Source organism: Seriola lalandi, unplaced genomic scaffold, assembly GCF_002814215.2.
Source record: "Seriola lalandi dorsalis isolate HSWRI2012SDOR001 ecotype SW California unplaced genomic scaffold, Sedor1 jcf7180002054385, whole genome shotgun sequence".
In the NCBI taxonomy this organism is placed as follows: Eukaryota; Metazoa; Chordata; class Actinopteri; order Carangiformes; family Carangidae; genus Seriola; species Seriola lalandi.
In genome coordinates this window covers 27327-266066 of record NW_019524938.1, presented here as the reverse complement: position 1 = coordinate 266066, position 238740 = coordinate 27327, and the positions used below count along the sequence as shown (strand labels likewise).

Sequence of the window (238740 nt, the reverse complement as noted above, 5' to 3'; positions counted from 1 at the left end):
CCCCTTGCATCTAAATTCCCAGTTACATGTAAAGCCATTTAGCTTTTACAGTCTAAATGAATTGATCTGAATCATCTATACTACACTATAACTGTAATGTGATTGTGATGTAACAGTCAAAGTCACACTGATCACTGCTCTCACATTAGATGACTTTCAGTCCACATAAGAGCTTCTATTACAGTCCTTATATGTCCTAATGTGCTATGAGAGCTCCTAATGTCTCTCTACGTCAATTTGAAAATGTATTGTAATTTTCAATCACAGTAATGCAGAAGAAAAACACGGCTAGCGTGTGTTGACTTAGGGACCCTTCAGTGAGGGAGGCACTCCAGTGTAAATAGTGTAATTACATGTCTTCCTTTTGGTTGGGTGGGAGGGTAAATTGGTATAATCAAGGCCGCCGCTCAGCCTCTGGCATTGATGTTGAAATGAATTAGGACAGGACCTTGCTGAGATTTTGCCCCCTGGGTATTTAATGAATACATACTTTTCCCTCAAATCACATCCTGCTGATATAGTGGCGAGCCAGTCCTGTGACTGTACCATACAAGTCTCACTGGGAAATGAGTGGTGCAGGAAATGTAGACGTAAAAGCGGGCTTTGGGTTCACTTTTAGACTTCAAGCTCAGACGTGTAACCCAGACAACTTACGCTGTGTGAACCAGGAGAACAATAACTCTGTGTGTTAAACAGCTTTTGTTAAGTATAGTTTTCATTCCTCACTGTCATACATTCTTATCAGAGCCTACTGTCTTTGTTCAATTTCTATCTTTAATGTCTTTCCATACTTAGTTTATGTACTTCTCTATGTGCTGCTACCACTCATATACAGTGGGCTACTACAATTTGAATACATCAAGGTCTCATATAGTATAAAGGCAGATGTCTATGTGTTGTTTGATTATAAAGCAGGTCTAGGTTCTATATTAATACTGTGAAAGTATCAAAGAGCTCAGTCCACAGAGAAATGCACACAGCCTGTATTCAGAAACTGAGCCTTAAAACCAGCCGTCAGGACTTCTGTAACTTTGTGATGTCACAACAAAACAGTCACTGCTCTCCAAAGCCCTGCCCCACCTCGACCCACCATCCAACCTTGCAGGATTTGGTTTATCTGATTGTTTACCTGCAATCTTCTATATTTTTATTAGATCACTCAGAAAACAGTCAGCCAATCAGAACAGAGGAGTCTCTGAGCCTCTCTTCTGATTGGCCCACTGACCTGTTGTTACTAGAGCTCCAGAGAGAAGCCTAAGAGAGGAGATGTACACTGAGATGGTTTTTGGTTCTTAAATCCACAAATATATCTTCTTATGGATCAATATTCACTATATTGATGTATGGCATTTAAGAGCATAAATGCAACAGGACAAGAGGAGTCTACAGTCATGCTGTGCTCTCTGTGGGGATGCACTTGAGGTAAATACTCATATCAGTATGTCAACAAACTGTCAATGACAATGATAGTATGTTGATGTTAAGCAGGTATAATGTTTACCATGTTCACTAACTTAGTGTAACATGTTAGCATGGTGGCTACTTAGCACTAAACACAAAGGGTGATGGGATGTCATTTCTGCAGATATTTGGTCACAAACAACAATTCATCCTTTGGTGAACAGGAATGTCTGTAGCTAATTTCATGGCAATCCATTCAATAGACAGATATAACAAATACTGTACTCAGTCAACCACAGACACTAAAGACTGACAAATTTACCACGTGCAATAATTAACATACACCAACTGTGCAGTATTCCTTATCTGCAGCTATTTTTTATATACCATATATATATATAAAATACAGTATATATATCCAAAGTCAGTAGGATTGATCGACTGAAACATCTGTACAAAATTTGACGATAATTTATAATTCTAATATCTATAGCTAATTTCAAGAACAGCTGATCCGAAGCTGTAAGGGTATTATACTTTATTTTATTTTACAAATGTCAGTCTCATGGTGGCGCTGGAGGAAAAGGTCAGGGGATCACAAAAGTCAGTAGTCCTCCTCCAGGGACCATGAATGTGTCTATAAATTTTTCATGGTAATATAATAGGTCTTGAGATATTTCAGTCTGGGCTAAAGTGGTGGATCAATCAACTGACAGACAAGCGTTGCCATCCAACCGCGATGATACTACGCTAATAATAATAATAATACAGTAACTGCAACCACTAATATCACAAGCTGCTTGTAAAGTGGTGGATGGTGAAAACAACAAACACCACACACCCCTGCAGTGCTTGTAACTGAAAGAGAAATGCTGAAAGAAAATGAACGTAAATGTCTAAATGAATCTGAATCCGTCTAAATCAGGCCAGTATTTGAGAGGTTTTTAATTGATCTGGTAAACACTGAAATATTATGCATCCCTCTCTGCTTCCGTTCCATAAATAGTCCTTGGTTGAGATATTTTTAGTAGAAAGCTATTTTGTATGCATCCTTGATGTTGCAAAGGTTCTAACTCACTGTAATGGCGTTACCATTCTGTCGCTCCTCCAGACTCTCATCTGATTCTGCAGAAAACAGTCAAGTTAAATCTTTGATGAGGAGCTATTTATTACAGATTAGGTTTTTAATTTTAGTTTTTGTTTATTCAGGGAGTGAGTCAGCTAAACACAGACGCTCTTTCTCAGCTCTACTCTGCTGAACATGTATTTAGACCTGAGTTTCATATGCTAGAGCAGACCATTACTAATACTGACACTTTTATCAGTAAAGGATTTGTTGTTCAGGTTGTCAAAGTCTTTAAAACTGTATTGTGACCATCACCCGACCAATAGCAAAATTATATATGATTAAAAAAAAACAAAAAAAACATTCACAGAATTATCATCCAACTCTACACAAGATTTGTTTTATCCTCTTTTAGCTCATTGTTTTGGTTTTACAACTCACAGATGAGTGGGCCAGTCTGAGCTAGTCACAGCTAAAGTGCAGCCATTAGCAGCCAACGAAGATCTTACAAACCCACTGTACACTCATCAGCAAACAGCAGATGGTAAGTTGGCAACTAGCTTGCGAATATAGTGAAGCATATAGCAGCTAAAGAGGCAGATATGTTGGTGGAAACCAAAACGGAGCTAAAAGAAAAGTGAGTATTGGATTTATGTTTATCATCCAGGACAACAGGACTCCAAACAAATATAAGACTTGTCTGTGTTTTCTGGTTGTGTAAATTAACAACTTTGTTTTGACATGTTAGCAATTACAATGTCAGGAATCCTGACATTAATTATGTCATATTTGAACTGTTATATTCTCTTTGTTTTACATGTGATTTTCCTACTGTGACGTGAAAATGTGAAAATGTCTTCTGTGAAAGGAGTCTGTCGACTGATACCGAGGTTTACCAGGAATAGCAGCAAACACAGCTGTTTACATCTGTTAGCATGTTTCATCTCCGCTGTTTGTTGGATGACTGTGACGGTGTTAACTGTTGCTACAGTAGGTGTAACCTGGCAAACCAATCAACACTCTCAGTAGTCGAATGAGACAGTATCACAACCCTAAATATGCCGTTTTAGTGTTTCATCACCTGCAACCATGCAACACAAAACGGTTACCAACTAATATATTATGATTATCAGCTGAATTCATAATTTTTGCTACTTGGAAGCAGAAAAACATCAAACCCAGATGACAGATGCAGCAAGTATCAACTAAAAAAACGCCAACAAATTACATATCAAGCAGACATAGTTAACTTTAAATTCAGGCAGAGTCATGTTTATTGTCCCAAGTTCAAAATCAGCTCTCCTTTAGCTCTGGTTTGGTCTCCACCAACATTTAAGAAAAATATCTGGGCGTTTATCTTGATATGCTATTTTTTTATTTTATTATATTAGTATAAGGACATATTTTTTGTATTTTATGTTTATATTTTATGTTTTCATCTTCATCTTTATAATCTACTTTCTATTCTTTGCAGAGGGACCAACTGTAACTTAATCTAATTTCCCACTGGGGATCGATAAAGTATTCTGATTGTGATTGATTTATTCATTAGCTAGTTGCTAATTTGTAGTAACACTGCACAGAAGCAATGTTTAATTTATTCATTTTTATTCAACTTGTGCACATGGTGTTGTCTGTGCTGTGTTTTAAATGTGTATGTGTAAGACTGATGACTCTTTTTACTGCAAACCAAATTTACCTTGCGGGTACAAATAAAGTAACATAACCTAGTTTTTTTCGAGTTTTTTTCTGTTGAAACAGCTGTTGAGAGGTTAAAAAGAGTGGATGAGAAAATATATATATATATATATATATATATATATATATACTGCACATTTGCATTCAAAGCAATGGGCTAACAGACGCTATAAAAATCTACATAAAATTGATTCTGTGTTAATTTCAAATATATTGATCACTGCAGGTTTTAAAGACTTCTTTACAATGGCTTCTGAAAGAGAACATTACTCACTCGTTACCCACATTTTCCTGACCAGTGCGGACACTCAGCCGATAGCCCTCCCTGTCAAAACCTTTCTTTAACCTTTAGGCTACCGCTGACCCCTTTTATGCGGCTGCACAATGCCCTCATCTAGTCTCCCAATCGAATGCATTAGATTGTCTGCTTCAATGCACCAAACATGAAATAGATGCAGCTGCAGACAATGGTTACCCCCTTGCCCTGAGCTACTGTACATCATCCACTCCTGTTTAAAGGCCTTCTATACATCGAGGTCAACTTACCCATGTTGCTACAATAATACTTTTCATATGTCTCCTCCCCCTCTTGAATCTGTCAATAGACGCCATAGTATCATGGCAGAGCCGAGGAGATGGCACAGGTCGCTCGGCAGCAACAGAGGCAAGACTATGAGAATTCACAAACCCCTTATTTTTTAAACTGGTTGTCATATCAGCGTGTGATAGGTCAGGGGCTGTGTGGTAATTATTTTTGCCATGAGGGACAGGGCCTAGTTGTTCACTTGTCTTTTTTCACGGTAATTCACAGCTGTCACTTTTGCTTCAGCACTCTACTTAGCCACATCTCCTGTTAACTCTCTGTTGAGCTAAGAAGCTACAGCACCATGAACGCTCTGATAACCAGTCTGGTGTGCACTGAAACACTGCTGTTCCTACAACTGGCATTAGCGCTACACCTACACAAACATACTGTAGCTAATAGTTTGTGGTACATGAGAGCAAGAGACACGTCTTGGTGATGCGGAGTTAAACCCTTTTTTTAAAAACTGTTACCTACAGATTATTCACTTTATGGTCCTTAGGTCAGTTTAGTAACATCAGAACATCACTTTAAGTGGAGCCATGTTTGCCATGAAGAAGGTCAATTTACACTCACCAAGCACTTTATTAGGTACCTGTGCATCTACTTATTCATGTGACAATCAGCCAATCATATGACTGCAGTGCAGTTCATAAAATCCTGCAGGTCAGGAGCTTCAGTTAACGCTCACATCAAACATCAGAAAGAGGAAAAAAGGTGACTCAGCGACTCTGACTGTGGCCTGATTGTTAGTGTCAGACGAGCTGGTTTGAGCTTTTCTGAAACTGTTGTGATCTGGATTTTCACACACATCAGTCTCTATAGTTTATTCAGAATGACGTGAAAAACAGAAACCATCCACAATGAGCAGCAGCTCTGTGCTCTGAGGTCAGAGGAGAATGGACAGACTGGTTGGAGCTGACAGAAAGGCTACAGTCACTCAGATAACCACTCTTTACAACTGTGGTGAGCAGAGAAGCTTCAGAGTGAACAACACGTCCAACCTTGAGGTGGACGGACTACATCAGGTAAGTCTTCCTGTCACCAAGACCAGAAACCTGACACTCACCAACACTGGACAAATGAAGACCTGGTCTGATGGATCTGGATCTGTGCTGAGTCAGCAGATGGGAGAGTCAGAGTCTGAATCTATGGAGACAACCTGCCTTGTGGAGGTGTGGTGGTGTGGGGAATGTTTTCTTCCTAACACCAATCAATCCTGGTCTGAATGTCTCAGTCTGTCTGAGTATTGTTGCTGACCATGTTCAACCTTCATGGCCCCAGTTCACCATCTTCTAATGGCTCCCTCCAGCAGGATCATGCTCCATGTCACACACTGGCTTCGTCATGAACGGGAGATTGGTGGCAGCATGAATGTGCAGCTGACCAATCTGCAGAAATGATGTGATGCAAAGGAGGAAAGTTTCCAACATGTTGTGGAATCTATGCCACAAAGGACAGAGAATGTTTGAGAGCAAAGGGAAGAACTACCCAGTGTTAGTGTGGTGTTCCTAATAAAAGTGCTCAGTGAGTGTGTACACACACAGCAGAAAATTCTGGCCCAGATTTGGGTCTGTGTTGCTGCCGGCATTTTGTAGGCTGCAATAAGACATTCAAATTTGTATCACTGGTGGTGCCACCATTAACATGATATGATGTTTTACATTAACATTTACTCATTTCACAGACACTTTTATACAAAGTGACTTACAAGTGCGGGACATTACTAAAGCTTCAGTGCAGTGGGAGACCTTGGTGTATGTACTGACCACTATTACATCTATTTTAGATCACAGTATGTCAGTATGCCGTTTCATCACATGTGACTTTTGAGTATCTATGGCGTGAAGGTGAATCAGTAAAATCTATGAAAAAGTTAAAGTTCGTAGGTCAGTTGAATAAACTGACTAAAAAGGACGAACTGAAGAAATCTTTAAAGCCTAGACGTGACACGGTTTAGGTCTCAAAATGATAAAACTGAAAGCTGACTCATCTGTGTATTTGTAAACCTATAAGCTGCCATCGCGCTTCATCGTGCTCCACACCTCTCCGACATCAGATTAAGGGGCTGTGTCTCTACCTGCCTGAAACAATCCACGAGTCACACTCACACCATGCTGTGATTGGCCGGCTGTGTGGAGGTGAGGAAGGAGCCAGGGTTTGAACTTCTGTCTCTAGCGCTCTTTCTTGACACAGCTAATTGATACAGCACTGATCATGTGAACAACCGACAACTCTCTGAATGTCTTTCAGAGGAGCTTTCTCCATGTTTAAACTATCCCCCCCCCCCCACCACCACCACCACCACCACTACCCCCCACGACAGTTGCCTTTTTAAATAATGCCGCTGGAATTAAAAAATCTCGAGCTACTGAATCAGCATCCAAAGGAAAACAAATGAATAGAATAATCACAAGTGAAAACACTGAAGTCAGCGCTCTACACTCGTCATCACACAACATGTGCGTTATTTTAACCTTTTTCTAACCTGTTGACCTCTGTCTGACCTCTGGTATAATAAGCATGTGATCTCTGGTGGTAGAGGACATGTTGATCTGTGATGTATCCTATCAACTTTTTAAGGGCACTGAGTGAAATCAGATTAAACTGAACTGAACAACACTGAGCTGACCTGAGCTGAACTGCACCGCACTGACCAGAGTGGAGGAGGAGCCGACTTGGTTGACTTTCATTTGGGATCCAGCCGAATAAAATTCATCCTTGTAAATAAGAAGGAACAAATAGTCGTGCCCCCCCCCCATGTCCATTGTTCCCTCCAAGCAGACAAAAGGCAAATGCTTTCAGAGACCAAAAGGACTTCAGTAAATTATTTATCCAGGTTTCTCTGCCTTTGCCATCTTAGCCCACTTTCTTTGGCACTTTGGGGGAGGCGCAGTTACTTGTTGCTCACCATGATATCTCCCAGGTCATACATTATACATGGAGATACTCTGCATTTTGCATGCATACAATATGGCATTCAGTCCAGCATCACAGTCTGAATGTGAAGCCTCTGAAAATAAAAGTCCAAATAATGTTTTTGTTTTTGTGTTCAAGAAGGAAAACACAAACTGGATCTTCATGGTTGTAGTGATTTGTAATGTATTCATACAACACACAGGCACACACACAGGCAACACACTCAAAATCCATCAGCTTGACATTTGAGCACGCAGGTCAGAGCGGTGCATCCTTACCCTGTCGGTTGCTGTGTGTATCCACGGAGACAGATGTCAGCAGAGGCAGCGGGCTGAGTGGTCTCTGCCGAGGTGTAGAGCATGTCTTGTCCGCATCACATTCACAGACCAACCAAGGAGCAGCCCGCAGCGAAGAGCCACGACTCCACAATCTGGGTCAGTGCCGCTGGAGCCATCCTTATGGGGAAGAAGAAGGTAGCCCACAGAGGGGAGCAGCGCAGACGTCACAGGCCCACATGGATCCTAGCATCCAGCCACAGTCGCATCCTCTGTCTGCAGCTGTTTTGGATCCAGATGCAATGAATTCCTCTGAGACTCAGATTGGAGCAAATCCATGAGGTTCTCACATCCACACACACACACACACACACACATACACACACACACGACGAGAGCTTTCTGCTACGAGAACACAACCCCGTCTGCACGAAGCATCGCCGCCTCACTGAAAGACCGTCTACTCCTCCTCCTCCTCTCCTCTCTGACTGCCTAATTCACTGCTTTATCGCTCTATTTCTGTCTTTCTCTGACGCTCACCCATATTTCCACTTCACTGCTCTCTCTCTCTCTCTCTCCCTCTCTAATTCTCAGCTGTGTCTCAGTGCTCCGCTCAGCCTGTGCCCAGAGGATGTTGAACATGTGTTCAGGGTGGGGGTTGGGGACTGCTGACTTCATAGGTGGCACGCTTACTTCCCACACTGATAGGTTAGGGAGGATGGCACTGCGCGGCGTCTAACTGGCAGTTGATTTAGATAAAATCAGCTTGGCCTCTTTTTTCTTGTAAATGTTCCTATTTTTGATTCAAAACATCGCGGAGGAGATTAATGGCTGTGATTAACTGTCACACTGCTCTCCATTGGTGGAAATCTGCAGAGTAGTAGAGTAAGGGAGGGACGGAGGAGGTGATTTCTATATGTGATGTGATAAAATCACTGTCATCTCACTAAACAGCCCCGCAGGACTGACAGCGGAGGGGAAAAACAAACCCTACAGGCTCAGAAATGAGAGTGTTGTTGTTCCCACTTACCACTACTGCCTCTTTCTAGACAGAAAAAGACACATTTCTCCACATTGTACGACAGGAGCAGAGGGAAAAAGGGAAAATGTGGGAGGCAGAGAGTGTGTAGGGGAGAATGGAGGGTGGGGGGGGAGAAAGGGAAAGGGAAAGGGAGGGGGGAGAACAGAAAGCAGCAAGAAAGACAGAAAGAAAGGAGTGGGAGAGGGAGAGAGAGAAAGAGACAGAGAGAACAGAGAGCTTTGGAATATTTATAGAAGGCTGGAGACTGATGTAAAGAAATAAGCTCCTCTATTTCTGTGCTGTGACACACGGTCGCATCGCGGATGATACGCTGTCAGGCTAAGTCATATCAAAGGGATCCTATGGTGCTGCTGCTGCAAGGATGCACATAAACTGCGGCAGCATGCAGGAAGATACGTCTTTATTTCAAGCAGATTACACACCAACACACACACATACACACACACACACACACAGAAAATAGATCTAGATTAGGCTTCAGTGGGGAAAGTGTCTTCTAAATGGATGTTGATTCAGAGATGCACCGCAGAAGGATCTCAGAGTGCACTTAATGAGGGAAATGATGGCCTTGTGACAATCATAAGAGCCATTAGACTGGAGTCACATAACCAATGAGTTTATTTGGGAGGGAGCGGAAGGAAATGAAAATGGGGAGGGGATTTTTGGGAAATATGAAATTCATTGGATTTATTTATAGTCTTCTTTTTGGTGGGATGAGAGGTGTGTGTGTCTGCCGTCACAACAAAAAAAAATCTTTTCACTGTTCGCTGAGGGAAAATTAGTTGAGTCAAAATGTATTTTATGAGCTAAGACATGCAATCTTTTTAAATTTAAAAAACGTGAGCGCATATGAGTGTGTGTGTGGGTTTCTGTGGAGACCGGGATACCTCTGGGCTTATGCTGTGACCTAGATTAGGCCTTGATGCTCCCAAGCCTGGCAGGCTGTGTGTGTGCGTGTGTGTGTGTGTGTGTGTGTGTGTGTGTGTGTGTGCACCATAAATAGCGTAAATGCATGTGTGCATGTGCACGTGTGGCTAGATGCAGAAGAGAGAGGAAGACAGGAGAGAGAAAGGATGTGTGTGTATGTATGTATGTAAGCATGCATGCGTGTGTGCGTGCGTGTGTGTGTGTGAGAGAGAAAGGGAGAGAGTCATATATGTACACATGGAATGAAGCTCCACTGGAGCTTGCTGTGTTGCTTGTAAGAGCCTCAGCTGGATGGCACACAAAGAGGTGAATGTTCATGCAGTAAGAGAGCTTATCTAAAGAAGTGTGCACACATTGATGAAAATTACACAGCTTCTGCCTCAAAGGGCAAAACTTACGTAACTTCAAACGCAGAGAAATGAAAAATTACACAACATAATGAAAGCGCAGTAAATTCAGACACCAATGCTAAAGCAAACCGATCTCACTGGAAGATTTTGTGATTCATATGACCACAGTTTATGTGTAAAATTGAACAGATTAGCGCTCACTCTGTATGCAGATTACTGGCATTGGAATTAGTAATTTCCTTTACATATGGAATGAAGTTAAACATAATCTTATGACGCATTTAATGGCTTTGATCCTACCTTTATGCTATAGTATAGTCCAAGTTATTATTATCTAATGACTCACATCCATACCTCCTCACTCCATGAATGTGCTGCTATTTAATACATTATACTGGCCTTATATAAGAAATGACTGGAATCATCTCGCCCCAGTTAATTCCTGACCTGTCCTCTGGCCAAATTTGCCTCCATGTTATTAAATGGTTAATCTTGTGCATCGTGTACGTACACTAAGTATAGAAGTTACAAGATAATATTAGTTTCATGTATGTTGATGGTAAACAGCCATAAAAATTATAAATTCCCAAACTGGGTTGTACAAGTTGGAAAGTTTCTCTGCGACATGTTCATCGAAACGCTGCCAAAGTGCTGGATGATTCTGTCCATGACTTGTGATAAAAATAGCTGTTTCACATGCACATATGGTTTCTCTCACACAGAGTCATGCGTGGTAAGGCTGATGGTGGAAAATGATGGGAAAACACTCATCAGCAGAGACTCATCAGTAAACACAAGTGTCCAATTTTCTCAAAACAGGAAATGACACACACATGAAAAGATTTTCTAAAGCCACTCTGGAGGAGGATATACTGTGATTCATGGTTGTGGTTTTAGGTTTGGTAGAAGGGAAATTCAAAAATAAAAACCCAAATCTTTTTTTATGTTAAGTTTCATATTAGGATGGTACTGAGCAGACAGGTGTGTTACGGGGGTTGTGGAAATATTTCCTTCAATTTAACTTGAAAATAATACCAGGAAAAGGATATTTAACGGATAAAGTTAAAATTTATTTACTGAAATATTTCTAGTAAAAAGGTTATCAAAGACAACTGCTCATCAGCTACTGTTACAACAGTATTAAGCTTTGAGTAAATAAAGTTTCATTTAAAACAATTAGTGCATTTACATTGCTGTAAACAATTAAATGAGCATTACACTCAGCGTAGTGAAAAATCCAAAGCGGTTGGCAAATGTTCAATTTAACTGTCTAAGTAGTGTACCTGTACCATGTACCTGTAGTAAAAGCAAGTTTGGTGTTTAGAGGTTGGTGAGACTTTTCATTTTCCTGTCCAAAACCAAAAAATACAAGAGCAAATTATTGATGGATTCAGCGGTGTGTTTATCTGCTTTAACATATGCTTCAAATATTAGCATGCTTGGTTAACTAGCTACGACACTACCCTAGCATGACTTCCAAAACCACAGAGCATAGTGTTAGCTAACTAGATTATTTTGTGGGATTAAACGTTAAATTAGGACTCAACAAAATCAAGGTTATGTTAAAATGAATGTGCTTTAATTACATTTTGTATCTATAATACTGTATTATACTTAGGTTAACTAGTGATACCCCATGTGAGCATGTCTGGGGCGTGCAGCTTGAGCCTTAATAGCATTTTATGAGCATGATATTACGTATGTAGCCATCATGTGCATATTTAAGACCCTTTTAATGGCTTCTTGTTTTACTACAAGTCAGCTGGAAACATTACCAAGTCAGCTATAATATTCAACCAAACTGGTCAGTCATGTTGTTAGTTAATTAGCTAACTCTAGATAACTACAGCTGATGAAATTAGCTAGCAACAGTTGAGAAACCTGGAAAAGCTTGACAGATGCGCCAACGGTAACAGAGGTGTTTAACAAATGATCCGTTGTCATGATAATTAAAGTGACATTGAACCAAGATTGTTTGAGGTTTTACTGGTTTAGGCAACGATTAGTTTTCACATACGGATCCTGCGCTGCTCTTTCCAGAACTCCGCAATCCCTTCAGACAGTGCTAACTCTGCTAAGCCCCTGCACTCACGGGGAGTGAACCCCACCAATGCCATGCCCTTCGTGCCCACCCCCTTCCTTCCTGCCAGCTCTGCAACCCTCGCTGTGATGAGGGAAGCTGGAGCGTGACAGTACAGCTGTCCGTCGATGCTGAAAGACGGCCAGGGTTCACCTGCAGTCAAGTGACTAGGCGTGCTCCCCTTCACACTCTCCACATTACAGGCAATTTCCACAGCACCCTCATGTGGCAAAGCCAGCACCTGCACTCCTGGTAGGCCCCCAGGGGTCGACTCTCTAATGGTTGTGGCGATGCTGTGTCCCATGGCGATGTCCTGGGTGTTGATAGTGACGTTGCAGTTCATGACGTATGGACTGGCCCCAACACCTGCAGGACATTAGGGAACACCAACAACCTGTTAGACATCCTCAGGCTTGTATTTCTTTAGTGAGAAAATTTAATTTCCATTCTTGTCGAACCCACTGTCCCTCATGCTCTCTCTTCTGCTTCTAGTTCAGTAAATGCTGTACTGCATTTCCGAGAATCAATTTCAATCAGCTCCATGAAATGAGCATTTACTTTGGGGCTTTCATGTATTGTTCAAGCACATCAGTGCAGAGAACAACAACACTGTAATTAGTGATTGTAAAAGGAAAACACAAAGACCCTCTCCAGTCAAGGATTTTCACCCTTTCTTTAAAATACAATGTGTGATAGCTGCATTGCATTATGGTTTATTAATCCTACAGTTGGTGGAGAGATTGAAATTTACATTTCTCCCTGTAAACATATCTTAAGAAGATACTGTCCATCAAACACCACTGAAGACCAGAAACACACTGGCAATGACACGACCAAACAGCAGTAATCCATAATAAATAACACCAGCAGCTTTTTTTGAAGAAGTCTTTGTTAACACAGTTCTTACACTACATGCCTCATGTGCGATAAAAGATGTTTGGTTGTTCTCCATAATAGCCGTGAAATGATCTCTCCTGAGCGTGCTAATGTGGCTACAATGTGAGAAATTGGAGAACAAAAGTTCAGCCAAAGCTAATTTTAGGCTTCAGCACTCTGAGTTAGCCAAAACAAGTGGTTATCTTTGTAACTGTACATATAACATGTGAGTATTGTATCGTAGGAATATATAATTAAAGGTGCAGCGCTTAAGTTGTTCAGATTTTGCCTTTAAAAGGGTGAAAATAAAGGAGAGAGACGGCCTCTGGTCAGGCTGTAACAATAACCGTGTAAATACAGAGATTTTCACCGTTGTTGTGTAATCCTGGCAAAGAGACAGTGTAACCTTCCTTTCAGGCTAAAACATTTACCTACATTAGCATGTCTGGGATAAAATTTCAGCGTTTCTCTCCCAGCTCTGGCTCACCTGTGAGGCCGAATCGTCTCTGCGGCTGTGGCCCCAGGTCGGGCCTGATCGCCTGCAAGTCTGGCGTCTTCTTGAACCAGCCCATCTCCTTCCTTCTCTGCGCCAGCCCCCGTTGAAGGGGGGAATCTGCCCAGCCAAACAGGAAGGCACTGGTGCCCTGGACCCTCTCTGTAAGTCCCTGAGCCACAGCTGGGCCGGGCAACAACACAGACATGTTAGTTAACCAGCAAATGGAGCGCATGTCATCACATGAGCGCGTGACAGACTAAACAGCTGAGGGGATACAATTCAGACAGAAGGGAGAAATATGCACACATGGACCATTTATTACATGCATGCACACATAAATACAGTGATTGTTAGTGAGTTTGCCAGTAGTTATTCTGCAACCCCACCCCACAGATTAGCAGTCTGAGTGCACACTTCAGGCATGCAGCTCACATGCTGAGTTCGTGGTCATTATCAGCTACACACATGGCTAATACGTCAGCTGGTAAACTGGTAACTCATCAACAGCACAGGAAGCAAAAGATGTCACATCATCAGCCACCAGCCCATTACAGTATATGTACATTTACAATATATCAGGGAGGTAGAAGGCAGTTTTTGGGAATGGAATGGAAACCATAAACATATACAGGGTGTACTGCAAAGGAAAAATGTATTTGCATCACTGAGTAGAGTCCAAACATCCCCCTCTCTGTCTTGAGCAGGTGCTGGACAGAATACAAAATAGACTCTAGTAATGACTGTGCCCTGAAAGCTAATGAACAGATACAACATAGGATCAACTCAACCGACAGGGACATATTTCTAAGTGCACACAAACACACACATGCATAAATGGCTTCTCACCCCGAGCCTCTTTAGCACAGTCCTCCACTCGCACTTCCTCCCCCAGGGGGTAGATGGGTATGAGATCGACGGCACCCATACATGGGTGGACCCCCGTGTGAGCACACATGTCAATCAGCCCACAGGCTTTCTCACAGGCCGACAGAACCGCCTCCCCTGGAACACATCAAATGTTACATCCATCAATACTGTGCATCAAACATCCTGTCAGAGTGAGGACCTGATGTGATGGGTGGGAGATAAAACTTTATATCTGAAGCAGTCATTTTTTTTTTAAAGTCACACCTTTGTGCATGAAATTGGGCTGATGTATTAGTCTTTAGGTGAGTGCAGGACATATGACTGTAAACCTTGACAGCTTTGTCTGCGTTGTCAGTTTGTTATGTTTCAGATAAGCATTCAATAAGATCGACTTTTTACTATGATCTTCGCCAGAAAAATGTTCATCCTGAATTTTTTTGTGTTTAAATCCCTGACAAAGCTTATTAAAGGATTTTTTCCCTCTCAGGGGATTGGAAAGCAGGGGACAGAGAGTGAATCCCTACTGTAGCAGCAGTTCTACAACAAGCAGCTGACAAGCAGTGTAGGAAGATGAATGTAGAAATTGTGTATCCCAACGAGGCTTCAGCAAAAAACATAAAGATTAAATACTTACTGATAGAGTCGATGCTGGCCACAATGGTTATCACAGAGCGGTTATAGTCATGATCGTTAAAGATGTTCAGCACTGTGGTCCCCTTTCGTCTAACACCTGATGTATAATAATTACAAAAAAATGTTAGTAGTATAGCCAGAGTTTACTGCTATAGAGGCACTGTGGTCCCTAATCTCCAGAATCCACATCTGGTTCCATCACGGAGGACATGTGGAGAACATGCTGAGGACGAATCAAGTATTGTATTGTAACTTCAGAATAATGAAAAAAAACAAAAAAGAAAACAAATGCTAGACATTTCATAACTTTACATAAAGGTCAAGTGTGAGCATATGTCATTACCCATAATTCTCTTGATACAGAATAACATTACACTTGCCTTCGGTGTTGTATAAAGCCGCTTTGGCCACAGTCTCCACCAGCTCTTTCCTGCGAGCCTCAGAAACATTGAGGAGACAAGCCACCAGTCGTCTGCCCAAGGAACTGGAGGCCATGTTACTGCAACCGCAACGACACTGAATGACTTAAAGCGCATTCTTAAATATGAAGTGCACAGACCAGCGTTAAGATGAATAAAATGTATAAAAATGAGCAGAGAGATACAATTCCCCACTCACAACTAAAATGTATCTGGACAGAAATGTAGCCAAGATAATGAATTTGTAAACTCAAGCGCATGAAGACAAATGTTAAAGTGAGACTATGTAATTTTTTTTTTTTTTTAAATGAAGAGATGAAATCATTAACACTAAAACACACTGTTGCTTTGTTGAATACACTAACAGGCCTTTCTTCTAATATGTAACGTGGTCTATTATGACCAGTAGCATATGGTGGCTACTGTTGGTTAAAAACTACAGACACATATTGCTGTGTAACTGTTGTTCAACAAAAGTTATGTTTTCTCACTTATAGTGTAGGTGAGTCTAAGTCAATAAAGGTAATTTCTTCTTCTTGTTTTAAATCCACACAAACCTTTAAGTTTGGCACTGTATGCATTTGTGTTAGCAATTTTATGAACTTGGCTATTTGGCAATATGCGTAGTAATTCTTTACTGAATGCATGGCTGCCATAAACTATGAACTGCTAAATATAAACAGCTCATTCAAAGTCAATGATTGCCTTTAATGAGGATGCCATCTACAGACGGTTTGTGGAGCTGCCCTTTAACACAGAATAAGTAACAAAATACGTGCCTTTAAATGCAAAACAAACAAGCAAGCAAGCAAACAAAGAAACAAAACATTCATAGCACCTTAACTGCAAGGTTTACAAAAAACTGGTATAGTGTCTGTGCTATACAGAACATGTTCAAAGTCCAACCTGGTGTAAACTCACTCACTACATTTATCTAAGCCATGCAAGTCAAAAACATGTAATAGAACCTGAGACATCAGTGCATAAAGTTTGACTTGCGTTATATTGACCTGACACGTGTGGAGCATTCTCTGGTAGTGATTTCTCTGACTCAACACCAACAGAGCACTAACATTAATGCAGCTGCTACAAACCCATTCACCTACCAGATCCGCGAAAATCAGCACAAGTAGTTTTTAGCATGTGTAGCTAAAGAGTAGAGAGTTCACCTAGATGGTTCACTCCTGTTTCCGACCTACCGGAAACGTCTGTCTTCTGTCTTCAGCCTGAAACATTTTTTGCACAATCGTGTAAGTTTTCTCTGATGTGTGTTTAGTTTTCTCTGTTTTTGTTTAATAAATGATTTACTTTTTTCATACATGTATGTCTGCAAGTTTGCGGGGGACGATGTTGATAATGTGCCTCATATTTATTTTTACATGTATGTTATTTATATAAAGCTTTTATTCATTAATGTAATACTTTCTGTATTTATCTATTCTATTATTATTGTTTGTTTGATTGTTTGTTTTACTTTTCCATATTTCTTTGTCCTTGGACGTGTACGCTCGAAAACGGAAGTAGATAGCAGGACATCATCTCTACGCTCAGTGTCTCTGTAGAAAACGGACATGCGTACAAGTGTTAACGGTTTGCTCCCTGGCACCTGTGTGTTTTGGATAAATAGCGCCGCTCCGTGGACGAAAAAAAAACAAAACTGTCAGAATTAAGTAATTGGTAGAAGCTTTTCGTTTACAACTGCTACAATGGGAGACAGTCAAAGGTTAGAAGACGGCGTGCAGTGCTAAGTAGTTCGGTTATAACAACTAAATAAGGATCCCGGGCCTTGTTTTGACGTTAGCTTCCGATAATGTGATGCTGTGTTGCTAGCAAACTCGACTATCGTTTGTTGACTAGCTAGCTCACAGCAGCAGCATGGAGTGACTGCGCTGGGAAAGAAAACGCCAAATCATTTTCTTATTTTAGAGTTAATGCTATCCGCCCGAGCAGTTGCGCTGAGTTTCACTCTAATAACGGTGGCCAAAACAATGAAGTCTGCAGCATCTACGACATCCTCTGAGTCTCGGGGGCAGCATGCAGCAGCCAGCCGGGATACGTTCACTGGTAGCCCACGGAAGAGGCTGCAGAAGCTCCCTGCTGTGCCCGGTTACGTCCCGAACCGAGTTAACGACCTGCTGCTGCTGCGGCCTGATACAAACAACCAGAGTGCTCCAGAGCCAAAGGAGAAGCGCAATAACAGGCATGTTGTGTTTTTCCACGGGGATATTCAGGTGAGTGGGATGAAGATGGAAACACAGTTGATTTGGGAGGGGTCTCACATTATAAAGACGATGACTGGCCTAACTGAACGATTTGAATCACTTACAGTAATTACAACAACAAATAGTATCTTTATTCAGGGATCTCCACACTAAAACCTGAGACACGCAAGATAACATATTGTCACAGGTCAAAACAGCATCAGGTTATTTCTGCACAGTTGTAGTGTTTTGAAAACAGTACAACCTGTGGGATAGAAGCAGAGAGCATTGGGTTCATGATGGTCCCTTCATTCCTTAACATTCTTTAGCCAGCCAGTTTTTTAATAGTTAGCATGTAGAAATGTTTAGGTAACGCCCATTAAACTTTATCATGAGCCTCAACCAAAAGTGCAAAGACTGAAGCTATAACAGCTGATTGATTTACAGAAAATGTGTAAAAATGTTGAAATTAAATGTATGTAAATGTATCAAAAATTTAAGATTTTCTGTCTTGTCTTGTTGGTGCTGGAGCTAGGGGCATTTAATGAGCTATACAAATGTGTCACTGTATATTTCTTTCCTGTGCAGCCACATGGCTCACTGATATGACCATTACATGCCATAAGACATTTACAGGGCAATTGTGACTTCATTTGCTGGTTTTTATAGCTTTTACACAACATGTGACATCTTATAGGTGTCACAAAAGGTAATCAGCAGAGTAAGTAACTTTTTTTGTTTTACTGCTTCATAAAAAACAACTCAGGGAACCATGACCTGTCATTGTATATGTTGGGAAGCACATTTGGGCTTGCTTGCATCATAATTATTGTTTCCTGCTTTAGGAGAGTATGATGTTCATTCTGCATGAATTACTGTTAACTGTCACTTTATAACACAAATCAGATATCACACAATAAATTGAAATGATTAAGTCTGAGAGAGGATTTGTACACATGAGTTTTGGTATTTGATCCTGTTACACTTGGCTGCTCTCTGCTACATTGATATCAAGTGAGGTTTATTTATATGGAACTTCATCAGTGAATGAGCCTGTCTAGAGCTCAGTAATATAGTCACAACATTCAACTAAAAGCAGCTCTTCTCATCACTTAGTGAAAGTGTATCAAGCAGAGTGCACTGCACACAATGACGCCTTGTCCACTTACTGAGCCTCGGAGCAGAGCACAGCTCTGCACTGAGTGTTGTGATAAAATTCAACATGTTTATCTGAGTTGGAGCTGACACTTGCTAGTGTAAGCAGATAATGCTGTTGCTGCTGGGTATTGCAGTCTGGCTAGACTGCAATACCCAGAATTCCACTGTGTAAAGATTTTATGGCTTGGAATTACAAAATAATTGACTAACACACACACACACACACACACACACACACAAACACACACACACACACACACACACACACACATATATATATACACTATAGTGACATTTTAAATTTTTGCATATTACTTTTATGAGCAAATTAAACAAAGGGAACTTCCAAAATATTATGTCAATAATTTAATAAAGACAATGTTTGGTGCTGGTATATGTAACGTATTCCACCATTGACACCAAGAGAACATTTAGTCATGTATAACTGTATCTGTTAACCTGTGGTTCCCATCCTTTTAAACTGTAGAGAGCACAGGGCCAGAATAAATTATATTCTGCCAGAAATACATAGAGTTTTCTGAAATGGGCACATGTGATCTTTTTATACATTTAAGTAGAGACATTTTTTTTTGTGCATTCCACAAATGGGGGATTTAGTCATCAAAATTTATGTTAACTATAAATTCAAAATGCTTGTTCTTTAAGATGACTAAATGTACTATACTGTATTATGGATTTGGAGCTCAGCCAGTCATGCAAGGACTTGCATAAATTTTGGATTGAGTCACAAGAATGAAACAGGTGGTCTGTTGTTTCTACATTTACATGGGTCTGCTGTGGTGAAATGGTGTGTTTCTTTAAATTTAGGCAAAACAACATATTGTTATCATATCCTTGTCTACATGATGAACATGCCTAATATTAATATTGCAAAAAAGGAAACAATATGGATGGTTAAACTGGATTGACCAAACACTTTGAAAACTTTGGTGGAGAAATATTAATCACCTTCTGTTATTCGGATATTATTAGTATTTTTTTATTTTAATGCAGCCTCAGACAGTGATAGGTCTTTTGTGATCAATAAATTAGTTTGCAAAGTTACTGCATTTTCTACGTCCGTTTGGTATTATGCTGTTTTTTGAAGAATGTTTCATTTTCACTGTTGCTACACTTAGAATTTCAAATAAGTGAGAACCCATAGTCAGATCAAATATTTGGCAAATATCGAGGTATGAAATTTTGTCCATAATTTGCTGCCCTATTTTAAATGTTACTGACGTAAGGAATTGTGGGACAACATTATATCATTTCCTTTAGTTAAGGACGGTCCAGTGTTTCCTATACTAAAGGAGATAAGGACATATTGAAGAAACCTCTCCTCAGAGAATTGGACCAGCTCTCATCATGGCTGCCACTGAGATACTTCAGAGATACTTTCCAACGGCATCCTTTGTTTTTATCCCAAGACATCATATAAAAAACAACAACAACAAAGCAAGCAAAGAAGAGAAATGTTTCTAAATGTGTGCAGTTCTGAGTAAACTGCTTTAAAGAATTGACATAGTAGTGTCTCTGTAGCGTGTGCCAAACCTGTAATTGCTGCAGCTGTCAGATTATGCAAAGATGTCTCACAGGCTTTTTGTTTCTTTTTATAGGACATTGAAGAGACACACTAATCAAGTGTCAAAATATAGAGGAGTTAAAGAAGATTAAATGTCACACGCTTGTTTTGCTTTCCTAATTGTTTTCAAGGATTCAAGACCTGCCCTCATTTATTACCAAGTGCCCAGTCCATCTGTTCACTGTCCTCATCTGCAATTCATTAGGCAACTTTCTTAGCAAGTGTTAATATTCCCACAGTGTGCTGGCATTTCCCAGGAGACGTTCGTATGCACGGGACGCTGTCACAGGGATGTGTTCATATAAATAACATGAATGAAGTCATTGTGTCCAGGACCACACACTGACAGTCTGACAGCAAAGTGAGAGGAAGCTGCTGATGGAACTAATTAAGTGGCCAAAGATACACTGAAGTGTGTGTGACGTCTTTAGTCAGACTCTCACCATGGCTGTCACCAGCAGTGTTTTGTTTTTGCTCAACGTTTGTCAGAGAAACACATGAAGATATTTTGACTTTTGGGGTGTTTTCATGGAGGAATTTGGGTTTTGGTTTGTTTGTTTGTTTGTTTGTTTGTTTGTTTGTTTGTATCCCTTCTTTAAAAGTCCCAGTAACACAGCCAAAGCAAACCCCTCTCCTGCTCAGCTACATGAGTTTATGCTACAACATGCACTTCATCTTGTTAAGATAGGCACTAAAAGCTAATTTTAAAACAAACTGGGGAATTAGGGTCACAAGTGACAGAGTGATAATGGGTATGTATCCCTTTTTCTATGTTATTCCAGTATGAGCAGGTAAAACATGTATTGCAGCTCTCGACCATCTCTGTCTGTGTACTGTTTGTGCAGAACTTCCAGGAGGAGATGGCTCTGCAGCCCGAGGGAGCCCAGTGGCTCTCCTGGAGTCTGGAGCAGGTGGCCTTCACCCTGGGCCGACGTTTCCCCGACCGATACGTTTGGGTGATCAGAGCCTCGCGCATGTATCTCCACAAGTTCAGCTGCTACCACAACTTTGTGGAGAGCAACATGTTCGGGGCGCCAGAGCACTCGCCGTACTTACCCGACACTGGAGCGTTCCGCCATCTCAGGTTTTTGGCTTCTTTGCATTTGCATTCGATGCCAGCTTTTGGTACTCTACAGTTTTTTTACACTGTTATGGACAGATGTCAGATACCCCTAACTACTGCATGAATTGCTTGTGCATGAGTTTTAAATGATTCAGTTTTGTGTTAAGTCTGTGCCAAGTTCTCAAAAATGTGAGCTTACACAGGAAAGCTGCACTGACAGAGAGAAAGTGAAAACAAATCAGTCAAAGGTGAGGCCTGAGAAATTTTGAAGGGTCCACTGGGGTTTGTGTGATGTAAATTCTGTCTACAGAGGCTGTATATGAAGCTCTGTGTGGACGTTTGTGTACCCCCCCAATTTGTTGGGTCTCCACATCTTCTACTACAGGGTGAATTTTACTGTGCATGCGCTCTTCTAAGCAGACTAGAAAGAAGTATAATAAGAGCAGCTACATGTCTGTGGTGACTGCAGCAGGGAGTAACTGTGACAGTGTCAACACATCCTCACCAGCTTTACAACGGAAGGATTTAGTGCAGGTTGTTTGTGTCGTAGCAGGTGTGTTGTGAGTCTGAACAGTATTTGTGTTTGTAGGTCCCTGCTGAGCCACGGCATGGAGCGAGCCAACCTACCAAACCCCCTCCAGCCACAAGGAGGCGCTGACAGCATCCCCTCAGGGTTTTCACTGGCACTGGTGGGCTTCAGCAAAGGCTGCGTGGTGCTGAACCAGATGGTGTACGAGCTGGGTGGCGCCCGCGCCGACCCGCAGATGTCTCCTTTCATTAAATGCATCTCGGCCATATACTGGCTGGACGGTGGACACCCGGGGGGCAGTGAGACCTGGGTGACAGACAAGCTGGTGCTGAAGGAGCTGGCTGCCAGTGGAGTGTCAGTTCACGCCCACGTGACCCCGTATGAGGTGTGTGACCCGATGCGGGCCTGGGTTGGCCGCGAGCACGGACACTTCATCAAAACCCTGGAGGAGTTTGGGGCCTGTCCCAGTAAGAAGCTGCATTTTGAGGATGAGCCCCCCTCCATTGAGAACCACTTCAGGGTCATCGAGGAGTTTTGAGTTTGCTGTGAGCATGTCTCACACACACACACACACACACACACACACACACACACACACACACACACACACACACACACACACAGCTGATTGGTTGAACATCACTGAGCGCTTTAGATGACCTATTAGAGAGCAGGTTGTGTCTTATTCGCTGGTCTTACCTCAATTTCTTGGTGATTTAAGGGCTCAGACTTTAGAGCATGTGACAGCCGCTGGTGTGTTGTATCTTTATTTCCTTTCTACAGCTAAATGCACTTAATCTGAGGTGGAATGTTCAAGGCGCCTTCCCCTTCTCCCCCATGGCCCTTAGTAGGAACATGCAGGTATGAAAAAAACGGATCTTGGATAATTTTGACACTGTGTCTTCCTGCTTTATTATGTTACTCTTCAGACTAAATGTAAGATTTTACATTTGATTATGGCTCAGACTTGAGACTTGGAAACATGAATGATTTATGTTGTTTCAGTTTGATTCTGCTTATAAGGGAATTTCTATAATTTAAGGTGTAAATGTTGGTGTAACATTGTGACTTATTTTTTGGCTAATTGTTTGGCTGAGGACGAGCAGCTTATTACATTCTCCTAATACCTGCACTTGTGTTGAGCTACTTTTAGACACGTGAATGTCTGAATGTCTGAACTCTCAGGTTCAGACTTCATCAGTCGGTCTCACAGTGGTGATTCTTGATTGTACCTTAACTGTGGCTGAATAATTAAGCCAAGTACTTGTTCAGAAAGTTAAAAACAGTTCTGTCATTCCCTCAGCGTGATCCTGATGGTGGATTTTCCACCAGTAATTTGTCAGAGCTTTTCTGTTTGTGTGTATGTCAGCTAGCTGCACTCTAAGAGAAAAATGAAAAACCAAAGCTTGCAAGCTTTATTTAGGAAGCATTCCTTTTCTTTTCCTTTCTTTTTTTTTATCTTTACCATAGCCAGCTTATTATGTGTACATATACATAACAAAATCTGCTTGTTATAACAGTGAATTAATACTAATAACAGCTGACATAGGCTACGTCCACACTAATGTTTTTGTGTTAAAACAGACACAATCCGTCCAGACTAACACACCTGAAAACACATATCACATGACCGTTCACGTACACTGGGTATGCATTAGCCGGTGTAAACAGGAAGCAGATTGTCTTCTCTGCGGTTGATTAGCTGCAGAAAATACCACGTCGGAGGGACAGCTGTAGAGTTAAAATACAGAATTTGCTGCCAGCAAAGACAACAGGGACAGAAACACTTGTAATTTGTTATCCGTGATGCATTCACTGCTGGTAGTCAAGGCTGATAAGAGCCAAGCAGGAGGCAAGTGTGGATGTCTCCATCTTGTCCAGACCAAAACACCACCCTGGCATTGGCAGACTAACATGCGGTCTGCAGTCTCTGTTTCGGAGCAGTGCGGACGGCAGGCGTGAACCTATCAAAAGTGATGCCATTTAAAACTAAGACGAGTTAGTGTGGATGTAGACACAATCTCCCCTCATGGTCCATTTAGTAGTGGCTCTCCTGGAGCTTTTGATCATATCAAATGATCTTCATCAGCTGATGGAGTTCAGTTGCTTTGAACGTCTGATGAAGATCATATGGACCTTGAGGTGAGATTTTTTTTTCAAATGTGTTTCAGGTTTTTTTAAGTTTAAGAATAAACTTTCAAACAATATATTATTTTAATAATAACATTCTTTGACACATCAGCTGATAACCAACCTCACTTATGTAATTTTTTCCAAATATTAACTGATATTAATTTGATTGGATTTTCTCCTCACAACATCTTATGCATTTTTATGTTGACACCATACCAAATTACCTTTATAAATAAAAAAGTAATAGACAAACTGTAATGATGTTTACAATGTTAACATTTTTGTTAAATGAATTAAGTTGGGAAGTTGCATTAACAAGATGATATATCTTAATTTTCTTTGTCTCATGGTTGTTATATATTTATATATGTTCTGTACTGTTTTAATCTGACTGCAGCAATGTGCACTGCAATATGTAAAAATACAAACACTTGCTAATTTTGTCTGAGCTGTCTGGTAAAATAATGTGGCTTGTTCAGGTTAGACTGCTGGTGACCTGTCAGTGTTGGCAGCATGCATATTCATCTGTGTATGATCTGTGTCAGCTTACATAGCATCTTTGCACTGTGCTGAGGCTGCAGCTCATTTTGCTGAATGTAACTTCAGACCATTCCATTCTGTTTACTACTTGCTGTTAAAAAACCCCAAAATACATAATTTAGCTAGTGCACAGGCAACATAACATACAGTGACTTAAATCATCTGCTCACTAATAAACACCATGCCACTTTGTCTTGTTAACGCTTAATGATGGAGAGTCTGCAGCACAGGTAGTGGAGTCTGAGGAGTCTGTCTCAGCTCTCTGGAATCAGCAGGTGGCAGCAGTGTGGAGGAAGCGGAAAGTAAACTCAACAAAAGACATTGAATGCACCATCAGATATTTTCTACAATGTTTTATGAGCTTTTTCAGTTTGCTTTGTGATGCCTACATATTAGCCTGCAGTTGATCAGAATACAATACGGATTATGTCTCTCTTTTTTTTTTTTAAAGTCATTTCAGATGCAATCAATCTCATACATTAAAAAAATATAAAATGCAAAATAAACAAACATTTCTTCAACATTTATTTGCTTGTGCTTGTGGCTGGTTTGACTTGAATCTACAGTGACATTCAGGCTCGCTGCAGTCAGAGAAAAGAAACAAGTGTTAGGTGACATCAGTGGCGCTTCACTTCTCCAGGAGGATGACCCAACCTCCTGCTCAGACAATGAGCACTCACACACACACACAGGCCACCGAGTGACAAGCTGCTGAAAATAACACAGTAGAATAGCTGTACAACATAACAGAACACCACAGCATAGGTCACGTTCAAGTGACAGATGAACAATGCCAGCAAACATGAGACACCTCGTCCAAAGCTTTTCGTCATCCTGCAAAGTGAGATCCCTGACATCACCGCAAAACAAGTCCATCTTCTTCGTGATTTGCTATGTGTCAAGTCTTAAATCTTGTTTTTACAGATTCTGCTGCAACAGGAAAGACAGCCTCACTTGTTTCTGTACAACTGAGCTTGAAAATGTAAGACTTCCTTTGTCAAGGCTCCTCATCTCAGCCTGAATCAAGATGACTTTCAGACAGTCGCCTGTTTGAAGAGGTATTAGAAACTAGACTCTGAGAAGTTTTAACTCTTGAGATGAAGTAAGCTTATTTCCTTTTCCAGTAGTAAAAGAGACATTAATCTATAATCTCCTGACGGTGTCACACTGACATACCTGTCATCTTAAATCCAATCTGCTAACTCAGTGAGATGAACATCTTTTACAGTGTGGTGTTCCAGTTTTTTAAAGGATGACAGCATACAGATGAGAGCACGGCCGTGGCTGAAGACGCCCATCTCCCACACAAAGGCCATTGTGGCGGCTGGTGACAACAACAAACAAACACAATGTGGTCTTATTCAGTTTGGCACCTCGCAACAAAAAGAGGAATGTTTCACTGGAGGTTAAGAGCTATCGGAGTTGCCAGCTTTAAGAGAGGTGAGGTTTTTTTTTCTTTTCTTTTTTTTCCCTCATACAAGTCTTACTTGAACAAAAGATGGTAAATCCTGTGAGTCAATAGCATTGCATTACATTACATGAACTCATTTGGCAATTACAAGCGAGCACCTCGGATTTCACATTGTACAGCGGTTCTGTCACGCTACATCTCTCTCTAAAACTTTACAGTGAAACCATCGCATCCACTTTATCATCACCCAGAATACCTTTCATGCCAACATATCTCAACAGCCAACATCAGAATGTAAACCAACAGGTCTACATTTTGGGAAATAACCGGCAAATAACCCCCCCCTACTTCGTTCAAGACCAACACATCAAAGTGTTTAATCATCTTCCTCCCAACTAAAACCATCTGACTCATCTAGACCATTTTCACATTCTTGCTTTACTTCCTGGTACCACCTTTTAAAAAAAACCCAACTAATCCTCACTTCCATCCTCCCATTTCACTGCAGTCAAACATTTATTATTCATCACACTGTAACCACAACAGCATCTTCTTGTTTTAAATAACACCATAATCATTCGGAATCACCTGCCTCCCCCCATAACCCTCCTCATACAAGACACGTGAGCACATTATTTGCATAAAAATATAAAGTATAAGTTCAGCACATAAATAATAATAGGCCAATAAGAATAACATTAAGAATACAAAACAAAGACAGAGAGAGAGAGAGAGAGAGAGAGAGAGAGAGAGAGAGAGAGAGCAGCTTGCCCTGAGATGAAAACAACAGGAACAGATTTACTTCAGGCACCCAGGAGGTCTGGAGTAGCTTTGACTGTGAAAGCAGAGTGAATGGCTTTGGTGAGGGACTGAAAGACACAATGAACCTCTCGAGGACACACAAACTTTCATAAATAGCTCCTGCTTATCAGCTCAAAACGTGTGCTTATGAAGTAAGTGCTGAAGTCGGCCAACAAAGAGGAACTGGGTGAGGAAATCATTTGAGTAAGTGCGGGTGTGGCGTATGAAGCACTGCATGACTCATTAGCTTTCTGAGCCGTTACAGTTATACGTTCCTATCTCACTATGGAAGGACGAACAAGAATTCCATGAGTACCATGAGTTGTTGCTCACTCTACACATTTTTTTTTCTTTTTAATAATAACCCAAATACAAGACTGACGTGGAGGCCTTTCAGCTCTGTGGACGGGGACTACACTGTGGTTCAAGTTATTAAAAGGAGCTGTATCTAAAACCCTGAGCTAAATTTAAACCCTCAATCTATAGCAGACATGGAGAAAATGAAAGTGTGACACTGTGGGACTCAAGGCAAACATATAAGGAATGTAATTGTGTGTAATCGTGTTCGTCTGCTGGTTGTGTTTCAAGTAGAAGTGCAGTTATGTTGCAGGTAGGAAGAGACGGAGCTCAGACATGTACAGCGGCAGGTTTTAGCAGCTGTCAATAAAACTATAGTGCTGATGAAACGTATCCAGACACAGAGCCAAATAAAACTCAACCTGGTTTCCCATGATGCCGCTGTTTGGCTGTACCCTGTTCTCTTCAACATGCAAATAAGGACATTATCACACTTCCTCACAGCAGAGGTGCTTATCTCGACATCATGTTTCTGCTGAAGCACAAGTGCAAGGCTGGTGACCAGAACACTTAACTTCCCACATTAAGGCAGAGTGCGATTAACTTCTTTAAGATTCCTCCAGAAAAAAGAATTCAAATATACAAGAGAAGTATTGCATAGATATCCCTAGAAATACTCCACTAACCTTCATCCGTACAGGGACACACACATACAGAGCAGATTTATGCAGCCCCTGAAAACACCAAGGATTTCAACAACAACAGAATTAAATACTTTAGGTTAAACACACTGCATTAATTGAGACATTTCACACGTTTTAACAGCAATGGATCAGTGACAGATCTCAAAACGTAGCTGGTTATCTTTGGTCTGAGTGGTCGATCTTACAGATTAGTGGAGTATAAACACAACCTAAGCGCTCTGAGTGGTGGGCAGCAAACAGCTGGTTTTGTGGAGGCTTAAAAAAGATTTTAAAAAGCTCAGAGGAAGAAGTGGGCACCGCTGCCTTCAGTTCCTCCCCTTTTTTACATTTTAATTTTTCAAAAGTCACCGTCTCCGGGGGCGGAGGTTTCCTCGTCGAAGCGAAACCTTTTTGCGTGAGAGTGCGGGGACTCCAGGAAGTTCTCCTTGTCTTCAGGGTCTTCGGATGGGGCCGCCCACTTGGTGCCACAGCTCCTTTCGCGCACGGTGCGGGTGGTGGCGGGGTCGGGGCTCAGGCACAGCTGCTGCTGCCATAGCCAAGGGTGACTCATGCACTCTGCAGCACTGGGCCGGTCCCTGTGGTCAGAGCACAACGGAAAACACTTAGAATCCAACACTGTCGCTCAGGACCTGCAGCTAATATGAATGGAAATATGAATTTCCCAGTTGTGGGATTAATAAAGTTAATCTAATCTAATCTAATCTAATAAACGTTTTCATTATTGATCAATATGTTGGTTATTTTCTGAATTGATTTGTTAATTAATAAGTAAATAGATTTTTTTTGGTTGTAGAATTTAGATTTATTGATTTGTCTGACCTGTGTGCAGTTTACTATAATGTGTGACACGGAAAAGCAGTAAATGGTAATATTTAAGAAGCTTGAACTCGGCTATATAATTATATAGCTGTAATAGACTGTATGTTCCAGGAATAAGCCAATAGCGCTGACACTAAACAGCAGTTCAAAGTTTTATTGTTTTATTGTATGAAAAAGTAAAAAAAAAAAACTATTCAAATATTCAATATTATTGAACATAGGCCCAAACCAAGCTGGAACCTTCACGTTTGGCATTTTGGCTTGAAAAATGACAAAATATTCTGTAGCTACTGCTTAATCTTCTATTGATTCATTGACAAATTATTTGAGCAGCAATTGAATCTAAATCCTATTAAAATGTCAAGTGAAACTCATTTTCATTGGTCAATGTACAACATTCAGAAAATCTTCACAATCCAAGTGATTGTTTTCCAGTTTATCAGGGACAATAGTTTTCAACCAGACTTCCTCCTACACACAGGGACAGGATTAAGGGAAGTCAACATGATGAACAGAGGTGACTTACTTGTTAATAACTACATTCTCAGCATATTCTTGTGGTTACACAGATTTTTATTGTGTAATTAAAAAAAAGCCTTATTTGCTCTGGAATGTGCACAGGCTCGTTGGCTGATGTGTGCGGGTCCTTCACACACCAGTGGAACGTCTCTAAAATAAAACATTACGTGTCGGTTGTTTCATCATGGAAAGACATTCCTCATCCTTCAGTTTATTCTGAATGGTAACACAGAGCTGTGTTACCATTCAGAATAAATCATTGCACTGTGTGTGTTTCGTTACTCACTCTGGAGCTTTGACCAGCAGCTTGCGGATGAAGTCCACAGACAGCTCAGACACCCTGGAGAAGGCGTCACTGCTGTAGTCCACGTTGACCTGGGACACGTTCAGATACGTCTCCTGCTTGTCGTCCCCGACAAACGGAGACTCGCCCGTCACCAGCATGTAGGCTATGACACCCACGCTCCTGAGGGATGGAAACATGCATGAAGGACACAGTCAAAACATGTCCTGGAGCGGCTGTGGGCTGAGTACCAGAGGGTGGTACTTTCAGAGGCTGGTTATGGAACTTATTTTATTTAAAAACAACCAAATACACAAAAGAAAAAAGTCTCTATTTTCATATTTCTACTTTGTGGTTTGTGGATTTACACTGCACCTTAAAATCAACCTGTCTGAGACTCTCACAGTTTGTGTTGCTGACCCTGCTGGACTCCAGGGGTCAAGAAATGAAACTACCCAGTTTCCTTCCAATCACCACAATGAATCACTGAGCAGCTGCTGAACACACACTCCTTACATTGTAAGAACTGACTCACCACAGGTCGGTCGCTGTTGTGATTGGTTCATAATTCAGGATCTCTGGAGCTGAATGAAAGAAAAAGTCATTTGTTATTAAAATTACAAGAAAGTCACGCATTTCAGTTGTGTCTTCACAAACGTGTTTCTGTTTCTCAGTTGTGATAAAAAACAAATGAAACTCATGAGGGTGCTGGCAGAGGAAGAGTTCCTTGAGGTCTGTGTGACTGGATTAAAGCCAGTTTTTCTTGCATGACAGGACCACAGGTCTGTATGTCAAGCCAGTCTGTGTGTACATGTAGTGCAATTAATGCTAACGACACTAACGATTTCTCAATAACTGTAAACAGCTTCAATTGTAAGCTTAATGTGTTGAGACTCTATTATCATACCGTAAGACAGGTTTTACTCTAGAGTTCTTTTCCCTGACACACTTGTTTTTGAGTGATCAAAGTGTGTTTTAGGAACATCACCTTACCCACATACTCAGGTGTGCCAAGAATCTCCCGCAGCTCTCCAACCGCACCCAGTCTACGTGCCAGGCCAAAGTCTACGATCTTTATGTCCCCTGGAGGAGTCAGGCTGGTCAGGAGGATGTTCTGTGGCTGAGAAGAAAAAAACACAAAGAGGAAACAGTCAACATCGTGTGAAAGCAGAAGTGGTGCTGAGATGATGAGGTACTTTTAACTTGGGAACAAAACTTATTACACAAATCAAGCAGTTTTTCTCAACATCTCTTTGAACATGACTCTGAGGGAGAGGTGTTTACCTTCCTGTCAGTGTTTCTAACAGGACTATTTGTTTAAGTACTGAAAATATATCGCCCATATGACGCTGTTTAAACACTAGTATTAAATGTTTGGAGGCAGAGGTTGAGAACATACAGTACAAAGGACATATTTGTTTCGTTTCTGACAATGATTTGCATCTACATGTCTATTTCTACGTCGCCCACACGACTACGCTTTCATTTTAAAATGAAAAGAAGCTTCGTCTAAGAAAACAGCTGTCTTAGCTCCTGTCAGAAACGATCTCTGTCCAGACTAACACGCCTGAAAACACATATTACCTGACTGTTCACGTACACTGGGCATGCGCGTGCTGGTGTAAACAGGAAGCCGATTGTTGGTTACTTGCAGAAAATACTACTATGAGGAACAGCAAAGACACTTGTGGTGTTAAAATACACAACTCAACTGCAAACCAGCAGCTCACGAAGACAACAAGGCCAGTAACACCTGTAATTCATTATCATGTTGTATTCACCACTGGTACTTGAGGCTGATGAGACCCGACCAGGGAGTGCACCTGGGTGTCTACATCAGGTGCTGTGTCTCAACTTGCTTACTTCAATACTCACACTTGCTATTTAGAATGCCCAAGTGTGTTCACATAGGCAAGTATGGCAACATGGACCTGGTGAGTGCACAACGGCCGTGTTTGATTTGGGACAACACCACCCTGTTGAAATTCACGCACTACACCATTGAGTGTACAAGTATCTGATTTGAAACACAGCAAAAGTTTCCAAGTCTCCATTTAAACGCACATAATCTCTGGAGTGGTGTGGACGCCAGGCGTACATGTGAAGAGATGCATTTTAAAACTAATATGTTAGTGTGATGTAGCTTATGTCTTTCGGTTGGTATCAGGCCCTTTATTTCACAGCCTGGTGTCAGTGATGCAGGAGTGGTGTTAAAGTCCCTTATTTTACACTATGCTATTGAGTTTCCTCACTTTGCCCTGGGCTAATGCTCTGTTCCCACCTATAATCCTGGTTCTGGTCTTAACTGTGTCATGGAAAAAGGAAATTGGGGTTTTCAGAGCAATTGCTCTAAAAAAAGGAATAAACACAGCTGAGCACTTAAATGTGTAAACATGTAAAAATAGATTCCTGTGGCTTCAGCTACAGCCATGCATGTATGTGTGTGTGTGTGTGTGTGTGTGTGTGTGTGTGTGCAAACCTTCAGGTCTAAGTGCACCAGGTTGCTCTGGTGGAGGTAGTGGACTCCCTCCAGCGTCTGCCTGATCAGACGGGTGATCTGTGCCTCTGGCAGCAGCTCGTCAGACACACAGTGGTCAAATATCTCTCCACCCGCCGCACTGGGTAAAGACAGAGAACACAAACACGCTGTAAATACACGCCCGCATGCACGCACGCACGCACAGGGTAGGTTCAGGAAACGGTCACTGAAACACCAGGCAATTTAGTGACATCTGATGCCGTTTGGATGTGAAGGGCGGCCTGGTGGTTTAAGCGGCCAAACCTATAGCCGAAGGGTCACCAGTTTGATCCTGCATGTTCTGGCAAAGTGCTGTTGAGCAACACTGTACGTGGGAGTGTCAGCCAAAGACACAGAGTGGGACAAGCCCTAAAACTGAGCTTGGATCTGATTTTATTATAGTTCAAGTTATTCAAGTTTCTAATTTTATATTTCTCAAGAGTCTCTTCCATTTGTCCAGGCTGTGTTCGATCGAGAGAGAGTGACTTCTTCACACTGTCTCTGCTCTCAGGATTAAAGTGTCTCCAACGACAAGTACTAAAGGTTAAAAAATTACAGCAATTCACTGCAGGACAAACACTCTGTTCCTTTACATCCAATCTACGTCTCACATCTAGTTTTCTGTTTTGCTGATACAAAGGAGTAAGAGGAATGATATGCCAGACGAGGAAGACATGATTTAACATGAATCCAAAGGTCAGGATATGACGTTGATGACGCCTCAGAGAGAATATGTTCAGTCAAGTCGTCGACATGCAGAGTTCAGCTCAGGCTGTTCAGTGCATTTAGAAGACACACTGGGCCTTTCAGTCTTTGAACAAATGTTGAGAAGAATGAGCTGCTTGGCTTCATATAAAAAGCAGATAAAGTGGCAACTCCTTAAAACTGGACCAACAGGACTTTGTCCTGAAAAAGGCATTTACAGGACTGTGCTGCTTGTTTGTGGTTTAGCCGGTGTTGGTGAAACGATAAATGAAATCGGATTTACTGCGTGTCAGATGAAAAAGGTAAAAGAATATATTAATGGTTGTCATCAACTCACTATTCCAGCACTAAGACGATGTCGTGATCCGTCTCGTAAGCAGCGTGCAGGTTGACCACCCGGGCGTTGTTACGGGCCATCTCCAGGACGGCCATCTCGTGAATGACCTCGGCCCGGCAGTCACGTCCTCTCCTTCTCTTCCGTAAGAACTTAGCAGCAAACACTTTCCCTGAGACCTTCTCCACACAGCGCTTCACCACCGCAAACTTCCCCCTGAGAGACAGAAAGCGGTGTCACAATATGTTAAAGCCTGAAATATCATAGCTCCTTGTCTGGTCTCTATTATTTTATAGTAGAGAAGAAGGTAAGGTTTAAGGCGGTCTGGTAGAAATTTGGTTAATAACTGCTAAATTTAATGGCTTCATATGGATAATTTAGACAAAATATAACAACATGATTCCACAACACTTTCACAAAATACTGACATTGATTAAAGCTCCATATTTTCTTCTTCTTCTGTGTTTTATTTGAAGGTTTTAAGAACCAAAAACCATCTCAATGTAGTTTGACGTCTCCTTGCTCAGGCTTCTCTCTGGAGCCCAGGTAACAACAGGTCGGTGAGCCAATCAGAAGAGAGGAGGCTCTGAGCCTCTCTTCTGATTGGCTGACTGTTTTCTGAGTGATCCAATAAAAATATAGCAGATTTCAGGTAAACACTCCAATCCAAAGGTTGGGTGGTGGGTCCAGGTGGGCAGGGTTTGGGGCATGGCTGAGAGCGGTGACTGCTTTGTTGTGACATCACAAAGTTACAGACGTCCTGCCAGCTGGTTTTAAGGCTCAGTTTGTAATACAGGCTGTGTGCACTTCTCTGTGGACTGAGCACTTTGATTCTTTCACAGTATTAATATAGAACCTAGACCTGCTTTATAATCAAACAACACACGGACATCTACCTTTATACTATATGGATCTTTAATATATTGCTTAAATGACATATCTTTAAGTAAATGATTGCAGCATTGGGACAACGGTGCTACACAAACACTGGCATTTGATAACAGGCATCTGCAGGTTATCTGATGCCAGTGAACTGGTGTTCACATTTCTAGGTCATAGGCGTAATTGTTCATGATAATCAAGACTGAGAAGAGATAAGTAAGCTACTTGATTTAAGTGTCATAAATCATCATGCTGATGAACCTGAAAAGTAACAACTCAACTACACAGAATGATAAACAGCATGCAGTGCTAATATAGTGTTCCTGACACATAACATACATTTGAGTCTGTGCTTCAAGCTCATCTTCTTTGGCTGGCAGGTTAGCAAAGAAAACATGTACCACACAGTGTTAAACTATTCTCCAGAGAACACCCCCCCACTACAAACCTTTGGCAATCAGCTGATATTTTATGTAATTTCTCCACAAAGCCTTGCAATGAAAGAAAAAAATCTAATCCAAAAATAGCAGCTTTACAATCACCAAGAGCAATGACTGAAGGTTACAGACCCAGAAGGACTTCTCTGAAAGAATAGAACAATGGTGCTGAATGATCTGACTCCTGTAGCACCACCTGCCAATGTTACAATCATACTTTCATCTAGTTTTAGTATTAGATACACAAAATGAGTCTGTGCACATTTTCAAAGCTTATAGCACAGCGTGATACTGAAGAATTCTGGGGAGACCTTTGTCATAATTCTTGACTTTTTATTTTACAGTTATTAAAGTAGTACTCCGGCAATCGAGTTATCTTCCAATAATTCTGGTAGACTTATAAGAGACGGAAAAAACAATCATGGTGAAAATCACAACAGCAGAGGCTGAAATATTCTGACCTTTAGTCCCTAATATGAGCCAAACTCTTATACTGCTGGATCGTATAATCACCATAATGCAACTCACAAGTCTTTTGTTAGACACCCCCTCTAACCAGCAAATGCCCCAATCTGTCAAACTCCACATCTCCTGTTGACAGCTATGCTTTCTATTAAAGATTTATCATCTCCAGGCACGGACACAGTCTCCAACACTGCAGCCAGACTCTTAACTAAAACAAAGAAAATACATTACATTACCCCTCTGCTGAAGGTTGCACTGGCTCCCTGTATCTTTTAAATTCTTTTACTTGTTTATAACGTTTTAAATGACCTCAATCCTCGCTATACCACACTGACTTTTATTATTGACTTTTATTCATCATTTTACCGTTTTATTGTCATAGATTTTAATCTGCATACTTTCTTTTTTGTGTGTCTTTGCACTTTGGGCTATGTGTTTGTATGAAAGGTGCTATTTAAATAAAGTCGAGATGAGATAACCCTGATGACATCAGGGTTATTTCCTCGGGACAAAACCTCTCCAGAGACTACAGTACAACTGTTTTTATAGGCTGACTAAGACTCCTACTGACATGTAAACACACCTTCATGTGTAAGACTGGTTTTCTGCCATTTTGATAAATCCACACGAATCAACTTCTGGCCAGAGAAACATAAAAAAAAAAAAAAGGTGACAACCCCTGTGTACCAGTCCACAGTTAAAGGTTATGATCGGTTTATTTAAGACTATGATGTACCATAGCTACAAATTCATTTAAAGGGAGGAAGTAGATATAGTAGATTTTTTAGCTTAACACTACTGCCCTTATCATGTTCTTCAAAATATTCCACCTCAGAACTTCCTGTTTTTAACACACACACACACACACATAGTGAACAGAAGTGGTCTGTACCATTTCTTCTTTCTAAAGCCTGGTTTGCACATGTGCTTGTTTCCTTCCTCAGGTTTTGAAAGCAGAATTGTATGGTCTATGACAAATTACTTCACACCTCACAGATCTCCGAATGTGATCATCAACCATCAGTAGTTGCCATGGGCCACGCACACAGTGCCAAACACATGACAAAGGTCTACTGTAACACGATGGAGTCAGGTCCCTGGCACTGCGAGCCTCACATGTTTACAGTGGTTAAAGCTTTACAGGTCAGAATCCAAATACTGTTTATGTTGCTGCAGTGATTAACATGAACTGTGCTAAACTTTAGAGAAAATACAAAAACTACAGGCAATATGGACTTGACTATATATTACTATACACTGATACATAAAGGATACAGTAGTCTTTGGCAAAAAAGGAAATTCTTCAGGCGTCCTGTAAATGTTTCTGTTGTCCATGTGTGAGATGTGAAAAATTCAGTTTTTCTCTCATGTCTCAGTCACCCAGTTTAGTCTCCATCTTTACTCTTTGTAAGTCGACAGAAACTGACCCTCATTTGTAAATATGTAACAATACAGTGCGAGCTACTGTTTTGTTCGACCCATGTCTCTCCAGTCAATATCTGCATGTTTCTACACATTTTCAGACAAATGCTACGATTGATAAGCAAAGATGTTTTTGTCACAGAATCTAGTTGCTTTTGTGATATCGTACACTGTGCACTGTATTGTTTGTTTGTTGTAAGCTGCTAAGAAAATACAAGGTGACGTCTTCAAAATACAACATTCCAAAAAAAATTTATTTATCATTCTCATATATTTTACATTATTTTTAAGAAAAAAAAGCAAATCCTCACATTTGTGAGGAACTACTAGGAAATGGCTGCTTCCATTGAATAACTCATACTTCATGATAGTATAATATACTTTGTACTCCCATAAAGTTGAATGTCATGACAAACTGAAAATGGAAACGAATGACACACTCTCACGCTTTCCTTGATGCACTGATCCACTGATGTTTCCCTAAGACCTGTCAGCTTGGATAGTGGTTGTGAACGTTCAGAACAGACATGCTTGTAATGCAATGCCTTCTATACTGCACTATTTACACTATTACGAATAGTATTTCCTATTAACAACCCAAATGAATAGAAAATACAAATTTTCCACTTGATATATCCCAGTCCTATTGAGTGAACAACTTTTAAACTTCCTGCAGACTTTTCTGCCCGGAGGACAGCCTCTGCGCCTCTCCCGTGAGCAGCAGTCATACATGTGTGCCTCACCTTCCCAGCTCTCCGGTGATTTCATACACACTCTCCATCGCCTCCGTGCTGATTGGGGTCTGAATTTCGCCGAGCAGCCCCGCGGAGAGTCCGCTGCGACTGTCCAGCCGCCTCCGAGACATCTTCCTCTCCCTTCGGTATCACTCCTGCTGCCAGCTACCAGACTGGATACCGCACTGAACGCCAAGTAAATGAAAGACGATAAAACTAACCTAAGTGGCTAGTTAACACTTTCCTGCTTCACATTAGTTACATGTTAATGTTAGCAAAGCCGGTAACCGTGCTATTTTTTGGGTTAGTTTTCCGACTCTGGTTAGCTCAACTGTCGCTAATTAAGTTAGCTCGACGGTCAATGTCGCGGATTCAAAAGTAGTTAGTCCGATTTTCCTCGGCTGACCTGAAGAGGAGCGGCTACTCTATCAAATCTAAACCTACGAGTGCCTCCTGTTAGTCAATGATCAAACTCCCGCTGTGTGCCACTGTTAAACAGCTTAGTATCTAAGTTTACCCACAGAGTTTCCGATCATTTTCACATCCTTCTGTTTGACACTTTGTCGACACGTCACTGCTTGGCGCATGCGCATTATAGTTAAGTTTGAAAAAAGCGTGGCCACGTTTATTTGAAATGAGAATATTATGGAGAGTAGTTGTTACAGGTGTTTAACCTATAATTATTTACTCTCTAACAATCATTCATCATCAATCACAATACATCTCTGAAGACAGCAGCGTATTTCGGCCAAGACAAAAAAAAATAGATGATATTTTCAGGAATATCATAATAAAAAGAAAAACATAAAGTAACGTTAACGAGATGTTTAATCATAAATCTGACTTTCAAGTGTCATAAATTTGACAAATTAAGTAAAAAATATAAGATTCCAATATAATTATGAGAAAATAATTGAAACCATTTACTTTCTAAATCATATGAGAAACAAAGTCAACATTTCTATTTATTAGGCCTATCTATTATTTTTAGTTTTAAAAATCAGACTTTTATCATAATTTATTATAGTTAATATTTTGACTTATATGTACGAATTAGGAGTTAATAAATCACATGTATGAGTGAATTATCATATATAGAAAAACTTCTGAGATATTGCATCATATTTGTGAGATACAAATTATGAATTATTTTACCAAAATGTTGATGCAGTATCCCATAATTCCTACACTTAATATGTCGTAGTATGTTATAATTAAAAATTACCATGAGCATTTATTGATTTATTTATTTCATTTTGTTATTTCATCTAGTTTTTTCTTTTCCTTGCAGAAGTGAACTTCCACATAATTCATGCTGCTGTGCACATGTAAGTTTATTAACATCTGGCGAAGCATCTGGAAGCAATGAAAGCTCCACACTGACCTCAGCATCCAAACCGTAAAGACTCAAACTTCTCATAGAAACATGCAATTACAAATGTATAAAGTATGTTTATAGTTTGATATTTAAAAAATATATATATTTCTACCCATTTTATCTTTAAGCTTTTTATTTAGTTAGTTTCACTTATCAGATTTATCTTTTCCTTTTTTCGACATATTTGGCTGGAACTGGTTAGAACTGGTGTTAGTTACTGATCATGAAATGTTTCATGTTTCAAACATTAGTTTTATAAAAGCAGAACATATAACTTTAGCATAAGTACAATGCAGATAATACATTTTGTTATTTGCACACTGAATTAGTACAAAATGATTGTAATGGAGAAATAAGGGTCACGTGTCATTAATCAAAATTTGCCATTTGTTCTCTTTTATTACAATCATTGGGGTGAAATGGAGACACACGTACAGGAGCTTTGCATAGAGTGGAAATCTGAAAAGTGGAGCCTGGTCCTGTCAGAAATGCACAAGGAAAGAAGAGAGGTGCAACTGTCTTCATTTGGATGTGAAGCAAGTAATCAGTCTTATCAGTGTTCTGCAGCAGAAAAGCCTCATTGTGGAAAATGTCAAACTGACCAAGTGATGTAAATCCTAATGTGAAGCGTTGTTGCCCATGCCAGAAATCTGCCCCTCAAGCAAACATGATGATGCTCTGTAAGGATTTGGCAGAAGCCAGAAGTGGGATGTGTTTGTTAGACAGAAACAGAGAGCAGGCCTAATAATGGTTGACTTTGCAAGCCCCAAACCTTTGGTACATTCGGTGCAAAATATATATTTATACACACAACAGGACAGACATACATATACAGTTATATACAAAGAGACGAACAGGACCGCACACATGGTACACGTACATGTGCTCTCACGTTTCCCAAAATCAAAACAGCCCTATTGATTCATCACCAACTCATGAGCAATGAAACATAACCATCGACCTATTACTAAGATAGGCAGACGCACACGTGTGAAAGTAACAACATTTTTGAAACATGCTGCCAAGATACTCGCCGTTACACTGTCATAGAGAAAACAAACTGTTGCATTCACACATCGCCCAATCCCAGTGCTAATACTAAGTGAATGAAGCACCTTTCCCCCCCCACACCTCGTTCCCATGAGCTTCGCGCTCACGGTATGACAGTGCCGGGTAAGCATAAGGCCGCATGCCTCAAGTGAGCGCCACAACCAAAGTGACACATCTTAACCAGCTCCCTTACCCCTTTTTCTGAATGGACAGCAATATCCTCATGCAAAAAAGCTAGTAAGGACAGTGTGTTTGCACTATTTCAGCATGCAATATCGAGCTATTACACAACGCCATCTAGGGGTTTCTGCCCTGGCACGGCTCACAGAGCTGACCGAGAAGATCCCGCATGCAGTATTGGGCTGGGAGAGGAGAGGACGGGGGGGGGGGGGCTGGGATACGAAAGTCTGCCTCCACATCTCGCATCACATGTGGGGCTCTTTACCACTATTCCAGTCCCTGTGGTCTAGCTTCAACAGGACTCTGTACAGTAGGTGTAATCTTGCATGCACCCCATAGAAAATGAATATGTGTGTCTTTGTGTGTGTGTGTGTGTGTATGTGTGTGTGTTTGTGTGTAGGAAAGTGTGTGAGAGACAAGAGTGAAAGGGTGCTTAGGGTGATGGTTGTGTACTTAAGAGATACAGAAATGTTTTATCACATGCCAAATGTTCTTAAGTACAATATCCATACAGCCCTAAAGCTCAGTGCTTCCTCCTGACATCATCATCATCATCATCAAACCTGGTCATGTCATTCAGTAAGGACAAATCACTGCTTTGCTTTGATAGTAATGATAGCACACCTTACTGCCCCCTCGTGTTGATATCTGTTAAAGGAATTTAAACTGCAAGCTCCCACAGTTGATTTGAGAGACACGTGGATCTGGTCAAATTTTCAAAAGGAAATAAAACAGCTTTCCTTATGAAATTTAACTTCATGGTCACAAAAACCCAAGAGGCACTAAAATAAAAAGTAAAAAAAAAAATCCTGCCACTGCACCCTGACCAGGAGCCTGGGTGACACCAGGTTTGTGTCCTTTAGCTAACAAAGGCCTAATCTGGTGCCAACATCGAGTGAAGCGCCTCCTCCTTCCTCAAGCAACCCCGCGTCACATTTCATTTCCTTTCCCTCCTTTCACTTCCAATTTTGTGTTTCTTCTTCAGCCCGTGTGTGTGTGTGTGTGTGTGTGTGTGTGTGTGTGAGGGGCCGAACAGAGTTGCTTGAGGTTCATACATTCAGTCACTGATTTGGTACATTCATCACTTTCATTGGGTGGGAGGCGATAACATCAGTGAGAGGGACCTTGTGTGTCATACTTACGAACAGGTGTCAGCTGTCTGTGTGAGAAAGTGCATCTATTGCTCATGATTAATGTGTGGAGAGTTTGAGAGACAGGAGCCCTGTGTTTCTATCTGACTGAAGTGTGTCAGTATCTGTGCACTGAGTGCATCTGTAAGAAAGTATACACCCGCAGGTGAGAGGCTAATGTTATAATACTGTATGCATGTGTTTGTGTGTGGTGTGTGATACTGGGTGTCCTAGTTGAGGGTATGCAGGCTGCATTTCTCTGATTAGTCCGAACCTTTCATGCTCATGTCAGAGCTCTGATGTCGCAGTCTTCAAGGTAACAGTCCTGACTAGAACCTGCTCTCATTATTACAATTGCTCCATAACTATGTTACTGATGATTTCTGACTCGCTGTCCCACTAATTCAAGAATCAAAAACCGCGGAAACAAGTGTATTATGAGTTTTAGAACAACTGCCTTGTGTTTGTTTGTTTGTTTGTTTATGTGTGTGTGTGTGTGTGTGTGTGTATATGTGTGCACACCAGTGTATCTCCTGTTCTCAGACAGGCAGGGAGGACCAGTCAGTATCCAGTTAAAAGTCTAAAATGTCATATATTTCCATGCTGATAAAAAAATCTTGGGGGAAACACTGGTTTGCACCATTAATAAAAACCAAAATGTCCCATGTTTGTGTGTGTTTTGTGCGACGGTGATTACTGTGTGTGTATGCGTGTGTTTGTGTCATAGTTAATAACGCTGCAGCCTCAGTGCAGGAAGGACACAGTTTAGAGGTCCAGGGAGGGAGAGGGGAGCTTTGTGGTGTTTGAGCAGCTGTGTCTGAGGTGCAGGTTGGAGGAGGAGGAGGAGGAGGAGGAGGAGGAGGAGGAGGAGAAGGTGAGATGCTAGAAATCCGGTAACCAAGGCCATTAACTGAAGAGATAAAGCACACATGTGGCTCGATGAACAAAGGTTACCATGAAAACAAGAAACTGTACTGTACAGCTTTTGAAGCTATTCTCCAATTCTCCGCCTTTCTTCCAGAAGGTGTTCACTTGATTGATCTCTGCCAGAAACGTGAGAGAAAAGCAGAGAACTGGAATGAATCCTGCGTGCTGAGTGTCAAAAAGCTAGTTGGAAAAAAACAGCAGAGTTCTCCACAGGTGGGTAGTTGCCATTTGAGGATATTAGTTTTATTTCCCATGTCCCTCCCAAAGCGAGAAAGGTGGATTTCCAGATGGTTCTCCCTTCTTGAGTTACACCTGGGTGTGAGCTGCTTTTGAGGTTATTCCAAACCGAACGTGCTCGTTTCCTCGACAGCAGTGACCAGCTTCTCATAGAGCATGGAGAAGGAGGGGTAAGGTGGGAGGTCCAGACGATTAAAGCAAGTGTGAGCCCTGTGGACACACATAAACAACAGAAAGATTATGAGATGGATGTCAAGATGATTCATCTGTGAGAGATCAGTCTTTAAACAAAAACCACACCCCTTCCTAGCATCTTTCAGGCATTATTAAAGCTCCATATTTTCTTTTTCTCCTTGTGTTTTATTTGAAGTGTTGATCAATAAGAAGATATATTTGTGGTTTTAAGAACCAAAAACCATCTCAGTGTAGTTGTACATCTCCTCTCTCACGCTTCTCTCTGGAGCTCTAGTAACAACAGGTCGGTGAGCCAATCAGAAGAGAGGAGGCTCTGAGCCTGGCTTTGATACTATCACAGTATTAATATAGAACCTAGACCTGCTTTATAATCAAACAACACATGGACATCTGCCTTTATACTATATTGGACCATTAATGTTTTATTTGAACCCTCCCCCTACAATGCCAGTTGAGCTGGCACAACTCATTTCACCATCACCATAACCTAAACCGAATTTTTCATTAATTCGGTTCTTTTAAGTCAAGATCAGCTCAAAAAAGGTAATTGCACCCACTGAATTAAGAAATCAAAGTAATGTGACAGCTCTGTGAGTTTTTGAGAATCATATTTCCACCCCACTCCTTGATTCTAAATAGCATAAAAATAATAGAAATTAGATCAGATGATGCTTCATTTGAAAGAGGTCAGATGTCTGATTATAAACCAACAGGCTTTATATGACCAGTTAGAGTTGGATAGTAGAGAAATGTTTAGTCACTTACATCCATGTAAAATAATTTTTTCCTGTGTTTTTTTAAAATATTTATCCCATTACTTGTGTGATCTATCCCATGAGACAGTGATCCTACCTGGGTAAGGAGGTGATTTTTCCCCACTTCTCCACACAGAACCTGCGGGGTCCATTACTGCCCCGCAGAGAGGCAAAGCCCTCATAGGGAATACTGGAGGTGCCTGTCACAAACTGGAGACAGGAAGACAAAAAAGTCACAAGAAGAATGGAAACAGCATCCTGAAACATTGTCATTATTCATCACTTAAAATAGATATAAAAATGCGTCTTCTTAGCTCCATATATTATTCTGAATTTTCCAAGAAAACATAAAGGAAAACAGACAATTGCCAACACTTAAATTTGATAACAGAAATCAAACTAACATCAAGTCTCAAGCCCATCACCAAGCTAAAAGCTAGCGCACTGTCATATGAAGGTTTCACAGTCTGTGATATGCAGCATGGCTCTGCAGCGCCTGCAGGACCCCCGTCCTCCACACGGGGGCAGCCTGTGTGCATGCGCTCACCCACGTGCCCTACCTGCAGCAGCCTCAGTCTCTGCTCATTGTTGAATCTCTCCACAGCCGCCCAGAACCAGCGAATCACTATGTGGTTGTCATGGTAACCTGAAGGAAAGAGGAAAGGGGGGGGGTTAGAGGTAGATGATGATGGTGCATGAGTCAGATGAATAACAAATAAGAAAATAAGATCTCTGTCCCCTGCTCATCTCCTCTCGCCAACCTCCGACCCCACTTTTCCTCCAGGGTGATGTTTGAATGGGCTCTGCTGTTTAATGTTTAATGGCCGGAGCCGTTTTGTCCGTCTCAGTCGATCCCTTTATTAAAAGAGCCTCACACTGAGTCGTGGCTGATTGTCAGTTTGAGTTCACTTGAGTCCCTGCTGCTGGCGGCTTTTCAACTGTATTGGCCAGACCCTTAAAAAGCCCTTTAATGTGATCTCTTATAAATGCTCTGGACACTGGCGCTTGCATCCGAGTACTGTACACAACATGTATTACAATAATTAAATAGCAGTAACTCCCCAAAGTTTCCAGTGCTCGTTATACAGTACATTACAGTGAAGCCTGATACACTGATTAAATAGGAAATGGAATTATTCACCTCCTGATTTTACTAGGGAAATTTCATATTCTGAAATCAAAATTTCAAATTGAAATTGAACGTTACTTTCAGTCTCTCAAATTTGTAACAAACAAGAAGTGCTTGTTGAAGTTTTATGTTGTTTTATTTATAAAAGTACCATAAAAAAATAACAATAATATGTGCCGCCTGTTGAGTAAGTGAAAAATAACACCAATAATACCAGGGATTCATACTTTTTTACACACCAGAACATACCTCACATACCTGCCAACATCTAGGCTTATAAATATGGGAGATTTTTTGGTAAATAAATAAATGACATACATAATATACAAAATATAATATAATATAATATAATAAATGCATAACAAGATTAATTTAAACCAATGAAAGTCTCATAAAAACAGATTCAGACAGCCAGGGTTTCATACGTCACAAACCTAAGGAACCAATCCTGTCAACTTGTGCGGACAGAGGGCGGGGCTAAATAAACCTGAAACCTTGTCAGTACAGAGAGAGAGAGTTAGCATTAGCACAACCACTAACACTGTGTGAACCACTGCCAGTTACAAGCCATGTATCATTAAATAAACATTTAATGAACATGAAAATAAAATTGTTAAACTTGCTGATTTCACAACAATTAATTAATTCACACTCAGCCTGCACAGAGAGCAGCTGCACACACCACTTGAATTGGGTTGTGGGTTGCCAGGTTGTGGTAACAGATGGGTTGAAATTGTAGGTATGTGTGTGGATTGTGTGTCTATCTTGTGTTTCAGAAACGTCAATGACAAACATAGAAAATGTATGGATCAGCGTATGATGATTATTTGTAATAAAGGTTGAGGGCTGTCTCATATTACGGGAGTCTCCTGAGTGAGATAACGAAACAGGAGGGTGCTAGGAGTCGGCAGGTGTGGCAGTCCAACAGCTGCATCCAGTGGACATTGGTGCTTAGACTCAGCATGAAACTGGTTATCTACAGTCGTCATTTATTTCATTTTTCCTTACATCTCGCTAGAGGTCAGGAAAACTGCTGAGTTGAATCCTCACAATGGTTGAGAAACAATGAAAGAGAAATACTTCAATACATCAGAGATTACTTATCACCAGTGTTCGCTAGAGCAACACGTCTGACCCCTCGCTGCTCAGAACAGAGGTTTAGTGGCTGCACACTTGCAGCTTCAAGGTGTGAATAAATATGTCAGCAAAAGACCCACTGTAAGCAACTGACTTTGCTAGCTTCCCCACATCGCTGTCAGCGTGCCACGAACACGTTCATCTCCATCTCTGCCTCCCTCCAGCTTTACATACCTCCTCTGTACTCTGTGTTGTTCCTCCAGTCTGCCAGGTCGATCTCTGCAGTGCCTGCAATCACCAGCTCCAGCTCCCTGGCATCGAACACAGACACCAGTCGCACATCCACCACCTAACCAACACACACACACACACACACACACACACACACACACACACACACACACACACACACACACACACGCGAGCGCGAACGGATGAACACATGGGTGAACATACGGTACATTTATCACAGTCCTCCCACATACGTCAGGATGTTTGAGGCACTTCAGAGCTTTGAGACAACACAGTTACAGAGAGACAGATGGCAGAGGGATAAACATTGTTGGGAAAAAAGTTTCCATCAGTTTGTTGACAGTAATTTGGGGATTTGATTTATTTAGCAAACCAGGGCCTATAAACTAACACAGGCACACATGTTACCCACATAGACCCAGTAATCTGTCATTCTGCCAGACTAGGGATTTCAGCAGGGGTGGGGTTTGTAGTAGTTATTTAAGAAACAAGAGGAAAAACACCAGTGCAGATTACAGTCCACTCTGGGCTTTCACAGCATGTCAGACTGTGGTCTGTGGACTGTGGCCTGTCAGATGTCAAAATCCATTTTCTTACACTTATAAATTGCAAATTGTGTTCTCTACACACACGTTTAGCTGGTGTTACTCAGAGTGTGAACAGACCGCTGCAGACACACATGTCGTGACATTCACATCCTAACTGAGCAGTGCACAAAATCTAAACACCCAGTCAGTTATGTAAATAACTATGTACTGTAAATTCACTGGGATCATAACAGGCATCAAACAGAAACTAGTAAGTAATCTATGCCATCTATTTGAATTCATCTGTTTCATTTCTACCCAACAAGAATAAAAACAGATATCATGTCACAGTGCAGTCCTCTGTACGGTGGCCCTGAGCGCTCAACACACTGCAGCTTGAGAAAACACATGCAGCTATTGCAGTTTGACAACACACGTGCTGCAAATACCAACAACATAACCAAATACAGAAACGTGCTGCAAATAGCACAGGAACACAAAGAAATGATGAACCAGGGTGTGACACACTTGTTGTTCAATGATTTGTGACTTGTGAACACATTGAACAGCAATTGCATCCCAGCCGGGTTCATCCCTTCTTTATGTCCCCTGTAAACACTCTTCTGTATTTGCTTGCGTTTGTGTGTATTTGTGGTGCATGTGTTGTCAAATTGATGAAGATGTTTTCTGAATGTCTTTGTGTTTTGTCTATTTGGGTGTTTTCTTAAGTTGCAGTGTGTTGAGCTCTCTGGGCCACCGTACCTCTGAGATACAATTCTGCTTTGTCATTTGCTCTTTTGGCTTGATCTCAAGTATTTTTATCCTTTCTAGTTGAAATGGATTGTGACACTGGTCACTCGCTCAGAGCCTCATCATCCACCACTGAAAATGCCAGATGTCAGGAGTCTGTGTGTGTATGTGTGTATGTGTGTGTGTGTGTGTGTGTGTGTGTGTGTGTGTGTGTGCAGATGGATGCTCCTGGGTTTGTACTGGTCAAAAAGCAGGAATTCTCAGCACCTGATGCAGTGATGTAACCACACTGCGTCACTGATATTGATCATCAGACCTGTCACACTATGAAGCCATAAAATCCCACTTGCTTCATATTTAAGAGCAGCTCATGACCTCAGTAATATCTCTGAACACAGATAAAACAGGCTGTACCTCATAAAAGCCCCGGACCAGGCTCTCTGTCTGCTGGGCCACTCCTCTCTCAATACGCCACTTGACCATTCGCTCAATGTACTCCTTCTTGTTCTTCTCTGACACAGGGATACCAGCCCCGCCCGGCTTCAGCTCTCTCTCTGTGATCTGCAGAGTCACACGCAGGCAGGGAAACTTGAGTTTCAACTAATTTCACAAATGCAAGATGAATTATTGTAGTTCAGTTTCTCATCTACCTGTCCAAACACCTCCTCATTGACAGTGAAGGTGAGGTCCAGCATGTCTTCGATATCATTGTCCTTCATCCACTGAAGGCTCTGGTGGAACTCCTCGTCCAGGAACTCCAGGTCACTCAGGTCGCACGGGCTGCATGAGCACAGGCGGAGGTCACACAGAGCCAACAGCGGGGTCAGCGAGGTATTGAAAGGTTGTCCTACTCGTAAACCATGGCTCATTGTAAGAAGGGAGGTTGGAGGTCAATTACTTCATATATAACAGCATAAGATAGCTTTCCTCAGATGTAGCTCAAGTAGAAGTAAATTATGACACACTGCTGATGCATGGCAAAAAAAGATGTTTGTTCAGATTTATTACTTCAAGTAAATGTTTTGAGATGCACCATGTTGGTTTTGAGGAGGTTTATATGTTTACAGAGACACACTGATAATAAATAAAAGTATAAAGCAAAGCACTTTCAGCATTATACTAAATTCAGGTTATATGATGGTAACAGCACAGCATTTGGAATATCAGTGTCTTTACTTTGACCTAGAATGTTCCCAACATATCCCCCATTAAATCTCTGAATGTTAGAAAGATTTTGTTTGGTTTTCACTCCTTTTACTTACAGGCTTATCTTATCTGAAATTGAAATTCTTTGCGATGGCTTCATTTTCACAGTGGTGCAGCAAGAAGGTTCTGGGTTCAAATCCACCGACTGACTGACTGGGGGGGGGGCCTTTCTGTGTGGAGTTTACATGTCGATTTTCTCTGAGGACTACGGCTTTCTCCCACAGTCCAAAGACATGCAGGGGAACATTCACTGGTGACTCTAAATAGCCTAGAGGTGTGAATGTGATGTGATGTAAACAGAAAGTATAGTGTTGCCATGGAGACAATGAGTTAGCTGTTTTATAAGCTTACATTTCTTCACATTTTGTTAAATCTACACCATAAAAAGTAAGTACTGTGTGTACAGACAACTATGACCTGGATTACTTTTATACTGAAAGAACTAAAAAAGCTGAAATTTTAGTCCAGATCTGAAGTTGCGAGAAGCGTTTTGCTCCATTAAAGTAAATCAAAAATTCAAGGTGTCTCATAGAATCATTGTCTTAACATTTCCCTGTAATTCAGCAGGAAATATTTGATGTATTCATAAACTATATTATTTATATTAGAATTTAAAATACATCTCTATTTGTTTGATAAATGCTTGTCTGCAGCAATAGTGGAGCTAAGGAAGGTTTGCTGATTAAGTGAGTTGGTTAAGTAAGTTTTTCTCTGCCGCTGAATGTGGTTTCTTGCCGGTAGCAGGTGGTGGTGATTGTCGCATCACAAGAGCTTCAGCCATTGTTGCATTTACAAGACAAGAGGTTATAATACGCCCTCTGAGCAGCGCTACATCTTCAGGGCACACTGCTAGCTGGTTAGCATGCTAACTTCAGTAAAAGAAACTAAGTGATAGAGACAGGAGTTAACATTGGCGTTGCTTTCCACAGCTGTCGGTGAGTAAAGAATGAAGTTTGATGAACTCACAACATTACTTTTAGGCTGGTAAGTAAACAGCTGTTAATGCTAACGTTAGCTACGTAGCAATAGCAAAACTTACAAATAGCTCCTTTTAGAACCCTTATTATTACATAAACATCTGTCGTCTAGCACCAACCCTTAATGCAGACATTTGGCAGGATTTGAAATGGTTTGGACAAAGCCATTAATAATGATGCTGCCCCTGCTGAGAGGAAACTGAGCCAGCTGCTGGCTGAGAGAACCTGATATTTTCAGGTCTTACATTTAGTGAGGGGGATCTAATTGGAAGTGCTGGGGCTATGCAAGTTATATGGAACTTCCTGGGAAGTCAAAGGGAAGCAGGCTGAGAGACTCACATGCGAAGAAGCCCCTTGTAGAAGGGTCTGGTAAAGAAGGCATCCAGCAGGTACTGATGGACCAGAGCCAGCCCAAGGATACGCCCACTGAAGCGAAACCTAGACACAGCAGAGGGAACACAGGTGATTACAGGCTCCAGCACCACAGCTAGATTAATTACTATCTTCAAATCATTTTTCTGATTAAGTGATCAAGCCTGCTGGTTTACTCTTTTTCAAATCTTAAACACTGTGGAAGTTAGCCGGCTTTTGTGCTCTTGTTTCTTCCTTGATGTGTTTCGTGTTGTATTTTGTTTAACAGCCGTTATCGTGCGGACGTGTTATCTTCTTCATCCAGCCTATGACATTATGATTTTCCGGTCATGTTGTCTGACCCTCCATTCATCAGTGTGATCATCTATCTATCCAATCATCCATCCATCCACCCGTCCATCCAATCACTGTCACTAAGACAGAATTGAGCCTCAGACAGCTGATCCAAATTTCCGCACAGCACCCCGCAAATTGCTTCTATTTTGGGACCAGCACACAACAGCAGCCCGAGCAGACAGACTGAACACGTTACAGTCAGCACAGCAGCAAGTGTAGCTTCAACAAACATAAGACTCCATAGATACAGTACACATAGGTAAACCTCACCACTCATGGTGGTTGTCTACGAAGGCAGACATGGGGCTGATCTGGACAGTGTACGTGTCGTTGGCTGAATATTCAAACAGGCCGTAGTACGGGTTGAACAGTTCTCTGGAAACCAGGAAGAAAAACTCTCTGGAGGGTCCGCTGTAGTCCAGTCTGCAAATACAAATATCACATATACAGTATATACATGTCAGTAGGAAGAATGAAGCAGTAAATGATCTTGAGCTTCCGTGCAGTCACACAAAGCATTTAAAAGAACAATGTATACTGTATACTCTATATTGGAGCAGTCTAAACACAGTCTGGAGAAATGGTGGTTATTTCAGCAGAGATACTGCCCCACAATAATCAGCTCTTGTGCATTTACAACAAGAAAAGGAAACAAGATTATACAATTAACTGATAACAAAGGGTTTATTATCAGTCATTCCATAAAAACACAACACAAAAACACAGCGTAGATGCTGTCAATCATCCTTGTAACGAGCTTATTGATATTAAAATGTTTTGTGTGTTTTTTCCCACCCCCTTCCTCCAGCTGCTTATTCATCAGAAGACTGCAGGTCTACTGGGATGTTATCAAACGTGTGTGTGTGTGTGTGTGACTATAAGCTGTGAATCTTAAGATAAGAATGAATGCTCAGTGAATCTCACCTGGATCGATTACACTCAGCAAATACACACATTTCACACTTGCACTGTCTACAGCAGGACAAGGAAATAAACAGGGGGAATGAAATGCGTCTCTCTCACCCGTCCTCGCCCACAAAGCTAACATAGAGTTTACTCCTCTGTAGGTCTTTACGAGAGTAACACATGATCTGGTTGAAGGCATCCTCCAGGAGGTGGTCCCTGCGTATGATCAGCCTGGGAGCACACACACACAGAAATACACACACAGTAGAGTTACACCTGGTGTGAACAATGGTGGAAATGTTGTCATTTGACTTTGTATAAACTCACACAATGTTAGTTGTTATTTTAATAGAGTATTCTTTTGAATTTTACAACTAGGCTGAAGAGAATACTTCAGTTATGGGTTTAAAGTTAAGGATATGTTGAACAGTCCTGCTAATGACAGGAAGTAGATGCAGAGTGTTAACACTGGGAGAGTTGATGCTATGTTATGTATGAATATTTAAACGCTGCTGACAAATGAAATGTAAACAAGAAGGCTTGCAGTATTCTACATTTTTCTTGTCAACAAATCCCATGAAAAAACAAATCAATACAACGTGGTCGGTTCCTAACAAGGTCGTAAATCTTTAAAAAACGTCACTTTTTTGTAGGATCAGTAATTTCCTAAAACAGATGGGAACTGCAGTTTTTTAGCAAGCTTTACTTAAATAGAAATAAACAGTGCATTTGTTGGGGACTATTTTTAGCTGCGGATTAATCCACATTTGGTGCTCTAGTGAGTAATTACAGCAGCAGGACAGTGTTTGTGGAACTGAATCAAAATAAACCACAGTGTGTGTGTTCATGGTGAAGTAGAAACACGTCACCCAGAACAACAGTGTCGTTCACTAATGTGTTTTTAATAGTTTCTGGAAACAATGGAGCTCTGTGGCACAGAGGACTAAGACATATCAGGCTTTGGAAACACACAAAATAATTGTCAGTCCGATGAATTTATTGTGATGAAACTTTTCATGGGATGTGTTGACAACAATACAAATATGAAATATTTACCAACACATCCTTTAATACTGGCAGGCCCAAATAAAGTCTTGCTATTAAAACAAGATATTCATACACTGGTTTAAGTGACTTTAAATTTTTTGCAGAAATACAGATTTTTATTCCCTTTAGAGATTTTAAACCAGTGACATGACTGTACAAGATGATGCTTAAGACGATTAGCACTGCTACTGCTTCCCAACCTACTACTGAAAAGACATCACTTCCTTCCTCGTCTTCCTATTTCCTTTTAGTTAAAACAGTAAATGAAGAAACTTTAATGAACCGGTCATAGGTATTATTGCTATTTTTATATTGTTCTATAAATCAGTGCTAAATAAGGAAACCCATGCGCAACTCTCTTTAAATTGCAATATTTAAACATACTTGACTTTCCCTGGTCCTTGGCCATAACCCTTGGTCTCCAGCTTTCGATAGAAGTTCCTCAGTTTTGCCTCAAAATCTCGCTTATAGGGAGCAGGAGCACGGGCATTGGCTCGCTGAGTGCCTGAAGTATAAGTGAGAGAGAGAGAGAAAAAAGAAAGACAGACAAAAGAGAAAGGAGGGAGAAAAAATCAGGCAGTAGGCACAACAGTAAATAAAACAAGGGCAGAGATAGGTAAAGACAAACACATACAGGTAGATTGAAATAAAATAAAATTTCAATGATCCCAGGCAGAAAATGGGTAAAGCCAGAATGTGCGAGGAGTCCTGTACTGTATGCAGGTTAATCCTGGATTGTTATTTTCTATCAGTGTTTTAGTGTTATTCATTCATTAATTTCAGAGAAAAATACAGAGACTGAGAATCTGCGTTTCTTGCTCAGAGCTTTATCTCCGCTGTCCTCTGTAAATGTCTGTAAATGTCTGTAATTTGGTTGAACAGTTTAAGGTTAGAGGAGGGCTCCGCATAAAGAGGTGCAGAGTGTAGACAGAAGGTCAGACAGAAGAAGATACGCAGTGACAGATGAGCTGAAGAAAAGAGGTCTGTATCAGTGAGTGTGTATTTGTATTTGAAATAGAGATGAGGAGACTAGATGAGGATAAGTCAACTAGAATTCACTTAATGAGTCATCTGAAGGGGCTGCATACTCCATCAGAGGTGCGTGTTGGATGGTCAAACAGCATTGGTAACACCCTTCCCCCACACATTTTCAAGCTCTGAAAATGACTGAGTTTAAAGGGGCTGTATGTAAGTTTTCTCTGCTGTTTTTTTTTGCTGGGAGAAGTTGGTGGTAATTGTCGCTAGACAAGGGCTTCGGCAAACATTTCATTTCCTAAGACATACATCCTAGCAGTACTATGTCTTCAGGAGCAATTGGAAGCTTCAGTGAGTTGCTATCAGAAAGTAGCTGGTTAGCATGCTATCTTCAGTCGAAGAAAAGACGTGATAGAGGCAAGAGATAACATTGGCGCTTCTTTGTGAGTACAGGAAGTTTAAAGTTTGATGCTGAATTCTAAGTAAGTAAATAACTGCTAATGCTAATGTTAGCTATGTAGCGACAGCAAAACCTACAAATAGCTTTAACTTTCTGAAACCAGCAATTCAACAAGCACACCTAGTGACTGGCCAGGTGACCAACAACATTTGAAGCAGGGTTTGAATTTCTCTCTCAAACTCTCTTTGCTCATTCTTCCCATTTTGTTGCACTTTTTAGGTGAACAACTGAATCCAACACTATGAACACCATCCATTAAAGACTGCCTGAAAATATCCACCATTATCCTTGTATTTAAACAATGTTGTGACTATCCCATCTCTATGACTGCTGGATTTTCACCCCATCTTGGGTTAGTGGCTCTTTTCTATTATAACCCGGCCCTAACCCTCAACAACTAACTGCTCCAGTAAAGCGAGTGAGGTTTTTTTATTCATTTGAGTGTGTACTGTGTTTTACTTTAGCCTCACATCACTCTAATTTAAGGTAGTATATATATATATATATATATATATATATATGAAGGTTCTATGAAATTGCTTTTTTTATTTAGTCAGACAATGTAAAGCAAATCTCATGGTGACAGGCATGGAATTTCATAACAGGTAAGAATTTAATAAAGGCCAGAAAAGGTGCTAATAAAGCTGCTGCAGTTGGGGTGATGCAGACACAGCGAGACAGAGACTTACCAGGGGAGCTCTGAGGGGAGGAGATGCAGTAACCTGGGTGGAGTAGTGGTGGCACATATGACATCACCTCCTCCTCAAATAAGCTGGAGACAACAGTACAGCATTAGCACAGGTGGATAAAATGGGAATTAAGACTTGTACTGGGAGTGGTGGGGCCCACTTTTTTTAATTTTCACAACTGACCAATAACCAGTCCCCTCACCCACCCACACACACACACACACACACAAACACAGGACTCACCTCAGCAGCATGACGAGGTCAGCGTCACTAGAGAGACGAGCCAGCCCAGTGACTCCCTCACTGCGAATAAACTGCACTTTCTCCCTGCGCGCGTGCACACACACACACACACACACACACACACACCCACACACACACACATACACACAAACGTCAGGGGGTAAACTGGCACAATCCATCAGGATTAAAGGTTAACTGTGTGTTGAGGTTGACTGATGATGATGATAATGGAGGTGCTGGAGGTGAGCATGGCTGGACAGGAAGGGGGGGGGGGGGAAAAAGGAAACAATGAAAGACAATAATAGGAAGGGAGAGAGAGACTTTAAGAGACGTACTTGAGGGAGTGGTTTCTGGCTAGCTCAGGTTGCCTTTCCTGCAGTATCTCTAAGATGTTGGGTTGCCGTAGAAACGCCACTATCTTGTCATTGTAGGCTGTAGGAATAAAGTGAGAGAATTTAGGAATGTGCGTCCTGTGTCTTGAGCATGTTCACACTTGTATCTATGCATGTATACATGCGACTCTGCCCGACTCACCCACAGGTACCACGTCATGGTACTGGCTCCGACTGGAGCCGCTGAAGGTGCTGGAGGGGCGGGGCATGACGGGCGGGTTGGTTTGGCGAGAGTCGTCCACTACCTGTGACAAAAAGAAGCACTACAGTTCAGGTTGCATCCTAGTTCTGAGACTGATCCACCTGCCAGTCATCACCAAAACCTGACCTCATCTCTACCACTTCAACATCTGCTGGATACCTGTTAGCTTTGCATGTTCTCGCCCATTACCAATAAATCTCTTTACAGCTCTGTTATCCATTTTCCAAAGCAAACCATGGGAGGTCATTCACACCCAACGCAAATTATCATGAGGGGGTGCAAAACGCTGCATCACCACAATCTTTCACTTCATTGGGGTATCACTAAGATGCAAACAAATAATTATGATGATGCTAACTACGACTTGATGTTGTACTGTTGCTGATTGTTGGAAGACACTTATCAAACATGTGTTCATCTTGTAAAAGGGAGGCTATGTAGGAATAAATATGAATTCAAAAACCTAATATAAAAAAAATTTTGGTGATGTTTTGTGAAACTTTTCAACTTTTATGACTAGATCAGGGCTGTAATATAACAATAACAGGTATTAGTATTTGTTTAGGGTAACAGAAAGGTAAAATTGTGAGAAAAATAACGGGCACTGCTGCTCTTTGGTACTGAGGTACTGTAACGCAGAGCTCATGTACTGTAAAATAGCTTTCTTAATTTGCTGTAGTATTTATTTTACTGCTGTCACTGATGTGTTTTCATTGTCTGATTATTTCTCTCTGTCTTTTTGTTTTCTTTCCTGTTTTCCGCAGATGTCAGAGACAGTTTCATCTGCCCGTTGTCAGTCAAAATGCCATTTTCTCCTCCCTTTAAAAATAATGAAAGTATGTTTGCTCACATATGTTTTGACATAGATGTACTGCTGTTCAGGCTGTTTCTGCTCAGGCCAGGATGACATTAAAGTCAACTCAACAAAATCAACATGGATTTGAAGTTGCTTGATATATCCATACCATTACAATGAACATTTAACCAGCTCAGCATTTAAGATTAAAGGCGGCTGTCAAATAGTCATAGACTATATATATCAGGAAAATTAAACCCAGGAGACAAATTACAGGTGAACTGGAAAATTGTGGAATTATTACGTAAATTTGGTCATTTTCTCAGGTCTCAGATTTTCCCACAAACACTAGAATGCTTCAGGGAGGAACATTTTAAAAACAGTCTCTGCTGCATTACTGTGCAATACACCAATGTTGTCCTGAAAGGACACCTATCCCGAGTCCACTACCTTAACCAGATACTTGAACCTAATAATGACTCCAGTTCTGTGGATGAACAGGGCAACAAAAGCTGTTTATCAAGTTAACTATGGTTCAGTGTGTTTATGGTAATCATAACACATCACTACTAAATCATATCACTACAAATATGACAATAGATAGAGGGATGCTTATCAATCCAACATAGAGAAACCAGGAAGAAATATCAGCCCAAAGTGTGGTACATATCTTTTTCTTATATGATCATAAGAAGAATCAATTAGCAGAATATATACATTATAGGATGTCATGCTTTATGTTTTTGTTTGATTATATGTGGATTCTTTTTGTCTGTTGTTGTTGCTTCTTATGGACGCCCATCCCCGAGCTGTGTCCTTAGTAAAGATTAAAGAAAAGAAAAATAGATCTAGAAGGACTGGAAGTCATGGCTGACTGGATTTGCTATTTTAGTCTGTGCCCACAATGCAGAGACCTATGGAGCATATTTTTTGCCCTCACAGTGGCTTCTGTAAACATTGCAGCGTTGTGTGAGCCTTAAGTTGACTCCAGGTGAGGCGTGTTGCAGTGAGGGGTAGTCTCTCACCTCCCCGGCACTGTGGCTGCGCTGGCGGCTCAGATGCTGGCGGTGGGCCAGCAGCCCGGTCGAGCGAGAACTCTGGAGGGGCAGCCGTGGGTCAATGAAGGTCGTGGACCGACAGTTGTGATCCACAAAGAAGGGCTGGACATAGAGGTGCACATACCCACAGTCATGCACAGATAAACTCCACTATGTGTACACAGAAACACATCTTCACACGCAGTGAAGCTGCGCTGAAAACTAATGGAGAACTGAGCAGAGATTCTAATCATAAAATCACTGGATGCACATGGTCTTCAGGGCTGAGGTAATCCTAGGTCAGGGGTCACAAACACTCACACACCTTCCCAGTATGGTCGTGCTTCATCTCCCAGCCTCGGGGAAGCTCCAGCTGCTTATTGGAGAACATGTTGAGGAAGGTGACGAGGTCGCGGTTGTGCTGGTAGCGCTCAAAGTAATGAGCGTCCCGGCGCACCTTACTGATCATGTGCTTCAGGCAGGTGTTGCTCGTAAACATGCGGTAGGCACTCTGGGCAGAGAGGGGGGAGCGGTGAGGTCATTACGGTGAGACAGGAGACAGACAGTCAAAATTCAAGACAATGTGAACAGTAGGAAATTTCTCAAGCCAATATTTTCATGATTAACGTTTCAGGAATTGAATTAAGACTAATCTGAATTAAATAGATTATCAGAGATGTTGTCTGTCGGTTACCAACTTACATTATGAAGAATCAGTGTTATGTTCTATAATATGTGACTTTTTTCACTGCTGTTCTAATTGATCTGAACCATAAGTGGCTCTGAATTTTTATTCAACTGAAATTTTTTGTTTATCTGTACAGCCAGATACTATTAAAGGCTAGTGAGAAAATATATGTGTATGATTATGTTTTAAAAAGCGGCTTGTTTGCATTTTATATTGATGAAAAAGAAAGATGGAGGCAAAGTCTGCTTATGACAAATTTATCTTTATGATAAATTTGTCTCTAAGTAATGACTGCATTCACTGATCATCACTCATGTCTAACTCATTAATCATATTTGTAACCTGTACTAAACTACAGTAATGGGTCATACACTCGCTGTGTTACGGTACTGAATTGTAGCACTACGTAGTGAAGTCAGTGCCTCATTCAATAACTGTTATGAGAACTCAAAAATTCAAGGGTCAAACTATGGAGTGGACAAGTGATCTTACATGCAGGCAGCTAGAGTTACATAAAAGAAGCACAGGGTCAAAGGTGAAAGAGGAGGTGAAGCAACTTAGACTGACAGGGTTTGAATGCAGCACGGTGAAGAAGTCGGGGCTGCACAGGAACTTGGCGCTGGGCGACTGGAGCAGCAGGGAGAGGCGCGAGCGGCCGCTGCCGTGAGCGACTGCGCTTTCTCGCCGGTATTCTGCAACAGAATCAATACACACTAGTCAAGCTTTGAAACAAGGAGACACTAATGTATGCAGCTTTCATGACAACATAAGACATCTGTTTCATTACAGTGTAGTGTACGGATAAGACTGTGGAACAAACAGCATATCTAGCATTTTATGTCACTGATATAAAAACATCTCCGTAGAGTACTGCTGTTCTGAGACCTTTGTGTATAAAATAATAGCTTTTTCAGACTCATTGCTTATTATAGTATTCCAAGAGATTAATTGTTTTCAAGAGGTCAGTCATTTAATTGGAGAAATATTGTTTCTCAGAACAGATGCACAGTCTTAGGAATAAAACCTCTATTTCTTTCTGTTTGTGTATTTGTTGTAGTACAACTGTTGAAACTAACCAGCTATGGACTGAGGCATTAGATCGCTTTCTGGTTCAGGTAACAAGTCAACCGAGGCTTCCTCTGTCCGATCACTGTTGGTTATGGTCCTCCTGATGCTCTGGTATCTGTGATGGAGAGTATAGTAAAATAGAGTGTTTCACAAGAAATTTACACTTAGAACATTGTATGTAGATTGCATAGAAAATTTTCAAAGGATAGAGAATAATACAGAAGCACTTTCCTATTCAAAGTCTTTGTATACCTGTGTTTATTCAAAGGTTCATAAAAACCTCAAGATGTAGAGAAACAAAAAGAAACCCACAGGCAATGTCCCATTAAAAGAGAATACATAACAAAATAAGTCTGAGTGGACATTTTTGTCAGCACGCAAGTTTTGTTTTGCTTCTCTAGTCTGTTAAAAGCCACTTTGGATAAAATAAACCCCTGGCTTAGTGAGCTACTGTGCACAGTATATACCTATACTTTTAAATATTTACTATTCAGAAAACTATGTTGGAAATTAAAGTACTTTTATTTTTACAAAGCCTACCTGCGGTTGAGCTGCTCCATCTGCTGAATGGAGTTGGAGCGGGTCAGGCCCTGCGGGGCAGGAGGTCCGGTGGGACGCTGCCATGTTGTGGTCCTGTTGACGTGGTCCACAAAGAAGATCCTCCCATGGCTGTCAATACGAGCCTCCCAGTCTGAGAAGCAATTAAAAGTGGATACAAGGTAATGTTTAATGCCTCGAGGAACATAACTGTAAATGTAAATACAAGCCAACAGTTGATGACGGATGATGACATTAACAACGAACAATCTCAAAGCTTTTGAAACCCTACTCTGTCTGGAGACATGGAAATACTTCATATTCAGGTCATCAAACCCAAAAATGTTTTACTGTTTATTTATCTTACAGCACATTTTATACTGAAACGCATTCACAAAATTACCTCAACTAGTTTCCACCTTAAACTGCAGTGAACCAATGGAAACATTTAGGTTTCAAAATATGGGAGATTTTTCCATATATAAATAAATGACATACCTAACATACATCCATAATAAACACATAACAAGATTCGTTTAAACCAATGACAGTCTCATAAAAACAGATTCAGAATGCCAGGGTTTCATACATCACAAACCTAAGGAACCAATCCTGTCAACTTGAGGGGACGGAGGGCGGGGCTAAATAAACCTGAAACCTTTTCAGTACAGAGAGGGAGAGTATGCATTAGCACAACCGCTAACACTGTGTCACCCACTGTCAGTTGCAAGCTAAGAAACAACATAAACAAATAAAAGATGCTAACTGCGCTAACCGCTCCGATCCATCTGCTAGTCTCTGGTTCTGGTCTCAGACTCCTCCTCTGAGTCTGGGTCTGACTGAGGCTCAAACATGTGGCTGAGTCTCTCTGATGTTTCCTCCTCTAACCATCTTGATACTCTCTGCTCTTTCACCTGTCCACCTGGAGGGAGCAGGTGGTAGGCGGGGCACAAGGCCTGATCCACATTTCTTAATGAGGAAGTAAGAGGAGATGAGCTTCAGACCCAGTTTTTAATTTTTTCACAGTTTATGTTTGAAAACCATGTTAAACAAAATATTAATCATAGCAGAGGATTTTACAGAGTTTAAAACATGTCAAGAGGAACTTTAACAAAATGTCTACAGCCATGCTAGGAGGTCTGTGATGCTGAGTCAAATGCTGACAATGCTAACATGTTGACGTTTAGTTTAGAGTGTTAGCGAGCTAGCATTTGCTAATTAAAGTAATGGTCACATTTAAATTTTGGCCTGCGCACTAAAGAAAGAGTCAGAGGATCACCAAAGTTATTACAATTCATCCTGTGGCGAACATGAATGTCTTTACAAAATTTCAAGGCAATGCATCTGATAATTGTCTTAATATTTAACTCAACACAGAAACTGCTGTGTCAATCGTTATTCTTTGAGTGATTTAGGGTTCATTTGTGGTCCAAGGTTTGTAACTTTAATTAGGGTCGCTCAGTGAATATGGACACACATGGATACAAGCACAGACACAAACACAAAGACACGCTACTACACACAGATGGTGATATACACAGATTAAGCAGACAAACAGTATGGTGCATGCAGACACACACACTCACTGGGGGGCAGAGGCTCGTCCACACGTTGGTATCGGTGGATGTCGTGACGTACAGAAGGAAGCGAACGTACAGGATGGCCGTTGACATGGGTACCTGAGCACAGAAAACATACAAAACACAGAGGGATTTTGTTTTAATTTAGTGGAAATGGTGAAAATATGTTTTGAACGTCACTGATGTTCAGTTAACAAAAATGTCTACTACAAAAAGTGAACAACGAGTTGCTTTAAACCGAGTACCATCCTCTCCGTCTGTTTCTGTGGTAACTTGCTCTGAATCCGCAGACCCCGCCTCCTCCTGTGGCTTTGTCACCTCCCCTTCCTGTTCTTCAGCCACGCCCCCTGCAGCCTGCAGGCTGAGCCTCCTTACACTAGTCTCCTCAACCTCCTCCTGCCCGCTGGCTGCCGCAGCTTCTCCTTCAGCCTCAGTGACATCAGTTTGCCCACCGCCTTCATCGTCTACAGCTTGAGTAGTTGGTGGGGTGCTGGGAACTACATCTCCCCCTGGATCAATGGCCGTCTCTGCTCCCTCCTCCGCTTCCTAAAAATATCCAACAAAATAAAAAAAAAAGATTATTAAAAGCAATGGACAAAATGAAAATAAATTTAGGGGTGGTGGTGACACAACTTAAGCTCACTAGTTGATTCACACGCAGTAAAATATCTGCACTGCTACTGCTACAGAATGTCAGTGTACAGGAAGTCTGTCAATCTAAATGGCAGCTCACAAAAACACCATGAGCAGCACTGGCTACATCACTCCATCACCAAGGCAACAAAAGAAAGCTGAGAGACTTTTGACTTCATGTAAATATGATTTGATGCGTAGGTGCGACGGCTCAAAGGAAGCAACATGGAACAGTTGTAGCAAAAACCAATGGAAACTGGTTCCCACTCTCAACCTCTGTTCGTAGAAATTCACTACTAGAACAAGACAAGTCAGACAAAACGCAAAATTATCTCCAACTGACTGAATAAAAACTACATATTTTACACCCTGCACTGAAAGTGGAATGACGGTGCTACAGTACAGTACTATGGTGCACTGTGACACAAACACAGCTGTGGCTAGGACCCAGCGGAGACTGCTTCTCAGTACAATGTGTGCACTGTGAAGAAACTAATGTCACTCAGCCACAGCATAACAGACTGAGCTAGGTTACATCCATTACCATCTGAGCAGACTATGCTGAGTGCCAGCCTAGTGGCAGTTTTGCAAGTGATCACCTTGATTCGTTTCAGAATAAACCTAACAAGAAGGTTTGCTAGTTTCAGTTGTATTGCCCCTTGTTACATATAGATGAACAGTATGCACATATTTTACTAAGAAGCAGATATCATGAGCTATCATGAGAAAAAAAAATGTACCATTTAAATTGAACTGGGACTGAATTAAGTTTATCATCTAGTTTAAGATACAAATGATCAGTAAAATGCACGGTACTGAAATGTTTACTGTACAGTCCGCACACTGCACAGCACTAATTATTAATGCACATTCATTTAAGCTTAAGTTTATTTATTTCAGTTGTGTCTTCCGTCACAGCTGATTAATAAGAGAGAATTTATCAAAATCTTTTAAAGTGATTTTAATTTTATCTTGCTCCTACATTTCAGTAGAAATTAATGGTTGTTTCATTAAGTGAATGAATTCAGAATAGTGTTTAAAGGTACCAAGTGGAGTTTTGACCACTGGTAGCACAATGAAGCAATGTTTTTATGACCCCATACTCCATTTGCTTGTATGGTGCAAAAACACAAGGACATACTGTACGTTCACATGTGCAAGCAGACCTGCTGCGCAATTCACATCAGAATCAGAATCCTGATATTGGTTTCACAACTGACTGTTGGTGGCAGTAATGAACAAATAAATGTAGCAATGCACCAACAAAGGCAGTGAAGAAGAAGAATGATAGTGAGCGATCATGAATGTGAGGAATGTATGATTATAAGGAAATGAACTCACCATCACACAGTGCATTTTGGTGAGAAATAAAATAATAAAATAAATAAAACATCTTAAAATATATTACACAACAGTTAGTTCAGACCAAGTTATTTGATTGGATGAGAGTCATTCCATGAGTGCTGATATAGAGTACAACAGCACTGGGACTTTTAACTACATGTGTCACTCTGCGTCACAGGTGTTCTATTAACCATTGATCAGCGTCACATTAATGGTCGTTATCTTTGTTAGATAACAAACTTTGCAAAGATGAAAATATTTCCAGAAATAACATTTGAATGAAATGATGTCTGGTCATCAGAGGAGGATGAAGGGAAGAAGCCTGGATACTTCAGCACACACCTGAGGTAACATGTAGACAAAGTAGCAAGCTAGTGTGCACTGTGCAGATCAGGAAAATGTTTATGTGTTGCATAGCAACAGTCAAGTACCAGTTATGGAACCATTTGTGTTGGCATAGCCAAATAAATGATGAAATAAACAAACAAATCATAATCTGTTGTTGCTTATTTAACTAATATGGCGCTCGTAGAACCGATGTTCTACGATCAACATGAATTTGAGTCTTAGGTTTCCTTCCAGACATCTGCTGATGTGATTTAGTGATTTGGACGGATGAAGCAATTTCAAGTCACCTGAAAATCTGAGAAATTGTGCTGAAAATGTTATAAATAACTGGCGATAAGGATAATGAATTTAAGGTTAATGAACTAACCACAGCAGTGGTAAGTGTGATTGGACAGCTCTCTGATGATGAGAAGACCGTCTGTGGGGCTGTTGCCATGGAGCAGGTGTCAATCTCTGATGAGGGTTCCTCGCCAGGGACCCTTCCTTCCTCAGTCAGCTCTCCACCCTCTGGCAAAGTGTTATGAGACACGGCTTCTGTGAAAGGAGCCTCCTCCACTTCGGAGAACACATCTGGCTCCAAAACATCTTCCAAGTCGAGACCTGTTTCCACGTCCACCTCAGGGGGCATGTCCTCTGCCAAAGCACATGCACCCTCGGGCTCCTCTTCAAGCACTGAGGGCTCTAGCTGCTCAGGCTCCTGCTGTAGCTCAGGAAATGGATCGTCTTCATCGGGACCGCCGACATCTAGAGGCGCTCCGTTCATCAGCAGCGGTGACAGTGGCACTGGAGAGATGTCATTGGCCCCCGACCTGTCTTCATCCTCGTCTGAATCTATGTGCAACATGGAGCTGAGCCTTGTGTTTGTGGGGAAGCTAGAGCGCAGTTTGGGTGAGGCTGCACCCAGGGGTCTTTCACCAGGACCCTTGGGGGCCTCAATAGCATCCAGACCCTCACTGAATGACCTTTGGAGCATTTCATGGCCCGAGAAGCTTTCAGGCTCCATGTATCTCGCCTCGGCTCCAACAAGAGGCAGGTCCTTTTCTACGCAGGCCGCAGCCCCACCTTCCCACATGCCTTGGGAACCCTGGGAGCCGGTAGGGGAGGGGCCTGAAGAAACCACCCCCGGAAGGTGATGTGGCAGGTCCTCATCATCAGATGGAGTCCCCGGAGCTCCGTTCAAGGATGAAATGCCAATGATAGAATCAGGAGAAGCACCTGCAGGAGGCAGAACAGGTTTGCACGTTTATGAAAACATATATATTTTATATAGAAAATGCAAATACAACCTAAATGCGGATTTACCGTCAGGCCCGGTTGAAGTGAGCTCCACTTTGAACTGCAACTGGCCGCTTACGTGTTCAGTGGGCAGGCGCCGACACAAAGAGAAACTGACAGGCTGAACACTGGACACCAAACAGAGAGGAAAACACCACAGAGGGATCTGACATTAAACACATCAAATGATTTATAGAGTATGTTCTGTGTGTGTGTGTGTGTGTGTGTGTGTGTGTGTGTGTGTGTGTGTGTGTGAACTCATGTTTACATGTTTGTCACCTACCCAGGTATTTTTTCTATAAGCCGCTGCACAGGGATAGTGAGCTGACCGAGGAAGCGTTTGATGATTGGTCGGCTTTTTGCGAATTTGTCCTTCACCTCAATATACAGGATGTCTGTCATTAGTGCTACGAATGTGTATTTCTGCAGAGAGGCAAAAACACACAAGGTGAGTACACTCTCATTAAGGTATTGATAATATATAGTTTGAAAGAAAGAGTGTGTCTGATGGTGAAGTGACGTCGGTGTGTAAAGCACCTCTCCATGCCAGATGGGGTTGGTGGTGTTAGCAATGATGGCTGATCTTCGTTCCTGTCCGTGATGACTGAAGATGGGGAATACGCTCCTCTTCCCTGGGTGGATGGACATCTTCAGGTACGGGTCCGGATTAAAAAACATGCCCTTCTTCAGGCCAGTGGCACGCAAATCTGCAACCAAACATCAGACACCAGTCTCATAACCAGAGGGCCAAATTATGACCAAAGGGCCAAATATGTAGGCGAGGGAAAAGAGGGACTGGTTCGTTCTTCTCTGCCTTCTGTTACAAAATCTGACCTGCAGATACATGACGGTCAACAGAGCAAAGTGGTTTTGGGTGAGCAAGATGCAAAAGGAGTTTTTGTTCTTGTAAACTCATTAAGTTAAATCTGATTTTGCCCGACTTCAACAGAAAACTGATAACATTCTTTGTCTTTCTCTGTCAGAAAAACACCTCTTTAAATTCCAATACCACTGTGTTTCCTGAACAGCTTTGAGAGTTTACTCTGGTTTTCCCCAAAGGAAGCTGTTAGACAAAGATGGAGATAAGATTACATCCAAAAGTCTGGTCTGTTTTTTGGAGGGCTTTGTTAAATTTACTTGAAGTTATTGACTCCACTTCAAGATTAGCTCTGATTTGTTATTGAGAATGATTACAAGAGCTATCTGAATAGCAGTGAGACACTTAAATATGCACTTTATAATCAGTCAAAATGTCTTCCCATATAAAAAAAAAAAAACTCACCCGTCAAAGTAAAGCTGATCAGTTTCCGAGGATGTTCAATGCCCACCTGCTCTGCCAGCCCCTCCACCTGGGAGAGAGGAGACAGTGTCACACACACTCTGCACACCACAGGATAAAAACACAGAGGACAAATTTGTATTCCAGGGACCACACACAGACACACACCTATGCCTGTCCTACTGAATTCACATAAATCTAAATACTAATACAGATGACAACCTGGGTGGCAGAGGGAATTAGATTCAGTGTGAGCAGGCAGCGCTGCAGCAGCAAGGATACACTGCTCACTGTTGATGTAGCAGAGAAAAATTACATTTCTCATATGGACGGCCAAGTGTCAGAGATTGATTCTGTCATATGTCAGTGTATGGTCATCAATCACCTGGACTGTTTGAAACATGGTATGACATATAATGACTCACTTGCCTGCCTGAACTACTGTGAGGCTCCTTTGTGTAAATATGAACTTCACATGACTACTGGCCACTGTTTAAAGGATACTGTCCATTTTCAGACCGGTGTCCAGCCAACCAGACAGTCACTGGTTTTATATTAATTTCAGTTCAAACATCAACTGGTAGAAACTTGAGCTCTGCTTAATGGATTAATTCAGCCCTGATTTTTGGTCCATTCAAAAACACTGAACACTGAGCACCACTGTTATATGTAAGCTTTCAAGCAGCTTGTCAAAAAATACTCAATTACCCACAATGCTAAAGCTGGGCTAAAGCTTGAGACTGTGCATGACTGAATCTCAGACAGACAGAGTATCTCCCTCTCTCCTCTCTCTCTCTCTTAAACACACACGCAGGTGGTCAGCTCTAAGTTCAGTTGTGAACGCATCCAAGATTCACTGGGGATGCATTTGAGATGCGATCATTCAGACCACATGTGGAGGTGTTCTGAGCCACATGTGGCCACATTCCTGTAGCAGTGAGAACGCAAAAGTTGTTCTGGGCCACACTGAAGGACCAACTACTCTACTGACGTCCTCTGCCACAGTCTGATTAGTCCCAACACAGTTTCATAATGCACAGAACATATTTGTACACTTCTGTTTCCTATTTTTGATTTATTTGTAGTGGCCCACCACAATATAAACACTGACCACTTTTTTTTACTATTTCAAATGGTTAAAACCTTATTTCAGTCATTTGCTCTGTCCATCCTTGCCCTCTCTCCCTCTCTCTCTCTCTCCCTCACAATCACAAACACATTGACATACTCGTCTGTCATACTGGGTATGGCTAAAAACAACAATGCATCTAGTCTGATGTACATGTTTATTTGCATTTAGAGCGAGGATCCGATCACAAGTGATCACTGTGGAGACACAGTCTAATGCCTGCTTTGAACTGACGAGCTCAGAGCTGTCCACTTGTGACCGGATTACCCGAGACGCATGTTAACAGCAAGTGTGAACGGGGCCACAGACCAGGACGGCTGGATTCTTCACGGTGATGCAGGGGGTTGTAGCTCGCAGGGCTCCACTCACTCCGTGGTAGTACTTGAAACAGATCTTGGTCTCGGCTGCAGAGGAAGCGGTGAAGAGTTCAGGGATAAGGAAACAAACAGTCTCTGCCTATTGTTGGCTGTAGAATAGTGTTTTGAATGTGTCATATGTATTGATCTTTAAAGCTCATATAGTGAGATTAATTGTAAATATAAGGTTAACGTACTGAAATTATCATTAAATTATATGAGCATAAGAATGGTTGCATATATGAAAGTGTACATGAAACTTTAAACCCGTATAAACTTGTATACCAGAAAAAAACATTCACATTCTAGATGATAAAATATTTTACAGTATAGTTCAAGGATTTATTTTTGATTGTATCATTAAGTATGAACTTACGCTCCATAAAGTAGGGCCCAGCCTCCAGCCTCCAAACAATCTGTCCTTTCTGGGTGCCATTCACCCCTCTGTTCTTACAGTCCCACACGTTAGACGGACTGGTTTCATCTGGAAAAAAGCAGAACTCTTGGTTAGACGTGAGTTTGTGTTAATTCTGCAGTTAGACAAATCATGCTCTTGCTGTTATGACATTTAAACCCAAAGAATGTTAAATCAAACAGCAGATGACAGTGCTTAGGCTCCGGACTCTGGTACAAAAAACCGCAACCAAGCTGCATCTGTTCCGCCTTTCAGTCAGTTTAGTCTGCAGTGTCTTTCTTTAATCAGTGAAATCCATTCCCAAAATAACCTCCCTACAACCTCTAACCAGAAGGACAAACACCAAACTTCCTCCGAGTTAAAAACAGGGAGGGGGAATTCCGCTGTACGTAGCACTTTTGCACACAGATTAATGAAGCACCAAACTCAGCTGACTGGTGGAGAGTTTCAAGAGAGGACTGCATACTGTATAGGTGTGTGTGTGTGCATGAGTGTGTGTGTGTGTGTGTGCTTTTGTGTTTGAAGTGGAGTGGAGGAGGGGAGGGCAGGTTGCTTATCATTGAGTGTCTGCTTAGTCGAGGAAAGTGGTAGCCCCTCTGGGGTATAAGACCCTGGAGCAGATAATGAAGTCGTGGCAGCCTTATGATCGATATGAAGTGACCTGACGCCTCGCCCGGCACCAGCGGTTTACACTATCTCTCTCCCCCACATAGCATCCCATCCGCAAGGGAAACTAATCCAGACGGGTTAAGTCCTGGAGGTCATCAGAAATGTAACTAATCATTTGGTAAACAAGTTCAAATGTAAACTTAAACTACATTCTTTTATATTTTATAAAAGAATGTAGTTTAAGTTTACAAGTTTACATTGCATCTTTTATATTTTATAAAAGAATGTAGTTTAAGTTTACATTTGAACTTGTTAACCGCATGGTGCATAGTGCCCAGAATCTCCTGCTGTGTGTTGTACTGTGGGTTTGTCTCATTACTCACACAACAGATCATGAGGGACAGCTCACAGGCTGCAACTCTCCCTGAACATTACTGTATTATACCAGTAATGACCTGGTGTCAAGACACAACTTTCACGTTATAAAGAAAAGGCAAACTTATGGACTCTGCAGTGATGTCCTCTCATTTAATTGTTTTCAGATTTTGTCAGACTGGATCAACAACTTTAATTCAGCTGTTAAAACAAATATGTTAGAAAAAGCAGGATGCTGATTTTTTTTTTAATAATTGATTTTCATCAGGGCAGTTCCTGTTTCAATCTGTATCACAGAAATGTGACAATGGTCAAAATTGAAGCATTAAACACCCTAGTAAAGGTTACACCGGATTCTACATTTCCCATAATGCCACCAGTAGCATCATTTCATTTGACCCTCCCTGTCTAGTGAAAACTCATGTCTTTTTTTTTTCTCTACATCATCAGAGATGTAATAAACTGACCTTTAAGTGTAAAATCACTGGAGTGCCCCTTTAATATTTCAGTTTTTGGTTGCCTTTAACAAACATCATTTCCCATTAACCCCAGACCATCACAGATTTAAAGTCCTGAGTGAGTCGAGGGACGGTGGCTGGTTCAGACATGTCTGTAATAACAGCAGGACAGACGACTGACGGGGTGTTGATGGGTTTTTTTTTGAAGAGTTGGAAAAATTTAATTAAAAGAGAGTGTGGGTGAATATTATGGATTTGGAAAAAACAAGTTGCGACGCAATGCACTGCCATGCCGTTAAATTTTCATGGGATATGTCGTTTTTTTGTCTTCTAACAAATTAATCATTTAACTTAACTAAGATTTCAGGCAAGAGGCAAACTCTGGGGCTGAAACATGAAGTCAACACGGAAGTGACACAAACTGCAGTTCCTCTAATGACCACTAGAGTCTGGATCCAACAGTGAGTCAGTCCCCATAGACTCCCATGTTAAAATGTCCAACTTTACAGCAGAAATAAACATATTTACAGCCTGGTACAAAAACTGTTATGGTCACGAGTGACAGGTGGGTGAGCATGCTTGCTACAAAGCAGCATACATGCTCAACTCCACACATGCCCCACTTTTCTGCCCATTTTTGGACCAGTACGGAGTTAGGGGCGGAGTCAGACACTGTCAAGATGGCGACGACGGGCAGCTCACTCTGAGCAGCTCACCCTGAGCTTCAAAGCCGCTCCTCAGAAACCAGTGGGTGATGTCACAGAGGCTACGTCATCTTTATTTACAGTCTATGGTTTCAGGTTGTAAAAGCAAGGTAGTCTGTAGTAGACACTCATTTGTCTTAATATTGTCAAAGATACATTGAAAAAAATGCTGAATGAGAGAAGCTAATGGAACAGCGAGTAGCCTGAAGGCGACGTCAGGACGTCAGCTCTTCACTCTGTAAGCAAAACTGCATAGAATTCATAGATTCTTAAAAACAAATGTGCTGGTGGAACACAGTTGCTCCTGTATTACTTTTCACCATGATGGACAGATCTGTCAGACAGTCTGAGACTGATAACCTTCTTCAGCACACAGGTCAATGAATTTCTCCCCTGTCAAATTCCTGTCTCTAAGCAGGATGAGCATAATTTACTGGAGACCACCCTGCTGGCCACCAAGACATGCATAGTTTGTGATGGTGTGTGTGTTATCGTACACCGAGGCAGAGCTGTTGCGTGTTGACTCAGCTTCCAGTCCTGTGTAAAGTCTCAATAGCTCCAGTTTCAGTATTGACTCGGAGATGGAAGCTCCTGCACAAGACTCTACCTGGCTATTCTCGGCTTCCAATAATAAAACACCGGGATCAACACTGATAAGCTTTGAGGACAGGTAGGGTCAAGTCAGCTCTGGTCCCGAGTGCCAGCAAGTTTCCAAAATAGTTCGGCAAAAAAATTTGGGAGAGAAAGCAAAGATAACAGTACAGAGGTAGAGTATTGTTGTTTGTTTCTGTTTGCTCTGCTGATTCTGATCATATATTAGAAAACATAAAGAATTTACTATCATATATAATAATATTCATCTGTTGTAATTTATACTATCAATCAGACTTGTAGATTTGAGACTCGGACTTGAGCCAGACATAAGTGAGATGTTGAGATTTAACTTGGGTTTGACTGCTCTGAATGTTGACTTTAAGACCTAGATACACAGACAACAGTTGACATGATTAAATCTTACTTAAAGCAAAATGGTGGTACATTAAAACATTAACAGGACAGCAAAAAGCATGCCTCGTATAGCCGCATACCTTACATAGTTACTATTAGCTATTAGCATCAGCTGTGCAATAAACTCCATCAGCACATATTTGAAAACTGTTGAAATGCTGTGTCATTTTAAAGTCCACACTCAAGAATTTCATCTTGACTTGCACTTACTTATGATGACCTGTTACTGGACTTGAACCAGTCCTCAATGACTTGACACTTGACATGGAATCACACTTGAGATTTGACCTCGACCTGCCCCAGTAGAATTAAAAGCAGCTCTACCAGCAACTATATATATATAAAAAAATAATCTAACCAATGTGGTACAGGCCGATCCAGTCGGTAGCATCCACTTCCTCCTTGATGTCCCAGGATATGACGAGGTTCTGACCACGGTTCAGAGTGTACTCCAGAGTTGACGCTGTTAGCGAGGACCGGCTCTGGGAGGTCACCAGGTCTGTGTCGCTGTTAGCCCGTGGAAGCCCTATGGGACTGCTGACGACAGAGACGGTATCGACAGCGGCCCCGCCCCTCTCCGCCAGGGTCCGCAGGTTCTCTGGGCTGAGGGTGTGCCGGAGGTGCGGGCTGCGCCTTCTTGGAGCTGACAAGTGTTCACGGCCCCCCACAGCCAGGTTGGGAGGATTGTGGGAACGGGTCCTGGGTGGTAGGACTGCAGTAGCGAGTGAAGGGCGCATGTTGTGTGTCTGATGAGGAGACAGCCACGAGAAGCGAAAACAGTTGATGAGACTGAGGGATGAGTGGGAGCTTCTTATTGACTGGGCTGGTTGACGATGTGATGAAGCATTTTGCTGATTTGTCCCTCGTTGACTCAACTTAAATCCTCATGTTTGAACAGCGAGAGTTGGTTTGAAGAGGTTGTCATTACCGGAATTACATGGGAGCCTTCCACACAGAGGCCCCCACTATCAGCCCTTCTGGTCCTCGCATCATAACACAAGTTAAAGTTGAAGATATCCCACGACAAGCCACTCTTACTCCATGTTACCCGATGGCGACTGGAACCTGAAGATGGGGAAAGAGGGAGAGACAGAGAAATCAGTCAGCTACAAAATTGCTCGCACACAACAACAGCAATGATTACATACCGTGAGTTGCAATCAACAAATGACTGAACAAGCATTAGTCACGAGGGGGGTTGTTTGCTGTCAAAGACCCTGTCAACAACACAAATAACCCTGTACAACCATTTCTCCTCGTCCTTTCTTCTCTGACAACCTTTCTAATGAAAGAGGAAATGTATGTGAGGAAGGACTTAATTATATTTGCAGAACTCGTAAGGAGTGAACGGTAAGGAGTAAACACAATATCCTATTTACTTTTTTGAATGATGAAACACTTAATTAAAGTCTATTATGTTCTTCTTGCGGGAACAAACAGATCTACCCCCTGTGGAGAAGAGTGAAAGTATGAAAATACCTCATTTGAAATCCATTATCTCTATGAGACACTATGAAAGAGAAATGTTTAAATCATCCTAATAACACTCTCTCTCTCACTCACACACACACACACACACACACACACACAAACACACACATCTCTGGTTTCTGTCAGTACAGGCTGCCTCAGTAAAAACAGAGAAGGGAGACAAGCAGCTGTATCTGCCTCCCAGGAAGCTCCTCAATCAACAAATACCAGTTTGGGAACTGTCTGGGGAGTGCTGTCAGACTCTCAACCAGAGCCATCTTGTTTTTAAAGGAAGGATGACATGTGACTTCAGAATCTAGCCAAAGGCAGCTGGTTTTAGATGAGCTGAGAAGCTGTTTTTTTTTTTTTTTTGGTTTGATAATATTCAGCTAATATGTGCCTAGCGCAGTCACTGGAAAACTATGTGGGCTGTAGTCTGAGCTAAGCCCTGATATCTTTGGCATTTTAAGTGCGTATACATCTCAAAAGCTGAGCTGTTCAGTGATGCTTTGAAACCAGTGCCTCCTCTGCAGGCCTCAGTGTGTGGCGTACACTGTTTGTGTCACTGTAATTAATGAAAAAGTTTGGACTGTAAAGTTAATAGCATTCAAACTAGCAAAACTGAAAACCCACAATCTAGACATCACTCCAATTCAGATGATGCAGCTTGTCTTACTGGAACTGTTTCACATGTTGGAACCTAAAATATAAAGCTAATACCAGCATCCGTTAGCAGGGAACAGGGAAAAAGAAGATGTTTGCCTTCAAGCACCTCTAAAGCTTATATGTTACTGTATTTCTTTTATGTAATCTGTACAAAAAACAAAATATTAAAACAACTGACAATAGGTGCATGGACTTTTTTTCAACTTGAACCCCCTTTTTTTTATTCTAAAATATACTTGGAATGTAGAAAAATGCAGTACATTTATCAGTGGATTACTTACTGAATGATACTGAAGAAAACCTAAAAACGTGATGATTCTCATGTAAGTTCTGGGGTTAAAAGGAGGTAGAAAATGTGTATGAGATTTGACTGAGTTTTGGCTCTCTCTCTGTTAGGCCGTTTTTGATGCAAACTGTGGAAATTATACGATAATGATTTTAAAGTACCTTACTTGGCTCCATGAACTATGCGTCAAAGTCATGGCTGCTGTTTCTGCAACCACACTGTTGAACATGTTGGTGATGAGCAGGTCAAACTACAACTAACCTCCTCTCCACCTGTCCCTTTCATCTCATGCAGTATTTTTTGCCTCACAGTTTTAAAAACACCTGCTTTGAGTGGTACGCTTCAACATGCTCTCTGCCCTCAATCCACTGCACCCACTAACAACTTCCCCTGCATCATCTATCAAAGTGACAAAAAGAACAAAACTGAGGCTGATTCAAAAACAGTCGGGAAAACCAACAAACAACTTCTTTTTGTAATAAGGGAGATAATCTTATGTTTAGACATAAATTCTAGACTATTTTGAGTATGAATGGGATAATCTAGACTATGCACATCTGTTTAACTTAATTCAAGTGTATGTAACTTTACTTGTATTAAAAAGTCCCATATTTTACAATTACAAGTTTTGATATCCATAAGAAGATACATTTATGTGGAGCTCTAGTAACGACAGGTTGACTGTTTTCTGAGTGATCCAATAAAAATGATCCAATGAGTGGTCCACTAAAAAAAATGGCACATTTCAGGTAAACAACTCCTGCAGGGTGGGTCCGGGTGGGTGGGGCTTGGGGGATGGGTGGTGACTGCTTTGGTGTGACATCACAAAGATACAGAAGTCCTGACAGCTGGTTTTAAGGCTCAGTTTCTGAATACAGGCTGTGTGCATTTCTTTGTGGACTGAGGCTTTGATACTTTCACAGTATTAATATAGAACCTAGATCTGCTTTATAATCAAACTACACATGGACATCTACCTTTAGACTATATGGGACCTTTAAAACAGAATTTTATCTTATCTGGGGTTATAGATACAAGGAACATATAATTGTTACAGGATGTCCAATATGTTTTAACACTTTAAATTTAAAAAACATATTTTTTCAAGTTTCAGTATTCTGGCTTGCATGATGGTATATTCTCAACTTTATCTTGGTATAAAATAATTTAAAGGTTTCCACTTTTGTTCTTTTTGTTTAGACTTTTGTTTTGTTTATTTTTTTTTCAATCTGTCACATTCCAGTGAGAACAATAGTGGTTCAGATACAAACCTAAAGTATCAGAATCCTTCTCTACTGAAACCAGATCAGAATATACAACATATGCAAAATGATGCAGACACTTCACGAAAAAGGACTAACGTTGTCATATGTGTGAAAAATTGTCTAATGTACTGTATATATGGCTCTTGAGCATCTGAATCAATTCACTTTGCATTTTGAACTGACTGAACAGAAATTATGAACTGGCCTCTTCGCTGATGTATGTGAATCAGCTGTGTTTCTGGACAACTCAGGACTGATATTGAAATAAGATCCTCTGCATTTGACATGAGGAAAGCCTGGACATCCCTGACTCAACAAGATTACCAGAGCGTGGCTCCATCACACACACACACACACACCACATACAGGGATTTATGACAGAATAAAACCTTCATCACAGATGCAGGAATACGTAAATCCTGCTCACGTGTTCACATGGCCTCATGGACAGTCATATAGCACCAGCAGGGACAGGCCATTTCCATAAACAAGCAGCATCTTACTGGGTTGCAGAAGAAACAAAAATAAGTGTATATGTAACTGCTGAGTTGTTATGTAAGTGTTCCTGTGGTCCAAGTAACCCCCTCCTAATGTTTGCGAGGCATTGTCTAACCCTGATGTGGAGTGGGAGATGCCGTGGCTGCACCAGTCCCACTCAAAACAGAGTCTGTCTACCAGCTACAAACAGCACAGACCAACACATGACCTCAGGAGGGGGGTGTTGAAAAATGTGGACGTGTTCCAATGCTTTTTCCTCTTAAAAGATTCCTGTTTCCCATTATAATCCTAATTCAACTGCTCTGCACAGTTTTGACCTGATGAGGGATTAGTGATTGATTCTCAGGAAATGGACACAGATAAACAAGGTGTTATTTGAGGACCCAAAAACTGAAAACGTGTTTCTAATTCTAACCATTCTCTGTGATGATGTTAAATCGGACACCTGTCTTGCAAAGAGCGTCATTTGAGTATCGTTCTGTTATCAGGCACCAAATACTTTGTGCTCTGCACCACTGTGCAGTGAATACTAAGAAGAAACACATCTGCAGCAGAAGATCTGATGGAGCATGGCAGAATATGCTGGATTGTTGTTTTCTTCTATCTTGTCAGGAGGCATTTCTTCAGAGAACTGGATGTCAGAGAGGATTTCAAAGTATTTGAGGTTTACAATAATGTCATTCTTTGTGACAGGTCTGTGTTGGTGAATGCAGCGGCTGAGAAAGTCTCGTCTTGTCTCGTGTCTCATGTCACAGTCATGACTGACACACACCATAATAGCAATATGTCTATACGCCTCCCCTTACACACCCCATGCCAAGAAGACGTATTGAATCTTCAGATGACTGCACAGCTCTCCTCTGCACACACAAACACACACGAGTTGAAAACCTTATTTTGCCACCGTAGAGTATATACTGCAGTGGCAAATTGTTTTCATAAACCACTGAATGCACATGTGTGTGTTTGTGTTTCAGTTTGCATTTTACTGCTAAAACACTCAGCCAGTCAGTCATGAAATCAGCAATATTGATAATTCACCCTTCTAAGAAGAACTGGTTGTAATATATCTTATCCCTCTTTATCACAGAGCTCTATTGTTGTCCAAAAACTATTAACTATTAAAAACACATCACTGAGCCGCACTGGTGCACCAGGTGGCATATTCCTTCATCACCATGAACACACACACTGTAGTTTATTTAGCCTCAATCCCACACACACTTTCTTGCTGCCCCAGTACTCGTGTATTAATCTGCAGCTGTAGATACTGCGCTTTAAGAAATAGTGATTTAAGTGATTTTAAAGCTCCACATTTTCCTCTTCTCCTGTGTTTTATTTGAAGTGTTGATCCATAAGAAGATATATTTGTTGTTTTAAGAACCAAAAACAATCTCAATGTAGTTTTACATCTCCTCTCTCAGCCAATCAGAAGAGAGGAGGCTCTGAGCCTCTCTTCTGATTGGCCGACGGTTTTCTGAGTGATCCAATAAAAATATAGTAGATATCAGGTAAACACTCAGAGAAACCAAATTCTGCAGGGTTGGATGGTGGGTCCAGGTGGGCGGGGCTTGGGGCATGGTTGAGGGCAGTGACTACTTTGTTGTGACATCACAAAGTTACAGAAGTCCTGATGGCTGCTTTTAAGGCTCAGTGTCTGAATACAGGCTGTGTGCATTTCTCTGTGACTACTTTCACAGTATTAATATAGAACCTAGACCTGCTTTATAATCAAACTACACATGGACATCTACCTTTAGACTATATGGACCTTTAATAAACAAAAATTCCAAACATTTGCTGATTCTAACTTTTCACAACTGAGAATATCTTTGTTTGACAAAACAAAGATATTATTGTTATTATTATTGTTATTTTTATTAGTGTTATTTCTGACACTTTATCGATTGAACAATTAATGACATAAAATGAATTGAGAGATTAATCAATCACGAAAATCATTATAAGTTTATGCCCTTGTGTTTTTGCCAACTGGACATGTGTAGTGAGCAATAGATACTGTGATGTCAGTAAAGGGATTCCTTCTTCACTCGCTTTTTCTCTGTTTTCTCTTTCTCTCTGCCTCTGTGTGTGTGTGTGTGTGTGTGTGTGTGTGTGTGTGTGTGTGTGTGTGTGTCCGTGTGTTGGTGTCAGCAGAGGGACCCCTCTGTGCCCCTGTGGAGGTGACTGCAGCACTTTACAGCCTGACAGAACGGGCACCTTGGGGAGCTGGCACACACACACACAGTGGCACCGAGGTCTTATTGTGCCTCACTGACACATAAAGTTAAGAACAAAACACACAACCAGTACGAAGAAGATTTACACACTGAAACAAATGAACCGCCGCTCGACAAAGCCAGAAACAAACACCCTCATCCATGTTTACAAACTGTTGCAAACTGTTGTTATGACTCAGGAGATGGAGACACATCCTCTTCATGAAGACACACAAAACCAACTCCTTACTGAGCTTCAAATGAACCTAGAGGTTGATGAAGGCTAAGCACTCCACCTGACTACAACTCACTGCAGTGAGGCCTCACTGGAGGAGGCTGCTTTGTGAGTCATTCTGAGAGAACACAGGCTACAGCGTCCGTGCCAGAGTGTTCCTACTTCCCAGAAGAATTGCAGCTCTGTCCCGCACGGGGTATTTCTTCGAACACATCGGCCCGAGAGCACTGGCTGGGATGAGTCACTCCTCAGGAGGTATCCCTCCATGACAGGCCTCGGTGAGCTGAAAACGGCATTTAAGCCAGAAGACTGATTGATATGGCCCTCTTCAAGCTTACAACACTGACCTTTCTATAAATGGGGATGTGGGTTGTACATCGATTTATGAATGGCCTAAAAAAACTGTACACTATGCAAAGGTATACCGAAAGATCTGCTAGAAGCATCTGAGCCGCTGAACAGACTGATCTTTTTTTTTTCTTTTCCTCAACCCATATTTAAGAATCAGTTCTATTTAGAGCAATGACTTTCGGGTCAGTCATTATAAATTCAGGCTGTGCAGTCAGTGCACACTGTTCAAACCCACATAACTATGTTTGAAATTCAAGTGGAAACCCCAATGTTTCCAAAAATACCAATTATGTCACGCTGGATTTTGGGGGAAATGTGAATCAAATGATACAACAGAAACTGTGTGTGTGTGTGTGTACTCACTGATATACAGTATGTACTATCTAACAATATAGTATAGTAGATAGTGTGAAATAAGATCATTTTAATGATCTTAAAGCCACTTAAGTGTAAACAAAGGGGCGATACTCGATACATGTTAACGGGCTTGATGGATGAATGATGACCTTACATTAAGCAGTGAGCCAGTTAGTGACATCACTGCAGGGTGACACAACTTCTATGCCCAATCCCATTTTAACTCCTGACTCATTAGCTAATTCAGTTTCTTATAAACGCTTTACAGCATACAGTCCTTAAAGTGGCCATCTTGAAGATTTTAATTTAAATAAGTGTCTTTTAAGTCACTATCTATCGCCGAAAGAGGTAACAAAATGGTGATTGAGCCTATGACCCACTGATGAAATAACATAGAAGTCCTTGCGTTTTATAGTTTTATAAACTGGGTGTCTTGTATGACTCACCCGCAAAATTACAAGGAGTTCTGTCTGAACTCCTGAGTGAGATAACACACAAATGCCGCTCGAAAACAAACCTGCAATTACCATGTACCGGCTCAGGTGTCGCCAAAGGTAACAATACACAGATCTTCGAGATTGCTACTTTAACGTTTTTGTTTGATGATAATCAAACCCTCAATCAAACACTTCACAAAGTGCAAGCACCGTACGTCATACTCTAATGCCGGGCTGAACAATGAATCGAAATATTATCGAAATCACTGCAATATCCAAATCGCAGGAGCTGCAATTTTTTTGACAAAGGTAAAATATGTCACAACAGACGATAAATGAAGCATTGTGCTGCTACAGAGATGTGCTGCACTACAAATCATGTTTTCTGGACGTAAAGGAACATTGCTTGTTTGTTAAAATCCCCAACAACAATCAAATCATCATCATCATCTTTTTTTTCTTCAGTGAAAATGGAATGCAAAAATGAACTTTCTAACTGAAGTCATGACTCATATCGCAACATAATTGCAATATGATATTTTTGCATATTGTTCAGCTTTACTCACTGTACAGTGTCAATACAATACCTTCTGTATCCATATTAAAACAATACTATTTTCAACACCTTACTTTGACTCTCAAAAGCTTAGTGCTTCATTTAGCAAAAGAAGTCGATGTTGAATGTCACATTGTCTGTCTACACAAGACCACAAATCTAAATGATGCCAGCTTTCAGTACTTGGTGCAACAGATGCATTATAGCTGGTAATTAATTAAAGTATAGGTTTAGTATGCAGCCCACGTTGCATATGGGTGCTGCAATTTTAACCTAAGATCAAACATGGAATTAGGTTTAGTTTTAAGATCCTTCATCCGTATAGACAGCAGGATTCTTGTTTGAAATAAGTTCATACTTGGAATATGTCAGAGTGCAGGACGGATCAAAACGTTTAATCTTAACAATACAATCACATTAACGACAGGCCTTTTTCACGGAGGACATTTGAACACATCAGAGTAGGAAAAGCGCAGATGTAAAAACTGTCAGTTTCAGGGTCTAGTATTGTACATGCTGGCTCACTGTCACACTGTCATGGCTTCCCAGGGACACTTGAACAGAGCAGAGCTATCGTTAATGTTGGTAACGCCTCTTCCTGCTATGACAAGTCAAAATGTCTGCTTTGAAAAGAGCCTATTTAATGGCCCTGCACACCCACCTAGGTGTCTTCAATTCCTCTCTCTGGTTAGACCTCTACTCTGGTAAAAGGTTGGGTGAATCTGTGCTGAAATATTATGTGATGTTGCCAAATGATTTGTACTCAGAGGGATTATAACAAGGTAAGTTGTCCTGCTCTGACAGGTGTAACTAAACTAACAAAGGAGTCAATGAGATGTCAGTCAGGAGCAGTTTGTGCACAGCAACATATCCAAACCCCAGGAGAGCTCATGATGGATTCTCATAGTGACCCTTCACACTGCTTTAATCCCGCTCTTTGATCACTTCAGTATGGACTGTGGTGACACAGGGCAAAGGACAGTTCCTGCATGAGTGAGCAGCACATATGCAGACGTAGTTATGTGTAGTGGAAGATGTGTTCAGGTGTACGGACAGCTCTTTTCCTACATGTTTAAGTGTTGGCTATGTATCTTTGATACATTAAATGGTGTAAGAAGATTTCTACATTTTCTCACCCACTTTCCTCAACTTTGAGTTGTAACACGAAGCCCATAACTGTGGACCCTGCAAATGAGGGCATTTTGGATTCCCTGACATTTCTTTCACCCTTTATTCGTTCATCCACAACTCAAAAACTTTCTCATCAGGTATCATACACAACTGACACTACAGATTCTGTGCACAACCTGAACAGCATCAAATCCAAACATTCACACACACACCCCCCCCCACCCCGTCAGATTCTGTCAAGGGAGGAAATATGTTTAAATCAAAATTGTATTTCTGATTGTTCCAATTCACCTCAGACAACAGATTCACTTCATGTGTTATGTTTTTGAGAAAGCTGTGCATGCTTGCAGTTTTACATTGAAAGCAGATCACAGCGAGGTAAAAAGCAATAAGCATTTTATGCACTGTAAGATCTCAAGAGGGAATTTAGCGAAAGCACTGCAGGACCATATGGCTGGATTATAGCAGCCAATCTCAATGATGACTGTAAAAATCTTTGTAAACACGGGCCACTTTCAGGACTGCTGGGCATCTCAGAGCTAAGAGAGACGTGAAGGTAACCCCCGCTTATAGCTAAACCACGTCAGCAAAAATCACGTTACATAACAGTTTGTCTCCAAGTTTAATCATTTCAAATCAATCTGTGCGCTGCCGAGGCCGCGCACGGACGCTTGGCGCACATGACTGAGCAGGCCATACAGGGACCGCACTGGCGGAATGTGCAGGTGTCATCGCTCACTATTGGATTACTGTGGGAATTCCCTACGTCATTTTCTTTTTATGCATCTCTTTCACAAGACGAATACATGAATCAAAAATCGATCAATTATCCCCTTCAGCACAGAACTACAACAAAAGCAGAACACGACTCGCATAAGACGACGCTGCAGTTGTTTAATGACATATTCCGCTGATTTGAGCATCACCATCATCATTATCACTAACAGTACTGGAAGCCACTAACACCTACACGGTCTCTCCATTCCTGACGGCGCACTGGGTGGCAGAGCTTACCTTTGGCGCAGAGGTGCGGGATGGAGGAAGACGGTGTACTGGTGATGACAGCGCTGCCACCAACACCTGCTCAGTGGTTTCTGCGCGGGGATATCACGGTTTAGGTCGTTATCCCTGCAGTCCAAATGAGGCGAGACGGGCGGGGTGCCGCGCTAGGGCCCCCCCACCCCTCCCTCTCAGATCCCGAGCCAGGGCAGCTTTGGGCTCGGAGTCACGTATCGAGACGGCATCCCTCTGAAAAGCTGCGGCGCTGCAGAGACACCACGGCCCTCCTCGGCAGCAGCGTCCAGAGGTGTGCGCATGAACTCCGACACCACCTCCCTGCACCTTGTCCGTACAGGAGGCTGCTGCTGCCGCTGTGGGCTTCAGGCGTGCAGCTCATACATGCATCGCATCCTTATCCCCCCCCCCACCCACCCCCCCTGCATCGCAATGCGCTGCAGTCAGTGCCGACGTCCTCCCACCAGTCCCGGCAGATGCACAAAATCTGACTGGGCAGAGCATGCAACCGCTGTCAGTCCAAAGTAGAAAAAAAACGTAGCTTACCGGAGGATGGCGTAATGTTTGGTTATTTGCAGTGGAGTGACTCTCCTTGCTGGGGGGCGCGGAGGGATTTATTTAGAGGATTGTAGATCCTGAGATGTGGGTTTCTGTTGATAACATATATACACACTGCATATTAATGTGGGAAAATGCCAGAGTGGGCGGTGACTCAAGACTCGTCCCGCAGAGAAATGGAGAAACTGCACTGAATGTAATCAACCTGTAGAACAGTCACACTGCACAGAGGCAATGAGTGCATTTACGTAAGGGCTGGACTTAAGTGCAATCTTGAGGTATACCTATTTGTACTTAATTTTTTTCTTTATGCTACTTATACATTTCATTTACTGAGTTTCAGTTGCAAAGTTGCAGAGTTATTTGTACCACATGAATCTGAGAGCTAGTTACTGCTTTGCAAAACATTTTATATGCAAAACAAATGATCAATCTGATATATTTTATCAATATTATATTATATATATTTTAATCCCTCAACTGTACAGAAATTCGTTAAAAATAGCTCCATCTGGATCAAGTACAAAATTTATATGTTGCTTATCCACTGATGCAATGATGTAATAGGCTATACCCTACATATCACTCTGAAAGGATCCATTCTGCATAGTGAATACTTTAGTTATAATACTTCTTTTACTGAAGAAAAATGTTGACTGCAAGAGGAGTACTTGAGTATGTTTACACTGTAGTATAGCTACTTTTACTCAAAAGAATCTGAAGAGTAATTTTCAATCAAGGCCTATAGGCTGAGCCTTAAGGTAATTCCGCGAAATCTGTCTCCCTGATTCCTGTTCAGCACTCTTCACCTGCGTGTAGCGAGGGACCTGTATAAACAGTAAAGCAGCCACGAGGAAAGAGCACAAACACATTCATTCAACTGCTGTGGTGTAACCTCACACCTTGTACTGTCGCAGGCTGCAGGCTCAGTCAGATGTTAGCGGGGACACGTAGCCCCCTGGTGGTCAGTCAGAAGAGGTGCAGCAGCACTTCACTAAGATTCACTCAGCCGACAGAGATCAAGATAGAAACAGCAGTGGGTGAAGTGCTGCCAGAGGGTGGACTATCTTGTTGGTGTGGACAGGGTTGGCAGCGGTGGCTGGTCCGCAGCTGTACTAACGTTATTCAGTCTCAATTAAACAACATACGAGCTAAATAGTTACAGTGGATTAAATGACAACGAGTTATGGTGAGGTTAGGGTCTGGTTAAGGGTTAAGAGGAAACAGACTTCACTTATCTCAGAACCTACTCCAATCCTATCTCAACCAGAGTTTATAACATTTAGCTCCCTCTTACAGCTACATGGAGCATTCTTGACCACCAGGGAACAGAAACACATCAAGACAAATTAATAGCAAAAAGCTAACATAGCTAATTGAACAGTTACGGCTAACAATGTGTTAGCAAACAACTAATTGACATTATGTAGCCACAAATATCATTACGGTTGGTGTTTTATTTCCTAGCCACTTGTTGAACATAGTATATCATGTTTCCTTACCATTTAGCCCTGGTTTGGTTTGCCATGTCCCTCTCCAGTTGTCAGTTTGTCAAGCACTCCTTTGGCACAGGTGTTCAAAACTGATAGCTAGGTAGCTACCTTGAGCTAACTGACTAGTAGCAGTCGTTTTTAATTACTTCATTCAGTGTTAATAGTAAGTGCATCTTGAAAGTTAAAATGAAAAACAATAATTTAAGTAAATATATATTGTACATACCTAACAGCTAACCTACCTGCTTTAAAGGTTCTATATTTTAGATTTAGCTTCAGATTCAAAATACTTTAATTACTCCCAGACGGACAATTCATTTCTACAAACTAACCCATCCCTGTAATCCATATTATAAACCCTATTATCCATATTTTACACTTTTCTGGTGTTTTATTTTAAGTTTTAATATGCATGAGAAGATATATTTGTTATTTTAAGGACCAAAACTTATCTCAGTATAATTTTGTATCTCCTCTCTCACGTTTTAGCTCTCTGAAGCTCTGGCAAGAACAGGGTGTTTAGTGCTGGTCTCTGAGCCTCTCTTCTGATTGGCTGACAGGCAGAGCGACACACAGCCAGGCCAACCACAGGTAATGTACTGTCGCCTACTACTGTAGCTTGGTGAAACTCAACCGAACTCAAATTTGGACTAAAACGCTCTAATATTTCAGAAAAAAATAAACTTTAGCCACTGGTCTCTAATATTACTATCCTTGGGAGGGCGGTATTGGCTTCCTGACATCCAAAGATTGTGCAGCATTTCTCTGTGGATTAGGTTTTTGCATACTAGTATTAATATAGCACCTTCACCTGCTTTACTATTAAAAAAAGAGATGGAAATCTCTCTCCCTACAATATGAGACCTTTAAGTTTTCATTCATTTAAAGGCTGAATGATCTCTTATCTCACCACACAGTCTTCAGGGTGTTTACTTAAGACATAGACTTAGAAAATGAGTTTTAAATATGTAGTAACATGATACAAGGTTTTATCTATTCTACAGCCAGATTTTAGGTTAATTGAGAAAGGGTGACATCATTCCAAGCCACATTTTACATTAAAGCAACAACACATTTATAGTACTGTACTTTTCTGTCATAATGTCCGAGAAAACCTCTATTCTGGACTGTGTAGGCATGTTTTAGCTTGATTGACATCTTCCTCACCCTGGAGAATTTTGTTGAACCTGTGTGATGACCTCACATTATTCCCCTGAAGCCCCAGCAACCTTCAACCTGACCACAGGTCTCATCAGCCAAACTAAGGGAAAACCAGTGTGGCTGTGCATGGCTTTTAAAGCATATTCACTTCATACGCATAACATGTATATAATCTGGAGAAAAAAAAAAAAAAGTAACACCTACAATTATTTTCTTGGTTTTATTGCAACAACAATGGTGCCAAAATTGCACAGTTTGCCCATTTACAATGACATCAGATAAAAATGTGAGAAATACAAAAACACCAAAGCAATCAATTTTGACACAATGCTTAAACCTGAGGATTAAATACTCTTCCACATTAGAGCCTCACCGGAAAATATAAATTAAAAAGAACCATCCCTTAGATGTGAAAGGGCCTGTTTTTTCATTTCTTGCACCTAATTACCTAGAACAGTAAATGTCAGAGGACTAACTAGTTCTGCACAACAAGGAACAGCTAGCCGGAGGTTATACGTTTTAAAGTCACTCGAGGCAGAAGCAGAATAAAGGAAATTGATGGAGTTACCAGACTTTAAAGCACTTACAGACAGCAGTAACATTTAGTATGATGTTTTTACTTTCATATTACCAAATAGTTTTCATTACTTGGTAAGGAAAATGATAGTGAGCACAAAGAACCACCGCTGTCTCTCAGTCAATATTATTAACATTACTATTCTTTTAATTTCATGGTTGATTATTTAAAAAAAAAAGAAAACAGTTTGGCTTTTTGGCAGCTGCACAGCATTTGCCAAGTTTTCAGTGATCAAGTGAGTGGAACAAGTGATTTGTCTCTGTGTGCTTTGACTCAAACGCTCAATAATTTGGGAAACAAAAAATGTGAGCTCATAGAAATAAGAGAGAAATCGTACTGTGATAAATGATGGATTTAGACAGACATCTCTCAGCAGGATATTTGATGGTTTATTGGGATCCTACTGTATGTGCTGCATACGTGTATGCTAAATAGTCAAAAAATAGATAACAATACAGAGGTATCGCCCACTTTCTGTGCAGCATCCTGAAGACGGTGTAAAAAAAAACAAAAAAAAATCCAGTTAATGACCGACACTTAACTGTCCAAGTCAGGAAGACACAAAGTAAAGACACCATGACAGACAGGTCAGACTAAAATATTTTGCTCATGAAACTGTAGGTTCTGAAATATATAATTAAGTTGTCAGTTAAAATTACAACTGACATGAGATTTGATGACCACTATTCTAATAATGCTGCCATTTTTACTAGCTTACAGTTTACCTGAATTGCATAAATTATGCATGTTTGTTCAACTTCATCTTTTTCTACACCCAGAGGCTTTTTAATAGAGATAACTGACAATAATGTTAAAGCAGAGAAATAATGTATTCGCTTGCTGCTTCATTGTAAATATTCCTTTCAATTCAAACTATGTTAGATGTGCATGTATCACAGCTGCACTATAACACGGGGACCAACAGGACCACAGTTTGTTTAACTGGTTCTAAAATGGCAGTATTTGAGCTTGAGTGTTAATGAAATAAGAGAATCAGATTCCCTGCATTATTTCAGTCCAACTTTAAAGCTTTCAACCTAGTTTTGGACGTATTCGAGGAACCTTTATGACAAAGAATTATGTTTTATTTGCTGATTTTCTAACTTTAAAATGAGAGATGATCCATTTTAGACAAGAGACAAAAACACACAAACCTAATTTTAAACAGCTAATATCCCAAAACATTAATGTGTGAAAAAAATAATAAAATTGTGTGGATTTTTCAGTTTGGAAGGAAAACCCCACCAAGTGTACGTCTGAACATCTGGAACGACATCATCACAGTGAACACCGATATAAATCACGATTATATTGATATAAAACGTAACTCTCATCTCTACTAATTTGTTCTACAAAGTCGTGTATGCCACCAATTCACAACGAGGCAGACGATGTGCATGTCAAAGCACTAAAACTGCACCAAACGGACATGTGCACAGAAAAGCTGATCACTTACACCACTGGTATTGTATAAATTCAAACACACGTAGAGACATTCAGTGCAGGTACATTCACATTGGGAACAACTGCGGTGTCTTTGCAGACCGTATTGATGTATGATTGTGTATTTGCCTGAGGGGGCAAGCTTGACTGGTCCCTAATTAACTTATCTTTAGTGTCTAGTAATTATAAAGTCACACAGATCTAAAATCCTACTACTGTGTTGAGGATTTTGGGGAGTCGCACAGAGACAGTGGAGTAAATCTACATTTACAATAGGCCTTTTTATCAGTGAGCCAGTACACTGCTGCTGAGGACTGAATGGTATTAAACATTCAGGCAAGTAGGAAACAGATGCACTGCTGCATCCACGAGAAAGCAGAAAGGCACAGCAGCTGCTTCACTGGCGTGAGGGGGTGTGAGCAACAGCGGGAAGATGTGACACAAAGCAAGAACAGTAAGACACAGTTTTAACACAGAGAGGAATAAAATAAAATAAAAACAACAAAAAGTCAACTCTTAGCAGATACTAAACCATCAGGTTTTGGCGTCTCATCTAACAGCTGCTCGATGGATATTCTGACATCTGAAGACTTTCCCTCCATTAGCTATACCGCTCATCTTTGACGTCAGAACACCTGTGTATAAATCAATTGTTTTCTTTAATTCGAAATCATCTAATATATTACATAGATTTATGAAACTGATTCATTAAGTGTCATTGTGAGTGCAACGGTTAATTGGCTTAAAAAGTCATTGGCAACAAAAACTGAATTCAAAAGGCAAGAAAAAAAAACAAAAAAAAACATAAGGCTTATATGCCATAACAGCACACTACACTCAAAACACACAACACACTGCACCACACAGGAAACAGTTTCCATTGCAACAATCTACATGATGGTTTGAAACAAGTGTGGTGGCAGAATTTCCCATCTGATTCATTCCATTTAAATCCAAAAGGTTCATGATATCAAATATTATGTCCTCTTCTTATACCTTGAATTAAAGGATAAGTCCTGTTCTGTCAACAAACCCCACAAAAAGACCAAAACCAACAATGAATTGATCCTTAAGTTTAGTGTATGTTTCCTTTAGCTTGATATTATTCCTGATAAGTGTTAGAGCTCCACTATTGTCCACTAGCTGCACTGTTGCACCGTTCTAGTTTATTTTTGATTCAATTCCACATACACTCTCCTGCTGCTGCAAATACTCAGTACAGCACTAAATGTGAATTAATCCGCAGCTGAAAATAGTCCCCAGTAAATACACTGCTTACTGTTTGAGTAAATTTTGCTAAAAACTACAGTTCTCAGCTGTTTTGGGAAATTACTTTCTTTGTTGTTTTCACCTGTGTCTGTTTGTTTGTTTGTCAGCGGGACTACGTAAAATTGGTGAAGGGATGGAGCACGGGCCAGGGAAGAACTCAACTTTGGTTAAAGCAGCAGCTCCAGGAATTTTCTTAAATCCCTTTCCTTAATATTGCGAGGGATCGTCATATTTTCTAGTTCTCAGGAAACAATGCTTGGGTCTTGATGTCCAAAATCAGACACATTAATGGTGTTGAGATTTATGACTTTGTAGAGTGTTGTGCAGATCCAGATGATAATCCAGATGTAACCGACATGTGTAGGATTGTTTGGTCTTGGCGAAGGTCTGTGCTCTACTAGGTGCCATTCTAGTTGTTAACAGTCGTGAGTGTGGGTGAGAGCCATAGACAGGGTAAGGAACCAGAGAGTGTTAAGATTTACACATCGTCCATTTTGGTCTTTTCATGGGTTTTGTTGACAGTAATAAAAATACAGAACAACTGCAGGCTCGTCTTCTCAATAGCGTTTAAAAAGTTAAAATCTGGAACTGCAAGAAATCAACGTGTTCTTATACATAATAAAAATAACATTCAAATGGTCACAAGGTTTGTTTTTTTTTTGTTCTTCTAACTTCAAGACTTGCTGTACTCCTGACTTCAGACCAGCAGATTTGTGATCAGTTTTAGAGTAATTAAGTTGATTTGAAAAGACAAAAGGTGGTGGACTCCTTGGTCATTAATATTCACCTGTACATCGGCCATTAAGATAACTAACCACACCTTAATAAACTGTAACCATGAAGAAAATTCCCTTATTAACCCCAGTACTGTAGCAGAAGAAGGCAAAAGCAATTTCCACTAATGCCTTGAGGTTTAAATTCTCCCTTTAAAAGCCTGAAGCTTGATTCATACTGTACATGTGAATCAGCTGCAACACTGAACAGGCTTAGACAAAGTAAGCCGTCTGCCTTTTAAACTTCGCTGAGCCAAAGCTTCACCAACAACAACAACAACACACACCCACTGTATAAAAATACCAACAACCACAAGTAATGACAAGTCATTATGACCCTTTGTCTGTAGTTTCAACATGTGACTGTGTCCATAACATAAAAACCCAACGAATATTTATGATTTGTTCCATCTCTGTATGCTAATTTGTCTGCTCAGCACAATTATCTCACAATCAGCTCATTAACTCTCAGTGTAATCAGATTTAACCTGCCAACACGTGTGCATTGCTGCCAATTTGGCACAAAGAGACAGACTGGACCAGGTTTGTAACATGGAGGTTTCTGCATCAAACGTTACACTGGTGCACCTCCCTGTGAACTTCGTACCGTTTTAAAACATTGACTCTCCCTGGACACGATTAGGAGTTTTTGAAACTGATCAACAGAAGTATATATACTTAATACTTTAATGTCAAAATAAAAGCTTCAGCTACAAAAGCCTCTTTTATATTTTATGTTTAATTCAGATCAAACTAAAGAAATCTGTTCTCACTTTGACACTCAAGTCTGTTTCTTTTGATCAGCCTAATTACATCCACTGTGACCCAGAGCAATAAAGTTATCAACATTGCATGTGCACAATGTATCTACATCACATGATATATGAATATTGGTTGACAGTATGAGTAAAAAGAAGAGGTCTTCCAGAGGACGCATTCATATATTACACAGCCTCATACGAGGTGAATTAGATTATAGACTATAAAGTACAGCTTCTGCCAGCTGCTTGTTTTTGTGCGACAGGTGACTACTGTTGCTGGATGTTGACTGATTGAGCAGCGAACTGCCAGGACAACAATGAGCAGCATCTAGTTAGCTTGTGACTGTGCATTCAAAATGTTTCTGTTAGCTCGACTCTGTTCAGAGCTGCTCGTTTTTATCCTGCAATTCAGCAGCTGGCAGGGAGATCGCAGGTTTACAGGAGTGATCAGATCAGCTAATATCAATTACTGATACTGAAGCAGTGGTGGAGCAGGACACTTTTTGGTGACAAACTATTGCTGCACTGTCACAACACCACTGAGGACAGTTTTTAGCAGTTAAGTTCAACATAACATGCACATCAACAGCGTTAATTCTATCAGTGCTACCAAGTCTCTTTTTGAAAATCAAATATATTATTTCATTTTCATTCACTAATAAATTTGTTTTGACTTTGCCTAATTTGCTGTAGCTTTAACCAAAGTTAAGCTACAGGCAGTGAAACTAAACACTTCTTGCATTTTCAAAAAAACAAAAACCTAATGAGAAAAAGGAAGGATTATGACCCACTAAGGACCTTTTAATTTGAAATATCTGTGCAAGAATTCTTAGGTAGTTTTACAAGAACAGCAAATCAGGAAAAAGGAGTGAGTGTGAGTATTTCTGTGAGAAAGAGAAACTCAGCAGATTGAGATTGACTATAACATGATGGTGTAATTGTACTGAGGAAATTAGTGCTGTGAACATGTCCATTATGTTGACTTTATCAAGTGAACAGCTGAACATGCAGGGCGGCTGAGATGGACTGGTTTTGATTAGTTAAAGTGGAGGCATAAAGCTTTTGCACATGCACAACACCAATGTGAGGATTTTAGATCATTTGATTTCTTGGCTCATTTCTCTCCAATTAAAAAATGTGTCACTATTATTTCTGCCTATGAGACTATTAGGTGCTTCTTTTAGATAAGCCCCAAGCCATTTAACAGTCACTATTGCCTACAGAGAGGACATGAAAGTGTGAGTCACTATAATAAACAACAGATAAGACACAGATTTATGTGGCACTACATAACTAGAAACCAGCTTGTGATGGGATCAAAGCAGCTGCAACGTTCTCACCGAGGAGTACTGGGTGAGAATGTCGCAGCTGCTGTGATCAGTGGTGTTCTCAGTGGTTACTACATTATTATACGAGTACTCAGCAGTCATTAGCCCTCTTCAGACCTGGAATTAAAATGTCTCCACATGTGTCTCAAGTGACCACCTGTGATATTGAAATAGTAAAATCTTTTGGGTTGATGATGAAACTGTTGGGACTAATCAGACTGTCAGAGGACGTCAGTAGAGTAGTTGGTCCTTCAGTGTGGCTCAGGACACATTCATGTTCACACTGCTAAAGCAATGTGGCCACATGTGGCTCCACAGGTCCACACCTCCTCTGAATGTGGTCTGAGTGATCGCATCCCCGAAGTGTGCCAGTCTCGGGTGCGTTCACACCTGAAGAGCTGACCACTTGTGATCGGATGTTCATGCCAGGTCTGAACAGAACCACAACTCTATTATTGCATGAGCACTCAGTACTCATGGGTTGGACCACACCCATCTTCAAACTCAGCCATCATTTTGATGTCAACTACACACCTGTAAAGTTTCATGACTGTATCTTGCAGGTTGTGACACATCAGTATCAAAATCTGTCCACAGACAGACAGTCACCTGCCAAAGTCCTAAAAACCACCTCTGTGGTAGTTCCTGTTACAGTAGGTGTCTCCAGGACCACAATTTGCCATGATGACACACACACACATACCCACACAAGGTGAAAACAATACCAACCACGCTGTTGCGGCTGGTAATGGATACTGCATACTTCAGTCTGATTACCCTCATGAAACTGAGCTCCACCACTGTCTTGTAGAGAACTTGGAGTAGACCATAATCTTCTTCTGAATAATGTGAGACACACTTGAACCTGCACATGTACTCAAACCTTTTCCAGTGCAAACCTTCATAATCGCCACTGTTGTGGTATATTAATAATAATAAAAAAAAAAAAAAAAAAAAAAAAAGGTCAACAGAGAATGTAAACATGATTACTTTGGATTTTTTCTTATGGAATGAATTTATGGCACAGCCACTGGTTTTGCGGCAGCGCTACGACAGTTACACACAACTGTAAGTCATTGCTAAGCGGTAGGCAGTGAGAGAGTTCACAGCATAGAGACCACAGTGGGAGATGCCACTGTAGGACACTAGAAAGAACAAAAAAAGAAAACTAACAGTAACACCCTGTTGAGAATCTCTAGTATCAGTAGCTTCACTGGTTGTGGAGTTCTTGCTCCTTGAAGGCAGAGCTATAGATATACAGAGTAAGGCAAACTTGGTTTCAGGTCAATCCAACAGAGCCATATTTGCACCAAATGCTCCAAGGCCTTTACATCCTCTCATTTAAAAACGTAGTGTAATCGCCATGGAGCTTTTAGTGCTAACATTGAGCAGGCAGTTCCCCAAGCTATGTATGTCTATGGCTCTGCTCCATGGCAGTTTGATACATCAAGTCTTTTTGGGACAAATCAGTCTGAACCAGCTGCAGTGAGTCAGGCTGTAACTTAGAGAAAGGCTTGTTATGGTAGAGATGAAGACTGAAACCAGCCAGATACCGTCAGAGCAGACAACACGAGGCCAGGGGGATGAGTGTCGCCAGCAGGAAGTAGGTGACTCTGTAGAGGTGGAGTGGAGAGAAGGTCACCATGGTAATGGCCAAGGGCAGAGGGAGGCAGGAAGTCAGAGGCAGGAGTTTGCTGAAAAAGATCAAGGCAGAGTTAATATTCAGTGGTTACAAGATAACAAAGCTCAACAAAGGAATGTGTGTGTGTTGGTGATGGTGTGGTCCTACCTGTTGCAGAGTTTTAAAGTGTTGCAGTCAATAAGCAGCATGTACACAATAATTAGAGGCACAATGTGTGGCCAGCAAGGGTCAGGATCCAACTGGGTGGAGTATCTGTAGAGGATCACAACGTAGGTTAACCAAGATTTCTTATGCCATTCCTCACCCTGTGTACCACCTCTCCACTGTACTGGACATTAAATATGACTTTACTTCAGTACTTTTGCCAAGAATTTGCCATTTTGTGATAAAACGATCATGAAAAAATAATCCTAATATAGTGAAACTCATTTAAGCCATTCTATCCAGATATTTTATACAAATAACCATTAAATAAACTTGAAATGAATGCAATAATTGGGAACAGTGATGTGACACTTTGCTAGGAATGTCCCACCCTCATTTCACCGCTTTGCTTACTGTACATTGGACCTTGGCATGTGATAAATAAAACTTTAAACTGTTGTTAAGTGACAGCATTACCTAGAACTGAAACATAAAATACAATAAAATTATTATAAAATATTTTGATAAAATTGTATATTGCAATATTTGGGCTGGACTGTATTAAGATTAAAGATTAAAGCTCCATATTTTCCTCTTCTCCTGTTGTTATTATATAAGTGTTGATCCATTAGAAGATATATTTGTGGTTTTAAGAACCAAAAACCATCTCAGTGTAGTTTTACATCTCCTCTCTCAGGCTTCTTTCTGGAGCCCTAGTAACAACTGGCCGGTGAGCCAATCAGAAAAGAGGAGGCTCTGAACCTCTCTTCTGATTGGCTGACTGATTCCTGAGTGATCCGATAAAAATATAGCAGATTTCAGGTAAACACTCAGAGAAACCAAATCCTGCAAGGTTGGATGGTGGGTCTAGGTGGCCCAGGCTTCATGCATGGCTGAGAGCGGAGACTGCTTTGTTGTGACATCATAAAGTTACAGAAGTCCTGACAGCTGGTTTTAAGGCTCAGTTTCTGAATACAGGCTTCTCTGTGGACTGAGTGCTTTGATACTTAGACCTGCTTTATAATCAGACAACACGTGGACATCTACCTTTATACTATATGGGACCTTTAAATATTTCGATATCACCCAAACCTAATCAGAGGTAAAGTTCAGTTGCTCCTGCTGCAACTAAAAATTCACCTGCTGTATTTACAAGCATTTTAAGGATGCATTCATGGAGCTGCATACATAAAATGTGGGATGTGGGGTAATGGGTACACCTCAGGTGGTCTAACTTTTAATTGCAGGTGACTTGATTTGCATTAGGGGTCCTGATGAATCAGCAGCAGAAACTGCTGTGGCCGCTCTGTTTTTTTATTTATTATTTATACATAAATATGTGGCACTAATTAGCATTTTTGGTAGAAACAGGATAATAATTAACATACTCTCTAATAAAGACAGGCTTTAGTGTCTTGCTCAGAGGCACTTCAGCAGGGAAGGTCCTTTAACTGTCTCTCATATACTCTGTTCATGTTGTGTTAATACTGTACCTCAGGTTGCGGATCCAGTGGATGAGTGAGGGTGCGCTGAGCATGACAGGCAGTGTGAAGAGTGCTGATAGGCAGAGGTGGAGCTGCAGGTCATCCCTCACCTCCTGCAGAGCACACTCTGACAGCAGGGGGGCGCCGTTACATTCTTTAGACCTGTCCAAGCACTCAGCATCGACTGTGCCATTCTCAGTTTCTTTGTGCTTCCGCGGTGCCTGGAAAGATCGTGGAAGAATTGAAAAAAATTCAACAAGAATAAAAATGTTCAGTGTGTGTATTCTGTAAAGAACTCTGAACCATGGCTCTGCATTCACACCACGTCTTAACTTATATAACCCTCAGATGCTAGTTTATCAGGTTTGCAACAAAATTAAACATTTCTTACCAGGTTCAGCATGTGACTCAAAGACCTTTCTGTCATCTGTAACCTCAGTACCTGAGTGTGCAATGGAAACAGAACAAAACAAACATAACCAGAAGAAATTGTGCTTGCAATATTTTGATGGGTAAATGGTGTAACAGAGGCATTTTAATCAACACTTTAAAGTTACTGAGAGTTAGCACATTTTTAGCTTGTGTGTGCTTTACCTATTGACACAACAAGGGATAAATAGAGTCAATATCATATTTGTACTGATTTAATTATTGATGCTACTCTGCAAAAACCACCTGTGAACGACTTTTTTTTTTTTTTTAAATTTCATTACATCTTAAAGGGATTGTTCGGGTTGCTTGACGTGGTGTTGTCTGAGGTACTCTGATTTACTCTGCTGTCTGATTTACTCAGCTGATCTGCTGCTGCAGCGTAATACAGTGCGCTCCGTAGGTGCACTTGTGCGTAGGAATACAGTAGTTCAGCAGTGCCAAAGGTAAGTGCTGTTTAAGGTTAGGCTGAAAATATTGGATATTGGATTGTTTCAGTGGGCGTTTTTAGTTTAAGTCATGTTTTTACTCGTGGCCCTGTGCACAGCGGCACATTGCTGTGCTATTCTGCCGGAGCCCTGGTCGGCTTCCCTAACTGGGATCGTGCTGAACAGAATCTACTGTGGGTAATGTACCGACTATTCATGAGTACCTCACACAACCCCACGTCAAATAACCTAAACTATCCCCTTGAGACTCACTCTGTAGAGGTGGAGCAGAAAAGCAGCAAAGATTGACAATGCTCCACAGGAAGTCCCGCCGAGAACAGTCAGACAGAGGGTGATGAGGAGCTGGGTCCGCAGTCGCAGGGTGCCACAATCTCTGGAGACAGACGGTCTGCAGATGAAGAGGAAATTAAAAATTAACAGGTCAGATAAAGATGTTGAGATGCCATTTAAGAATACACCATTCAATTACAGTTTCAAATCACATACCTCAGTGTTTAAATGTCCAACCATACCTGTGTAGTGGAGCTAATATTAATGAGATCAGTCGCATAATGAGACAGAGCAGCGTGCTCCCCCAGTACGCCACAGCTGCCCCCAAAATGTAAAGCAGAGGGGAAAGGAGGTGGGGCCATTCTTCAACTGGTAGCACGCCTTCATGAAACGTTGCATCAGGGAATGTTGGGGGGAGGGCATCCATAGGGGGGAGGCACAGAATGGACCAGACCTCTTGAAACCAGCTGCAGCTGAGGGGAGGGACGGGAGGATTATTCAGGTATTATCATGTAACATCCACACTGAAGTCAGAAGGCTGGAGGGATGCGATTGAGAACTTCCAAATTTCAACATTCCTTAATTCCTTCAACGCTACTCCTCCAATGCCTACCTAAGTAAGATGTGCAGAACATAAAGGGGCAGGTTGACTTTATGAGGCTGCAGGCCTCTGCCGACCACCTGGCTCATGGCTGCAGCTTGCCTAGACTTCAGGATGGAGGACAGCTGCCCCCCACAGGCCAGGAGGAGAGTTACAGCTGTGTACACTGGCACCATAGGACCACAGAACCTCAGTATCTGCCAGGGAAGAGAGAGAGAGGATCAGACCTGAGCTTTATCTGAATCACTGTTTGTTCATGAAGAACAATAAATGTATGTGTAGTTGTCATTGTTATTTAAAGATAGTTCGAGATTGTTTGAAAATGTCTCCCTGATCTGGGATGTTACCCAAACAAACACAAGAAAGTTGTTGTACCTGTCCCAGCACCCTGGGTAATGAAGTCCTTATTGACACCTGAACCAGAGGGTAAACATGATTGATTTTACATATCCAAGTGAATGACAAAAACAGTATTTTACATGATAAACTTTCATTAGGATGTGTGTGAAAGACAGATGCTGCAGCTAAGAGCAGTACCTTATACTGGCAGTTGGGGGCAGTGTGGAGCTGAAGGAGGACACCTGAAGTGTTGTCTGGACGACTTGTGTGGAGCATCCCTGAGATCTCAGTAACTGAGGGCACACTGGCAAACAGATCACATCAAGTCATGACAGAAAGAGTAAATAAGTCATTAAATAGCCATGGAGACAGACACTGACATAACTCACCTGACTGTGGTTAAAGAGTCCTCTCGAAACCAGGGTACCATGATCCTGTACACATTGGACAATCTATCTGCAAACAGAAATACAAGAGTAATATCACATTTCTGCATGTGCACATGCGTCTGTCTTCGTAAAAAAACGTACAAACTTACCTTTATGGACTTTGCACTGGCTTGCAACATTAATTCTGAAAGCCTGATACACCTGAAGACACAGTGGTGATAAAATTTAGTGACACAGTAGGAATGAAGGATCCCGAGTCTAGCAAACATTAAATAAAGCTCTGAAAGCTACCTGGTGAAAGTGCTGCAGCTCGATGGTGTGAAGAAGTCCAGAGGAGTTGACCGTAACATCACTGACAGTCAAACCTGCAAAACAAACTCTTACTGAGAAGGACTGTGTCTCTTTTCATTTGGAGGTTTGAGAATCAGCATCAAAAGTAAGTCAACTCACCGAAGGACAGGACATGTGGAGCTGGGACAGACAGAGTCTGAGATTCTTGTCTCTGCCACTCGCACTCCACTGTAAACTGTGGAACAGACACATGTTGTATTGTCATTTGTATAAATTAACATGGCTGATGATTCAGAGTATGGGAAACTTCTGTTTCTCCTTCGTAAACTGTTTTTCTGGCCACATCTGCTGGGTTGTCTCAGCCTTTTAAACAACGCTTTATTTAGGTGATTTGAGCCCACCGATTCTACCAGTGTGTGTGACTGACACAAAAGTGAAAACAAAGTTTACAAAAACACTCATGGATTCCAGATAATGTATCCTAATGATTTTGGTGATTCCCATACTTTGTCTGTAGCATCACCATGAGGTCGACATTCCCATCAGCCTCAGCTGTACTTTACTAGGTAGACGCTTTGCTAGATGCTAGACTGCTTAATTAAGATTGTGAAGTAAGATCATAAGTAGTAAACAGTACCTGCTAAACATCAGCATGCTAGTATTGTTAATGTGCATGTTAGCAGTTAGCTCTCTGTGCCTATGTACACCCTCACAGAGTGGTAGAGCTGAACCATATAAAATATATAAAATAAAATATATAAAAGTTATCATGATGTCATTTTTTGCTGGGGCTTGTAGCGAACAAGCTCTCTCTCACCACACTGCTTCATTTATAATGGTATGTTGTGATATATTTTACTTTAATAAAAGAAAACTTTAAAATTGCAGCTCCTACGGTTTGGATATTGCACTTGACCATATTATGATTTCGATTATATTTCAATTAACTGTTCAGCTCTAGTTGGAAGCATGGCTGTACTCTTGTTCCCCTACAGCAGCCCAGAGACACAGACACAGAGGAGAAAGAGAGTAGGACCATATCATTCTCATTTTGTCTCAAGTACCTGTCGACCGTTCAGGTTGGAAGCCGAAACAACCAGATGAGTAAATGAAGACAAGTCGCTGAGACTCAGAATCAGGACCTGAGGAGGATCACAGACAGTTAGCAGCGACCAATAGCAGTTGTGACTGGACTGGACAGCGTCTCTCCAGGATGAGTTACCTTGTATGGAGGCAGAAGCTCAGTTCCCATAGACAGATCTACAGCACGCACACTGGAAATTTCAAAGCACATGAATGAAGCACAATAGAAATGTATAGATCCGACATAACCACAAGAGAAATGACCTTTTCTCAGTGATAACTGCAAAATTAAGACACCTATTAAAAACATAAGTGGTTGGGGGGGAGGGATACTACAATCATATTCTTACCATGAAGAACCGTTTTTGTGCATGCAGCCGTACACCCAGCTGGTCATCTCCTGTTGGACAACAACAGTACAACAGATTTACTTTTCTGTACAGAAAAAAAAAATGTACAGAACAAATAAATTCCTCTGGCTTCACCTATATATATAGGTGATATAGGTATATATATATATATATATACCTACCTATATTTATACATATATATTATATATATATATACCTACCTATATTTATACATATATATATATATATACCTACCTATATTTATACATATATATATATATATATATATATATATATATATATATATATATAATATATATATAATATATATATATATAAGGTCCCACAATTCACACTGCATGTGAAGACACACCAAGCCATGAGGTTTGCCACAGGTGGACTCAATCAAGTTGTAGACACATTTCAAGGATAACTGAAGCCAACAGGAAGCACAGACCACAGTTTGTAGCTATAGGAAAGGGTCTGAATATCTCATAAATAAAAAGGTTTGAGTTTTTGATTTCTAATAAATTTGCAAAATTTTAAAAACATGTTTTCCCTTCATTATTATGTCATTATGGACTACTGAGTAAAAACTACAAACAACACAACAAATGACAACATAACAGTGGTGAAACTCACCAGGTTGTTGCTGCGGCAGTAGAAATGGCTGTAGGCTTTCCTCCGACTCGACAGAGCAAACAGGAAATATTTGACTTGTCCTTCCTGTAGACACAGAGCGACACTCTGGTAGAACAACAACTGGTACATTTTAACTAGACGTTAGGCTGCAATACTGCATTGAGTTGTATTAGATGAGTTTGCTTCAGTAAAAGGGCTACAGCAAAGCAGTTAATATATAAAAATGTATCTGGCTGAAAATCTCCAGTGCAGTCCTCCACTATTTCCACTGCATGTAAGGAGTTCATTTATTACTTTAATGCAATGTTTGATACCTTCGGTGTGCTGTAAACCAGACGCAGTGTGTTCACTTCACTCCACGCTTCAGGGAAATCTAGAAAAACACAGACAAAGGGAAAGAACTGAACAACATGTAATAAAATATGAGTGATTCTTACTTAGTCAAAACTACAGTTCACTTTGCTTCATACAGTTAATGAAAATGACTGAAGAGGCATGAATAGGATACTGCTGTAAATAAATAAATAAATAAATAAATAAATGTGTTTATTGCAGCCTGATGTTGGTGGAGTGTTTCTCTCTGACCTAAGATGGAGATGGAAGTGTCTTGAGTTTCTCCCAACATCCTTACAGGATGTCTGATGAAGTGATGGTTTAGCACAACCATTTTCTTCTCCGGGTTTTCTGTGAACTAATGAGAACACACTAATTAGCTTGGAAACAGCTGACATGGGCTTGCACAGGATGTTTATCAGAGATGATGGCCTTGATTATTTGGTGGGTGTAGGACTCCCACAAGCCTCTGCAAAATAACTTCTTTGTTCTATGACAAATACTCCTCGTTATTTCTTCTTATAACATTTTTTACAGAAAGATTTTTTTTTCTTTTGTTTCCCAAAACATGTACATCAATGTGTGTTTGTTCTGACCTGTCTGGTTTCAGGATCGATGAGGTCAAAGAACGCCCTGACGGTCGCAAGAACAAGCTCTTTGCACCTAGAACACGAAGACACACACGTGACGTATGAATAACCTGATTAACATGTTTTGGGATAGGTAAACAGTCGGCCAAAACATAATGTCATGTCTTACCAAACGATGGAGAGGTGGTCAGTGGAGACCCACGTCCTGGGAACTGCAGTCGCCTAAAAAAAAAAAAAAAAAAAAAGAAGAAGAAGAGAGAAGTGCCAGATCAAACACAATCTACATTTTAATTCTCTGATATAGTCCCATGAATATTTAATATTGTCTGTCATTGCTTCTAACAAGGCAATAATACTAGATCCCAGAGAAGGGTTTTATTTTAGGAGGTGGAAACTGTACAAGAGGAACTAAATTGTGACTTCGCCCCTTCAGTTAAATGGAGGTGAAGTTGCTCAGTTCTTAAAAAACTCCCTGAGTTCCTGGAAAAGTTCCTGTGGTGGAAATAGGTCCAGTCATAGTGCTGCTCCTAACCAATCCACAATCAAATCTTACCACCAGTGACAACTTATTGGGGTCTCCCGGAGGACAAGGCAGGGATGTTAGGCCAGAGCGGACCTGGTAGTCACGGTAACCACCCCCAACAGACAGGACTGTGATGTTTCTGAGCTTGTTTGCCCGGTTCACCCACTTCTGTCTCACTGCAGAGTAGAAATCTACAAAGAGGAAAATACCCACCATTTATATGAATTCATACAGATCTTTCTATATTCATATATACAAATGAGTCAATTCCACATTTATAAACAAAACAGACCACATCTGAGTCTTAAAGTTCAGTGCTGGTTATCATAACAGCTGAACAACACAGCAGCTGATTTCACTGATTAGTTCCTCCTCTCTGGTTGAAAGTATGTAAATAATCAGCGTAATCAGCTGTTATCTTTCAGGACATAACTCAGAGCACACGGTGTCGATGTAGCTTTTAAGACTAAGCATGAGAGAGTTGCTCTTACCCAGCAGGTATGGGTCCAGGGCCAGTACTGGAGCCAGGTGAGGAGAGGCCTGGGTAATGATGAGGCTGACCAGGTTGGTGTTGAAGCGAGGCAACGTGAACAGCGCCCGAGCCACCACTCCTCCCATGGAGTGACCCACCAGCACCACACTCTGGGGAGGGGTCTTCAGATGCTGGGAAGCAGAGACAGAGAAAAAACAGACTGTTTAACCTCTAACCCTAAGCCACTTATCGGGATGGCTGTGGCTCAGGAGGTAGAGTGGGTCCTCCACTAATCAGAAGCCTCCGGTTTTCACGTCAAAGTGTCCTTGGGCAAGATGCTGATGCCTCATCAGTGTATGAGTCTGTGTATAGGTGTGTGTGTGAATGGGTGAATGTGGTATGTATTGTAAAGTGCTTTGAGTGTTCTCTGAGACTAGAAAAGCTCTATATAACCATTTATCCCACTTATTGGCTTTAGGGTCCAACATTTACCACAAAGTGTTAGAAAAATGAAGGACCTAGTATTTTCATGCAGCAGCACCTCCTGTTTGTGACCTCCGCTTCTCTTTGAGCTTGTCCTTTGTGTTTGACATTAGTTGTCATGACTTTTAAAAAAACGCTCCTTTGATCCCTAACTAAATCACTTTGTAGTAGGGCTGAATGGTTCATTAAATTATTATCGAAATCAAACGAGCTGCAATTTGTTTTTGATAAAAAAGGTAAAATGTGTCACAACAGACCATAAATGAAGCACTGTGGTGATACAGAGACGCCCATCCTACATATCATATTCTCCAGGTGTAAAGGAACATGTTTGTTTGGTGCAAGATCAACAAAAATCACATTGTCATTTGTTTCAGTGAAAATAAAATGTAAAACTGACCATTCCAACTGAAATTGTGACTCATATCTCAACTGCAATATCTGCCAAAATAATCGCAATATGATTTTGTTTGCATATCGTTGAGCCCTACTTTGTACTTTTTTTTTTTGTCAATGCACCTGTGGTATGAGCAGAAATGATCTGACCTCACTGGACTTCTGTTACTTCTTTTAAACCTTAATATCCCTGCGCTGGTTGCCAGACTACTTTTACCTCTGGCAAACACGGCTAACTAGCATTTATCCCAATAAAAACCACCCCTGTAGCAGTGCTGGCAGATTCACATGTTACAGTTTAAACCCATGTGACTTACTAATAATCCCCTGTAGGTATACAGACATAAATATTTAATGGCCACTGGAGTATATGATACTGTATTTAATGTTAACGGCATGTTTTGTTGTAATGTTGTAATGTTGGCATTCAGGAATTTTAGTTTATTCTGGTGTTGCCTGACTTCTTCATTACTGCTTCATGTGCAGGTCAGAAGGATTAACTAAATGCCTAAGATGTAAATGTAGAAGGTGATGAGATGTGATGTGTGTGATATGTATCCCTCCACAGTGAAATGTTACCCCTGCAGCAATATCCGTGATCTAGTGTGAGTAACCCTGTCTGACCAGTGGATGATATTTGAGGCCTGACCTTGTACAGCCTCAGGATGGCCTTAATGCTTTCATGCAGGAAGTGAGTCTGCCGGAGCAAACTGCCACCGTAAAGCGCCACCAGCTCCTCGTTGAAGTCCACGGTGAACACGTTGAAGTGGAGACCTCCCTCCATGTTTTCAGCCTTCCTCAGGGCCACCGAGCCCAGGGAGCGAGCTTCATGAGGAGGAGAAGACAAGTGTCAGATCATAAGATCACAATGTGTTCAGCCTTCATGCTACTTTGCAAACTGACATGCCGCTATAATTATCAATGCACAGCTCTTACGCGCAGATTATTTTTTAAATATTTTGAATTATTGATTCGAGCCATCATGTCTTGAGCTGCTTCAGATCATCAAGGCAGCTGTTCATGACCTAAAAAGAAAATACTCACTTTCCTGTTAAAAAGGCTCATTAAATTTACACAGGCTACACCATTTTCCTGTAAGGCCAGAGCCCTGAAACCTCCCAGCAGCACTCACATCTGATCTGCCACTGGTGATTCATCACGCTGTTGTTTCATTTATGAAGCTCATCAAACAACAGCTATTGCCAAAAATCCATTGTTGTGAATAGTGTGAATGTGGGACAAAAAAAAAAAAAACTGTTTAATCATCACAAACAGTGAAGTGCAAAATGTGTTTGTCTTCACATGAATAAAAGCGCGGGTGTTCTCCTCCTACACACGACTGATAGCAAGAACAGGGGGCAGGTATAATCTCAACACCATGTACCATGGAGCGCACGCCTCAGTTATTAGGTAGACAAAACCTAATTTGGTATAATTAACATATAAACCCTGATAATCACAATAATAATCAAGATGTTTGATTAAATGGAACTCATCTGCATTTTAAGCCTTTATTAAAGCCTATATTGAAGGACAAAGGGATTAGTCCGTGATTATTTGTTGTAGATAAATCCTATTAAAAGACAAAAACAAACAAACAGTCTGTTAGTCTCTTTCTTTTTAGTCGTGTCAGGCAGCTCAGTCATGGTGGGTCATGAATATATAGTTTCATTTTTAAAAAAGGCTCTGTAATTTCCTTAAAAAGCTGGGCACAAACATTATGTAATCAGCTGAAAATAGTGCATTTATTTTCAGCCATGGACTAATCCACATTTAGTGCTTAGTGAGCATTTACAGGAGCAGAACGGTGTTTGTGGGGCTGACTAAAAATACACTACATGTACATTGTGAGTGTGTGTGATAATGAAGGAACAGGTCATCCAGTACAACAGTGTAGGTCACTGACTTGTTTGTTGGCCTGTGACCTGTGGCTTTACAGAGTCTATGGGCTCAGATTAGGCTCAATTAGATTTTGAGCTTGTGAAAGTAATCTGCTTGAGAAATTCAAGTTTGTGCATGTAGTATTAGTTAAAAAATGACTCCGTGAATAAAATCTGAACAAATGATATCAGTGGCTACACGAAGACAAGACTTTTGTGAACATCTGTGTACAGATACAGAGCAGAAAACTAAAGTGTAAAACTCAGCACTGTTTGTGATGCCGAAGTTTCAACAGGGATCTGACTGGACGACAGTCCAACCACAAAGCAGAGTATCTGTAAGTATCTGTACACACATGTTCACAAAAGCTTCTTTCATGGCCTTTGTGTAACCTCAACATTTGTTCAGATTTTATTCAGTCACTTTTTTGTACTAATAATACTCTTTTCTCCACATGCACTTGAATTTCTCACGTAGATTTAGTTTGCAAAGGTCGATTTATGACTACAAACTTTACAATTATGTCCTAAAATCACTTTACAAGCTCAAAATCTAATTGACCCTAATGTAAGCCCATAAGAGCATCCTTAAAATGATACAACAAGAATCTTACAGCAGCAAAAAGAAAAAAACACAGTTTTAAAAATGGCTGCAAAAGCCAGTTTTCCAAGATTAAAATATCATCTAATGTTAACATGTGAAATCCAAATTCCAGCATCACAAACACAATAACAGTCTGTGGAAACCTGAGTTCTGTGATATGTAAAAGCTATAACATCCACTGTCTCAAATGACTAAGGGCTTGTGTGCAAAACTGTGTGTGGAGACTAATCAACAAAAAGCATGAAGCCATCTAAATGTCCTCAAACCGCCTCAGCACATCCACTGATTGAAAAGAGTCTCCTCCTCCTGGCTGTGCCTTCAAACGTCTTTGCTGTTCAGAGTTGTAATGCTCAACTTCCACTCACCTTATTTTCTCCCTACTGCTAGTTTCAGACTTAAATGTGTGAACTGAAATCTGTCATGGGACGTCTTCATACAGCCGCCATTAACTCTTTGCACTCACCTTGTTTATAACTTCCAGCATTTCCAGGCAGGAATAGCACAGGGGCACCGGTGAGTTTCAGCGCTCGGGTCTCCTGGGCGTACAGACCCTCTCCGTACAGGTAGAGCCCGTACGCTGGGTACAGTCTGGCAACACGACGAGGCAGAGCCACACGCTGTGAACCCAACGTGGAAAACAAAAACACACACACAGATGAGGAAATGAAGCTCTATGTTTACATTCACATACACTTGTGATAGTAAAAATGTGAGGTCCGATCACATCAACCCTGATCATTTCCTGGTACAGTTCTCTCTTTATCTGCGCAACGAATGACCAGACCTTTGTTATAGGCAGTGGTTCATCTACTGTACAGCTGTAATAGTACATCTGTGGCTGGGCAATATCAATGAGGCCTGAAATTATTAGTCAAATGATCAAAATCGAGTCACAGGATCAGGAAAAAGTTGTGATGGTCATTTTTCAGTATTTTCTGTAAAATGGATAAATATCATAATACTGGTCAATTCATCTTAAACAGTGTAATTTCCCTGTAAAGTAGATGAGAAAACAATGACACTCAACCTTTGATTATTGCAATAACCAGAATCATATGTATCACCTCACATCATGATTTCTTACACTGATTACTGTGTAATAGCTCTATAAAATTTGGTTTTCATCTCTGTAGTTTTTATCATCTTGCTTTACATATTATACTTGTCAGATAATAATGCTTTATAGTTTCTTTATTCCTGTGCCCTCTGGCCTGTATTTATAACAAGCACTAATACTGAGCTGACCCTGACTCCCAAGACTATGTCCATTAACCACATAAACAAGCCTCAAGACTATTTATAGATATATAGGGTCTTCTTTTTCTCCTTCCCTTACACCAGAACAAAAACAACATAAACTCCTGTATGAAGTAATACTGATGTCCATATGGTGCTTTGCCTCCAGCTGTGCTCCACAGATGAGCACATTAGTGAGCATAAAGAGCAAAGGAGGGTGACCTACATGGCATTCATTACTAAACATCTCACAAACACACGTCCCTTCCTTGTAAAGCTGATCTGCTGGTGACCTTCTGAGAGGATTCAGGGATCAGGGATTGATTTATGGTTTTATAACCTGGATAATTTGGGCTAATCTACTCTGAATCCTCCAGCCTCACAGGTGTAAACAGAGCCCACTGGGGGAATGCGTTAGTCTGGCTGTAAGGTAGCACAGCCCCACACCTGACGTTACTGTGTCTGCCAGGTAATATTAGCAGATATGATTTAAGGAAATGGATTTAAAAACGCTTACCAGTGTTAATTAATGTTGCCTGTTCTGGTTTCAACTAAGTAAACGAACCAATTAGCGAGATGTTTTTTTTTTAGCTTCTACCGGAAACAACGCGACAACTACGGTGCTCTGTGAGCTAATTTGTGGCTATTTCCCTCCCAAAAATGAGTCTGGATGTCTACTCACCCGGTACTCTGGGTATTCAAACATATAGGTCATACTGCATCTGTTCTCCTCGAAGCCAGTCAGCAGCTCTCGCAGGCCAACCGCCAAAAGCCCCAGAGCGAAACCGTAAAAGGCCACAGCGGCGAGTTTCATGGTTCAGGTCTGACTCCCGCTCTTTGATATCACAGGTGTTCAGCCTCCATGTTTCAGCTTTGGATACTGCGAGCTCCCTGCCGGGGAAGACACCACACAGGTTGTCACTCTCACCGGCTGAACCCCACAACAGGAACTACATACTATACAAACTGCGGTGATTGGCAGGTTGCTCGGCCAATGGTAGGACAGCACTAAGAAAATGCACCAATAGGAGAGCAAACAGCGAGTGACGCGCTATATATTGGAAATTGTTTTATGGACTGATGAAACTGTAAGTTTTATTTAATAATTCATATTTTCTCATGCAAAATTTCACATCCATTAGAGTAAGTATTCAATTTTTTTTCCTGCTTTGATTATAGAAAATAGAAACAATATATATCCACCATTTCTACAAGTACAAATAGAAAAGCAATTAAGACATATAATACTTGCTTACATTATTTTCGTTTAACGTTATACCTTAAATTTATCCCCAGGTAAGTTATATACTTTTTGATTTAGTTTTATTTTCCTTTGGTTTATAAACTGTATATTTGTTTTTACATATGCTTATTCTGATGAACTATTTACATATTTAGTATGTTCATGCTTATTCATATGGATAATGTTCCCACACATTTTCAAAAGAAAAAGGACTGATGAAACTAAGGTTGAAAGACACACACAAATATAACTGTTTATGTGATATTAGCTTAAGAATATTGTGTTTGTCTACATTCGTGACTTAGATGGAGCTGAGCTCACATTTTATGACATTTGACCAAAACAAAGGGCGCACATTGTTTTTCTTGCTACTGTATACATAAACACAATAAATGTTGAGGGTAGAAAATACTGCAGGAATTTTATGGCACATACTTAATTTCTCAAGTCTTTAATAAAACAATCACAGGCCTGCTGCAGCCGCATGAAGCTGCTTCAACCATTACAAACAACATTCAGAGCATACACTGCATGTACATCTCAGTCACATGACTGCAACAGGTCAGTTATTCTGTGTGGGGAAAACAATGAAAGACATTTTTTGTGGAACACAAAGTCAGGCACATTGAAGTGTAACACCTTTATATATAATTTAAAATTATACCTAGAGAAACAAAAGTTCTCTACTGGGAAATACAGTATCAGGAACCACTCAGTCTCCATGAAACATGTTTTCTCTGAGGGAGAGATTTCACATTTTGTTTATGATGTCAAAACAAGTCTTTGACTGTTTTTACCTTTGAAGACATTGTGCATTTAAATATGAAAGTGTGCAGCAGTAGCAGAGCTAAGACTGATGAAAAAAAAAAACAACATCTCGTTGCAGATTTTAAAATCACATCATCAGAGTTGGGTCAGATAGAGTCAGAAAATAATCCTCAGTGTTTGCTTGGAGTATTGGACTGGAGGTGTTTATTGCATCAGGACAATCAGCTTATGCTGTTAAGTCTTTTGCAGTAAACCCCACCCAGCTGGTGTTATGTAATAGTTCAAATAAGGCTGTGAGTATATAATATTTGACTCCTCTATTCCTGAAAGCACAAAACCTTCCAAAGTAAGTTTACAGACCTAGTCAAGTTCTAATCATCAGTTTTCTAGGATATTAGAGATTGTGAAGAATACAATCAGAAACACTGGCATACTGCAGATGTCTTGGAGAGCATCAGTGAAGAGTGGATGAATCCAAGTTTGTCCTGGTGTTTCCTCTGACTTCCTGCCCAGGAGCTGTGTCTTGTTTTCCCTCTGTGAATAATCTTGATCATCTTGTTTCGTCCTCAATTTGCAAAACAAAATACTACAGAGAATTTCATGTCTTTTGAGTAGTTTCCACTAACAGCTTAGGTTCATCTGCCTCAAATCACAACCGGCTTAATCCAAAAGTTTGGAGTGTTCTATCCTCGTAATGGTCCAGTCCGGTGTCACTCCTTTAGTAAACTCCCTCTGGAATCTGTCAGGAAAACAAAGATCAGGAGGATATTCTTCGTCACAGAAACACTTTGCTCCTTTAGTATTTCAAACAAACAAGTGAGATATACTCACTCATAATTAGCGGTCAGCAGTCTCTTCGTTTCTACCTCTTCACCAATGGCCACCTGGAAGATGCGAGTTCCCTCCATGGTGTCGTCAGGAAGGTGTGCGCTGGTCAGGTACCAGAAACGCATCAGAATACTGACAAACTTCCTCCCTGGAAAAACAGTAATGACTCTGATTAATGCTGCAACAAGAATGACAATAAAGAAAAATCATCTTCTTCCTCATATTGTGTGACCAAATGAATTAAGTTCTTTCTTGCTGACCATTATCATCATAGTAGATTCCCACGTCTCCAGGTGTTGTGTACATGATCTCTTCAGGATCTGCAGAGAGGGCTTGCTTGTAGCTCAGTGGCAGCAGGTTGCACTTTTCTTCCAGCTTCCCAATCAACTGCAAAAACGTGAGAATTAGATTAGAGATATTTTAAACCTTGACAAGATTCTAGATGAAAACACTGGAGGTTTCGGTTCATCTCAGTTCATCTCATTTATTTACTGGTTTCTTTGTTATGTAGGTGTATCAAAAAAACCACAGCACTTTTGTTGCTCTTCCCTTGAGCCTATTAATGCATCAATAATTATAATCCAATGATATAAAGTATATTATACAGAAATGATCTGTTTCTGTATAATAAGTGCTTTTGCTGATCAGCACCCTGATGGGTCTGTACACGCCTTCCATGAACTCCATGAGGAATATGTTGCTGTATATCTCACTACAGAACAAGCTGAAGAGTCAGGGCGACGACAAATGACAAAGCAATGTGTTCAGGTTGAGAGTATGTGAAGTCTGCTGAGACTCTGACTGTTTTGATTCAACCCTCTAGAGCTCACTATGACACACACACATGCACTCATTTACATATTCTGACATTATAATATTCTGAGAATACAATACTAGTTTATTTCATTTAGTTAAAGACAAATAATTATTCCAGTTGGCCTCATATATATAGTTTTCTCAATTCTATTTAAGCATAAATTATGAAATAAAGGTGGGATATACTATAAATATTAATGTATTCCCAAAAACACCCATTTGAATATGGTACAAGAATCTAGCCTCTGAATATGTGAAATAAGATTAAAGAGAATATTAAATTACACCTGTGCTTTCCCTACCATGACAGGCCAAAGTGTCTGCTATGTAAAAACCCACATGTAAACTTCTGAGTGATGAGGGAATCTGACAAATCAGCTGCTGCTTCAACATGAAACTCTTCACTGTCACTGTGATTTGTTGCCTTCATGTGCTGTAGGATTTGTCACACTGAGTGTATCTTAGTTAAGACACAGCAGAGACTGAGACATCAGGACTATGTGCGGGTACTCACGTCTTTAGCCACCAGCCCTTCCAGAGCTTCAAACTGACTCTGTGACAGGAGTCTGGAAACATGAGAGAATGCCTGCAACACGGAAACAACGTCCTCATCAACAACAGCTCATGAACACGGTTCACACTGAGGTTTAAGGCTTAAAATGACACATGAATAACACTGAATACGTCTGCACTTCTCAGGTTTGACACACCTGCTTCGATCCCTCCGCGAATTCTTCAATGCTGAACTCTTTATCGAAGTAAGTTCTGATGAGGAAGTAGTAAATCCGGGTGCGGAACCAGATGAAGGGGTTCGGGATTCCCACCATCACAATCTTATGGGTCTGTTTCTTTCTGCCCCGCTCGGAGCTGTAGGGGCGGACAGCTGCTGCCGCACCGGCCGGTGATGAAGGAGGTGACCGCGTTTTACCGGACCAGTTCAGGATGATACGTTCATTTGAAAACAGACGAGTAAAGCTAAGTGTTGATGGAAACCTGTAACAACCTCTTAACATGGGCAGCGCCATCTTTCAATTCCTGTCGGAAGTCTTCTTATCCATGTACTTGTATTTTCCGGAAAGGAACAAATAGCATATTTTAAAAATACAAATAGTAATGCGACAAAATGCCGGGACTAGGATGCCATGAATAACATTCATTAAACTAACACTTCATTTATTTATTAATAAGCCATTTTGTTTTTAGCACTCGACTTTCACCTGTTATGTTTTTTGTTTCTAGAGGGAACACTAACAATGTAACACCGGGGGAGTTCAGTTGTTCACTGAGTAGCTGGTGAACAAAACAAAGTTAAATGGAGCTCCAGGAGAAGATACCTGTTCCCATATTCACAGACGTAGACAGGGACGTGTTTCTGCGACAGCTCTGCCCGCAGGTAAAACTGAGACTGGACTTCTTCTTCATGGTTGCAGGAAATGTCGTCACGTATCCAGCGACACTGCCAACTGTGATCTGCATGTTTTATTATTTTGTTATGTTTTATAGACTGAACTGTTAAAAAAGACAACCGGTTAATCAATAATGAAAATAATCATTATCTCCAGCCCTACTTAAATGTCATCTTATATCTATTGCTGCTCCTCATGGTGTAACTTTGTTGGAATAACAGGCTTTAAACTCATTAACATCAGAATAGCATCAGAGCTTTCAAACTTACTGACAAACCAAACCTCTGACTCAACCAAACAATTGGTTCAGTGTCTTCCTGCAAAGTAACACCCCCACCCATCTTACAAACTCTACAGACTCAGTTTGTGCATTCTCTCATAGACCAAGTCCCAGGTAACCCTGATGACATCATCAGGGTCAGGTGTATTCATAGACTGTACATAAAACCCCCCAAATCAACTCAAGCACCGCTGCACAACTATTTCAATTAATCCATTATTTTTAGCAAATGTTTCTCTATGTTTTCTCTATTCTCCATGTATTCATTACTTTTAACTATTTCAACTGTTAATCCGTTACTATAAGTATTTATCTATTATGTTTGATTATCTTATTTAATCAATCTATTATTTTTAGCTAACTGTTTTGCTCAGTTGCTAAGTAATTTTTACACACCCTCAACATATGGTGTTCAGGTGTTACAGTCGACTCAATATATTGATATATTTTTTTTAATAGAAATAGGAAGCTCAATTATTTCATTAATTTTTTTCAAATTAAGCTGAGCTACTCCACAATCTTTCTATGTACCCCCACAACACTTCAGGCGTAGCCCCTGGGCTACAAGTCCCCCTGGTTTGGAATCACTGATCTGGGTTATTTTCTCACCTCCAGAGCCACAGAATAGCGCCCCTTCAACTTAAGTATAAGTAGAGTAGGTTGTCCCCTGACAGCTTCCTGCATCTACAGCTAAACAATGATTGTGTTCTCCAGCGCAGGCCGGCCGTGCTGAGAGGCGTGTGTCTCGGACCATGTCTGGAGAAGTGGACGGTTGAGTATCTCGGACAGAGAGGAGGAGACAAGGAGGTGAAGATCCATGTTTCCACGGTACCTCAGATGGACTTCCTTCGCAAAAACTTTGTGTACAAGTGAGTTCTCGCGCGCACAAACACACAAATCAACACTCCCTCCCTGCAGATTTCTCATCTACTCTTGGTTTATACACAGAACTCTGCCATTCAATGAATTTGTGAAGAGGGCATCTGAGAAAAAACACTCTGACTTTTTCCTGTGTGAGGTAAGAATCATAAAATAAGAGTATGGTGTATATTTCTTTTGACAGCATGTTATATTCTTTAATGAGACAAACTGCCTGGTCCGACTTTAGGATGAGAGCTATTATCTCCGGTCGCTGGGAGAGGACGTCAGGAAGGTATTTACACTTCATCTTTTGAAATCTGGGAAGTTGGAACAGCTACAGCTGCTACAACTAAAATAAAGTTCAGATATGTTTTTTGTAGATATCTGTATTAATACAGCATGCATATACATTTAAATATCAGAATGAACCACATGTTTTCTCTCTGTCTCTTCCTCTCAGGAACCTGCTGATCTGAGCAAACAGTTTCCGGACTTGGCAGAGGATTTTCATGTCCCACATTTCTTTGAACCTGATCAGTTTTTCTCCAGTGTCTTCCGCATCAGCTCCTGTGGTCTGCAGCTGTGGACGCACTATGACGTGAGTGTTTACTGTGCTGTTAGGAGTTATGAGATGACCCTGGTCCCAGATCTTAGATTTGCTCATCTAAAGCAAAATTCATGCAGTTGTTTCTCATAAAAACAGTGAGCTAGTAGTAAGTTTTAAAGGTAGTAGCCTCAATACGCTCTCCCTCCTCTTGTCTTTTGGGGTGTATTTCCTTCAGGTGATGGACAACCTGCTGGCTCAGGTGACGGGGATGAAGAGAGTGGTCCTCTACAACCCCCAGGATGCATTGCACCTCTACCTGTCAGGTAAGTACGGATGGAAAGACGCCACTGCCTGCCTGTTTGTATTCACAAAGTAAATCAGTCTGTTTCAGTTATGTAAAGCTCTGATGTTGATGTAATTTGATTGGATGTATACATATATGTTTTTGTTAGTGTTTTTTTATAGCTTTTCATTTTGATGTAACCCATCAGGTGATAAATCAGAGGTAGTGGACATCGATGCTCCAGATCTGAAACAGTTTCCTGACTTTGTGAAGGCGAAGCGGTACGAGTGTGTGCTGGAGCCTGGAGATCTGCTGTTTATCCCCGGTAAGGAGAGCTGTCCGCATTAACCAACCACTTCACCAAACCCATTGACCTTCGTGTGTGAAACACTTTACATTATTCAGTTTCCCTGTTTCTCCTCAGCCCTGTGGTTCCATAACACCACTGCACTGCAGTTTGGTGTGGGTGTCAATGTGTTCTGGCGCCACCTACCTGCTGACAGCTACGACAGAAAGGACCCGTACGGTAATAAAGACCCGGTGGCTGCGACTCGAGCCCTTCAGGCGCTGGAGAGGGCTCTACACACACTGGATGAACTTCCAGCAGACTATCGGGACTTTTATGGACGCCGCATGATTCAGCGAATCCAGAACAGGACATACTGTGACAGTCAGCCAGCCACAAATACACAGACAGACTGTGGCAGTACATTACCCAGCAGGCAATTCACCAAACCTGGATGAGTCTGTAGAGGAACAAAGAGTAACCAATAAAATATCTATGTGTGTGTCATATTTGACATTGTTCATTTGACTTTTTGACTCATGTTGAGGAAACTGTCCACTAGTTTCCTGCTGAGAGACTTTCTTTAAAAAGTCTTCTGGAACAGTCAGTGTTATCTCGGTCACATAACGACTGAAATTTCACCTCAGCGTTTTTATGCTGTTTCTTTAAGAGCAGCTGTGAAAAAGAGATTTCTGCACCTAATTACTATCAAATACTTATATAACGTTTTCTTTTGATGCAGGTTTTATCAGTTAATTGATTGAATATATTATAAGTTAAAATGTTACTTTCATTTTGAGAACACAGTGAGAACATGTTGCATGTCTCCAATTTACCTTGTAATTTATTCCCCATATGTTTTACTTGCATCAGGTTTCACTATATTGTAAATAGAATAGTCATGTGACTTCATGAGATATGTATACTGCATATCACCATAAATCCTAGATAAAAAAGTCATTAGTCTTTTCAAAATGAAAAGTTTACTTAACAAAAAAAACATGCATTACCATAAATACAATAATACAGTTGACTTTAAATATGTACAAAAAGATTTAATTTAATTGAAACATTAATCGTTAAACAGGTTTAATCTCAAAATTATAATTCAGTGCTCTGTCATCTCTCATTGTTTCTTCATCTCCCCTTCACATCCACCTGCAGGGCCCGTCCTTACAAGTTCTTACATATTTCACCTGATCAGATTCCTCAGGACCATGACGTCTCTCTGACCCTCCTCTCCTCTTAGTTTTGTTGCACCTGTTTGGGCAGGAGGATTTACAGTCATTCTTATTTGTTTTATTAAGTTTAGTGACCTCATAATTTAATTACAAAATAATATGAGCCTATTCCACCCACCACCATGCTGAGCAGAGTCCTAACCAGAATAAATGGAAACACCTGAGTGTGTAAAAGGTCTTTAAAATCATTAATAATAACGAAGTCAGTCTGTAGTTGACCTTCATATTATTCTCCATCAATTTTATTTCCAAAAATGTCTTCATATCCAGTTTCTCATTCACCCCCTCAGACTCAAATGCTTTATTTAGAAGACCGAGCTTTTTAGGACCAGCTTCTTTCAAAATCTAGAGACCCTGTTAACACGCTGGAGATCAAATATTGGATTGTAAGTAATGTTTATTGCGTAATGTTTTTGCAGAAACCCTCTTTTATCCATTCAAATTAAAAGCTTAAAAAAATCTCTTTACCCAGGGATTTATGGAGATTTTTTTCTCGTAAAGTCACATAATTGAGTAACTGACTTTAAAAAGAAAGCATAAACAATCTCAGACACGGACCCAACAGTCTGAATTCGTTTGCTAAGTTGTCCACTTTTAAAAACTAAAGATTTTAAGCCACATAAAGATATGACAGTCTAGGGAAATGTGCTCAGTATTCTGTGTAGTCTAAACATCAACAATCTCATGACGCCTCCATCTGCTGATGGAGACTGTGTGATATGGTGAAAAACCTTGGAAGTAGCAGGTAACTGGACTTTGAAATTGATTTTCCAACAGCTCTTTCCATCAGACTGTCAGTCTCAGCTTCAGACACGACCCTGATGAAGGCAACACAGCTGAAAACATCTGGAGAATAAACTATGGTGCAATACGTTCATGTGTCCACACATTTATGAGTCCAGGCCTGAGAAGTCCGTGTGCAGATACCATATGATTAGACATTTTATTGCACAAAGATTACAGTTCTTTAAGTTTCCTTACAAACATGTTAAAGCTTTGTAAACAGTGAAGCAGCATCTCCTCAGTGTGTTCAGCGTCTCCTGCTTTGAGTCCCTGTCGTCACATTTCTTCAGTCTCAGCATTAAAGTGTGTGCACGAGAGCCGACCAGCGAGCGACTCCATGAACCGGGAAGCAGCACAGAGATGTTACTGGATATCAGACGGGCGGCTTCACACTGTGGGTCAAACTGTTTCAACATTCAATGAACCTGCTGCCTTACATACAGCATCTACGGCTGAAAGCTGGTGACTGTTTGACTGCGATGATAATACTGTGCTGTAAAAACTGTTGTTCGGTTCTAACACAAACAAACTGGACTCACACCTCAACATTTACATTTTTAAAAATAGTTTGGCTTTGGATGCAAAGGTCAGAAAAGGAAAAATACACTTCATTTTTGCTCTTTCATTCACAACACGCACACAAAGCACTCTGAAGGTTAAAGTCTTGGGCCGTGGACACTGGGTCTGTTCACTGAATTTCTCTGTCCTCCATGTGAGCAAGGCAGGTGAATATGTTGAGTCTCGATGAGAGGCAGCAGGAAGAGGGCAGTGCAACATTTTGTCTCTCGCTACACTGGACAACAGAGAAGTCCTCTTGGTGCTGTTCAGTCAGCTCTCCATGTGCCCCCCCCCCCAAAAAAAGCAGAGCAGTGCAGAGGTTCAACCAAAGTCATGAGGTACACAAACATCCGCTCCACGCTTCATGTACTTCCTGGGTGTGTGCACAACGCTATGAAGGATTCTGATCAGACAGAAAATAGACAAAGAAATGGCACATGTGCTTGCTGGAGTTCTCTATTCTGTGGATATAATAACTAACTTTCTTGTTTTTGTGTTTTTTTTTTTTGTTCTTTTTCTTAACATCGTTATCAGGCAGGCGAAAGAGAAACCCAGAGTGCAGGACGCCTCGTTTTCCATGTGATCAGCCAGGAAGGGATTCAGAGAAGGTGGATCTGATGTGTGGTGGTTGGTGCTATGGAGTCTGTGCCATGCCACGACTAGACTTCATCTTCTCCAGTCTTTTAGATAGGTGGCTGTTGTTTGACTCAAGTTCGTCGACCTTGTCCAATGCTGACCGCAGCTGTTGGGTGAGGAGTGAAATGATTTCTAATTAAAAAAGAGCCTGTTAAATAAGGTAGCTCCTAATCTGTGCAAGTGTAAGACAACAACGCTCTACCTCTCTCTGCAGTTTCCGTTTCTCTGCCTTCAGCTCATCCTCCACCTTCTCCGAGTTCTCTGCTGCAGACTTGTATCGTGTCACCTGACCCTCCAGTCTGGTCACCTGGAGACAAGAATAGACTTCTTAACTGAGAATTTTATCATGTTGTCAAGCACACTAAGAATTTAATGACTCTTCTCAGCTTACGTTTTGTTCCAAAGCAGTCACTTCTTGTTCGGCCTTCACCAGTTTGAACTTCAAGTCGCTTAACTGCCTGTTAGAGTCTCCTGGAAGGATTAAGCAAAAGCAAACATTGAGTTGCAGGAGACACTGCGACAGAACTCTTTATCTGCATTCTGCATGTGCACTTACTCTGTAGTTCTATTATGTTGGGGTCGTTGCCATTTTCAACAATTTCACCATCTGGGCTTGAACTGCTGTCGGTGCCGTTCTTCTGTGACTTCTGCTCCAGCTGGGCTTTTAGTTTCTTCACCTGTTGTAACACATCAGATGATAAATAACACACTCAGCCACACTTAATGCATGTTATGGTGTTGGTGTCATCATTATCTATAGATATTCTCATTCCTGCTGAAAAGTAATTTAAAGCAGCACTATTCAGGCTTTTTTTTTTTTAATTTATTTTTATTTAATTATTGTTACTAAATAACAAGACAAACATCGCATACAAATTTTACAAAACATGACCTTATTATCTTGATTATTTGGCTCGCATCTTTGCTAACAGTTGCCTACTCACGCAGACACACAGAAACATTTGGGATCATTTGAACCTTATTTCCAATATTCACTTCCCTTTAAGCTTGGATTTTGTCTCGACCAACTCCTGAGACAAATACCTGGCTCCTTAGCTGCAAATTTTGTCTGTCTGCCGGTCGCTAATTGCTATCTTTGTCTGCAGATGTGCAAAGTGAGTCTATCTATGCTTTTTCACTGAAAATAGCGAGTCAAAACAACGGGCTAAAAGACACTAAAGCTCCTTATGACCTGAGGCTAACTGCAGAGTTGGGTGATCAATATGAAGAACCTTTTTCACATGACATGTAGTAATTCGATCCATTGTTTATATGGAAATATAGATTAGAGCAGCTTTAAAAACAGTGCACAAATATAGTTTAAGAAAAAGGTAATTCCCGAAAACAGCTGGACAGCAGTTTTTATCAAACATTTTACACACAGGAGCAGCCAGTCCATTTGTTGGGGGCTGTTTTCATTCTGCAGATTAATACACATTTTGCAAGTTATTAGTATTTACAACAGCAGTGTACTGTGTGTGGGATTGACTCAAAATAAACTAGAGTATATATTTGTTGTTATGCAGAAACATGCCACCCAGTGAGCTCAGTCCTGACTCACCACTCTCGTCTGATATTCATCTGAGTTTTCACTTGGGGACTATTTTTAAACCCGTGGTAAACAACATTATCAGCCACATCAGTGTCTCAGATAACAAGCGAATCGCTGACTCACCTGATCTATCATTTTTTCACGCTCATCCACCAGTTTCCTCAGGCGAATCTCTAAAAGATAAAATACACATTTGAGAGGATGACAATGCAAAAGCTCATTTCACATCTCTGTCACATCATTCATTCACACGTCATGCATCATTATGACATAATACAACTGCTAAAAGAAAAAAATAAGTTAACATACCAGGAGTGGGAGGAGCCAAGGGGATGGTGTGGGGGAGGGGCTGGGTCAGGGTGGGAGGTTGATGCATGCAACAGAGCAGGAATCCACGGGGGGAGTGATGGAGCGGAGCGTGAGGGGGGATGTTAGCATGCACAGACACTACATCCACACTATATGACCACACATGTCCACGCGGACATCCCAGTATAAATGCGCTGATGAAAAAGATGGTTGTAACATTTCTCGCCAAGAGCCGACGCCTTAATTTTCATGATGTCACACAAGGAAATTCAGTAGAAAAATGGATTTACATCAAGATTTCAAACAGGTAACAACAGGGTATTTATTGGCATTTCATCGATCAGGCACCACACTCATCGTTTCCATTAAGTGCAACAAAATGCAAACATGTATTTATCATACATTTATTTTACACAGTCCTTATAGATGCAATCAAACCACTGTCTTATTAACTCCTGTGAACAGATGCATCTTTCATTTCAACCTTCAACATTGTGGCCGGAACATGCAAAAACCAGTTTGCTAGAGTCTTAATGAGAATTAACGATTATTATCTGTGTGTGTTTTTTTATTGTTCACCTGTGAAACATGTATGAATGAGTTCCTCGAGGGAATGAGAATTGCGTAGAGCAGAACAGATGGTGATACTGTTGCAGAGCCACTGCAGAGCAATATTATCCACAAAACATTACAAGCAGCATGACAAGTGTGCATCAATAACTAAATAAATGTTACTTGAAGTAAGGTGCAGTACTGTACACTAGTAAAATCTACTGTTACCTCGCAGTTTACATCCTTATCTCTCTCCTTTTGCACATATGACCTCAATGAAAACTGATGTTTGGACTTTGGACTGTTCATTTGCATTTTTAAAAATAATAGACATACTTACACCAATGTTTATTTGGGACATAATCAAAGTGCTGTGAGATTTTGCAGATATTTATTCTACCGCAGCTAAGCAAAGACAAGTAAAGGAACATCAAATAAATCGAAACCAACCACAGACTAAGACATCTTACAGTCCTCTTTGGCCTTGCCTTTGCCTTTCTTGCCGTTCTTCTTCAAATCTTTCCCTGACTGCGGTGGCTCTTTGTTGCCAGCCTCTTGGTCCGCACTCTTTGGTAAAACCAAGTCATCACCCTGCAACTCGTGCTTAACAGCATCTAATCCTTCCTCTACTGGTAAAGACGTTTCCTGGTTAATGTTCTCTTCAACAACACCTGACTCTCCAACAACCTTTCCTTCCTCTGTAATCTGCCTTGTCCCATCTTCTGCGGCTTCCTCATGAGCCACAGAGTTCTGCTTTTCTTGAGGCACAGCGTCCGACTCTTTATCTAGTGTATCTACCTGGTTACCGTCTTCGCTTTCAATTGTCTTGTTGTGTGTGTTTTCATCTGTCTCGGTATTACTTTGGCACAGCTCTGAACTAACATCGTTGCTATCATCAGCGTCGAATTCAACTGCCTCCTCAGCTTCTTCTTGTTCTTGATTTTTTGAGGGAATTGTTGCTACGGCTGCTTCAATATCCAGGTCATCAAAATCAAAAGACTGCCCTTCCTCATCTTCACCGTCCTCTTCTTCGCTGTCCTGCTGGGTGGGTTGAGATGAATCCTCGCGCTCAGCCAAAGGAGAAAGAGTCTCACTTTCCTGATCGTTTTGACTGAGTTTATTTTCAGGATCTTCTACGGTTGTGTCTTCAGTGCTGAGGTCCTGCTCAACAGAGGAACCAGTCTCCACAGCGTCTTCTGGAGAGTCTGGTGTATGTAACACATCAGTGGTATTGATCTCTTCTCTTTCCAAAGATACTTTAGCATTTGAGTCATCTGTCTGTTCCACACACTCCAATGTTTGGCTTTCTACATCATCTAAAGGTTGAACCTGGGTTTCAGTCTCCAACAGCCTCCCTTCAGCATCTAATGCATCAGTGTTTTTCATCAATGATGCACCGGTCCAACTGTCACTTTTTTCATCATGTGAGGAGCTGTCTGGTTTGACTTCAGGTTCTGGCTCAACTAAATCTTCAGGTTCCTTCAAGTCTTGTTTTGGCTCCTCCTTTTGTGCTCCATCTTGTTTTAGCTCTGAATCACCACCATCACAAGCAGGAGAAATGACACTGGGGAAAAAGCATTCTTGTTCAGTCTCTTCTCCTGGCTCCTCCTCATCTTTAACTGTCTCAGCTTCCTCCTCAGGACCTTCCTCCTCAGGAACCGCATCGCTGAGCAGGCTCCTGGCTGCAGATGGTTCTGATGGCGGCTCTGACTCTGACGGGTTTTTGAGATGGTCGGTTAAGTCGCCAGCAAATGACACTGAAGTGAAGTCCTCTCTCTCAGAACCGTTTGTGGATACAGATTCATCAGCAGCGTCATTATTTGGAACATCAGTGTTTTCCTTACTGTTTGGTTCAAGGCTGTTTTCTGAGTTCTCAGCTGTGCATTCAGGTTTCATCTCATCAACAGATCCAACGTCCTCCTCTACGTGATCAACAACTTCTGACTCACTTTGGGTGACTTCACCCTTAGTTGCGATGTCTGCGTTCACAGCATCGTCTTCACTGTAGGTACACTCTTTGAGAAGGCCATCAGTGCTCTCTGTACCGTTGGAGGTGTCAATAAGATCTGAGGTACTGACATCGGCCTCTGGAGGATTTGTTATACAGTCCACTTTTTCTACTTCTTCTGTTTCCAAGGTTTGTTCTTCATCCTGATCGTCCTTTTTTGGTTCTGTTCTTAAATCTGTGAGAGTTTCAACGTGAGAAAAGGTTTCAGCAGCTGCCACTGCCTCTACTGTTTCTACTATTTCACTTTTCGAACTTTGTTCCTTGTTCTGTTCATTTGTAACATGATCCACTTTTATTTCCTCTGGAGTTTCGGTGTGAGAAAGGGTTTCAGTGGGTGCCACTTCTTTTATTTCTTCTACTGTCTCAGTTTCCAGGGTTTGTTCCTCGTCATGCTCTTTTGTAACATGCTCCATTCTGGGTTCTTTGAGAGCCTCTTTGTGAGAAAAGGTTTCAGTGTGTTCCACTGCTTTTGCTGCATCTGCTTCCTCAAGTTCCTGTCTGTCCTGCTCTTTTTTAACTTGATCCACCTTGGATTTCTTTGGGGTTTCAGAGACAGAATTGTCAATGTTAGGTTCTGTTGTTGACCCATTATCTCTTGTAGCTGTTTCTACATCTTGTTTTGTTTTGATGTTTTCTTTCTCTGTGCCGTCTTTTTGTTGGTTCCCTCCTTTCTTTTTCCCTCTCCTCTTCTTTTTCTTCTTCTTCCCTGAAGCAGTAGTGCTCTGAGATTTACTGGAGGTCTCCTCTGCCTCGTCGTTCTCCACCTCTTCGGGGTTCTCCAGCTCTGGTTGAGGTTCGGTGTTTGACACGGCTGAGATGGTCTTGTGAGCTAAATTTTCTTTCATAACGTCCTTGACGACTTCTTGGCGAGGACACGATTCTGTATTCCTCAAATTACCTTCCTCAGCATCTTCCTGTTTGTTTTCTTGTTCTTCACAAACCTTGTTACACATCTCTCTAAAATCATCACTGCTTTTAATTTCTGTCTCCTCTAAATCTGGGTTAGTCGATTCTCCTGAATCTCCACCTGCAGGAATTTCTGTTTCCTCAGCACTTGTTACAACTTTTTGAGGTTCAGGGCTGCAAACGATGATGTCTTTGGCTTCTGTTATTGGATGGTCATTACTGTCAACATTTCGGTCCTCGCTGAGGCCACTTTCTCCAACGCTGTCTTCTGCTGTGGGTAAGCATGTCTGTTGTTCTTCTGCATGTTCTTCACTAGATGTTTCCAGTGTGGACACATCAGCAGCATTACAGAGCGTGTCAGAGCTCAACTGATTCTCTTTGGCTTCCTCGTTCAGCATTTCTTGATGCTGCTCTGGATCCACCTCTTCCCCTTCGCTACGTCTCAACTGAGTCTCCTCTGTGTTGCCTGAGAGATCATGAAGAGCACACGGTGATAAAAGGCCCACAAAAAATGTTGACTCAAGACATGATTTTCAGAAAGTGTAATCTTCTCATCAGGAAGTGCATCAGCAGAAGTCAAGGTAGGACAGAACACCTGATTGGTTCAGTGGGCAAGAAGCACAGAGCCAAGATGATTCAAGAGAAGCGCAAGAAGAAGAAGAAGAAGAAGAAAGGCAGGAGCCACGCTGAAGTCCTTGATCCCAGAACATCAGTGTGACAAGAAAAGAAGCCTGAGGCTGAGGTATACTACAGTGCTACAGTATCTAGACAATAATCCAGATCCATTTTCTCTACACATAAATACTAGTTGCTACTATTTGTTAACTACTAGTTTATGTTCAACTGTGTCAGTGTGCCACTACAGGCCTTTTACACACCAACACTACCTGTGTTAACAGAGTTAGAGGTGATTCAGAAGTAATATGTATTAGTTGAGATGTGCAGGAGCATAATGAAAGACAAAACATTAGTAATGAAGACAAGGTGAGTGTGTGAGTGGAATAATGGAACTTAGTTTGTACAGGAAAGCAATCAGATAGATGTTATTTAAAGGATAAGCCTGGTAATTCTCTATGTTGTTCCATGAAGAGTTCATTAAACAATCCATCGGTCTGTCTCTCACTACTTTCTGACTGTGGGACTCACTGGTTTGTACTGCGGATGTACTTTTCTTTTAAATGCTAGATTCATGAAACATATGGGCAGTGTAGTTCTTTATCAAACATTAGTAAATAATGCATTTTTAGGGTATATTTTTAACCCGTGGATTAATACACATTTGGTGCATTTGTGGGTATTTACAACAGCAGGACAGTGTTTGTGGGACTGACTCAAAATAAAAACAGCGAGCATGTTCATGGTGATGAAGTGCAACAGTGTGGCTCACTGATGTGTTTTTAATAGGTTTTGGAAACAATGGAGCTCTATGGCACAGAGGAGCAAATATATAGACATATGATACATGTAAGTAGGATATATTATTGTTGGTATTGGTCTTTTCACTTGACCTGCTGAAAATTAAAAAAAAAAAAAAAAGGCTGACAAAACAACTTTATCACAAGCCCCATTTAGTTTACTTTAGCTAGGTCCATCTTCCTCAGCAGGCAGAGTGTAGTTGCCATAGAGTCGTACATGTTCAAACCTTTATTGCTCTGAGCTGGTTCACAAGTTGAGCTCTTAAGCTCCAGAGCAGCTACTAAATGGACCTTATGCTGTTATTATTTGTCACCCTCTGTTTCCAAGTTTTCAAGGATGATTTTTCACTCTCAAGAAAAACACAGGCAATCACCAGACTTATCCTTTAAGATCAGAGCAAAAGTGTTAAGTTAAAGTGACACTGCAGGAGCACAGCACTCACAGCTGAAGAGGTCACTCCAAAGTACTATACTCCACTGTTTATATGTTGCACTACGGTTATTATCTCATACAGCTAATTTTTCAAAATTTGTGAAGTCAGTTATTTATGTGTACAGTTAATTATTTGCACTACTAATGTCATTCTCCCATGTTATTCTCATTCTTATTATAATATTACAAGCTATTGCTTTGCACTACTGTTGATTGTTGTTTTCACTGAAGTTTTTTCATTTCATTGTTGTATGTTTTATTTGTTATTTGTAATCTCACTATTCATTTGTATATTATTAATGATGAACTTTCTGTCTCATCTCTACTCTAAATAATTTTGTATTGAAGGTCTTCAGCTCATGTTATGCCAAGCCATGCAGTTAAAGGGAACAAAGCTTTAATTCCACAGTGTGTTTTACCGAGCATGCTGTTCCCCTCTGTCGGGGGGGTCTGAGGATCTTGAGCTGGCTGGCGGGCAGCGTCTCCGCTGGGTGACCCGTCAACTTCTGCTTCACCAATGTCACCATTGACGTTTAGATCCGGTCCCAAAACTATTCCATGTTTCTAAACAAAGTGAAAAGTCAAACATTAGTGCCACAGATTACACACACGGAAAATAAGTTGATACAAATCCTGTATATTTGGCTTTGATCGAAAAGAAGATGATTCAAATAAAGAACAACATTTGGAATATCACATTTTCAGATATTACATTTTTAGTACACGTAGAATACAACTGATTAATTACTTTATACCTTCAATAAACAACAAGGATTTCACCTTCAGAATGTCTTTGAGCTTCACCACCTCCTCTCTGAGCTCGTCTCGCTCAGTTCGGATTGCATCCGTGTATTCTTTCTGTCGCTCTAAGGCCTGAGCGGAGCCCCGAGTGGCAGAGAGAGCGCAGAGGAGGAAGAGATGTGTGGAAAAGAAGTGAAAGTGAAAGCAGGTGTTCAGTGTCATGCAAAGGAGATACTGAATTTAAGTTAACACAAAACTACAGGACGAGGGCTCACTGGCCGTACCCCAATTTTTTTATCCTTCCACTCCACCGTCTCCTGCAGGTCAGATATTTCTCTAACAAAACCGTCCTGTTTCATACGCAGCTGACGGATGTCCTGAATACCAGGAAGAGGGAAACAAAGTTTGAGAGGAAGAGAGAGAGAGAGAGGGGGCAAATGGAGAAATTCAGTGCATGCTTGTACAAGAAAGAAAGGTGAGAAGAAAAGGAAGCTGTGAAAAGCACCTCAACACGCAGCTTCTATAAGTGACAAACTGAGTCACTGGTTCATGTTCTTTAGTATCTTCACACCTTAGTGACACATGTTCACACCAGGAGACAAATACTCACATTTAGCAGCTCTTCACTTTGTTTTAGCATCTCTTTCATTTCATTGAACTGGAACTGAAGGACACTGTGGGCATGTTTCTCTCGCTCAAATTCCTACAGGGATAAAGAAACAGTTTGTGAAGTTCAGAGTCAGAGTGAAGCATCAGCTGAGGGTTACTTAGTCAACTAAAACATAACTAAGATCTACTTCGGTCACTTCATGTTGATCATTTATTCTTTCATGTCTACAAGCAAAGTGTTTACATGACTTCACAATACTTGATATATTCAAAGGCTGTTGTGCAGGTCTAATCTGACAGTCAAAGAGCTCCCTCTGTAATGCATGCATGAACTAATTCACATTATTATTTCAATTTAGGACATTTTTAGTCTTTGCTTGCTGCTGCATTACCACACAATGATAATGCAACTTCAGAACTAGAATTAATAATGCCTCTGGCCCTCACTGTCACCCGCAAGGAGCCATAAAGAGGCAGTTATTGTTCACTGCAAGTCATGTAGGCCTCTGCAGAGAAGTAAAGATGGCTACATTGTTGTGGAAGTTTCAATCATCATCAAGTTTTGAGTCGTTCAGGTTTCCTAGAAATGTCTTCATTTAGATAAACAAAATAACACGTCTGCCGTCTGTACCTTGACTTTCTCCTCGTATTCTCGGCGTGACTCTGACAGCAGCTCCTCCAGCTCCATGAGTGAGTCCTTCAGTGTGTCCACCTGGTACATCAGGTTGTTCTTCTCATTGTCCAGCTGGGCGTTGGACACCATGGCTTTACGATACTTCTCCTCCACTTCTACTAAAGCATCCTAATGTCACCACAAAGAGAGAATATGAGGATATAACAGGTGCTGGCTCAGACAGAACATGTCCTCAAACCAAGCTGTGGAGCCTTACTGTCCTCTATCGAACAGTAAGTTTGCAGTAACAGATGGATGCACCAGGCGGAGGCTTTGGAAGTGGTAAGTGAAAATTTAGGTAAAGAAGTGAAGCCTAATGCACACGCCGAAATGAAGAAAGACAGCAACATGATAACACAACTTTGCCAGTGAAATTGTCAGTTTGCATCTTTACGCACACAGTATTATACTACTGTCAGTGTGTGTCAATGTTTGTGCTGGGTCTGGACGACCATTGCTGCTCCTTTAGTACTGTATGGACAGCGTTTATTTCAGTTTCAATTCAAAAGCCTTTAAACTCATCAGATTATCAGTTGGTTTATTGATCTGTAGTGGACGAGGTCTCAGAACACAGGATCTCATTAGACTACCCGGTGTGCTCTTGGTTTGACTGAAAAAACTACAGTAACCTGTGTAATTCAGGGGCTGCAAACTCATTAGTTAACAGTCTGGAGATAGCTGGGATTTGTGGGAGGGTCTCAGGCTTATACCTTGGCTTCTTTTAGGTTCTGCGTGTACTTGGATTCCACATCTTGAATCTGATCCTTCAGTTCATGAATCTCCTGGTGAAGAGCGCAGCAGCGGCGGTGAGGAGGCAGAGAGGCAGAGAAGCAGAGCGTGACAGCGTCAGGAAATGTCAAGCCGAGAGTTTGGTGACCGGACAATGATCACAGGAACAGTGAAGGGTTTTGCAGAAAGAATGAAAATGGCACGAACACAGCACAGAACTGCACTGAAGAACACTTTTGATATGCTTTTATTTAACTTGTGCCAACTGGGGACTTGTGATTTAACGAAGGAAACTGTTATTAGAAAGATTACATTGTGCCTGTTCTACACTGGATTTCCTCCTGTATGAACACTGAGATTTAACTCTGGATGGTTTCTACTGTGACACAGAGCTGCTGCTGTTTCAAGTCAAACCAAAAGTGACTTAACTTTCATGTTGTAACTTAACACACATTTAATACATATTGGTATGATTGATATAAATGTAGTCTTGCCCTGCACAAAACTGTTTAATTCACTGTGGAAGCCAAAATTGTGATGGACAACAACAAATTTCTAAGCATCAACTGGCTCAATTGAGTTTAATATTCATATTAGTGAGTGACTGTCCAATAGTCTTTTCGATATCTTTCAATTATCTTTCAATGACTCTGTGTGGGTGTAATATTAAAAACATGATCCAATAGGAAGTGTCTCTCTGTGTCTCTAGGAAGCTGTATCTCTTCAGTGTTACCTTGATTTCTCGTATGGACGTCTCAGTGTCTGCAGTTATTGCTGTGTCTCCACTTCCTCTCCTGGAGGACGTCCCACCTAAAGATGTGAGGGTTGCTGCAGTTAAAGCAGAAGCTGCTCGAGATCCCTGAGAAAGAGAGAGAAGTTACACAATCAATTGTAAAGCACAAAAATAAAGTCCAACATGTTGTAACGTCCCCTTGGTGAAGAGGTCAACTCACCTTCTCTAGATAATCTCTGTCCTCCACCTGTTGAGACAAATAAAACAGAGTCAGAACAGAGGGGGATATAAAGGCCACCGACCAAGAGGATGAACTGAGGGAGGGAGGAAGGAAGGAAGTCCCAAAATCCCTGTACAGGCAGCTCAGCAGATTTATCTTTATATATCCCAAAAAAAAAGCAACATACGAAACTACTCCACCAAGTCCTCCGATCTGCTTTCTATTCATGGACACATTAAGAAAAGGCACATGTTTATTTTGATATAAAACACCATGCAGATAATTAGTAGGGTGGTGTCAAAACACCTTGGAAATTAAAACCACAACGTACCACGACAAAAATTCAAATGTGTTAAAAAACACTTGAAACGTAATGTCATTCACAATCTTTGCTCCTGCTACGCGCACGCACGGACAAACACGAACACACAAACAATCTGGTGATGGGACGAATGGGTCATCTTCACACAAAGTGCACATAAAGGAAGCAACCAAGCAGAAATTCAGCTCACTTCACAGCCTCGGCCTCCTGCTGGTGCAAACCGACTCACATCTGAAAAGTCAGGAATAGTAACGTCGTCCAGGTCCCGGGGGAGGCCACTGCTACTGGCCGCACTCCTCAAAAAACTGGCAACAGAGCCACAGTTGTCCTACATGAGCCACCAGGGGGCGAAACAACAACAACAACAACAAGGAAACCAAACACAGAGTAGGTCAGCAGAAAGCAGCCAGATAGAAAATCACTGGAAGATGCTGAGAGTAGAGAATTATTTAGAAATTATTGTTTACTCCTAAATCTAATTCAGCTACTACCTCAAATTTTTATTTTTAAACAGGACTGTCCGTCTCTATTGAAGAGTCATTAAGAGCCAACACACAAATAATAAACATATTATCTATGATAACTTTTAACTTTTGTATTTTCTCAAAGAAAGAGAGAAAACTGATCAAACTGCATGTATGAAATAAAAGGCTCAGCACTAACACATAATGAATGCAACCCAGGTAGAAAAATAAATCATAAATTCTTGTTTTTCTTCTGGCCCAGTATACGCCTGTTTCCACGGCCTAAATCTGGCCCATATACGTCATGACTGTTGGATGCTACTGCTCCACATCTGGACCAATTCTGGCACACACATGGAAAATCTTGAAGCTGTCTTGCGGCTGTCTACAAGATAACAGCTGGAATCTGCCCAGACGTGGAAGTATATGGGCCAGACTCGGGCTGATGACCCAGGCCTATGTTGGGCCAGAAGTTTCATTCTGCTATCTGAGAATATGATGTCCATTAGCAAGAATGTATGGTTAATTTATCTCAATTCTGAGTCATGGTGACTCCTTGACAGTGAATTGTGAAATCCTTAGCGGAGACACAAGATGTAGTGCAAGATTTCTCTTTTTTACTGATGAGGTCCACTGCTTCATAAACTAAAGGCCGATAATTCAACAGAAATCTAAAAAAAACAGACTTTTTTTTTTTTTGTGCCTAACGAGTCTGAACTAAAGCACTTCGCAGCTACAGGCTTGTGACAGATGGCTCCAGTGAGCAACTGCACTGTGGCTCTTCCAAGACTCAGTGAACTGGATTAATGACACACAGTCCGTGCACTTCACTTTTTCATAGTTACATTTCAGGCATGATGTGATTTTGTTGCAGGGACTAAAGCTTCAGTTCATGACTCACTAACATTACAGCAACTTATTAATGTGCTGCACACACTCTGCTGTACAGGTCCACCAGGTAATACCTGCTTGTGTTCTGCTCACAGAACAAATTATGTTTTGACACTGTTAGATTCTGCCAACTGTGACTCACTGCGACGCCCGGCGCGAACACAGTGTGATGATGTATTGAATTCCTCTAAAGTCAAACAGTGAATCATAAACTAAATGTTGTAGCGTAAGAGCATCATCATTTTATACTGTGGGCTAATGCACTTTAAAGCCCCGAGCAGGCAGCAGAGTGTCTGTGGAGTGAGGGCTCACCACTGGGCTGGCGCGGGCTGAACTGGCCCTGCTGGAGGCTCTGGAGCTGGAGCCGCGATAACTAGTGTACTCTAAAGGCTGTAGAGGAAACACATCGTCATGTTTCTGTGTGTACGTGGAGTCAGACACAAACATGCACATCAAACGCATCATGGGGACAGAAGTGAGACCACAATTCAGATTCTAAATCACTGTTATTTTAGTGCATTATGATCCCGTCCTCATTTGAACAACTTACAGAAATGACACTTTGTTTTGGACTAGAACTAGACTTAAAGAATTTCACATGCAGCAGCAAGAAAATCACTATGAGTCAAGTCACTGAAAATTGAGGGAAGGTCCAACTGATGTAACAACAAAACAAGAACAAATCTCAATTTCACCACAAAAAACCCCCCAAAAAACACACTGTTCACACACACAAAGTCTCAGTTGTGTCAAACCAACAAACTCTTACATGGCAGCTGGAGCCAGTGACTCGCCGTGTTCCACTGCAGAGACTTGCAGAGTCGTCATACAAGGAGCTCTGCACATGTGACATGTCACACACACACACACACACACACACACACACACACACACACACACACACACACACACACAGTACAAGCCGCTTCAGCAGTGTGAACAGACAGTTCTATTTCTCTAATAGACATTTTACTACATGCTTTTCCGCTCAGCTGTGAAGTCTAGAGATACCTTCAGTGCCTAAAATGTGGCTTCATTCAAAACTCAAACATACAGTGATAAGCAGTGACTGGGTGAATTTAAGAACACTAACTGGAGTCTCTTGACTTAACCATCAAATCCTTTGCTCTTGGGACAAACAAGCTTAGTATTATGTGCTCATAAGAACAGTGGCGTGAGTTAGTGCTGAACGATGAATAAATAAAATCATGTTGTGATTATATCGGCAGATATTGGGATATGAGTCAAGATTTCAGTTGGAGCGGTCATTTTTACATTTTCAATTTCACTGAAAAACATTTTCATCTGGAGGACATGATTTGTAGTCCAGGACATCTTAGTAGCACCACGATGCTTCATTTATGCTCTACTGTGACACATATTACTTTTGCAACTCCTGCAAGTTGGATATCGCACTTGGCCATATTGTGATTTCAATAATATTTCATTAATTTTCAGCCCTTTGAGTGAGTTAACAGTGAGTGGAAGTCACAGTGAGGAAAAGGCAAGCTGGAAATGAAAGGAACCAACCCTACGATAGAGCTGCTGGCTGATCTGACTGAGTGACCTGTGGAACTGCAGAGAAGACAGCAGGTGAATGAAGACAGATTTAACTTCACTACTTTAAATTCTCTTTTGTCTCCTCCGAAGCGCGTCAGTGGTTAAAGGCTCAGCAGCAGAGGAGCTGCAAAGATTTGTCCCCATGTATTTACGTGTATGTGTCCATCTGGCGTTTGTCTGTATACAGACCTGGTAACCATTGAAAGCTGAACCGGGGTTTCTGGAGGAGGACAGACCGTTGAGACTGTACAGGTCAGAGGAAGCATAAGAGCTCTGAGGTGAGGAGAGAGGAAGAAGGAAGCGGGAGAAATTAGCCAAGAGAAGGAGGTCACTGAAGGTCACCCAACAAAATTTCACCAGAAGTGAAACTTGTACCTGTTAGCAGTGAGTGAGAAGCATCGCAGTGCGACTCAAAATTTCTATATATGTGTGGAGCAAATTATAAACACACACAGATGCACAAACCAATTAAATTAATACTCCATTTTAAACCTATAACTAGGCTTTTGTGGCTGCTTCCCAGGAAAAGTCAAACATGCACAGACATTCATCACTGGAAGTCATGAGTGTAGCTTGTTTTTAATACAGGAAACACAACAAGACAATCATTGTGTCTGACTGCTGCGTACAGAGATCCAGACCTCAACAGAAAACATATTTAAAATCACATCACTTTACTGATTCTACTGTGTCAAGACATCTCTAGGAAATTCAACACAAAGAAAGGAAGTTTTATAAAAATACGCACACACGCACGCACGCACTACATTCCTCAGGAAACTAATGTTGAATAGAAATAATCCAAACTTTCACACATTGTAGACATTTTGTTAATAATCACAACCTTTAGACATAAACGTTAGTGCACACCACAGGCCGTTACTGTTGTGAGTGCAGTGCCACCCACCGGCTGCAGGTCTAATCTGGAGGCACGAGACACTCGGCTGTCATCACTCAGTCTGGAGCTCTGAGAGTCGGGGAGCACAGGTGACAACATCAACATCCCTCTGACTGCACACAGCTATACTTCAACATCACCAAGTTCAACTTCATGGCACATCACATGTTATTGATATGTACAGTCCTGACCACAAGTATTTGGACAGTTACTCATTTTTTGTTGGTTTTGGGTTCATGATGTGGATGAGCAAAACTCATTTGCATGGTGGAGAAAAACCCCTTTATGACTTTACAGCAAGTCAAGAATGCTCTGCAGGATGTAGGCAGATATTTTTTCTTATCGACGATCAAGAAAATCTGTCGACTAGAATCTCAAAGGATTCACCACAAGATGTAGTAGTGTCTGTAGTTCTACAGACTGATGAAAACAAAATCATCTTCTGTCAAAATGATGAAAAGAGGAAAGTGTGGAGAATAAAAGGAGCAGCTCATGACCCACAGCCACCACCTCATCTGTCAAACATGCAGCTGGTTCTGTTGTGGCTCGGGCATGCAGCTGCCAATGGATCTGACACACTCTCATTTATTGACAGTTTCACTGTTGATGGAAACAGCAGGGTGAATACAGAGGTCTACACAAGCTCAGATTCAGTTTAATGCATCAAAACTCAACGGACCACATTTCAGGAGGTGGGAAATCTAGTGGTGATCCTAGACTCTGGGTGCCCAGGCAAAGAGGCCATCTCCTGATGGTTCCCCCACTGGGAATATCCTTGACTGGCTGAGTCAATCACCTGATTAGAACCTGATCGCCAGGAAAGATACAAAGAGTCTGCTGATCTACAGACAAAGGATTTTCCACTAAATATTAAATATGATGATATTGTTTGACCTCATGTGTATTTGTCCACTTAATTTTGAGCCCTTGAACTTTGGGCAGAATGTGTTAAAATGACTATATCTCCACCACAGTTCTTTCTATATGGATGTAAACGTCCTCAAAGTAAAGCTCAGACTTGGTGCTTTAATTAAGGTGCTATCATTTTATTTCAAATGGAACATGCCCAGGCTCAGAGCCTGAAGAACAAAAAAATGTAACCATTCAAATACAGTCCTGACTCCAGCTATAGCTATTAGTCTAGAAACGAATTATATCAATACTGGGTTTAATGGAAAACTAACATATCCTTTACAGAGGTTTGGTTGAACACTTTCAGCCAGACAGGGGCAGAAATAATTGTGTAAAATTAATGAGGCAGGTTTTCAAGCCATGTAATATTATGTTTTTTTTGAATGAACATTTTTTGTGTTGAGGAGTTTCAGTTCTTCCTTTCACAGGAATGATAACAAGGATTAATGAAAAAGTCGCTGCCGCTTATTTCTTATATCTTAACCAGTGGTTCTTTCTTTGTCATTTAAAGTTGACATTTGTTCTTCTTTGTTTTATTTCAAGCAGACTTTATCCATGGCTTATTGTAGCCTTCCATAGTTATGCCCTATTCATTTTTCCAGGTGATTAGATTCCTTTGTACAAACTCAGCTTTGTACAGCTCCACTGCAGCAGAGGGCAGAAACAGGAACTGGGAAATTATGTCATCTTCAAGAGATTTCTCAGACAAAGAAACCCCAGAACGTTTCTCTGCTTAATGGTTCTTAATGATCTCAACATGTCACATCCTGTTTCAGCCTGGCAACAATCACGCAACCATCAAAGTTGCCAGGTAACTAGATTTCATACCAAAACACTGTGGTTTCTCTGGTCCACTCACTGCAGAAAGTGTCAACAGACTAGTTTCTCCTCAACACAAACAGCAAAGCTCTGTAATGTTTTGAACACTGAGCAAAGAGCCGTTCAGTAACATGTATGAGAGGGGGCCGACACGCACCGTCAGGTCCAGCCTGGAGGAGCGGGACACTCTGCTTTCATCACTGAGTCTTGAGCTCTGACAGCGTGAGAGAGAGGAGACAGTCGTGAGTGACGGGACGTAGCTTCTGTGTTACTTTCCTTCTCCAGGTGGGATCATGCAACTTTCCTTACTCTACAACTGACCAAACACAAACACTCAGTTCAGCACACGGCTACTAACCCTGCTGGACACGACGCTGTAATCGTCGCCGCAGCCGTTCCTCTGCGAATAAAGAAGACGAGTGAGAAACACTGACAGCATTTCTGTGAAGGCTGTTTGAGCAGTTTGAGCTTTTACATACGTCTCTGTCTTTGTGCTTATGTTTCTTCTTTTTCTTTGACTTCTTATGTGAGGAGCCCTTAGAGCGAAGGAGGAGAGGGAGAACCATGAGGAGGGAAAACACGACATCTCACCCCAAAAACCCAGAATGACAAACTGACATTTTAAACCATTTGCAAAGCACCAGGTGACACACAACACATCCACGTGCACAATGGACTCTTCACACTGGTAAAAACAACTCAAGGTCACAATTTATTGACATGCAACAAACTGACTGAGCCAAATATTCAAGATCTAGAACAACCATCACAATGATTAGTATGAAGAATTTTTCCACTATTACGTAGAACAGAAAAAAAACAGCACTTAACATTTAGAGACATAACAGAGGCTAAAATAGGACCAACTGTGTTTTGGTTGGAGCGAGGAGGCTTTAACATTGGGTTCAAATCAAATCTATCTGACTCTGAGGTAGGCAATGTTCCTTCACAACAGCAAAAACAAATACATGACCCAACATGATCCCTTCACAGAATCACATCAAACTCAGTTTGTCCAGGTTCACGTATTGTTTCCCACATGGTGCAACAACTCAGTTTTTCCTTTTCAAGCACAAGCACTAAAATTATAAACCAGAAAAACACAGGATTCACATGTATCTTGCAAAATGTGGAGAGAATATAAAACTCAATGACTGTGTCCCAGTTCAGACGAAGGCGTGACCCTTTCTAGTCACTGCGAAGACTGAACCGAAATGAGACGGTCTGGCCTCCAGAAGATTTTCGATTTGCATCACTAGCTGTGCCGGTGTGGCTCCTGTTGCCTAGCAACCATGACAATACCCAACATTTCCACACAAAAACTTGAGGTTTTAAGGCTCTTGGTTTTAACAGCTGTACCGTTAGCTGTTGAACTGAGCTGATACTTACATTTAACAGTGTAATACTCTGGCTCTCTGCTGGCTTTGTTTGCTGCAATATTATTTTCATTAGTGGTACACAATGAATCTTGGGATAGATTGGGCCACAAAGAATCCAGGAACAGTTGCCCAGTAAAAGAAGGCTGCATTTGGAGCAGCCTTTTGAAATTGGACAGTCTTGTTGCCGCATCAAATTTTCAAATGAAGCCTCTGAAGGATGCGGCCTCTGAACTGGGACACAGCTAATTATGTGTTTCACTGCTAAGATCCATTTAATTCAAACGCTAGACAAAAAGTTTAACACAGAAACATGCTTTATATCAAAGAGGTAAATGCAAGACGAAACCAGCTGTTAGTCATCTACAATCCATTCACTACAAATCTTCAGGCAGAAGGTTAAAAACTAATCCACAGTGTATGTCAACAATATCCGCCCTTACCCCTCCACCATACGCCCCGACTGCGTCAAGATCCGACTGTTGCAAAAACACACAACAACATCATCACCAACAAGTGCCACCCACATTGACAGCACCTTGTTATGTTATCAAGGACAGACACACTAGGAGGAGGAGGTCCATTCTTTGTCATTCAAAAAGCAAAAGTTGTGCTTGATAATGTGTGACAGGAACAAAAAAAGAAAAAAAAGAAAAAGGTTTGAAGAGAGGTTTTGGATTTTTGTTGCATGTGCTGTTTGAATCATACTGACCCTGACACTGCCCCGGCTTCCCACTGACATCCGCTCATCGTCGTCTGAGAGCTGTGTGAGAGAGCAAGAGATTGAAATGGATGGTTAGAGCTTTGAAACAGAACACAGTGTATGAGGAACATCAACAATGACATTTGAACAGTGGATTCTGACAGGAGTGGTTCATTCTAAGATTGTTCTTTGTGACCTTTGTTGTTGTTGAAATCACGTACTTAAGGTCAAAAAGATCTTTATTACAATTACAGTGGTATTTAAAAAAACAATTATGATTTCCTTCAGTGCTTTGTAATACATACTTCCTTAAATAAAAGCCAGTAGTCAAAGACTGTCTGAGTCTGTTACCCTGGCTAGCTCAGGTACATCACTAATAAAGGCCAGATAAAAAAAACAATTCCTGTACTATAGAGACACATACATATCAGAACATAGAATAATAAATCCAGCATAGTTTCTTTTTAACAAATATATTTTTTCCACTAATTCTCATCACCCATTTCCGTGTTTTTAATTGTTGTCAAGCTAAAGTCAATGAAACTCAACTTTTCCTGCTAATTTGTTTGCATAAAATAACTTCATTTATGTTGCACTGATGGAATTGGTGCTGTGAAAATATAGATTATCCTGAATTATTATCAAGACAGCAGGTGAACAAGAAGGACGTTCTGAGTTTATATTTATAGTAAACAGCATTAAGAGCAAATTAAGCACATTAGAAAACAGAGACACCTCTTACTACTATATGATGAAATAAAACAAGGAAAACTAGTGATTAAGGCCTGTTGCTTAAATATACGCATTTTCCAAATACAGGACCCTTTTAAATAACAGCCACTATTCAGTGAGAAATTACAATATATATTTCCTTACTATATGTTTTTATGACACCATACAGCTGAATCTGTCAGTCTGAAATTAACTAACTAGTTTCTTCCTGTTGTCTTTTTCCATGTGATGGAAGACAGATCACAGCACAGAGGAAATGCATGAGGAGATGGAAACAGAGGGAAGGCTACAAACCATGTGTATCTGTGAAGAACGTGAGTATCTCTCACTGTCCTCCTGGATGGGGGGGGGGGGGGGGGGGGGGGGGGTTGTAAAGATGAAGAGGAGAGGGGATGAAGAAGAGAGAAGAGTGTGAAGGAAGAGAGAAATGTCAAAGGCCAATGAAACAGATGGATGAGGAAGATAACTGCTGGTCCAGGGAGTTTGTGTTTACATTCCAGCCCCAAGACAAATGTTTTTAAGTCACTGGCAATCTATTGTTTGAATTTTCTTTTAGGACCATGATACTGTGATGTACTGTAATGATCTCGACCAATAAGATGTAATATTAGGCAGGAATGTCCACATGTACATTTATGGTATGGGTTCTGACAGCACTGACACTACAGGTGTCTGCAAAGAACAAAAAACTGGTAATGTTTAGAAACATGTGGTAACTCAGCAACACTGTTGTTAAGGAAATTGACAAACTGAACATGGCCAACGATCCAAAGTGTGGATACAATTCACCTAAATCAAGCAACTTCAAAATGCAATATTTGTGGGAGGGTTAAATATTTATCTACCGCCCATCATGTTAAAATAAGAACATGGAATTGTTAACTTAAGAAGGACAACCAGTGTTACACTTTATTCTGTCACCCATCAGATTCGGTCGCCTGTCATGTAATAATAATGTTAAGTGAATCTTGCAGGCAGAAAAATCTGGAACTTATTTAGTTGATATTTGCTGAATGATGAAGCAAATTAGTATTATTGTTTCTTATCACTGTGTTGTTTTTACTTTAGCTTCTACAGCAGCTTCTGCAGCTGCAGCACAGTGAAGACCGGGTGTCAGGACAGGGTTAATGAATGTAACAGAGCACCCTGTCAGCACAGTGGAGTCTCTGTGGATTAGGTGAAACAGAGTCAGTAGAGACGTTCCCACCAAACAAACTACCTAACAAGACAGAAAGATAAGGGATCTGAAAGGATCCAGATTTCATGAGCAGATCTGGATTCAGATTAGATAAAATGCTACGACATCACATGAAGTAAAACAGTTTGAGGTGAACCAGGATACATCACCTGCTTTTGGTTTCATTTGAATCCATTTGTGTTGCACACATTTTATACCAAGGCACTGAAAAATATAGATTTTTTTCCCATGGCCTGATGTAAAGGACTCTCACAGAGGCAGCCATGAATGTTCTTAAGATTATCACATTCAACCGGTAATCCATCCAAGAAACCACTGACACACTCAGTTAGCTACAAAAACACGGCAAGAAACTCAAAATCTCTGTTGTCACTTCAAACTGCAGCAAAATCTCATCACCTCTCAGTGTCAGTGAATTATTTCAGTCAAAAACACACCACGTTAGTCAAAGTAGACACACACACACACACACACATTAGGTATCCTCACTGTTGGTTCGAACGTCTCTTATAATATGGGACGATTCAAACCAAGTAATTAAACCGGTGCATTCAACACAGTAAATCCCATGCAGTCTCACACGACAGGGCAGATGGTCATGCTGATTCAAAGCCAAATGGGCTCCCTGCTCCTTCCACTAAGTGGATTATCATTAATGGCCAAAGCTTTGATTCATTATAATCTGTTATTTTCTAAAAAGGCTTGACAGGAATTCAAAAGCAAACTCAGCGCACTGTAAAAACCTCCAACAAACACATGCATAGTGTTTAGTACAAGGTTTGTTTTAAGTGTTGCTATCACAGCACAGAAACTGTACCATCCATTGTTCAATATTTTCCCATTTGTTGTCCGCACGGTCATCGTATTTGGTGTTCAAGCCATAATACTTCTAAGAAGAGACAAGAAATGAGGGCAGAGAAATAGGAGAGAAATACAGTTCAGAAAAAGCCCCACAGGTAATAGTCTTCCATTATTTTCTTTGGGCAAAATTTGAAGCATATGCGTTGGATTATTACATAACCAAGGTTAAATCAAATACTGTCTGAGGTGGGAAAGAGGAGGCCTACCTTCTGCACCTGAAAGATCTACACACCGACACCGAGGAGGGGTAGAGGAAAGAGATTGGAACATGAAAACAGGAAAAAAATAGAATCAGCCAAAAAAATGAGATGTGATGGAGAAAGATATGAAGTTATGTGCTATTGGAAAGTCAGCGGTCGTCACAGAAAGACATGCAAGAAGAAGAAGAAGAAAAAAAAACATGAGGAGCTCAGGAATGTGAAGTACCCCCCTGCACGGCAGGACCAGACGTGATAGACCCGAGAACACAAGTTCACTGGAGATTTAAAGACCTCTTACACTTAGCATGACCAGGCATTTTCCCATGGTTCCTTATGGTTGGTTTCAGCTGCAGTGTCACTTTGAGGTCTATGTCCCTGTGACTGACAGATCCTGGTACTGAACCAAAATCTGTGTTCTCTAAACAGGAAATGTAGGCTGATGATCAACAAGAGGAGCCTCATCAGAGATCTCTTTTCACTGATACATCGACAATCAGTTTTCCAAACATTTTATGATCGACATAAACAGATAATTAAAGAAATTGAAGAAATGCCACAGCACGGGAGAATAGGGCGGACTCATCCTTCACTCACCTGCAGGAGCTGAAGTAAACAAATGAAATCAGCTGCAGCATCCAAATTCTTGTCTTTGTGATTGACCTGCGCTTAAATCCATCAAAGCTACTTCAGGTCATCATAACAGATAATAAATAAAATTAATTTCTGTTAATACAATAATCAACCACCACTTCTTTCTCTGCAGCTTCATTTACTATTTCAGACACATGCTTTTAAAATAAAATTTCTTCTGTATCTCATGCCTCTGACCAAACACAACACAGACTGAAAACACACCCCACCCTCACTGTCCTCACTTTCCATCCCATCGCCCCAGTGCTTTAATCCAGATTTACCGCCACTGTCTCCGTGTGTGCTTGCCCAATATACAGATTTCCTGCTTTGTGATTCAGGCTTTCAGAAATCGATTTGCGGCTGACCTCTTTGTCCAGCGCATCACTCCAGCAACAGCAGCAATCCCAGATAATCAATGGGAGACGGCTTATCCACTGTTCTTAATTTATAGGTTCATTCGAGATGAAAGGTCACGGAAGGTCTCGCACTGAGGACCTCTTACTACAGCTGACTTAGACAAACTAAGTCGTCACTTCCAAGAAGGTGACTTTGAGATTCAGAAGTCAGACTTATCAGTAACATATCACACCATAAATGAAGGGAGATGCCAGGAAGCACCGATACATTACAGCTGTTATCCGTGCAGGAATAATGTATTTCATCATTTCATATTTTATATATATTCCCATTAAAAATCCCTATTGTTCCATTACCAGAAGGAAAAAAAAACACACCGTGTGCACTAATAGTTAACACAGACAGATGCATAGCAACTTCAATCGATGCGTCTACCTGTGCTGCATGTCCCCTGACCTGCCAACTCTCTCTGCTCACATCTTTCTAGCTGCTAAAAAGCAAAATATGTTGTTTCCACTTATATCGACAACTGTAAAATATGAAGATCAAGATGCACCAGAGCATCATGTGGCACAAATGATCATTGCACAGTACAGAACAGATTAATAACTGACTGGAGGAATCTTGCATACTACTTATGTGTCTGGACACCCAATTAGCAACTGAGCCAGGCACCGTCATAAGCCCATTCATCAAACGGGTTACACAATCTGCTTACGTTTGCCACCATTCTGTTCAACTCACCGAGCTCCCCCTCTTGATCGGAGGGGTTCCTGGGCGCCCGGTGAGGGCAGCCCTCAGCCCCCTCCCTGCCAGCCGACGCCCGGCCGTCCTGCTGCCCTCAGGGTACCAGGAAAGGTCGCATCCTTCAGCAGTCAGCAGGTGAGACCGCAGCCGGTCATGTGGGTAAGATCACAGCGGGACGCAGCACTGAGATTTCAGCTCAGAACAAGCGAGGCAACCATACGCTTCTGCTATAAAGCAAGTAATCCACTTTTAAGTTCTGTCTTCAGTGTGCGAGAAAACATCCAAACGTCCCGAAGGTGTCTGTGAGCGCAGCGACCCATCCCTCATGTCAACAACACCGCAACAACAACAACTGCTCCACTGGAGCCTGGACCAAGGAGCGCAGCCTGCTAAGCTACTTTAGAACTCAGCTAAAGGGTTTAAAGACACAGACACACACACACACACACACACACACACACACACACACACACACACACACACACACACACACACACACCAGACTCAGCTTAACAATGCCTGTTAATCCAGTGCGTATGATTGTGTGCACACTGTAGTTGTTTGGGCTCACCACCTGTGTTTTGATTGCTGAATTACTAAATGTGGCCTGAACTGGCTGATTATCCCAGTAAACCTTAATGGGAAAAGAGTTTATTTTAGTGTCAGGTAAAAAAATCTTTGTTAAACAGATCACTGGGACGGAAAGTGATCAAGAGAGAGAATGGGGTTGGGCAACATGACTATATATTGTGAGAAGTTAAAAAAATCTTGCTTTAACTAAACTAACAACCCCCTTTAATTATCTCTGGTTGTATTTCTTCAATAATGCGATTGAGATGTACCAACTTACACCTGGTAGACACCTCACCCTCTGCTTTTAAAAGAAAATTAAAAGAGGCATTAATAAGCACTTAGATGGGAATCAGGGTGTTTTTTTTCTAATTGTTTGTTAGTATTGTTATAGTACTTATTATTATTATTATTATTATTATTATTATTATTATTATTATCTCTTTGTATGATCTAAAATTGCTACATTGAGATGAGGTTTTAACATAAGCCCTTGGTGGGTTTCTTTTCTCACATGCACATGCTCCTCATAGAAATATATATATATATATACAATGTAATTGTAAAGTTTTATGTGTGAAAATAAATAAATGAAATGAAACTTGCAGCATTATATATCAATATCATGACAAAACTTTACATATATTTTGATGATTTTATCCGTTTTGCCGACCCCTAGCAGAGGACTATTTTTGTCCGAACCATCACACTAACAACAAGACACATTACTCAGTTATTAAGAAGGGAGGGGGTCCCAGTTGAGGGCCACCTGAGTTGCATGTATTCACAGCTTCATGAGCCTTAACTTCAAAATCAAACTCTGGACACAGATGTTGGGCAACCTTTAAAAGTTCAGTCTCAACAGGTGAGTGACAGAAGTCTGTTTGTGTGCACGGGATTACCTCCAGGTTAAGAATAGGGAGCCAGGAAAAGTTTGCCTCCCTGCAGTACAAATCAGAGGTGCTAAACCACAGAAAGAAAAACACAACTAACACACCACTGATCTGCAATTCAAACACACAACCACACACACAGACTTCTCAGCTGTGCACCTGGTTCAACACAAATCTGAATATGGTGCCAACACTGACTCTGGAGGTGCTAGATGCTGAGGGCTCTTCGGTCTTTGTATTTTGTCTATGGTGTATAACTTTGGCGCTACTTATTGGCAAACAAGGACTTAATAATATTATTATTATTATATATAAATATCACATTTAATACCTACTGTCCACAGCAGAGCATACTGATTAATTTCTGAAGGGAATCAGAGTCAGAAGCATCAACTACTAACCAGCGGAGTAAATATGAGTAGTACAGCTACATTATGTATTGTACAGTATATAATGTAGTTACCCAAAGAGACAGGGCAACATAAAAAGAACTATATTAAAACAATTATTTTTGTCCATACTGAAAAAAAAACCTTCTCCTAAAACAAACATGTACATTACAGATAACAGGAAGTGTTTTGGTTTGAGGGAAGTGGTGAAAGTTTAGTTCTAAATAAGTGTGTGACTTGAAAAGTTTCCATTTAAAGTCTTAGAAGATTTTTGTGAATTTGGCCTAATATTAACTGGAAAAGGTTCAAACCCCTCTTGAAAGAGTAATTAGTGAGCCTCTTTAAGGACTTTCTGCTCATTGCTTTGGCGGACTGTGTGTTAATCCTCACCATGCTGTGAGGAACCTACACTGTAAAAAACATACACATTTACTGGTCACTTCCCTCAGGGATGCTCTTTTTTATTATTAGAAATGTTGTATGTGGAGTAAAACTTTGTCTTTGATCTTTTTCTGCATCGTTAACACAGTCTCTAAGAAGTTCATCTGGCATCTTATGAATAAGATTTTTGCAGCAACAGTTATTGAAATAAATTCACAGGATTCGTCATGACACTTTAGTCAAGACCTGATTTATCAGGAAGTGTGCGTTTTATTAGTTGGTCCTGACTTTGTACCTAATGTTTTTCTTCTTATTTACTTACTTTCTTGCACTTTCTAACCTAAACATCTCTGTTCAAAGCAGCGGTTTTAGCACCGTGTTTTCACCGCTGACCTGTGACCCACAGGATCAAAGAGTCGCAGCTTACCAGCATAAGGCAGCGTTGACAGGAAATGCTTTAGGTCCAAACTGCCAACAGAGAATTAACAAGACTTCTGAAATCCCCTCGTTATTTAGGGTCATGTATTACCAATCTGTGCAGCATACAATAGCACAAACATGAATGTAATAATGTATTGTAAAGTTCACCAAAGTTGAGCTGTTTAAGGTTTATTATACAGTAAGTACCAAGACATGAAGTGATACATGGATAAAACTCTCCTCAAAACATTTTTTAACGGTCCATATAGTATAAATACAGATGTACATGTGTAGTTTGATTATAGATCAGGTTAAGGTTCTATATTAATACTGTCAAAGTATCAAAGCGCTCAGTCCACAGAGAAATGCACACAGCCTGTGTTCAGACACTGAGCCTCACTGACCTGTTGTTACTAGAGCTCCAGAGAGAAGCCTTAGAGAGTAGATGTAAAACTACATTGAGTTATTTTGGTTCTCAAAACCACAAATATATCTTCTAATGGATCAACATTTCTGATTAAACACTGGAAAAGTGTAATATATGGGACCTTTTAAAAGTGGTTGCGTGTTTTGACTTGTATACCTCTTTCTGTTGTCGCTCCAGCTCCTTCATGCGGATCTCTCTGGCTTCTGCCCTGGCTGCCCTCTTTGCTGCCAGCCTGGCTTCGGCCTGACGGGGCGGATAGAGAGAGAAATAGAAACATGGAGAGAAAGAAAATAGAAAAAGAGAAGTGAGACAGCAGCCAATTTAGTCAGACTCAGATGGCACACATCTAAAAAATCTGTAAATGCTGAACAAGCGTGTGAGCAGTGGTCCAGTTCCTCGACAGAGTTCTTGTAAGAGGTGAAATCTGCGGCACATTGTTGGGAGGTAAATGTACCACATGTTAAATTACCAGCTGACAAATCACAAAGAATAAATGGATCCTTAATTGAAAGGTGCAGTGTTGTACAAATGATCCTAAAAAAATCAGTTATACAAGTAAAGATTCATATCAGAGCTGGTGATTTCCAGTCTGCACAGGCCTGACACTGCAGTGTGTCACACTAGACTGGATTACCAGTGTCTATAAACACAGAATATCATGTGTCCTTTAAACTCTGATTGTATCTCCTGAATTGTATTTAGAAATACACAATCCTGTGAAGACCTTCAGACATGCAGTAACAACAGTGTGTAAATGTGTGTATGTATTTATATGTCTGTATTTGAGGGCATTGCCTTTGCTCCACATAGCACTCAGGCAAGAGCAGGGCCTTTTCCTTAAAAGGACCTCTCTCAGAGCGTGTACTGTATGTGTGTGCGATACAGAGTGTGTGTAAGCATTTCCTTCCTCTAACTTTGTGGTAGACACTATGTGAAACTGCAGCTTGTTCGCCTCTAGGTGGGGTCGCTGTAATCCCTCCTACTGCCGCTCTAATGCAGTTCCCCCCAATGTCAGTCATCATGACAGAGCAACAGGAAAACACAAAGAGTTGGTTTCAAAGGAAAAGTATGTTCATGACTCAGTTGAACCTGTTTATATATTTTTTTAAAGAAAAAATAAAAACATGTTCTGATCCAGTAACTAAAGAATCTGCTTATCTCCAGAACACTAACCAGATGATTTGATAACTTGACGTCAGCATTCAAATCTTTTTCTGCTATTTCACTTCAAGCTCTTGCCCAAGATATAATATGGCTGACCGAGTCCTTGGTCCATGTTTTCACATTGTATTTTCACACTTTAAGAATAATTATACCCTGGTTAATAACCAAATAACAGTGATATAGCCTTAAAATAAACACATGACATTGAAACACATTTCTGAATATTAAGGCATGACCTCATGTTAGAAACGCTTTGTCATGAATGCATTATAGTCCAAAACAACTGCCTCCACAACTACCAAAGGTTTAATCAGTTTGGGTGTATATGCTGGTTGATAAGTATCAAGAAATTGTAGTACAGAAATGCAAAGATATGTCTGAGGTAAGATGTTGTTTTCTGTGGCTAACCAATACTGAATTGTTGAGGCAGATACTAATATAAATATTTGGGATATATCGGCGGGTAGTACAACAAAAAATATAGCTAAACAATCTTGATGTGGATCCTTTAGAGTATTATTTCTTAAAGTTCCTCTCCAGACACATTTTAACCTATTTAAAAATACACATAAGAAGTAAATTAAAAACTCTTTAAAGGGGCTGGAGGCACATCTACTCTTACTTCCTGATTGAGAAATCTGGATCAGGCCTTGTGCCCCGCCCACCACCTGCTCCCTCCAGGTGGACAGGTGAAAGAGCAGAGAGCATCAAGATGGTTAGAGGAGGAAACATCAGAGAGACTCAGCCACATGTTTGAGCCTCAGTCAGACCCAGACTCAGAGGAGGAGTCTGAGACCAGAACCAGAGACTAGCAGACGGATCAGAGCAGTTAGCGCAGTTAGCATCTTTTTTTTTTTGTTTGTTTTTTGTTAGCTCTCTGTACTGACAAGGTTTAAGGTTTATTTAGCCCCACCCCCCGTCCCCACAAGTTGACAGGATTGGTTCCTTAGGTTTGTGACCCTGGCTGTCTGAATCTGTTTTTATGAGACTGCCATTGGTTCACTGCAGTTCAAGGTGGAAACACTCAGTCATGGAGTTGACTGCCATGTATTGATGTAAACAATATGATAAAGCACCACCTCTAACTTGCGGTGTCATCTAGTGGTTGCTGCTTGCTCCGTCAGCACTATGATACATCACAGTTCAGTGTGGTCACAAGTACAACAACCAACACCTGACCACACCTAATTGTAATAATGGGTGGGGTGTGTAGTTTCTCGTACATTATAGTTACAGAATTGAAGTTAGGAGCTGTGAAGTCTGCAGAATGATTCTGCTGTTAAGAAGTCGCAGAGGTGGAGAACGACAAGTGGTGGATGACAGTGGCCTGAAATGTTAAACAGCTTGTTGCTGCATCAGTAGAGAAACCTTTTACCCTGCAGCAAACTGTGTGTACCAGGAACATCCTGTCGAAGAATGTGTGTGAATGTGTACCAGGACACTGCTATAAAAAGATATTGTTTTGATTCTTATATAAAAACACACAATAAAAATAAAACATCTCAACTTAAAATTCCCAAAAAGCCCTTCACCACAGTTATAAGAGTGATGAAGGATATATTCCAGAAATGGCTGTTCTCCCTGTGGCTCACTCAGTGGCTGCTTGAATGGCATTTCCTCTAAGTCAATGATTGCTCATTGTCCTTGTGATACTTAACATTTTTTGCGCATGGCTAGCAGACGCAGAAAAAAAAAAAAAGCTCTTAAAATCTAATGCCGTTCCTGGGCTGATGCATCTACGCTCAAGCTTAGATGTACAATGAACCTCGTTTAAACCACATTTTATCTTCCGTGACCCTACGGGTGACAAAGTTGCAGTGTCAGAGGAGTAACATGACCCTCCAGCTACATAACTTCAGCTCTTGAAAACCTCCATTAACATGGCTACTTTGCTCTAAGGAAGGAGCACTGGTACACACTTACTCCATCTAACAAAAGGCTCAGGGGTTAAGAGCTTTTACTCAAACAGCTCGTCAGTGTAGAAAACCAGCTACACTGACTTCATCCACATGAGAGGTGAGAGCATAAATAGACTTTTTACAGAAATGGGCTCTACACAGGCACTATTTATCAGTTTGAGGAGAAACTAATCTGCTTTCTGCTGTTTTTAATTTCATTTTTTAAATGGGTGGGACAAACAGTACCACATACAATGCACCACAACACAATACATAAAGTACCAGGACATGCAGACAATCATATCACACTGACTTAGACTTTCCTGTGAGCGACAACTTACTTGTGCACTCTGAATTGCGCAGCTGCAGTAAACCCCACCTAAAAACAGTAAACTGATGTGACACGCTTGATGTTTACACACTGTCATCATCTATTACAGAGGTTCCTAACCTTTTCCAACTCATGACCCACTTGAAAATCTCAAAAATGTCAGCAGCCCATATCTAACACCATAACAATACGCAGGCCAAATAATGTGATGCAAGAGCACTTTTTTATTTTAATGATAACGATCGAACATTTGACTGAACTTTCAGGGAAACTCAATACTTCTTTTTTGACGGGGGAGAGATCACTTGTCGAGTCACCATCTGTCTCTCGACTCTCTTTCCTTTTTATTCTTCCTGTTGCTGACCAGCTAACCATTTTGATTCTCCAGTCATCAGACTGAGATAGCAAACAAGTATACGATGTGGTCCAGCAGGCGACAACATGACAGGCCTTAATACAAGAGAGAGAAAAAAAATAATATATATAACTAATAATTTAGTTTTAAAACATTTAGAAACATTTTATATCTATATATATCTATCTATCTATAGATATATATACATACATACATACATACATATATATATGTATAATTACATCTTTTCACCAAAATTGTACTGTTCTGCAAAAGATTTTTCGGCCAAATTGCACTACCTTCGCAGCCTACAGGTTGGGAACCACTGGTCTATTCTATTATCTTCTGTTAAAAGAAACTGTAACATACCTCACAGTAAGGCTGGGAACATAATAAGAATACAATGCAAACATAGCCAAACCCACAAATAATTATTTTAAAGCTAAAGCTCCACTATGTGAAGAAAGGTAGGCTGTTCTACTATAGTATATAGTACAGTTTATGATGTATGGCGCTGCAGTTAGTTTATTGTGTCAGTTTAAGTGTGAAAACTGAGCATGTAAAGAAAAGTCAATTTACTGTAATTTGAAAAGACCCTCCTGTCTCCTATACATCACACACACACTTCACTGGTAATTATTGAATATCTGAATGTAGCAGCCCCTCAAAACCCTATGAAAACTGAGAGGTGTGAATGATTTCATCGTTTACACATTGCTGCCTTCCTCTTTACTGGGCGGGAGTGTTGCTTATGGTTAAAAAGGAACCGGGGCTCATTTAACTTCAGACTATGTAAAAAACAAGCTGACTAGAAATGTTTGGTGTTTATAATACAATAAATTCTCTCTTGCAGTAATCAAAATCCATTATGATGTCAGTCATTTAAACGAGTGGATTACTGGATCATTTGTATTCCCACATATGTTGTATATGAATGAATGTATATTATAGGTGCCTGTAGGTAGGAAGATGCATCTAACTAGGGCAAAAAACGGAATCACACATCTTTTTTTATCCTTCCTCGTCCTTTACAGCTATTTATAATGACCTACATGGGCTTGGGTTCTATCAAAACTGTTCTACTTCAGCACAGTTTCAAGGGGTGACAGTTCTCCAGAGAGCCCATGAGCTAGTTCATTATAATAATGGAGACTCTAACAAGATTAAACATCACTTAAATATAACCTTTGAAATGGTTCACATGCTGACAAACATAGAAAAAAAAAAGATATAGAAGGTAAAGATAAAGAGAAGGTCTCAGAGCTGAACTGTCTAACATCTACTCAGCTTCTTTCTCTGATAACTTCAGATCCAGATGTCTGATGAATAAAATCCTTCATTTGGTTGAAATATAGTTGAAAGCAACCAAGGTGTAAAAAAAAGTATCTTAAAAATGTGACTTATTGACAATTTTGAGCTTCTGTCAGGCAACCACAACACTGACACATGATCATAGCACCAAATGAAACGTTACCATGATTAACACCACTGATTTCTCTGGTTTGAGAATTGATGGAAACATGACTGATAATGTGAGTACACAACTCAAAACATGATTAGATCCATATTTTTAACATGTTTTAATGTGGAAAAAGGCCACTAGAAGAATTAAAACATTTCCAACTTCCTGTAAATAAAACTTTGTGTCATCAGAATGATTTGAAAGATGGTTTAATCACACATAAAATGGTTTTAAATTGCACTTCACAACCCTACACTGTGCATGCACAGGACAGCTGGATTGGTCTGGCTTCTGTCAACCTGATCCCTTGTGTCTACTGACAATCTCTAAGGTCTTCAAGTGCCACCAGAGCTAAATGCCCGCCTGCGCTGACTCCATCTCCACTGAGCTTATTTCCCACGCCCTGAATGCCAGCCTTCAGCAACCAAAATGGACGGGTATTTTAATGACTAGGAGTGCTGACAGGGTGGACAAAGAGGGAAAACAGGAATAACTCAGATTTCTGTCCAGCTGGGCCTTTGACCGGGTTTAAAATGGGGTGGGACCAATAAGTTCATTCACACACATAGTTTGCTTATTTTCGAGCCGATGATGATGATGACTGACTGGGGAGAAAAAAAAAAGTTAGGTTCCTCTTTGCAGAACCTTGTACTTCTCCCAGATGCTTCCTAAAAGGGAGTGGCTGTGAAAAGACTCAGCTCATTATATTGCCACAGACATGAGTCAACTGAACGTACGTCTTTTTCTCACAAGGAGCAGATATGAAACCTTAAAAATCTTTATTTCTTTTAAAAACAATAAAACAAAATAAAAAAACAGAAAGCTGAGATTTTATACAGTAAAATTAGCCCAATTAAAATGTAATATACATTTTTTCAGATTTTTTTTATTTCTTACTTTTTCACAGGAAAAAAAAAATCACTAAAATTTAAGCCTCAAAGTTCATTCTTAACTTTGGAAATGAAAGGCTGACAACACGATCCAATCTAAAACCCATTTCTCAAGTGATTCACATCTTTATCAGTGGATGGATTTTGCTTAGTTGTAATGGAGACGGCTGTGTTGACTTGTCAGTAGCTATAGTCACAGTAACATCTCGTCCCTGTTGAGGATGAAAGTTCAGTCCAGATTTTTAATTCCAATACCAATTCCCACTCAAGGTCCACTTAATAGCTTTTTCAGGAGCAAACTCTATCATCCTTAGAAAACTGAGCTGAAAATACACTAATAAATGGACCTTGGGATAGTTGGTAATATTAGTCTATCCAAACAATATATGATATATCAGTATATGTCAGCAAACACAGAAGACAAAAATTGATGTCCTAAAATGTAAAACACAAGATTCAAGTCACTCAAGGACAGAATAACTAACTAAAAAGGCTGTTGGTGTGTGTTTGATAAATCCAAGGGTATATTTTTGGTTTTAATACTTTGATTGGGGGGACGCAACAAAACAAAAACAGGCTCTGCATCTTTTTGGAAAAAAAAAAAACCATTACATTTAAATTAATAAATCAAATAAGAAATTATGATGAAACTGGCCACTTTGCTTTTCATAATAATGGTAGTGCATCAAATAAGCAAATGCTATGTTCAACAGTGGTTTTCTTGAAAGAGACCAATATTGCCAGTGTTACTACAGACAGCCCTGTACTTTACTGCCTAGTATCAGCTATAACTAAAAATACATACTGTATATATTTTTACAGCAAAAAATATGCAATTTTTCAGCCCTAAGTAGAGTCTGCAGGTCTTCCCTCAGTCTACATATGGACCCAACAACCTCTAGCAATAAGTTAGGGCAGGCTGTATGCAGCCTGTGAGGCGAAATCCAGGGTTAGAGGTTCACCGTTTCCTCACAGCTACTTGTTATCCTAATTGCCCTGAGCATACAGGTAATAACTGAAGACTTTTCCTCTCTCAGGAACATATTCAATGGACAGTCAGGACAGTGTTTACTGACATTTTAGTGGAAATGGTAACAGTGGTATCCAGTTGACTTTGGCATGAAATGCCTTTAACTGCTCAAGGAGCTCCTGCTGCTGTCCTCCTGCCTGCCTCCACTCACACATTGACCTCAGGCTGCACCACAAACACATGGAACAGCTGTGGAGCTCTCAGCACTGCAAACAAACTGGTTAGCAACTGTGCAGGCTACTTCAGGCCAGGAATAAAATAAATATTACACTTCAGACATTTCTAAAAATAAAACAACGGAGGCAGCCGAGGTTTGAACAGCGAAGAAATACAATACAACCACAAAGTTTTCCCCAAAATTCAAGAGTCTCCCGAGACGCAAACATGGACATACCAAGTGGTCTAATGCTGACTGGGTCTTACTAGAACACTGTGATGTACTATTCTGTACAACCACCATTTGAGATATTTTTGGTTGATGTTCCCCACATGTTTCCAGTTGCATATACATAGTTGGGCCCTGCTTGTTTTTCCTTGTGGATGTAATAGGAAGCTTCTTGTAGCCTGAATATGGGCCTTCAGGCAACAGTTTATGTTGTAACTCTTACTGCTACTGAAGCATGATGGGAGTAAGCAGCAAGAACTTACAGGAAATTACACAATGTAGCTCTGTGAGCGCAGTGAACAACAGGAGAGTAGTCGCAGAAAGAAATTTCTGTGACATGTTCATTTCCAAAAGGTGATTTATTCTGTGCTACTTTGAGGGAGTCATACACATTCATGTGAACAATAGTTACTCCTTCCCTCTGGGCAGTGACACCCAAGTAGGGGAGGGTTACATGTCTTGCTCATGGCGCACTCACTGACGCAGTTTGGACGAATCGATCCTTGTGACTTTGATGTAATGTCATGAATTGAGGTTTATTTTGTGTAGTGTCCTCTCTGATAATATAATGACTAAAATGACTCTCGATAGTAATCTTATCGCCATGCAAAGTGCATTATACTACAGGCCACATTCACACATACATTCATACTGAGGCTGCACAATTAATACTATCACTATACACCCACTATAACCATGACTCGTATCACAATTGCAATATCTTTCAAAATAATCACAATGTGATTGCTTTTGCATATAATGCATATCAGCTCTAATTCATACAGCCCAAGGTCACTTTGACATTCATGGACAGGAAGATCTGGGAATTGAATCGCCAACCTTCCAATTAATGGACGACATGCTCTACCTCCTGAATCACAGCCACTCCTCTTTTTCTGACAATTGAAAAGTGTGTGATGATTGGTCACTGTGATCCCTGCCTTTTCTATATAAAGATATTTACTGTGTACCTGAAGCTCAAGCTCCACCCTCCACTGTTCCCTAAACTTTGGAAGTAAACTGAGCCATGGTGAATAAACAGGAAGGAGTTTGTGATAACAATCTGCAACGGGCTGTGCATGTGATGATGTCATCAAGAGGAAGCCAAGACACACAGAGCCTCCACTTCCTTTTAAGGAGACATGAGTCTGGCGAGCCAAGCCGAACTGAAGCCAGCAGGTTGTGTATATTCACATATCAGGAAATACACAAGTGATTGTTTAGGTCAGTAATGCTTGTTTAAGTGCTTCTTGGTATAATGGGTGTTCACTGGAAAACCTCAGTCTGTTGTAGTCAAATTCTGGGTGGCACAATCACCTCGATGGACAAGCAGAAAGCTCTAAATGCTTTGTTTAGAAGAGCAGCACATCTACATCTACATGAAGTCGAGTGTTTAGATTGGATGGGACACAGTTACAAAACTTCACAATTTATTCAGTGAAGATTTGACTTGTTTGCTGTCACTGCTTGTTTCCTGTGTTAAAGATTAACTTGGCTGTGACTGCAATGAGGGATTGTGGCTTGCTGCCTCGTTCACAAGATGACTGTAAGAATGAAAAGGGGATTGTGTGGTGGGCTTCCCCTTCCTCGCCGTCAAGCCCCAGACTAATCCGCTCTAAATACTCAGTTCTCTTCGCCGCTTCACTGAGCTTCTGACAGCCACCCAGCACCAACCTGGTGACTTAATCCCCAGTTTAGATCATCTTCTCTAACTCGTGCAGACAAACTAGACTATCCTGAGCAAACCTGAGGAGCTGTGGACTGAGCAACAAGGATGTAGAATTATGGATCCTTAAAAAAATTACAGAAATCCTACAATTAATGATTTTGAGGGGAATATTATCAAATTAACTCATCAATTAAACCACCAAATCATCAACCATTTCTGTCCTTTTTTGTCTTCTGCTATTTAAGAAACTATATATATTTATATATAAATAACTATAATCACCCTCTCCATCCTTGGAGGACCATGAAGGTTTGCATGAAATTTCAAGGCAATCTATCCAGTAGTGGCTAAGGACACTGAGATTCTTAGAGCAACGGCGCTAGTGTGGCTAAAACAGCTGGAAAGACTGAGCCAGACTGTAAATTTGTTTGGACTCACTAGAAGAAGATTCTTAAGCTGCTTTCACACATACAACACAACCCTGAACTAGGCTGGACATCACCCAGAGGAGGATTTAGCCAATGTGTGAATAGAGCAGGTCATTGTCCGGAGAGCGAGCAAGTTGATCATGTTTCTATCCCGACTCCTGCAGCCTTTACCCTTTACTCTGGTGCCACCTCTCACCTAAACCAAACAGAGTATTTCCGGTAAGTGACAACCTGTCTCACATGGAGATTGTCTGATTGTGTGCCGCATGAGTGAAAGGGCAACTCAGGAGTTCATATACAAAACCAGCTTTACTGTTTCTGGTAATCCTTCCTTATTTCTGTAGTGCCAACATCAGCTGATCAACACATTGGCTAAACATTTCCACCATCACCTCGAACAATTAATATGTAACAGGAGACATTGCATGGTATTTGCTCTGCTCCAAAGCACCCCACAGTCTTTACTAAATAACTGACAAGGCCAAAAGAATTGCAAAATCATTCTGAACTGTGCATACACTCATAAAAAGAGATGTCCTGTCTTGCCTTTGTGGCCTGACCCAAGCAATTCGATATCAAAATTTCTTGCCAACATATTAATCAAAGCTGCTGAATGCTGCGCTGTCTGGTTTTCACTTTTCACTGTGAGACTTAAGGAGACATTGAGCTGTTTTAACAGAGCTCCATGGGGCAGTTTTGACAGCTGGCAGACGCAGACTCAAACAAAGCCTTTATATAGCCAATACAATTAATTCAAAATGGTAAAATGGTTGGATAAAGTCTGATGAAATAGTTTTTATGATTCAAACCATCATCTGGACATGGATTTCAAATATGTGGTTCTCATGCCATGCCTGGCTATGCAATATGCCTGTGTGACGACGACCCAAATGTGGGCCAGGTCAGGTTGAATCTGACCTATGATACAATCTGAAGCTGCTCTATTATTAACAAAACATGACTCTTAATGCCTTTTACATAAATACATGAAATCCTATTGCCAGTGCTCAAAGCATGAAAGGGAGTATTTTCTATGTGAAGTGTGTGTGTGTGTGTGTGTATGTGTGTGTGTGTGTGTGTGTGTGTGTGTGTGAGTAATAAATTACCTTGACTGTAATCTACTATTTGTCATTAAAATATCACTTGTTTCGACTTTCCAGCACACATAGAGAGACATTAAGGAACATAAGTCTTTAAGCTGTCCAGTTAAATTTAACAACATTCACAGGCCAAGTATGTGCGCACAAACACACTCGTCTAGATTTACACTGTGACACATCTGGGTGTGATCTCTGGGTGTAAAACACACTGTGACTGAATCTGAGCCAGACGCTTCCAAGAAAGAAAGAGTCTGCCTTGGGCCAAATTCCAGGACTGTTATCACTACTGTGATAATCAATACCTGACACCTAACTGAGGGGAAATCTCCATGATACATGATACACGTCAATGATTAACTATAGCTCTCTAGTGGACATAAAGGTCTATAAAAACAGCCTTTAAATCATTATTATTTAATTTTCCTGAATATTTTGTACTATCTTTTGTACTTTTTGTTCTGTATTTTTTTTTATTTGTTGTTTAATGTTTCTCAGTGAGAGATTATCATCTGTTCTCCAGTGGGTTCATGTCAGCTTGACACCTGGCAACAATCATTTCAGGTCTGTCCTTTTGTAAATTAATTTTACATGTTAGATAACAAACTGTATCGTATAGAGAAATGTGAAAGTTAGTGAGTGGCTGCATGAAAATGTTAGCATTACTTAAACTGCTAAATTAGTTGCTAGTTAGCAACATCTTAGCATCCTAGCCGAAGTGTTTGTATAGGTTTAATGCGCTCTCATTATGTCTCTGTGCTGTAGAACTCGGTCCCAGAGACACAGGGGCTAAAAACAGATGACAAAAACCTGTTTGGACTATTCACTCTTACTTTCCAACTACAGAAACAATCAGACCGGACTATTTAGAGATTTGTGGTTCATCTGTGTAGCCTTCATTAAACAAACACAAGCAACCTAACAGAACAATCAAGCATGTGGGCGTTTGATTTTATTCGATCATTCTTACTAAATTGCGTCGTTGTGCTCAGAGCTTTACGATAAACCAGTTGGTAAATAAACCAAAACCAGAAGTTACAACTGGCTACTGCTCATCAGGGTGAACGACACAGCTGACTGGTTTGGTAAACATCAACAGATATCGCTCCTGGAACCAAAAGACTCTGAAACCAAACAAGCGAACAAGTGACTGACTGTGCTGCTAGAAAACCATGCTGCAACAGTGTTAACAGTATCATGTTAACTGCTTATCTCAGGAAACTTAAAATTTGTTTAGAAGTGATAACAATATGTCAGTGTGTGTTTCGTGGCTGTAATCTGTTGGTGTTGCAGATTTGAACAAATCCTGGCATAGGCTTCTTCTTCTCCTGGCTGCATTTTCCTCTAAGTTTTATTGGGAATTATTGGCTTTAAACTGCTAGTGCTTCTGCAGTAGTAAAAGCACAAGTGTTAATGACGGCTCTGTTCTATTCAAGTGTCCTGTATGTAAGGTATGACAGTGCGACAGTGAGCCAGCATGAACTCGGCTTGACTGATATCGAGTAATATAATAATAATATCGAATTTTCCCGCCATATGCGATATCTTTCATAATCATAAACAGTCATTTCACTGCTTTGCTTACTGTATCTTGTACCTTGGCATTTGACAAATAAAACTTTAAACAGCTTTTTCGTGACAATATCGCTTTTACCTGAAACATAAAATACATGAATACAATTACATATTATAAAAAAAAAAAACCTGAAACATAAAATACCTCAATATAAAAATATATTCTAATAAAATAAACACAACTTTAACATGAGATACAACAACAAAATGATACGACTGACTCCCCCCTGCAATAATATTGTGCTATTTGGGCTGGACTGTATCAAGACATTACATTTTGGATATCATCTGAGCCTAGCATGAACAACACCAGGACCCTGAGTCTAATGCAGCTACATGGAATTCAGCAATCATTTGTTTTATTATTGACACCTGTACTTGTCTTTCTGTAACCGACTTTGAAATACTGTCTGTCACACTTTTCACATTGTCATTAGTTCATTAGGTTTGGTGATGTCAGGTGATTCAAAGCTTCGTTTAATCAGCCATAATTATTCAAAACACTTTCGAGGGTGTGCAAGGGCCTTTAATGCGCACCCATACATGACGCTTCACCACTGCTACCACCTGGTTTCTTGATTACATCAGTGGGCTAAAAACACTTACAGTTCCCGGTCAATTCTTGAAATATTAGTCTCCCGCTGAGTGTTTGGCTCTAAGGTTTGGTCAAATATTTATTGTATGCTTAATTCTTTGTGAAATCAGATTATAAATTATCCCTGAGGTTACCTCTATTTGTCATAAAATAGGACTCAATTTTACAGAGTCAGAGAATATCAAAATGAAACTCATTTTGGTTGGTGGATGATGATGTAATGCTTCAGAAGAGGTCAGATTAACTCCGCCAAATGCCATCCTCCATTACAAAAATTAAAGCCCAAACAACATTTGTGAATTAATTTGATCGTAGGATAAATATTCATGATTTTTACAATCACTCATTGTAATCTAATAACACTGGCCAACTTTTTCACATTAAGAGTAGCGGAGCTCATCCACAGTGTGCCATCCTCATTCTGCAGTAAAAATGAATGTTTATAATGTGGATTTAAACTGTTTGACAGATGTAGGGAACCAACTCCCTTAAGTGCAGAATCACTAACACTGTGGTATTCAGTGAGGACATTCTTTCCTGCTGTGTGGTCTCCTCCCATTTGATCCAGGTTACAGCATTAGCAGTTTCTCTGAAGTGAGAACAGCAACGCGACACTGATGCACCAAAACTTTAACTTACTGTAACACTGCCCATCAATTCCAAGCAGATTTTCCATTTTCTTTCTGGCAGAATGGCCAGTTGGTGAGCCACATCCCTCCTCCTCCTCCTGCTCCATCCCCATCCCCCACCCACAGCCACCCAATCTAAAACTGGGGTGCAGCAACAGCTGATCTTTCAGGAGCATCTATTTTTAAAACTCTTTTTCAGAATGGGCCAACTCATCAGGGCCGACATACCATCCTGTCAGAGGACTGCCAGTGAGGGACTTGACCCCTATGCTACTTAAAGGCACAGACTTTCTCTTTGTTGCACAGAACTGGCAGCATTTAATGTTTTATTGCTGGAGCTGTGACTCAGTACAACTAAAAACAGATGAGGATTCATCCAGCACAGGGAATCTCCTGTTTGGATATTATCTATCTGCTGCTGCTGACTGTGCCTGAGCAAACTCCTCATCTCCTCATATTCAGCCAGGTGACAGTCCTGCCACTCCAAATAGACTACAACAAGAAACGATTACCAGCTACAGGAATGTGCAACCTCAGACACACTACTCCAGTGTAAATAGTCAGCTAAGCAGTAAAGAGAAGAGTGCATGCAAAACAGCCAGACCTCTGCTGTGTTGAGGCCCGTTACCACGGCCATTCACAGCTAAAAAAAGTGATGACTACACAGGGTGTGCGTGACAGTTAAAAATGATATGCAAATTTGTTGAAACATCCGGGTTGGGTTAGCACAGACCCAACTTCCTCCCAACTGAAGAAAGCTTGTCAGAGCTGCTCTGAATTAGTAGAGTTCATGTTTTTATGAAAAAAAAATTTCTCTGAGTACAGGCAGCAGGATCCTCACTAAATCATTTGGAAATGCATTTTTGGCAGTAAGGAAAAATGTATTTATTGTTCATTGCCCAGTATTTCTCAAATATGGATCAATATATCCTCAAAGGTAGAGGCAAAATGTTGCTTCATAATAATAAATGTCAGGTTTTGCTTTGTTTTTTGAAAATTACACTGAAATGTTGATGTTTCACACCTCAGACACACAAGTGTAGACAAAAGCGTGCAGGGTATTACACTTCAAACAGGGCGACTTAAGTTTCAGAGACACACTAGGCATTATTTGTGCCACACTAGACTCATCATAATACAGAGATTAGAAACCTTGAAACAGTGTAAACCTGTCACAACATGACTTCACCACCTGTTAGAAACAACAGAGTTTCCAGACCTGCATTATTGAGGGGAAGCACAATAACTCCAGCAGGTTAGCACATGAAAGATTTAAACCATTTTAATCTGCTGTGGGACATGCTTTTCAGAACTGCTGCTGCTGCACTGCAATTCATACAGTCTGGAGAACAGATAGATCTTTCTCTACAATAAAACAATAATTATCATAGCCAGGATTTGATGCATGTGCAAAAAACATATCACAGTATTTCTTTTGACAGCCTTTTCTCATCATTGTTTCCCCCCAATTTATACAGGCACACATTTATTATTATGTTCATACTAATTGGCTAATCCTTTATTTACACGGTCCATTCAGGTGTTCTTTTCATATTTTCGTATATATCAGATAACCACTTTTTTAAAAAGTATATTTAAAAAAAGAACCAAGAGTTACCTGGAAGGCAGGAAATCAATCTAAAAACTTGGGGCATACTTGTTCAGAATGTTCAGAAATGATGACTAAATGTTGCCAAACCAAAGTCACGAAAAGTATGGTTATCTAAAGATAGTGATGGAAATTAGAGTTTAACTGAGTAAAGCCTGTAAAAATGTATGATTTTAGACGTGGAAATTGTAAAAACTTCGGTCACTAGCAACAAAAATGTAGGTATTGGGGTCATATGTTACATAGGGCTGTACATGGTGGTCTTTAGGTGGGCTGAGGAGGAAGACCACTTCATGGACTCCTTCTTCACTCTGTTCAGAGTCAACAGGAAGGACTTATTCGACGTTAGACTAAATTCTACGCTCACCTCTCTCGCTATAAGATTTAGGGCATCGTCCTCCGCCGTCGACCTCTCCTTCTTGGTAGATCTTTTCCGTCCTGTGCCTTGGGTCCCCATGTTTTCTCAGACAGTAGTTATCCACTCGCCGCAGATAAAGTCACTTCAACAGTCCAGCAGCGGACCGAGTAATCCAAACAGAGCCGGAGACAGGGCAATACTGGGTCTCATGTGTCGCTAAAATGTCACGTTAAACGACGAAGAGATGAAACAAACCGCGGCTGGTCGCGCTCTCAACACGGGTCATTGTCATACATCCGTTTTAACACTTCTTCCTGTAACCACGCGCACCAGCTCGCGACTGAGTCTGGCTCAAACTGTGCCTGGCATCAGCCCCACGTGCGTGTCTGAGACGTTTACTGACATATTCAGTCAGACTCCCTCACTATAGATTCACGCGGTCCTTTTAAACCGAGCCCACCCCTGTCTGTCACTCTGTAGACATAAAATAAACACCCACATTAATAATATAAACTTTAATTGTAACTACACTACAATTAAAACGGTTTCATTTTCATCTAGCAGCACCACGCGACGGATTCACAGACCCGAACCTGGGACAAGAACTTCAAAACCTGTACACATTCAAGGTGCGTTCACGTGATGTCGGATTTATAGCTTACTATAGTAATGCAGCTCATATCCACAAGGACCCACAATGGAAAATCAGCAGTATCTACGGCACTGGTTCTCGAAGTGGGGTCCAGAGTCCAGGGGGTCCTTGAAAGGGTTCCTGGGGGCTGCAACAAGAAGGGGAATAATTTACTTAATTCACTTTAATTCCATCCATAAATTACACAATGATAGAATGTGTGAATATTTTGATCATGGGTTTCAAACACTGTGTGTAATAAAACGTCTAAAAGCAACTCTTATCAAATTGTAAATTCGTTTTTTCACTTTACCCTAACAAAGTGGAATAAGAGGAATGACTGATACTGAATCTAAAATAAAAACATTTGAATGTCTGTAATTTCAGGGTCAGGATTTTTTACGCAAACTACTTGAATGCAGCATCAACCTCTGGAAAGGGACTCCATACATGTTCAGGGCTTTGGTTTCAACAAGAAACCACAGCTCCCGCATGGGCTATTGCACTCTCTCACACTCCCTCTGCTATTTTTAATGATGACCAGCCAGCTCCAAAAACAGGCTTGTGTTTCTTAAAGAGATAGACGATACCTCTGCGTTGAATGGCTTTATACTGCCAGTCAAACACAATGTAGATCCCATAACCTTGATGTAATAGTCCAGTATAGTGTGTCTGGGACGGTCTGGGGAGAGTTTATAGTGACCTCATTATTGACCTCATTAGATATTTTTATATCTTGTGATATCACTATTATATCATATATCATTTGGAATTCCTTGAATGTAGAGAAACCTTTTAAAGTCCCCATCTAAATTTAATATCATATCAATATTGTGTGGAATTCAGGAACACACACATGCAGTTTACTTATTATTTTGTGTTTCTTTTTTATTCATAATTTTCTACTATTTACTTTGTTTTGCAATCTTTCAGGTACACAACTTTTGACTTTTATTTAAACAAGGCTGAATTATACATGATGCTTTAAACTGTCCAGCGTGTTATTCCAATGTAGTTGTTATTCCAAGTGGCTCTGTCCTGGGCTGCCCCCTAGACTCTATCGAGGAAGTAGGTGACAGGAGGATGTTAGCTAAGCTGACATCCATCATAAACAATACCTCTCACCCTCTGCATGACACTGTAGGGTCTGTGAGTAGCTTCTTCAGCAGCAGACTTTTACATCCTTGCTGTAAGAAGGAGAGGTTCCGCAGGTCCTTCATTCCAGCAGCTGTCAGACTCCACAACTCCTGCTCTTCCTGACCATGTGCAAACTTGCACTTTTTCATGTACATATCGTGTGTATTGTGTATATTGTATTTATTAGTGTATATTTGGTATATTTTTGTTGTATATTTCCATAGATGTTTATTCTATAGATGTTTATTTTTCTGCTGTGGTAAATGAATTTCCCAGTTGTGGGATAAATAAAGTTAATCTAATGTAATCTAATGTAATCTAATGTAATGTAATCTAATCTAATGAGTTAAGGTTTATCCAGACTCACAACTACGTAAGGGGTAAAAGGCGGATGGTGTTATACTCACACTGTCATATTTTCTTACTGGAGAAACTGAGATGTGTAATTGTGTTATAATCTATCTATAATCTATATTTATTTTAATTTACCATTGATATGGTATTGATTATATTGTATTATATTATATTATATGAGTATCAAGTACTAAATAAGTACTATTCAATAAATAATTGCATTTAGTATTTGTGGTGCTTTCTGGGCCAGATTAACAATAATAATTCTGAATGCCAATGAATTTTCTTTGAAAGTCAAAATATAATGTGTCAGTATTTCATAAAATAATATCTTTTATCGTTGCAGCAAGGCTGTAATAAATGCTTTGCTGCCCTCCTGTGTTGATAAAGTGTCACGACAAGAAACACACAGGAAGAAAACAAGCCAGCTGCAGCCTGTACAGATCTCCTGTATATAGCATATAATAACAGTATGTACGTATGGCCGTAAAACAATACTTAGTAATACATGTTGATACAGGAAATTAATGTTGTTGGCATGCTGTGTAAAAGTGTCTGAAAATAACTTGTTTTTCTTCTAAAGTGTATCAGAAAGAATCTGAATACAGCCTCTGTTTTTATCTGTGATGTAACATTTGAGTTGAAAATTGCAGTAAAAGGGAAACGAGACCAAGCTTTGGAAAAAAGACCAACATTTCAAAAAAGCTTTTCAGTTTCTTTTGCATCCCTTAAAAATCTTCCCAAGTGTCATTAACAAGAAATATGCAATTATACAATACACAATTAGTGTTACAGTTAAAAATCATCATGTATGAAATGTGATGAGCACAAATAGTTAACTTAACTTAACTGTGTGGAAGGTTTTGTGGCTCAGTAGTGAGAGCACACAAGGAAGTGAGATTACACTGCACTTTACAAGTTAAGACTGGACTTTGGTTTTACTTTTATTTTCTGTAAACCAAGCTGAAGCAGGCACAGACAGACTCCTACAACAAAGACGACGAATCAACCCCTCTTCGGTTGTTGCTACTTCTTAATAGGAATAAAACACCTACAGGATCAGGGGCCAAAGGACTTTGCTGGACTTTTTGTGTCTTGTCCACCTGTGTTGTGTCTTTCGCTTTGGGAGTTAACTAAATCTTTTGATGGGGGAGAATCTCCCGAGGGTGCCAGGAGGAGCTCAACTCCACAGTGACACTTTGCGTAGACCGGTGCGGACCCTCAGGGTTAAGATGGTGATTCTGGGAAGTTCTGGTGTGGGGAAGTCAAGTTTGGCACTGCGATTTGTCAGAGATGAGTTCAGGAGTCCATCACCTACTGTAGGCTGTGAGTTTATGATGGTTGGAGCTGTGGATTAGCAGTGGTTTAATATCACACAAAACATTCATTTACACTGAAAAGTTCTATGTGTATAAGTTTAAGACTTATTTTGAAGAAATGGTTTGACATTTTGTGAAATATGCTTATCTGCTCTTTTGCTGAGACTTAGATGAGAAGATTGATGTCACTCTCATGTCTGCACATTAAATATGTAAGTTATTACACCCTGAAGATTGTTTGTGGCCTGTGTGGCTGTCAGAAGGTTAGGGTTAGGGTTAAAATGCTATATCTCATTTGTGTAATCAAAAATCACAGTCATGGATTTACTGAGATTTAGAGATTTGCTTGACAATTTTTTGGCCAAGTACAATGGAAAAGTTGTCATTTTAACACTTAATTTTTTTGTACAAATTCAATAAAACATGTTAACTAGTGAGCTTCAGAGGTGCTGGCACATGGATTTTGAAAAAGGCAGACCAGCTTTTTTCCCCATTTCCATGCTAAGCTCGGCTAGCAGTCTCCTGGCTGTAGCTTCATAGGCCTAAATAAAGTACAGACATGAGAGTAATATCAATTATCTCATATAACTTTAGTGAATAAACCTATTTCCCAGAATGTCAAACTTTAAAGGTCCATATTTACACTTTTCCAGTGTTTTATTTGAAGTGTTGATCCATAAGAAGATATATTTGTGGTTTTAAGAACCAAAAACGATCTGAGTGTAGTTTATCTCTCCTCTCTCAGGCTTCTCTCTGGAGCTCTACTAACAACAGGTCCGTCAATCAGAAGAGAGGAGGCTCTGAGCCTCTCTTCTGATTGGCTGACTGTTTTCTGAGTGATCCAATAAAAATATAGTAGATTTCAGGTAAAACACTAAGAGAAACCAAATCCTACTGACAGAAACATATGATAGGACTCATCATGCACGACTCAGAGACAACAATCAGAGGCAGGGCCTTTGATTCAGACAAGGTTGATATAAGGGTGATCAATCAGAACAGGCAGACAAATCCAGTAGATTAAGGCTAAAGTGTTGGTCAACAAACTAAACTGGTCAAAAACACACTAGGTTGAACACGGAGAAAATGCTGGAATGTTTGATATGCCAACAAAGACAAACTGGCACAGGACACAGGGAGTACGCAGACTAAATACACTAGGAAGGGAAGACAATGAGACACAGATGCAACACATTAAGGGGCAGGGTGTACAGTCACCCGACTGTGAAACACACCATGGCACGGAAGGAGAGGTTAGACACACACCAAAATGAAACAGGAAGTGAAAACCAAAAATGACAAGAAACAGAAAACATAACCTAAATCAGGACGGGACATAGCACCTGCAAGGTTGGATGCTGGGTCCAGGTGGGCGGGGCTTGGGGCGTGGCAAGGAGCAGTGTCTGCTTTGTTGTGACGGCTGCTTTTAAGGCTCAGTTTGTGAATACAGGCTGTGTGCATTTCTCTGTGGACTGAGCTCTTTGATACTTTCACAGTATTAATATAGAACCTAGACCTGCTTTATAATCAAACAATCTTACTTATACAATATGGGACTTTCAATGTTAAAGTGTTGATCTAGTACATGCATGCTTCATACATATATTTAGATCTGCTGATACCCCCAAAACCAGCAACACCTGTAAAGACTCACTGGGGAACAAATTAATCTCATTGTCATTTTGCCATCTGCCCCTGTAGGTGCCTACCTGACCCGGGTGGTGCATCTGAGTGACGTCACTCTTCGTTTTGAGATATGGGACACGGCGGGGCAAGAAAAATACCACAGTGTCACCCCACTGTACTATAGAGGAGCCCACGCTGCACTCGTGGTCTATGATATCAGCAAAAGAGTAAAAAGGACACATGGACATTAAAATGACTCACTTTGGCTTAGTTTGGCTGGTGTATATACCATTGTGTGCTTGTGTCACTACAGGAAACGTTTGTCAGAGCTCAAGTGTGGCTCAAAGAGCTGGAGAAACAGTACATCCCAGGATCTACTGTCATGTGCCTGGTTGGCAACAAGGGAGATCTGGATCAGGAGAGGCAAATCTCAGTGCAGGTACAGACAAAGAAAATAACAAAATCCCCATTTAATCGCTATAGTCATATTTATATCCTACCCTATCAATATACAACTTCTGATTTCTCTGTCATCATACAGGAGGGGCAAGCTCTGGCCAATGACAGGAGTTTATTCTTTACAGAGACATCAGTCCTGTCAGGGGATCAAATCAGTGAGCTGCTGCTAGGTATAGGTAAGTGAATGTGTTCAATAATTTACAAAAACAAAATTGTTGTGTTGTGAGTTGTGAAGCCCTCAAAAGCAACTCCTACCACCAATCAAATGCTTTCAAATACAGACTATGGAGGTTAAGGTTATTGTTTGGGTCTCCAGGTGAGTGTAAACCAGGGAATAAAGGTCCAAAGTCCAAGGCAGGGACACACATCTACCACTAGTGGGCAGTAGATACCAACATGAGGAGCAAATGTATTTAACCATCATCAATCTGTGATTTACTGGCAGTTTGAAAGTGCCAGGGTTGCCCAAAACACCTTAAGTTTAAGGTTTCCTTAAAATGTTCACTTAAGTTTTTAAGCCTCAATCCTTTTATTGAACATCAGGAATCACTTAAAGTCAGTTCAATTGTTTCACAAAAGACCTTAGAGACCAAAGTTCACCATGGTGGGATGAGAGTGCGGCTTCTTTAATATTATGAACTTTCCAAAAGTGATAATAGGTATCACAAGTGCTAATAGCAGAAAATCAACTGTCTCCATGGAAACAGTAGAATTTTACGGCTGTAAAATATCTTTCATTGCTGTAAATTACTTAACTTTTTTCCTTAACTAGGGAATCCTTTTTAAGAGAGTCTGTGCAACACCCTTAAGAAAGGAGAAATTAAACCTAAAGTGTCATATTTAAATAGAAAACTTAAGGTGTTTTGTGCAACATGTGTGTGACTACATGAACTACTGGTCTCTGAAATGTTTGCATGTTCCATGCCCATGTTCCTGTGTGATACAACTGTGAGTGTGATATCTCTAGTAACAGAGCTTTGGTTCAGCCCACAGAGTGTATGAGTGTATTGGAGGACAGCAGGGAGGTCTGTCAGAGTGGAAGGAGACACCACTCATTGATCTGCATCGTAGAGACACATTCACTCCTTTTGCATCCTGCTGCAAAATTGGGCCCTGACCTGTGTGACTGTTGATCCTGTTGCTGCCTGCTTCATTTCTCGGTTTGTCCTGATTAGTTTAAAGCCGCTCCAGGTTGGTCAGCTGGAATCAAAAAATTCTCAAATCCACCAAAAGGCTTAGAGAAGTCGTTTTACTTCACAGTTATTGTGGCTAAAAGCTATTGAGCTAAGGGTGTATATTACATCCTACATGTATTCTAGACCCTACGCCTCAGTGGTCTCCCAAGCAGACTTCATCTGAGTGAGTGTACTTACTGTATTTTAACTGCCAAAACCTTGTATGGATTTCCACTGTGCAACAATAAGCTGCATTCTGCTGTTCATTTTAACCTGGATGGCTGGGAACTGAAAGAGCACAAAAATGTTCTGAACTTGAATAATTGTAATCATAAAGAAAACTCTAAAATGTCTAAAATAGGTAATATTTTTACTTAGTATGACTCTTTGTCTTACTGTTGACTCCTTAGTCCCAGTTTATGGTCAATTGAACCAGTGAGATTATTGTTTTTAAAGGAATAGTTTAACAGGAAGCAGGGGAAACAGATAGGCTGGATCTGTCCAAAATGAAAAAAATACTAAAAACTCATATGTATGTAATTGTATCATATTTGTTGACCAGTACAAAAAATGTAAAAAAAAAAACAGCTTGTGATTTTAGAGGGGGTTGTATGCTGGAACAATTTCTTGGCAAAGTCTAGTCACAGAGGAGCTTTCAGGTTTCTGAACAATGTACCTGTACAGAAACATCTGGCAGAGTGTCTGGCGACCTGCACTAAAACCAGAGACGCTGAGATGTCGATCAGATAAACTGTTGTATGTCAGGAAACTTTCAAAACATAACAAATAGTTTACATTTCTGCATTTCTACTGCAAAAAGGAGATATAACATTTCTTCATTTTTTTTTTTTTTTTTTTACAGCTGCATTAATTCTTTTGTGTGTTTTTTAGACCTGGAAGTGTCGCTGTTGCATGCTTTTTTAATATGTGCTTAAATGTAGATTGTTTTTTTCAAGCATCTGCTGTGGATAAAATACACATCACTATACATGACAACAACAATCATTAATAACACAAATAAAGTCCCTATTCATAAATAACATTAGGATTGAAAAGACTCTTGGCCTTTGTACTGTATGTTGCGTACTGAAGCTCCCATATAAAGTGACTTTTCTCCCCTGCAGTCATAGCTGCTCTATATAAACTATTCTCTCATGTTTTCTCCATACTCCATGGGGGTTTCTCTGCATGATGCTTCTAAGCGTTGACTTTTTACTGCTCTGTGATTTAAAACATTGCACAGATCTTAGGTAACAAATCATCAGTGAAAAGGAGCTTTATTGTGCTGATTGAAACCAAGCTTCTGTGGGGCCAGAGGGGCCGCTTCTCCTTGTTTGGTTTGAAAGCTTCACTGAGACAAAGAAACACCTCACATTGAGAAGATGAAATGCAGCAACAAAAAAAAAGGGATGATTTGGTTATCATTATGAGTGTATAAATCTTGTGAATAAAAAAAACAACCCTCTGCCCTGCTGTTTCAGATTTTGCAGATGTTGTGCAATCCTATTGAATGATCTCAAAAGTCAAAAGTGTAATTTTGTACTGTTGAACTATAAATGCAAGTGGAAATAAAACACTGAAGAAATGAAGTCTGGTAATCATTTAAAAGGTGGGAAAATGAATAAGGGAGAGAATAAGGTTGACTGAATTGAGTTTTTGGTGCACAAAAGTGCTGAATGAACAAACTGATCTGAAGGCAAAACTACATATGAAGAACTGCACGAAGAGTTACTGCACCCTGGATAATTATCCTGCTGAGGCTGCCATGTATTGCTTGCTACATGTTCTGTCACAACCTTTGCACTACAGCCAAGACGAGCAGCAGCTGTGCAGTGTATAGTGATGCGGCTGCCAGGGTCGTTCGTTTGTGTGGGAGTCTTCCAGCTCGGCCAGACAGGCTCTAACACTCGTGAGCTGTGGGTCCACAGTTGTAGGATCCTGAAGAACTTTCTCAGCGTACACAACCGAAGAGGTCGCCATCCTAAAACACAGTATACAGTGTACTGTGCAGTGCTACTTTACAGCCGAGTATACATCCGGTGTGGAGTTGCTCTAAAAAAGCTAAGGGATTCAAACTAAACATTGATATAACATTGCATTCTGATTTTTAATATTTCATGTTCTTCATTCATGTAGTTAATTCAATTTGCAAGCAAAGCTCTTTCCGGGACTTGAAGTTGACAAATTTTCATGGATCTTGTTTTAAAGGTAGCAATATAAGTATTTTCGTATCCCTCTGCTTGTAATGTTAAAACTGACCATGACATTTTATTGAAGAAAAACAACAAAAATATTCACACATGCAACTCCGAAATAAGTCTTAATCCTTTTTTTTTTTTTTTTTGGACATTTTTTGCCTTTATTGGACAGTTATCAGTGAAGAGGCGGACAGGAAACATGGAGGAGAGAGAGAAGGGACATGACAAATATCTATGGCTGGATTGAAACCACAGACATTGTGGTTACGTGGCGTGCGTTGTACCCATTCGCCCACCAGAGTGCAACAAATCCAATGTGAACACTGAAAAATGAGAACACAACAGACATTCCATCATCCAGAGCTGTTTCACTGTGATTCAAACATTGCTGTCACTGTTAGCTATGGTCTGTAAACTCTGGCTGTGACAAAAGCCAGATGCTCATTTCTCCTCACAGCTTTTCGGCCAAATCTCCCCACTGGCCTGATCCCTCTGCCTGTATACCAGGAGGCATCGATGTCTGGATCTGAACAACACACATGAAAAACAGACATGAAAAGAGAAGACAAATCCCAATCCCAGATTTCCACATTTGCTAAGAATTACTTAACCCCTGAAACATCATATAAAAATGTATCCTTCATAATGTCATTTTAATACTTTCAAACTGTCATACAATTCGGTCCAATACTAGCATGACGAATAGAAACATACTAAGAATATACGAGGAGGAATAGTTGCTTTTTGTCACTTCACTTTCAGTCATGTAGATTCTGCTTGCACTCCAAAACAATAGAGGAGAATAAAAATGAGTGAATAAAAACATTAAGCACATTCAAACAAAATGTATCATATGACCATTCAATTCTTAAGTAATAATTTAAAGTAATTTGAAGTGGTGTTTTTTTTGGTTTTTAATTTTTAATTTCATTTAATCTTTTTTATTTTATTACACAATGTTACACAATGTAATTGGCTGTCTGACAGCCATCTGACAGCCAATCACATAACTGGCTTTGTAAAACAGAAATAAAATATTAATGAAAAAGTACATTTTGAAAAACAAAATTGGCCATAAACTCTAGTAATGTGAAAAGAAGCTGGATAAAGCAGGATAAAATAAGGTTTTATTATGATGTAATGTGTTTTATAGTTCAATATTTTGTCTGTACTCAATCATATGATTGATGATAATCATATGATCATATTATTTGTTGCATAACGCCTTATTCAGTTATTTAATTTTGAGCTTATTGGGTCTCCATTTAATTTGGTCATTAGTTAAGGATCCCTTACTTCTGATAATAATAGAACCTTCTGGATGAGAGCTGCTTAGAGCTTGACTCAGCAACAGCAAGACAGCACAGAGTACTGCACACACCCTCATTGCAGCGTCACCTGGAGCAAAACAAACAAACAAACAAACAAACAAACAAACAAACAAAAAATCAATCACAACTCCAGTCTGTAGTGTCAAGGTGTATCTCCACTGATAGTGAATACCATCAGACCTGACACACATAAAATAAATACAGGTTCTGAAATGATCCTGTGCTCTCTGATCAAGGAAATTACAAGAGAAAAATACATTGTAGATTCACAAAGTAGAAAGGGATCAGTTTCCACAGCAGGCAGCACTGTCTGTGACAACAACAAGCCAGTGGAATACAAAGCTGCCTGTTTCGTCAGTAATCGATCACATCACTGACACAGTGGCCTCAAAATGAAAGAAATGTTTGAAAATTGAAAAAGCAAAGATGAGAAACTGTGCCAGAGAATGTGTGGGGTGAAAGGCAGAACACGGATGAGGGTGAAAACAACATGCAGATTGTGTAGTCTGGATTTTAAATCAAGCTTTTAAAGATCACTTTTGATAGAGTTTTGTCCCCTTAATCTCAGCAGACTATTTGTATTGACTTTCTGGCTGTACTTGAATTCATTGTTGTATTATACTTGACCTGGTTTTGCAACTCACTTAAAAACATCACGAGAATATTGAACAAATATGAAGACTTACGTCTCAGCAAAAATGAATGTAGGATGTCTGAGCCGCAGAAGCAAACTTCACTGGCTTCTTCACTATCTCCCGGTAAATGCCACAGCAGCTGAGCAGGTGCAGGAGCGACGACTTGGCCGGATCAAATCCTTCTCCTCTTCTAGGTGAATTGACAGCACATGATAAATTCCAATAAGTGGGGAAAAAACAAATTATTGATTGTATGTGACCAACAAACAAGGAAAGTGTTGCCAGTGATTGAGTTCTCACCTGCACTATAAGGAGGATGCACCTCTGTCGGTTTCAGTTTATCATCTCCATCCCTTTATATTCCTGCTGGAGGGGCGGCGATGAGTTGACATGCTGATGTCACCCACCTCTCAAGACTTACATTGGAAAATTGACACATTTGATCCAGAAAATATCCCTTTTGCATTTGGATTCAAGGATTTTGTTACAGGGCTCCAATAGAACCACCTAATCCAAAACGGACATGGTTGAGATTTGGAAACTCAACAGAGCTCTGTGGATATTTTGTGGTTGGACAACAGAGAAAATCTTTAACATGGCAATTTTAATATCCTAATAATTAAGACTTAGTCACTGCCGTGATGTATCAGCACTTCACCTGCCAAAGTCATCATTAAAAACAAAACCATGAATGCATGTTATGAATGTGGAAATGTTGTGTAGTTCTGCTTTAATATCTGTGTATTAGGGAATAGCTTTCCTGCAGTGTCCCACTTCCTAACAGCTTGTGTTAAGGACCTTCAAAGCTTTATTCCAGTGCGCACTGATGCAGTTTCTCCAGTGACTTCAAGGGACCAACAGGCCTGTCATGTGATTGGCATATGAAGATGTCAACATTATCAAGAACAAAAGCAAGATTTGTTCAGGTTACGGTGAGATAATGCAGATCTGCAACAGGGAGAAGCAACAAAAGCAAATCAGTTGTACTGGAGAAAAGGCTGTTTGTGAACTTATAGATGTAAAATCAAACTACATTAGTAGGTACAATGAAAAAAAAACACTATTAGTTTAGTTTGCAAATAATTTAATAAGACTAATAATACAAAAAAAATATTGCATGATTAGAATTAGATGTGTAATTAAACAGAGGCTTGAAACAATCTGCTTAGCAGTGATTTAGCAGTGTCGGCACTGAAGTGGTAAATTTCCGTCAGTGGTACAAATGCTGATCTCAAACTGTATAACAGAGAATAAAGCAAAACAGAATAGAATTTAAAATCTACAGATGAATGACTAATTCAAGGAAAAGCCGTGTCTGCAAAGACCATAGGATATGATTCATATCACTGTCATCCTCATCAAACCATTCAGTACCACTTTGTGGCCTGTATGGAAGCATCTGCAATTTTCTTTATCTCCAATAATTTATTCAGCAGTTTCCTTTAATTTGTCACCCGTCAGATCATTAGTGAATCATCTTCAAATAAAGAAACAGAAAAATAATAAGAAAAATAGATGGCTCTTTTTTCTGTGCATCTGTTATTGCTAAATATCAGGCAAATTACCAAGTCACAACACACCATGATGCAAGTTCAATAAGAACCCACTCATTACAGACTTTAAATCTTTAGATCTCTCTTTGGGACAAAAATATAGAAAAGCATCAAATTCACAAATATAATGGGGATATATTATGATATTATGTCACAATACAACAATTTTAACTATATTTCTTTTTGTAAAGAACAATTTGTGCCTTACTGCCTTTATTTGACAGATAGAGACAGGAAACATGGGGAGAGAGTGGGGTATGACCAGCAAAAATTTACCCTGGCCGAATGGCAAAACATATATGTTACAGTTATGTTGTCATGTGTCTGAACCATTAGACTATGGCGCCCAATTGCATGTATATGTCTCTATATTCTGTTCATTTTATTGTTCATTTTTCACTCATTTTATCATTTTATTACAGCTGATATACCTTAATGCACAGTTAAACTTGCTGCTCATACTATTACATAATTCCTGTTGTTATGTCCAATTATAAAGGTTTTTTTAAATAAATATTTGAAAAACATATAAACTTAAATGGAAGATCTGAAAGGCAAGTACAATTTTTTACATACATTGTATGTACCTTGTGTTTAGAGAGTGCTTGGAGAAATTAAAAACCACCTGGATGGAAACATGAAAGCTTTCAATCCTATTTAGACTTAGTAGTGCACGTCAGCCTCTTGTGGCCAGAATGAGTATTACACAAAACAAACAAAAAATACTTAAACCCCTTAAAAAAAATCCTGACAAAAAACTAAACAACAATAAAATAAAATAAAAATAGTAATAAATAAAAAATTTCACTTTCCTCTCAGAGCAAAACAATTTCAGATGAAAAAAAACTACTTGCCTTTCAGGGTTTCCATAAACTAAATATAACAAAGCATCAAATAATATAAAATGTAAAAGTATTTAAAACTGATCATTGTACTGTTTTTGGACTGGCAAACTATGAAAAACTGCACGCCAGATTTTAACATGTTGCTTAAATCTGGAAACATTTTCATTTCATGTTTCCATTTGCACTGTGTGAACACTGGAATAAATAGATAAGGATATCAGATTACTATGGAAAATGTAAATGTTTTGCACACAAGGTGTATGCAACAACTTACATAAGTTTAAATTAATCTAAAATCATATGTACACCCTATAAGATGCACTCCTAGCACTGTTATTACATATCATGTGTAACTATCATATCCTATAAATATGGTAAAATAACGTAACAATGTGAAAGGGACACATTTTTAAATAAAAAATAAAATAAAACTAGAAACAGTCCCACTCCAGCTGACAGTCTCTAAAATGTAAATAATAAACCATTTAACTAGACTTAATTTTTAGTTTATTACAAAATGTAATAAACAAAATGTGGTGACAAGAAAAACTGCTCGGTCACATGATGGTCAGCCTCCTTTTCATGAGCCCTGTGTCATTACTGGTTTCTGCAAGGAGAGAGAGAGAGACAGGCAATGATTGGCTGATGATTAACAATTAGATGATCAATCACTTAATTCTTTGATTGGATGAATTGATTGATTGTTAGCCACAAAATCATTCATAACAGGTCTATAATGCCTGTGCTAAACTTATGAATCATGTGAGATTGTAAATGATTACTCATGCTGGAGAAAAGAAAATTGAGAACACATTTAAAGCACATCGACCCAAAATAAACATATTTCAACAATAACAATAACAATTTTTGTCCATTGATTCATTTAAAAATAGCACTGCTGTGTAAAGAGTTGCATATGCAATCAATAATAATCAAATTAAAGTGACAGTTCTCATAAACCAGTGTATGTGCCAGTGTCTCGGTCCTGGACTGCCGGAGACTGAATCACAGGCTGGCTCCCAGACTGATCAAAGTTTAAGCATTTGACAAGTTATTATTCAGTAGACAGACACTGATTCTCATTCAGAGTTGAGAAGATTTCTGGGTGGAAATCTTGGCGGTTGGAACAGTGACAAGCCTTGATCCACATGTGTACAATAGAAGCACAGGTGTTTTCAATTGGCATAAGTAGAAAACAAATTGGGGTAATTTAGATCACAGTAAATAGCCATATACTTACTGTATCTATCTAATAGTCTTTCTCATCTAGTTCAGCCTGCAATTGTTCTTAGTTCTCTTGGCAGGATCCATGCACTGGTTTATTTAAAATTAGGCAAATAAAAGAGGCAAACATGTACATATATGTGCATATATAACAAAACAATACAATTAATTATAATGCTGAGAAATAGATTTGATCCTTACCTTTCCCAAGTGTAGAAAATTAAAGAGAAATCAGTTTATTATTAGCTTGAATGAAGTCTGCATGTTGGACATACAACCTTAGTTATGCAAGAATTACAAATAATTTGTACATTCATTGACTGAATAGGAAAAAGCAAAAATAAAAAAGAAATGCAATTATTTCAAACCACCACAAAGCCTGATCGGAAACCAGCCACTAGATGATCTAGCAGCAGAAGCAAACGAAGCCCAGCGTTATCATGACATGAAGAGTTCATTTCCAACATCAGATCCATTTGGAAGTGAATTAGTTTCTTAGAGGCAACAAAATCCAGCTACTACCATCTCCAAAGGTCAGTAATTAACACGTAAGAAATGAAGTGTAAAAAGCACAGGTTGTAACAGGTTATGTGCTGGAATATGTCTTGGCCAGAAGCAGTGACTTCCAAACGTGTTAATTTGTGAGCTTCAGGGGTGCTGGTAGGTGAGTTATTTTTTTGACCTTTAGACAGAGTCAGTCTTTATTCTAAGCTAGAGCTGGGTTTAATGCAAGGAGTTTGTGCGAGTGTGAGTCCGGCTGTTGATCTCATCTCAGAGAGTCTTTCTTTAACTTCCTTAATGATGTCTTCATTCTAAAGAAAACAAATCAAAACATGGCGAAATTCAAGAGGCCAATCACAGTCCTTTCTGCACCCCATGTGGGATCACTGGTGATGCCGTGGCCCTGATGTGTATATATATTTATAAAGGTGCTATATGTAAGTTTTCGTTACCTCTACTTAGCTAAGGTTCAGTATCAAACTTCATTCCTTTACTCACCAAGAGCTGTCTCCAGAGGTGGAAAGCAACACCAATGTTAACTCTTGTTTTGCTTCTATTCACTTGTAATGCTATTTTGCAATAATGAGTCAGTGTAGTGTCCAGCCCGCCCTCAGTTCAGCATGAGAGGATGAAGAAGCGGCATTGATCAGAGGGCGTAATCTAACCTCTTGGCTTGTAAATATAATGACAGTTGAAGCTCTTGGCAGGTGACCAATATCACCACCATCTGCTCCAAGAGACCATGTTCAGCAGCAGAGATAACTTATATATAGCACCTTTTAAGGAGGCGCATATTGACTATACTGTAGTATAGTGTAGCCCCGTAAAGCAGAAGCATAAATCCAGCTATAGCCTCTGGCTCTAGTTCTCTACTTGACATACAGACAGGGTATACAGAGATACAGAGTATCGACATTTAAACAACCGGCCATCTCATCATTTCAGATTTTGCCATTATTATTTTTGTCAGAGTATGTCTTGCTTTTTTTTCATGTAATTTTGGAAATGAACTCTTCACTGCACCCTGTGCCACAGAGTGGGGTCATACCGCACAGGTTGCCCTGGTCTTGGGCGTGGCCACTGGGTTCCTCTGCGTCAGGGAGCCCCTGTAGAGGGAGTTCCTCGCAAACCTGTCCACCTGGTCTGGAGACAAACAGCAACTACATTGTCCATCCATGTTCTACTGGATCTGGTTCTACCTGTTCTCTCTGGAATTCTGTTAGTAACCTGACACTGGAAGCAAATGAGGTTCCTGTGGATGTTTGGAAATGACAATAACCTTATTGTCGAGCACATTGGTCATTGGAAAAGTATCAGGGGGAAAGTGAATCTCTTAATAACTACTGGTCAGGAACAAGTTACAGTAGCATTGGACTCCAAATTCCCCACTTGAACTTCACTGTGGAGAACATCTATGGATAAAAAACTATTTAATACCCTGAAAAACCACTACTCAGCGTAAAAATACTCTTCCATTTATAGTACATAGAGCGTATGCTATCCAGCTGGGAAAATTAAAGCCATGGCACAACAGGACACAGTGTTCATCGGTTCATTGGTTGGATCATGCTCTTATAGTTTAACAAGGTTAAGATGTTTTTAGGGTTTTGGGAGGCCCTGGGGATCAAGCTCAAGGGCAGCAGTGCTGGTTCTTACTTGTGGGAAAGTTCTGGGAAAGTCTTCTTGCTTGGATCGGGATTGCAGACTAGAAGACACCAACGTGGGATACAGAGAGAAAGACGAAAAAGAAAGAATGTGAGAATGTGGGAAAGTATGCTGCCTTTTTGGCACCTTGGAGAGTACAAAAGTTAATCAGAGACAGACCTAATTTGCAGATAGAAATGATCTTATTGGTTGATTTGAATCTTAGGGGGAGGGGCAACAGTTAGGAATCAACCAGTAGGATTAAATCAGACCTTAGAGTAGCTCTGTCTGTAATAATAACTTCAATATGTGCATTTGTTTGAGGAAACATATTCTGCATAAGCAATGATTTTAAACACCTCTGACTAAATGTAAATTAAATGTCTTTACCTTTCTCCTTTTATCCACAGGCATGCCGGCAGCATTCAGAGCAGCAATCCTGTTCTCTATGTAGGAGACCTTCGGATAAAAAGAGAAAATGTGATGACTGTTTTTGACTCTTCAAAACAAATTTAATTTGCCAGTTAAGCTAAACTCAGCGTCTGGCCTTTCCTTACCTCACTCTGGGCGTTCTGGACGTTGGCCGCTGCTTGAGCTACCTGGTCCTCTAACTCCACAAGTAAAGCTGTTGAGCCTCTGAAGCTCGCCTTTGATCCCTCTTCCAGGGGGTGCCACTTCCACTCCACACTTTCTGTTGTGTCGTTCATCTACAAGAGAAATTTTATGATCTGAGAAAGGAGTCTATATTCATTTGTTTATCACTTCAAAATTGATTTGAGGAAAAAATACAATTAAATATCAAATTAAAGCTTTTAAATTAAATTTTAATGCATATTCTACAACAATATTGGTCCATCAAATGGTTGTCCATAACTATGGACTGAAATACCCAAATAACTATCAGAGTAATGTCATGAAGTTTTACAGATATACATGGTACCCAGTGGAAAAAGGTTAGTTACCTTGGTGATCCCCTGATTTTTGTATTCACCATGAGGTTGACATTTTCGGTGCTGAAATTTCTCAACAACTGTTTGACAGATTGCCATTCAAGTTCCCCTCAGGATGAATTGTAATACCTTTGGTGGTGCCTTAACCTTTTCTCCAGTGTCATCATCGGGTCAAACACTTCTGTACAAAACTAATGACCTTCCCATTAGCCTCTGATGTACCTTATTAATGTAAATTATTTGCATGTTAGCACACTAAACGATACAGATGGTAGCAATGGGAAAGATTACCCTCTAAGCATTAGCAGGTGAACATTGTCACTGTGAGCATGATAACATGCTGATGTGAGCATTTCACTTTAAGGATTGCTGTGTGTAAGCTAGTGTGGCTGTAGATTCTTAGTCTTTGTTCAGTGGTAAAAGAAATATCAAATCATTTTCTTAAGTAAAAGCCAAACTCCACAAAATGTAAATACTCAGCTTTAAGTAAAAGTCATGCATTTGAAATCTTACTTATGTAAAAGTCTGAAAAAGTATTCATTAATCGCCCCTGTCAGTGTTACATATGTTTTATGTTATTATTATCATTAGTGATGTCTTACTCTATATGCTGTATTTAATGTTGGTGGTGGTGGCGCTAGTATTAACTGCCTTATCTGCTGCATGTAAAACCTGTATGTGTAAAGTAACTGGTGACTGCAGCTGTAGCAATGTGGTGAGATACAAGTATAAAATACTATGACATTTCAGTTAAGTACAATAAATGCATTAATCAAAGTGTGAATTAGTGAATTGTTATTCATTTTCCTAAACACTTAAAATCAAATAATATTAGACTGACTAAGCAGCCGTTATTATAATAACATGATTTTGAGTAGCCTTCATTAGCATTAGCATGTACAGCTAGAGGAGTTTGTGTCCTCTGTTCTCCTCCATCTGAGTGACCTGCCATGTTTCACATTTACACACACAGTAGGTAAACTTTATTAACTGCACTGTGTGTGGACTGTCCATGAACCTATACTTAACTGAGCTTGTCTTTGCCAAAATAACAGCAGCAGTGGCCATTTGTTAAAACACTTAAAGTGACCTATGTTTATGTATTACTGACAAGTGACGTCTTGCCGCCGTGTAGATAATGTCTGTCCTCCTTAAGATGCAAAGGCAGAAGTAGCACATCATACACGTAGCTTTGTCCTATGTTCTAAAATAATCATTGTTGCCTGAAATGATTGATAAATGAATTGATCATTTAAGTCATGAATAATTAGCAGTGGTATAACTTGACTTAGTGCACTGAAACAAAATCATTTGAAGAGCAAGAGTTGCTCTTCCATAAACTGGATATCCGGTTGACAGAAAGCAAGCTGATCTTCTGTCCAGTCACACTGAAAACAAGACGAAACACTCAGAGCTCAGAGTCTGTGTCCTGCATCTGGGTTCACCTGTTGTTAGTAACATTATCAGGTTATAACATCAGAGACGCGTGTTTTCTTGTTTCTTGTGTTATGTAATACTTTAAACCCTCAAGGGAGGGCATGCAGTTCGAACCGGCCAATAGTAAAGTGGTGGTGAAAATGCATGACTCATGACTCACCAGGACACCGTAGCTTTTGGAGAGAAAAAAATGCTAGTGAAAGCAGTTCAGGCAACTCAGCACAGCATCTGAGAGGGACTTATTTTCGTAATGCATTCTCTGTTTCAGAAAATCTGAGTGCAACGGACGCAAAGGAAAAACAAACGCCAAGGCTGAGTGACTTGATTTATGGCTGCAGTATGTGCTTGAACTGGATTCCAGCAGAGGTGGTATAAAATTTCATGAGCCAGACTGTTTTTCTAAAACACAGAATGTGCAACAAGCCAGATGTGCAGTGTGTATGTTACTGATGAACTTTCTGGCATTAAATGAAGAGTTAATGCAAGTATGAATACTTGGATGTGAAAACACAAATTACTTTTCCTCTGCTGATGTTTTTGCTCATGTGATTCTGCCACAGATATGTCTACCTTCTGAGAGTCGGTCTGGTGCAGCTGCTCCTCCTCCAGTCTGGAGACCACGATGCTCGTTCTGGATGTAGGTCTGGTCGGTAGTCTGGAAGGCTTGGTGTCCCCCTCTGGGCTCCTCCACGCTGGGATCTCCTGCGAGGAATGTGGCCTGCTGGGCTCGTCCTCATCATCAGAGGTGAGGCTGTGGTCACTAATGTTGTCCGTCATTTCATGCAGCTTCTGCCTGAGCTGCTGCTCCTCTAGGTCCACTTCCTCCCACTGAGGAAGAGGAGAGCTGCTGTTTGGAGATGCCTGGTTGGTGTGTTGGAACAGAGCAGAGAAAAAAACAAACCACACCATTAGTGAAAAGTCTTAAATGACTGAAGGGAATGTTTTCACTGCAGCAACTCCATTTAAATGTGCTACCTGAGATAATGTTATGTCTCTTGAAAAATCGCAATAATAAATAAATCCTGAAATCAACTTATGTGTTGTTTGTGCCAGTATGTTTTTTTTTTCATGTAATGAATAATGTAGTGTAGTTCTTTTTTTTTTACTGTGCTATACCCATAGAATGTGAATAAAGATGGATGGAGCCTCTGTGACGTCACCCACAGGTTTCTGCAGAGCGGTTTTGAAGCTGCTAATCCAAAAATGGGCAAAGAGGTGGGTTTACATATGCTCACCCACCTGTCACTCAAAGCGGCCATGCCCACATTTATGCATAACTTTAAGCCTTGATAAAATGTAAACAGGTGAGTTATATAATATATAAACAGTTGTCGGGAAATTGTCGGGAAGGAGGAAATTAGCTATAGAGACCGAAACCAGTTTTAGTACCAGGCTGTAAACGTTTATTTCTGCTGTAAAGTTGGACATTTTAACATGGGAGTTTATGGGGATTGACTCACTGTTGGCGCCAGACACTAGTGGTCATTAGAGGAACTGCAGTTTTGGTACTTTCATGTTGGCTTTATTTTTCAGGCTGTGAGGTTGCTGTTTGGCTATACCACTAGAGCTAACTAGTTTCAGCTTGCAATACAAGCACAATGAAGCTTGTGTATTTATGCTACATGTCTTTTATGTGGCTAAATATATGTGTGTGTATATATATGTATATATATATGTATGTTTGTTGTTGTTGTTGTATTAGTGTCTTAATATTCAGCGAGTTCCAGTTGCTTTTTGAATAACCTGTGTTTACATTTTGGATAATTCTTTTTGTTGTTGCAGTCCTCTGTGACGTTGCTGTAAATATCATTGTGTTGATGGTTCTTCAAACATCTCTACTAACGTCTCCAGTTGAAAATCAGCCAGCTGGCTAAAACTGGTACATTTACAGTATTGTTAATTAATGTGTGTATGTTCCCAAATGAATAAATGAAAATGAAAGCTGGAGACGGACCTGACTTTTTGCCTAGAGTATGTAGTTATAGCCTCACTCTTTTATCATGATATTATGCATGTAGCCATCATGTGCATATTTAGGACCATTTTACAGGGTTATAGGTTTTACAGGAATTTTCAAGCAACTCACAATGATTTAATTAGGCAGCTAACTGCAGGTGATAAATGTGCTGGCAATAGACAACATTTCAGGCATCAAAATCAGTGGTCATTATCTAAAATGCGAAACCTGTTTTGTCTAATTCTGTGTGCCACTGAAGATCTTTAGTTTCAAAAAAGGCACATGTCACTGTGATAAACTGTTGTCCAGTTGTGTTGCCCAACTTTCTGGCCAAAGCATGCTGGGATAGGCCCCAACATTCCACTGACACACATGCTATCTTAAACAGGAACTAGAAGGTTTATCTTACAGCAGATATAACCATGAAACCATAAAAACTGTCCTGCTGCGATACTTCACATAGACATTCACACAGATGTGATCTGTGCACTCTGATGGATTATGTGCTACATACAAATTGATTTAAGCCGTGATTTGCCACCAGAGAGGAATAGCATGACTCTATCAAATATTGCTCTCATGTGAAGCAGAATAGCCACTAAATACCATATGATTTTAAGCTCTGTGTTCGTTTATAGTTTGCTGATTTTGTGGCTTGGCTCGATCTCTGATGATCCTCGTGTGGATTTCAGGTTTCACAACCCAATTACAAACAGACACCAACCCTACATCAGACATCACTGTTGAATATGAGTCACTGTGTGCCCCTCCTCATTATCAGAAAACAATGACCTGCAAGTAAAATACAAACATTTCTAAAAACTACATAACTACACAAAAAAACAAATAAATAAAACCATAGGTCATGTTTTATCCTTGTCAGCAGGTTAGAAGCAAACAAGTTTGAAGCCACTATCTGGCTACAGTGGGACAGTGTTGGTGCTCAAAGACGAATGAATGAATTTTTTAGAGCCCTAGGTTGCAGTGTAACAAACACTGACATATTATCACCTCATGAAGTTGAAATGGCAAACTCGTTAGTCAACAGTTGACATCCACAAGACACATAACAACATCAGTGTTCATTTGGAGTCATGTGTCTGTTCGCCGGATGAATGTACTCAGTCTCCTTTTGTATCTGGCTCTTTAGCTGTTGATTATTCAGATTTTCATGTAAGTATAGAGCAAACTTTAACCGAATTTTCAGAAATTCGGCACATTAATGTACTTCCCATCCACTGCTGTTAGGGGAATATTAGGAGGTGCTTTGTCAAGATAAACAGCTGGTGGTGCTGATTCCCATTAAAACCATTGTAGAAGAAGAGGGTGCAAACGTCAAATTGTTAAAGACAATGTAGAAAACAAGGTGGAAATATGGTATTTATGTTTGGTTCATGTATTAATTCAAGGAACGTAACAGTTTCTCTCTCATTCTCCACAGATTTGATGTTTCATCTGGTCTATTTTCAGTGGAGCGCAAGCTTCAGTGAATTTTTAGGTCACATGTTTCATGTACATCATGATTTATTGGCTAAGTCTGTTTCTATTGTACTTTGTAGCATTTGTCCTTTATTGATACACTGACTTTGATACTTTAGCCAAGTGTTTCAGCCAAGTCTTTTCACAATGTTTTGAGATTTTTTTAATTTTCCGGATTTCCTTTCAGGTTTATTTTATGCACAAATTGAAAATGTGCATAAAGACAGGTGGATAGAAACTCACCTTATGATCAGAAGCTAGTGATGAACTTTGTCTGTTATTTGGGTCTAGATTCAACCAAAACAGTGATTTTGCAGACTAAACTAAAAATGTTTGTTACTCACTGTCTGAACAGAATAACAATTTTTACACAATGTATTTTATTATGTTAGCTTCCACTTTATGTCATTTGATCATACCAGCTGAAACCCGTTACAGCCGTTGCTATGGCTATGTCCATGTAAACATCCTCTAACCAGCTGTTTTAATGTTTTTGGTTTGAAACTTCATTCTCATCGTCATGCAATTCCCAGAGCCTTGCTGATTATTTGATGGCGATGATTATGATGATGATGATGATTTGATAACTGTGATGTGGTGTTAAATGGATTTACCTGATCATATGTTGAGGTGACCTTATGTTCTAAGCGGTTCAGGAAGGTCTCGATGGCTGACATGCGTCTGTTCAGGTCAGTGATCTGAAGAAAGACAAGGAGAGTCAGGGAGACAACAGTCAGATGATGAAGATGACGTATAATAAAGAAACATGAGCAGAAAGCAGGATATCAGAGGTATAGAACATTAGTAATATGAAGGAACATACATCGGAGAGTTCAAGGAAAGCTACCAAACATGTCTAGTTACTTAATTTTAGTTTCTCCACAACAAAATGTACAGCACAATTAATAATTTACATGATACTGTTGAAATCACCCTCTAAGTAATAACATGTCATATGATATAAATTTCTCACACTGAACAAATCAAAAGACAAATATGTCTCTCAAATACAGATTCAGTTCATTGCCTTCTTGTCCATGCTGCACTTTCACATGGTGTCATCAGTCTGAGCTCTCAGCCAGATCACCCCATCCCCTCATTTCACAATAATGGAAAGGTTCATCTCTACATGACATCAGTCCAAACATCTTGACTAAGAGAGAGAGTAAAAAAAAGAAAGGAATACACTGTACTAGGAAAGTTACTATACTATACCCTTTTCTTCTTCTAGCACATGTGAAATGTTCCCTTGGATGATGATCAAAATGCAGTAATTCTATTTTTTCTCATGAGCTTCCTGAGGGCAGGAAGAGTAATATTGAAGCCAGGAAGTCATGCAGACAGTCATCTGACTTATCTTTTTGATGTGAAAACTTTCTTGACCTGAGTTGTGTCTCTCAGACAACGGTTCCTCTGAGACTATGTCCAAATCCAGCCTCACCCACCGATTCGTAGGGATTCCAAGACCCAGACCCTGACCCAATTGTGAACCTGAACTGCCTATAACCGAAACGTAATGATTTAACTGGTAAATTCATGATTGGCACAACAACTGGTTGCATGGCCCTGAAAACATGCTTTCTCAATCACCCTCTTACTATGAGTGATGGCTTCCTACGTGAACAAAGTTTTGGTTTTCCACATGAAAGATTTCTGCATTTTTTTTTTTCTCTGAGCTCCTCTCAGTGCAGTGGTGGACGCGGCTCAGTTGGAAAATGTGAAGTCACATATTATCATTAACCAATCAGACGCAGCCAAATTAAATAAAACTAATTTGATAACAGCTGTGGGGTGTTTTGCTTATGTTGCCAGGCCAATCAAATCAAAACCCACACAGTCCCGAAGAAGCAAATGACTAACTATTAAGAAGTAATATGACTTTCTTTCTGTCTGTTTTAACTTTGATTGATCAATTTCAGAGGTTTTGTAGGCGCTATTTGTAAGTTTCCTCTGCCGCCAAATGTGGTTCCTTGGCAGGAGCGGGTGGTGGAGATTGATGACAAGAGCTTCAGCCATTGTTGTGTTTACAAGACAAGAGGCTGCAACAAAATCATCAGAATGAGCAGCAAAATCAATGGACTGAACCATTAAGCAGCATCTACAGCAAGATGGACTAAAATGAAAGGACTACAAATAGCTTCAGATACTATACACACTACACGACCCTCAGGCCGCAGATACAAGTCCCTCATATTCAGGCCATGTCAAGCTTTGTGGTGGCATCCATCAGACTCATTAATGCCTGAGGTAGCCTGGGGCTTGATCTTACTGACTCCTCGACTACTTTAAGCACACTCACTATCTTAAACTGTTTCACACTTGCTAAGCTGAATTTATGTTTTTGGTTTTACCTAGTATGTGCTGTGTTTGCACTGATGTTTTTACACAAATGAAGTACAGATAAATAAAGTTATTTTGAATTTGAATTTGAATTGAATTATAATACGTCCTCTGAGCAGCACTACATCCTCAGGGCAGACTGGAGGCTACAGTGAGTCACTATTGGAAAGTGACGAGACGGGCTAGGGCTAGCTGGTTAGCATGTTAACTTCACTAGAAGAAAAGACGTGATAGAGACAACAGTTGACATTAGTGTTGCTTTCCTCTGGAGGCAGCTGTTGATGAGTAAATGAATGAAGTTTGATGCTGAACTCACAATGTTTCTTCTTGACTGGTAAGTAAACAGCTGTTAATGCTAATGTTAGCTATGTAGCAATAGCGAAACTTACAAATAGCTCCTTTAAAATGACTAACTGTAGAACCTTTTCTGCACATTATTGCTTGGTTGTCATGTTAGTGCTGTCTGATGTGTCAGTCCATAAGTCTTTAGTTGAGACCACATATACTGTATGATTCACATAGATTTCATTCACCCAGTCCTTGTATGGAAGTACTCACATTTGTTATTATTCTCCACTCATTTATTCAGATTTTCCCTTTAATTTGTCACTTGTCTGTATAACCTGTAAACACACTTTAACTGTGCTCTACACCATTTTTCATGTGCCCTGGCCTTGTACAGAATTTGTGCTTGTTGACTCATCCTGATGTCTTGTTCCACAAACATAATCAAATCCCACACGTCACCGGGCTTTCAAGTTAAATTGCTGGCTAGAATGTTTTCCAAATAAGCATCAAGCAAACAGAGTGCAGCCGGCACTCGTGTGCAGGATGAGCACCCGCTCTCTGACTAAGCTGCGAACTCGTAGCCAATGAGAAATGTCACAGTTGCTTTTGATGTCTGACAGGCACACGTCTGGGCTGAGTGTCCGGTTTGTGTCTCGCAGTGTGACAAATTTGCCATGACACAAGATGCTGAGGGTGGAAATCAGCACACGGCCGGGTGGGACTGATAACACCAGGCCACCCACCCACAGAGATCAATCACATGCTTGGTTTTTATATTTCTTACCTCTAATAACTACAAAGAACATCTTTTGATTCTGAGCGGAGATGACGATTATACTTCAGAAAGTAAAAAGAAACTTCTGGAGAGAGTCTCAAACAACTCAAAGACACATGAAGTCCAAACCAGAGGACACATGAGGACACATGTAGACATATTGATTCAACTCAAAGTCAGTCAAAATAATGGTTTGTTTATCTGCTTCTCATGAACAGATCAGTAACAGTTGTCTTGATCCTTTCAAGGGACTGAGTTGTTTGCCAACACATAAATAGACACTGATGTAATGTATGTAACTTTCCTCTGATGTAGCAGCTGTCTCCCTACATCACGCAATGACGTGTCAGCCTGATGCGTGTATGTGTGTGTGTGTGTGTGTATGTGTGTGTTAGCGTACACACTCACTTTGTTAGCTGTTGTCTTTCAGAAATGTGACTCCAAACCACAATTAATTGTTGTAGAGATCAAATTATAATAAAACTGGGCTTTGTACCAAACTATTCATCTTTCATGGAAGGTTAAGTTCATGTTCTTAAGTTCTTATCCAACCCTTTACTGGCTCATATAAATGAAGCAAATTCTTTACAAAACGTCACGCTACAGTTGCTTCAGCGCTATACCATGCGGTCAAACTTTAGTCACTGTCCAGTGTCTTCCTTCCACAGACTATGCTTACACTATCTTTAAAAGCAAATATACTTGAAAAAAAGAAAAAGAAAAAAGAAAAAATGGTAATAGTAATACTTCTATCCAGTAATTCCCATAGTGAAATAGTAATATTATAAAAGCTTCAAGATGTTTTATTTAGTTTGTCCCACACTAAAACAAGATAAAAGATTGGTTTCTATGAACTGTGGCAAAGAAAAAATCTTGAACATTAAACTTTTATTTACTATCAATAAAGTTGATTGGTAGATATGACACATCTGAGAGTAGTGGGGTTTGATTACGCAAGGTTGAACATTATTAACTATGAATGTCATATTTCCAGTTTCTAATTTCAGTGCAATAGGTATGGTATGCAGACACACATGTATAAGAAAGAGTTTCCCACAGAATAGAAAAACCTTCCAAACTGTATTTATGAGTGTCCCACAGCAGCTGCCAAGTGAATGTAATGCACTGAGGATTTCTTGTGATCAATTAGAGATATTAATATGAAGCATATTAAAGACCTGTGGTGGGGGGTTCGCTGAGTTCAGGCTCTCCTGAGACATGTGGCTGCAAAGGCCTGGGTGAGACTGGTAGAGAGGGTAGGGCTGGAAGTGGTCGTGCTCCTCCTCTGAGTCATCAGGGCCAGGCAGGTAGCTGCTGCTGCCCCGTGGTCCCCCTGCACTACCACTGCCACATGAGGAGTAGCTGAGCTGGGAGACGGAGCGAGACGGGACAGTTCGGCTGTCTGAGTACACAAGGTCATCTAGAATAACAGAAAAACGCGGGTATGATCAGTAAAGTGAGGATTTTCTTTTTCTCAAACTCAATCTCAAGGCTATCAAATGAAATGTCTTACTTTAAACAGCAAAGTAGGTAGGTTTAATGACCATGTGATATCAGCTAATTAACCACATGGGGAAACAACACTGTATTTAGTAGTTTTATCACTGTATGGTCAACAACAAAAACATTTTTTCAGCAAACTCAACAAAGCTCAACAGATGAATCCGCCCAAAGGACCTTATCACTGGATCGTTAGGTCAGCAAACATTTTGGATCCATAACATCAAAGTAGTTAACAACCATGTAGCTTATCAGTGGAATATACAGAAAAAAGACTGTAGAGGAATGCATAACATGGCAAAGTTAATGTTCAGAGAGAACAAAAAGTGCTGTTGATGAACAGCCTGCTAACATGTGACATATCTAGCCTATGCTAATGGCTTGGAATAGCTGAGTCTGTAAAACTAAACAAATTGCCATTTTTAGCTAGCTAGCAAACCAACTAGCTTGAAGGCTAATTTAATTATCAAAGCATTGACATATTATACCAACTAGAAACTGATTTTTGTGTTATGTTAACTAGTGTTGACAACAAAAAATACATTAGATTACCAAATACTGAATTATGCCAAGTGGACAAAAGCTGCTGTTCTGTCAATTTGCCAAAAAGTTGCGCAGCTACAGTTAGCCTAGTAAGCTAGCTATCGTTGTTTCCTGATAGGTTAACATTTTTGTTGAACTGTACAGTATGAGTTCCTTAACATATGAATTGCATCTGTTGTGGCTTTCTTATGGAGCTATTCCCAAGTCCAGACCTTTGCGTTGCTCCTCCAAAATCTGGTGGAAAACAGAGGCCATGTCTGCTTCAGCTAGCATCGACTCCCTCACAGCTACATCCATGACCATGCTGTCATTGGAGCCTGGAGCCTGGGAGTGAGAATGGAGAGAGTGGTAAAAAGAAAGAAAGAAAGAAAGAAAGGATGGTGAGTGCTCATACTAGCTGCTGCTGCCGCTATTTCTGGCTAGTTAGAAACTTAACATATAAACAGTAAATCAGTGGGTTAAAGCAGTAGGTATAAATTTGGCGACATTCATTGGAAAATTACTTTACTGCTGCTTTACATTTATAACGAGATATATACATTCATTTTAGATTATATGAGAAAAAAATTGATAAAAAAAAATTGATAACATTTACGTGCATGGTCAGTGAGTAAGTTACCAGTTGAAGTCAGTAATTGTTGTTAGGCTTTGCATGCAAATTCAATAAGATTCTTGTACTGATTAATGATAGAAATACTGTAATTAAAGCAAAGATCACCAAGTATTATGGGCTGCAATGTAATGATCACAGCAGTGATTTATGTTGTACCTATCAGTTTTCATAAATGTTATGATAAAATTACAGCTGAGCAAACAGACCTCTTCATTTGCTGTTTTAATGGCATGGCTTTATGTTATTAGGATTTACATGACATTGGTTACTGGCAATACTGCAATATCTCATGTGCTTACACTGCATTAAATTTACTTTTAAGATATAATCACTGGAAATTTTATAGTCTATTGTGCTCCAGCCATTGTGGTTTCATTGGTTTTATGCAGAGAATTCTGTTAATGAGCTGACAAGACTGCACATAAGCATACACATTTGGTTGTGCACAATGGGCATATTGTGGCCAGATAAGAGAATAAATAATGACGGCGCTCAACACTAATATAATATCCTCTAGCTAAAGTAGTCAATGTTTGGCAAAAAAAGAATACAAAAAGAGGCTCGAGAAGGAACAGAGGCCGACTTGTGTGAAGACATGCAGAGTTTTTTGGTTTGGGGAAAAGCTGGTTGTGGTTAGTTGTCCAGCTTCTACCTGATTTGACTGTCTTCTGGAATCGACGGCGTAGTCACAGCCCAGTCCGAAATCAAAGGGATCGACAGTTAGCCGCCTTTTGGCTTTTTTTATCTTTTGACAGCAGAAAGGGATCATCATCACCGAAAGAGAGGAGAGAGTGAAAAAGTAAGAAAGAGGATAAAAATTAAAAGGTAAGTATGAAGAGGAGTGGAAGGATGCAATCCCAAAGAAAACCACACCACTGCAAGAGACTGACACACTGACGCACTGACTCTTCCACAGCATGAAAGAATGTAGCTGGCAATGTAACCAACTCATTAAAAACCATTTATTCATGCAAGTCATTTCTTTTGGAGAATATTAGCATCAGTGTGTTCTTCTCATGAATTATCATTGTGTTTGAGTCACATCTTCACATACTTCTAAACATCTGCATATCTGCACAAATAAAAAAAGTTTTCCCCGGTTTGTCCTTTCCATATACCCAGAATTTACATGTACTATAGCTCTTCTTGTAAAACGCAAGCAACATATTAAAACTTTACTTTGTATGAAAATTTTAAACACTGGAAATTAACATCCATATAAGAAGTTTTATGCACTTTTAAGTGTTTACATTCTTCATGCAATAACAACAGGAGGCGCCTGATCTGTCCCTAGATTTATTCTGCAGCAGGACAACAAGCACAAACAGAACTAAATTAATCATTTAATTTTGAACTTTACTTTTAGCATCTAAAACTTTTGCAAAGTGAGTATGACTGATAATATATTTATTTAAACTTTTGGTTCATGTTGTACAACGGGGATATGTTATTATTGGCTAACATCTTTGTGTAGATAAGAAAAAACAGCTTATTTTTGCATCCACATGGTTCAAAGAGTGTCTGAGAACTTGTGTTTGAGAAAGTGTTGTTAAACTACCCCCTGGGTTTTTCAAAGATTCTGTTCTGTCACTTGAATATAATGTTAATATATAAAAGGCACAAACTGGGGTTAGGAGAATGTCTTGCTATTTGGCTATGAGGCCTAGAAAGAATGGGACTTCGTTTTAGAGACATGTTAAAACCCTGTGTTGACAGGACCTCCACTCTACCCAGGAATCCTTGAGCAAGACACTGAATCTAAGCTCCAAAAACTGTCCTGTACCTGCACTGCCGTTTCTTTGGAGAGGTGAACATGACAGTGAAGTGTCCTTTAAGTGGCCCAAAAGGCAGCACTCTGTTTGGACCAGCAGATGGCTCTCTCTCTAAGTGAAATCAAACAGGGGGTGCAGGAAGGACCACTTGGCCTTCTCGTATTCTTTCTTACTGTAACATTAATCAAAAGTCTATAATGTAAAATATAAATAAAACGTTGATTGTTAGTCACATTGTAAACAAAGACGTAGCATCCAGAGACCCCGCAGAGCCCAAGAGTCCTCACAATAATTTTTCTACTTGACAGTTGCTGCAGTGATTGAAAATAAACAAAGCTTGGCTCCTACATTACACAGGCTGTGGTATAAACAGGAGTAGTCTTGGTTTTATGATGAATTCCAGTGGACTCAGTGCCCCTTTTTACAATCTCAGGACTTGAACCAGAGGCTCTTTCAACTCCTCTTGGACTCTTTTATGTGTGCGATTATGTTTGACAGCCTGGTATTTACCCACAATACATGGCGGCCAGCGCCGGTTCGACCGTGCCTAACCTTCGATGTCACCAGCTGTCAAGGCATTCCAGTTTTTCACGAGGGCTGGTATATATCACGTAGATTACACGTGTAGAAAACACCTCTGCTTTTCAGCAGAGGAAGGAGCTGTCAGCGTGATAAAGATCAGTGCTGAGCACAGCAGAGCATTGTTTCAAAAAACATGATTTCAACATGAATTAAATTGTGTTATTGTGCTGCAGACGAGCTCTGATTTCCCTCAACAAACATATCTTAATCAATAAACAGTAAACATGTTAGGTGTGGACAAGAAATCAACAGAACATAAGTGAACCAGGTACAGAATTGTTTGTGGGTTTCCAGAGTGAAAAATACCAGATCTACTGTAGACCTGCTGTGTGAGTAAAATCAGGTTTCTCTTTCTTGTTTTATGATGCATATCACTGGAATTTTTTCTGCTGCCCTCAAACTCACTAAAACCTAAGTATCTACAAAATGCCTGCAAGATACCTGTTTTCAAAGCAAACAAAGTTTAGATATTTCACAGGGAAAGCACAGCACAGCAAAGAAGCAGACGCAGCCTAGAATTAGTTCTTCAACCCTAAAACAAATGACTTACATAAAAGAGAAGAGTTGCCCTACCCCTTGTTGTGAATCTGTTGCATCCATACTGTGCTCCTCATATCCATCTGCTGATACAGATGGAAGGCATGTTAGTGTTAACCCTAAGCTGCACAAGAAAAAGCACATGATTTCTGGAAACAGAGAGAAACTTTGTCTTTACACTGAGATGCACACTGCACCTCTCCCATCAGGCAGAGAACCAGGAGGAAAACGAACATTATGTGTTTTCAGCCTCTTTTTATGATAGTGTTTATGAGTAAATTCCCTCTTGAATACAAACAGAGAGAGAGGATAAGAGACTGGGAACAAGAAAAACTACGGGGAGAGATAAACGGTCAACATTGAGCTTCACAGATCAACAGATAAAGATAAAGTTTCAAGCTTATGCAGAACAACAACAGTACAGTAAACGTCTGCATTACTTCATTATAATTTCCAACATGAATTAATTGGACTTTAATGTGGATTTTGCTACAAACTCTAATGATATAATAATAGTAGGCTAATAATAACATTTTTTGATCTTCTTGCCTGAGAAAAACTTCCCAGGCTCCTCTCTTGTTCTCTTTATGTGCCAATGTGAATAAAATCCAGGCGAGTACTGACTGTGCCAGCCTAACCAGGACCTTTTGGTCTGCTCCCAAACCACTGTACCCACTGTAAGACATTCAAAACTACAAAGTCTGAATCTTAATAGTCTAATGTGAATATTCAATAATCAAACTAAACTTACAGAATCCCTCTGTTTGGAATTACCATCATAAATATTCAGATAAAACATTATTGTAGGCCTAAAGAGACTAGTCAGTTAACTAGCTCTCAACCATTAACATGACTCCAGAATGGATCTAAAGAGGACCACACACATGCTGGATGAACCCTCTAGGAGGCCTCAGGATGAAGGAAATGTGTGGGCTAAGACTGACCCCTGTTTGTAGTAATGTGTTGAAATACAAAGTTATTTAGAAATATAAATCAGGTACATTTTGACAGAGGGCCCTTCACCATGACAATAAAGTAATAATGCAGGACGTTACTTTATGTTTTGTTTTTTATTTGCAATCATTCTAATGACCACAAACCAGCTAACACATAATGTACACAGGGCCGTCAGGACCCCCTGGAGTTGTGGGGCCTCATGAGCCAGATGCTTTGTCTGGTTGGTAATTCAGCTCTGACCACAAAGACTCAAAGAAACAGAATCAAAAATGTCTGAGAATCAAAGCACTAATGGACAAATACGACCAGGAGGTAAGAACTGAAAATGATTCCTGTGTCTGACCAGGACGGTAGCCAGGATCTTATACATGCATATATGAGGTCATGAATCCAGGTCCCCCCACGCAGATTCTCAGAAAATAATATTTAAACTTGAATCTTGAGTCAAATAGTGGTTAAATATCCACTTTGTTGTATATATATAGCCACACTAGCAGCATGACACTAGAGATGGCACTGACAGTGAGACAGTGACAAAGTTCTACGTTAAGTGGACATTCTTGGTCCCAGAGGATGAATCTTATCGACTTTGGTGATCCCCTGAGCTTTCATCTAGTGCCATCAGGAGGTCAAAATTTGCATTTGTCCAAAGACAAATTTTCATCAGCTGTACTTTGTTTGCTATTAGCAAAGGTTAGCAAGCTAACTAAACATAAGTGCACTGACAGCATGTTAGCATGCTGATGTTAACATTTAGCTCCGCGCATCATTGTACAGTGAATTTTAAAACCAAAAGAACGATCTGTCTGTCAACAATATGTAACTTACTGTGGACGTGGACATCAGGCATGCTCTGTGTGTCGTATTCATGTGGCTCTGGAAAACAAAGAGAGGAGAGAAAACTTGCTTTATCTCTATTGCATTAAAATTTCATGTTACACATCTTAAAAGCTGACTGGATTGTTCTAATTAACCTTCTCACTCAATGAGGTGAGAGTTTTGTGAATTTTGCCATTCATTAATGACAGAAAACTGCTCTGTAAATTGAGATAATTCAGACAGTCTTTACTTTACACATAAAAAATAATAATCAGAAGCAGGAGCAGCAGTAGAAGCATTAAATAAAGGAGTCATTGTAGCCAACTTACTTCTCTTTTTTATGCAACGTATGTGAACAAAGACACTGTTGTAACATCATTGTTACATTTCCCCCATGTGCACATAGGATGACACCCTCCGAGCTGCGGGGGCCCAACGGACCACAGCGAAATACATACAGTAATGTGTGTGTGTGTGTGTGTGGAACTGTGTGTTCGTGAGCGTGCACAGTCATGCATATTTAATTTAATCCAGGTGGTCACATGAATCTCTACATGTGATGAATTGCTGATCGTATTAAACATGATGTATCTGTTAACATGTGTATTTATGGCCGTGTTTCATAACTACATCTTGCATCTGTGCACTCTGGAGGAGCTGGATTCCACATCAGTACATGACAAAAAAAAAAAAAAAGTTTTGTACTCCCTCCCTCCCTCCTTCTCTCTCTCTGTCTCTCTCTGCTTCTGGTCGCTGGAGCCCTGCAGGACTGGATCCTTCAATTCCAGGCACAGAATGGGAGACATGTGACTGGATGATCACAAGGCCTGCTGGGCTGAGCCGGCCAACCGACTCTCTCTGTGTGCCTTCCCAAAATCCTCAAGGGTGACTCAGCGTAAGCAGTACCAGGGGTCCAGGCTATCTCCTCGTTATTCAATGATCTCCTGATGCTACGATCTCACTTGGAGACTTGCTGTGTGTAATAACACTTAAAGCTAATAGACAAATGTATATCTCTGCTCTGGGTATAGCTACAGGATAATGACGATGCTACATGAGCAAGTCATACCGTCACTGCATCAGACTTTAAACATGAGCAGCAAACATAAACACCACGTTAGTATCTCTGGTAATAATGTGTCTAAAGGTGCAAGCCCACTGGTAAAAAACCAGACAGTGGAGGACCTGGCCTGAGCTGTTTCCAGGCCTCACAGACTGGTCTGTGACAGCGCTCAGTGCAGCTGTGACAAGCCAGAGCCGGAAAAACCCCGTGACAGATTTTGGCAGCCTGCTGATGACTGCTCACTATCTGAGAAGGAGAAAGGAAACTTCATTCTGGTGACTCAGTGTCACAAAAATGAAGGGTCTCACAGACAGATGGGTGACAAATTAAAGTAAAACACCAACATTAAGTGTCTTGGTAAAGTGCTGGGCCACCAGGAGCTGTCACAACAACTTAAGTGCTCCTTGTTAGAGCTTCCTCAATTTTCTGGACTCTGCTGGAGGAATGAGCACCGTTCTTTTTTATTATAGTGGGAGAGTGCTGTCTAATCTCCTGTAGGTTACACTGGGTGAAAGCCATAGCATACGATTGGGTATGATCATGTCTTATGCTGCATGCATTAACATAAAGAACCTGTATTTCGTTGTTTATCAGGTCTATTACCTATATTAGGAAAAATGCATTTCCAAGTCTAATTCTTGAACTTGACACCATTCACACATGTGATGCACCGGTCATGGTGAAGTTTTACTAATTTGAAGTGTGTGATTCCAGTTTGATACAAATATGTATCAGATACAAGTCTGATACATATTTTCCATGCAGTTATAGAACAATGTGCAGCTGTTGAATCTCCTTGAAGCCTTTTCATTTATTGGGGATTTCTTATGGTAAGCTCAAGCAGACTTCCAGCAATGCTCTGCGACTCCAGCAGACTCAGCTCCTGACCTGCAGCACCTCCTCCGGGCTTGTAAAGAAATGAGTGGAACAGATGGAAATTTGTTAAGGCTGCCCCTTCAAAGCAGCCTTGACCTGAGACCTGACACTCTACCAGGTTTGTAACCTTTGATTCGGTCTGCTTAACATTCACATATACATTCCCACATAGCAGCTTGCCACGATAACCACAGGGTTTGTTGGCCATTGAGTAGTTTCAATCATAGAGCAGGTTAATCTCTTTGCTGACAGGCCACCATGACAGTATTTGTTGAGTAAAGGAGGAGTATTATTCACATACAGAATTTCACATGTGGATGAAGGATTTAAACCTGTAAAACCTTTCAAAAAAACAGTTTAGTAGCAAATCATTACACTTACTTATGCAGAAAACTACCCACAGAATAAAAGCCACTGACCTCCAAGGTCACTCTGAGTGCAGCTGTGTTCCCCGCTCAACCTCTTGAAGAGCGATCGCATCACCTTGGCGCTGCCAAAACGCTTGAAGCGGGCACGGACGTTTTCGTGGTACCACTCCAACGTGCCGATCTTGAGGACCCTGTTAGAGGACATGGACGGAGGCCGATGATTTTAAACACGGACAAGATTCATTACAGAAAATATCTGTTGGAATACAAACATCAAGGGCAAAAAAATATTGACTGCTATGGTGAACTAAGTATGGTGTACTTTTGTATGTGAAGCATACAGTATGTTCCAGACAATGGCTGAGTTCAGTTAAAGGGCTTTTCCGTACTCAGCCTCACCTGAGCAAACAATAGTGTAATGGCTACATATGGAGCGGGAATGAGCTGGATGTATTATGTTCTGTTGCTGCAGCAGAGCCTGAGCAGTGATGGAGATCTTAGCTGTGTCTGTGTTGGAACTGCAGCCACCAAAACGTCGATCAAATGCTGTGTGTGTGGCCAAAGCAACCTTGTGTAAGAAATCGAATCTTTAACTGCTTACAAATTTGCTCTCATGATAATAAGAAAAATGAATAAACAGAGCATGTTCAGGGACACATAACTCACACACTGCACCGTAACAAATACTCAGACCTCAATTGTCTTTTTGAGTTAGACCAAAGCTTACAAAGGGATCAATAAAGTCCTCTCACACTTACATACATATCAGCATTCAGCAGTTGTACATAGTTTCCCTCTCTGGGTTTATTTCTGACAGTCCAAGTATGAAAAACCTCTGTAGTGCAACTTCAAAGCATAACTCCACTGATTCTTTGACCTGGACTGTATTGTCTGACTAATGTCACCAATCCATCAACAGCTTCAGAGTCTATGGTGCAATGGAGGTTGGCTCTCCTTTCACATGGTTAAAACTATAATATGTAACTTTTCCACATTAAATGTATAAAAATGAGAAGACCTATGTTATATATTTTGTTGAGGGTCAGCGTTGTGGTTGCCTGCCAGAAGCTCAAATTTAACTTTTATCCTACAGTTTTTACACCATGGTAGTATTCAACTACCAGATGAAGGATTTTAATAATCTGAAGTCTGGATCTTAAGTTATCAGATAAAAAAAGGCTAAAAAGTGTTAGACAGCTCAGCTCCACGCCATCCTGTGTCCACCAAAGAGCATTGACGAATCACTGCTTTTTTAAAGTAAAACTGCTTTATTCGCTTACCAGTTTTAACCCCCTTGTCCGTTTGGTATGGAGAGGACACCTCTGTGGATAATTCGGCTGCCGTTGAAAACCTGCTGAACGTCTGGTTCATAAGATAGCGTCTGCTAATCACTGGTTTTAAAGTGAAGGTGCTTACTGGGTGTTTCTACTGGTTTTAATTCCCTGGTCTGTTTAAGAGGACACCTGTGTGGGTAACTGCTGGTAAAATTATTCGACGTGGAATTTTAGTGTCGACGCGTCGTGTAAAACCACACAGGGTAAATGTTCATAGAACAAAACCGGAACTTTCTAATGGGACCGTTTATATCCATCGTCTTTGGTCGTCACGAGCACATTAAGAGGAAACACCATGGTGCAGCGAGTCAAGATGTTGGACGGGGCGAATTGTTATATTAAATAACTAACTTGAAAATAATTGCAATAAAATTACTGTTAGGTTAATAAAAAAAAATCGTTAGATTAGTCGAATAATTGAAAAAAATAATCGCTAGATTAATCGTTTAAAAAATAATCGTTTGGGACAGCCCTAATCAAAACCTGCCAACAGCAAAACTACTGACCAATCAGATCACTGGAAATAACTGAGTCACCATTCCTACAGGATCCCGAAGGGAACAAAAGACTTAATGATAAAGTTAACTAATAAAGCGAGAGATAATAAAGATCAGTACACATTTATATAAATCAGTGGAATAGTTTTGCTGTTTGAGTCATTCCATGTCCACTCTAGTGATAAAACAGAGCTTCTAATAAATGCACAGAGTTTATCATGGAAAATAAATATATAATAACTATTATAAGTTCATTTTAATTCAACAAAGATTAGGACAGGATTCCTGACAGTGATGATGCTTTTACTCTTCTTCATCACTGCAGCTCAGAATAACACGAGGAGACTCAGTGACCACAACTGCAAATAAAAACGAAACCTCTGATGTCTCTTATTAGAAAGATTATCCACACAGTGTTAAATATTTCCATCATTATAAATGAGCTTTTCAGTCGGACTGACTCATCAGACTTCAACTTCTTCTCTCATTTCTTTCTCTCCTCTCTGTTGCAGAAACAGTCTGACATTAACTTTTACTTTTTTAACATGTTCATAAGTTTGTTCATCACCAAAAGAACAAAAATACTCAGTAAAAAAACTTAACGATAATTCATGCACTTATTAACAATATAATCCTTAGTCTGACCTTAATACATATGAAATAAATACCAGAAATGATCTATACTATTTCTTTTTTTCATTCCACTTTATTCTATCATATTTCACCTCGTTGAATATCACTTTCAGATGTCACTATGACAGAATTAAATCAGCAGGTATCAGCATTTCTTCTCATGTCATATTTTGGACTTTATTCATGGTTCTGACGATGTTGCGTATACTTAGAACTTGCTTCGTAGTACAGGTCTTAGGTCTGTTTGATTTCCTGAACGATTACTCTGAAAGTATCCAAACCAGGAGAAGCTTACAGTAATGGTGATGACAACAACTCCCATGATCCCTTGTACTTGTGTGAGCTTGCAATGAAGGTATGAATGAAGGTGGATTTAGTGCTCTTGTTGCACAAAACTAAAGTAGCGGTCTAGGCTACATGTGACAATGTGACAAACCATCATTCTTGATATTGCGAGGTGATATAAGTGTGGTGCTTTAGTGTGGCTAGCATGCTCACTTCAGTAGAATAAAAGACATGGTAGAGACAAGTTAACATTGGTGTTGCTTTCCACCTCTGGAGACAGCTCATGGCGAGTAAAGGAATTCATTTTGATGCTGAACTCACGACATTTCTTCTAGACTGGCAAGTAAACAGCTGTCAATGCTAATGTTAGCTATATAGCCATAGCAAAACTTAAATTATCTCCTTAAAGTAGCATTGGGGTGACAGTGAACTAAAACGTTCCCTTCGCAACTCTTTGAAATTCCTGTTTGTCATTAATATAATATCAGACAGCAAATAAATGTCCGAATTTTAAATTTAAATACAGTAGGTGGGGATTTTTAGTTTTCGGTGGCCCTATAGGACTGTATGTGGCAAGCAACATATATGCAGCTTTAAAGGAGTGAAGGGAGAGTAGAATCCAAGGAATAAATGTTGGGTTAATTCTAATATAAAGTAGAAAATATGTATGCCATCCATAAACAATGTTCCGAAACCTTTGTAACACGTTCTGCCATTTTAGTGGGGTCAAAATCAAAATTTAGGCCAACAAGCTGAAATGTATATGTTATGTATGTGTAGAATGTATGTGTAGAAATGTGTTTATTTTGAGACAAGCTCACACTGCTGGAGCCACTGATTTTTTTGGTTAGATTTTTTAGCTTTCAGCCATGGTTCTCACCCAACAGTACTTTGATTTACTACAGGTTTCATGTCTTTAGTTATCCTACCTGGCCATGCGACAGGGATCACACACCCAGCCATGCTCCTTCTTGTTGTAGCGGCTGCAAGACTTGCAGATGTACAGCTGGCAGTCCAGACACTGACGCTTGCTGTTGACCAGGAACTTGAATGGTTGGAGACAGCGAATACAGAGAGACTCAGTCACGCTGGTCTGGTTCCCCAACAACTCTCTCTTGGTGTCTTCCTTCTCAATCTTGGTCTTCAGCTCCCTAAAAAGACAAAGTTGGAAATATGGAAAAGTGAAAGCACAGTTCAACAAGTGCACATTCTTTCTTTAAAATAAATATTCAGTGTAACCATCTGTACTCAGAGGCTTCAAAGCAGGCAATCTTCCAGCTAACAAAACAATGTAAAAGCACAAAAATCTGCAATCTTTGATGCCTGTGGCAGATTTTTTTTTAACATCTGGCATAATGTAAATAGGAAAAAATATCATGTCATTTAGCTGCTTGTCTTCATAGAGTATTATCAAATCTGGTGTTAATGTAGGGCGAAAATCGTGCAATTATTTATTGTTTTCACCTTTTTTTTTTTACAAAGGAAAAGACCATATGTTAAAAAATGTGGAGCACTGGAGCTTTGGAGCCAGAGATGAGAAAATCCCAGCTGTTCACCTGAGTAAAAAGAGATTAGTGTGTTTCTGGAAGGAAAATGACTTTAATGTCTCATTGAGTTACAGGTTAATGTCTTGTGGTTGATATTTAAAACTCAAAAAACAAAAGAAAACACATTTTCACTTTAGGGAACAATACAATAGCTGGGAAATGTGGCCTGTATTGACATGTACTGTAATAGGATTGTGACACTAACTGTACATGGCTTCATTGTGCCACAGCACATATCTGGTATACTAAGCAGGTAAAAAAAAAAAGAAAAAAGAAAAATTTTTGCTTTAACCAAGGTCTGTATTTGACATTGAAGCATGGCTTATTACTGTAGGACTACTGCTAACTAAATTTATGAAGTAGTACAGTAGATGTGGTAGATATGGCCTTTTAAATTCTAACCCAGATCATTTTTAATAAATGGCATACTTTGTAAGTATCCCATAATCCTTTGCAGACACATCTGCTGGCCATTAGCGATATGGCTTCTGTTAAATCTGGACAAACACTAACAATGCTGCTCTGTTCTGGCTGCAGGAATCAGTGCTAAATCATGTTTTGAATGAACATCTAGGCACAGGAAATCGTTGTTGCAAATTGTGGTCTAAGTCCACACTGGCGAAAAACACTGTTTGCTCTCTGTTTACAGTGAAACACAGCCAAATTTGGTAACCTCATGCCAGCACAAAGACCAAAACCAAAACTTGTGCTAACTTTATCTGGATAGATAACTGCTGTTTGTCAAAAAATAGTTACAACACAACTCCCACCATCACAAATTGTCATTTCATGTTCATGTATGGGCACATAAACTAAAACAGCTTTTAAGCTGCTGGTAGGTTGTAGCCAGGCAAGCTCTTTCCCATTGACTCCAGTAATTATGTTTAGCCAGGCTGACCATGTCCTTCACTACTCATCGCTCAGATACTAAACAAATAAGCACATCGCCAAAAAATGTTGAACTAGTAACTGTGGAGCTCTCATGGAATACATGTGAAGGTACATTTCTAACTTATTACTCACTTTGTGTTTTTAAAGCTAGAAAAACTAACTTTATACCATTTAATTATACAGAGATTTTGTGAGTCAAAGGCTCACAACTATAAGGGAAGACATGGTTGTCAGCACATGGCCTCATTTTGGCAAATTAGAGTAAATATTATGTCAGATTTATTACATGGGAAATAAGTAAAGGCACAGAATAAAGCAGTGCTTCTCCAGGAAACATTTAGTGCAATGATTACAAATTGGAAAAAAAAAATTGATTGAGATAGATGAGATGAGCTTCACTGTGGCAATTCTCTTGATTTAAATTTGAATGGGTACAGCACTGATAACTGTGTTACAACCCACCTTCACTACGTATCTATCTGTATTTTAATGTGTCCCATAAAAGCAGACATGCTTCTGCTGTTTATTTCAGTGAACTGTATTTTTCTAAAACATTTTTTGGTGATGTTTAATGTACAGAGCAATTCTTCCCTATTCAGAGTATAATTTTTCGTGCTAGTATTTTTGAATGCACTGATACATACATGTAGGTACAAGAGAACAATATGTGGGGGTGGGGTGTAACAATCTGGGAATTTTGTAAAGAATTTCTACTATTGGTATTTTTTAGCATGTTCCTGTTCTAATATTATGACCTTTATTGAGCAACAAAGGTGGCGGTTTGGGAGAAGATGAGTTTTATAGTGCCTCATGAATGTATTACCATAGACTACTCAACAAGGATGAAGGGGTACAACTTATAACAAAAATATCAACATGAAGACTAGAATGGCTCTCAGTAGAGCACATACCTCTACCAAGGCCGAATACTGATGAAAAGGTCATAAAAATTGCCTATCTGGCAATGTTAAAGAAAGTGATAAAAAGTTTGTTGGCTCTGCCCCTTTAACCAAAATTGAATGGGTTTTTCCTTGACCCAGGCCCCACCCTCCACTAAGTGTGGTTCAGTTTGGTTCAGTGCTCTTTGTGTATTTCTGCTGACAAAGAAACAAACAGAATAACCCCATGGTTGAGGTAGCAAACAAGCTACATTGTTCATTTTTTAGGTTTCGGGTAGTTACCAAATAACTATAGAGGACATTTATATTTTTTTTTTGGTCCAGGATAAAAGAGAATAGACCTAGCCTTGATATAGGTTACTGTATATGTCGTACAGTAGGCCTACTCGTGTACTTACAGGGGACTTCAGCAGCCGGAAGTGGTATATAGATTGATACTGTTGTTGCTGCTCATTGTTGTTATGGAGTACAATACAGGCAACACAGTTAGCACAACAAATTATACTTTAAATTGTGAAGAATTACAGTGTATGACGCAGGCTGTGTATCTGTGCATCTAAAACACTTGCATGCCTTTGTTCCAGTGTCCCAGGGTAATTGTCATCTGTCAGACTTAAATAAATACTCATTTGGTTCAAGCCTCATATTATATATGAAAAAAAACAACAATCACCATTGTTCTGTTGCACAGTATAAAAAAAGAGCAGGAAAACACTGTGGGTGGTTGTTGGTTGGCAAGTTTTTGCTGGAGTTCTCACTAATGACAGGTTGTAATGAGTTATTCATTAACATATTCGACAGTAACAATTCTGCTTTTTTCAGGAGCAAGTTCATTTTCAGTAATTATACTACAATTACCAAAAATGCTCCATCTCTCTAAGCCTTTAATTGGTTTTCTTAATATAAATGAACTCCTATTTTGTTCTTGTAGCAGAGAGAAAAGGGCAGAAAGGTTACTTTCATTGTCGAAATGTTCTCAGTGCATTCATTTTATCAATATCTTTTAGGAATAAGAGAAATTGCACTCAATGAAAATGAAAATACTGCGTCTGAAGCTAATAATTATACCCGTACAATACAATAAGCGCACCAAAAACCTCAGTCAGATTCTATTCAGAAGCTTTAAGAAGTAAAACTATCTCCTACTCAAACAAAGACATCCTTCCTCTCCTCTGTGTGACTTGGCGGCTCCTCACACGTGTGTTATGAGTGACTTCATTGCCTCGAGTCAGACATTTTCTGCAGCTACGTTTAAACCAAACTTGTGCTGATTGTTGGAAAAGCAGCAGCCTCAGACTCAGCTCTGCGAGATGCTTACAGTAGTGGAAAGCAAAAAATCCAGATAACAAGTCCCAAATGTCACACAGTGTGGGTGGAGCCTGGCAAGACAATCACTGAGGATGAGAGGATGTTTATTGTTTATTAAAGCTTTTTTAAGGCCATGCTTTTCAAATTATAGCCCAGATCATTGGGATAAATGGGATACTTTGTAAGTATCCCATAACCTTTTGCAGATACAGCTGCTGGCCATTAGCGACGTGATTTAAAAGTAATATCTGTTAAATCTGCCCTCCTCTGAAACATCAAATCCCACAGATCTGAGATACAAGATGCCCTTCTATGATTCAAATAAGATGTGTGCTGTAGGCAACTCCCAAGCACTGACACATGGCGGGCAAGGTTAAATATGCGATGCAATATCTTACGAAGAGTGAGAGTTTGTATGTGAGGGTGGCGCCCCCTGTGGGTGTTGTAAGCAGTTTATAATTAATGTGTCATGCTGGAGGGACCTTTTAGGGGTTTCCATGTGCCTTCTACAGGCCGTGAGATGAGGCTGAAAGCTCTGGAATATTTATAAGCGGATTATGCACTAAGATTTTGTGATACTCTCAAACTTTTTGTTTTTTCGTTTTTCATCTTTTGCTGACATCTTTGTTGATTAGGTCAGCGGTCCCCAACGCCCAGACCGGTACCGGTCCGGGGGTCGTTTGGTACCGGGCCGCACAGAAAGAATAAATAACTTACATTCTTTCCGTTTTATTTATTATCAAGGTCTGACAAATGTTTTATTTTGAAAAATGACCGAATTCTCTCCGTTACATCCGTCTATGACACACGTGACTCACTCTTGACACATGTCAAGATGCTTGTCTCGGTCACGTGATACATTAAAGCTAATATTAAACCCACAAGCTAGCGAAATGAGTAAAAAACAGACGTCTTTGGGAAGTTTCTTTGCAAAGGGGAAAAGGCCCAGTGAGGAGACAGAAGAAGGGCCTATGACCACTAAGAAAAAATCTGTTACTACAATCAACAGATTACAGATGGTATTTGACATAAAAATACTGACAAGCAGCTTTAAATATTCACTGCTGCCTTTCATATTTCATATACCGCTTTAAATCTTTCTAAAATAAACAAACAGCTGCTGTTGCAAAACAATGTGCAGCAGGAATATTTAAATGTCCCATATTTTCCTCTTCTCTTGTGTTTTATTTGAAGTGTTGATCCATAAGAAGATATATTTTATATCTTCAATGTAGTGTTACATCTCCTCTCTCTGGAGCTCTCGTAACAACAGGTCAGTGAGCCATATTTATCCACTGCACAACAGCACTTTGAGTAACATTTCAAAAAGAAAACCAAAAGAAACAAATAATTGATTTTCTTTTCAGGTTACAATTTGATTATTTTCTCTTCCTTCTTTATATTGAAAAAATTAAAGCCATGAAAATAAGTCTTAGACTATAATTATACCTTTTCTAGATGTTCTGGGGAGTTTTACCAAGTAATACACTTTAGTTTGTCTAAAAACCTTCACTTTTCCTCAGTATTTGATTAAAAGCAGGTACTGCAGCAGTTTTGCTGAACTGGCAAAGCTATGGAATCCGGGTGCGGCAGCCAGACGTTCACTAAGTTACTTTGGTCTTCATAGCCGTCTGTGTCTGAGTCTTCCCATACATGGTGATTCTCTCTCCATGTCCGTCCACATAAATCTCTCTAGTTTAACTTAACTTGCTGTTTCAGATGTTCTTTCCCAAGTTTGAACTTGGGTGTTTGTTTGTCAGTCTTTCATCTTAACATCATAATCTCATATTCTCCTCTTTTCCTCTCTCTTAAGTCAATTTGATTATCTGACAAGTTACCATAAATGACATGAAAGTGAAACTATTGAAAGTGAGAGAGAGATGGAGATAAAAAAGTGGGAAAAATCAAATTTAACAGGGAGAACCATATGGCAGGATGAAGAGGATTCTGGGGCAGCTATAGATAAAGTCCTGCTCCAGAGTACTGGTCTTTGGTCAGAGGATCTCAGGTGTCTGAGAATGTGATATGGGGACAGGAGTTCTGTAATATAAGAAGGGTCAAAACCATTTAACAATTTGTAAATATCAGGATTTTAATGTTTAAACGTTTAAATCTATTTAAAAAATACTCTGTTATGATTAATATTTTTATTTAACATGTCCCCCCCCCAAAAAAAATGGAAAACTGGGTCTGAAGCTCATGTCTTCTTCCTTCCTGATTAAGAAATGTGGATCAGGCCTTGTGCCCCGCCCACCACCTGCTCCCTCCAGGTGGACAGGTGAAAGAGCAGAGAGCATCAAGATGGTCAGAGGAGCAAACATCAGAGAGACTCAGCCACATGTTTGAGCCTCAGTCAGACCCAGACTCAGAGGAGGAGTCTGTTGAGACCAGAACCAGAGACTAGCAGACGGAGAGTGGGAGTATTGTGGTCCTTCTTTTTTGACCTTGTTAATAGTCTTGCTGCAGCACTTTGAATAGTTGGACATGAGATAAATATAAAAATAAATAAAAATCCTAAGTTGTTTTACAAAATAAAAGTGGACATTGTGTCAAGATGTGGAAAAATCATGGTTAAATGCTATGTTCCAAATAATATAACCTCAGATACATTGACATTGAGCTGGAGAAAGTTTGATCCAGGATTTCATGTCTTAAAGACAGTTCTCGAGGTCAGTGAGTTTGTTGTTGGTATGAGCTTCTAAGGAGAGGTAGGTCTGTGTGTCATCTGCCTAACGGTGGAAAGAAACATCGTGTTTTTGAATAATGTGACCAAACAGGAGCTTGGTGTAAAGAGATGGAGGATCTGAAACCAGATTGGAGTTTTCAAACATGCATTTTTGAGCCAGGTAAAATAGTAGTTCAGTAAACACTACTTTTAAGAGAACAGAGCTTTGAAGTTTGCTCTGTAACTATTGTGGACTAAAAAATCTAGATTCTGTTGTTTTTTTGTGGCTGAAGAACTGCAAGTTTGAAAGAAGGGGGAGCAACTTATGCCAATGATGTCAATAACTGAGACTGTAGTTGAAATTGAATCAAGGGCTTCATAGAGGAGATAATGTGATAAAGTTCAGACGGAGTGTTTTCAAAGGCGATGGACAGACAGTTCACAGATGGAATAATACTAGTTCTTACTGAAATCCTCACATGTTGTTGCAGATGTTTCTAAGCAGGAGCTGGAGGTGGAGGAGATGATGAAAGTTACCTGAAAAGTACCTTGAGATACTGGAGATAATATCAGAAAAAAATTGTGCACGGCCATTTTTGACAGCTAGCTGGTATTGACACAAAAGATCCCTCAGAATTTGAAACGACATCTGTGAATCATTCTGCTTTGCACACTCTCCTGATTTCTTTAGTGTTGTTATTGTTACGCCATCGTGAGGCCAAAGAACTGGGTTTCACCAGTCAAGTCAAGGGTGACCAACACAGTACTGATGAAAAGAGAGACAAGTTCCTCACTGCTCACATGAGATGGTGCGGCTTCAGTAACGGCAGTGATGGGAGCCTCTCTCTAGGCAAGTGTGGTGGTAGTGGAGGAGCTTGGGATGTGGGAGCGGAGAAGTTCAGGGCGGACAGGAGGAGTGTGTGGTCAGCTAGGATCAAAGTAGAGGTTTCTGCCATGACTTCAGCTACTTCCGAAGTGCATGGAAAAAGGAAAAAAAGTCTAAAGAGGTTAAAACTGCAGCAACACTTGCAGGATAGAAAAACAACTTTATGGTCAGACTGACGCGCTTCTGTCTAACAGTAAGGTTGTTCTGTGTTGCTGGAGTTGGATTGGAGATACAGAGACCAGTGGAGAGAACTAAATCGAGGGTGTGACCTTGAACATGGGTTGGGCCATAAACAGATTGTCGGAGACCAAATTATTTGATAGATGTGAATCATTTGGTCAAAGTAGATTTGAATCAAACAATTGAAGTTGATGTAAGAATACACAGGTCGGCTTGGTAGAGACAGGAAATGTTGATGTTGAGAAGAGTCTGAAATAAATGAAATATTTGGATGTTTACCATGGTGGTGCATGGCTTTTAAGTTTAGCAAACATTTTTGCAAAGAGTTGCCTATTTACACATTTACAGTGCAGCAAAAATGTGTCAATATCGAACAGTTACTAATTGCTAAAGTTAGGGTTAGTACACTAAGAAGATAAAAAGACTTGTTATATAGCTGGACTTGGTAAAACAAAGTCTAAATCATTGCCAAAAGAAGTCATTTCATTTTGTGGTCCGACTTATGTGGGTTTACAAGATTTAGGTGTGACAGTTTTATATGTAAACCACATGAGGTGGATCTGTACCTATTTATAGATTGGAGAGGCCTTGGATGAAAACAGCAGTTGCCTGCGTTGCAAACAACAGGTCATTTGAATGGAAAACAAATGGCAGAAGAATTTTGGCAGGAACTGCAACAAAAGTGGCTGAAATTGAAGGACAGTGTTTTCCTTGTATTTGCGAAAAAAAGGCTTACAAACTATCTGCACGGCCTAGCAGGAGAGCCAACCCCTCTGCCAACTGCTGAATGAGTGGTGAATCTTCAAGAAGACACAACACGGATGAAACTGTGCATAGAAAACAAAAAAAAAATCCTCAAACCTCATTATAACAAAAGTCAGACTCTCTGCATTCATTGCCTTTGGGGAAACAGACAAGACGGTTCCAGTGGTAATGCAAGTTAATCAGTGTAAAATGAACCTCTCATGCATATGCAGTCAAACAATAAGACTATGTTTAGTTTGTTGAGTAAGGATGATTCAGCCATCCCTGCCTAAAACAAGGAAGTAAGGAGCTACAGGAAATCTTCTGGATGAAGAATGAATTCAAAAAGTGTCTCAGAGTCTTTAACATTTCAAAATGGTTTAGATTAGATCTGCAGCCCAGAACCAACACGGAGACCTCCCTGGAGGTCACACTCATGTATGAAGAGAAGGTAATCAATTTCTCTTGGATAGAGATCTTAGAAAATACTGGCTTCAGAAAGTATTCAGACCCCATCAATTTTTGCACACTTTAATATGTTGTGGATATAATTTTAAAATGAACAAAATGACCATTTCTGCCCATCACTCAGGTATAGATCAGGATAAAGGTATGAAACCATTTCTAAAGCTTTGAGTGTTCCCAGGAGCACAGAAGGCTCAGTAATTGTTAAATGGAAGAGGTTTAAAATCAGCAGGACTCACTCTTGAGTTTGCCATCTGACCAAAGTGAGTAACCAAGGTGATCAAGAACCCAATGTACTCTCTAACAGAGCCTCAGAAGTCCTCAGCAGAGATGGAGAACCTGCTGGAGGGACGATCATCTCAGCAGCTCTCCATCAATCAGGCCTCTATGGTAGAGTGGCTAGACGGACACCACTGTCCAGGTCAGAATTGGGGGAAAGAAAAACGCAGCCAAATACAGAGAGGTCCTTGAGAAAAACCTGCTGCAGAGTGCACACAACCTGAGACTGGAGCAACAGTTCACCTTTAAGCACGACTATGACCTGAAGCATAGAGCCAAGACAACACTGGAGCGGCTTCAGGACGTCAGAAGTATATGACTGTCTTAAACCCAGACTTAACCCCCACAGAACATCTGTAGAGAGACCTGATGATGATAGTTCACAGACACTTCTCATCCAATCTGATAGAGCCTCAGAGGATCTGCCAGGAAAAATGGGATAAACTGTCCAATTCCAGGTGTGCAAAGCTTGTAGAGACTTACCCAAGAAGACTAGAAGCTGTAACTGCTGCCAGAGGGGCTTCTAGTACTGAATGAAAGGTCTGAGTGCTTTTGTAAATGAATAATTTTAATTTTTGATTTCTAATAAATTTAAATTTAATTTATTTTTTCACATTTCACATGTTTTACACTTACATGATATGACTTTGTCCTATTGGAGTGTTGACTGATACTGATTTTATCCCCTTAACATTAAACCCACATCACAATAAAGTATAAAGAAGTGAAGGCATCTGAATACTTCCTGAAGCCACTGTATGCGTAATAAAACAAATGTTTGAGCAGCATGTTGTCAGAGTGTCAATAAAAGATTTGTCATACTAAGATAAGACCTTAGCTGTTTGACCTTATTGTTACCTGTTTTACCATCACAAGTGTTTTCACCTCTTCTGGCTGGTGAGACGCCTTGTCAGCTGAAAGATGGGTGGAGCTTTGCAGGACATCATGTAACGGCAGCAAACTGTCTACTCAGGAGAACTGGGCTTGAACATGGTCACACAAAGGGTCCAATCAGGGAACAGCATATGTGAAAAGACTGTATGGTTGGACTACGGGTGTGTAGGGTCTCTAAAAGTTAAAACCTGACATTTTGCCATGCTGGATTCTGCCCTCCCAGAAACCCCAAGCTGAAAACAGATTTAACTTGACATTTCTAATGTGATAAAATGAATTACTTCTTAAAGGAGCATTCTGCAGTGTTTCCAGTTTTTGTGAAGCAAAAACTTGAAGTGAAGTGCATCATAAACTAAAAGAAAAGCTGCTTAAAGGTGGTTCCTGTAAGCTTTTATTGTGCAGCTATGACGTCCTGTCTTAGAGGTCTCAAATCGAGTTTCAATAGGGGACCACATGTTATCTATGCTTTAGGGCCCCTTAATGAGTTAGCCTGGCCTCATTCACATGTTTCAGCAAACAACTTAAACTGTAAAAGGTAAATCATATAAACTTGTAGCGTTTCAACATCATTAGGCATACAGATATTGTAGCGATGCATATGACAGGTGCAGATCCTGCTGTAACAATGCGCCATTGAATGGTTTCTTTTTGTGTGACTATCATGGAGGAGCAGTAGTGCTGCTGCTGCTGCTGCTGCTGCTGTGTGAATGTCATCCCACATCCAAGGATAAGGGGAAATTCCCTCTAAAGCTCTTCCTCCCACAGCTTGATATCTAAACCATCCATCGGTCAATGTTGCCAAGAAGACATGTGAGCAGCAGTAGCTCAGCGAGTTAGAGAAAATGAGTGAATCTTCTGTTTGTGATGAGCATCTCAACAAAGTTATTCCATCTTACAGCACTATATGTAATTTCTGCTCGGTTTTACTAAATTTAAATGGAACAAATTGGTTGATCGTCCTTCTTCACAATAAAGAACATCAGATTGCCAATTACAGTATCGAGCATCACAGGCTTTGAAAACAGGACATGTGATCCCTAGCTCGCTGAGAAATATGATAGAAAGTGCAGTGAAACAAATATCGGACAGTGTTTCCATTCAAGTGAATTATTCTTATTCCGTCCTATAAACAAATTTATTATGTAGTGCACACTTTCGTATAGGCTACATTTCTGAGTATGAAAGTTGAGGCACAAGGATGTTTGTGGGCAACCTGCAGGTCCCTGAAGCGGTGGGGTTGATAAGCTATCTGATGATCTGAGGATCTGATGAAATTAGTTAATTCATCCTTTGGTGAACATGAGCATCTGTTCCAAATCTCATATTGTAATCCATCCAAAAGTTCTTGAGACAAAAAACAAAAACTCAGTGACACTGGATAAAAAGTCTCACCGAAGTCACTTGGATTCATTGTCTAGAAACCATGGCTGTTTATACAAAAATCAATGGCAAACATTCAAAAGTTGTTGAGATATTTCAGTCTGATGACTGACATTGACATCCCTAGGTAGAGCTATGCAGCTAGCTTGGCTATAAATGGCACAGACATTTGTGTGGTTATACAGTGGTCAGTCCTAAATTATACAGTTATGAAGAACAGCAAAGTAATCAAGGTGTCCTAGAAGAAAATTAGATTTGCTAAACTCATTAAAGCTTTTTAAAGCAACATTTAAATTGGTTCTTTAGGCAGTTTGCAACAACAGGAGGCATGAAGTAACAATCAGCTCTGAAACAAATGAACCTCTATAACGATTCTCAGAATACTGAGGAGAAAATAACATAGCTGTATACACGTTTAACTCTACAAAAACATACAATGCTATGATAATCTCAGATTTATATTCCGGAATTCATAGGAACGGAGTAGAAAAGGAGCAGAACAACTAATGGAGACATGTAACATCTACACTAGCAAAAGACTAAAGACTTGCACTACACATGAAACACAACTGAAAATATTTGATATAAAAGAGATACAGTATATAGATAGATTTTAAAGGTTAAAGAGTCTGTATTGGATCACTATAATCTCCTGTCTCAGGCTTCTCTTTGGAGATCTAGTATCAACAGGTCAGTGAGCCAATCAGAAGAGAGGAGGCTGAGAGCCTCTCTTCTGATTGGCTGACGGCTTTCTGAGTGATCCATTAAAGATATAGCAACTGTCAGGTAAACACTCAGAGAAACCAAATCTTGCAAGGCTGGACGGTAGGTCAAGGTGGGCGGGGCTTGGGGCATGGCTGAGAGCGCTGGCATCTTTGTTGTGACATCACAAAGTTACAGAAGTCCTGGCAGCTGGTTTTAAGGCTCAGTTTCTGAACACAGGCTGTGTGCATTTCTCTGTGGACTGAGCACTTTGATACTTTCACAGTATTAATATAGAACCTAGACCTGCCTTATAATCAAACTACACACGGACATCTACTTTTCTAGGATATTTTAGCAATATGTAATTTATTGCTGCTTGTGTTTTATAAATACCAACCTCCCAAAAATTAAATTTGATAATAGGCTACATGTAAGCTGACATTACTCTCAAAAACTCACAAAAAAGGTCACAAAAAAAAACAAAAAATGTTTTATCTTACCCAAGTCGATCCTCCTCCTTCTTCCTCAGGTCAAAATCCCTCTGGACAACTTCCCACACATGTTTAGCCTCCTCATCTGTCAGCTTGGAAAGATCCAGCTTCTTCCCTGTTGTGGTGCCAGGCATAATTGTGAATGTTGTTGACAGATGCTGGCCTATAGTGGGGGAATAAAACATAGAAATGAGTTGCTTTTTAAGTGAAGTTAAACGAAGCATTAACAGTGATAAGAAATGTGTCAGCAACATGGGATGGATTTTACTTAAACAAGATTATTTAATCTAATCTAATCTAATTTAATGATATACATCTGCAGTGAAAACACTACAGATGATAAAAATACTTCACTCGAAATCAGATCATCTGCATTCTTCACTGCCTATGACGTTAACATTAAGAGCTGAAGTTCACAACATGACATCAGTGCTGAATCAGTTGGTCAAGGAATAGCATGACGGGTTCATGGTACAAATTCACTGCCATTGTAAAGGCACTGTGACATTGTAAAGACTGAAAGCAGACTCAGCATGAAAATAGACTATGCATGTGAAATTTGCATGTGAATGCTTAAGAATAAAACATTTAAACATTTCCACGCAAGAGAGACTTAAAAAAATCCTAACTGTGTTTGAAAATACTTTCTGACAATCTCACTGAGGGAGATTTAGTTAAGACAGGGTTACAGTTTTCTTTTTTCCTTATTTGACAGACTGCAAGGAGGAATCTTGGAATGTCAGCTGCCAAACTGAAAGGCTAAAAGGAAAGGTTTTGTTAAACCTACTTGGGGGGAACGGTAACAAGTTGTGGACATGACATCGACATATCATTACCTTTTAAGTTAATGTGGTGAACTTGTCAGCAAACAGGTGCTTATTTACACATCCAGCAGATATGCCCTGCCAGGTTGAGTATAGTGTTATTTGAAGCATTGTGAACGCAACAATATTCAGTAGTGAAGCTTTAAACACAGGTTTGATCAATATTAATTGTTGCCTATAATAATAATAATAAGCTGTTCGACATTGTCTTCCTATATGACCCTAGATGATTTTATTATTATACTATATATGACTTGTCTGATCTCCCAGTGTGGCCAGGTTTACACAGTAAAACTACTGATATTTAAGGAAAGTTGACTTTTTGAGGTGATATAAAAGACTTCTTCTCCCCCAGCTCCTTAGATAATTATTCATTCATTCATTTTCTACCGCTTATCCTCTAGTAGGGTCGTGGGGGGGCTGGAGCCTATCCCAGCATCTTCTCGGGCGGGGTACACCCTGGACAGGTCGCCAGTCCATCGCAGGGCAAACACATAGAGACAGACAACCATTCACACTCACAGCCACACCTATGGTCAATTTAGAGTATCCAATTAGCCTAGTCCCCATTTCGCATGTCTTTGGACTGTGGGAGGAAGCCGGAGTACCCGGAGAGAACCCACACTGGCACGGGGAGAACATGCAAACTCCACACAGAGCCGGGACTCGAACCCGGAACCTTCTTGCTGTGAGGCGACAGCGCTAACCACTGCACCACCGTGCAGCCGTCCTTAGATAATTATTTGCATGAAAATGTTTCCTATGTTTTATTTGAAGTGTTGATCCATAAGAAGATATATTTGTGGTTTTAAAAACCAAAAACCATCTCAATGTAGTTTTACATCTCTTTTCTCAGGCTTCTCTATCTGCTTTCTGAGTGATCAAAAAAAAACATAGCAAGTTTCAGGTAATCACTCAGAGAAACCAACTCCTACATGTTTAGGGTGCAGGTGGTCGGGGCTTGGGGCGTGGCTGAGAGCGGTGACTGCTTTGTTGTGACATCACAAAGTTACAGAAGTCCTGACGGCTGGTTTTAAGGCTCAGTTTCTGAAAACAGGCTGTGTGCATTTCTCTGTGGACTGAGGCTTTGATACTTTCACAGTATTAATATAGAACCTAGACCTGCTTTATAATCAGACAACACATGAACATCTGCCTTTAGACTATATGGAGCTTTAAGCATTTAAACAAATGGCATTGCTGCTGCTTTTTGGGACAATGCTTTCTTATACAGTGTACCTTATCATGTCGTCTGTATGAAATAACTTTCTTGTGTTTGTGTTCCAGTCATTCTCAAGCTGTTGGTCATGAGATGTCTAAATCTTTCCTTTGTCAGTCTTTTATGTTGCTGCTTTTTTGTCCAAACAAAGCAGACCAGAATAATAGTATTGATCATGGGTCACTGACTTGGAGTGTTGGTCTAGATTAGCTGCTTAAAACCTGTCTGCCACATTTATCTGTCCTGTGATCTGTGGAGGTTTTGCACAATTCAACCATCACATTGCTGGAGGATTTTTTATCTCTTAAGTCACTGTTAATGGAGTCTACCCAAATATTTCACATGATCCAAGTTTCGTATTGCATGGGTTTCTGAGGATGAGGTCACTTTAGTCAAGCTGACAGAGTGATACACACACACACACACACACACACACACACACACACACACACACACACACACACACACACACACATGACCAGTAATGCTTAGGAACATCACATAATTGTCTTGTTTTCCACAGGCCATGTAAGAAAACTCATCCGATTGGGGAGCCTAATTTAATTTCTGCTTCTGCAAGTGAGCAATAATGGTAAAAACAAGCATGCGAGTTTGACAGAAAAACAAGTCCCATCATTCACTCAACCAGCTACATAATGTATTGCTTTCCCACAGTTAAATTCCTACACTTGAATAGCCATGCAGTATACAAGGGCTCCATATGTATTTGTTTAGTGGGTGTGCGCAACTTGTTATCTTACTGTGTTGTATTAAGGGAACATTAACGAAAAGAAATCCACATAATATTCATTACAGTATTAATTCTTCATCTCTTTGAAAGAAAAATATTAATTATATATTATATCTTTAAAGGATTTTCTGCATTCAATTTGCTGTTGATGCACAACAATTCAACAGGTGCGCAGTTAAAAGACTCCTTGTGTTTGCAAAGGGAAGGTTTGACTTGATAACATGTGTGGGCACACACAAACCTAGAATAGTTTTACCAGCAAAGAATATACAGAAATACAGATAAAGCATGCATTTTTAACTTTATTCCAATTCAAACCACTCTTACAGGGAGAATATAGCGGGGCACCATTGGAAATCTTTCAGTAGATTTATGAGAGCCCACAAAAGCTATTTCACATTTGCTTTAAAAAAAACAACTAGCAAATACATGAATTATATGTCCAGTAAGAGCATGGAGCACTCTCAGGCATGAGCTTCAGTGGCACAAATCTCAAAAAAGAAGCAACGATAGGATTAAAATCAAACACAGGCAGATGCTAACGTGTAATTTTCATGTCTGAACATCATCATGACATGCGTGAACATAAATATTACTTACCTTGGTGTTGTCTGAGAGTAGCCCTTGGGCAGTATTTCCTCTGAAGGCACACCAGGCTGACTGCAGGGCAAACTAAGTAGGAGACAGTAATGCTAATCACATGTCTAGTTAACCAGGAGGAAAAAAGCCAGAAAGACAAGCCTCCCCTCCGCCTCCCTTGACTTTGCTTCAAAGGGTCAGACTATACTGTATGCGCCTTGCCCCTACTGGCCTCATTCACAGCAGATTTATTTTTGCATTTATGTCGGAAAGTACCTGATTAACGGTACTTCAATCAGTTTGTAAGCAATTATTTTTGGCATTTTGTTGCTCGGGCAGTATCCAAATGTGCAGTGATCATGAGGTTAAACAGAGGCCAGTTGGGCTGAAGTCCCCGGTCACATGTCATGGATCCTATGTTATAGGAGAGAGTGGTGAAGCATAACGTCGCCATTAACTGACAAGTGACACTTTTTCAAATGCTGAAGTAATGTCTCTTATGGAAAAACATTGGGAGGACCTCTAAAATGTAATGTTACAGCAGCAGCAAAACAATACAAAACCCTTTTTCATATTTTCTCCGTGTTAATAATTGATGCAGTTTTGGTTTTCGGGTTTTACCTGGAAGTAGAATATAGTTGTAAAACTGCTATTTGCACAGTGGGTGGGTCAACCGTCTGTCATCAGTGAGGAATCATGTTCCATTCATGAAGCCAAATATTTACACCTGGGATTACAACTCAGAAGTTGCAAGTGTTTTTATATGTTGATATCATTCAGTTAATCTAATATGATGTGAACGCAGAGTTGGAAGGAGTAAAGACGGCCACAGGAAAATCCTGATCAATTATGACAGAAATGCACACTCTGAATCAGATAAGAAGAATCCAGTTGCATATGCAAATCAAATGGGCTGAAGTTGGAGCACTTTTCATTGTTCATTTATTTATCTGATTCTCTTCTCATAAACATAAGGACTAACTCTCATTTCCTCCCTCGCTGGTTTATATTTTCTGAGAGGTTGATTTGAGCCATGTGACCCGTCAAGCAATCCAGTTTTCTTGTTTGCTCAACCACCGGGCCCTGTCATCCTCCGTTGCACTAAATACACATAAACACAGTCTCTGGAAGAGGTTAGTCACACACATTGTTTTTACCCTTTACATTTTTGTAAGTTTATTACATTCTTCTTACTGCACAGTAGCTATTTTTTTTTACGCAAACACAATAAAGGCTGAGCTTGAATGGTATTGAGGGCTGTCCTGCTCACTTGAAAAAAAACAACAACTTTACGTTTAAATGTACTGAGAGACAAATCACCCTTGTTCACCTTGGTCTTGTGTTTTAATACATGGGGAACGTATACAGTATATCGTGCGTCTAACTTAAAGGTTCCCTGTGAGAGTTTTTGGCCACTAGTACTGCTGGCTTTCAGAATAGGTCCCATTTTTGTTTGGAGAGTGCACACGCATAAAGACGAACATTCACACATATAACCACATGGGTGATGTGATACAGATTCGTGCGGCTGATTATACACTATTCCACTGATTGACAGTTGGCAGAGGTAAAACCCAAAGACATGCAGCAATATGTCAGGGAAGAGGACAACTGAATGACAAGTACTTGGATGTAAACTATGCAGGGTTTAAACAGCTTTGCAAATGCTTTTTGCAGAAGGATCAAAGTGTTTATTTAAATGTCAAAGACTCACACGATGTGCTTTGGTGAATAATGAAGAACGTAAACATAACTTACCAGATTACCAGACAATGTCACAAGGCAGCTTAAAAGAATAATAACACCCCAATTATTTTAGAGCTAAAATAAATTCATTGAGTGTGTAAACTTAACATCTGTGTGTGTCATATTGACCTGTTCAGAACAATAAGTAGAACATTTATTTTTAGTGTTGTTAACTTGTTCACGTAAAATAATGACAGCAGCTTATAATTTAAAACTGTACTGGGGGACAGTTCAGACCTAATAATTTTTCTCCTCATATACTTCAATTATTAAGTTTGAAATGATGGTCTGAATCACCAACTTCACTGACATTATCTTACACACGCTCCTGCACGTTTTTCATCAGCCGTGTTTCATAACCATTGATAATTTAAACATCTGCTGTATGTTATACATGTGGACATTTGTATGCTCAGTATGGGGACTTGAGTACGGTGGCCCTGAGAGCTCAACACACTGCAACTTACACACAAACAGAAGAGTCAGAAAAGATAATCAATTTTACAACATGTGTGATGCCTGCAAATACTCACAACACAATGGGGGTGTTTCCAGCGGACACAAAAAAGTGAGGGCGGCGCGTCATCCTCTCTGCCTGACTTTCCTATCTGTCTCTCACTGTTGCTATCGGAGTAAATGCAAAAAAAAAGATAAACTGGGACGCACTTGCATGGATGTATTTTAATACTTGTTCAATGCTTTTAACTTCAAAAGTCACAAAGCATTGAACGAGTACATCCCAGCCAGATTGATCGCTTTTCAGTGTCTCCTGGAAACACTTCCATTGTGTTGTGAGTATTTGCATCACATGTGTTGTCAAACTGATGAAGATGTTTTCTGAATTTGGTTGTGTTTTGTCTATTTGAATGTGTTTTATTAAAGTGCAGTGTTTTGAGCTCTGAGGGCCACCGTACTTGAGAAAAAAAAATATTCAACATTGCTGGTCATGATGTAAATTGCCAGATGAGTGGAAGTCCCCCCAAAACATCAAGAGCTTCAGACAGACACTCTTTGAATTCAGTAAGAAAAACAGTACAACAAAGGTTTGGCTTCAGCACAGTCAGTTCCTGCAGTTATCTCCTTGTGTATGTTAGCATTCAATTCCCCCTGTTTTTTTAATCTTGGATAACACCCAGTGCAAACAAGCTAATGTGTATAAAAATCCTAGACAGCACGTGATCAACCAGTTTACTTGTTTGATTTTCCCTCTTCCTGTGCTGGCCTGCAGAATCCCCTCCAGAGTAACCTTCATATGAATATAATTCCCCAAATACCATACAGTATGTTTCATTTTGGAACAAATAACATTGCAGGGTTAAATTTATCTTTCTTAATTATGTATGTTTGACATCATATCCTGTTTGCTCCATCCACTAATATTAAAAGATTAAATTTGTGTGCATACAGTGAATTACGTCTTAAATTATCTGTAACCTTCTGCCCTGGCATGTGCAAACACTGCTGTAAAACAATTGAGGAATTAGCAAAGAGAAGATGGCAAATATTATTTACACACACACACATGCTACACATACACAGGCAAAATGTAAATGCATTACTGGAGAGACTGACAGATAATGTGTTGGTGTATTTTTTGATTGCAGGATTTAAAGTAACTCACATATCTGTTTTGAACTATATGCATCTAGTTTTGAACAAGAGTCTGTAGCCATGCAAGCACAGGCTGTAGCCTACTTAGGCACATAGTACTTTGACCTACATGCATCAGCATGCTAACATGCTCACAATGGCAACGCTACTGATGCTCAGTGTGCATAATGTTTACCATGTTCATTATCTTATTCATAAGTTGCTCATATGCTAACATCTGCTAATTAGCACCATAGACAGAAAATGAAGATGAATGTAGCCTCCGTGATGCCACCCACCGTCGCCATCTTGGCAGTGCCTGACTCACCCTAACTCCCGAATTATCCAAATATGGGCAAAGAGGTGGGGCGACTGTGAAGCCAGGACTTCGGTGCATGTCGATTTGTGGAAAGCATACGCTCACCCAGCTGTCACTCAAAGAGGCCACGCCCCACTTACGCAGAACTGAAAGCCTTAATAAAATGTAAACAGGTGAGTTATATAAACAGTTGTCATGACGGAGGAAATTAACTACAGACACCAAAACTGTTTTTTGTACCAGGCTGTAAGTATGTGTATTTCAGCTGTAAAGTTGAACATTTTAACATGGGAGTCTATGGGGATGACTCAATTTTGGAGCCAGACTCTAGTGGTCATTAGATGAACTGCAGTTTTAGCACATCCGTGTTGGCTTCATTTTTCAGCCCCAGAGGTTGCTGCTTGATTAGCACAAAGTAAAGCTGAAGCTGATGGGAATGTCATTAAGGGATCATGGTAATCCATTAAATAATTTCATAGTAATTTAATTCTGAAGAAAAAATGTCTCATGTTGGTACTAGAGGAATCATCAAGGGTTGCAAAGATTACTTTAGTTTGTACCAAAGTGGTGGACTGACTGACAGACATTGCCATCCATAGAAACATAGAATAGCTAACAAACATCATTACAACTAATTGCCATGCAACTGCTGTCCCACATTTACAAGTGACCTGTTAGAAGGCTGGTACAAAACCTCCCCCTGTTGGTAAACACACAGCAGTGAACTACACACTCAGCACACACGAGAGGCACTGACAGAGGCTATCATCCCTCCACTTAAAACAATCTAAATCTTAATTAAGGAACTTCATAACTTTTCATTAATTTGTTTTTTCATTAGACATGCAATGAAGATAACAGTGAGGATTGTAGAGATAGGGATCCTATTACCCCACATTCATATCTGGTTTAAACTAGATCTCTGTCCCAAAGTAGAACCAAACAATTAGAAGTGATAAGTGAAAGAATTTAGACCAACCACAGATTTTTTTCTCTTGACCAGTCATCATTATGTGGTTTCGGCGTCTCCTTCTGATGCCTGATTTTCGTCTCCCATTGTAAGATTAGGCCCCTCTAGTATAAGCATTGGCTTTGATAGAGACATACTGATTATCTCTTTGTGGTTTATCATTAGGCTGTTGGCCCTCCTTTCCAGTAATCACTGGAAAGCAGGAAAAGGGCCTGTTTTCAATGCTGTGCTGAGGCTATAACAGGAGGAAATGGTCACCCCTCCACACCCTCCACCCGCCATAACAGTAGGAAATAGACACACAACTGCAAAAACAAGTATGTGTGAGCTTTTTCATTACACAGTAAAAAAACATCCTCATGTTAATTTTTATGTCAGAATGCCTGGAAAGTTTTTGGTTTTGTCATAAATCTCATCTAGCATTAAATGGCAGGTGAATGGAGCAATGTGATGGTCATTAACTTTTTAAGAAAATTGTTGCATCGTATTTGAATTGCAATTAAAGATTCTATATGTAATACTCAGAAAACTCTTGTTATTAATGGCACCAGCAGACGAACGACTGACAGTGAGATAACGGCGAGTGCTTGGAGGGAATGTCAAAACGATGAAAGGACTTATCTGCTTCAACACCTGCTTCACCTACAAATCTCTCCATGATCTTGCCCCCCAGTACCTGTCTGACCTCCTCCACCCCTATACCCTGTCCCAAAACCTACAGTCCTCTGACACTGGTCTGCTCTCCACCCCCTACACCAGCCTGCGATCTTTCAGTGACAGATCTTTCAGTGTGGCAGCCCCCACCCTCTGGAACTCTCTCCTGGAAGAGATTCACGCAGCTTCATCTCTGGACACTTTCAAAAAACTGCTGAAAACTCACCTGTTCACCAAGGCCTATGGCCCCTAGCTCACTCATCTCCTCCAAGCTCCTCCAATCACTGCCTTCCTTATTCTGTCTCGTCTTGTTTTCATTTATATGTTTTATTTATTTGTGTTCTTACTCTGTAAAGCGGCTCTGGGTATCTTGAAAAAATCTAAGTTATTACTATTATTATTATTAACATGAATGCAACATACTCTCATGTGCAACTCGAATGACAGGCACACAGAGAGGGCTGGTAAAGACACTGACGGATGCGGTCCACTGGGTTTTGTCCTGGTAGTCCCGATGGCCAATCAGACTACACGAGACATAATATTTAGTTATGTTTATGTTTGTATATTCATATTAATATTTGTATATGACTGCAAATTGAGCCACTAGAAACACTATTTTGTTACTACTGTGCACTTCTGTTGTATGGTCTGAGTGACAATAAAGTTCACTTTGATCATGTTTTAAGGTAGCCTAACTAAAGTTGTTATAGTTTGACTATGAACTGTATTTTAAACTCTATTTGACCCTCCATCACTGGCACAGTGCTATAACGAAGTGTAGGGATCGGTCTGTATGTTATGTGTTTTCGAAGTAGGAAAGTATAATATTATTATCTGCTGATATTGACCTAGGTCTTACCTGATATTGGTTATTGTTTTTTGTGCTTATGTGGAGTTTGTGTTGAAGTCTGTGTTGTGCTTGGAGCAGCCTTTGTTGATATTAGTGGACTCCATTTCTAAGCTAATGTTAGCTAGTGTTACACACTGTTGGTGCTCTAGGGAGTGGTAGAGAAGTATTGAGGCAAGCAGGAGTTAGCATAAAGGTCACATCCTTTGAATTTTCTTGGAAAATTTGGGAGAGTCCTTCACATAGTAATCAGTCCACAGGCTGTTAAAAGCAACTGAGAAAGTCAGGGAAAGTCTCACTTTTTAAGTTATGTTACAATCTGTTCACATATTGGCAATAAAAAAGCAATAAATATATGTAAATTGCTTCACATTCTTACATATAATACGTATAAAAGTGAAGTAAGACTGTGAACTGTAACAGAGATAGAAATTTTATATTCAAAGGTTCTTTGTGTGTTCTCTAATGGGGATTATAGTGCCAGTAGTTTTATAGGAATCCCCCATTGTAAAACTTTGGAGGCTTTATGCTGGAAAAGTTTCCTTTCACATTTCCAGCTGGACACTGCTGCCTCTCAATGCATTCTTTTTCTAATGTGAAAGCTGTTTGGACCAAGCGACAAAGGCTCATTATGGAGACAGTTTTTGTGCTGCAGCACACATGGGTCTTTAAGATCGTCACATGGAGGAAAAACTAAAACTGTCTCTTTTTATTTTTTGTGTGAACATTTTTGTGTGTAAAAGAGAAATGTTAAGACTGAAAATTTAAGGCGGAGTCTTCTTCTGCTTAATTTTTCATACTCATTCATTAGCCGTCATAACGTGACACTGTCCTTCCAAGAATAACAGCATCCGTCATTATAGCCCGACAAAGTCCTGTAGCTGCTGTAGGAATTATGAATCTTGTCTGTCTGGAGCAACAATGGCACACTTCACCACGGGAGACTCCAGTTAAGTTTCTGTTTCCCCCAAAACAGTCATGTTGGTTTCTTTTAACCATAACCACAATTGTTCCTAAAACATAACCAAGGCGTGTTTGTGCCTAAACTCAACCAAACCTTAATCATAGGATCAGTTTTGCTGATAAATTCCTGGAAAAATGTTTTTGCCATGCTAACAGTGGTGTTTTGAGGGCATTTACAAAAGATGTATTTTCTCGATAAGTTTTGGGAACGTGTGCAAACCATACTCAGTATAGTTTATCTTGTTAGGTTTGAGGAACCCTGCTTAGACTTGGACAATTGAAAACACCGATTCTAAAACTTAAAAGCTAATAAGTGAGTCTTCTACATTGCATAAGGTCAAATAATCATAGCTTTTTAACTGAACCATGGAAATAACAAGAACACTTATGGCTCTACATTTAGTATGATCTATTGTCTATGTGTTATATAAGTATCGTGAAAGTATCAAAGAGCTTAATCCATGGAGAAATGCACACAGTCCTTATTCAGAAATTGCGCCTTAAAACAAGCCGACGGGACTTCTGTAACTTTGTGATGTCACAACAAAACAGTCACTACTCTAAGCCTTGCCCCAAGCCCCACCCACCTGGAACCTCAGTCCTTTACCAGGAAAGTGGTAGTTACGTAGTAATGAGGATCTAGACTTACTGCCATTGGTTATATAGTTGTTAAAGCAAATGTAATTACATCAAACTCACTGTACTGTAACTAAAGCTACTGTTACATAAATTTAGTTTTTACACCTATCAAAATAAATAAGTCTGAGTTAGTTCACAGACCATTTTGATTGCAGCAATACGCAGCATTATTGTAACATTAATGTTACTCTGCTACATTACTCTCTTACAATAACATGCTACAAAAATCAAACACAAACTTAAAGTACCATTCTGAAACATCCTCTTGTAAGTGTGTTTGAGGAGGTGGGTGATTGTCTCCTGATTCGAGGTCTGACTCCAGCTCAAAGTTTTAAGATCAGATTACGTTTTACTCAGTGGTGGCTACAGTAGTAGGTTACAATCCGTTCCTTGTGCTTGGCCTGGTGATGCATCACTCACAAAACAGTCAGCCAATCAGAGGAGAGGCTAATTAATATTAATTAGACAGGCACGACCATTCTTGTGGGAAGCTTGAGAGAGGAGATATAAAACTATATTAAGACGACTTTCAGAAGGCTACTTAAAATCTCAAATACGTCTAATGATGGATATCAAAACTTAATTTTAATTGTTTAAAATCTTCCTCTTCCTATTTACACTCTGTATCACTGAATGTCCTTAGGGTCTACTGTTCCCACCAACGGGTCCTTCAAAAACACTGGGTTACTGGGGGCAACAGCTGTGTGCATCATCATGGTCTTCATCACTGTCTTTCCAAGTTGTCTGGCAAAAGAGCTTAGCCAGAATATCTCTAGCAGTGAGCAGCATCTTGCACCAGCTGTAGGCAGGGGATGTTTCCCTTGCTGAGTCATGAATGAAGGAAGTTACATGAATGGAGAAAATATAGGAAATAAGTCTTGGAAAAAATCTGCTCTCCTAGACTGACAGAAAACTCCTAAGCTTGGTGATACACCTTAACTTTAAAAAACATGACAGGTCTAGATATCACACCTACATTGTAGCCTTCAGACTTAAAAAGGATAATTACGGTTTATTTCAACTTCTTATTTTCGTAGGTTTGACCATCATTTCCAGCAGTGATGACTTCACTATACTCACAAGGTTAATTACTGGAATCTTTAAGTATCACAGCATTGCTAAAAATAAATCCACCATGGCAATGGGCACGAGCAGATTACAGACTGACTTCCTGGTTCAACTTTGACCAACCTTACTTGCTACAGTTATGTACCTACACAGAGTTCCTGTGTACTAAAGAATTGTTGCAATCATTATGGGTGCACATGGGTTTTTCCAAGGAAAATAGTAGTTTAGATAATCTGATTACACCTGTTGTTTGTCTGAGTTTCTTGCCTGTCAGACTTTGTTGTTGCAATGTGTTATTAATCGAGAATCTATGGACAAACTTTCAGAAATAAGATGTAGTTTCTAAAACTAAACTGGAATTATCCTCTAACATTGGCCAGACGACTTGTGAACAAATAGTGGTATTGCAAGAACTGGAAGTAGGAGGCTAAATTATTCAGAAAATAGTATAAGCTGTAAAAATTTTAATTGGATGAATACACATGAACTTAATTACATTTAGCAGCTATGGCTGTTGTTGCTAATCGGTATGCATTTTAAAAGCTGTGTTAAGCCTTTTCTGTCCTCAATTGGGCAAAGAGTATCAGACACAACCTCTCAGCAATGAGCTCTCAGATCAATCTGTTGTGGTTCATGGATTAGCAAACAGTCACCTACTCAGAAGTATCCCTGTCTGGTCCACTATTCCTGGTCCACCACCTCTTAATCAAAATATCTTGGATTCCTCCCTTGGGAAGCAAAAAGCTACAAGAGGCTATAAACTGTGCTGTAAAACTGTAAATTGTTGATTCTCAGTGGGATTTTTAGTATTATCAGACCTAGTACGTAACTGAAAGACATTTGTTTTACTGTTAATAATAAATAATAATGCTTGAAGCAGCTTTAAAGCATGGGCAAAGTGGAGTTTACGTGGTCTGGGTGTTAATGACATATGAAAATACACAGTTTTCTTGAGAGATGCTGAAGCAGCTTAATTGATTTCCTATTTGGTTACCTCGAAAGATGGTGGCACACTAAAATTCCAGGTCACACAACAAAGGTAGATGATTCTGTAAAAGTAAGAAAATGCATCTTGAAGTAGAGAAGAGAGAAAGCATAGTAGACAGTACAAAAACAATTAACTCTCAAGCTCTTCAGTTGTATGATTAGGATAAATCATTTATATGACGCAGAGTAGCCGATATTCAATCAGTGAACTCCAGTTATCCAAACTGGACAGTGATCTTTTGACCCACAGCTTCCTGAAGCGGCTGTTCTGAAGTACAGCACTGAGTGCGAAGGCGAATGCAGCGCTGGATCCGTTCAAAGTGATGTTTGCTTTACTACCATGTTGAAGTGATTGTCGTGCCTGTGCCATTACGTAACAACTGCTTCCCTTAGTGAACCTGTAGAGCAGAACATTCGAAGTCTTAAACATTATTCCACGCTGTCAGACAATTGGCTGCTTCCTCTCTACCACACTGTACACCCTGCTACATACTTAAGGTTTTTCATGATTACATGGCAGACATTGTAAGATACCTTTTTGTGTTGTGACAGCGAGTTGGATGCCCTTTTAAAATTTGTCATGTTTGGCTGAAAACGTTGTCGAGTTCCAAACTGCTGCTTCAGTATCCATGTTGCTGCAGCTTTAGTTTGATTTAAGGCAACAACCAACATATTTTGCACATAAACAAAATCACATGGGGTCTAAATTATGTAATGAGGCATAATTCCATAACTATCATGTTAAACATATCAGCAACCATTTCCTCTTAATTAATCACACCCACAACCTCCCACCCCTGGTCCCTGATCCCCTCCTATTTAGCAGGAAACACTGTCAGCACTGTATGTGACATTAAGAAAGAACAAAACTGTGAGGCTGAGGAGAAAAATTATTCCCAGATGTCAAGCAAGCCAACTCATTTATCCAAATCATGGAAATTATAACCTCTCAAGGTAAATACCACTCATGGAGCAGGAGTGGAAAAGGCGACGGTGTAATGAGTCAGCTCCTAAACATTTGCAACTGTGAAGGGACTTTTCAGGACAACTGAAGACTATGACACCGACTCTGACCATGTTTCCATCTTGAATCCGGCTGAATTATATTTCATTCATGAATATGTACAGTACATATGTAAGTTATTATGGAGTAACCATGGCTACTGGCTACACCATTACAAGATTCCAGCTGTCAATTAAAGACACCACTGAGAGTTCAATGGTGGGCATTGTTCAGCTGGATTGGTGAGTCAGAGAAACACTGGAGGCGGGGGGAACTGTGCGGCTGCGCTTGGCAGAGGGAGAGGGAGATGTGATACACCAGAAGCAAGTTACAGCAACTGTTAAGTGTTGGAAAGACATTCAGTCCCTGCCTCTTTTGTGGGGAGGAGTGGGAGCCAAAGAAACTGCAGCTACTTTTTTTTTTTTGCAGAATAGACATATACAGAAAACTTGAGGTTGAGTTATCAGAACTGTAAGTTACATTTTCCCTCATGCCAAATATCCTAATGGAAAACTATTAATGATGCAAAACTCTTCAAAGCATTAGTAGCCCACAAAGAAACTCAGTGGGATTTGGTCTTGATTACAAAATTACAGAATCTGGTCCCGTTTTTGCGTTTACCTCCCAGTGAGCTTGAGTGGGTGGTGTGGGAAGAAGGTGTGGTCAGCTGCTCGTTCGTTGTCATGTAGGAAGAGTTGTAGCATGGCTATGGGAAAACTTAAGAGAGGAATATTCCAGAAAGGTTTGCCAAACCCAAAATGGCTATGGAAATATGTGTGCATCATGTGACTGGTCATGTTAGTGAGCTCTTTTGCTCAAAGTGGTTTATTTAAAAAAAATACATTGGAGCCATGTGAACACATTTCAAAGAAAAATAATTGAGTAATTACATTTGGATGGAGATGACTTGTTCCTTCACATTTAGGGGATTGCATTTTCTGAGGCATAAGTCATCCTCTCATCCAAAAAGAAGCCTGGACAAGACAAACATTAATGTTGAATCTCTTATTTTAGATAATGGCTTCACTTTCAGTGTTGGTGCTGCTCTGTCTTGCATACGAGCATAGTTCTAATAGGAAATAAGAGAAACAAGTGGAGTGTAATGAAAGTGCTACCTTCATGGGGTTGCTTCATATACACTATAAAACATATTTAAACCAGATTGTTTTCTCTGCTGTGTAGGCACTGGCACCACAATCTTCATAAAACACAAAAATCTGTTGCATAATGTGCATTTGCACATTAAGGCACGTCATTAAACAGCTCAGAGATTAGAGCAGCAAGAAGTGCCGTGAAGTTTAAGTGTAATTTTCTCCCTGGTATACTGTAAACCGAGTGTGGACCTCTCAATGTATTGAGAATCTTAAATATTCCATATTGCGAGTGCAATAGTGTCCAGGGCACAACAACATACTTACTTCTTCACTTAACTACCTGTGATAATTGTGTTGATGGCACATATGTACTTTGACAGTAAACAAAAATCGGCCAATTTCCTTTTTATGTTGTATCGTGACAGGAGCGTGAATTAACTATAAAAGTATTAAAATCAAAATGTGTAATAATTATTGACACTAACAGGCACTAAAGTTGCGTAACCAAACTGCAGCAGTGAGTCCTTCCAAAGTCTGCAGATGGCAGGAATCAGGAGTAATACCCACAGGCTAACAAGCTAACAGGCTAATGTGTCTACTGTGAGTCTGGTACATTAATGAATCTGGGAAGCCCCTAAGCTCCCAAACTGTTTTGGAAATATCTGTCAGACGGTTGGTTGGTGCGTGACTTTGTTCCAGACTGAAATATTGGATAGATGCCATGACACTGTCTAAATACTGGAAAAATGAAAAACACTCCCATCAGCTTCAGATGTTAGCGTGTTGACATACGACATACTAAGATGATGAACATGGTAAACCTTATACAAGCTAAACATCAACATGCTGGCATTGTCACTGACATGTTAGCACGCCGATGCTAGCATGTAGCTTAAGCAACACTGTGTCCAAGTATAACCTCAGAGAGCTGCTAGCATGGCTGTAGACTTCTCTGAGGTTTTGCTCCAAAACTGACTTAAATGTGTTACTTGGAGCTTTCACCAAAATCCCAGTGATGATATTTGAGTTTAGGATAATGACATAACACTGTTTGGTTTGGCCTTCACACACCCAGAGGCAGACAGGGACTGCTTTTTGCATGAGATTTTACGTTTCCATTCAAAGGTTGACTGGAGTGTTGGTTCAAGTCAGAGATTGGAGTCGCTCTTTTAATTTAATCTTTTTACTTTATGAAATTTGTATTATTTTGTATTATTGATTTTTTTTATTGTAATTAATACAAATTATAAACTACAATTGAACAACTTGTGTGAATGCATCACAACAAAAGGAAAGGTTGACCAGGCCACTCAGCTAAACTCAACTACAAAGCTATAGGCCACTTGACTGTCTGTTCCCAACTGTTTTGTTTTTTTTCACAAAGTTTTTACAGCTTTAGTTTTTTGCAGTGTCTGCACAAATTAGCCAGACCAGATTAGGATGCAGATATGAAACTGAGAGGCCACGTCAGAGTGATGTCCACCGGTGTGGATCATCTGGACCGCTCAGTGTCATTCCAGAATATCAGTGTTTAATCCGATAAGAGCCAGGGAAATCAAAGGAAATAGGATAAGTGAAGGATGGTACGCAGCTGTGCGCGCCTCATGTGTGCAACACATTTCCATTTTATAACTCCTTGTGGCCCTAAAACATTCTTTTTCTTTTGCAATTTTTTCCCCTCTTGGCCAGCTGTTGGTCTGTCTGCTTTCTATTTAGCTTTCAAAATTCCTCCATTTCTTATTGACCCAAAAGAGTGTGACAAAAATTATTAATATCACAATGGCTCGGCTCAAATTAATTTTTTCCCTCTAGATTGTTCTGGTTCTCAGTGGCAAGTTCAATCAGTTTCTTTTAATCATACTCTTGTTATGACTTAGACTGAACCTGTGATTTAGTCAGTTTATTAATGATTAGCTGCTCAGTGCAGATAATAGAATAGAATATTAACATTTATTTCTTCTGAATTATGTTTTTCATCTGAGAAGCATTCTCCCACATTTACCCACCGTAATCATCCATGTTTTTCCAATTATGCTTGCCATTGTTTATTTCACAAACAAAACAACATGCTTGAATAAAAGACATTATAGTCCCAAAACAGAGGTAGGTGGGAACCTCCCACTGTGAAGAAATAGCTAAATAAAACTAAGACTGTTTTATGCCTTCCTCCTACTTTAGCATGTTTCACTGTTTGTCTTCAGATGTTGAAACGCTGAGTTTGTTTGAGCTGATGAAGGAAGGAAAAAGAAGGAGTGAGGATCTTCTCTGCCTCACCCTGATTGTCACTGCCGATCTGAAGTAATACAAACAGCAGAGATAAAGTTCAGCTTTTGGAGGGGACGAGATTAAACAGATGCACAATGTGATGAGTTCATCTGCGGCAGAATGTTAGGTCTTTTGGCAGATTTAAGAGGCTGGGTTCAACCCTTCAGAGGAAATGGCCTGTATAAATAGTTTTTGGCCTTGTTCTCGGGCTTGTCCCTTAGCAACGCCTCGCACACATATATAGACACACCACTGACACAAACACATATCATGCAAAAAAAAAACCTGACACAAAATATGTACCAAAACAATTTTAAAAAAACATACTTGCCATGCATTCCCTATGCCTGACCTCAAAACAGTAGTTTGAAATTTTGGGAAATGTGCTTAGCCTATTTCTTTTCTTGCTGACTTGAGAGGATCAATTCCACTTTCACATCTGTACACGAAATATGAAGCTACTGTCAGAAGCCAGTTAGCTTAGCTTAACTTAGCACAAAGACTGGAAGCAGGGGGAGCAACTAAACCATAACACCATGGCTCTGTCCAAAGGTAACAAAATTATTTTACAAATTTAATAGAAATGAATTAAAACATTAAAATCCACTTGACCTGCACATGTGTGTGAAGTTTGACCTTTCACAGCACAGTTGACATCATATGATTCACATTCCAGCTGGTAAGGAAAATTCAGACTTCCAAGCTGACTTAATTCAGGACTTCCTAAAGTATTGGGCAGTGTTACTGTTGACTTGTATCTTGATAAAAAGTCTTATCAAGTAATTTCAACTCAAAGGCCAAACTGAGACCGGATTTCCAGCCCAAATGACCTCACTTCTCAAAAATGTTGTTAAAGAACAAACTGGTTTACACAGGTAAAGCAAAACAGTCACATACAATTGCACAATCGTCACACTCACACACACACACACACACACACACACACACACACACACACACACACACACACACACACACACACACTGCCAGTGGCAGGGGAGATAAGTTTCTGTTTCCTCACTCAGGGGGGACCAGTGTATTTCTCTTTTACTGCCTTCAGCCCCCGGTCCCCACTCTGTTCTCCCCAGTGTCATCTGTAAGCAGTTTACTCTAACACCTGAACATATAACATATCTGGAACATCTGTCAGAGTTATGAGGAAGATCCAGTTCTAATCTACTGCCTGGGGATGTCAGCCGTAGTAAGAACACTGGTTCAGGTATATTTACATTAGAACATTGCAACACATAATATATTTCTGCTGTTTCAATTGTGTGTATTTAAAAACAATAATAATATAAATATAATAATAATGATATAAGATTAAAATATAGATAGAAGGGGCAGGCAGATTCATTGGACCAGTCTAATGAACATAAGTTTACAGGCAGATGAGTGAATGAAGGTGAGTAACTGAGCTGGCAGGAAAATAAGCAGAAAAAGGTAACAGGAAGAAACCTCTGGTGGAGGAAAAAAAATGGAAAAACAAAACCAGGCAACAGATGCGCAAGGAAACAGTGGAATGGAAGAAGGGTGAAAGAATGAGGAGAACACAGGGACTAAATACACACAATATTAGGAATAGGTGAAAATAATTGAGGCAGGGCAGGCAATCACAAAGGCGGGAGACAGGGGCAGGAAGCAAATCAACCAACAGACTTACAAGATAAATAATTTCAAAATAAAACAGGAAATAATGCACAGACACTGTGTCCACATTCAGGGGCCCCATTCCTTCCAGGGCTGCATTTGGAGACTGATCAAGTCACAGTTGTGCAACTAGACCGTCCCATTTCAAAGGATCCTTCAAATGGCAGTCTTCTTTTCCTGGGCATTGAAAGCTCCAACAGGTGGATCCTTTATGGCCCAACCTATCCCAAGATTCATTGCGGGCTGGTAATGAAAATAATATGGCAGCAAACAACACCAACAGAAACCCTGAGGATTACACTTGCACCACAAGTATTGGGTTTCAGCTCAGTTAAACAGCTAACGGTACAGCTGTAAAAAACCAAGGGCCTTAAAACTTAAAAGTTTTTGTAAAAAAAAAGTTATGTGTTGTCAAGGTTGTGAGGCAACAGGAGCCGTGCCTTGTGACGCAACGGTAAAGGTGGGCACAGCTACTGATGCAAAGCCAAAATCCTCCCTTGGCCTGACTGTCTCATTTCAGTTCGGCCTTCACAGTCTACAACAGCTGCGAGGGGTCACACCTTTTGTAGACCATGTCCTCCGAAGGATGTGGCCCCGGAATTGGGACACAGCTAGAGACTAAATACACAAAAAGGCAAGGGTAATTCAGAACAGGTGAAACTAATTGTAACGGGGCTGGCACAAGGGCAGGAAGCAAAACATATCGACAGCCACACAGGGTAGGTATTTTCAAAATAAAACAGGAAATAATGCACAGAGTCCATGGAAGTCAAACAGAAGGGCAGATCATGACAGGTGTCTGCTTTTTATGAAATTGTAAATCACTGTATTCAATATTTATTTCACAAATCATAACTATAATTTATCATTTTGTTTTAATTACATTTTTACATTGTTATTTGTGAATGTATTTAATCAGGGTAGACCTATTTTGTACTTTTCCACTATTTTACTATAACGCTTTATTGATTCTATTGATTCTACTTCTTAAAAGGTTTAGTTGTGTGTTTACAAGGCCTGTCACTCAAACTGCACTAAGTGGATTAATGTCTTGCAAACTCTTCAAAGTGTATTTTGGTTATTTGGGTGTGTTGTGTCAGGAAGTTTTCTTTTTTTTTTTGCTTCTGTGACTGATCAGATGATGTGATATCATCAGATTACGGGGAGTTCCCAGCCGACTGGCAAGTCTCCAACTCTATGTAAAGTCTTGATAAGAGAAAAATGCTTTGACTTCATTTTATGCCTACACAGCACTAACTTCCACACAATAATTTGCCCCCGCTGTGTTTAGAATCAGAAGCTGTCTTCCCAACAAAGACAAACCACTGGCTGCTGTTGTACCCTGCATGCATTCACTTTCAAACTGTCAGACTTCCTAGGGAGGAGATCTTAAAACAGGAAACATAGATGTCACTATTTACTCATTACAATTCCATTAAGCATATTTACTTGTAATAAGTTGTGGCAGCTTAATGAAATGTGTCTTTTCCCCTGTGTGCAATCCGTCACAAGTTTATACAAAACCTCAACAACTACAATGACACAGTGACATTTTAGGGTTTTTGGGCAAGAAAATCTTCCTTATTGTTAAAGAAATAAAATATAGAACAGAAGGAATGAAAACTTTAAACTAAGATAATATATAGATAATTCAACAAATAAATGGCACATTGATAAAAAAAAGCTTCAGTTGTTTTGTTATGACTGAGAAAACTTCCAACTACTCTACTGAAATGCAACATTTTCAAATATTCCTTAATTAAAAGCATGTTCTACTTTGACATCAGTGTGTTCATGAGTGACAGAAGACAGACAGAATGTGGTGAGATTCAAATACAGAATTGCCTGTTGTGCAGCAAATGGGTCCCAGATTCTTGGGTCAGTCTTGGGTCTGTTAAGGCCAAGGATGTATTACAAAAACAGAAGTGGATTATATGTGCCAGTCATTCTGATGTAAGTTGTTTGTTAGATGAAGATGCTTAAAATGTTTTTGAGGCTTCGTCAGGTTCCTGCCTTTTCAGCCTGAAGAGCTGCACTGATAATCTACTTTCTTTGAGACTTTTTGATTGTTATTGGAACAAATGGCTCACATTGTAATAAGACAGTCAGTTTTAATGTTTGTGACGCTCAGATATTCATCACTTTCCAGATTTTTGTTGAGAAATTGTATTGTATAGGAAAATTCTTTTTGGGACAGTTGAGGTCACGTGGCCTGCAATTCCAATTGTGGCCACTAGGGTTGGTTATGCCTTGTAGTAGTTTATTTTTGCAACCAAGGCAACTAAACTACCCAATATGGCCTTAGTCAGCTTGGTAAGCTAACACATTTACTGAATTGATTGCTAGTTCTTTATGTACTATATAATCTTCATTCTTACTCTTTATAGCTAGTCTAGGCTAATGTCAGGAAAGAATATGCTAGCGAATATTTCTGCTATCTAGCTTGTTTTAAGACTAGCTAGTAGATGTAGGTTGTAATTGTGACAAGTATTGTTGAACTGCTAAAACAATGCGCAATGCAGTTCAACACGTTAATAGCGGGATAGGGAATAGTGGTGTTCTCCTTTTTAGTAATTACAATCTTTCACTAAGATGATAAAAGATGTAAGAAACTACAGACTAAAGGAGAAAGGATGGAGTAGTCTTCCTGATTGAACCCTGCATAAAAAACACATAGTCAGTGCAACATTGCATTATGGTCTATTAAAGCCTCTTGATATTTGATTATATGACATATTGTTTCCTGTATAAATTTCTCAGTGCACCATAATGTTCATGTTTCCAGAGGAACCTGGATAGGACAATGCAGATTAGAAACAATAGCCCAGATTTACATGTTATAATTATATAATTATATATTATATAAAGAGCCAACAACAAATATATTAGTGTATGAATCATAATATAGGACACTATTAAATGTATTAAACTTAAATTAAGGGTTACCTCTTTCCATGCTGTCAATTCTACCCTTGTGAGAGACCCTTCATGTGCAAAAGCCTAGAATGAAGTGTTAATGACATACAGTATATAAACACTTTTGAGGGAGAATTACAGCTTTAACAGCAAACTCAAATTGCCTTCCTCTACTAGCTTGGCCTCCATCACCCTGTTAAGTAAACCTGGAGCGATTGCTCAGCATTTTCCCCCGGATGAATGAAGCCTGTGATCTAGCCACTTATTCAAGTCAGGACCGAACAGAATGATCTTTAGATAAGCTCCATATTTAGACTGATGCCTCAGCTTGTATGTCCAGATGTGATCGCTATATCCCACCTCAGGAAATGAACAGTAGCTTGGTTTTTGGATATGGCTACCTATTGGAAGCAACAAAAAGAACTCAAAGCCCCATCGTCTCTGCTTGGTTATAGTGGAGAACCAGGAACCCTGCGGATTATACTATTATCAATTCACCTCTGGGACAAATTCTTTGTCTTTACTATTGCTATACTGATCTGAACATTACCATATGCATGTATGCAGTGCTAGTACCACATTACCACCAGTGCTAATGCTTATTCTGCTGCATGAAGAGACCATAGATCCTTGTGTAAAATAACTTGTGTCATATTTTCCTGAGTCATTGGGCAGTACTGAGTCAAAGTCATTCAGAAAGTGGAAAGTACAGCACATGCGCCAGTCAGTATTATACCATGTGCATGAATATAAAAGGAAGGATTTGACTATGGTGATAATGACTTTGTATGTAAGCCATTAATGTTACTGGTCTTAGGTCAAACAAAACAGACCACTGGAGTAGAGCACTGTAGAGTCTTTTGACAGATTGAATTTGACTTGTGCCCCAAATGCTTAAAAAAAAAACAAAACAAAAAAACTGATCACCTCAATAGGTATATCACTGGCTTTGATTTAAATTCTCTGTAGACCTCTGCTGTACTTTTGAACCTGGCCCAGTCTAACACTTTGGCACCTGACCTCTTATCCTGAACTGTGTTAACTCATGCTGGTGGCCAGTATGAACACATGTCCCACTTTTTCATCACATGTTGAATTTGACACGGTCATGCTGTCCAGCAAATCTCACAGGGGTCTTTACAGGGGCCTTAGAAAAATCTTACCATTCTTTCTGAAGTGAATTTTGATATGTTCATGTAAATGAAAGGCCTTTACTGAATAGCATGTCAAGTCTTAGGGTAATACAATGCGCATCATTGGTATAGTGTGCATGGAGCATAGACTGTATATATAGATGAATGTAGCCTCCTTCACCCGCAGGTTTCTGAAGCGGTTTTGAAGCTCAGTGTGAGCTTGTGCCTGACACTGCCAAAATTTAAAAACATTTACACATTTAAATGTATAAAGAGGTGGCTCGTGTGTAGAGCCGACACCTCGGTAAATGCCGGTTTGTGGCGAGCATTCATTTACCCATCTGTCACTTCTGATTTTGCTTCATTTTTCAGCCTGGAGGTTGATGCTTGGCATGGAGACAGGTATACTAGACAGGAAATAAGATTTTCCTCTAATATTAGCTATGGTGAAAGATGCCTCTTTTTCACCTCTCTCTGCTCAACACTATATAAAATGAGATCCAGTAGCAGTCTAGAACAGTACTCATGATTAATTATTTCTTTGTGAGCTCCATGTGACACCAGAAAGCATAAACATACACATAAGAAGTGCAGGATGACTTGCTATCATTCACTAGAATTTGATTTCCCCGTTTGGGTCCATGTAGCACCAATGCTGAAGGACGCCATTAACAAAACTGCCCAATAAATGAGTTACCTGTCATTCTAAATGACCTCATGTTTGCTGTTCTTGGTTTATGTGTAAGAAGTCAGGGTGAACATGAGCCGAACCAGAGCACACGTGCATGCTTGTGTTGGGTTATGGCTGAAGGGAGGCAGCTTTACAAAGGTAAAGCAAATAATGACTCGTCATTGCTTCTCTCTCCGATTTGCAGTTCCTTCTGGTGAGCATCTACTGTAACTGCGAGTATTAATACTTTCCTCATCAGACACGGTAGGAGTGAGTTAAGGCCACTCCATCCCCACCCAGTTATTTGCTTATGCTCCAATGGAAACAAGTATGTTGGTGGAATCAACACATGCATTTTCCTCAAACTGGCTGGTGAACAGTTTGTTCCTAACGGTAATGTCTTCACAGGCGAGAAAAGCAACTTCTAGAAACCAGTGTGAATACTTCAGTTATGTGGAGGGGGAGTCTCATGCTTTTATTTAAGAATAAAGTAAACTTGAGTGTGTGTTCACGGGGTTGTACAGGGCTTAAGGATACATTTCCTATGCTTTTCATAATTTCCACATACTGTAGGAACCTAGTGACATTACAACCACACCTAAAACATCATGTGGATGTTGAAGAAAATGACCATTTATTCCATTTTTTTTTTTTTCTAATCTGTCCTGTCTCATATTATGAAAGCTGGCAGTTGTTAATGACAGAAACAAGAGTCGGGGCAGCTTTGAAAAGCATCACAGGAAACAATCTACACTTTCATCCACCCGCATGAAGTCACCTTGGTGGCACGCATCAAAGAATACCTTCAACACAGATGTCAGCTCTGTCTTCAACTCGGGCAATTGTTAAAAGCTGTGTGAGCGTGACATTAACATCTACCAACAATATAAGTATTAGCGCTCGTCAGACTGAGGCTGTGTGAGGTTTTGATTTCGAAGGGTCTGTGTTGGGTTAGTGCTCACTCACAAGGGAATATATGTAAGACATGTTTCCTAATGATGAAAAAATATTTGGATCTTGCTGATCTGCCTGCGTCTTGCTTCGATTTCAACTCACAATGTAGATGAATGCATTAAATAAGAACTGATTTACATTAAAAACCCTCATTAACATTTTTTTTGTTAAGGAAGCAGTTAAATTCATTATTTTGTTCCATTCTTGCTGCTTATTAGATCTTCATTTTCTCTCTGAGTGCATAACAGCTTGTAACTCAGTGGACATTACAGCAGCGGTTGCCTAGCGCCATCATAACACTGCAGAGACTCGCAGGAAATATTGGTGGTGTGAGTAATGAACTACACACAACAGAACATGAATGCATTGGACCAGTGTTGTAAATACTTCCATATGGTGCAATTTTGAGTCTCTCTCTCTCTCTCTCTCTCTCTCTCTCTCTCTCTCTCTCTCTCTCTCTGATGAATTAACAGATAGTGTAACTGCAGGGAGAGTTCAGTGGGGTAAAAGAGGTTATACCTTACCTGATGTGAGAGCTCAGCTTTCAACCTTTATTCAAACAAATGTGAGGGAGCAGTTATTTTCACAGAACACTGACCTCTGGGAACAAAGTCTGTGTTAGCTCACTGACAGAAACACTCTGCAGAGGTCCTGCCTGTATTTGGCTTGGACTTTGGGATTTCAAAAGTGTTCCTTCCTGTTGACATTTAGTGAATTGTGTAGTTCTTTGCATACATTGTAAAACATCCTATACTATGCATTAATGTACTGATGTTGACACGTAAATGGTAAGCACACACACTCAGCAGTCACATTGTGACTTTGGAGTACTGTCCGTAAATGAACATTTTCAAAATAACAAACTGAAATGTTGTTGAACTGAACAAGCTGCAATCACAACACGTTCATATTATCACCTTATAAAGTTTAGCTCTGTTTCAGTTACCACCATCTCATGAGGGAAATATCTTTTTCGTTAGCTGCTAAATGCTCCAGTATGTTCACTAGCAATTTGGTGCTGGGCATGTTGTGTATAGATGCTTTATCACACTGAAAACAGTTTCCTGCTGCTGCTGGATGGTAACAGGAGGTTAAAACGCTCTGCAGAACTGAGGGGGACTGCAGAGTTAGGTGACAAAGGCTACATCCACACATATGTTTTTATTTTAAAATCATCGATTTTCCTACGTTTCCTCCTGCCGTTCACACTACCCCAGCGTTTTGGAGCCCCAGAAACAGATCATTTTGGAAATGCTGCTGCCCCATTTTAGTTTGAAAATTCCGGGGTTACGTTGTTGTCTGGAAGGGCAAAAATGGAAACCTTTGGAAATGATGACGGAGACATCCACGATTGTTCCCTGATTAGGTCTCATCAGCCTCGACTACTATTGGTGAAAGCAACATGGATAACATGGACCTTGTTAGCTTTGCGATTAAATAAGCAACATAAACTGTTGGTTTCCCATGGGAATCATTGACCGATCCATTCAGTATAACCTCCTCCTGACGTGGACTCTCTTTACACTCTGTCACCGCACTTTTCCCTTCGCTCCTGTCATAATTACTACAACCACTAGATGTCGCCCAGCAACAAAATGCATGGGTTATAATAACCTGCTGCACAGATAAACAATGGGCTTGTTTATTTTTTATTTATTTATTTTTTTTACAGGAGAACAGTCTCAAAAGTATTGGTCAGTGCAGCTTTAAAAGTTATTAAAAGTTTTTTTCTTTCTTGTTGTGACCAGAACTGTCCACAAAAACACATGAACAGTACAATAAAAGTGAGCTACTTTAAGATAAATGTTAAATTTAGTGCAAATTTTATTTATACTTTATATAGTTATCATGTTTGCTTTTCCCCAGTGAGAAGGTCCTAGAGTTTTAAAAAGAAGATTAGTGTATAGATGCAGCTGGGACGCAGCTAGCTCATGAAATCCTACCAGAAGGGTTAGTTGAGGTTAGTTAGTTGGTGTAAATAAAAATGAACGCATAAGTATTGTTGTAATAGGCTGTGTTTGCTGTGTAGCTTCATAGCTAATTTTATTTTATAGTGTGGAACAATTAAATTCATGGCGCTCTGTCACTGCTTTTCCTTCACATTTTCAGCCTCTGCCAGAACAAGTTGAATTGTTTTATTTGGTGAGACTTCTTTCCAGGATGGCCGAGAGACAAAACATTATATTTATCAGCTGAAGAGACTGTGGGGTGTAAACTGACCATCTTCAAGACAAACTTGCTCTACTTCACTTTATCAATGGATGCTGCAGTAGTTACTCAAACTATGATATGTTTTATTAAGCTGTTATTTTAATTCAGTGACAAAAGGGTAGAACACAGTGTCTGGCTAATTATAGATTGTTTTTGTTTGTCGAAACAAAAAGGAGAACGGGCCCTACAGAGGTACAGGGAGAAATGGCAAAATGTAGGAAAAGGTATGGAGAAAATCCGCTCCAGATTTGTGACATCATCCTCCCCACTGCTCACATCCAGACCAAACAGGGCTATGTGTCTGGTTTTCATTTACTTCTTTTCAGCCCCCAGCTCACCCTCTCCTCTCCCGCCTTTTTCTTTTTTTTTTTTCTGTCTTTAGAGAAAGTGGGAGGAGAAAGAGAGAGGTGGCAGAACTCCAGGAGTTTAGAAGTTTGTCCCATCCCAGCCTTGAACTCAGCACCACAGCTCCTCTGGTTTGAGACCGGGAGGGTGTCTGTCTCTTTCTGTCTCAAACATTTCCCCCCTTCACTCAGGACCCCTTTCTCTTTACATCTCTTATCACCGCTTTGCTCAGCCACCTTCCTTCGGGAGGTGCTGGAAAAGCCAGCAAGGGGAATTTACCAGGAGGATAATGACCAAAAGTCCAGCTTGCAGTCATTCTACATAACTGATATTATTTTTTTTCTTCAAAAACAAATACAGTGGAGTACAGCTACTTCAGCTCAGGGTAAGTTTTAACTTTCCTATGTTGCAGAAAGACAAATGCTTCTTGCAAACTTGCCTCATTTCTCAATTCTTACAGATTGACCTTGATTGCACTGTCTTTAGATTATAAATAGTGAATTGACTTGAGCATAGAGCATAGTTCTGTCGTAACATGTGAGCTTATGACGGGTGTCTTAATCACAGGGTTGCAAAGTGTTTTTGGCTTATAGCTCATAAATATCAGACAGCGTGCGTTTAGCGACTTGACTGAAGCCTATACTTTAGTGGTGAGAGTGCTGCAAGGGCAAGAGGTGAACCACAGTTAGGGTGAAGGAGGAAACCTCAGCAATGTTATGTATGATGCATGTGAGCAGAGTAGAGAGGGGCGTGTGTGCTCTCCCTTTTCCTTTATCAAAAAGTTTGAAAACGCTTGTCTTCTGTTCGACCTGTCTTGGTTCTCGCTGCAATGTCAAATAAGTGTGGTGAGAGAAAAAAACGAAATCCTTAAGATGCTGTGTCTGAGGTCTTTAGCTCTGACCCCAGATCAGTGTTAAAGCTTTTTTGTTGAGAGCAAAAACTACAGTCTAATCTGAAGATAACTGATTATGTAAGTCTCCTATCATAACCCGCTAAATATGTGAAGTGATAGGAAATGTCATCGATCATAGTTCAGTAGCTCATTTTTGTGCTCTTGTCTTTTAGTAATTCAGTTAATATGGAGTTTTTTTGTTAATGACACATCATCAGAATTTCTAAATCTCCACACCCGCAACTGAAAGCTCCAGAGAGGGGTAGTTGGACGAGTAGATGTTTCCACTGCAGCAGTAGCTGCAAAACCACACCCTCTGAAACCAGTGCATGGGTGGAAAAGTGTGAAGAAAGTGTTTTCCACACTACTGGCCAGATGTACCAGGAGAACCAGAAAGGGGGTTTTGGGCCAGTGGACAAAAGAGATGGAGTGGGTGGTGGTGGTGGTAGTGGTGGTAGTGGGCTTCAGGGTTTTGTGGACCAGGTGTACGTCATTAATCTTCCACCCACTCCTGCAAGACTGTCCAAGCAGAGACAGAGGAATTCCACTGTGTCTTAATTCTATGTGTGTTGGTGCAAAAACAAATAATTTTATCTTAGCAGTAGCTCCCGAGAATTATTCGAATTTTTTCCTCTGAGTAACAAGATAATGAAATTACATTTAGAATTTGTCATAAATAATTCTCATTTGCTACTGTTTCCACATACTTTTATGTTTGCACGTAACCCGTTGCTAGGTTACAGTAAGGAAGAACTTGGTCACTGTTCAAAAGCGAGAGGAAAGTTGGCGTGCACCCCGGATTTGGTTTTATTTGTTTGAAGTACTTTTCACATAATTTATTAGCGGCATCACGGCGGCGCTGCAGCTCCCCTTGGAAGCAAACATCAGAACTGTCACTGGAAGAGCTGCATCAGGATGATTCTTAACAAAGGGCTTTCAGATATACAGAATAAATCAGCATTAGGATGTTTTATGGCTGATCCACTCTCTCCAGATTTTTGTCTTTTTTTCCCATGATGCAGCACAGATGTCTGGAAGGTTGGAACATTTTTTTTATGTCTAGATTCAGGGACATACTGCTCCAATGTTCTCAACCATTTATGATTGCAACGGATGTAAAGAATGAATATCACTGGTTAATCAGAGCACTGGGCTTGTGGGAGTGAGTTTCTGAGGTCATTTTTTTTTAGGATTTCCAACATCTTGCTTGAGAAAATACAGTGCAACCACTAGTCTTGTGAGATGAATGGGTCTTACTTACTCACTTGCTAAAAACCATTTCGTCACATGTTTCTAGTCTCCCATCCTAACCATTACTGCATGAGTGTCAAGTTTAATACTTCAACTGAGCCAGCCTGCAGGCTCACACTGACCATGGTGCAGCAACACACATCTGCTAGGTGTCAGACGGACTAATACGCATCAGCTGTGTGGAACTGCCTGCCCACCCTCTGTCTCCCCCTCCCTCTTTAAACTGTACCATTAATCCTCCTGTCATCTGTGCCACACATGGCACATCACTTCCTTCCAGCTGAGGGGGGTGGGGGGTGGG

The 238740-nt window shown here is 40.2% G+C and overlaps 12 protein-coding genes across 27 annotated transcripts in view; 3 read left to right on the top strand and 9 right to left on the bottom strand.

The window, feature by feature from the left end:
• Positions 1-9384, bottom strand: part of LOC111657162 (nck-associated protein 5-like) — a 73100-nt gene extending 63716 nt beyond the window's left edge. The window contains exon 1 of one of the 3 annotated variants that reach the window (XM_023409223.2): positions 7946-9384. The gene's annotated coding sequence lies outside the window, so the exon portion shown is untranslated. The remainder of the gene's footprint in view (positions 1-7945) is intronic. The other 2 variants (XM_023409219.2, XM_023409218.2) reach the window with 2 other exon arrangements.
• A 1925-nt stretch (positions 9385-11309) lies between these two features.
• Positions 11310-16857, bottom strand: ftcdnl1 (formiminotransferase cyclodeaminase N-terminal like 1). Of its 2 annotated transcripts, none has more exons than XM_023409212.2 (6): positions 16739-16857; positions 15594-15712; positions 15215-15310; positions 14560-14715; positions 13705-13893; positions 11310-12707 (listed from the first exon to the last, which is right to left on the bottom strand). In XM_023409212.2, exons 2-6 carry the CDS (start codon positions 15706-15708, stop codon positions 12271-12273), a joined length of 993 nt encoding a protein of 330 aa, XP_023264980.1. In that variant the 5' UTR covers positions 15709-15712; positions 16739-16857; the 3' UTR covers positions 11310-12270. The 2 variants fall into 2 exon arrangements, with proteins under 2 accessions (XP_023264980.1, XP_023264981.1); XM_023409213.2 differs by having other exon boundaries at positions 16643-16740.
• Positions 16858-17209: 352 nt separating this feature from the next.
• cunh2orf69 (chromosome unknown C2orf69 homolog) lies at positions 17210-25307 on the top strand. The gene is made up of 3 exons (XM_023409217.2): positions 17210-17863; positions 21422-21660; positions 22229-25307. The coding sequence occupies exons 1-3, from the start codon at positions 17564-17566 to the stop codon at positions 22704-22706; spliced, it is 1017 nt and encodes a 338-aa protein (XP_023264985.1). The 5' UTR covers positions 17210-17563; the 3' UTR covers positions 22707-25307.
• A 42-nt stretch (positions 25308-25349) lies between these two features.
• stk17b (serine/threonine kinase 17b (apoptosis-inducing)) lies at positions 25350-37735 on the bottom strand. Its single transcript, XM_023409216.2, has 7 exons — positions 37182-37735; positions 33236-33448; positions 32155-32293; positions 30669-30795; positions 30211-30259; positions 29679-29858; positions 25350-28629 (listed from the first exon to the last, which is right to left on the bottom strand). The coding sequence occupies exons 1-7, from the start codon at positions 37301-37303 to the stop codon at positions 28392-28394; spliced, it is 1068 nt and encodes a 355-aa protein (XP_023264984.1). The 5' UTR covers positions 37304-37735; the 3' UTR covers positions 25350-28391.
• Positions 37736-38488: 753 nt separating this feature from the next.
• On the bottom strand, positions 38489-81063 carry hecw2a (HECT, C2 and WW domain containing E3 ubiquitin protein ligase 2a). Of its 2 annotated transcripts, XM_023409209.2 has the most exons (30): positions 80689-81063; positions 70562-71268; positions 67011-67118; positions 66588-66682; positions 65153-65219; positions 64408-64577; positions 64154-64293; positions 63898-63998; positions 62963-63810; positions 60516-60816; positions 60277-60369; positions 58694-58844; positions 58162-58268; positions 57653-57777; positions 56723-56908; positions 56386-56520; positions 54505-54607; positions 54306-54402; positions 53971-54054; positions 53728-53810; positions 51988-52108; positions 50674-50787; positions 49921-50073; positions 49282-49380; positions 47410-47539; positions 47174-47320; positions 45465-45579; positions 43585-43670; positions 43122-43234; positions 38489-42284 (listed from the first exon to the last, which is right to left on the bottom strand). In XM_023409209.2, exons 2-30 carry the CDS (start codon positions 70938-70940, stop codon positions 42173-42175), a joined length of 4563 nt encoding a protein of 1520 aa, XP_023264977.1. In that variant the 5' UTR covers positions 70941-71268; positions 80689-81063; the 3' UTR covers positions 38489-42172. The 2 variants fall into 2 exon arrangements, with proteins under 2 accessions (XP_023264977.1, XP_087030945.1); XM_087174819.1 differs by lacking the exons at positions 56386-56520; positions 56723-56908.
• Positions 81064-90374: 9311 nt separating this feature from the next.
• Positions 90375-105617, bottom strand: pgap1 (post-GPI attachment to proteins inositol deacylase 1). Its single transcript, XM_023409210.2, has 26 exons — positions 105364-105617; positions 103909-104062; positions 101611-101786; positions 100102-100273; positions 99641-99801; positions 99257-99309; positions 99094-99160; positions 98750-98855; positions 98479-98537; positions 98165-98248; positions 97523-97572; positions 97312-97363; positions 97154-97231; positions 96249-96324; positions 96090-96163; positions 95948-95999; positions 95799-95865; positions 95608-95713; positions 95446-95484; positions 95083-95267; positions 94712-94942; positions 94452-94587; positions 93713-93763; positions 93331-93542; positions 91841-91945; positions 90375-91745 (listed from the first exon to the last, which is right to left on the bottom strand). Exons 1-26 carry the CDS (start codon positions 105493-105495, stop codon positions 91607-91609), a joined length of 2817 nt encoding a protein of 938 aa, XP_023264978.1. The 5' UTR covers positions 105496-105617; the 3' UTR covers positions 90375-91606.
• A 742-nt stretch (positions 105618-106359) lies between these two features.
• maip1 (matrix AAA peptidase interacting protein 1) lies at positions 106360-109466 on the bottom strand. The gene is made up of 5 exons (XM_023409235.2): positions 109047-109466; positions 108851-108922; positions 107781-107907; positions 107524-107668; positions 106360-107431 (listed from the first exon to the last, which is right to left on the bottom strand). The coding sequence occupies exons 1-5, from the start codon at positions 109359-109361 to the stop codon at positions 107353-107355; spliced, it is 738 nt and encodes a 245-aa protein (XP_023265003.1). The 5' UTR covers positions 109362-109466; the 3' UTR covers positions 106360-107352.
• A 73-nt stretch (positions 109467-109539) lies between these two features.
• On the top strand, positions 109540-112506 carry tyw5 (tRNA-yW synthesizing protein 5). The gene is made up of 8 exons (XM_023409234.2): positions 109540-109729; positions 110737-110891; positions 110971-111040; positions 111131-111175; positions 111344-111481; positions 111666-111753; positions 111922-112038; positions 112138-112506. The coding sequence occupies exons 1-8, from the start codon at positions 109649-109651 to the stop codon at positions 112455-112457; spliced, it is 1014 nt and encodes a 337-aa protein (XP_023265002.1). The 5' UTR covers positions 109540-109648; the 3' UTR covers positions 112458-112506.
• Positions 112507-114169: 1663 nt separating this feature from the next.
• On the bottom strand, positions 114170-117226 carry LOC147818958 (leucine-rich repeat flightless-interacting protein 2-like). Its single transcript, XM_087174818.1, has 6 exons — positions 117079-117226; positions 116893-116942; positions 115774-115894; positions 115609-115688; positions 115420-115524; positions 114170-115323 (listed from the first exon to the last, which is right to left on the bottom strand). Exons 1-6 carry the CDS (start codon positions 117143-117145, stop codon positions 115216-115218), a joined length of 531 nt encoding a protein of 176 aa, XP_087030944.1. The 5' UTR covers positions 117146-117226; the 3' UTR covers positions 114170-115215.
• A 149-nt stretch (positions 117227-117375) lies between these two features.
• LOC111657166 (uncharacterized) lies at positions 117376-157954 on the bottom strand. Of its 11 annotated transcripts, none has more exons than XM_087174807.1 (24): positions 157335-157954; positions 142007-142093; positions 137040-137057; positions 136790-136861; positions 135069-135110; positions 134052-134102; positions 133783-133818; positions 132443-132499; positions 132322-132363; positions 132121-132177; positions 130242-130301; positions 129524-129607; positions 128544-128612; positions 128087-128164; positions 126610-126747; positions 126098-126124; positions 125878-126003; positions 125126-125197; positions 124374-124544; positions 123744-123836; positions 123418-123510; positions 123173-123265; positions 122812-122956; positions 117376-121010 (listed from the first exon to the last, which is right to left on the bottom strand). In XM_087174807.1, exons 1-24 carry the CDS (start codon positions 157422-157424, stop codon positions 118087-118089), a joined length of 4725 nt encoding a protein of 1574 aa, XP_087030933.1. In that variant the 5' UTR covers positions 157425-157954; the 3' UTR covers positions 117376-118086. The 11 variants fall into 11 exon arrangements, with proteins under 11 accessions (XP_087030933.1, XP_087030934.1, XP_087030935.1 ...); XM_087174808.1 differs by having other exon boundaries at positions 126649-126747; XM_087174809.1 differs by lacking the exon at positions 125126-125197.
• A 2438-nt stretch (positions 157955-160392) lies between these two features.
• LOC111657159 (ras-related protein Rab-17-like) lies at positions 160393-165615 on the top strand. Its single transcript, XM_023409215.2, has 5 exons — positions 160393-160773; positions 162468-162619; positions 162706-162831; positions 162934-163027; positions 163838-165615. Exons 1-5 carry the CDS (start codon positions 160593-160595, stop codon positions 163966-163968), a joined length of 684 nt encoding a protein of 227 aa, XP_023264983.1. The 5' UTR covers positions 160393-160592; the 3' UTR covers positions 163969-165615.
• A 3642-nt stretch (positions 165616-169257) lies between these two features.
• Positions 169258-212375, bottom strand: mlphb (melanophilin b). Of its 2 annotated transcripts, XM_023409236.2 has the most exons (16): positions 212291-212375; positions 208906-209059; positions 196492-196713; positions 192865-193004; positions 190516-190563; positions 188767-188816; positions 186492-186584; positions 185439-185550; positions 184362-184603; positions 180395-180478; positions 176915-177205; positions 174515-174664; positions 174348-174416; positions 173970-174018; positions 173362-173456; positions 169258-171195 (listed from the first exon to the last, which is right to left on the bottom strand). In XM_023409236.2, exons 2-16 carry the CDS (start codon positions 209028-209030, stop codon positions 171169-171171), a joined length of 1797 nt encoding a protein of 598 aa, XP_023265004.1. In that variant the 5' UTR covers positions 209031-209059; positions 212291-212375; the 3' UTR covers positions 169258-171168. The 2 variants fall into 2 exon arrangements, with proteins under 2 accessions (XP_023265004.1, XP_023265006.1); XM_023409238.2 differs by lacking the exon at positions 173362-173456 and having other exon boundaries at positions 212291-212374.
• Between the last annotated feature and the right edge of the window lie 26365 nt (positions 212376-238740).

Excerpts from the sequence above, each read along its gene's own strand:
- tyw5 (XM_023409234.2), top strand. The coding sequence starts at position 109,649 with ATGGAGCTCCAGGAGAAGATACCTGTTCCCATATTCACAGACGTAGAC. Across the intron at positions 109,730-110,736 it reads TGCGACAGCTCTGCCCGCAG|CGCAGGCCGGCCGTGCTGAG; the intron begins GTAAAACTGAGA and ends TGTGTTCTCCAG. Across the intron at positions 111,041-111,130 it reads CTGACTTTTTCCTGTGTGAG|GATGAGAGCTATTATCTCCG; the intron begins GTAAGAATCATA and ends GTCCGACTTTAG.
- stk17b (XM_023409216.2), bottom strand. The coding sequence starts at position 37,303 with ATGTCTCGGAGGCGGCTGGACAGTCGCAGCGGACTCTCCGCGGGGCTG. Across the intron at positions 33,449-37,181 it reads ATCACCGGAGAGCTGGGAAG|GGGGAAGTTTGCGGTGGTGA; the intron begins GTGAGGCACACA and ends TCTGTCTCTCAG. Across the intron at positions 28,630-29,678 it reads CTGCTGGTCAAAGCTCCAGA|GGACCGGCCCAGTGCTGCAG; the intron begins GTGAGTAACGAA and ends CTCTGACCACAG.
- cunh2orf69 (XM_023409217.2), top strand. The coding sequence starts at position 17,564 with ATGCTATCCGCCCGAGCAGTTGCGCTGAGTTTCACTCTAATAACGGTG. Across the intron at positions 17,864-21,421 it reads TTTTCCACGGGGATATTCAG|AACTTCCAGGAGGAGATGGC; the intron begins GTGAGTGGGATG and ends CTGTTTGTGCAG. Across the intron at positions 21,661-22,228 it reads GGAGCGTTCCGCCATCTCAG|GTCCCTGCTGAGCCACGGCA; the intron begins GTTTTTGGCTTC and ends TTGTGTTTGTAG.
- ftcdnl1 (XM_023409212.2), bottom strand. The coding sequence starts at position 15,708 with ATGGCCTCCAGTTCCTTGGGCAGACGACTGGTGGCTTGTCTCCTCAAT. Across the intron at positions 15,311-15,593 it reads GGCTTTATACAACACCGAAG|GTGTTAGACGAAAGGGGACC; the intron begins GCAAGTGTAATG and ends ATTATACATCAG. Across the intron at positions 12,708-13,704 it reads GAGACGATTCGGCCTCACAG|GTGTTGGGGCCAGTCCATAC; the intron begins GTGAGCCAGAGC and ends AATGTCCTGCAG.
- hecw2a (XM_023409209.2), bottom strand. The coding sequence starts at position 70,940 with ATGCGCCCTTCACTCGCTACTGCAGTCCTACCACCCAGGACCCGTTCC. Across the intron at positions 58,269-58,693 it reads ATGGAGCAGCTCAACCGCAG|ATACCAGAGCATCAGGAGGA; the intron begins GTAGGCTTTGTA and ends TCTCCATCACAG. Across the intron at positions 52,109-53,727 it reads CTCCCCTCAGAGCTCCCCTG|GCACTCAGCGAGCCAATGCC; the intron begins GTAAGTCTCTGT and ends CTTATACTTCAG.
- LOC111657159 (XM_023409215.2), top strand. The coding sequence starts at position 160,593 with ATGGGGGAGAATCTCCCGAGGGTGCCAGGAGGAGCTCAACTCCACAGT. Across the intron at positions 160,774-162,467 it reads TCCATCACCTACTGTAGGCT|GTGCCTACCTGACCCGGGTG; the intron begins GTGAGTTTATGA and ends CTGCCCCTGTAG. Across the intron at positions 162,832-162,933 it reads AGAGGCAAATCTCAGTGCAG|GAGGGGCAAGCTCTGGCCAA; the intron begins GTACAGACAAAG and ends GTCATCATACAG.
- LOC111657166 (XM_087174807.1), bottom strand. The coding sequence starts at position 157,424 with ATGGGGACCCAAGGCACAGGACGGAAAAGATCTACCAAGAAGGAGAGG. Across the intron at positions 126,004-126,097 it reads ACAGAGATTATCTAGAGAAG|GGATCTCGAGCAGCTTCTGC; the intron begins GTGAGTTGACCT and ends TCTCTTTCTCAG. Across the intron at positions 123,837-124,373 it reads AATACGAGGAGAAAGTCAAG|GAATTTGAGCGAGAGAAACA; the intron begins GTACAGACGGCA and ends TTATCCCTGTAG.
- LOC147818958 (XM_087174818.1), bottom strand. The coding sequence starts at position 117,145 with ATGCATCAACCTCCCACCCTGACCCAGCCCCTCCCCCACACCATCCCC. Across the intron at positions 116,943-117,078 it reads CTTGGCTCCTCCCACTCCTG|AGATTCGCCTGAGGAAACTG; the intron begins GTATGTTAACTT and ends TTTATCTTTTAG. Across the intron at positions 115,525-115,608 it reads TGACTGCTTTGGAACAAAAC|GTGACCAGACTGGAGGGTCA; the intron begins GTAAGCTGAGAA and ends TCTTGTCTCCAG.
- mlphb (XM_023409236.2), bottom strand. The coding sequence starts at position 209,030 with ATGCCTGGCACCACAACAGGGAAGAAGCTGGATCTTTCCAAGCTGACA. Across the intron at positions 174,019-174,347 it reads CTGTGGATAAAAGGAGAAAG|TCTGCAATCCCGATCCAAGC; the intron begins GTAAAGACATTT and ends GGTGTCTTCTAG. Across the intron at positions 173,457-173,969 it reads TTCCCAGAACTTTCCCACAA|ACCAGGTGGACAGGTTTGCG; the intron begins GTAAGAACCAGC and ends GTTTGTCTCCAG.
- maip1 (XM_023409235.2), bottom strand. The coding sequence starts at position 109,361 with ATGGCGCTGCCCATGTTAAGAGGTTGTTACAGGTTTCCATCAACACTT. Across the intron at positions 108,923-109,046 it reads TCGCGGAGGGATCGAAGCAG|GCATTCTCTCATGTTTCCAG; the intron begins GTGTGTCAAACC and ends TCCGTGTTGCAG. Across the intron at positions 107,432-107,523 it reads CTGCTGACCGCTAATTATGA|ATTCCAGAGGGAGTTTACTA; the intron begins GTGAGTATATCT and ends TTTTCCTGACAG.
- pgap1 (XM_023409210.2), bottom strand. The coding sequence starts at position 105,495 with ATGAAACTCGCCGCTGTGGCCTTTTACGGTTTCGCTCTGGGGCTTTTG. Across the intron at positions 96,164-96,248 it reads TCCACATGTCCTGTCCTTCG|GTTTGACTGTCAGTGATGTT; the intron begins GTGAGTTGACTT and ends TTTGTTTTGCAG. Across the intron at positions 95,714-95,798 it reads GACTCTTTAACCACAGTCAG|TGTGCCCTCAGTTACTGAGA; the intron begins GTGAGTTATGTC and ends TCTGTTTGCCAG.